Consider the following 244,739-nt stretch of genomic DNA (forward strand, 5'->3'; position numbering starts at 1 on the left):
GTGCACAGATGTATGACAACGTGCCTTCAGCGATGAGAGGGTTAGAAAGCGTTTTCTCACGCACATAAAAACCCATAGAAGCAGATAATACAGTGGTTGTAATAGGCTATGTGACATCACAGCGGTGCAGCTCTGACCCCGGAAAATCGGAGATAGTTACCGACAGATTTGTTCAATATTATTAAGAATGCTTTCTAAAGCTTATTGTTTATACTTAGAACTAGGCGAACAAACTAAGAACAACCTTGCAACCACCTATAGACCACGATGTAAACACTGGTCAAGATGCACCTCCCGTATTAATTATTATTTATTAATATGAATATTTATTCATTTTTAAATCTTTCATATATATTCAAATCTTAAAGACATTTGTTTAACATTTTAAATCTGTCATAAATATTCTGTATTTTGTTCAAATGTTTGTGTAGTGTTAAACTGAAACAGAAGTTCACCAGCGTTGAACCAGCAGTGCTTACATCATCCAAAGTGGTCTATAACACACAAGCAACTGCTTGACAACACCCTGGTACACCCGGGAATTACATAGCGACCATTCAGCAATGCCCTGACAACCGCTCATAGCATCATCCCAGCGGTTGCTCTTTCATGAGATTTGATGGAGTTTTTAGTCGTTTTTCATTTAAGTAATTTAGTAGTCTCAGATAATCCTCTTGAAATGAGAAATACAAACAGAAATAAATGTGACAATTGTTAAGATCCACAAAGAGGAGGTGTAAAATGAATGTACATTGTAGAGGAAAAATAATCTGAATTTGGGTAAATTTAGTGAGAAATGTTTGAGCTCATACGGAGATAATAATATTGACTTTTGATTGAAGACTTGATAAATCTGAGCTCATTTTGTGACATTGTTGAGATCTCTTCTGAAACTCTAATGGAGACATTTCTAAAATTTCTGGCTCTTTTGTGAGATTATCTGAGATCTCTTTAATCTCATTGATGTCTAAAAAAAATAATTAAGATATTAAAGAGGTCTCATTTGTGATTTTCTCTTATGAGAACACTCCTCATTTCTTTAAAAAAGTAATGTTTTTATTAGTCACAAATCAATAAGAATAGAATAAATAGTAAATCAATAAGGAATACAATAAAAGTAACACTCTGATTAAAAATAAAATGTTTGCCTCAAACAATCTTTCACCAAAATATAGAAACTTGCAATGCCTGATAAGAATTTCTTTTTTGGTTGACTCCAAATACTTTAGCAACCCCTTGCCTCCAAACACCCGACTCCACACGCTTCTAAACTGTAAAGTAAATAAGACTCAAACACATAATGAAACCAAACCTTCTCCAAAGGAGTCAAAAACATGCTTTCAATAGACTCAAAAAAATGATTTTACTTTTTTTAAACAATTCATTTTGTTTTAGGTTTTCTGTTCAAACACAATTGCATAGTTAAACGGACTAAAAACAGTAATGCTTTGGCTTAACTAAATGTTTACATTTTAAATTATCATGTTTCAATCAAGTAGATCAAAATAACATTTGATGCTTGTTCAATTTACTTTAATTAATCACGTTTTTTTTTTTAGTAGGATGAACATAATTCATTCAAGTTATTTGGACATTATTTGGACATGGTTGTTTAAGTGTACTCAATTCAGTTTAGTTCATCATACATTAATATTTGAGTAGAGATAACATATTTCTGTTGTGTGGAACCACTGTCCATAATTGAATTGTTACTTTAAAGTATCAATTTTTTCAAAGTAGCCTTTCGAAAGGTTTCCAACATTATTCAGATCGATATTTAAACTGTATGCCTCAGATGTACGCAAGGTCACAACAAGAGAGTAAAGAGAGAGAGTGTGTGTGTTTGTGTGTGCACGGGAGGGGAGTGCGTTCTCATTTGATTACAAGTCATGATCCTCTTGCTGGGAATCAGCTGGTCTGGAGTCAGCAGAATTATGGGAGCATGGCTGTGCATTTGGCTCAGCTCTGTTCGCACATGTGCAGCTAAATCAAATCCATGCTGAGACACCTGGAAATATGACCTGCATTTACATGCAAATATGAGACTTAAGCATGAACAGATGAGCTCGTACTGTGACGTTATAAACGCCAAACTGTGGAACGCTGGAGACCTTCAGAATTCACGTTCATTTCCCCACATGCAATAACTTTGATTAAAGTGAAGTGAAATATACGGCATGAGCCCACATTAAGATTGAGAGTTTAGTGCGACGGGAGGCCGTTGGAACGTTTCATCTCTGTAATAAAATCTGTCTTTTAAACACCCGGCGCGCAGGCTTACGCAAAGCATGTTATCACAAAGAACACATGTATAGTTGTGATTGAAGACGAAAATTAGCACTAGCTGTCAACAAAACGGTGGTCATTCTTTAAAGCACTGATTTATGGAAAAAAATGAGGTTAACATCATTTGGAAGGTATAATAGTTAATTAAGTTAAAGGGGCTGAATGACTTTGTCACTCCTGAGGTTTGATTTTGTTGACTTTGCTTTTTAATGTTTTCCGCAGCTATATGTGTAAGATGTAAAAAAACAGCGTTTACATCTTGCGAAGTGGTCTATAGGAAAAGTGTACTTTTCCAATACAAGAACACTTTTGGTTCTGTGGATGTTAAATGTTTTGTATGGAACCCACACAGCTCAACTGACAATTTTAACAGTGAACCAGTAAGGGAACTTTGAAGTATAAACACTACAAAGTGAAATACAAATTCACGTGACTTCACGGCTACAAACGATGACCTGAGCTGTACGTGCATCATGAAAACAGCGAAGAGTGAGCCGTATGTCTGTTGGGTTGATGCCAGTAACAGAGGTGACCCTGTCACAACAGTCTGCCTCTTGAATTAGTCTGAGCCCCCCGAGGAAGTGCTGATTACTCCTTTCATTACGTCCACTAGGAGCTGAAGAGCAAAAGCGTGACAATTATCTGCTCGCGCTGGTGTCAGGTTGAGACCTAATCACTGCTAAATCAATTCACCCACATCCGATTGGCAGCATCGTGCTGGAAAATGCAAAATACGCAAAGATTTGAAAGCAACGTGCTGAACGTACTCAAAATGGATGTGTTTTTGGATCAATAGTCCTGTTGGTGCTGTGATGACATTAGGATCAGCCAATCAGATTTATGGAATGGTCATCATTTACTCACCCTCAAGTTGTTCCAAATCTGTATACATTTCTTTGTTCTGATGAAAGATATTTCTCAGTTCTTGACCACCATTAAAGAAATTATGACAGAATTTTTAGTTTTGGGTGAACTATCCCCTAAGCATCATCTAGCAAATACATCTCTCTACTATACAAATACAACTAACATCTAGGGGTGGGTCAAGGACGAAATGTAAAAATCGATGACCGTAACCTTCAGCTGCTGTTTTTTCGCCAGTTAAAGCCCAGCTTTGGCTCTGCTTCATCACACCTCACGACTGATGCTACTGCTAGAGGTGTATGGAGCGTGGGGTCATTCTCCGTTATATGGGGTGACTAGACACCACTTCACTAGGAAGGGCACTGATCGTGTGACATCAGCGTTATATGAGCTGTTTAACACGCAGTTTCAACAGAACACACATGGAAGCATGGCTATGACTATGAAGGATATATACAGTACCTCTAATAAAGCTAAAGGAGAGATCCGGGATAGTTGTCATATTAGATCAAGTCAAAAGGGTTATTCAGTCAATCTTAACCCAAAACTGAACATTCTTTCATGTACTCACTCTCACGTCATTCCAAACCTGTTTGACTTACTTTCTTCTGCAGAACACAAAATACATTTTTAAAAGAACATCGGCAACCAAACAACATTGCCCCCCCATTGACTTCCATTGTATGAACACGAAAGTGCATTACATTTCTAGGCAGCAAAATTCCAAATATTACTTTTATAATTTATTTTTTGGTAAGTAAGATATTAAGGTATGTGGCTTGCTATATAGACATTAAATGACTTAAACAAAACAAACCTACCCTGAGAAATATTTACAGTGTGACAACTAGCCCCGGTGTCAGCTCAATCAGATAGAGGCCACAATTACTAAGCTTCAAATGGAACAAATATTTTTACACTTGTTGACATTTCACTCTCTAGCTAAACAGGTTAAATAACCACATACATAAATCAAAAACACAATGCTAACTCAGTGATAGATGACTTGTAGCAACACTACAAAGGATTTTAATCAACTGGGCAATTTATTTCTCACAGTCAAATATAATTTAATATCACTTTGTCACACATTTACACAGATTTATTTGCAGCGATACACTCCAAATATATGTACATATGGTTGTGTTTTCATGTCTGTTTCATTTATCTTGAACAGAGATCCAATTCCTGCAGGTAACTTAAGTGATGTATTACATCACAGAGCTGTTACACTCTCATGCGTCTTAATTCAATTTCAAAGCAGTGTGCATGTCACGTTTCATACCAGCATTAGCGCTCCAAACGACATAAATAACGCATGTGCAGGAAAGATAGAAGCGAGAACAATCACGATCGCCGCATATTGTAAAGTCAACATACAAGTCAGATACAAGGCCTCTCTCTCACCAAATGCATTTTAGTTTTAACAACTCACCTCTGTACTTCAGAAGGCTTCTGATAATGTCTTGTTCTTGCACCCTTATCTCAGAGAAACTATAAATTAATCTATAGCATTAATCTACTCAAACCTGCTTGAGAAGTGCATAACTATAATGTAGGAAAAATGACACTGGTATTCAATAGTGCCCCAGGACAGTTTGCTTTCCTACATTCTTCAAAATATCTTCTTTTGTGTAGAAAATCTTACTATGGTAGTCAATGGTGGCCATGAACTGTTTGGTTACAGGCATTCTCACAAATCTCTTTCTCTGTGTTCATCAGAACAAAGAAATTTATACAGATGAGGGTGAAAAAATGATGACAGATTTTTCATTTTAGGGTGTACTGTTTCTTTAAGGACCATTTACATGATAACATTTTCAACAAAAAAAATCATATTCTTCTCACCTGTTCCAGCGATAATCCTTTAAGGTACAGATTTCTTTGGCATGAATGTCAGAGTCAACAAAGCCCAGGAATTCAAGGCAGACTCTGTCCTGTCTGTCATTTAACAGCTCCAGGACCGGCCAGCGCTGGCCAACTAATCCTTATTCCACAGCTCCATATTGCTTTTCGTCCTTGAGAAGCGTCTGGAGCTAATACAAGCGTTTATTATTGAGTGCTGGCTGTTCCCTAAAGCACAGCCAGTGCAATGTCACCTTTGACATGTTTTATATCCCTGGGTTGAGAGGCAGGATTTCTCGAGATTATAGCTGAAGGATATCCATGCATTGTTTGAAAAACTGAAAAAAAAACTGTGACTCCAAAAAATCAGAGGAAAAAAGATTTTAAAGCTGAAGTGTATAATTTTATTCAATGTTCATACTATACCTGTATATGTTTTTCTACCCCAGCTTAAAGTCATTTTCCTATTTTGTTTCGTGATGCCAGTGGCAGAGAAAATACACACTTGAGCTTTAAATTTCCAGCATTAAAAAATATAGATATATAGACAGTTTCAGCGGCAACAACATAAACTAACATTATGTGGCCCACACTTAACTTCCGGTAGACTTCCGCAAAGAATCTATAACTGTTGAGTAGTTTTTCATTTAATTGAATACAACTAATATACAATAAAATATTAATATCTAATCATAATTAAATATAAAATAAATTGTTATATTACTAGCCATTAGCCAGACCGATAACCAAACTGACTGAGAGTTAGCTTCGGGTCAGGCCCTGGAGCGTGCATCCGATGAAACCATCTACAGAAACTTATTACGTTACATCACAAGTTCACGTATGTTCAGTAACGTCTTATTCATGTAAAAACTGTATGTGTTTCTAAAGTCATCCAATTGACAAATGGTCATTTCTCTAAGTGGACAATACAAGAGTTTAATCTTGACAGCAGGGACTAGAGCGCTGCCATCGACCTGAGGAAAATTGAGACAAATTGGTGCCAGCGCTGGTAATTGGGACAATTAATTTCTCATCTTTGACAAAGACTCTATTGCGCTCCTATCTTCAAACACAGACAAATGTTTTCTCTTCTTTCACGAGTTAACATCTGAAGGATAATCTGGGTGGAACTTTATCTTTCTTGAAACAGAAGCTTGTGTTGCCTGGGTTGTGTCTCTCATCACAGAGCGAGATCAATACATTATTGGCCAACAGAGCAGCTATGAGATATGCATTGACATTTCTCTTGGTACTTAAGTGTATTTGACCAGCTGACAAAGGGAGCAAGACTTCAACACTTCCAAACATCATGCAAGCAAAGCTTCATTCTGCCAAAATCTCAAATCAATCGACGACAACTTTAAAACACAGGTCAGAAACATTCCTTACACAACAAGCCTATAAATGTCTGTGCAATAAACCACTATTCCGTGAGACTCTTGAAAATAAAGATACATGGTCATTTACACACCTGTGTAGCGTGAATATCAGCCCTTAGCAACACCCTGGCAACAACCAACATCACCTTCCTAACTAGTTTTGCTCAGCCAAGCACCATTCATGTTTCCTGTATATTGTCAAATCTATTTTTTCACATGCTTATGTTTTTTCCCAATAAATATTACAAGTAATGAATTTGGAGATTTACAGATTTTGAGCTGGAGTTCAAACAACTTTTACAGTAACAAACTTCTGATAAAGACCAACAAATTTCAAATAAGTAGTTTTTTATGCGTAAATATTTCCGGATATCCTACACAGTAAACTTGAAGTCATCTAAAACGGATTAGGCCTTTTTTTCACAACTGTGAAATAACTTCAATGACTTACCCTGATGAGACGTCTCTTCTTTAGAATGACAAGCCCTCAGTTAAAAACTGAGAAACATTTTTGTCATTATTGCATCATCAGTAATCGCAGACTTTCACACAGCTGCTTTCGGGGCACGAATCCAAACGTTACTTGACATAATCTGTGACGTGTTTTTTCCTGGAATTTTTCGCCCCAGGCTTTTCCCCTTCATGTGCACAATAAAAGCTGCCCAATATTCCCAATGTTTAAATTCGAGGATATCCTTTCAAAAACATTTTGCAGAATACGATGTTGTCATAGCTTGATACCCAGCGACATTATAAACAAAAAGCATCTACAGTTGGAAAATCTTTCAGAGTTCGGTTGTCTGGGAGCGAAACCACTCAACAGACATCAGAGTTCAGTGATAAATCCATGTTCCCATGGAAACTTCATGCTATTTTTGGGCCTGTGAGTCAAGCTCTATAATAGACATTTGCATATTCACGTCTGGACAAAGAGAGAGAAGATGCTTCAAGCGTTTATCATCTGTCGCGAGTTCTGACTGGATTTGAAATAGCTGCTTGTATCTTTACTCAGTTCTATTAGTTGTTTGAATAATCTGTTTAAGAACACCTTTTTATAGCTTTAACAAAGATTTGAGGAGGAAAGCAGATGGTGCAATTACCACGAGGGGTCTATTTCAAAATAATTGGTCTCAAATCATTACATCAAAGTGTTCAGTTGCAGGCGATCAATAGGTTCTGGCTTGAAAGACAGCTCTCGTCTCATTAAAGACTCATTAACAACTAAACATTAATAGTTGTTTTGGACATATCTGGTCCAAGAAAAATATTCCTGCCGGCCTATCAGATTTTGGGTCGAAGTTCTGATAGTTTTATACAAAAAAACAACGATAAAAAGTAAATAATGGTAAATATAAAAAACAAATGCAACAAACCATATCATACACATAGGCCAAAGACAACCTTATGGCAATAAGTAGCTACTGCCAGTGCCAACCCTCAAGTTGTGAGACTCATAAGTCATAAGGTAGTAGTAAGGATCACCGTCGAGTCCAGCTGCTTATAGTTTCAGTAAATAATTGCGTGTTTTTGTTCCCCCTATTGAATGCAGCCATTTTGCCTTAGTTTTACCACTCGAGGGTGTTCACGTGGGAAAGTGACGTCAATGCATACCCTCTATACAAATCCTTACGACTACCTTATGACTTACAAAGGAATCAGGTGTTCTTAGACACTCAAATGTTGCGCGGAATTGCGTTTCCTGATATTGTAACCATTCATTTTGCCCAGTGTTTTACCACTCAAGCAGGCGCGTTCACGTGGGAAAGTGACGACACGTGCATACCCTCTATAGAAATGTTTAGCGGTAGTTTAGCACTGATGTAAACTACAAAACGCCATTTTAAATGGAAAATATGTCATTTACGTGATTAATGTAATTTACACATACGTCATTATTTCTGGATTTATTTCAGAAAAGCAACAGTTACATATCAAGGTAAGAATGAAATTACAATGATTATTACGTCTTAAGAGAAATAAATGTAAATTGTATAATGTTTTTTTTAACTAAAATGAGACAACCTCGATGACGTATGCTGGCGCCAACCTGTCGATCTTTGAGACGTTACCTCTCGATCCCCAAAAGTAGGCGAATAGGAAAACGAATAGACAAATATTGTGCCTGATCAATGTTCAGCTTTGCAAGCGCATCTCTCTTTCTCTTCATTCAGCGGTTGTATGTTTTTAAGTTCTGCATTAATCTTTTCATGGCTGTGTAAATAATGATTCCCTGCCTGAGTTTTTAATGCGACCGTTATCATTAATCACATTTCATTGTGATGCGCGGCTGCGCGTGATCGCTCTTCAGTGTTTCTAATATCGGTGGTCAGTGATCAAACGCAAAATGACTCGCAAAATAAACTTATTTTTAACCTCGTTTTAATGTCAAGCTGTCATGTATGAATTAAAGTCCTTGAACTGGTGGTTTTCACCTCATTTTGGCACACTGAAGTGGCAACTCTACACGTTACAGAGTTTGCTTGGCTGCATCTGAAAAGAGGAACAAAGAATTTCAGGTAATTCAAATAGACCCACAATTATAGGCTAAATAAAAGGCCTCAAGCTGGAGGTTCAATCTGGGCTGTTTTTATTTTCAACATTTTGAGTAGATCTTGCCTTTCAACAATTCCGGCTCAAAAAGGTTGGCGACCACTGCTGTAGACAAATGTGACCTCCAGAGGGCGCAGCTCTTGTCTGGTCTGTGCTCAAAATTAAAAGGGACAGTTCACGTAAAATGAATGAAAGTGATGAAATTGTAAGCACAATACTTCTAATGCAAGGATTTTTTATACAACTTTCCGCCATCCCATGCCTTCTGCAGTTCCTCCACAACAAGACCCAGGTAGATAGGGTAAATAGAGATTCTTTCACAACTTGCATACTACAATTAAACTAAGATAAACTCTTGATCCTGAAGCAAAACGTGCACGGTAAATATTAAATATTTAATTTCAGGCATGTACGAAAAACAGACAAAAACAAAAATGTCAGGCCTTTGTTTCAACCCGGAGGACGACTTCAAACACACTCATATTTTAATATTTACATAGACACTGTTAAATTAATGTACTGATTAATGGCCCGTTACATTAAGAGGTGTTGGGGGGGGGTAATGAGTCACTATCCTGTATCCCTAAAGTTAATAACTTTAATCGATGGTGGATTGGCTGTAAATCAGACCGGTGGATCGATGTTTGTAAATCACCTGATGGTGGAAGACCTGCTCTTGACTCAGAGGAATATGATGCCGGTGCAGTGCTGTCAGTCACAGATTATTCTTAAATAAAAGCTCTTAAAAGAAGAACCTTTGCTCCATCAGTCTCATAATCCTCTTATCCTGCGTCTACCCAACAGCCTCCAGTACAACCAGGGCCAGGCGTGCAGGATGCTGAGGATAAGAGCAGCCTCCAAAAAACAATCGGTGTCCATTTGTTTTATTCAAGTGCCATTAAATGTGAACCGTGTAATCTGGTTTTAATCTAACCAGGTTCATTTACAGGGATTTCATTACAAAACATTTCACTGCTGTTTTGAGTGGGTTTTAAAGATTAGTGTTGCGTGCAATTTTGATGTGTACAATTAAATTTCCCCTGTGGTTTGACTGATATATATGCTTCAGGGATGATGTTTTTTTTAATTTGACAGAACTTTTTGGCTGATTTAGTTTCAATGCAGATCTGCATACAGAGGAGTTTCTAAATTACAGAAAGATATTAAAAGCATAAAACAATCGAGCAAGGATTTGAGCGGTTACCCTTATTATTTACCCAAAGACGTCCCAACAGTCATGGTATGAACAGCAATAATTTACAACACAATGAAGTCCGTTTTTAACATCGGTCTCATGAATAAATGAGACGGGACAGGTCTATATTTGTTTGGAAGATGATGGACAGTTCTTTTGAGAGCAGTTTGTGTAACGTCATGCCATCACGAGCGTAAACCCATCGTTCCCCCGTCCAATCGTAGCGTTTCGGCCCACTGAGAAAGAAAAACATTTAGAAATGAATGAATGACTGAATTGTGCAAGTTTTCCCTCATTACATCACATTATTTAATGCAGGAACTACTATTTCTAAAGCCATTCCATACAATAAAAATACTACCGAAGCAAGAAACGAGTTGATTCTTTTGTACTGTGAATGTTAAACTAAATAGACATTTTTAACATTTTATGCATTTGGCAGACGCTTTTATCCAAAGGGACTTACATTGCATTGTACTATACATTTGTTTTTGACTATGTGTAATTCCCTGGGATCGAACCCATGACCTTGGCGTTGCTAGCCCCATTCTCTAACCACTGAGCCAAAGGAAATGTTAAAACAGCATCAGAAATGAACATCACTGAAAGATGCTTCTTACCTGGTCGGCGAGGACAGCCAGATCTGTTGATTGGGTGTTTGTTTGTTGATCACATATGTACCGTGGCCAGATCCCACTTTCATTGTCAGTACACCGCTCTGTTAAAAAATTGAAAACGCTTTAGTCATAAAGGACACGAAATTCAAAACACTTCAGAAGTCGTCATCTAAATTCCACATGATAACCAGGAGACAGAGACAACATCTACATTTCACACATGACGGCGAACACTGTGATCTGTAACTTGTGGCTTTAGATGTCAGTCAGACAGCCTTGGGCACTCACTGGCCAATGAGAGATGCCAGGAATCTAGACGGAATGACGGCTTTGGTTTTACAGTCATGTTAGACAAGTAAATACATTCATTATCTTCTATACTAAACAGTAAACAGGATTGTTAAGCACTTAACTCAGGTTCAAAACAAGCAGCGAAATGTATATGAAACTGTATGAACGGATGATGTGTGTGTGCAGTCAGATCCGAGGCCGAGTGAGCTGCCAAGCTGAGAACACGGCTCAATCTGTCTGCCACACCTTTGGCTCACAGCTGTCCAGACGCTTGATTTAAAGCCTCGCAGTCTCATTATGTCTTCCCAACTCTGATGACAGTCAATGTGTAAAGGAGAACCCGGTGTGTTCCGCATCACTGTAAACACGCCGACTGCATCACTGCTCATCACATCAGGACTGCTGCAGTTGTCTGTGTTTGCAGGCGACGGGTACAAATATCAACTCAGAATAATCAGCTGATGTGAAGCTCCCCGTCTAACATTTCTCCAGCTACTGTAGCAAAGAGAGGGAGGAAAGCACCAAGTACCGATCAATCCATCACCACAGCCTGCTGGCCACACGCCAGACGCTTGCATAATTATTCCTTGGGTTTGAAAAGGATATTTGTAAAACCATTTTTTTATGTGTTCTAATAAAATAAAGCAAAACATATCATGTTATTGGAACATTTACAATAGTGCGTGCCATTACTATGGTTTATACATCAGCCAAATTAGGTTAAGGAATGATCTTATTACGAAACCACAGCATCTTTATATCTGAGGTCTATGTGTGGTGTGGGAATGATTAAGAATGTCATTAGTCCGGCCTTACAACAACATACTGAAAGCTCAGTGTTGGTCTTCATAAATCCTACAAGACACAGATGCATTTACTCAGCGTGCATGATGCCGCAACAAACCTTGTTTTCTTTCTCTGAATTTTTAATGGACGTCTTGCAAGAGCACTCACACAATAACGCTCAAACAAAAAAAAAGGGTATGAATCAACCCATAAATATTTTAAGACCTCTGTTCACCTTATACAGCAGCAGTTTGTAAAGCTAGTGAATTGCAATCTTTCAGAAAAAAAAAAAATTCAGGTTAGACTAATTAATTACAATTACATGTATGGTGATATTAAACTTGCACCATTGGTTGAGACAGACACCAAGCTGTTCAATGTTATAACAATGTTTTGATAATGCCACAGTTTTTACCATCTTTAGTTGATATAAAAGAACTATAAAGGTAATATTTAAAGTTGTCTTAGCACAACTGTGAAGGTATTTCTGAAAAACATATTAACTTTAAGTCTATCACAGCAAAGGGCTAGATTTAAAGCATTTTTAATATTGACCAACAGCAGCCTCTAGTGGACGACTAGGCACACTAAACATTACATAAGGAACCGATGTACTGCACATTTAAAACGCACTTTTACCGATTGTGTGGATATGTTCACATGTACTTACAGAAAACACAACATCATAGTCCAGTCCGGTGAAGCTCTCGTCTGTGAGGTCTTCTAAAAACTCTGCTAATGCATCCAGTGTTTCATCTGCTAGCTTCTCATATTCTGGCTCTGTTAGTTCTCTAAACAAAACAGTCAGTGTAAGAACATTATGGTGTTTTAATAGTCAAAAATAAAGTGTAATAATGATGCTTATACATTAACCTGATGCTATAAGCTTAGGTTGATAAAAGTTAATATACAAAAATAGATACTGATCTTCACAACACATAAACGGATAACACTTTATATAAGTGTAAAACAAATGCATACAGTAAACGTAAATACATCCTTCTTAAGAGCTGTAGTTATTTCAAGGATAGGTGAAATTTGACATTTAGAATTCAGTGTATATACTGTTTACCTGAATTGTCCTGTCTTGGCTTCCATAGAAGGTGCGCTTAAATGAAGTTCTCTTCTCTTTAGAAAAGAGGAGATATAAAAGCACAAATACAAACCAACGAAAAAACACTTAAATGTCAGACAATATAAACACTTAGTCCATTACCTTTGTATGTGTAAGTCCTCCACACAAATTGGTCATCAGGTCTGTCTTTACAGTAGAAATACTCTTAAATCGGCCACCGCATACTGACTGAAAGTCAAACAGGTTAAACATGTAAACATGTCATATATCTTTACCAAGTAGTCATTAGTATGAAACAGTATTAAACTCTTAAAAAGGCGAGAAATGTATCTTAAAACTGTACATGCTCTCAACATCATGTACATTACCAGCACCGCACATGTTAAACATTAAAACTCAAGATGTAACGTGAAGTTAGTATTGGTGTGCAAGTGAGCAAACATAACCAGTAACGCCTATGTTGTGTTACACTGAACAGATGTTGTCGTAATATTAAATACATGTATTTATACAAGGAAAAAATAACCCAAATGGTTCATAACATGCCACAGCTTGTTTATTTAATCAAGCTAACCAGTTAGCAAATGTAGTTTTATACTCACAGTTATTTCCGTTGAATGAAGTCCGCTGTTCAGTGTTGACAGTCTTGACGCTTGTTGGTGACATTTCCATCTAGAGCTCAGCCTTAACAAATACAGACAGCGACATTGATTAGCTAACATTGACATCATGAGAGATAAAAACAGAAGTCTCCGGCTAGTCAGACTAAAGATTGCATGCTTTGCTTTGACAAGCGCCCCGGCATTCTTTCAAAATAAAAGCCCCACAACGTAAAATTCTGTTTTAAAACACAAAAATATTGCACTTGCCACTGTTACAGAAAACAGCAGAGCATACATTTCAGTAGATACACTCTAAAATGAACGTTATTTAGTCAGTTCAATCAATGTATATTTAAATATGTTGATTTATATACATAACCATTCCAAAAGAATCAAATGGTGCTATTTTTATTTACACCTAGAAATGTACAAAAAGTTTTTAAAAGAATTATTAGGCCATGGTCATGGTTTTACTACAGTTAAAATGTAAAAACCATGGTTTTACTACAGTTAAAACCATGTTTTTTGTAAAAACCATAGTAAACGATGGTTACTGTAGTAAAACCATAGTTTTGCCCTAAGTAATCAATGCACCAAAAAACCATGGTTACTACACTTGTACCACAAAAAAAACATGGTTAATTTTCGTAAGGGGGGGGGGGGCAAAACATAAACTAAGAAATTCACGTCCATCCTTTCTTTACACCGCTTATGTACTCCATTGAACACAATAGATGACATGTGTTTGGTCCACTGATCTGGATTGGTCGCGCTTTGGAGGATGTGTAAATAGAAGCAAGCGTTTTGGGCTCTTTTATTGTATTTGTTTACTTGTAAAAATTTGTATTCTGCTAAATGACTAAATGTATTCTGTCACCTTCAGGGCGACAGCGTTTCCTTTGGTGGTGTTTTTTCATGTCGTAGTTTTGAATTGTTTGGTATCAGCCTGTCGCTATAAATTGTCCTCAGAAATATTTACGACCTTCTAATATAGATTTTTATTTGGGGGCTTGCAAGTTTTGTGAGACACGCCTGCAGGTGGCATCGAAAGCTCAAATTTAAAGTGACTTCTGCAGTTCTCCAGGGTGAAGGAGGCGGAGACTCGTGCTGCTGCATGACACTCGCTTTCATTTAGGATTTTACAAATTAGAGGAAACACTCAGTACACCTTTTGTATATAGTGAGCGAAACATCATCGGGTTGTGGAATATCATCGTCAAGCCTCCCCCCTTCTCTGAAAGCAAGACAGACCCCGTAAAGAAGTACAGGTAAGATATTATTGAAATGATATTTATTGCGACATAACCCGTTTCGTTAGGGTCAAAGAGGACGTACACCTGTAGTTAGCACCCAGGTGTATATTGTTCAGCTGGCATGTAAGGAAACGTGCTATACGTCTTTAATAATAATTTCAGTTGTAGCCTACGTATTTCTAATATAAACATACAGGCAGCAACATCTTTGAATGACAACCAAAAAAAAAAAGAAAAACTTGTATTTTTAAGACGCGTATAGCAGAATTTCTCTATTTGTGTTTGTTGATTGCAAAATAATAGCTAATAATTATTATAAATAAAAATTTTGACTTGACACTTTTTGAGACGTAACATTGCAGGGAAGTGCCGGTGTTTGCTTAGAAATCTTCAACTGCGCAGTTGTGCTGCTTCTAATGATGTGAGCTCCCGCAGGGCTGTATCTCAAAACCTAGTGAGCTGCCTACTTAGACTTTTTGGGCATCATATGGTCTTTAACCAATATCTGGGAATTACAAAGTATGCATACAAAATGACCAAATATACTGTCAAAGTAGGCGTCTATATCATGAGAGCTTCGTCTTAATATTGCTGGGGATTCACCATATAAAAATTCCTTAGATCTGAGTTTGTTAGGCTAACTGTATTTCACCTTTATAAAGCCAGTGGGACACCCTAAAAAAAAAAAAAAAAGGAACACTTTTTCTGGTCATGTTAAATATTTTGTGGTTTAGAATCAACCGTTAACTAATTGGATTTAAATGTAGTCTGGTGTATATACGAACAGTGATAAAGAACATAGGGTATTGCATACTTGTGGTTATATCACCGTCTGATCTTATGAGACGTTTCATAATATTTAAAAATGACCCAGACTGGGCAGTTGTTTGGACAGGCTTTGTACCTGGAGGTACAAAGTCACATGACAGCCGAGAACAATGAGGAGGAAATATTCTTCTAGTATTTGTGGTCTCTTACACAGATCAATTTCCAGGTGGCTCTCGGCTACAGTTGCTGTTTTCAGAGGCGTTCTGCAGCCTTTGTGAATTGTGCGATTGTAAATCAGAAGTTTCTCTGAAGCTGAACCCATTCTTCAAAACAGCCTGGTGCCAGCATTTTGCGTAAGAATGAATTCAGTTTGAATCAGTTTATTTACACACGTTTTACTCTTGTAATGAGGAATCCAATCTGCTTGTTAAAGGGATAGTTCACTCAAAAATGAAAATTGTGTCATCATCTCCAAAATAGATATCCAAATATCTTCCTTCGTGTTCAGCAGAACAAAGACATTTATACAGGTTTTGAACAACCTGAGAGTTAGAAAATGATGACAGAATTTTCATTATTGGGTGAACTATGCCTTTAAGTCATGATGTATGAAATACCATATCATCAATTCCGGGTCCGAGCATCCACTCATTTCAAGTGAGGGTACAGCTTAAAAAGCCTTTTATGAGCACTGTTATTTATATCACCTATTTAAGCTAAACTTTCATAATCATAAACTCGCATGTACACTAAAGTCTCAGGGCTCACAACATCTCAGATATCAATATTTTAATGTATCATAAATGAATTGCTGTCTGGCCATCTGGGATTTCGATTTATGAACTTAAAAGTTAGGATCAAGGTTTTTCTGTAGTTTTACATCACTTCATGAGTCTAAATTAGCATTTTTTGTTATTTGCCTATGGCAACTGATAGAGCGTTTGGACCCGGAAGCTGTGGTGCGTGACGTCACGCTTTACAAGCGGATCATTTGTGATAAAAGAGCTCGATGTACTGTAAAAACATACTGTAGTGTAACATTCCAGGCCGGGACGGCACATTAAAACATCTCAGTTTGAGGGAGGGGGGCCTAGGGATTGTCCCCTTGAATTATTACAATGTTTCACCATATACGAGTAATCAAAACCTGGACTGGCCGCTCACATTTTGGCACAGATTGTTTTACAAAGTTGCAAGTATAAAAAATGAATGCAACATAAAGGAACCTTAGAAAAAAAAGCTATGAGAGGGTTCCTTTAAAAAGATTTTAGTGTTCTTTTTGTTGAGTATTGAGGTTTTCAGCTGTGTCCCAGTCATCATGACCAGTACTCTCACCGCCATGAACATATTTCATTGTTCTCACAATGGCCCGCTACATTCCTCCTTTGTATTCACACTGCAGACAGCCAATATACAACTGTTAAAATACAGTACCCTTCACACAGACCCAGCATCAGTTTACTGACTCTTTTATAACAGTTTTAGCTCACTTGGATGGTCTTAGATCAATACAGAAGTGCCTGGTTTGACATGCTCTTTTCAACAGTGTGATATATTGCTCTGGCTGGATTGTCAAAGACTTCTCAGTGGACTTCCTAGTGGATCATTTTGCTGCAGTGTATTCATTTGTTTCCATCATGAGACATTGAGAAAAGGCACCTGCCTACGAAAACTGCAGCTGGTTAACCATGCAAATGATGTAATTTATGTCCCTTTCAGTTTTAAAGAAATAGTTCACTGAAATATGAAAATTTTCAATGAGATTTCATTTGACGTTGCCCATGTGCCAGTATATTTGGGCAGTCTATTTACATTAATACACAATGTAGTGGCCGCTAAAAAGCTAAAAAAAAATATGAACCGCTTTCTCTCACAAATGTATCTTTTCACTTCAGAAGACATTTATTAAACTACTGTAATCATAATATTTATTTAATCATAATATGAAATTGTTTGTAAAGGAAGGAAGTTGTATACATCTGGGATGTCATCAGGATGAATAAATTATGACAGAATTTTCACATTTTAATGAACTATTCCTTTAATTCAGGAAAATACTTGCAACATACACAAAAATAGGAGTTGTTAAAGGTGATGTACGTAGTTCATTTGAGACTTTTCCCCCATCTCAGCTAATATGCAGAGAGGCATGTACAGTAAATATGTATATACTGTATATACATTGAAGCTTTGTGATGCTGTTGGATTGTTGCTTTGTTTGTTTTAGCACCTCAACATCGCAATTATGGCGTGACTGACATCACTTATCAGCAAATGGTTTGACAGCCCACCTCTTATGTTGATAATATTAGTATAATTGAGATAACGTGTACGTGTAAGTGGAGCATGTACTGTATATTTGAGGATGATTTCTTGCTTGGTGTTTGTCAAATGCATTTAGGGTACACAGACAATTCTCACCTGAAGTTTTAAAAGGCTTAAGGTTTGAGGAGGGTTGCGTTCAGAAAAACAACATTTTGCATAGGTCTTCAGGTTCCTTTAAGCTTTTCCTGCAACTCTCTTTGGCAAAGGTTATTGAGCCACTGCTTTTGAATAGGAAATCAGCAGATGTAAATTAGCGCCTGGAAAAACACATCTGTGGAACATTGGCCATGTCTCTCTCCATATGTGTCTCTTGCATGCAGGGTTACGTAACGAAAGCTGTCAATATGCACAGGTAGATGAGAATCCAATACCTTCAGACACAGGTGAGGTCAATGCCACATTGCGTTTATAATTTTCTTTTGAACTTACACATATTTTGGTGTTACCGCAGTAGTGCATCAATAGTAATCAAAGGACATGATAAAGAATTTAAGTGTTACGTAAAATCATGCCGTTTTAACCCGTAGGCTATTTACATTTACATTACATTTATGCATTTGGCAGACGCTTTTATCCAAAGCGACTTACATTGCATTGCATTGTAAGTATTTAGCGAGCATGATCACTTGTGCCTTGTGACATTTATAAAACTAGAGTTGCATAATGCTTAAAATACAAAGTGCATTGATGGGTCTGTTGAATATACCTCTGTCTTCTTTTATTCTGTACTGTATGGGACAGTGATAGTGTGTGTTTAAGAGTTCCATTATCGTGCAGACCATCTGTTAACACTATAGATATTCATACTCCATTTGTGTTTTTGCTGTAAGACCCCTGGAAATTGCCAAATAGTTGCATCAAACTTTCCTGGTCCACTGCAGGGGTGTCTTTCTAGAAAATATCATCTTTTTGTACTGCCCACAAGAGTCTGAAGGTCACATTGCATGTCCGTTCTGTGGCGTATTTTCACATTTTGTGAAGAGTTTCTGAAGAAAATGTGAGTTGTTGTCCATGCAAAACTGACAGGCAGGGCATACTTACTCGGTTGTGTGGGTTGCCAGGGCGTTGCTATGTGATTGTTAGAGTATTTCTGGTGTGTTGTTATGCACTTAATAGTGTGTTGCCGGGGTGTTGCTGTTCAACAACATCATGTCACATCAGAAGAACATGAAGGTAGTAGTGTGGACACAGAATAGTGTGGACATTTTCTTTTTTGTTAAACTATTCCTTTAATGCGTAGGGTTTGTTTTTTAAAGGGATCCTGTGGCCTCGGCTAGGCATATAAGGCTTGGTCGGAAATGATTTAAATAAGCAAAATTGTGACGTTTGACGTACAGAAGAAGCACGTTGTAGTCCCGACTAGCTGTTTGATGCAGTTCTGGAAAAGTATTTTCTGTTAGAGAGTATGGCCCTGTCCCAAATGGCACAGTCCAGTCTTGTGGACACACTTGGTGACGTCAGGAAGTGCATACATATAGGGCACTAGGCACGAGTCCACAAGGCAAGGGTACATGGTAGTGCATTTTGGGACAGACTTGAGGTCATCACGCTGGAAAGAGCAAGTAGTGCTTTCTAATCACACTCGCGGTACTTTGTTGTCATACACTGATCAGTCTGCGCAGCGCCGTGTGAAGTCGACCACACTGTTGTCCCGTTGTTGTTATTTGGGACTGGAGCTGCCGGTTTTTATAGTTCTGTATTTCATATGTTGATATGCCACCCGAGCATTATGCAATAGATACTTATGTTTGTAATGCTTATGTATATTTATTTATTTGTATACATAATACTTAATGTGCATAATGTGTTCTTAATATGCATATATGTTGTTATTTAATATTTCTCTATACTACAGAAGCTGTGTTGTTCAGCTTTACAGTGCCCAGAGACAACAAAATATAAACATCAGAGGCTTATTACCTTAAGAAAATGCACCGCATTAAAAGTTTTTAATCTTGAATAATTGGCTTAACAGAAAATAAATATGCAATAATGTGAATAAGAAACTATTAAAATTGTATCAAAACATACATTAAAAAAATTATCTGTCAATATTTACGTATGTGTCTGACATTCACGACACCCCTTCCATCCGTTCTGTGATTGGTCGTTCGCAAGGATTTATCAGTACTGGCTTCGCTGAAGACCGCATCGAGGGCACAAAGGAGGTGCTCGCGAGCAGACTTCTGAGCGCTAAAAAGACGAATGGGACACCCTACGGACGCTTAGACTTTCCGAGCACGCGCAATTTAAGTCCACGAGACCGCAAGTCCACATGAAGTGCGCCATTTGGGACAGGGCCTATTTCTCCCTTTGGAGTGCAACTTTGTTCTTTTAAAGCATTAAAGCATAAACAGCAACATTACACACTAAAAAATGTAAGAAAAAATAGTACCCCTTAAAAAGGATGACTAGATAATGGTCTTGGTAGAAAGTGGCGTGGGATGTCAAACCTGTCCTGATTGATGACTTTGATGTTATGATCGGCTGCTTTATGTGTAGGAATAAACCAATAAACTCACATTTATTGTGTGTTAGCTGTTTCGAAGCATTGTTGGAGAGAGCTAGACAGGCAACTGCGAGCTATGTTGTTGCATTCATTGGTTTCATAACAACAATGGAATCTAGACATACTGTACATATCCTGCTCTGTTCATCTGAAGAAAAAAGCATCAATTGCCTCCAATGGCAACATGTCCCCAGTGAGCAGTAGGGTTCTTGGAAAGGCTCTTATGTCAGACGCACGCTCAGGAAGTTGTTTGTACCCTGCATGGGCATGGCTTGGTCGCGAAGCTTGTTGTAGTTACCGTGTCTGAAGTCTAAACATCAGATTGTCATATATGATATCCATTCCTAAAAGTAAGTGCTCCTGCAGCTTTTATCTGAAGCGACTTGCAGTGCATTTAAGATACATTTAATCACGTTGTGTTGGTTTCTTGGGAGTAGAACCCATGACCTTGCTGTTGCATTGCAGTCTACCAGCTGACCTACATGAACTTGTTTTATTATTGTATAATATTATGTAACTGTACATATACCCTATCCAAAACTTCCTCTCTGCTACATGCAGTGATTGCATATTAAAGTGCAGAAGGGTTTTCTTATCACCACGCTGGACATCAGCCAGACTGCGAGTGGAACAGCGGGTCCGGCTCTCCGCTGGGTGCAGATAGATAGCAACATGATAAAAGCACATAAAAAGGTTTATCATGTTCCTGTGTCGGACATCCTTCCATATCGTTCACTTATACCTTGGATTTGAAAACATTTTGATTTGATCCCTAGAGAGTTAAGTGCAGTGCATTATATAATAATCTATACTCTATCCATCTAAGACAAACATTAATATTCTCTAACATATTTATTTAAGTCAAATTAAAGTTTGTTATTATGTATGTTTAATGAAACCAGTTTTCAGATGTATTTCTTGCTTTCATCAAGTATATTTCTGGCCTTTCTCAAGCTCTTTTCACTCCTTTGACCTCCACAGCAGATCTCTCTGCCCTTGTACTGAGTCGACTGTTCAGCAGTTGGTCTGATCACCTGGTTCTCATCGTTCCGTGCATGCTGAGTTCAACTCCCTCGGAATAGTAAATAGAGACGCAGCATGAATATCGTCCTTGTTGTTCCCTTTATATCTTACCATCTCTCGCAGCCTCCTCTCGAGACTCCTCCAGTGCTCCTCAGAGGTCTTGGGCTCCATAAAGCCACCGAAAAGAGGTTTGTTGAGAGGATATTGGAGAGAGGGCAGAAATAGCATTTTATTGAAATTAAATAAAATTTTGATTTGACATAAGGTTAGGTGCTGTCATGGATTGTGAATGAAACGGACAGTTCACCCAAAAATAAAACTTATGTCATCATTTACTCACCTTTGAGTTGTTCCAAATATAAATTTCTTTGTTATGATGAACACAGAGAAAGACATTTTGAAGAATTTTCATTTTTGGGTGAACTGTTCCTTTAAGAACATCACTTAAATCACCAATAGCCATTATAGCCACAAATAGCCATTAGCTTTCACGTAGAGGTCCACATGCCACATCTATACATGCTACTTACTGTAGTATTTCCCGAATGACATTTTTTTTCTTCACATATAAAGCTGTATTGTATTGTTACACATGATCATTATGTCCAATTACAGTTTTTAGCAGAAAACCATAACCCAGTATAATAATCCAGTTATATAATCACTCTCACGGTACCCAATTAACAAACAACAGAGAGAACCTCCGGTAAGAATGAAGAGTGCATCTGTGAGGCCTGTGCCGCGCTGCGCTCCTAATCCTGTTCCCTAGCTTTAAACCCTCAATTAAAATGGACACACACAGGATTTTGGCTCTCACACATGAATAATTCTTGAAGAGATTTCGTTTTCACAGTTAAACAACGTTTTGAAGTGTGCAGACGTGGGATGGCAGTGTTTGGGAGACAAAACTGACAGTGAGCATATGTTCTTGCTTAAAGGGATAGTTCACCCAAAAATGAAAATTATTTCACCATTTACTCACCCTCATGGCTTTCTTTTTTCTGCAGAACACAAAAGAAGACATTTTGAAGAATGTTGGTAACCAAACAACATTTGCCCCTGTTAACTTTCATATGGACATAAGACCACTGAGACATTTCTCAAAATATCTTTGGTGTTCCACAAAAGAGTCATATACAGAGAATGACACGAGGGTAAAAAATGATGACAGAATTTTAGTTTTTGGGTGAACTATCACCCTAAAGCAGGGGTCGGCAACCCTAAAGCAGGGGTCGGCAACCCGTGGCTCTCGAGCCGCATGTGGCTCGTTTGCCTCCCTGCTGCGGCTCCCTGCAGTCTTTATAAGGGCCTGTTTATGCCTGGTAATAAGGTGCGTTTTGGTCCATCGGATCACAAGTGGACGAAAGAGGCACATACCCATTTACACCTGCTGCTGTAATCAGTCTATTTTGTCCACTTTGACCACTTCTGTCCTGATTGAAGAGACGAAATAAGTGCATGCAATGAGCGCGACCGGAGATGACAGAAAAAAACATACAGAGAGCAGCGGTTTTATTTCTGCTTTGACAGATGTGAGACAGCGCCGAACACTGCATGCGTGTGTTAGAAATGGAATGGTGAGAAAACATTCTGCTTGGTACGTTTTTCGTCTTTAAACCAAACGTTTAGGTCTTTAGCCGGCATAGTTTAAATCCTGTCTGGCTAGCTAACTAAAAGCTAGCCAGACTAACTAAAGCAGCGCGTGCAACACCTCGACGCTACTCTCCTATTGCAACACTCCCACTTTTTGCCAGGGACAAAAAATGTATAAAATGTTAACATCTAAATAGAATCAAAATCGCACTATATTGCCACCCAGTGGTGTAACTGGGTAACTACTACCTTACATGCATAATAACCTGTGTTACAGAAATTTAAAGGTTAGCCTACATATATTTTGCGGCTCCAGACAAAATTTATTTGGTGAGAGAGGGCCCAAAATGGCCCTTTTGGTCACAAAGGTTGCCGACCCCTGCCCTAAAGGGATATTTCAGCCAAAAAACAAAATTTCCCCCATCTGCGTCATTTGCCGGATCAACAAGCCTCTTGTTCACGCGCAGCAGAGGCATAACGGAAGTTAGACATTATCCTTAATAGCGCTATCAATATGGATATTTATCTTAAACAAAGCTTCAGAAGACCCTTGTTAAGACCACGGAGGCGTGTCGAGCAGTTCTTTGATCGATGGATGCACTTTTTGGAGCTTCAAAAAGTCGACACCCATTCACTCCCATTCTACCGCTTGGAAGTAAAATGATACGTGGAATTAAAACTCTGACTGCGTTATTCTTCAAGAAGAAAACCATATTCCGTTAGGATGCCTTGAGTAGGGATGCACCGAATGTTCGGCAACCGAATATGGCAAAAAAAGCACGACGTGTGATATGATCAAGCAGCATCCAGCTCAGATAGAGAGAGAGAGAGGTGCGCGCGCTTTATTAATGCAGCAAACATGTCGGCAGTGTGTAGAGCATTTTAAAATGTCAGAGAAAGACGGCACCAAACTTGCCGTGCCGGAGTAAATTTCTGAATGAAAGCGTCTTTACCGGGTGGTAACTTGTGTACTTCAGACTTCTGACAGTAGTCCCGCCGCTCGCGACATCATACAGTGGTCGCGTGCACACGGTTCCCTGTACTAAACAACTTGTCAAAGTATGTTCTGTGCACTGTTGTATATTTCACTGGTTTGCACTCTATCTGCCGTTAACTATCTTCTTTTTCTCTTTTTAAATATCCCTGCTTGTAAAAGTTGTATTTTACATATATATAATAATCTGTATTTTTTATATATTTTTTTATTCAGTGTAGTGTTATTTGTATGCACAATGGGTCTGACAGTAACGCAATTTCAATCCTCTATATGTACGTACTCTACATGTGGCAGAATTAACAATAAAGCAGACTTTGACTTGACTTTGAGTGCACTATCTGAGAGAACAGTCAGCTTTTGTGGGCGGAGTTTGGAGAAGAGACGTGAACTGAAATGGTTGTCAGTCAGAATTGCTTGCATGGATGTTTTTTTTCTTTAAATCATTTTGCAGTGTAGCCTATAATAATCCAACAGTTTTCGTTTATTCATATGTTTTGCTTATAATGTTGAGTGACACTTTTTAATGAAGTGTTTTGTTGTAGGGGTACACATTAGGGTTGCACGGTGTACCGGTGCTACGGTAGCATCGCGATGCTAAAGCTTCAAAATACCCGCAATGCCTCTCTATTTTTGAAACGGTGGTATCGTATCGGATGCCCAATAGTGAAAAAACTGGCTAAATACATAGAAAACGAAAAGCCATGTTCGGTGTTCGGTATTCGGCCAAGTGTTTCATTTTTATTCGGCTTCGGCCAAGAATTTTCATTTGGGTGCATCCCTAGCCTTGAGGGTGAGTAAACATGGGGAAATTTCGATTTGCTAGTAAGGTATCCTTTTAAGACCACGGAGCCGTGTCGAGCAGTTCTTTGATGGATGGATGCCCTTTTTGGAGCTTCAAAAACTCGCCCCCTATTCACTCCCATTCTGAAGCTTGAACGACCCAGGATACGTGGTATTACAACTCCGACTGCATATGTCATGTGGATAGACAGAGGTTCAGATATTTAACTGAATTTTTAACTATCCAAGCTTGTGTCACGTTGCTCATGCGGCACGTTGATGGGAGACATTAGAAGTGGATATTTAACTTTGAAAACCACGAAAAGAGGTAGGAATGGACGAAAAATATTATGTAGCATTTGTGGTAATGGTGGGATGCAGTTATTAGCTTAGATATTCAATGGACGTGTTGTTTACAAATATCAATTTCATACATCATAATTCATTCGACTTGCATTCGATCTGTGGTAAAATATAAATAAATCCAACTGGAGATCTATATTCTGTAGAATAAGAGCTTTCATTTGATATACAACTTGAACATGATGGACATATTTAAGCGTTATGAAAAACGTTCATGTTGATAAACATACTGTACATGATTTTAAAGGGGCTATGACATGGGGATATGATGAATTTCAGCATAAATAAGTTATTTTATGTACGATAAATGCCAAAATGGTGCACTTCTCCAGAAACTAGAGACTCTAAACTTTCAAATGATACCACATATGATAGTTAGAGTTACAGAAATACATGTAAACATTAAGGGAATACTTTTATGACGTAATTTTGGACACACACGCACGACTTGGATTTCTCTTGTTTTGCACGCTCTGTCTAAACACTGTTTACAGACTAGTGACAACCATGAAGAAAAAAGAGAGAGATGGAGGGAAAGAGAGAGAGAGGAAGTGAGGACAGGTTTTAAGTGTTATGGTGATAGAAGCATATCTGTAATGCCTTTAAAGGGGCACTTCCCTCAAGTACTTCAGGATCTGTGGCTTTTCTACTGTCAGTTCCATCCAAGTTATTTTTTTGTACAATGGAAGTGTTGTTCGTTATTGGATTACAGAAAAGTTTGAAGCGTAACTGTTTACCAAACACGATCCTTGGCTGTCATTGGCTAGCAAACGATAGTCCCGCCCCTCTTTGGTTGCTGTGTTGGGCTATTCACGATGCTCAAACATATAGATCAATGTTCGAATAGAGCCACAGTATTTACACTTTTGGGAAAAATGAACCCATGAATGGCTTTCTTATAGTTTGCACATTTATGGTGGTACAGGAAGAAATGCCCTAGGCTGTAATGTAATACATAGAGTAATGGTTATTATGTTTTGTATATTTATGTAAGCTTACATGATTTACTGATCCACTCTGATATAGAGATGTAACGGTGTGAAAATTTCAGATCACGATTATAGCGAACAAAATTATCATTATTATCACGGCTTTATTAACATGTTCTGGAAATGACAAAAAAGTACTGATGTAAACCAAATTATGCAGAACCCCAGAACGCAAATTAAGGTAGTTTTGGAAGTTTTGGAAGCTTTCGGACTCCTCCATAGATTGCAGCGCAACCAACAGCCACATGACAGCGCATCCGGTGTCAGCATCGCTCGACGCATGCGCGTACTGACCGCACAGTATGGAGTTTAAATGGACCCAAAACTCACGCGAATGGAATCCGCGTGCGCACGCGCTATGCAAACGCGCATAATGATAACCACGCGCGGAAAGCTGCTCCGCGAGGGCGCATTTAAACGCCACGAGCGAGCAGAACAGTATCCGCAAGCGGAAAAGAATCCTCGCGCGGGCGCATTTCTGCTCCGCGAGCAAAAACTCAGTCCGCGAGCAGAGGCTTTGACGAGCGCGCGCGCAATTCTCTCTATGCTCTCGCAACTGCTCAACACTTGCTCGCTCGTTGAGTTGACTTCTGAGACTTTGGAGGCGGGACAATGCATGTTAAAAGTTACCAATCAAATGAGGTCTCCGCGCATTTGATTGGTAACTTTTAACATGCACTCACCTACATCCAGTCACCTACAGATTACATGTCTTACTACCGAATGATTAGTGTATTACCTTGCCTTAGCTATGTGTTAGTGTTTTAACAAGTGACATTTTGATTTCTTACATCTGTCAACAAAAATTATGCTATATAATATAGCAGTTAAACTTACATGTCATGTATGACCTATTTAAAACATACTATAATAATATAATTAAATGTCTCCTGTAGTCATTAAATTTGAGTTATCTAATATCTGTTTACTGGCATAGCCCGTTTTAATATTTTCAAAACAAATAAAGCAAAACAAATAAATTATTTAAATTAAATTTTAGAGAGTACATCATATTGTAATTTATAATAACTTGTGCTTTGAGTTATACTGTTGTAGCCATTTATTAATTCTCATTTTATAACAATTTCATGAAAATTATTAACAATACAAAAGCAATTATGAATACACATACCAAACTATTTATTTCTAACTTCCTGTCAAGATGCCAAATATGTAAATCCAAAGCCAAGGGCATACATAACACTGTAACCCAAGTTTAAAAACGGAAAAAAGTATCGTGTTATGCCAAATTAAGACGTCTGTACAACGGGTAAGATACATGTCGGAGACTGTAGGTGAGTGCATGTTAAAAGTGACCAATCAAAGGATCGGAGAAGTCTGCCATTGTCCCGCCTCCAAAGTCTCAGAAGTCAACTCAACGAGCGAGCAAGTGTTGAGCAGTTGCGAGAGCATAGAGAGAATCGCGTGCGCGCTCGTCAAAGCCTCTGCTCGCGGACTGAGTTTTTGCTCGCGGAGCAGAAATGCGCCCGCGCGAGGATTCTTTTCCACTTGCGGATACTGTTCTGCTCGCTCGCGGAGTTTAAATGCGCCCTCGCGGAGCAGCTTTCCGCACGTGGTTATCATTATGCGCGTTTGCATAGCGCGTGCGCGCGCAGATTCCATGCGCGTGAGTTTTGGGTCCATTTAAACTCCATAGCACAGGCTCTACGTCAGAACGCTTCGAGCGATACTGACACCGGATGCACTGTCGTGTGGCTCTCGGGAACGCGCTGGAAACTAACACTCAAATCAGGAAGTTTTTGAATATAGTCGTTAGTTTTGTTTGTTTGCGCACAAAAAGTATCCTCGTTGCATTTTATTGATTTATACTGAACCACCGGAGTCGCGTTGACAATTTTACGATGTCCTTACGCACTTTCAGCACATTACAATCTAAGGAGTCAGAAAGCTTCCAAAACTACATAACACACAGTATATACAGTACATAAACACAAGACAGAAAATGTAAATACGTAGATTTTAAGATAAATAGATTAGTAATATACAAAGATGTAAGTGGGAAAGTTGGCTAAATGAAATAACTTTTTTATTTTTTAACTTGAATATGCTCTTTCTTTTATCTAGTTTATATATCTGTAATCTTTATATCATGACGCCAGTGCACACCCCTAGTTGATTTTGTAACACTTTACAATAAGGTTGAATTTGTTAACATAAGTAAACTACATTAGGTAACATGAACAAACAATGAACTCCTACAGCATGTATTCATCTTTGTCAATTTCAACATATAATAATGCATCTTTAAAATCAAATGTTGTAACTGTTAAACTTAGTCAATGCAACTAACATGACCAAACTGAACCATATTATTGGTGATATTGAATATTAAAGGTCCAGTGTACGAAATGTAGCGGCATCTAGCGTTGAGGTTTTGAATTGCAACCAGTGGCTTACTCCACCCCTCCCTTTTGAAGCACTGCGGTGGCTGACACAGGGCTAAGATGTCGTCACGTTTTCTCTTCTGTGCCGAAGGAGATAACATATTTACGAAAAACACACTCTGTAGAGCAGTTTGTCCGTTTAAGGATACTGTAGAAACAGCATGGCGAAGGGAGTATTAAGATAGAAACAGCTCATTCTAAGGTAATAAAAAAACATAACGGTTCATTATGTAAGACATAGTTATGTATATTAAATAGCATTTCTGTCAATAGAGCTTCCAACAAATACACTCAGTGTACACACAAAACCAAAGTAAAATAAATATTGTAAAAATATTTTGTACATCGAAAATTTATATTAGATAATGCATCGTCAATGATCTTAATGTTTTATGATGAATCTGGCTGGTAGTCACTCTTATATTTAAACACTGCTCCATGAGTAAGCTTTCTGACGTTTGAGCTGCCCTTTCCTGAGTTACATGATGCTTTACCGCTCCTGTTTGGATTGTCGTTTCCATAAATGACAGTATTACGGATAATGACACGTGGAGGAGGTTTATTTTGTGTGAACTGCACTGGGCTGGCACGTGACGCTTCAATGGATTGTGTAATAGCTCTGTATAGCAGTTTGATGTAAACCTGCAGACAAGCAGCTGGTTATCAGGAGCAAACATCCCAACACTTTCTCTCCTTTTTACCCTCTCTCTCTTTTCTTTTCCTCGCATGCCCTCTGTGTACTAACTCTCTCCACAACCAGTGGAAAACATTATTATTATTTTTTCAAGTTTGTGGATATAAACATGCTGGCACAGAGCTAATGGCACAGACGCTTTAGATTTTCCGACAGAAGTTGCTCTTAGCCCTGAATAAGCTCTCAGTCTTCCAGTTTGTTTATGCTTGCAGTCTGAAAGGTCATTATTCCTCATTTACACAGACTGTGAGCGCCTGCACCGTGTCTGCTGGTTTTACGAGGAAGCCGTCAGTGAGTGCTTGACTGCGAGCACAAACGCTCAACCAGTCATGAGATCAAGCTAAAGAGATGCTGTATTGTCTCAGTGAGAAGTGTTAAAATAAGTCTTCATCGATCAACTTTGGGAAAATTTACAGACAGATGTCTTATTTAATATTGCATACTAACCTGGGAAAGAAGAGCGTTTTTCAACAAATGACGCATTTCAGCCTTGAATTGTATTTGTCGCTATCATATTTACTTTAGTTTATATTAACTTTGTATGAGAGAAAATATACTTTGTATAAAGCAGAGCTGTCGTGGTTTTGTTTTCAATTTTATTGTTGTTTTATTAATATTTTGAATTTGTTTTTATTTTAATATTTTTAGTTTCCATGTTAATTTTAGTTATTTTTTTAGCAATTTTGTTATGTGCTTTTGTCAGGTTATTAATTATTATTTGTTTATTTTTATATTGCTATGCAAGTTTAATTTATTTTTATATCAGTTTTAATTTAGTCTTTATTTATTTTCTGTGAATAATTTTTGTGCCTGAACTTGTTTTAATTTATTACTGAGGCAACGTTTCTTAGTTTCGCTAAGTTTACGTTTTTCAAATAATAATATAGGGCGATATTTTATTTAATTTCATTTTAAATTTGATTTTGAAACTTTCTGTTCATTGAAATCAAATAAATTGGATATTTTATTTGCCTAATATTATTTGAACTAAACTTGGACTATCCCTATGAATTTAAACTATCCCTTTAATACTTTTCGTGTGAGTAAACTGTAATAGAGCTGTATTCGAGCAGCCAGAATGGTATTTTTTTAGTAATTAAATACCTTTTACTCTTAAAGAAAAAAAGCAATGTCACAAAATTACAAAAAATAAGTTAACATTTTTGGTTCTTTAAACCAAATAAAGTTTCTTTTGTCTTCTCTATTTGGGGTGAGATATGACCTGAGCACCATCTTGACGGTCACATTCACACTCCCACTCTTGTTTGTTGTTTGTTGGCCGTTACGCCTTTTTTTCACACTTTCCAGTCACAGCCGCACTAACTAGCCCTATTTTTCTCATCCACAGGCTGACAGAAAGAACATTCATTCTCATCCGCTCCCCGACCTCGGCTTTCCATCTTTTCCACATGACTGGGTTATGCAGCAGCCGTGACCAGCAGACCAGCACCTGTGTTCTTGGTTGAAACAAGGTAGACCCCAATTACATCATTTTATGAGCATATTAGTTTATTTACATGCCACTTAATAACCACGGCAGGATATCCTGCAGTCCATTGCAAATGTTGTGGTTTATGGGTGGGCAGGGCCTAAAGGCTTTTTTTACATACACTCGAGTTAACTCGTCTTAACTCTTTATTGTTTTAATCACAGATGTCATCGGCCAATGTGAATGGAGTCAGCGGGTCTAGCAATAACAGAGAGAAGACATATAAAAAGGTAATGATTTTTTATTAATGTTTGTGGTTTTGTGTCCATACAATGGATGTCAACGAGGTCCAATGTTGTTTAGCTCAGAATATCTTCTTTTGTGTTCTGCATAAGAAAGAAACTAAATGAACTGAGAAAATGAAATCAAATATTTTTTATTTTTGTGTGAACTATCCCTTTAAGATCAGTTTATCACAGGCTGGTTTAAAGGTCCAATGTGTATTTTTTGGAGGATATATTGACAGAAATGCAATATAATATTCATAACTATGTCTTCAGAGGTGTATAATCCCCTTACATAATGAAGCATTATGTTTTTATTACCTTAGAACGAGCACCGCCGGTCCCCTTACATGTAATTCGCTGTTTCTACAGAATTTCTAAAAGGGCAAATTGCTCTACAGAGCGCATTTCATAAATGCGTTATCTCCTTTTAGCAAAGAAGCGAAAACGTGACGACATCTTAGTTCTGTGTCAGCCACCGTAGTGCTTCAAAAGGGAGGGGTGGAGTGAGCCGTTGGTTGCAATCACAACCTCATCGCTAGATGTCGCTAAATTTCATACACTGGACCTTTAAGATTTAACCTTCTTTTTAAAGTGGTTTGATTGTCAGACCATGAAACATTTCTCACCCTGTTTGCATCTGTTTTTAGTGCTAACCGGGTGTAAACAGAGTCATTGAGATATTCTACCCTATTTCAACAAGATGTCGTCTAACATCTTATTTTAGTCTAAAGAATGATGTGCGTTTTTCCATTCACCTTATTATCATTGTCTCCAGTGATGGTTTCATGTTGATAGTGTCCACTATCCTAAATGATACTATCAACAGAAACCCTTTAATGAACTTTCCTAGATTTCTGGAGTTTATGGTAAACAAACCAGGGTTGGGCCGATAGACGATGTCATCGTCCATTGCCGATAGCCAAAGATACCTCCATTTTCAAGCCAGGTCTTTAGCATTTAATAACCTCAATAGACCTATATTTTGTATTTAAATATCTACACAATCTAGCGTTGTCTTTTTTCTTAGATTTTGTTATATTGTACAGCACTTTGGTTCAACCTTGAGTTGCGTGAAATATGTTTCCTAAATAAAGAAAGAAAGACTTTAAAATGACTTGGATACAATAATTTATTAAGCTTTTTTTCACACGTTTTTCAGACTACTTCATCTACCCTGAAAGGAGCTATCCAGCTGGGCATCGGTTACACAGTGGGGAACCTGACCTCAAAACCTGACCGAGATGTGCTCATGCAGGACTTTTATGTGGTGGAGAGCGTGTTTTTACCCAGGTATAAACAGAGAATGTTGACAACTACAGAATATAAAATATATCAATATACAGAATGTCTCGTTATCAGTAATGGTTCTAGTCATTTGCAATGCAAACATTTATCATATTCTGTGTTTCTGGTATTTCTGGGTCATTGGCTCTATATTTCTTGGTCAATGAATAAATGCCAACATCAGGAAATCTTGCTGTGAAATGAAATGCATGCTAAAGCGAGTGTATTATGAGATCAAGAAATATACCCGCTTCAGCACATTCTAAGGCTTTTGCAGTTGTTTAAAAGAAAATTGCACTTTGCTTAAATGACTCTTATTTGAATAAATGGCCCAGAGCAGAGATAATTCATCTATTGTACTGATTCGCCGGGAGGCCACAGATTCATTAGCGTTCCCTATTATAAATAGATCCTGTTTGTCTTATTATGGGCTGCCCTTGCTTCAGCGCTCAGCCTGATCTCACAGGAATTCGTAACTATTTTACGAAGTGGCGAATTCGTATGAATTTGTACGATGTGAATCATATTAAAATGTACGATTTTTAGAAAAAAGCAATAATGAAGCCCCATCCCAAACCTAACCATCACTGGTGTGAAAGCAGATCATACTAAAGAGTTCAAATGTGTATGATTCATACGAATTAGCAACCTCGTAAAATGTAGCATACTATAAAATAGCTTCTGCATATTGCATACTGCACACTGTATACTGTTTAAAGGTATAGTTCACTCAAAATAAACATTTAGTTGCTTGAATGAAAAAAAATCACCCAAAAAAAGTTTAATTTAGTCATCCTCTTGTCGTTCTACACTTTTATATCGCTGCTGTCCTGCCGAAACCTTGTATCTCCATATTTCGTGATTTTTATTCTATATTTGAACTAAATCACTATTATTAGTCACCCTTTATGTTTGTCACTGGGTTTTGCAGATATCTAACCAATATAAAGTATTAAAAACTGCTTTTCAACTTTGACAACACAGTATGTGATGAATTAAAAAGTACAGTGTTTCTATTTCCTGAAAAATGCCGAATTTGGACATACAAGGTTTCAGAAGGACAGCGCTGATATTGGCGATATGGTTTTGTGTTCATACAATGGAAGTCAAAGGGGATCAATGTTGTTTACCAATGATCTTCAAAATATCTATATTTGTGTTCTGAAGAAGAAGAAAACATACCGGTTTGGAATGATTTGAAGTACATGATCAAAGAATTTTCATTTTTGTGAACTATAAACATGAAACAGCATGTATTGTGCAATTTCCCCCAACAATATCTCTGATAGTCTTGTGTGAATGCTTGCTATGGTGCTTGCAGCACATAGAGAATAGCAATTCATGGGTCGATTGTAAATATTAGGATTGCGTTACACAATGGGCACAGATTGGGGCTGATCTTTCGGTTGTGGGACATAGCTTATTCAGTGAAGTGCTGTCTGAGAAGTGGCCCAAAAAACTCCAAATCACTAACATACTTATGAGGGATCACTATCAATTTTTGTTTATCGTAAGTTTTAAGGACATCACCCCTCCCATGAAGTCGCACTCTTACTAATGAATAAAACAAAGTTAATCCAAAGACTGATGACCTGCCTCGTATAACGAAAGGGCCTGGGAAAAAATACAGCCCATTACAGGATTACAGGATATTTATTCCCAGGGTTTGTTTACATGTCATCGTGTATAACTGATGTGGTTGACATTGGTCTTTAGTTTGTGTAACAGTCAATAGAGAAGAACTAGAACCTCCTTATCCTCAGGGCGTTGATTCTGGTTGTGCGTCTTTGGTAAAGATTTTCTCGAGTGTTTACCGCTGGTGGGTCACATTGCAACCAGGACGTGCTGAATGAGGCTAAAAAAGATCAAATGTGCCTCTGTTCCTCAGGGATAAAGAAGCATTTTGGTTGGGTAACAGTTTCATATACAGTCATTTTAGAGGATCAGGGTTACAGAAAGACTCCAGCTTCTTCCCTTAAGCTTCTTGTGACAGTAATTAATGACACACAGTTGATTCACATAAATGTTTTGTTATCTGTGATGCCTAAAGCAAATACTTTCTCTTCTCCAGTGAGGGAAGTAACCTGACTCCAGCGCACCATTATCCAGACTTCCGCTTCAAAACATACGCGCCATTGGCTTTCCGTTACTTCCGGGAGCTGTTCGGAATCAAGCCAGATGATTACCTGGTAACACAAACATTTTTACTTTACAAAATGAAATCCAAATTAATACTAGTATTTACTTTCTTGAAGCTGCAACCTGTGACGCGCTACATTGACACAGGGGCGTCGAGTTTTGACGGAGGGCATGACTGCTTGGCGCTGACGCGATCGTCATAGTGACAATAGCCAATCACATTGGACACAACACAAAAAAGCCGGCTTTTGACAACTAGTTTTAGTTTTTCGGTGTGAGTCCGGTACTTACTGAATATAAAGATTGGTCGTAAAGAACCGTGTGATTACCCACCGCAATAATAAACCTTTCCTCCATTTTGTTACTCTGTTGCATGAACGCAATTGGCTGGGGATCTGATTGGCTGACACCTGCGTTGATGCATGAAAAGTTGAGAATTTTTCACTTTTTGCAGTGACGCGTCGCCGACAGACCCACAATTCAATTCGGCAATGCATGACATCACCCATTCAAAGTAAATGAGAAGCGTTAACGCCAACACCCATGTGAATGAGGCGTAACTTTTGCCTCTCTATCGCCATCTCTGTTTGAATCCTAAAACTTCAGGTTACTTTATGTACTTATCTTTACTTGGTGAAATGACACCAAATTGACGTTACTCACGAAATTGTACCCGACAGCTAAACTTACAAAACATTATCATAAGCTTAAAGTTGTGAATTGCATTTACGGATTGCAGCTTTAAAGAGTCTCATTTATATCATCATAGCCAAAAGATCCACAATATCTAATTGATTGATTTTAACACTTAAATGATATGTCTATTAAAATGTTTTTGAGTAAATAAATAATGCTGTCAGTGAAATTCATCTTTAAGTTCTTCATTTTGCATTTTACTCCATTAATTAATTTAAGATATTATCATATTTATTGACGATATTATAATTTCCTATGTCGTATGTATAGTATTAACGTGATATCTGATGACATACACATAATCATCGTTAACATTTCTTATTAGCACGTACTCGCACTTTTACACTTTTTATCTTCAGCTACAATAAATCATCGTTTTGCACTACATAGATTTTTTTTAACCTAGATCGCGTGCTCTCCAGAGTGAAAATGTCCCCAATGACGCAAGCCAGATTTGAACTTGTGAACTTGTGAACTACTAGGCCACAGCTCTGTCACAATGCTCCATATTACCTCCCAGATTAAAGTGTGCACATGTCCTCTCTCTGACAGAGCCAGAACAAAGCATCCTTGTTTCAATTAAAGTTCAATGTCTGCTCACATCAGATACTGGTAAGATTATTCCACTGACCAGTCATGAATTTAACCATTACACTGTGCCAACTGTGACTGGCAGAAACTCAAACCGTTAGGGATTAGCAGTTTGATGTCTTCTCGCCGTGCGAGGTCTGGGAACATTGTGATTAGATGAGGTGTTGGTGCTGTGCGGTACCCAGCGCTGAGCTGCATCACTGCTCAATCTGACTCACAGCCACTGCAGCACCTCTGCAGCATCTCTGCACCTCCTGCTTGTGCAGATTAATGTCGATGTTTGTGTGCGTGTGAGTCACAGCGGACGATGCTGATTGGCCGTACGATCTCATTCTAGTTGTTAATTGCCTCTGCTGCTCTTTAATATCTAATGCGTGTGTAATGAGCCCTGCAGAGGGATATCTCTCCCAGGTGTCCGTTGGGTTGGTTCGCGTGTAAATTGTGAAGCTGCATAACTGAATATTATCCACTAGTAAATGAATCAACCATATGCCTTCTTTAGCCACATTAGGTTAAAGAAATAATTAAATAATAGAAGAGAGAGGTAAATCTAGGACTGCGTGATGACATGGTCAAACCTATTCACATGACTTTAAAGTGATTTTATTTTGCATGTGCGTGTTTTGAATAGGCTCACAGGAATTCCTTTTTGTTTGCATAAAGCACACATGTTTGGAAAAATGCTACATATGGTGAGGAGCCAGTAGTATGTGGAAAAAGTATGCAGAATGCATCAATGCACATTCCAAGCTGTAATATGCTGCAGTGTGTCACATAACACATAACATAATTCAACTAGGGCTGTTAAACAGTTAATCACAATTAATCGTATCCGAAATAAAAGTTTGTGTTTACATAATATATGTCTGTGTACTGTGCATATTAATTTTGCTTTTATAAACACATATACATGCATGTACCGTATATATTTAATAAAAATGTAAAATATCTAAATTAAATAAAACGTTTATTTATTGTTAAATATAAAAAATTGCATCTAAATATTTCTTAAATATACATGCATGTATGTGTATGTTCTTGTTTATAAATACAAAATTAATATGCTCAGCACATAGACATATATTATTTTAACACAAAACTTTTATTCCGGGTGCGATTAATTAATATTAATCGTTTGACAGCCCTAAATTTGACATCAAATTAAGAAAGGAACTTAAATTGAAGAATTGAAAAAATTAAATATATACAGTATGTAGATGCAGGTCATGTGTTGGCAGCTCAACCAGTAGGATTAAACATATGTCCAGGGGCGGATTAAGGTGGTCAGGGGCCCCAAGGCTCCTCTTTGGGTGGCTTTCAGGTGCCTTTCACGCTTGCAGTTTAGTTCGGAACGGAGCACGGTTTGCATGTAAAATCGCTAATGTAAAAGCTGTCACGCGAACTCAGGTGCGCACCTGATAAATAATAAATATTATAATAACTTTTAATAAATATCAAAAATCTAAAAGATGTGCATTATAGCTGACACACACATGAACACTGTACAGTTAGGTTTTTGGCTGTAAGTCATTCTCTTTAAATGCTATTGAGCTTTAAATTTTGTATTTTAATGTGTATGTAACTTTAGAGACGGTCCCGGTCCCTAAATTCACGAATATCGAACGTCCAACGTCAAACCAACTTTATGCCAGCACATAAACTGTGTATAAAACAAAGCCATAATTAAAAACCAACCTGTATAATATGCGTGTCATTGTGGAATACCTCCCTGAAATATTACCGATGACATGATGAGCTAACTGCTGCAACAGCTAAGGATCCCGCTGCAGTTGTTTCAACCGCAGCACCGATGTTAGCCAATGCGAGCTGCCAGTCCTCCTGCTGCTATCTTAATCACGTTGTTCTTTTAACCTTTTGTATTTTCCGTTTTTGTGCTCCGCTATTATTGTACTTTCTTTCGGACATTTTGCCGCTATGCCGTCTAGCAACAGCAGTGACGTAAATTAAATGATTGACATGATTTCACCTGCAGCTGATTGGACAGATTGGACCCAAATGTCACATCTATCCAATCACCGGTTTATTTTTTTGTTATACTTCTTATAGGCCAATGAGGGTCTATTTTTTTGTTCCCGCTGAAGTAGATTCAAAATAAAACTCTTGCAAATCAGAGGCCTCTAAAACAGGTGGGGGCCCTAGGCTGCAACATAGGCAAGCCTGTGCGTTAATCCGCGCCTGCATATGTCGTACCGTTAAAATATGGTCATGGCTCTGCAACACTAGTCATAAATTTACACTGCAATATATTGTGCCATAATATATCGTAACGCCCATAGTAAACATGTCTTTCCTTTTGGCAGATGAATTATAATGCAATTGAGATAATGCAGTTTGTCTTTTGAGTTTCTAAAACGTTTTTATTCTGTAACTGGTTACCGGATCAAACATCTATATGAGGTAAAAATAATAAGAAAGAAAAGGGTCGAGTCAAATATGACAACAAAATGAGCTGTTTGTGCTTTCTTGAGTTTGTTGTGCTCATTTTTGTAATTATGCATGAAGGAGCGGGGAAGTGCATGCTCATTAACACGCCACACACACGCACACAAACACACGCTCCCAGTGTGCAGCAGCGAATGCAAATGACCATGTGTTTGGGCTGAGGTACAACGTGACTTTTGACTTCATTAGACAGAATGGGAATGTGTGGCTGAAGTTCAGTGCTGTCCTTCTGCTGCCCCTCCTCAGGGAAGTTCACCAGCACACAAACGTTTGCTTTAAGACCTCATGATGTTTAGGTTTCTTACTCAACAACAGCACTTCCAGGGAGCTATAAGTTAGTATTTCGGTACATAAAGCAAACTATTGTATAGTACTGTGTACATTACTGTATACTGCAAAAACATGTGTGGTGATGTTTTATTAGAATCTCATTTCCTTTGAACCTCATTTTAGCTGGGTTGTTGCTATGCTAAGTTTAGCTATGTAGTTGCATATTGGAAAAAATAAGATGATCCAAAATCAGACAGATAAATACTGACGGAATGAAATCAAACACTTGATTTACAGTCATTAATGGTGACATACATTTACATTTACGCATTTGGCAGACGCTTTGCGACTTACATTGCATTGTACTATACATTTGTTTCTAATTATGTGCAATCCCTGGGATCGAACCCATGACCTTGGCGTTGTTAGCGCCATGCTCTAACCACTGAGCTACAGGAAAGCAATATAACAACTATATATTGAAAAGGATTGCAAAATATGATTTTTACAGAACTCTTGTCTCATTGTTGGTGACGGATGCTGATCATTTTTGTTTTCCTGCAGTATTCTATCTGTAAAGAGCCTTTGATCGAGCTGTCTAACCCGGGCGCCAGCAGTTCACTCTTCTACCTGACGAGCGATGATGAATTTATCATCAAAACCGTCCAGCACAAAGAAGCTGAGTTTCTGCAGAAACTGCTTCCGGGATACTACATGGTAGGTCTCAGTAGATCAGAACATCATTTGTTCGTCTCAGTGAAGAGAAGCTGAATGAGATGCGATGACTCAGTATCTGTCTGTATAGAGCGTTTGAAACGTGTGCTACTTGTGTTGTTAAATAATCTTTGGATTTACAGTAATTACTTTACTTTTTCCTTTCAATTTTTTGCTTTATTGACAGCTCGTTTCCAAGCTTGAAGTACTGCAATGTTATGTTTTTAAAACATGATGTAAATATAAAATGTACCCAATTTCAAGCTTGTAGTTAACAGTTTAAAACCATGAATAATAGGGCTGTCAAACGATTAATCGCGATTAATCGCATCCAGAATAAAAGTTTGTGTTTATATAATATATTTCTGTGTACTGTGGATATTAGTTTTGTATTTATAAACACATGCACATACATGTATAAATATTTAGGAAATATTTATTTATTTATAAAATTATGTATTTATTTATATTTATCAATAATTTAAATTATTTATAAATTATTGTTTATTTTTATATTTTTCTTTTTCTATATGCATGTATTTGAATGTGCTTTTAAATACAAAATTATTATGTACTGTACACAGACAAATATTATGTAAAAGTTGTGAAAACACAACGCTTATTTTGGATGCGATTAATCGTGATTAATCGTTTGACAGCCCTAAAATAACATAACTTTAGTCGAGTGTCTTTAAACTTTTCGTTAGTGTTGTATGTGAACAGTTCTTTCATTGAATACACATTTTTTTTTAGCTATGCTGGAAATATTATTGACAGTATTCTCACACATACTGTATGTCTTCTGTGTTTCTTTCTCCAGCATTTCCAGTTTGTTATGATGTGTAAACATTGTTGCTAATAGCGGTGAATGAATGGCTAAACAATCTGACTGTGGTTTCTTTGCTGGAACCTTTGATCAAAATAAAAGTTTTTCTTTATGTATGTGCACATTTCACATTTATGCATTTAATCCAAAGCCACATGCAGCGCATTCATTTATTTTATCAGTATGCGTGTTCCTTGGGAGTCAAACCCATGACCTTTGCGTTACTAGCACATTTCTTAACCAGTTGATCTACAGGAACACTCATACATCTCAGTTGCATTGACTAGGGTTTCATTTGCTCAACATAAACACCGATTTCCTTCTATTTTTTTATAGAACCTCAACCAGAACCCAAGGACTCTCCTACCCAAGTTCTACGGGCTGTACTGCGTCCAGTCGGGAGGGATGAACATTCGTGTCGTGGTTATGAACAACGTTCTACCACGATCTTTAAAGATGCACTACAAATATGACCTGAAAGGCTCTACGTACAAGAGGCGGGCGTCTCGTAAGGAGCGAGAAAAATCCAGTCCCACGTATAAAGACCTTGACTTTGTGGACATGCACGAGGGCTTGTACTTTGACCCAGAGACATACAATGCCTTGATGAAGACGCTACAGCGAGACTGTCGGGTGAGTGTCTTGGCTGCATCATCTCCCTAAATAGTGTGCGTGGTTACTTTTCACGCATTAAAAAATCACGCTGTGTCAATGGTAAGGATGTCCAGTCCTTCTTCACAAGCACTCGAAGGACCTGCCACAGTTTCACACAAAACAATTTCAGCTTTTGAGTAGTTTATTAACAGAACTCAAATGTGCTGAGTGGCAAACCTCTCTGCTCAGCTGGGAAATAAACCGCATCAATCCAGTCCGGCATTCCTTTCTATTTCAGAAGATTGAGCTGTAGACGTGGTCAACTGGATGTTGATGTTGTTCACATGATTTTCCGCGAGATGAGCTGAAAACAATCAGACTTATTTGTAGAGCTTTGTCGTAAACATTGTCTGCTGTGGTCTATTGTGACGTGTTACACAACAGTGTTTGACAGACATAGAAAATCAGAGTTAATTTGTACCTCAAGGGCATGCTTTAAACAGACTGCGTATCTTTGATCGGTTAGGCCGCCATCACATTTTCATCCTAATTTGGCTCTGGTATCACAATTATTTGTCTTTTGTTGATATGGCTTCGTTATGATTAATTTGGTTTGGTATAACTCATAAACACACTATGCAGCTATGTTGGGATGTTTGTGTGCTTGCGTCTCTTTAATACAGTGGACAGTTTGTTTCGCTCAAAGTTGCTCATTTATAGCTCAGGAGATCATCATTGGAGTTCTCAGTTACGCTCATACTTTTGTTTTCGCTGTTGTGTTGTTGTTGGCATAGAGTTTGGCCATCTTGATTTTTACACGCCTTGGAATTGTAATGTTCTGTCTGACATTTTTGTCATTATGTAAGGTCTTTATACACCTCTGAAGACATATATTGTATTGCATTTCTGTCAATAGATCCTCCAAAAAACGACACACTGGACCTATTTAAAATATCTCAAAACTGCTCAGAATGCAGATAGAACCTTATAATTCCAAGATGATGATTTGCTGAAGAAATGTGAGTGATGCTTATGGTTGCCAGGTCATTGTTATAGGGTTGCTAAGGTGTTCTGAGTTGCTGTATAATTGAGTTTTAGCCCAAGAAGAAATAATGTCCTGAAATAATTTTATGGCTGTTCAATGATTAATCGCGATTAATCACATCCAGAATAAAAGTTTGTGTTTATAATAATATATGTCTGTGCACTGAGCATATTTATTTTGTATTTATAAACACACACACACACATACATATATACAGTATATTTAGGAAATATTTGCATGTATATATTTAAATATCATTTCAATTATATATAAGCATTTATTCATTGTCATATTTTTCTTTAATATACACATGTATGTGTTTATAAATACAAAATTAATATGCTTGCATAAACATATATTATGTAAACACAAACTTTTATTCTGGATGCGATTAATCGCGATTCATCATTGAACAGCCCCAAATAATTGAATAAGAAAATATGGGTTTATATTGATATCTCTAATCTGTCCTTGCATACTGCATACAAGAAAGTCTTCATTTGCTTCTCATTTCATCTTTGTCCTGTCTCAGAAAAAGAAGTAAAGAGATTGTTTTGTCTTATTCCTGTGAGATTGCTAGATAGAACTGAGGCTTTTGTTTTCATTCCCAAATGTCTTTTCTCCAAAATACGACAGCAAAGGCTGAAGGTGCGATCGTGTCTGGGATGTAAAGCATACATTTTGCCACCTTGCTCAGATTCATACGCGTTATATGTATATATACTGTATATATAATATCCCGGCATAAACAGACTGCTTTCCGACCGCTACAGTCTTTAATTCATACATAAAACTTGCGTTGTGATCATCAAACATTATCCACCAGAAACTGTTTGACAGTATGTTTTATCGTTCATCAGCTGGAAAAAAATCCTCCTGAAGGTGATCCCAATGATATCGTTCTCTTTATCTTTACCATTATAGTTGTGATCAGAGTTATTATAGTTTTCAGTTTAGTTTTATTCATATTTTAAATTAGCTTTTATTTTTAGATCTTTAGTTATGTTAATTTTAGTTAAAGTTTTAGCAATTTTGGTATATGCCTTTGTCATTTTATTTTTTATGTTGCTATATAATATTAATTGATTTCTATTTTAGTTTTATTTCAGTTTTTGTTTATTATTATCATTTTAGTGCTTTAAACTTATTTCAGTTTATTTTTGAGGCAACATTTCAAACTTTCCTTAAGTTATGTTTTTCCAATTATTTTTAGGTCAATATTTGATTTTATTTCAATGAACAGAGACGATTTCAAAGTTTTAATTTGAGTAAACTAAAATAACCTTGGTTGTGATGTGAACCCCGCTGGTTCTATTAAATCGAGAACGATTTTTAAAATGTTATTTTTTATAATTATGGTTGTCGTTATCGATATAATGTGAACGGCCCTTAACTCAAGTGTCTTCCGGGGAAAGGCGGTTAACTGCAAACTAGATATAAACAGTTGAGTAACTGAATTACCCAAATGACCGAGGCATGATATTTCTACTCAAAGTGGCCTGATGTTGCATCGTGACATCGTAACAGTCTGTGGTCGCCTTGTGCTTCTCTAATTCTTTTGCAGACGTGATGCTCATGCTTGTTTACCAACAAACAAGCTTCATAACGTAGCGATTTCGATGGCATTCCAGACATGACTTGTTAAAAAGGTTAGAGACTGAATGTTACATTTATAACAGGCTGGATTCTGAAAAGGCCAAAGTTTGTCTTGGCACCTCGAGTATGTTCTATCCGTCTGGCCCCTGCGAGCTCTGAACTGCTGAATGGGACAGCCGTAATGAAAGTCATGAGAGAGCCGGGGATGGAAGCAGAACTCAACATCACCATGTTTGGGGAGAGTCGGCTTACTGAAGCCCATGAGAACGCCGGTCCAAAACTCCTCTAGCTTTTAATACTGTGTGTCAAATTTGCTTTAGATTTTGTGTTAGTTTTGGTTACAGCAATGGCTTTGATGGGTAAACTTGAGTTTTATTTTATATGCAGTTTTCGGTTTTGCTTGCATATGTTTTTGATTTGTTTGGCCAGTTTCGGAAGCAAAGCCTTTGTGAAATGAAGCTCTATCTGTATTCACACATGATCATGGGAAACTGTGTTTTAGCTCTTCACTTGTTGAATCTCAAGAACAGCTGATGGAAAAACTCACTGGTTGTCCTGGCAACAGTTAAGTTTAAGATGACTTCATTGAGAACTTCAAACAGAGAACTGAAGCCATGCAATGAATACATGATAACTAAATCAAGTGTTACTTCGAGTTTAAGAATATGTTTTAGGATCAAAAGTTTAGTTTTAGTAAGTTTATTATACAATCCTGCAGCAATCTAACATCAAGTTTTATGAATACTTATGTACTTTGTTCTTAAAGTTATTTAAAGGGACAGTTCACCCAAAAATAAAAATTCTGTCTTCATTTACTCACATTGGAGTTTAATCGTTATCTGTAATGATTTCTGTAATGAGAGAAAGATATTTGGAAGAATGCTTGTAACCAAACAGTTCTTGGCCACCATTGACTCCCATAGTAGGAAAAATGACAATGGTAGTCAAAAGTGCCCCAGAACTGTTTGCTTTCCTACATTCTTCAAAATATATTCTTTTGTGTTCAGCAGAACAAAGAAATGTATACAGATTTTGAACAACCTGACGGTGAGTAAAAGATGAAAGAATTGGGTGAACTGCCCCTTTAAGTTCTTTAAAGCTGCACTTTTGACCTCTCTGTCACCATCTCTCTGTTATTACTTCAAAAATCCAAATCAATATTTCATCCAAATAAATAATTTCCATAAGCTAACCGTTGTGAATCAGAGTAAGGCAAGGAGAGTTTTGATCGGTTATGTACTTGATTTTTAACCTTAATACGTTCACAGCTGTTTTTTTGTTTATATTCTGTGTAATGCTGCAGTCCAAACAAATTCCCAAAAGTCCTTTTAAGTGTCCGCTCTGAGATTTTATTCTTGGGTTTCCTCCCACCTGCGTCCTGTCCACGAACTAAAATGAACACTAAGCAGAAAGTTTTTTCTCATGAGTAAGCAGCACATGGATCTGTACTGCACAACACAAAACAGTCCAATCTATAAGAATCCAGAAGAGCCACCAAACGGATTCTTCCTTGGGACCCGACACAGATCACATAACAAAATAACAGCCCGCATGGAATGTCAATTAATATATAGAGCACGCTTAAGCTGTTTATATTCACTCCCTGTAGTTAACAGGAGTGCAAGCATTCATTTTAATAACCTGATGCTGACAGTACGGATCGCTTCCATTACACTCCACCTGACAGATGAGAATTAATGCCGGCAGCCTTTTTTGAAGAGGTGGAGAGTGAAAGTTGAAAAGCTGGTATATTAAAAGCGGTAGTTCTGTCATCATTTATTCACTCTCATGTCATTCAAAACCTGTATATGACACTGGAATGGAACTGAAAAAAAGATATTTTGAGAAATGTGGTTTTGTTTCTATACAATGGAAGACAATGGGGGCCATTGTTGTTTGGTTAGCAGCATTCTTCAAAATATCTTCTTTTGTGTTGAGCAGAAGAAGGACATGTTTGGAATGACATGAGGGTGAATAAACGAATGTTCATTCTGGCATGAACTAGCCCTTTAAATGGTCTGTGAAAATCCTTTTTACAATAATAATGACTAATGTATATGACATGTGTTGTTATTTTATCAATACATGTACTCTGTGGGATTCAGACTCATAAGCTTGATGCTGCTATTTCTACTTTTCCATTTTTAAGTTCAGTTTTGTTCAATGATCTGCCCACATGACATGAGCGATTACAGCTGGCACATTTCCTTGATTGACCTCTGCACCGTCTGATGTTAATGAACGATAAGTGACTGTAAGGAGGATTTACTGGCTCCTTTCCTTCTCATTTCTGCTGACTCGTTTGATATTGGCACAGCGAGCAGACAAGCACGTGGTGTTCATGATGCTATGACACACGTCACAGACTTGTCTCATGTGGAAAAGGGAACATACTGTACATAAAATACTTGAAAACAGGAAGGACCGTTGTTCTGTATATTAGATTAATGAGCTATCTGTGATATTTGTTTTAAAGGCGTGCTATCGTTGAGGGGTCATATCTTTTTCTTTTTGGAGGACAGAGCTTGATGTACTATAAAACTGTAACTTTGATCAAAATCAGACGTTTTGTGTGTCATTTAAGTAATGTCTGACAAATATTATAGTGGAAGGTAAAACCTGTTGTATTACATCCCACCACAGAGGATATTAACGTGTCCTACTTTATGTCCCATTTGGAAGCTTTTAGACGCTCCTGGCGGGATGCAAAACAAGGTGGTTGTGTCTCGTCCCTATTCAAATCATTTGAATATTAATTGTGTATTGGAAAAAACAATGCAAAACTGAATGTGTTAACCCATTATTGGGTCACTTACTAAAGCCAAACACAGGCGTCTGCATTTCTGAAAAGACACGCACATAAATAACATATGATGAAGAGCCAATAGGGTGATGGCTTGTTTCATTTCCTTGTCAACAAATGACCAACTTTATTCATAGACGCATTGTGCTGATCTCACAACTAAACAATGCATCTGTCCAAATGTGTCACCAATGCCAAACTAGCCTATGGTCTAAAATGCTTTGGTTCCCAGCTGGCTTTGCTACAGAATCCAGAATTTACATTCTGGATTCAAAACAAAAGCAAAGTTAAATATTGAGTCCATAGTGCATTGCATCAACATTGTTAAATGATACGTATTACTGAATTGGCTGTACCGCATGTGTTTGTCTCAGATGGTTTAAAATCCATTTGGTCTGCAATTACGCTGTCTGTGTTTATTTTTCAGTGGGATTTTTAGAAAGCTTAATGGCTACTTAAGCACCGCATGACTTTAGAAAGCATTCAACTAGTAAACAACAGCGGATGCTTCAATCTTAGTTGTTTGTGGTTTTAAATAAGTCACCTGTCATATTCAGATGATTGGGGGTATTATTGTGCCAAGGGGTCTCAGGTCCCTAAATTTTTTATCGATGACTCATATTTAGCATGAGTTCTGCGTGTTTTGAATGAGCGCTGACGTGAATGATTTTTAATTTCGTTTAGGTGCTGGAGAGTTTTAAAATCATGGACTACAGTCTGCTGCTGGGGGTGCACGTGCTGGATCAGGGTAACAGACTCAGAGACGGATCGGATTGGAAGAGAACTTTAACACAGAAAGTTCTGTACTCCACAGCCATGGAGTCCATTCAAGGAGACGGCAAAGCTAATGAGGCCTTGACCGCCGACAACACGTAAGACCCTGATGTTAAAATCTGTGTTTTAGACAAAAACTGCTTCTAGCCGTTAAAGGTCCAATGTGTAATTTTTTGGAGGGTATATTGACAGAAATGCAATAAGCATAAATATGTCTTCAGAGGTGTATTAAAGGGATAGTTCACCCAAAAACTCCAATTTGCTGTTTATTTACTCACCCCCAGCCTCTGCACATGTCCCGATCATGATCTTCTTCTTGTAGTATTTGGTGGCGGATGGCATACCAGCGTCTGGTGCGTTTAGCGCCACCTGCAGAAACGGAGTGTTGAGCGACTGTTTCTGCAGGTTTTCCCTTCCTGCACAGTATAGCTAATATTATTAAAAATGACGTTCAGTTTTATGAAAATATCGAACGATTCGCTTCACAAGACGTCAACATGTCGCCATGAGCCGCTTTTTTGGAATTATGTGCTTTAGGAACTCTTAGACAGGTGGACCCCATAGACTCCCATTATATGAAGCAAAGAGGGCTGCGGATTTACCAAACAATCTTCTTTATGGTTCTACTCAAGAAAAAGTGTCACCTACATCTCCGATGGCCTGGGGGTGAGTAAATAAACAGCAAATTGGAGTGAACTATCCCTTTAAGACCTTACATGATGAAGCTTGTTACCTTAGAATTATTTCGATCTACATACACCGCGGGTCCCCTTACATGGAATTCTCCATGTTGTTTCTATAGTAGCCCTAAACGGACAAACTGCTCTACAGAGCGCGTTTCTCAAAATATTTTATCTCCTTCAGCAAAGAAGTGAAAACGTGACGACATCTTAGTTCTGCGTCAGCCGCCGTAGTGCTTCGAAAGGAACGGGGAGGGGTGGAGTGAGCCGTTGGTTGCAATTTGCAACCTCACCACTAGATGCCGCTAAATTTCATACACCGGACTTTTAGATACTTTCTAGAAAAATGTTAAGATGTTTGTGAATGGTCACCAGTCTGTTATCGCGGTGACATTTTCATGACGCGGCACGAAACTAAATGTCGATTTACCTGTCAGTCATATGGGCTCTTGGGCGGTCCTTGGCCATTCAAAGTGTCCATGGTTCCCAGACTATGTTAGATACATTACCAGGTGTAATTTATCCCATTAGTAAATAATATATTTTATATATAATACTGTACTAACACACGAAAAAAATATTTACTAATATTACTGAATCTTACTGAAAAGAGAAAGTGAAAGATTAAACTGCAATACTGTATTTGTTTTTGTGGATATTTACATTTGCATGCGTGCTTTTATTTCAAATGCTTTAATTGAGAGTCTACATTTTATACTATATTTTATAAGTATGACTTTTCTAGAGGTGGAACCCCTGACCTTTGCGTTGCTAACAAAATGCTAATCCTAAATCAAATTTTGACACTCTAAAAACGGTCTAATAATATTTTTACCAGTCCTTAATAGTAGACTTTTCATTCTTAGTTTTGTAATTTATGAAAACATGACCAGGTCACATTTTACCAATGAGACTTGTTATGGAATTATACAATTCTTTGTTTTAATCCAGAATGGGAGGAATTCCTGCAAGAACAACCCGAGATGACAAGCTACTCATTTTTCTGGGCATAATTGACATCTTACAGTCTTACAGGTAAGCCTGGTGTTGCATTACAACTAACCCGGTAACCCAAATGTCAAATACAAGCTGACACAATATTAGTTCATTACACCACGTTTACTCAAACCCCAGAATCCTTGACAAGATCTCGCTCGCTCATTTCCCACACAGGTTCATTAAGAAGTTGGAACACTCGTGGAAGGCTCTGGTCTATGATGGTGTAAGTTACCACCGCTCCAACCTCATCTCACTTGGTTTATGAATAGCCTATTCATACGGCTGAGGAAATAAACACGCTTCCCTGTTCGATATTTTCTTCCTCCTAGGATACCGTGTCTGTGCACAGGCCGAGTTTCTATGCAAACAGGTTTCTGAAGTTCATGAGCAGCAGAGTATTTCGGAAGACCAATGGTAAGTCAGCGATGGAGAATCAACCTGTTTACATGACAAACCTTTCTGCACCTGCATCAGTTTGTCTTCAAGGATCATTTTGTTAACAAGATTATTGCGAAACAACATTCCATCAGTGTATTTCTAACCTATAAAGTTTATTTGAGACAACTTGAGTTAACCTAATCACATTAACCTGGTTCTTAGAAAAAATATATTTAGATCTAGCAGAGTGTGATTTTCACATTTCATTTCACAGTCTGTTAATCCTCCGTCATGAAACAGATTTTCACAGTGATGTTATGAAGCATTATATTTTGATGTTGATAATAAGACGACTCAATCTGTTTTTTTCTTAGTATGTTTCTTAACTGAATTACTATGAATCTTAACTTTTATTTCTTTAAAGTATCAGTCTCATACAGTATATATGTGTAACATACAGTACCGGTCAAAAGTTTGGAAACGCTTCACTGGAATTTTTCTAAAAATCCTAAAAATCTTTTCATCTTAAAGTGTGTTATTTCATTAGAAACAAAATTTAAATAAATATATTTTTCAAACGGATGACTTGGACCAAATAATAAAGAAAAAGCAGCCAATAAGAGTCCTGAATAGTTTGGGAACGTCTTCAATACTCTTTAAAAAGCTTCCCAGGGTGAGACCTTAACAAGCTGATGATACATTTTTTGCACATTGTTACAAATGATAAAAATGTAGCAAATTCTGGTCAAAGGGTGGCAACTTTGGAGATGCTAAATGTATTTTAGATGCTTTTATTTGCAACACAATTCCCACAGTTACAATTGTCCTTTCCACAGTGTGCTGATTCTAAAAGGTGGAAATAAATATAGAATCTAAATATAGAAAGTGTTTTCACACTTTTGACTGGTAGTGTACCTTAAAGTGATAGACATTCTGTCATCATTTACTCGCCCTCTTGTCATTTCAAACCTGTATGATTTTCTTTCCTCCGCAGAACACTAAAGAAGATATTTCGAAGAAAGTTGGTAACCGAACAACGGCGGCCCCCATTCACTTCTATTGTATAGACACAAAACCAATGCAAGTGAATGGGGGCCATTCTTTTAAAATATCTTCTTTTGTGTTCTGCGGAAGGAAGGAAGTCATACAGGTTTGAAATGACAAGAGGGGTGAGTAAATGATGACAGAATTGTGCTTTTTTGGCTGAAGTATCACTTTGAGATACATCATTATACTCAATACGGTCTAGAAGTCACTGGAGATATTAAAGATTTGTCTTATCCTCTGGACCTCCAGCAAACCGCTATTCCCCGAGCAAAAGGCCGAGGAACTCCATACCAGCACTGAAGTTCTCCTCTCAGGAGGTTCTGTCATCACAGAAGGATGAGAAGCGGGAGGAGAGAATCGACAGACTCGGAGGAGCTCGTAGTCTAGCTAGTCTTGATGGACCAGGTGGGCGGCACACTTATAAAAACGGGTTCAGTATGGAGTTATTGTGCTCTGACAACCCACACACACAGTCACCCATTTGTATCCCATCCCGCCGCCTATGAGTCAATGACAAATGATGAGATTTACTTGCTGACGTCAGTTGTATCACTGTTGACATTTATGAATAGGAAGTGCCTGCATATTTATTTCATGAAATATTGTTTGAAAAATAAACCCTCGACAGCAAATTGTCACTTATTCCGCTTTCAGCTCGCGTTTACGACCTAAACACAAACCCGACTGTTCAGAAGCAGAAGTTTGACACAGCCCTTGTGTTGATTTTTCCATACGGTGATGGTCATCGGCTCAGAGCTGCTGGCTCTGAATTGGGGTTTTCTATAATAGTTACTTTATTATGTCATTTATTTAAACAGAAAATAGAGATGATTTGTACATGCTGTACTAATAAATGTTCTGTAAAGGAATGTTCTGGGTGAATTTGTCATGTTTACTACAAACAATAGATTTGTCTGGTTCCTCAAACTGGTAAAGGTGTGAATGTTTACAGTGATGCACTGAAAGCTTAGCAGGCGAGTCGGTCCCAGGGTTCAAACGTAGAAATGTTAGATGGGCTATCAAATGCTTGCATGTAAATGAAGCTCATTTCTATTCTAAAATCGCTTAGTTAAAATAGTTAGTTAAAATCGCTCCCCGGACACCTCGTCTGACCTTTTATCATCTCCTATCACAGCATTCTGGTCCTCTAACCGTCCCGACCTGGTCCCTCAAACACCCTACCAGTATGAGGCCACTTCCACGCGCCACAACCTCCCCCCGCCCTCCATTTATGTGACAGATCGCTACCTTGAGGCCAGATCCAAACAAAGGTGACACTTCTCACACACATCCTTTAAACATTCTGACCCTGAGCATCATTCAGACCTATAAACCTGACACACACCTGTTAACTTTTAACATTTCACCTCCTGTTCTCTCTACTTCCTTCTGAATGCAATGCTACATGTAATACATTATAATCAACTTCCTGTATCCTACTGACCAGGTGTCGTCACGCTGCTTTTGCTCTGTTGCCTGATTCTTTGTGTTTGGTTTGCGTTGATCTCCTCACCTTTGACACGCACCTGTTTAAGGTGGAATTCCAGTGAAAAGAGCTCATTAATATTTTAAATGCTTGCTAAAGGAGGATATAAAAGGGGTATTGTTGTAAAAGGCAGAAAAGCACAAAAGAGTGCATTTGCTGGTGCCCCTCCGGTTAAACTAAGATCGATGAGTTAAATGAGCCTCACCAGATGTTATCTTGTTGGTTGTATCAATAGGTATGATATTATATAATAGAATACAATAGTGGTGTTTTTAAGGCATGCAGTAGGCTAATAAAGTTATTCTTTTAAAGCATAAATATTAAACTTGTCTGGCACATTTGTGCTATGCAGGGTTATTATAGTTTAAAGGGATACTCCACCCAAAAATGAAAATTCTGTCGTGAACTACTCACCCTTAAAGGGATACTCCACCCAAAAATGAAAATTCTGTCGTGAACTACTCACCCTTAAAGGGATACTCCACCCCAAAATGAAAATTCTGTCATCATTTACTCACCTTCAAGTTGTTCCAAATCTGTATGCATTTCTTTGTTCTGATAAACACAGAGAAAGATATTTGGAAGAATGCTTGTAACCAGACAGATTTTGCCCCCCATTGACTCCCATAGTAGGAAAAAATACAATGGTAGTCAAAAGTGCCCCAGAACTGATTGCTGTCCTACATTCTTCAACAAAACAAAAAAAAATGATAAAGTAATTTTTTCTACTATGGGAGTCAATTGGGGAAAGTATCACTTTAAGTTGTTCAAAACAACTTCCTGCCAAAGTTGTCAATAGTGCCTCAGAATTGTTGGCTGCTAACATTCTTCCTAATATCTTTCTTTGTGTTCGACCGAACAAAGATATTATACAGATATTTGTACAGGTTTGGAACAACCTGGGTGAGTAATTCGTCCACAGAATTTTCATTTTTGGGTGAACTATCCCTTTAATTAAACTATTTAACTTACTTCTTTAAATTGAAGTGAAATAAAATATACTTACAAATATAATCTCAATTTAAACTAGATAAAAATTAGAAATGTTGCCTTTGCAATGAACTAAATCAAGTTGAAGTTGAAGTTGAAATCGTCAAAAAAAGAACAAATATATATTTATTAATAAATATGTTTATCTAAATGTATTATGAGTGAATTAAAATGAATTAAAATAGCTAAATATAATATTGAAATAAAAATATAAAAATGTTAAATTAAAGTAACTTAAAATAAATAAATAATAAAATGACAAAAGCAGCATTGCAAAAAATTACCATGAAAACTGTAAAAATATAGCTAACTAATTCAAAACATGAATAAAATTACAATAAAAAACAAACCCTAACCCTTATTGTATTTCTTGACATATCTGTAATTCAATGATCAATAATTTTGTGTGAATATAGTTAGTTCAGAACTGACATATACATCCGTGGAAAAAAAAAAGAAAGACCATTTTCAGTTTTTCTGAATTTACTTTTTATAGGCATGTGTTTAGGAAAAATTATCATTTTCGTTTTATTCTGTGAACTTCTAACAATATTTCTCCCAAATTTCTAATAAAAATATTGTTTATATTTTCATTTATTTGCAGAAAATGAAAACTGGAGAAACGAGTCAAAATAACAGAAAGGATGCGCTGTATTTTTTCAGACCTCAAAGAAAACAAGTTCACATTAACTTTTAAGCAATTCAACAGTAATATTTGTACGTGTATTTCGAAAGAGTTAAAAAATGTATAACCCTGTCTAAAAAATAATATATTTTTTCCCAGTTTTCATGTGTCTTGTCATGCTTTCAGTCTTTCACATTGCTGTTGGTAGACTTTGTCACTCCTGAGGTTTGATTTTATTAAAATTAAACAGACACCGGACATCTAGAAATGCTGAGTAAATGAAAATTTGGTTACAGCGGCTGTATATAATTAAAAGTGTGTTGATGGGTCATGTGATATATAGTTTAGAAAATGTTTGATAAAGTCAGGGCAGGGATCTGTTAATAAATACCCTCTGTGTTTGAAATGTGTCAGAGACAGAGGTGTGCTTTACACTCATGTGGTGAACAAGGGTCTGGTTGCCATGGCAGCAACAACTCAAGAGATTATTGCAGGCAATAAATGCATAAGCACATTCCACATAGCGGATGTAAAAGAGTCATTAAAATGTCAGTCAGAGATGATGAAGCTTTCCCTTCATCTCAGTTTCATACAGATATAGACACACCCTTTTATTTTCTCAGATCATCACAAACACACATATCGGCATTGACATGGAGACCACTAACTTTCCCTAATATTCAGCAGTCATATTTTGAGGACTCTTCATTTGTCTATGCTGTTCTAATTCACTGCCATTATTTCTTTTGCAAATCAGACGTGCCATTGGTTCAACCTTTACATTGGAGGACAGCGCCATCTGTCTGACATCTGAGCAAAGCACCATGGAAATAGATAGAGATGATGACTCCGTACTGGATGTCTATTTTGTAAGTTATGGTCTCCTACCTGAAAAAAATACCATAGTGTATTTTAGTATTTACTATAGTAAACCGTAAAGTGTAGTATACGGCAATATGTTATAATAATTACTATACTCTGTAAATGTATACTAAAGTATTCTAGTATACTTTAGTACTTACTATGGTAAGGTTCAAAAACACTTTACTGTAGTAAATACTATAGTAAAGTATGGTATTTTTTTATTTGGGCTTTAATCTACAATTTTATGACATGTTTACTATTTCTGTACTTGATTTATTTTATATTAACCGTCAAATTAATTAAAGTATTGTCATTGATTTTTGTTTTTTACATTTTAATTTGAAATTATTACTATCGATCATCCTTCATGTTTGTCTTTAGGTTTTATAAATATATCATATGTAATATATTTTAATAATATTTGTTACATTAAAAATATTCATTCCATTTCCTGAAAAGTAGCGGTTTCAGAGTTTTCACCTGACAGCGACAATATTTAAAAGTACATACATTTACATAAATTAATATATTACTAAACTAAGGTAGCCTACATAACAGTAATGAACTCCTTTGTTTTTGCCAAATTAAATATGCCTCACGTATTTTGTATAACATGTACTTTTCCTTTTTTTTTTTTAAGATTTTGTTTAATAGGTGAGGTTAAAGGGTGATATGTCACTCAAAAACACCAATTCTATCAAAGTCATTCACCCTGTTGTTGCACACTTTCATGCATTCATTTATATTCCATTAACGTGTGTCACATTTAAATGTGTTGTTTCAGTGAGGACCAACATGAGATTAACCTCTCATCTCTTCACATCACCTGCTTCTGTAGTCCTCTGGATCTTCACGTGCCGACAGCGCCCCCTGCTGCCAAACCAAACCAAGAAGCCAATTCGCAGACATTCGCCAATAAACCAGCAGCTGCAATCATGCGTATCTGTACTGTACATCACATCACATTTGCAACTTCATGGACTGGGAAAACGTGCATGTGACGTGCATCGCGTAGTAGTGCCAAGAGCTAATCTAAACTCATGAGATTTTATCTTCACGGATGCCATTAACCAAATGCTGATTGTGCTTTTGTAGTCCACCATTGCTTTTGAGAGGCAAATGAACTTTACAGATCATCACGGCAGCTCTGGGGTCAGACGTGACATCGTTCTTCATTTAAGAGACATGCAATAAATACGCTCCTTTGATATGCAAAGAAACTTTATAAACAGCTCTCCGCCATACCTCCTTAGTATCTAGATTTTAGTGGCCTAGATGCAGTGCTCGGTGACTTTAGGTAACAAAGCTGTTCATATATTTTGTAAATGTGCAATTTTCATACATCACACATGTGTGGTAGCCCTCCTCACTGGAGTAATAATCTTGACATTTTAATTCCCAGGAAACAGTTTGTAGAGGAAAATCTATGTGTGACTTGAAGAGCACAAACACACTTTGTACTGTAAATGTATGTAACTTTCAATGTATAGCTAATTTATTCTGGTACGTCAAAAAAGAATTCACGTCAACAGAGCATCATTTACACTTTTCATAGATGCCAGAATGTTTTATGCTTAAATGCAGATGAGCAGATAGACTTTCAGGTGGGGATGGGAGAGTTTCACACGTGCATTCTCTCAGGAAATCTGCTTCCTAGAGGTCCAAAAGATTGCTGATGTTAGACGCTAAAGTGCTTTATGATTTTAAATGCCATGTCAGAACCGTCTTTTAAATATTATTGCACGTTTTGTTTGTTTTGAGGCCATAATTTATTAAATCATATAAATGAACGTTCTGTTGAACAGATTGTATCTCATAGTGATTGTATCTGCTTCTCAAATTTGTCAGGGTTTAATATCTCTATACCTTAAAGGGATGGTCAAATCACAAAGTTGCAATCAAAATCTGTATATGACTCTTTCTTCTGTGGAACATAGAAGAAGATATTTTGAGAAATGTCAATTGGGGAATTGAAGTCAATGGGGGTCAATGTTGTTTGGTTACCAACATTCTTCAAAATATCTTCTGTGGTGTTCTGCAGATGAAATAAAGTCATACAGGTTTGGAATGAGGGTGAATGAATGATTTAATAATTTTCTTTTTTGGGTAAACTATGCCTTGACTCGGGAACCCAGTGATTTTGAAGGTATTGCAGAAGGTTTGCCAACAGTTCAGAAGATTTCTACGACGATATTTCATAGTTTCTTAATTGATTTAAATAAAACATATAAAAAATAAGGTAAAAAAAGGGATTTCAAAATTGCATTTGTGCTAAGTCTATTGATTAAGTTTTAGTAATGGACTAAAAAAATAACCTCTGATGTTATGATGTTGCATAAAAATGCTTTTTCTATAAGGCTGGTAAATGCCATTGAAAGTTATTATAAACGTTTTAAAGTGAAAATGTAATATTTTTTCGTTTAAGGGGACCCTGAGTAAAGTAAAAAAAAATATGGACAATGACCAACTACAACTTGCGGTTGTTCTGCTAAACACAAAGGAAGATATTTGGAAGAATGTCAGTAACCAAACAGATCTCATTCCCCATTGACACCCATAGTATTTATTTTCCCTACTATGGCAGTAAATGGGGGATGAGATCTGTTTGGTTACAAGCATTCTTCCAAATATCTTCCTTTGTGTTCAGCAGAACAAAGACATTTATACAGGTTTGGAACAACCGAAGGGTGAGTATATGATGACAGGATTTTCATTTAAGGGCGAACTGACCCTTTAATTTGTGATTAACTACTTTCAAAGTTATATTTTGCCCTCTAAAGACCCTATAAACGCATACCATAAAGGTGAAGCTCACCAACAGTGCAGGACCAAAAGGCTGCAGGATGTTTTGTTGAAAGTAACACCTTCCCCCGTTTTCTTGACTCCAGATTTCAGGAGCTTTAACATTCTAGAAACTACCAGTTAGACCTCAACTACAGCAGCTGTTGAAACCGCCTCCCCCCTTTGGGTGAGTGTGGACATTTGCTACTACATTTTCTCAGCTGTCACTCTCTCGCTCCCAAAATAGACCATATCACAGACAGTCCATTTCACTGATCTAAGGGATCCCAACATTCTGCGTTTTAAAATGACTTTCCCATTACAGCAATAATCAAATGCCTCAACATGGCACAATAAAAATGTATAAAAGATATAATCTCTTGTTGCTGTTTTTGGACGATTTACACTTTTGCTTATCAACAGGTGAGGTGAATGAAGGCTGTCACCCCTTTTAATGTTATGGTTGAACCCATTATTCTGGTATGTCCCCCCCTGCTTAAAAGATATATAAGTGAGTGTTGGGGGGCTGTTACAACTGATAAAACGAAACGCCGCCGGAAACACCTCAACCACACTGTCAAACTGAGATTTCTTTTGAAAGAAGGAAGAGATTTGACATCAATGACGGTATGTAGTTTTCTTTTATCTCCTCTTTAGATCTGTGGAGTTGTAGGAGAGAGAATAGGGAATTACTGTATCTGTATATTGATTCTGTTGAGAAGTGTGGAAGCAGGAGCTCTCAGAGGGCCAGACTGTTGCCCAAATAAGGCATGAGGGTCAGACATTTAAAGTCACTGATAACATGTGCTTCACCGTTTGCTTGAGAATATTATTTTTAAAAGTGATTTAATGGATTTGTTTCAATATTTACATTTAGCAGACGCTTTTATTCAAAGCGACTTGAAAATGATGCAGAATATGTTGAAATACGTTGAATTTTGATAGTCTCAGAAATGTTTGCAAAATGTTGGTTATGTAAGAGTTTTGTGAAAGCAACATGACTGTAAATGGGAAAACACTGTTCTTTTTAATATCCTATGTCTGAAATTATATTGACTAAGCTCCAAATTAAAATGGTTTTCGCCATTTTCTTGTATAAACAAACTTGAAATTGTTGCCTTAAGGTTTTTTTTGTCGTTTATATTTGATTTTAACGACAAAACTGATTTTAACTTTTAAAAACTGTTAACACTTTATACTGTATTGATGTAACCCGCCATATGTAATAATTTTCATTGTTATATCAAACATCCCTTAGAAAATGTAACAATGGTTTAACTACAGATAAACCAGAAAACCATGGTAACCACAAATAAACAATGGTTTTGCAGTTTTTAGTAAGAATAGTTTAAACGTGATATTTGTACTGAACCTTGATTATACGAAAAGTAATCAATCTGTCAAATACATGTTTACCACACTTTTACTATAGTAAATCCATGGTGTTTTTTCCAAGGGATACTACTGACTAATGAAACCACTTGATCTAGATGTAGCCACTTGAAATCCCCAAAAACATTTCTAACAGTGTCACTGATTAATATGATTAAATATAACATTTGCATATATGTATCTACTGAGTGCATGAAAATATAGTACTGTTTTTCTTCCAAAACCTTGTATCTCCATATTCTGTGGTTTTTATTTTTTGCCATCAATATTTTTTGCTTTTATGTTTGTCACTTTGCAAATAAGAAGGACAGCGACAATATGTTAATTTTATATTTATGAATGTAGTCTGAGCTCTAAATGATTATACGCGTATAGCCTATTGTGTTTTCATTTAGATGGGAGAAATGGGATATCCAATCCAGTTAAAAGAAGAGGGCAACAAGCACTTTCAGGCAGGAGAAATCGACCAAGCCATTGAGAGCTACACTAATGCCATAAAGTCTTGCAAAGACAAGAAAACGCTGGCTGTCATTTACAGGAACAGATCAGCCTGTTACCTGAAAAAGGTAGAAATCCTCTCACCATACCGAATGCAAGTCTCCATGCAGTGTATTTCATCTTTCTGCATGACACATTTCACTTTTGTGTTTCCAGGAAAACTACAACTATGCAGCATCAGATGCTTCTAAAGGTATTACTCCACATTCATTTTTTGTTTTGAATGCAACGTCATCTCTGTTTTTATGTGACAACTTAAACATATAATGAACCGTGAAAATAATGCTGATTTGCTTTCTAACCACCTGCAGCGATCGATGTGGACGCAGGTGATGTCAAAGCTCTGTACAGAAGATGTCAAGCACTTGAAAAGCTTGGCAAACTGGACATGGCTTTTAAAGACGTTCAGAGATGTGCAACCATAGAACCTAAAAACAAAACCTTCCTGGAGACCCTCAGAAGACTCGGAGCTGATATTCAGCAGAAGGTGAGGATTGTTCTGTCGAGAGAACACTTGTAACTCAGTTGGTAGAGAGTTGCATTAACATAACGATAAACAAGACTGTCGAATGCTCTTTAAATACTTCAGATGAAAGTTTGTGCCAAATGCATACATTTTAATGTCTAAAAGCACGTCCGATTTTCCCACAGCTGAAAACAAGCTTCTCAACAGACTCCAGAGTGCAGAACATGTTCGACATCCTTTTCTCAGAAGAATCAGATAAGGAAAAAAGAGAAAAGGTTTGAACAATATTATTGCAATTTCATCTTCGTCCAAATAAATCATGCGAGATCACAAATATCCCAGTAAAACTAAACAACACGGTTTATTTCAGGCTGCAAACAACCTGAGTGTCCTGGCCAGAGAAGACGCGGGAGCGGAGAGAATTTTCCAGAACAACGGAGTGCCTCTTCTTGTGCAGCTCATCGACACGGGAAAACCTGAGATGATCCTGGCCGCCATCCGGACCCTGTCAGGAATGTGCACAGGCCACAGAGCAAGAGTAAGAAACCACGACAGATGAACGACATCATTCTATTACACTACTGTACAACAATAAATTCATTGTTATATTTACTTTGGATAAGATATGAAGAAAGCTTGCACATTTTACATATGTACATTTGTGTCCTTGTTTATGTTTTGCATTCATGACAGTCAATGCAGTTCTGCAATTCTCTTTAGTCATTTGATGTGTGAGTTTTTGTGTTCCTGTGCTTCTAAAGGCGACGGCCATCATCCACATGGTTGGAATTTCCAAACTGTGCAGCATCATGGCTGTGGATGATGAGGAGATTGCGTTGGCGACTGCGAACCTGTTCCAGTGCGTCTATGACTCGCTGTCTGGAGCGGACAAGAGAATTTACGGCAAAGAAGAGTCACTTGTGCTCGGTAAGAGAAAATATGTGAAGTTTTTTTATCGTTATAAAAAAATGTAAGCAAAAAACGAGCAGCGCCAAAATGTTTATTATCTAAAATGATCTTTAAATTGCTCTGAAATTTAAACAGAAACACAATAAATATACAGTGAAAATTACTTTGTGTTGGGTGATCTGACCTCCCAAGCCTGATTTTACCTTACGGAACAAAATTATATGGGAATATACTAGAAAACAATGCAATATATTAAATAATATATTTCCATATATTGGAACCAAGTGCTTAATTTAAAAAATATATATATTTAAAGCTCCAATTCCTTTAGTTTTATTCAATATATTGTAATATATTAGCAATGTATTATTCACATGATTATATTTGAAAATATATATTAAACAATTGTATATATTGACAGTTAATATTGGAAATATATTGTATTTGCGTTCTGTCTCATGATAAGAAACAGACATTTTTGGCATTTAAAACAACCTATCATAGTTTGCTTGGTGCATTTTCTGATAGTGTTGCGTGTCATCATAACAGATTGAACGATTTCTGTTTATATTAACATTAATATGTTGTAGTAATTACTAATATTAGACATTTCAAAAGAAACGGAACAAAACATGTACAATGAAAACTAAAATTATGTTGAACGAAACTGAAAAAGATCTGCTTGCAAATGTATTATAAAAACCTCTTAAATGTACTATATTAAGAAATACTCTAAACAGAGTATTAAAAAGTAATAACAATTCATTTCTTTACATACTTTTTTATATTTGGCAGACTCCAGTAAGGACCTGAAGGACATCCTGCTGGCCTTGTTGGAGATGATCGCAAGTAAAAAAGTATCAGGACATGGCCGAGACCAAGCTCTGAACCTCTTGTCCAGAAATGTGCCAAGGAAAGATAAGAAAAGCACTGACCACTCCAAGTGTCTCTTCACCATTGACCACGGTAGGTCATTTACAAGAAAAAAAACGCATGTTCATATTGCAAACCACAGATTTCATGTGCTTTAATGCTTCTATGTTAAAACCAGGCCTGAGAAAGATTCTGAAGGTCTGCGGTCAGGTCCCTGATCTTCCCGACCAGTTACCGCTGACGGAGAACACACAGCTGATCGCCAGCGTGCTCCTCAACAAGCTTTACGATGACCTGCGCTGTGACCCTGAGAGAGATAACTTCAGAGATATCTGCGACGACTACATCAAGTAAGTTCACTCCGGCTGCAATGCTCAAAATCAACAACAGCACCAATCGTGTTATTAATCTCGCCGCACGTTTTCGTCAACAGGGGCAAGTTTGACCCCAATGATATGGACAAAAACATCCATGCCATAAATACTCTGTCAGGCCTTCTGCAGGGGCCGTTTGACGTGGGAAACGCTCTGTCGGGCCGTCAGGGTGTGATGGAGATGATGGTGGCCCTTTGCGGCTCCGAGCGTGAGGTGGATCAGCTGGTAGCGGTGGAGGCCCTCATTCACGCTTCCACCAAAACCAGCAAAGCCTCCTTCTTCATCAGTAATGGTGTATCTCTGCTGAAGGAAATGTATAAGAAAACGAAAAACGAGAAGATTAAGATCAGAGCTCTTGTGGTAAGCGGACATGCTTTGATATTGGTGGATGTTTTGTAGTTTTGTTAGTGGTTATGAGTCCGGCTGATGGTAATATCCCGTCTCTTTTCACAGGGACTTTGTAAACTGGGTTCTGCCGGAGGGGACGATTACAGTATGAGACAGTTTGCAGAAGGTTCTACAGAGAAACTGGCCAAACAGTGCAGAAAGTGAGAATGCCATTCTTCTGAAAGCTGCAAACTTAAAAAAAAAGAAAAGAAAACAAAAGTGCAAAATTATTCAAAATGTCTTCTTACGTCAATTCACCACTGTAAAAAAGATCCTGTAAAAAAACAGAAATTTTCTTGCAGCTTGGGCGCCAGAAAAATACTGTAAAATAACAGTTTTTCAAGTAAAATTAAGTGTTTCATGGTTTTCTTGGAAATTTGCCATATTTTTCTGTAATTTGACGGTTGTTCATTGTATTTCAAAAATGCGTGTGGTGGTAAAAACAAAAGTAAACTTGCCAAATGACACATTATTACATTTAACATGAAAAATCTGGAAAAAATCACAGTAAAATTACAGTTGTAGCTTATAATATTGACTTGTGAGTTGGGCTGTTGGGATGGCAAATGTCAGTCTGACATCATTTGACGACATCCCACGTAAAGATAAGTACTGGCAATTCTATGTTTCAAACAGAGAGGCTTTTTTTCAGATTGCCATATAGGGGACATCAGATATTCCTTGATCCTTTGAAATAAAAATCATATGTAATATGTAGTCATATACTGTATCACTTTATGCTCAATGAATTCCTGTAAAACCTTCTTTTGATCTGGTATATTACAGGTGGCTCTGCAACCCCACGCTTGATGTGCGCACCAGAAAATGGGCCATTGAAGGTCTGGCTTATCTTACCAATGATGCTGATGTGAAAGATGACTTTGTTGAGGATGAACCAGCCATGAGGTCCATGTTTGAACTCGCCAAGGTATTATCTATCTTATGACACTTATGATCAGCAGACTAATGTTGACATACTGTATAATTGTGACACATGTACTGTATATTTTGTCCTCTAGTCGAAAGATAAGACCATCTTGTATGCTGTAGCCTGCACCCTGGTCAACTGCACCAACAGCTATGATAAGAAAGAGATCTTACCTGAAATGGTGCAGCTGGCCAAGTTCTCCAAACAGCACGTGCCCGAGCAGCACCCAAAGGTAATAACATATGAAGATGTTAAACAATATTTTGTAGGTTCAAAATGTCTGTGTTATTATATTCGTACTACTAAGCAAGGCATCTTACTTCAGTATTCTGTCTCTGTTTCGTTACAAAACCCCATCATACAGTTTAGTGGATTTCGTTTGAAAGCATTTCTCTTGTGCTTTAGGATAAGAAGGATTTCATTCAAAGGCGAGTGAAGAAGATGTTGAAAAATGGAGTCACATCAGCTCTAGCTGTCATGGTCAAAGCAGATAACTCCATTCTGACCGATCAGACAAAAGAGATGCTTGCACGGTAAGACACTCGATGAAGGTTTTCAACTGGTTAGTCACAGGTCTGTTCTGAATCGGAATAAGTTGTCATAAAAAGAATAAAATGCAATAAATGATGCATACAATAAAATACTGTAGGCCTATCAGCTTTCAAAAGAGAATAGAAGAGACCTTCTAGATTTCCACAAGTGCCTTTCATTTCCAAAATGTCCAATTTGCAAAAAAGGTTTTGTGAACAGAACAAGCGCAGAAGACATGGTAAGATTCACGTGTCCTTTACTGGGGCGTAAATAAGGTGAAGGACAGGCAAAAATCAGAACCAAAAAAGAGTCAAAACTGATATCAAAGCCAAAAGACAGGGAAACAAGCAATGGTCCTTAGAAAGGTAACCTCAACACACTGGACACTTACCATTCCAGTCAGGGACAATATAAAAGAATTCACAGAACAGTACTGAAATTAATATTTATACAGACTGATAAAGTGAATGAGAAACAGGTGTGTCGGGAAACAGGAAGTCAGAATTAAGGTGAATAAAGCCCTCTAGTGGTGGTAGGTGTAAACTACTCTATTTGGAGCAGGATAAGTGAATTATTGTTCAATAAAAAAATGAAATCCTGAACTAAAACCTGTGGAGAACTGCAAAACAATGTATCCTCTTTGTTTATTTGTCTTTTATTAGCTCTAACCTTTCTTCTTTTTGCTTGCCCAGAGTGTTTCTTGCCTTGTCGGAAGATACTAAAGATCGTGGCACAATCGTAGCCCAAGGTGGAGGAAAGGTAAGGGATCGCACATGGATACAAACCTCAAAGATACTTCAGTAAACGCTAGAATCTTATGAAAGTAATGTATTTGTTGCTATGTACAACAGACTTTAATCCCACTAGCCCTTGAGGGAACTGACAAAGGGAAAATAAAGGCCAGTCATGCACTGGCTAAGATCGCTGCTGTCTCCAACCCTGAAATGGCCTTCCCTGGGGAGAGGGTGAGATAGCGTTTTGACATTTTCTACGATCTCAAAACCTAAAAAGTCTTTGAACGCGTGCAGCTGCAATTCATTACTTTTTTTGTCAACAGGTGTATGAAGTTGTGCGACCACTGGTGTCCTTGCTAAGCACAGACCGAGACGGTATGGAAAACTTTGAAGCGCTCCTGGGTCTCACAAATCTTGCGGCCTTAAATGACAAACTTCGGTAAGAGTGCGCCTAACATGTTGACACATTTCTTGCTCCTTTAGGAAATGCAAATTTAAACATTGAACTCTTTTTCCAGTGTGAAAATCCTGAAAGAAAAAGCCCTTCCTGAGATCGAGAACTACATGTTTGAGGAACACGATCAGATCAGACAAGCTGCAACAGAATGCATGTGTAATCTGGTTTGCTGTAAAGAGGTATAAAAATACCACTGACATGCGTTAACACTGTGTCATTTGCTTTTTGCCGTTCGCTTAGACATTCTGAATGGGTATGTTGATCTGATTCTTTCCTTTGGGCAGGTTCAAGACAGATACCTGGACGATGGTAATGATAAACTGAAGCTGCTGGTTCTGCTCTGTGGTGAAGACGATGAGAAGCTACAGAGAGCGGCAGCCGGCGCCCTGGCTATGCTCACTGCCGCACAGAAGAAACTCGCCGTTAAGATAACCAAAGTGGTATGTTATAGCCCCACGAGCATTTGATGCTTATGTTCCTATTTTTCTGGTCATTATATTTTCTAGTATCCTAGGCTGTCTCAGGACATGAGACGAACGAATAAATGGTTCTTTTCATCATCCACAGACTGGGCAGTGGCTTGAAATCATGCAGAGACTGTGTCTTCATGACAACCCTCAAATTCAGCAGAGAGGTCTTGTGATTGTGTATAACATGCTAGATGGGGACGAGCAGATAGGCAAGAAGTTGATCGAAAGTGAATTGCTGGAAATCCTGACATATGTGGCAAAGCTAGAGGACAACCCTAAGAAACAAGATGCTATTGATGCTGCACGTGCCTGCCTGTCCAGAGCCATGGATAATGGACTTATAAAGCCGTTTTCTAATTAAAACTGAAATAATATTCAATTGTGAGATGTTATTAGATGAATGGTCTGCTTTCTGGGAAAGTGGAAAGACTGCAAACCATTTGCAAAAGGTTTTATTTTCATTTTTTATTTTATTTAGTTTTTGGTTTGTATGGCTGTGTGTTAAATTGGGGGTCTTGCATGTCTGTATTTATTTAACATGATCGGTTTATATTTTGTGTATTTGCACCTGTTTGATTTACAGATAAAAAATTTTGTTGGAGAAAATGTGCCTGGAATGTTTTGTTCATTACATGGTTCGTACTAGTAACTCTATTTATTATTAACTTCTGTTTCAAATCGAGAATACATTACACACTAACCCGAAGGGTCAGGGTTTAACCGGATGATATCAGAATTCGTGTAAATGTATATTATTTACAGACTACAAAAATCCTACAAAGTATGTTGTCTCTCAAAAACATGTGTCCTTTTTTGTCACATCCGTAATGCATTAATTTCCTAAATTACTAAAACTCATTCTAGGACTGATTGCCTTTGTTGTCTGGACTCTATCATTGAGGGTTTAGTCAAATATAAACAGATGGTTCAATATATTGGTAATAAATATTTTTTCTGAGAATTGACGTCAAGTTTTGACTGACAATTTCACATCTATAAGGCTGGAATTGCCCCTTTGCGTCGTATGTTATCTGTTTTCTGTGCATGAGTAGAACAGTCAGTCGCTAAGAGCTCACATTTCATGAAAAAAAATGTAAGGACTTCCCTTTTTACATTTAAATATTCTGTTGCTCACTCATTTTTAACAAATGTTTTACTTGTTTCTTATTAGGAAATCTGGAAGGCAATAGACTTTACATTACATACATTGAGTCTGCAGTGTTTCTTCAGCTAAAGTTATAGTCAAAACAATTTGACCTATTTTATATTATTATACCAAGTTGCCTCAGACCATCTGCACGTTTTATTTGGACAATCTATTTAATATATTTTAAATATTAAAAGTTATATTTTTCATGCTCTACTCCGAAAGGTATCCATATGCATTCCACCAGTAAAGCCACAATGCTCAGAAAAACACTGGGAACATTCCGTACTGTTCTGCTCTGTTAAAACGGAAGGGGGTGATGGGGAACACCCAAAAAACCGAACATCTCCCCCTGTAGGCCGGAGAAGCAAATTAATCCTCTTATTGAAATCAACCTGTGGCGTTTTTTACCTAGATACTAGCGATGTTTCCGTCTGTCAATAACGGATATATACGCATACATTTTACTTTTAAATACTAACAAGATTTTTCTGAGGTCAATTCCGTTTCATTACAAAACGACTAGGCGGCGCCCACCAGCGGCGTATAGCGTAACTGCAGCTCGACGCAAAATGGACGCCCTAACTTTTGACTTTCTGTTTCTTTTTCGGTTTCTCGCTCGCGCAGCCCTGGCTCTCCGAAGACGTTGTCCGTTAAACAGGCAGCGCGCTGTCGAATGAATCCGAATTGCTGTGATAATTCTTATCCGTTTCAAAACGGAAACCGATTCGCTCTCAGTCCCTCGTTTCCACAGCCCAACCTTTGGCTGTCTTTATGTGGATTCTCTTCCTGGTTGCAACACAGTCACACACACAGTACACTAAGTCCCGAAAAACGCAGTTCACGGGGGACCAGTCGTCGAGTTAAAAACATACCCGTACAGCTTTAAATACGCGTTTCTTGACTATTTTCACAAATCTTGTTTATTTGCGTTAATGAAATATCGTGAGCCGTGGACCAGAAATATCTAATATAGCAACATCAAAGCACAAACCACGGACACATGGCTCGTCTTCATGGATAATGCGACTACACAATCCAAAGAAGGTGACTTGAGTTCGCTGAAATGACGATTGGTTTTGTGTCTGTGAAGTTGTTTTACTTGCGCTAGCGTATTTAATGTTGTTTGTATTGTGGCGTGTGTGGTTTAAGTCCACTGTAGTCATCCTTTTTGTGTTGACAACCAGCGAAATTGTTGTTGGTCATTTTTAGGTTACATATTTCATGCGTTTATGAAATATGTTTACACCATTGTAGCAATACTGTGCCATTTTGGTAGCCTGGACACTGGTACTGGTTTGTTTGCTTGCTCTTAACTCTAAACCGTTTTTTGATACTATTCACAACGATTCAGTTCACACAAAACACGCAAAACATCTTCAGACTTGACTTGTTGGGGTCCATCATCGTTTTGTAGATGTTTGCTGTCTCTGTTTGTAAATGTCTTGTTTTTGTTTTGCTTAGATTATGACGTATTTAGACATAAATAAGTCGTAAACTTTAATGGGTGCAATGCATGTTTGTAGATTTTAAGAATAGTCAATAATGGTGTTCATATACAAATCTTGGTCCATCTCATATGTATGTAGACTTTAGTTGACAAGCATACCATCCATGTGTCCAATGGTGTGACAGCAAAAATGTAGAGAAATTGAAGACAAATCTCTCTTATGCTATTTTACATGTTAAATATAATTAGTAATACAATACAATTTTCAGTTATTAGTTATTATCAGTTTGTTTTCTAAAGTTTGGCTATGTCACGCCATAGGACACGTGTAGTTTTTAGCATTAACCCACAACATACATCATGTGTAGAAGACTGTTGACTGCATGACATATAGGTTTTTCCTCGCCACAGCAGTGCAGTGTTGGCTTGCTCACCGGGAGACTGCATTTATTTATTTATTTATTCATTTATTTATTAGATATTATTTATTATAATGATCTTGCTTGGTCTATAAACACAATGCACTGTGCTGTTTTACCTTTCTGTGTTTTTCTTATTTGCTCCTGTAAAGCTGCTTTGGAACAATGCACATTGTGAAAAGCGCTATATAAATAAAATTGAATTGAATTGAATTGAATTTATAACTTGAATATTAGTAAGGATAATAATTAGTAAAAGTGTTGCGCAATAAAACTTTTTAGCAGAAAGATTTCGCAAGAGCCCTACCTTTGTAGACTTGGTATTAGAGGAAAAGTTGTAAAGCCAGTTTTTTGACACTGTTGCTTTTTGACAGAACCCATTGCTGGGTTTTTCCTGCATAGAGAAATTGGAGGCGGCCGCCTCCGTCAAATGTCGTGCCGCCTCAGGCTCTCGCCAAAATTATGTTGCGAGTCTTCACAAGAAATGCTGCGTGCATTTAACAGACTGTCATTTGTAACTGCAGTTGCGACATTACGCCACAGTGGAGGCGCTGTTTCGTTATCAGTACCCTAAGGCGCTAAAAAGAGTTGCAGAACAAGAGCCAGCCTGTGTTTCACGGCTGTTTGTTTTGCATCCAAGTACATTTAATTTCTTGAAATTTATTAAATTAACATGACGTACATCATTATAATGTCTTTAGCTGTGCAGTTGGATCGTTGAATCAGCGTATACTGTACACAGCGAGTTCGCCAGTATGAACGCACATTGCGTTCAGAACGACTCGCACAAGAATGACTCATTTGAACCGATTAATTTAAACTATTGAACTTTTCAGTCACTAGCGAATATAAGAGACCCTTGAATCATTTAAAGTGAACCACAGAGAATGCAAGATGTGAATGAGCTTTGCTCATTTAGAAAGACTGGTTAATTCAGTTGGCTATTGTGGGCTGAAAAGTTAGTTGAAATGATAAAAAAAACTTTATTTGATTAAAAAAACATTTCTGTTTGGTTGAATAAAAGTAGTGTTTTATATAACTTAATAATTGTCATTTTTATCTAATTTTATTAGAACTTTTAATATGTCAAACTCAAAGTCACTTTGGTTAAGCCACTTAAAGGTACGGTAGGCCTACGTGTGTGTTTTCCCCGGGCGCTGCAGTGATAGCTGCCCACTGCTCCGGGTGTACGCGTGTTCACCACTTGCTGTGCGTGTGTTCACTACTCTCTGGATGGGTTAAATGCAGAGGTCACATTTCGGGTATGGGTCACCATATCTGACTAATAGGTCACTTTCACTTCACAAGATCAGGATGGCACCACCTCAGCCTCATTTTGAGCCAGGAAAAACCCTGCCATTGTGTGCACAAACAGATCTTGTTTTTACTGACCATAGATCTAGCCATTCAGAGAAAAATGTGTGTTTGTTGTTTCAGATCATCTGTGTTTTCAGATAGGTATTAGAAGAATTAGATACTCTCATAAAAATATAATGCTCATGTATAAAGCTTTTTTACATGTAAAATCATTTTGTCATTTCAAACCCGTAAGACTTTCTATCTTCTTCCAGAACACAAAACAAGATATTTTGAAGAACCACACAAAATTGTCCCATATTGACTTCCATTGAATTGACAGAACCAGTGAAACATCTCAGAATATCTTCTTTTGTGTCCCACAGAAGAAAAGCCATAAGGGTATATTAATGATGACTGAATTTTTATTTTTGGGTATACTCAGTTAGAATATAGCTTTTTACTTGAGCATTATGTTTATATTATGAGTAAATCTTAGTTTGCAAAGATTTTTATTATGTGATTTTATATTATTTTTAAAGATTATGTATGTGTGTAATAAGTTGACCTTTGGTTGATTCAACATTAGCTCGGAAAAAGTGTGTTAACACAAATAAGCATAACACAAATTTTTTATGTGTCCTTTCTTACCAGCTCTTCTAGAGCCTGTGCTTCCAGGCTCCGTAACCTTTAATGAGAACATTCTAGCTCCACTTCAAAACAACTATTTGTATAAAGAGTCCAAGGAGTGTTTTACATACAAATCTGCCATTTTGATCAAGAATGCTGCTTTACAAAAACGGGTGAGTTCAGATCTACATAATGTCCATTCTGAACTTAGTGCTGTACGTCTTGTAAATTTCTTATGTGTAATATTATAAATGTTTTTATTCCCATAGTATGCTGCCTTTCGTGCTGAGAAGGGATATTCTGAACAGGAACTTGAGGAGTCGTATGGCTTTTTGCTTTTTGATGACATAGACAAGGTACAAAATGCAACACTTTTTACGCAGACAGCTTGTTTAAAAAAACTGCCAAGTAGTCGGACACAGTCACAATGTTTTGTTTTATTTTCACAGGCCAAGAAAGTTGGGGAAACAGGCTTACTGGTTGGACAACCAAAGTGCACTACTCTTGGAGACTCCTCGAAAGGTAAAGAACCTTTACCATTGTATGTGGGGTTATTATATCTCCAACCTTGTGTTTTTAGATAAATGCCTCAGATTCTCTGTTTAATATATGAGTTAATAAGATAACGAAACTTCAAGAAATGAAATGTGTTACTATCACAGTCAATGGCACAGATTTTCATTGGGTTGATCCAATGTCTGTCTTACTATGAAGGTAATGCACACCTTTTGGTTTCAGTTTTACTAATAGAATCACTGATTTGCGATACTTTTACACTTATTCATTTGTAATACTAATTACTACGTAGAAACAATATAACAAAATATGTTTAGGTTGATATAATTGCCTTTGAAATAACATTTATATGAGGTAGGTAAAAGGAATATTTTATGCTTAATGCTGTTTCCGAGTTGGATTTCTTCACTTATGAATGAAAAGTGAAAGTTCAGCTGTATATTGTACTGACATACTGTAAATCACATATAGAAAGAGAAAGCGAAGGTAGCCATTACAATGTCCCACCACTAGAGCATCTGAGAATGAATTTTACATTGAAGTTTGTTTAAGTAAAGTTACATGAGAATGTCAGATAGGAAAGGCACAATAGAATGTGGGTGCAGAACACAGAATTAATAGCAGAAATAAAACCGAAGACAGACACCACAAAATATACACTCGTCAAAATAAAGGAACTACATAACGTACTTCACAGCAATGCCACAGAACTATTTTTGGTTCCGCAAAGAACCTTTCAGTCAAACTTTCTTTAAAGAACCATTTTGTTTTTACAGTCCAAAGAACCCCCACTACAAACTACCTTTTGTGAAACAGAAAGGTTCTTCAGATGTACACCTAAAATGGTTCTGCTATGCTGTTGTGAAGCAGAAGTTCAGTGTAACTAAAAGCAGCTAAATAAAAGTCAGTGTTTTTTAATCTTACTGTAGCTGAATCCTTATCAGCTTTTATTTTGAGATTAAAACTAAGCGGTTTACAGCAGGTCTTCGCAGATAATTGTTAGAGGTTCACATGAATAATCTTCAAGAATATTTTAAAGTGTGATGCAGCTGTTAAAGGTATAGTTCTCCTGAAAATAAAAAATCTGTAATTATTTACAAAACCTCTATACATTTTTGAGGAATGTGGGAAATGAAACAGTTCTGGTGACTAGCTTAGTAGTTTTTTCCTCACAAACACTTTTCCAATATGTTTCTTTGTGTTCAGTAGAACAACTAAATTTATACAGGTTTGGAACAACTTGAGGGTGAACTATCCCTCTTAAGTGTATGTGGTTGTAACCACTTCTGCTTGCTCAGAGGAGTGAGATCCATTGTAAATTTCAGATGTATCTTTTTTGGACAAAGTTTCTTTTGTCAAGTAGAACTGTGTACTGTACATATTGTACTTAGGGCTGTCACGGTTATGAAATTTGACTGACGATTAATTGTCTAATAAATCATTGCGATTATGACGATTAATTGTCTGTTTTTGAGCTTTGACATTTAATTCTCATACATTTTTGATTCAGCGACTGAAACAAACATATTGTTCTGAATACAAGACTATGTTTTTTCTTGGAAATACATCTGAAAAAATTGGGTCATCATATATTTAAGGTTTAGGCTTTTACCTGTCAATAATACAACCGCCAAATACTTGTAAATTNATTGTCTAATAAATCATTGCGATTATGACGATTAATTGTCTGTTTTTGAGCTTTGACATTTAATTCTCATACATTTTTGATTCAGCGACTGAAACAAACATATTGTTCTGAATACAAGACTATGTTTTTTCTTGGAAATACATCTGAAAAAATTGGGTCATCATATATTTAAGGTTTAGGCTTTTACCTGTCAATAATACAACCGCCAAATACTTGTAAATTAAGTAAATACTATCAGTCATAGAAAAGCTTCTAGTCTGTTTTTTTCTCACTTGCAAGACTACAATAAAATTTTACTTGTGTTAGTGAAATTTTGGTAGACTGGTTTTCACACTGAGATTTGCTTAAAAAAAACTAAAACATACAAATTACCTGCAGTACAATTTAATATTATTTAAGTTTGCAGATGCACTACAGCTCCCCCTAGTGTCTTCTATAGAGATGTGCAATAATTGCGATGATCTGAAACCATCGCGATGAGGTCAAACAATCGCAATGAGACGATTATTTAATAATCGTGACAGCCCTAATTGTACTCAAAGAACGGCGGGATTTGGCACTTGTTGAAACCACTAGTTCCAATCTAATTGGCTAGTTTTACGCTCCGTCTGGGCACATTGTGTTTTTATCATTTAGTCTGTAAATGAATAAGCGTTTCCTACAGTAGGTGCTGGGTTGAGTACAATCTTTGTACGTTTTTCAGGTTAGTTGAAAGATACCCAGAATTTGTTTGATCAGAGCTTTTTGGAAAAATAAAATGCTCAGCATGACTTTTACATTTTTGGCTCTTGTCTAATTTGCTCAAACCAGGAACAGATTCAAGCAGTGTTCTTGTAATAAACACAGGGAATGGAAATTTACTGCCCAAAAGTCCTTGAAATGAAGTCGAGACAATACAGATCTGAACATTAGTAATTTTACTTTAAGTTACATAAACAGATTTATATTATTTTTGACTGTCCACACATGCTAATTATAATAGAAAACAAATAAGTATTTTGGTCTTAAATTGGGAATTCTTGGCCGGATTAAGTCACAAAATGTGGATGAAGTTCTGTAAAACTTGAAGAAAGCTGTCTGTTGTTATTCCCGTTCATCTGGCAGTTGCTTGGCTGTTTTTTAATCTCCAGAAATCCCCTGATATCTTAGCTACTGACTTCCCAGTTCCCTTAAATAAAAGAGTCTCAATTCACTGACACTTAACCCAGCTGGTTCTTGGTACCGCACAAGAACTGCGATCATTTACATAAAATATTGACTTGAAACATCTTTTATTAGAAGTGCTAAATATTAGCGCTTTCCCAGTGAACAGGTCTTCTTGAAAACTCCGTTTTGACCTGAGGCGTGTTTCTTAAAAAATTCAGAAGAACTGGTCTATCCAGCTTTTAACAGTCTGTTTTTTTATGCCTGTGTTGGATACGAAAAACACATCTCACCAAAAGCTTCAACCGAGCATAATTTCAGAAGATAAACACTGTGTTTTATAATAGGGTTCTTTTTTTGCAGCTGATTTGAACAGTTTTAGTATGTGGTTTGTTACGTAACACTTTGGAACTGATGATGTAAGGTGAGACTTGCGAAGGAAATATGTGTTGAATACAGTTTTTGGACATTTGTGTAACATGGCAATATTTAGAGTTGTGTTTCTGCAGTGAGTGAAATGGTTTCTGTTCTTTGTTGCAATGACTATTGTGTTGTCTTTCTGATATTAATTCTTAAATTAGGTGTCTACATTTCAAAATACTCTGATTGCCTCGATCTGAAGCGTTGGTATAATGGCAAGACTGGCTATATAGTCCTTGTGAAGCTAACAAAGGTACAGACATAAACCAATTTAAACGGTTTTCTTCTATTAGTGTTTGTAAGTTTTCTGTTTTTAATGTTTTACATTCTTCTCTCTTGCCATATGCACATATTGAATTGTAAATTTTACTTTGTGAAATCAGGGCAGAGTTAAAGAGGTTACTGATAACTACACCCAGAATTTCACTCCTCCGACTCCCGGGTTCGACTGCCATGTATCGGAGCAGCTAGGCGCTGTGACTTCAACTACTAGTTCTTTCTTGGCTTATGAGCGAACACAGGTGAGATATCTCACAGACGCAGAGAGGGCTTCCTTCCTTCCTTTCTTACTCAGATTAAACTGCTGATCTAACTCTGTTGCTTTGCATTGCAGTACTACTTGTATGAACTTGTTGGAAGCGGTAAAATAGAATCGTGTCCAAGACAAACTTGTCCGTTAGCTATTGTGGCATTCTCATATGGGGAGACTGCTGCCAACTCAGGGTTGGAGGAACAGAGGTAGTTATTTACTTTTTCATAGTTATTATAGTGATTGTTTTATTAAGGAATAATGGTGGTGATTTTGACAACTAAATTTTTTTGTTCTTTCTTTTCAAGCCAAGTTAAAAAAGGTAAGCGTTTTTGATTGTATTGTTTCTGTCTTTTTAGTAAAGCCACTAACTTAGTAAGTAACTATGAGATGTTTTTTTTTCAGTCAAATTGTGTTTATTGCTTTTATGTTAAGACTTTATATTGCTTCTTTCACTGTAGTGTTTCGTTACAAACCATGGATCGGACAGTTGAAGATTGAATCAACTGTTTATGACGTTGGTCTTCAGTCTGTCAGTGGAGCCTGGTTCCCAGCAAAACTGTATGTGTCAGACACAGAAAATACTTTAGGCTAAACTTATACTATGGATACTATACTTTCAATTTTACGTTATGGCTGCAGGATATTGAAGAATAATATTTGTGTGCCAGTCTCTCTGTTCTCTGCGTCGTCCTAAATTCTTGACGGTACTTATTTTTCAGCCCCAAGATGGTTAAAATTGACCGTGCAATTGGTGTGTCTGAACTGAAAAGGACTTTACCCCGGGAAATTTTTGAAACTTGCCTTGTTGGTGAAGGTGTGTAAAATAGATTTTTCAATAAACACTACACAAACACCTCTTTTGGCATAAAAACTACTGTTTGTATTTACTCAAGACACGCAGTGAAAATTTGCACTGAAAAGGCGTGGACACTGCTGTTTTTGCGACTGACCTTATTGCATATGCATTTGTAGGAGTTTCCTCTTCCAACGCAAACTTTATGCGGGGAGAGTATTTAAATGAATCACGCAACGTGATTGTCTAAGGGTTGCGCTTGTCATTGTACTGGTATTTGCGGCTTTATTCAACGCCCCCAAAAAAGCATGTCTTAAAGCCTGCACTAATCTGCACTGCTCTTGGTAGATTGCGTTGGTTATTATGGGAATGAGATAATGAGCCTATGTTTTTTAATGTACACCTTGTTAGTAAATCACCTTGGAAATTTCCACTCCTATCGGCCCTTTTTGAAATTGCGCTCTAGTGCTATTTTGTCCTGTTTAATAAATCTGACCCTATGTTTCCAATATTAGTGCAAAAATGTGAATGTAAATGGGTACTCTGTCTACATCCTGTAATTTGCTTTTCTCCATATTTCCATAGTTTGTATAGATGGCAGATGTTTCAATGTGTATGACGTTGTGTCTTCGAAGGCTAAAAATGACCTTGCTCAAATAACCCAGGAGCTGAAGGAAAAAGACATGGTAACTATGATAGTCGCCAGTATTTCTCAGCAACCAAGTTAATAAACCTACAAAATCTTATGTATTGCGTGTTTTTATTTAACCAGGCTCTTGTTATACCACTTGATGATTCTGGATTCCTCATACTGTTACATTCTTCACACCTCTTCTCTTATGAAGGTAAGACATTGCCCTGTCCTGATGCTGGTTTTTTTACTGAAACAGAAACTATGGATATCTTGTTGTTGTAGATGCGAGATCCGGAAAAGCAGCTGTGCTTCAAGGCATGTTTATTTTCCCAGACTCCAGAACTGTACCAAGAGGTAGCAAAGAATATAATTGAATTATTTAAAAGTGTCTTTTGATATGCATTCTCCATGTGTCTAATCAACATCTCTTTCTACATTTAGATACCAAGTGTGCACTGCCAAAGAACACTGTGTCAGCAGATATAATCCAAGCCATCCCGGCGATTAACTATGCAGAAACAGAGATGGGAAAATGTCCTCCAAACCAGCAGGGGGCCCTGCATACTACTTTAGAGAAGCATATGCAAAACTATGCCACTCTTATACAGCCAGGACTGTTAGATGCTCCCACCAGGGAAGCGAGTATGTTTCCAGACCAATATGATATGCCTAGTGGTTTTACTTTGATTTCTCCTAAATGGTCACAGGAGACTGGAACAAGACTGAAGTCTTATTTTGAGGAGCCATGTGGCTTTACGGTTCCAGTAGTCAGGGCATTGGAGTTACTGGCTGCTGGACGACAACAGCATGGCGATGAACAAGATGATGATGTCTACTACTATATTTCATCGCCTGAGCAGGTGGGCGCCATGGAGGTAACGAAGCAAGCAGAGGCCTTCGGTGATGGTCAGAGTACCTCTGGCATGGCACTTGAAAAGAATGAAAAAGATAAGAATTTGTCTGCAGAGCAGCCTCAGCCTGCTTTGCAAGAGGGGCTTGGAACAATGAGAACTGCAGTAGTTACGTTAGCAAACAGTGATCCTGAGTATCCAACGTCTACCGTGTCACCTAAGTTAGGTGACGTGTCTACAGAGAACTGTGTAAGTGTTGGCACTGATGCTAAAAAATTTCAAGGATGTAATGCCACGGCTGTAGGTTTAACCACAAAGGAAGAAGGTGGTACTGCAGTAAGCGGTGGGTTAGAGGATAATATACATCCTGAGAACACAATGACTGATAACAAAGTAGATTGGAGGTCTCGTCCAAAGCGTAGTGGTAGGAAGCGCAAAATGCATTGGAAGGCTTTGCGAATTAAAAAAGAAGTTCAAAAAGAGCTTACTTTACCTACCTCAAGTTTGGCGCTCATTTTACCAGCAAACTCCACTGAATCCATGATGGACAGAAAAGAAAAACCCAAGTCGGACTCTCCGACTGCTAATGACATTAATCAGAGACCCCATTCAAGCAGCAGGGGCAGGGGACACAGGCGAAGGGGTGTGAGTCGAAACTTGAGTGCGACCAGAAAAGAAGAAGCCCCTTTGGAAAGCACAGCGGTCTCCACAAGCATGCCAGCTGAATCTATACATGACCATGATGAGAAAATTGACCCAGGGAGTCCCAAGAAACTAGACTGGCGGTCTTTGCCAAGGCGCAAACGATTGTGGAATACCGATGGCAATCTGAAACGTTGTTTGAGGTCGGATGCAATAAAGACCTGCAGTAATGACTCGATAAGTGAGGAGAATTTCTCTAGGGGACCCAAGAGGAAGATAGAAGGATTTTGCTTGAAAGATCGATACGGTCTCAAGAACATAATTACAACATGTGGTAGAGTCTTTGTCCCTCATGGTTCAGATGGAGATGTAGAGTCATCCAACATGTGTGTTGAGACAAGCATTGACACAAATGCAGAAGTGATTTCTCCTGTGGAGAACAAATCCACACAAATAGTTGAAAGTAGTGAAGTATCTCCCTCTAAAGTTCCAGTGGTCAATGAAGGTCAAGTCACGTCTGAGAGTCCTTCAAAAGACAAGCTAACGGTTCAGATAGTTCAACCAATAACAACTGTGGGCAAACATAACAAAATTAGCCCATCAGAAATAGACAAAAGTCAACAGCCCACAACGTCTGCATTGAATGAGGCTGAAAGCCTCCAGGACCCCAACCAAGATCATACCATTACTGCTCAAGCAGATGAAACCACAAGTCCTCCCAGAGTTTCCGACCAATCCACGTCCACTTTCCCTAAAGTCGCCTCTCCTGAGAAAACCAAAAAGAAAGAAAAACGTCCTGTCTACAGTGCAATATCTATAAGTAAACTGAAGACGTTGCTCAGAAGGGGAAAACTGTCTAAATCTCCTTCCTCCGGTGGGGATGGAATATCTCAACCAGAGCAGGAGTCCAAAAAAGAAAGGTCTAAAAACATCATGGATAATGACAGTAAAAAACAATTGAAAGACAAAGGATTACAATCTGTAAGTAATGAGGAACAGCATTTCTTATTTTCACATGGAAGCCAAGAGCCAATGACAATCCTACCTGTGGCGTGGAAAGGTCTTATTCCCAAGGCCTCAAACGAAAATGGTAAGAACGGTTTTATATTCATTTTAGTATTCTTTTTCTTAATTCTTAAATTGATATATTCATTAAAATGAATGTTTTCATAATTCCCCAAAAGCATGTTTGGGTAATGACATTCAGTGGGGTTCGATGTATAAATTTGTGAAAGATAAATGACTCATTTCATTCCCTTTATTAATCATGTGACGATATATCAGCATTGGCAATAACCGCGATACCAAACATCACTGTGATGATATAGTGCTAATTCTACACGTATCGTAATATTGTAAACAATTCAGCGCTCAGTTAAAGATTTGCTTTATAGACGCCTTTCTCGCCGACGTCACGCTTACGTCACGGCTCTAGCTGGAGGCAAAACAAAGGGAAAACTGGAGGTGGCCAATACAAACCAGCACAGATTAGCGCCACAATCGACAGAATACAGTCTCCAATTTGATATTTTAACACATACCTGCTGCCACTGCCTAACAAAAACACGGATGACAGCTGTAGTTAAACACAATAAAACTAGCGGACTGAACCGAAACGATCATCAAAAATGCTCGCATTTCACTTCATAACACTTAAGATTAAAAAGCTACTGTCTTTTGTTGGTGTGGATTATGATTTGGGTATGTGTCTAAAAATATCTCACGTATGCCTAAATCAGAAACTGGGGAACAATGATATTTTTCACGCAAGTTAGCGTTAGCTTTTGAACTCATAGGGTATGCTCGCTAACTTTGTTAGTTATACAACTAGTAACTATCGGCCAGAAACTAAACATAAAGGAAACTGTTTGTCATCTCTTTTTCTTTAGTTGTCACAAGTGCATTAGTATAAAGGGAGAGGGAACAGTGAGAATGCTCATGTTATGTATCAGGTTTGTGTTCAAGTAAATGCATTTGCTAACGTTTGCCACCATTAGTACTACACGCAGGCATCTTTAGATTTATATGCTCTCAGGTTATCTTTACTATACACGCTTGGTTTCTCTGTTTGGTAGGTGTAATAGGTGTAATAGGTGTAGATGTCAGGCCACTTAACTGGAGGTAATCCTTTCAGTTCGTCCCTGGATCCATTGAGTGAGCGCATACAGGTCGGTCAGGTTCATGGCGTTAAAGTTAACTTTTTCAAAAACAATCGCGGTCCTAGACAGTGAGTGACCTTGAATGTTAAAACTTAATCTGATTTTTTCTAGTCATTGTCAAAAAGCAAGCAAACAAAATGTGCTACCTAGCATTAGAAATGCGGTCAGTGGGATCTTTCTGCCTCCAGCTAAGCTCTGCCCACAAAAACGCGTCACAACGTTTACTAACAGTAAAGGCGTCTATAAACTCTTTCTCTCTTTGCCTACCTACACTCATATTTTAAGGGTGATTCACGGACCAAACAAAATTAAAGACAAATGTAACTGGTACAGGGTCCGTACGGATGCTGGAAATCCTGAATAATGATTGATTTTTAATGTGGTGTTTTCAAGGTTTAAAAAATGCTTGGATTCGGGATAAAGGGCTTGAAACTGCTTGACATTTTAATTGTTTAATTTCATATCAAATCTGTATGTGCAGATCACTTTTTAGATAAAATAACTGAAAAGTCCTAATTGCGTTTGCCGTACGCATTAAAAACATTCTACTCGAGCTTCGCTTGCCGCTCTGATTCTGCGCACATGGCGGCGGCTACATACGAAGAGTTCAGATGCAAAACCGTTTAAAAACAACCTCCGTCAAAAACGAGATTATGATGTTAAAGGTCGAGTCAGTGAAATCTAGCGGCAAGGTTGCGAATTGCAACCAACTGCTCACTCCACCCCTCCCGTTCTATACACTACGACAGCTGACAGAACATGGTGAATTACATGCAATGGGACCCGCAGTGTATGTAGATAGAAATAGCTCATTCTAAGGTAATGAAAACAAAGCTTCATTGTGTAAGCTCTTTATACACCTCTGAAGACATAGTAATGTATGTTATATTGCATTTCTGTCAATAGATCATCCAAAAAATGACAAGTAAATTTAAATGAAGGAGCCTGATAAAAAAATGCTTGTTTAAATGAAAAGTCATCTGACGGATTTAGAGGGTTTTGCATCTGAATTCTTCATATGGAACAGACAACATGGGAGGATTGAAAGGAAATACAATTGATGGTTAAAACGAATTCTAATATCAGCGCTGGCCTTCTATGTTTTTCGTTGAGCCCTGTTACCGAGCGGCATATACAAATTCTTTAAAATATAAGTCACATGTAACAAACACTCAGCACACTCAGTCTATTGCAGGATTAGGCCTAACAAAGTGATGCAAAACTCATCTCAAATAATATTAGGCAATATATTATTATATATTTGTTCTTTTTAATTTTTTTAATCTTTTTTTAAAAAGTAGACTAGATAACCGAAGTAATAAAAAGTGAAAATAGACTACGTTATTCGGCAATATAGATGACCGAAGTAATAAAAAGTGAAAATAAGAATTTTAAATTTTGCATCTGTTTCCCCTACATACTTTATAAATCTTGCTAACCACAGGCTCCAAATGTTTTCAGTTCAGGACCCACCGACAGGTAATCTGTCTCATCAATTTTTAACACGGGGAAAACACATTCGTTCCCTTTCAGTGTTTTCTTTCTCCAAATACGTTTCATTGCAATATTAATGTACCTTATAGTAGGGCTGCACGATTATGGCGACCATTATTGTTTATATTATTTCCCATAATATTGTAATTGCGATTATTATTATTGATTCAATTTACATTAAAGTTTAAAAAAATGTTAAACTTTTTGTCAGGCAAACGCATTCCGTATTCTTTATATAAACATTCTGCTCCTGCAGTACTTGATTACTGTTGCATAGTCTCAACAGGTCGACATTTTACACATTCAAAATCATCAAAAAAACCAATGCAATGACTCATATATCTGTTATTTGTGAACGCTATAAATGGTGGCGCATCTGTAAAAGGATAAAAACGCGTACAAACGCGCTATAAAAGCACTGCTGACGCATCCATTATCCAAGCACAATTAGCGCGTGAATCAATGAACAAGTGTCATTTTTAGTCATGTCAATTTTAGTCAAGTGTTTCCGAGTGCGCAGTTTGGGAACCCAGAGAGTTGTAGTTGAAAATGGCAGCACAGTAGCCAATGGACGGACCCAAAGGGCATGTGCTCACCCACTGTGCTAAGTAGCCTATTCCCAGCGAGTTATTATTATATAAAATATTTTCGTTATTAAAGTATTGTTTTCCATTGATTTGACGTTTTGTCATTTTACCATGGTTAATTTTCGTAAGGGAGAAAAAGTATTGTTATTTGATTTTACCACAAATAACAGGTACAAGAAAACTAAAACGGATTTGCCAACGGGATAGGCCTAGAGAGCCTATTCATGATTAACGTTCAAAAGCCAAGTTTTTCAACTAAAACAGAATAAAAATAAACTTAATTACTGACCCATCCTGCATCAGAAGTAGGACTTTGAACTTGAGCTTGTGCATGCAAAATGTATGCGTCCGATGCGTGATACCTGTAAATTATAGACCAGATGCGGTGAATGATCCAAGAGTGTTGTCCCTATTCTCTTAAGGGCTCATGTATTTTTTGGGCATAACGTGCAGTAAACCAATCAGAGTATCATCTCCCATTCCCTTTAAGAGCCAGTTGCGCTGGTACCATTGCGGAATTTACATATTTACATGGCGGAATTTGCAAGAGCAACTGAACGCAGTATGTTTTTGGTTATTTAAAGAGCGAGTTAACTGGCCTTCACCTTCTCACAGAGCTTCAACAGATCACTGGAGCTGTGCACAGTTCCTTCCTGTTTCAAGCGCTCCACCATAATCCCCATCCCAAAGAAACCCAAAATCACAGGACTGAATGACTACAGACCCGTCACTCTCACATCTGCGGTCATGAAGTCATTCGAGAGACTGGTACTAGCCTATCTGAAGGACATCACAGAACCTTTACTGGACCCCCTGCCGTTTGCCTACAGAGCAAACAGATCAGTTGAGGATGCAGTTAACATGGGGCTGCATTTTGTCCTGAAACATCTGGATAAACCAGGGACCTATGTGAGGATCCTGTTTGTGGACTTCAGTTCTGCTTTCAACACCATCATCCCATCACTGCTCCAGACAAAGTTAACCCAGCTATCTGTTCCTGGCTCTATCTGTCAAAGGATCACCAGCTTTCTGACAGACAGGCAGCAGTTAGTGAGAATGGGGAAACTCACATCCAGCACCCGCACAATCAGCACTGGCGCCCCCCAGGGGTGCGTTCTCTCCCCACTGCTCTTCTCCCTGTACACAAATGACTGCACTGCCCAGGACCCTTCTGTCAGACTTCTGAAGTTCGCAGACGACACCACACTCATTGGCCTCATCCAGGATGGTGATGAGTCTGCGTACAGACAGGAGGTTTTCGCAGCTGGCTGTCTGGTGCAGTCATAACAACTTGGAGCTGAACACGCTTAAAACAGTAGAGACGATTGTGGACTTCAGGAGAAACACCCCTGCACTCCCCCCTTTCACCATCATGGACAGCACTGCGACAGCAGTGGAGTCATTCAGGTTCCTGGGCACCACCATCTCTCAGGACCTGAAGTGGGACAGTCACATTGGCTCCATTGCATTCTATTGTGTTATGGTCTCTGTGTACTGTTGTTGCTGTTTCTGTGTACTGGATGCTCCAGTCACCAAAACAAATTCCTTGTATGTGCAAACATACTTGGCAATAAAGCTTTTTCTGAGTTAGTAATATGTGCCTGTAGGGACGCGCAGCAGCACACAAACATGCCAAATATTAAAAATAAATGGATTGCAATGTAAAAGATTATAATTATAAAGTACATAAAGATAAAAAATCCGGCTTGTCCTGTAGATGGTCTGCTCGCGCGCTTTAACCTCTTGAGAAGCGTCCAGTCTTTGCTCCTGCAAATTCTGCCGTGTAAATAGCAAATCCGCCATGCAGCGAGCGCAACTGGCTCTTAAAGGGAATGGGAGATGAGGCTCTGATTGGTTACCTGCACGTTTTGCCCAAAACACACCCGTGACTCATTAAGAGAATAGGGACAACCCTTTTAGACCATGCACCTGGCGCACTGACCGTTTTCCGTCCTTAAACTAGCAAAAGTGGATTCGGACACGCCTACTTGCGCTTTAGAACATGCGCATAGATCATTAAAATAGCGCCCCTCGTTTTCACACCAGAAATGCATTTGCTATTTAAACATGACGTGAAAATGATACACTTGTTAAAAAATAAAATTCAGGCCCTGCAAGCTCTTGCAAATGGTAGTCAATTTTTGGGAAGCATGCAAAATGTAGGCCTATTTAATTTGCCAGACAGTCAACAATTTAAGTTGGGAATGTCATTTTAGGATCTTTTTTTAGCACAATATCATCACTTTTTGTGAATAAGTATGTACAGTATACTGGAAAAGCATGAAAACACACATGGAAAGAACTGGAAAAGTCCTGTAATTTGACTTTGTAAAAGGTGTAAGAACCCTGCTGATAGCATCATTTATTTCTGGTGAAAATCTTTTCAGTCGATATCGCGATAATATTGTTACGGCAAATTCTTTTGGCCACTATAATCGTGTTGCTATGGACCATAAAGTATAATTTTATGCTGGTGTATTAAAATTGACCTGGGGTGCTACCTATCTTCCTTTTTCCTCCTCTTAAGGCATCTTTCACTCTGTACTTCCTCTTTTTGTGTATCTTCATACATTTGACCAATTATGTGCCCTGTATTTTCACTGTTGATGTTTTATGCTTTATTATCTTGTCTTTTCCTTACAGGGCCCCCCAATTTTCGCACATCAGTCCCTTTCAAAATATTTAAACAAGCCGACGAGCAACTCACGTCCTCGCTTATTGGGGAAGGGGTGGGCAGAATTAGCTCCCATGCCAAAGGCAGTACAGAAAAACTGACAGTGAGTGCGACTCTGCCCTCAGATGCTCTGAGTTTACTTGCTGATTTGGCCCTCGGTGCAAGTAACAATAAAATGTTAATAGATTTAGCGGCCAAACCTGGCCCAGAGACACCTGTTGGAGTCAAGGCCGGTGGCTCTCCAGAGTCTGTCCTTCACGCTCTTCTGCAGTGTCCATCCACCAGGTTTAAATTACCTCCCAGGTCTCCTTTCCCAGAGGGTCTCATGGTGACTGGGGAATTGCTTTTGGAAATATCAAAAGAGCATTCTTACTCACAGCCCACCTCTCTGCTGTCAGGTTTGTCAGGTACGTGCCCACAGGTGTGCTCTCCATCTGTAGAATCTTCTCTGTCCTTGGAGACTGGACTACATCTGAACCTGCCCGTGGATACTGCCATCCCATTTAGTCAGAAAGAAGGTGTCGAAACGGAATGGAAAAGTATGATTCCTCCAAATGGGGCTTTGGCGTCTAACTCCAAGACGAAACTGCGAAGGTCAAATATTTTCCAGAATAGACATGTATTTGAAAAGAAAGGATCGATTCAAGTGATGAGGATTTGGAGAGAAACGTACAAGTTTAAATACGACAGCAAGTTCACCAATGACAGTTTAGACAAAACTGTTATGCGAGCACTTCATGGGTAAGTAGTGTATCCTGTTTTAATTATTTGTCCTATTTTATTGTCAAAAATTTACTAATTTACACAATATACAGCTTTTCTTACAAGATACGGTTTATGCATCATTAAGAATATATGAACTTTCTCTATGACTTTCATGAATAAGATTTAGCATGTGGTTCTTCTATCCTTTGTTTTTCTGTCATGTATCTTTGGTCTTGTTTACCAACATAAACCAACATCGTTCATTGAATTTTCTATTTCACTAATATAAATACCAAAATGGATACGCTTTTATCTTCTGTCATTCTACCCAACATTAGTGGGTATTTGGTAACTTGATCACATACGTAAATTATGCTGAAGCAGAGGTTTGCACTTTCTGTAACAGTTATTGTGGTCGGGGCCAAAACGCATAAATAGGCTTTCAGAAACGCTTCTCAAACCACATGCGTTAACCACATTTTCCTATTTCTAATTTTAAAGCAAATGGAACTTTGACATCGAAGGCACCCCTGAGGAGGTCCATCTCATTTTCCACATGTGGATTGGTCTTTTCTATAGTAAATCCGCCTCCAGGTTATTTCACCTTGAAAATAGTGCCGCGCTGTCGAAGGAGAAAGACAACGTGGACGGCAAAGATAAACAGGATGTAGATCTGATGCAGACTCCTGTGTCATCGCTAAATGTCAATTTAAACCTGGAAGAGGACTCGCCCAAGGCCTTGCATCTGCATTCAGGGATTCTGGATCTTTCTGTGAAAAACTGTGAGCCTGTGAATCTCCATTTGGGTTTGCAACAAAGCAAAGGAGATGATACGGTGTTACATCCAGGAGTAGGATCTCAAGAAATAGCACAAAAGAATTCACCCTCGGGCCCCTCCAGTCCAAAAGTTACAGCATTCATGGTAATTCCCTTTATCTCATACTTAGTATATTTATATGACCTAAACGGTAGTTTTTTCCAGAAATTAATAAAGTTGCAAGTTAAAGTTTTATGTACAATATTTTAGCCTTATTTTACTGTACTTTTTGCATGACATCCATAACATTTACGTTTATGCAATTGTGTCAGTTATTATGTTGACATTAAACAGTTTGTGTTGAACAGATTTATTTGTTTTTGATTTACAGGATCATAGATCAGCTGTGGACATACTGGTTGAAAATGTGGCGTCTGACAAAGACAATTGCATTGATGATGAAAATGACATCATTGCTGATTGCTCATACACTCAGCTCTTAGAAGGAAACAGCGCGTACAGTCGATTGTGTGAGCAGGCATCACATATTAGAATAAGCATGCAGCCGCAAATGCGTGTACAGAAAGTTGCACATATTTACAAAAATGTCACACCCATGAAAACGGCTTCTCTTTCTCCCAAAGACATTGGTGTCTTTCATCAAGTAATTAAACCGTCAGCATTCTCCAAATGTTATGGTTTGGTTTTAAATAGAAAAAGTTTTGATCTGTGCTTAAAAGATAAAACTGGGAATGCAGTGGCTGTAGTGCAAAAAGAAAAAGATATGTCTAAGAATGCAGAGAGTAATGCATGTTATAAGGGACAAGGAACCCAGGATGGCCCAGTGTCTGTAGGAGGTGAAAATGTTGACAAGACCTTAGAGCCTACAAATGCGGCTAGATCGCCTGCTTCACTACAGAAAGAAAGTGTATCTGAAACAAAACGCAGTAAAGAAGACAGTCAGACAGATGAAGACAGTCAGGATGAAGGTATGACCATTGTGGAAGAAGAAAACGTGACATTTAAAAGTTTGAGCCAAGATGAGTCCAGTGTAACAGAGCATGAGATCCATCATGCAGATCTACACGATCACACAGATAAATGTGACAGTCATGTTGATGAGCTGAAACATGAATTAGTTGAAGAGCAAAATGAGACCATTAATGCTAGAGAAGATGACCCAAATGTGGTCAACGCATCACCAAGTTCTGTTCAAGAGACCGACACTGAAGAGCCAGTGGAGGAGACAGCCGAAAGATGTGCAGTTGAGGATGAAATGCAAGAAGGTCAGAGTAAGTCAGAGGAAAGGAATGAACAGTATGGCAGTGACTCTGAAAGAAAAACATTCACATCAGCAGCCGAACATCCCGATGAGTTAGCTGTGGATCTAATGGACAATACAGACTATGTTGATATGGAAATCAGTGATGATGAATCTGATGCCAATGCAGCGATAGATGCTCATGAACTAAATATCCCTAGTGTTAAATCATTTGTTTCAGAGACTGTAAATTCTGATGTCAGGATGGAAAAGAGTGAAACACAAACTGAGCAGCCGGAGGAGGCAAACCCTGGAGATGATGCTCATGATGAAATTGAGGACGTTTCACATTCAGGTGATGTGACTTCATCTTGTCAGCTAATGTCTGTTGAAGAGAAAACCACCTCAGCTTCTAACAACGATACTGTTGACGTAATGCAAAGCGGAAGTGAAAACGTGACCCTTGAGCAGAACATTGAAGTACAAGAAGCACACGAGTTGTGTGAGAGTGAACCAAAACCAACACACGATACTGAAGCCAACAAATTAGAAGTAAGTCAAGAACATAAGGAAGATGATGTAGAAAAAGATAATGACAGTCAAATATCATATTCTTGTGAAGACGAAGCTCAAGATACACACCAGAAATACCAATCTCCCAAAATATGCGCATCATCCCCAAATAGCACTACTACCACCTGTGAAGAAACGGTTGCTCCTCAACCTTTGAAGATAAAGTTAAACTGTAAGATCAACAGTACGTGTTGTACACCCACTCAAGACGAAGTTTCATATGATCCTGAAGTAAGCGAAAATTTCAATGATTTGAAAGAGGCTTCAAACAACATTGATCATGACATCACCGAGCGCTCATCTGTAAGCCCTCGTTCCCACGTTCACACCAAAATGTCATTCTCTGACTTTGTAGAACAATGTGAAGAAACCCCCTCTGAAGAGCCAGGGTGGAGGAAGAGCACATATAAGTCACCCGGAGAGAAGCCAGACATCCGGTTTAAGGATAAACTCTGTCCCGTTTCCCAACAAAAAGACGAGCAGGCTGTCATCACAGAGAGCGCATCTCAACACGACTCTGAACTTTCATACAGAGACTACGATGTAGACGAAACGCACAGATCTTATCATCCATCCGATGAACATTTACCATGGTCTTACCATGAAACAGATGGATCAGATAGTCATCATTTTGATGAGTATTATCAGTTTGATGAAGATGATTTCAGTTATCCAGTGTACAATCCAGAGGATTCCTATAAAGCGAAAATGACAGAAATGGGTCATTTTTGTTGGACGAAAAAGAATTACAAATCAGAATCTGCTTTGGATGATGCAAACAGGAGAGGTGATCGTGTCAGATGTCGAACAAAGATGACTTACGTTCCCCATAATGCCACAGACAATCTGGAGCTGGAGCAAATTCCAGAAAAGAGGTCCAGAACTGACAAATTCACAGCGTGTCAAAGCACTGAGTGGAATGAGGAAGATTCATTGAGTTGTACTGTAGACTACAGCAATAGAAAAACGTCATATCGCACAACAAAGCCAACCCGGACAGTAACGGTTAATTCCCTTTCAGACAGTAAAAAAGGCAGACAGAGATTTGACTGGCGCAGGTATTTCAGAAGAGTGTCGACCTGGGATGATAGTGATAGTGAAGAGAGAAACAAATTCGACATCCCACCCTCATCCATCGTCACCGTTTTGGATAAGAAAGGGAGCAGAGTTACATTCAACAATTCCCCTGCCGTGAAACCAGCTGTAGACTCAAACAGAATGACCACCAAGCCTGAAGACTCGTCGAACAACTGCCAAGACCGACAAAACAAGGTTGACTTGATCCAATCTGCTCTTGATCTAGAATACCTCATCTTCTCTGAACGACTCGATTGTATTCTCAAGGAAGGTAGAAGTTCTCTCCGTTCACTTCGCCGTAGGTCAGATACTGAACACGGTACTTTTCCAATGACCGTTCGGTATTCAAATGTAAATGTAGAGAGCTCAAATGATGTAGAGAAACCGTCACTCACAGAGTTGAAGATCAAAGTGGACTTGTCAGATAGGAAAGGAAGAAAGAGAAAACGAAAACGTTTCTATGAAACTGGCAGTGAAACGACGGAACACGAGTCCTGGATGAATGACGTCTGGACTGACAGGACTGTTCCTCGACAAACCGAGGCGATGAAAAAGAAATGGGATCAAGACAGCCAACAGCCTGGATTCTCTGGGAATCTCAGAAAAGATGCGTTTGACAATCTGCATGACAATCTCAGTTTTACTGTGAAGCAAAAATGCAAAGTTAAGTATAGGTTCTACATCCTTATTACGTCAGCAGACACCTTCTTCAAAGAAACCAGGGTAAGAGTGTTTTTATTGCATGCTTTTTGTGAAGTTTAATGAAGTGGTTCAAAGCAACGAATTAAGCTGTTTTGCGATTTGTAGAATCTGTTGCTGATGGAGGGTCACATACCTGTTGAGCCGGACGAGTTTGACCTCAGTGACAGCAGTCAAACCCCTCTTCTCATTGTATTGAGGAATGAAGATATAGCAGAACACATAGGCGAGGTACATGGATGCTTTTTTTGTGTGTTTTTCGCTTTTAGCAGAAGTTAAGGAAGTAGTTGACCTGAAAATTAAAATTCTGTCATTTACTCGCCTTCATTTTCTTATAGACCTGCACTTGTTTTACAAACATGTAATAAAAGTGAAAGCCTACTGAGGATGAAACCTCGATAACATCTGCGCAAGATCTCTATTTGTGTTCCATGGAAAAACAGTCATGCAGGTTTAGAAAAACATGAGATTGAATAAGATAAAGCAGAATTTTCATTTTTGGCTAAGCTATCTGCTTGTGGCATGCTGTCAATTACCACAGAAAATAATTTTGAGTAATCCCTTGATTCTTAAAGGTGAGGTGGTTGATTTGGAAAGGTGCTAATTTTAGCCTGCTAGAATGTATCGTAAAGTCGCGTAGGAAAGTTTGATTGTTGCTGATTGTCCGCCAATCTCCCTAAAATGCTAAATACATTGGCTGAAAATGTACACATGACCAGTCGGCCAGACCGTTCGGCCAGAACGTTTTGATTGGGCATATGTTATTTGGTCCTACGCCTTTCACAGACGATATATAATTATAAAAATATTATCAACCACTATACTTCTTGATTGCTATCAGGATGTTAAGAGATTTCCAACCAGCATGACAAAAAAAATTTCTGGACAGGGTCACCTGTCCTGCCTTTAAGATACACCTCTGTAATCTTCAAGTGTTGACCTCAAAATAACTAGTTTTTTTGTTCAACCAGGTGCCTTATTTGCTGGAACTGAAGAAGTCGTCTAATGTCCTGTTTGCTGGCATTGATCGACCAGATGACGTGGTGAACTTTACTCACCATGAGCTTTTTGCTAACGGCGGCTTTATAGTGTGTGATGAACTGGCTCTTGACACACTTACTCTAGGTACTGTCAAGCACTATAGTATGTAACTACAAAAAATTGTTGTATTCCAGAAGGAGAATTGTGCATTATAAAAATTTCATTGTGTTTGTTGTCAAATTTATTTGAAGACAACATGAAAAAAGTTGTAGGGATCCTGGAAGAACTGGACAAGAAAGGAAAATGGAAATGGTTTCTGCACTATAAAGACAGCCGCAAACTTCGGGAAAGCGCGAGGTAAGATCACAGCTAAAACAACATATGCGATGACATAAAAGTCATCTGCTTTACTACTCAGTCGGTGGATTTAAGATAAAAATGTTATTTTAAAAAATGTCATTTAAACACCCTCATTCTGTTCTAAACCATTTTTGTCTGTGGAACACAAACATGATAATAAGGGAGCATAACCAAGATGTTTTAGAAACTATGCACCTCTTGGCTTCACCATCAAGGTCGACATTTTATCAGAACTATGTTCAGACCAACATCTAACTCACAGTATTCTTAGTACTTCAAAGATTTGTACATACTATTTAATCAAAAGACATCAGTACAATAGAACACATTTAGTCTTGTACACACATATATGAGTCATATAATCTCTTTTGCAGGTCTAGTCAAGAGGCAAGTAAAAAACAGCGCATCATAGATTTCTGTCAAGAGGCTGGCATTGTCGAAATCTTGCCCTATCATGAATGTGACGTCACATCACAGGGCCAGCCAGACTACCTCTTTTGTCTGACCAATCTCCAGATTCAAAACGAGTCAGTTCGGTTTCCTGTGTTTATTACAGGTGAGAGTTTTGGTTTTTAGAAGTCCATGAGCAAACTACGACTTCAGTCAAAATGGCTGGGACGATATATCGCGATTCATGCCAATTATACCTGTCTAGGGCGATTCTGAAATCGCAAAGGCTTCGTTTCTGTGTTTTATGCACAGCTCTTCCGTGAACTATGGCTCTTTGATCAGTAGGAAGTACTGCTCGATCTAAAATGACTATGAGATTGAGTCGTTTATAACGTGCATTTGAAAAGGCAACAACTCGTCAAACATCATCATTATAAGTATACTTTATTATCATGAAAATACTCTAAAAGGTTTGAAGAACAGCGATAGAATATGCCCATTGGCATTTTCTGGAACTACGCGTGTAAATGGTACTTCTTCTGTGGCCCATGTTTTGAGTTTCTGCTCGAGAGCGCCCTCTGGCGTTCGGATGTGGTGGCATTTAACCCACGAAGGTTGAAAATATTTGTCAGATCGTGTCCCTCACGCGAAAGTAACAAACTTTTCCCGCCAGTAATAAAGAGCGTGGAACGCGATTGTTCGCGTTTGGTGTGAACCTAGCATTAATCGTGGGAAAAGTTCGTTATTTTCGCATGAGTGACGCGATCTGACAAATATTTTCAACCTTTGCGGAAGACAAGATTGACGCGTGTTCGCGGCAATCGCACCGCCCGATTTGGGCGGTTTCGATTGCCGCAAAAATGAAGTCTTTGCCTTAACTTTGTATGTAATTTACTCGTGCCAAACACTTAATTCGCGTTTGGTGGAACCCCAAATTGCACAAGATAACACCCTACACCCTATTATCATTTCAACTGAAACCTACTTTATTGTCCCCAAAAGGGTATTTGTTGCTTGGGCTGTATGTATCCCTACACTATTCATTGTATTATTTAAATTAGAGAAGTAAGCAAAAACACCCCATATCAACATCTGTTGTTTAACCTTTTGCTTTTTTTTTTACTTTTCAGACACGTCGTCTGACGCTTTTGAAGAAAATGGGATTTTAACCATGGACATTTACACATTCTCCCGTATTCTTTCAGAAGACACTTGTTATGTTTCATAAAGTTGTAGTTTTTTCCTGAAAATGTTTTGTTTTTAACAAAATCGTTGTTTACAATTGGTAAGTACACTTGTTAATAGTAATAATTTATTGATCATATATAAATATCTTAATTGATCTGTTGTGTATTTGTTTATAAACAGTTTGTAAGCTTTCCAGTAAGAGGTCACATCAGTTTAAATTGTTTTGCTGAAAAGCATGTTCAAATGTTGGTCATAGAAATGTTTTAATATGTTTTAACCTGACTTGATGTTTTTTTATAGATCACATTGACTGAAACTCTAATAAATGAGTTGATTTTGTATGGTTGTTCATTATCCAATATCGATTATTTAAGCATTTTTTGAGTAAAGACTTACCGTTTATCTATTAAAGCTTAGAAACACAAAACAAATATACAAGTCATAATGCAACTGACATAGTCGTAATACAGCTGCGGAAAAAGTTAAGAGACCACTTCAGAAACCGTTTTTCTGATTTTCAATCATAAAATTATCATTTTTGTTTAATTCTGTGAACTACTAACAATATTTCTCCCAAATTTCAAATGTTCGTATTTGCATTTATTTGCAGAAAATGAGAACTGGAGAAACGGGTGAAAATAACAAAAGATGCTCTGTATTCTTTCAGACCTCAAATACTGCAAAGAAAACAAGTTCATATTCACTTTTAAGCAATACAACAGTAATATTTGTACATGTATTTAGGAAAAGTTCAAAAGTTATTCTCATGTGATACCTCACAGTTTTTATGTGTCATGTCATGCTGTCAGTCTTTCACATTGCTGTTGGAGGACTTTGTCACTCCTGAGGTTGTTAAAATTCAACAGACACTGGACTGGAATAGCCACAATACATCTAGAAATGCTGATTTGAAATGGGCTCTTTATTTTTTTCTGCGGCTGTATATAACCAACAGGCATCAATCTAAAAAGAATGAACAGAATTGTTTATAGATCGATGGATGGATCGTGGATGCTAAAATATTCTTATCCAACGTTGTCTGTTGAGTCTCGATTTCTGCTGCAAGGTACAGATGTTTCAACAAGAATGCATGGATTCTTGGCACAATTTGGGCACTTTAGTACCAACGGAGCACCATTTGCACACTACTGCTTACCTGAGTAGGCTATCTCCAATGTACTCAAGGGGCCTCCACAATGTATCAAAGTAATTCGCACAGTGTATTCGTTTTGTTTAATACATGTATTAATAATTTGCTAAATGTAATCTTTTTTCTGTTTCATTGTGAATGGCTTATTACACGGCTCATTTGAATGCTTGATTCTGATTGGTCAGTCGCGACATTCCAAGGGTTGTTAAATTTTTCAAATAACAACCGCTCAAAACTAATAACACCCTGTAACCCGGATGCTGCAAATCATTTTGAGAGGAGCTGTTTAATATTACACAAAAATTAATTACAAATATATCTTTTAATAACCTATATGACATTATATTTACAAATGATTAAACCAATTTGCCTGTTCGTGACGTTTGAACTTGTCGTTTCTTACTTTAAAACCGAAACTAAACGGCTTTTCCTCGCAGAAGGTCTGCATTCGGTAAAAATGAGCTAATAAAATATTTCAAATTCACATTTTATGTCCAGTTTTTTTCTCATGTGGCAACAAGTAGCCGTGTAATAAGCGGGACAATGTACAAGCAGCCGGTTGTTATGGCAGAAATAAGCCCCGACAGTGGGGCTTATTTCGCGATAACAGCCGGCTGCCTGTAGGCTACATTATCCCTTACCTAAAACCCAGCACAGGTAACAGGTAATAGGCAGTATGCCAAAGGCGAAGTATTAACAAAACAAGCACAAACCTGTCCAATTTAACAGAGAACTACAGACAACTGTACCGGCAGGAAAACAAGCATAAAATGGCACATGTTGTTACTGGCAGACATATTTTGTGGACGACTGCCCACAGTCCAGGGTCTGACTATGGCAAGATCATTTACCTGCATTATTTTAGTCACTTTATGCACAGTGTACTGTATGTTACTGCTCGTTTGCATATGTTTGAAATGATTTTTTCCTGATTATTTTAACTTAGTGAAGCATGAAGATTGCTGTGTTGTTTGTTCTCCATAAAACCTAAAATCATATGTGCTTTTAAACATTCTTCCTAAATATTTATCTTCATATTTAATAAAAGATTTTTATTCATTTCACATTTTGTTTTGATGATATTGTTGGTAATTGTCAGACTAACTACAGTGACCAAAATGATGACTTGAGTGCATAATAAAGCAATAAGCCCCAAGAAGGCGAAGCAGGGGGCCTAAAACCCCCTTAGCTGTTATAAAATGCACTGTAACCCACTGCTTCGCGGGGCTTATTGCTTTTATAAAAATGGTTATTCCATATGCGTAGCAAGGTTTCATAAAATAAAGTGATATTTAGGCTATGTAAGGCAGTCAGCCGTTATAAATCGGGGTATTTTATAACAGCTTAGAACTCGGCTCAGCCAATCAGAATCAAGGACCAGAACTGCATGTTATAATTTACAATATTTGCTTTTAATGCTCTCTCAGGTTTGATCAAACCATCAAAATATAAGATATGGTACAAAATGGGGGGGAACACTTAACTTGGTTGGGATATTTATTTGAAAAACTTATTTAGCAAAAAAGGGCATATCATGGGTTTTATTCGAATATACAATAGCTGACAGAGACTAAAACACACCGACTAAAGTTTTATCAGTTATCAATTTTCTACTGGATCTACATTTTCGGGTTTTTTTTAGTATGCACCGTTGCTCTAGATTACAGCACTTCTCTCAACAGCCTTCATGAGGTGAATCCTGGCATGATGAATTGTAGGAAAATGATCTCCTATTTACGCCAACCTTTTTGGCAACTATTTGTTTAGCTGTCTCGAGCAAAACGCATCCAGATCGGATGAAGTGTATTTATATTTCCAGTAGCAATATATTTAAAAACACAATACAGAAATCACCATATGAACATACTGTAGAGCTATTTGAATAATAATAAAATATTTTATTGGAAAATAATTAAAATAAACATCAGATCATCATTCAAATAACTTAAAAGGCTTCACGTAGATTAGTGTTTTGCTAACCAAGACGTAACTTAATACAGTGTTTCATTTTGAAGTGAAATATTTTTGTATAAATAAAAAATAGTTTTAAAACCGTTGCACACTTTGCGTCAAACTCCCATCCATTGCGTAGCTTCTGACACGACATCGACTGGGTTCCGCTTTCCGCATATGAAAAAAATAAAGATGCACACTACCGGATGCGTTGAGTTTGGTTTTAACTCCCGGAAAGAGGCTGCGCTCGTTTCTATCATGCACCAGGACGCACGGCTCGACTCTCTGCGCGGCGCGTTCCTCTCTCTTCGCGGTTAAATGAGCGCATGCATTGCGCGTGTATCGTGTTCAACATTTCCCACGCTGGAGAACGAGGGTGAGTCACGAGCCTTTTGGGATTTTGGAAGTGAATCAAGTTGGTATTAGGTGTGGCAGTTGTGCGCAATAGCGACTTCCTCTCCAAACGCATGATCTCATGCATTTATGATCCGTTTTATTTCCACGGGTTTATTCAAACCTGCTTCATGTGGATGTCACCTAAATCCACCTGTCATGAAAACTGGATTGTGATTTCTGCTGATTTGTTCCTCCCATGTCTTGATAGTGTAGAGAGAAATAGCCATATGACTTGTTAGTGTCAAACTTTGTGTAACTGATTTATATTCCCATGAGAGAAGCAGGGAAGTCATAATGTTATATATAAAACACTGGATGGAAAAGAAAAGCATAGCACTTTAGATTTCAATAGTTTTAAGACAATTGGGAGGTCTGTTTAAAAATAGTTTTTAAAACAAAGTAAACGTATTTGAAGTGTGCATTTGTTAATTAACTTTTTCAGGTCTGGGACATGCCTTACCTAGATAGACAAAATCGAACCTGTGGATTCCTGGATATTGAGGAACATGAGAACAGTGATAGGTTTTACCGGCGTTATTTTATATTGGATACTCATAAGAATTTTCTGGTATGGTACATGGACAATCCGCAGGTATTGCTAGATTTCATATCAATTGACATGCAGGATGGCATTGCATATGTTTCTTTCATTAATATTATTTGCATCGCACCCCTAATTTGCATACTATTTTTTATCCTGCTTAATTTGCATAACTCTCCCTGTTTCCTGAAAAAAAAACAGAATTTACCTGTCGGAGCAGAATATGTTGGAAGTTTGCGCCTCAGTTACATTTCAAAGGTAATTCGATATCACATAGTATACGTCGAAATGTCAATCAATGAATCCACTCAATTGTTACTACTTTTTTGTTTATGTACTCTTAATTACTTCTCTTTATTTGTTTGTAGGTTAATGAAGCATCACTGAAGCAGAAACCGAAGGCAGTGTTCTGCTTTGGTAAGTACAGAAAATTGGCGCAACAAGTTCCTTTGTTTGTCACAGTTTTAATAGCATTTTTTTCCTCCAGTTATAAATGCATTGTCCAGACGATACTTCCTGCAGGCAAATGATGCAGCGGACTTGAAAGAATGGGTCATCGCTCTGAATAATGCTACCAAAATTACAGTATGTCAAACTTTTGTGCACATACTTACCTAGAAGTTGACAGCTATTGTGGCCATTTAGAATCAAAAAGTAAAATACATTACACTACACTATATTTTGTAGGAATATTTAGAATGGCTTTTTAAAAAACAGCACCTACATGTAACCGACCCATGCTAACCAGCACATCCTTAGCTCTAGTCATCTAGGCATTTAGAAAATGGAAGACTTTATGCAAAATCTGTATTTTTAGTTTTGCTGGGTCCACATATTGTAGTTTGTTAATAAATAAAGGAACCTGCGTGTGTGTGTTTCAATATCTCTTTTAGGTTCCAAAAGTACCCTCAGTGACCCAAAGCTCTGATGTCGCACCTGTTTCGAACCCAAGCCAGTCAACATCTCGACAGGCTTACAAAACAAAAATCGTTGGGGGTGTGGTTGTGCACACACCTGTCCAGCAGGTGAGCGATTCGTATCTGTTCTTTATTCATTTAACGTTTCAAACTTGAAAAGAATGAATCGCGAATTTGGTGTCCTCAGAGCGAGACTGACGATGTCTTCACGAGTGACCTTGGGTCACATGTCACTTTAAGGAGATGCCAGAGCGTGCGGCCCAATATCGTGAGGTCTGGTTACTGTGTCAAGCAAGGCAATGTGGTAAGACCAGAGTCTTGAGATTTTAGGAATCAAACAGTGGCCCAGACCAGTAACTGATCTGTTTTGGTCACAGACATCAGAGAAAACTAATAATCATGCATAGTAAAATAAATTCCAATACCTCAGATGTCCAAGTTCGCTGTTTTTCAGGAAATGGAAAAAAACACTGTACTTTTTAAATGATTAAATACTGTGTCATCAAAGTTGACAAGCACCTTTTTACTACTTTATATTGGTTAGATATTTGCAAAACCCAGTGACAAACATAAAGGGTGATGAATAATATTAATATATGGCAAAAAATTACAACCACAAAATATGGAGATACAAGGTTTCAGAAGGACGGCGGCAATGGGCTTGTGTATATCTAAATACAATTTTTGAATGCAAATGTATGTCACTTGACAATACTGTGAATACTGTATCTGGACATCCTAAGTCAAAACCAGTTAAACCACTGCTTTCATTTTTTATTGACGACCTCAACTTTTTATCACAATTCCATCCATATTTTAGAGGAAGAGCTGGAAGAGAAGATTTTTCATTCTAGACGACCAAACTGTCAATTACTATAAATCTGAAATGGTAAGGCTTTGTCACATTAAACTCTTTAAAAGAATACAAGTGATTTATATGAATCATAAAAAAATAAACAAGCCTCTGTTTCTGTTTAGGATAAGGAACCGTTGCGCAGTATTAGATTGAAGGATGTACTGAAAGTAAACGAGTGCCTTGTAAAATCAGGGTGAGCTAATGCTTCTTTCTCTTTTGTCGTTTGTTTCACAACAGTCAGGAAGTCTTGGTCAATATATTAATCCATGGTCCCTTCAAACCAAATGCGAATTGAACATATTACATTTTACGAAGTGATGTTTGCTTTTTAGGGATCTGCTGTGCCGTGACAATCTGTTTGAAATCATCACGAGTACCAGAACTTTCTACATTCAGGTAACTAATTATTCAGGTAAATAATTAGATCGCAGCAATGAAAAAATGAATCATATGCATGTGTGCAGCTGTGTTGAATGTGTTTTGAATCATTCTCGCATAAATGCTCTGCCACTCAAGCAAAACGCAGACATCTCATTATAAATCAGATTTTAAAGCGTGACAGGTGTTTATGTGCCTGCTGGTCCGCTGAGGCATTCTATTAAAGGAGTAGTTCACTTCAAAATGTGCCCCCATTCACTTTTTCCATAGTACTTTTTATTTCCGCTATGGAAAGTCAATGGGGGCAAATTTCGAGGTGAACTACTCCTTTAATGCAAATAGAGGTTATGAAGATGTTTACGGCAAGAGTTTATCCAGAAAAACTATTTGGTTATTTGAATGAAAATGTATGAAATGCTTATTCGAAAATCCAAAAAGGTTTCTAGGAGGGTTAGGTGTAGGGGTGAGATTTGGGGCAAGTTTCCAGAAAGATACCAAAACAAATCTCTTTGTGTGTTTATATATGCAGACAGACACCCCAGAGGACATGAAGGGCTGGATTAAGGATATTGCTTCAAAAATTCAAGACTTCAGAGGACCGTTAAAGGTAAAAAGTGAATCAATCAGATGATGATATGGACCTTTTGGAAGACATTGATTGTTTTTACAATCCTGTTTGAGGTCGTAGAAACTAAACAGCGTCCATTCATTGTTTCCAACATTTATTCTCTGCATTGACAGTATCGTGGCTCCAGCAAGGTCTTTTCTACACAGGGCAAACCTCAGCTTGTCAAGTCAACCTCTGTGGTTGATTCATGGCAGCCCTGGATGCCTGTGCCCAATCAGGAGCAGCGTTTGAAGGAAGAGGGTCCGTACTGCTCCCTTCCCTCACTGTCACACACAGGTCAAGTCAGTCAGTCCCAAACTCGGCAACGGCACCACTCACAGCCTCAGTTTGGTCCCAGCGACACAGACATTTCAGACAAACTTGACAATCTCCGCACCACTGATGTTTAACTGCTTTAACAATGAATACTGCTGGTCAGCATATGGATAGTATTATGATTTTAGTCTTTTGACCTTTGCTTTTCTTATAGAATGGTTCACATGTGGTCCAAAGTTCTTGCAAAGGAAGCGAGGGTCAAAATAAGCAGAGCTGCACAAACGGTGTGTGGTTAGTGAAATGCTGTTGACCCATCAAGAATGTGTGTTTTACGTATGTAGGAATGTAAAATAAGGAAGGATCCGCTGACAGGAAGACTTTTATGTGTCATATTTCTTTAGTAAAATGTCTTTTTATTAAGACATAGGCTACAGTGGGGTCCAAAATTCAGAGATTAGTGCTATGCGTTTATTTTTATGTACATTTTCTTTACTAAAATAACAACAACATAAAGAGTTAAAAGTAAAAAGAGGATTTAATAACATGAAGAAAAATGAATATAAAGGACTTAGAATTTGGTATGTCCCCTTTTGGCTACCTTCAATGGAGGCAAGAAAATGTCACCTTTGGTACAATGAAGTTAACGTGATAAATGTTAGAAATAGGATTACGTTTGATTGAAAAATAATTCATTTTATGTAATAACATTTTTCTTTTATTTAATATCTTAACTTTATTTACTTTATTTACCAATGTCTTAGACTTCTGAACCGCACTATAAACTTTTTTATCGGTTTTGATAAAACGCATTATAAAGCATTTGGTACGTGTACTAGAATTCAGTCAGGGCCCCTAGACTTTTGAAGTGTTTTGAAGACATTTTGGCTTTAACATCACTAATGAAGCCACATGAAGGACTGGAAAAATCTTTGAAACTTTTGCAAAAAAGTACAGTGCTTTTGGCTGAACACCACCTTAATGACTGAAAATATCATACTTATTTTCATACTGATGTCTATGAAATGAATGAAAACCTTTATAATCTCTTTGCTGTTGTTGTTGTAAATGGTACGAAATTATTATTAGGCCGTAATGTTTTAATTTTCGTACTACTTGTTTTTTTATGCATCTTTGCCAGATGCACCATTGCTTTGCATATGAAATAAACCAGATGAACCACTGACTTCTGTTTGGTTAATAAGGTAATACATTCATCCAGTCCACAGGGGGCGCGCATAACACTGAACGACAATAAGATCAAACATGAAGAGAAAATATAGAAATGCGAAAAGAACTGGAATGGCAAAAACATTTTTATTTGGGTAGTTACGAACGCAATTAAATACATTTATTAACTTAACTCGGTATTTTAATGTCCATTTCTACTGACGTTAAATTGTCAATATTCAGTTGTGGGTTATTCTACGGCGTCAGATCACAAGAGTTGCGCACGCGCGCATGTAATGTGTGTGTCGTTTCTCATCGCTGCAAAGGCTGAACCTATCATCGCTGTGGATGATTAATCAATAATGATTTTACCATAAAAAAGATCGCTAAAGCAGATTTACATATACATCAATGTTTCGCAACTCTCAGAATAATCTACTTTAAAAGGGAAATATTTTTAACCAAAAATTACTCACAACAAGACACAAAACGTCCTGACATTTAAATGTTGCTCAATGGGGATTCGTCTTTCTGAGCCGTCACTTATTGTCTCCGAGGAAACAGTTCCTATCTAACCATTGAACTGGAAATAGATCTGTTGTTTGTAAACTATGGAGAGAAGCACCTTCACGTTTTTACGGTCCTTGACCCACATTCCCTCTATTATTCGCATATAAATGGGAAGAAATGGAGTTTGAAATAACGCGGGCGAGACCGTCGCTTTTTGGAGATATTGGTAAGACATCGGTGATATTGGTACGAGTCATGACACATGCAAGATGTCTGTCTTAAATCAGACTTGAAAACGTTACGTTGATATAAAAGCAAATCTGATGCTGATCTGTCTGACGTGTGTTTTAATAAAGCTAACGTTATTTAAAACAAGACTTGATGACAAATATCCTCAACCTGAACTGTAGATCACGTGCTGTTTGGCCTTGAATCAGTCACCAATGACAATTACCAGGTTACTAAAGCCTGGATCAGTCAACATAAGTCAGCAAAGTGTACTTTGTTGTGCAATAACGTACATGTTAAACCTCATGCAGTACAGTATTGTGGCTTTATTAGGGCACAGTGATGATTTAAAAGAGTAAAATCATAATCCTTTGACCATTGTTGTAAATTATTACCATGCTAATAGAGTGGTAACATGTTGAAAATAATATGTTTGTAACACTGTCAATAATTACATGCAGGAATAACCCTTATGAAACATTTAGGTCAGTTTCACAAAAAAAGGCATGGTTGTGGGATAAAAATGCACAATTTAAAATTAAAGTGATAGGTCAGCCAAAAATGAAAATTCTTTTATCATTTATTCACCATCATGTCATTTCTTAGCTGTATGACTTTACTTCATCAACAAAATATAAAAGAAGGTATTTTAAACAACGCTGGTAACCACACAACATTAACGTCCATTGCATGGACACCAAAACCACAGAGACGTTTCTCAAAATATCTTATTTTGTGTTCTACAGAAAAAAAGATTCTGGTTTAGAACAACATGAGGGTGAATAAATAATGAAAACATTTGTTCTTTTAATAATGTAGATAATATTACTTTAGATATCTATAAGCATTATACGGTATATAAGCCTTTTATAAACTGGTTACATGTAAGTTCTTTTGGAAGGGTGTGACGTTTTCTTCTGCTGTGTCTATGCAGCACATGGTTTGGGTTTCTGGACGGATCGCTCGGCAGTGCATGAGGCTGCGGCTCAGGGCAGAGCTGTACAGCTGCAGAAGCTCATTGAGAATGGAGCATCTGTCAACATCGTGGCTGTGGACTCCATCACGCCTCTTCATGAGGCCTGTATACAGGGACATACACAATGTGTCAAACTGCTCCTGGATGCTGGAGCTCATGTAAGCACAGCAACCCTAAGCATATGCAAAACGTTCCCTGAGTAGTGTACACTTTGGTGTCACATTGTTTTTTTTAATAATTTTATTATTATTTTAGTAATAACCTATAAATGCTGTGCAAGGGAGGTTTTCCAGTGCATAAAAAAGAAAAAAATCTGGTGTTGTTGTTTAACAGGTTGACGCTCGTAACATAGACGCCAGCACTCCGTTATGTGACGCTTGCGCTGCTGGTAGTCTGGAGTGCGTGAAGTTGCTGTTAGATCACGGAGCCATGGTTAACCCTCCACTATTCACATTCTCACCTCTCCATGAGGCCTGTATGGGCGGTAAGACAAGCCAACGCTTGATTTAACCTTTTTAATGTGAATATGAAGAGTTTGGCTCCAAAATGAGATAACTCCGTTTTAAAAAATTTCAAAAATCATGTTTTTTTATTGTGCATTTCAATTCATATCAAAAATCAATCAAACTGCAGTTGGTTTGTTTTGATTTAAGCCATAATAACTCAAAAAATAAAGCTAACTAACATAATAAAACACAGTAAAACATGTTTACATAATAAAAAAAATGTAATTTTTTTTTAAATGTAAAAAACGGAATTATCTCATTTTGGAACCAAACTCTTCATATGTTAATTGTGTATGTTGCTTATGACTGTTAATCAATTGAAAAAATGTAACCAATTACACTGATTAAATCCTCATTATTTGCAAAAATATAACACTAAAAGTCCCCAATAACATGTGTTACATTATTGTGGAAGATGAATGCATCATTGAATATATTTTCAAACTTTATGATGCCAATCACCTCCAAATATGTTAGGGACTGTAGTGAGAAAAACAAACTACAAAGATACAAAATTAAGACAAATCATTCTGGAAAATATGTATGTAGCTAAAAAAGAGAATTAAATGCTTGATAATGCAACACACAGTATACATTTTAGAAGACTTTTATTTCTTTGAAATGTTCTGGGGACTTCTTCTTAGAACCTTCTGGGGTCCCTGGATCCCAGTTTGAAAACTCCTGCATTAGTTTTAAAGGAATAGTTCACCCAAAAATAATAATTCTGTCATGGATTACTCACTCTCTAGTTGTTCCAAATCTGTATACATTTCTTTGTTTGGTTGAACACAGAAAAAGATATTTGGACGAATGCTTGTAACCAAACAGTTCGTGGACCCCATTGACTACCATAGGAGAAAAAATGACAATGGTAGTCAAAAGTGCCCAGAACTGTTTGCTGTCCTACATTCTTCAAAACATCTTCTTTTGTGTTTAACAAAACAAAAAAGTATTAAGGATTTTATCCTACTATGGTAGTCAGTGGGGTCCAAGAACTGTTTGGTTATAAGCATTCTTCCAAATATCTTTCTCTGTGTTCATCAAAACAAAGACATTTATACAGATTTGGAACAACTCGAAGGTGAGTAAATGATTACAGAATTTTTAATTTTGGGTGAACTATCCCTTTAAAAAAACAAGTTTTCATTATTAAATGAAGTAAACATGTTACATTTACAGTTCTAATGTTGCCATTGTAATAAGGATATATGTGTTTGTTTGTGTTTTTTGTCTGTCAGGTAACTCTAAATGTGTCCAGCTCATGATAGATAAAGGTGCTTTAATGGAAGCCCATGACTGTCACTTCGGCACTCCGCTGCATGTGGCGTGTGCTAGGCAACATGTCGAATGTGTCAGGGTTTTGCTCAATGCAGGTGAGTTTTTCTGTTACTGTGAGTCCTGGAACAAAATTCCAATATAAATTCTGTGAAAAGGGTGCGCAGTGGGATGCAAAATACGCTGACTCAAAATGTACACATGACGTATCATTGCCCTCGGACCGAGGGCAGTAATTGGTCCAATGTTTTTTGAACCTACGCCTTTCACAGACGATATATAATTATAAAAATACCAATGTTTCGCTTTACTTGTTGATTGCTATCAGGATGTTAAGAGACTTTCAACCAGCATGACAAAAAACGTTTCTGGGCAGGATTGCCTACTCTGCCTTTAAGTACAGTAACTCATTACATTTACTCCAATACTTTACACCACTGCTGTAGATTATTTCTGATAACAAGCAAAAGAAACCGAGAAGAACCATTACTTGGCTAAACTTGTCTCTCAAATATTTTGAAATTTAGACTCCGAAACCAAGCTCAACCGCTAGATGGCAATGTACCATACGGTTTGTTTAAATGAGACCAAATACAGGACCCATTCAACAAATAGTTTATTTAATAAAATGAGCATACAACAAAATTCAACAAATCCTTTATTTAATACAATCATTGTACAATAAAATAATAATATAAATGAATATTAACATAAATTAAATATAAATAGTTATATTATTAGACACCAGCCAAACACAGACGAGCGTCCGATGAAACGCTCCATATGATACCAAAAGACTTGTGCACATTCCGCTTATGGTGTTAGACATGTCTTTTTGATTAATGTGTTTCTTAAATGTTTTTCTGCCGTAGGTGCAAATGTAAATGCTGCCAAGCTCCATGAGACAGCACTGCATCACGCTGCCAAAGAAATCTGGAACTAATTGAGCTTTTGGTAGAATTTGGAGGAAATATTTATGCCAGGGACAACCTTGGCAAAAAGCCCCTTCTGTACACCAGACCCGGTTCACCATCTGCAGTCTGCTTAGAGTTTTACGAATGTAAGTTTATATTACTTTTATTTCGCAAAATTTTATTGTCAGTGTTAAGATACACTGTATTTGTTTCAATTCAGTTGAAATCAAAGTTTTCGATTGGTTTGGTTATACTAGGAGGCGGATCTACAGTGTACATTTAAAGTCTAATTTCGACTTCTTTCAGCCACACCTCGGACTCTTCAGCAGTTATGCAGAATTGCACTCAGAAATACCCTTGGGAAAAGTGCACAAGGGTTGTTGACTCAACTGGGCCTACCGAATCGAATGGTTTCTTTCCTGTCTTACTCACCATCTCCTCCCTTGATACTCCTCACCTCATGATGTGCTACTCTGTTTCTTTCCAAGGCATCTGTGTTTGAAAAGAAGAGGCTTATTGTCATTCCTGGAATCCATTTCTTACTGTGAAGTACAGCTACTGTAACAGCCACGCACAGTATTTATCAACAATTTTACTCCCTTCTGCAGCAGGGACTCAATAGGAGGGTTGGTATGAATGCAGTTTACTGCCAAAATATCTAGAATATTTTGATTGTTTGACTTATGTGGGAGAAAGCACCTTTCGTGGGAAGTAACATTTTTTTGAAAGTTATTTTTGGAATGGCATCAGCACGTGTTGGCTGCTTAAACATCTTGCAGAAAGACAAAGGCATCGTATTTTCTGCTTGTTTTACAAGGTTTAGCATTGCTTCAGTTTTGTCAGTTTTATTATTTACGGTCTGCATTGTATGTTTTCGCTTAATGTATGTAATCAGATTTGTGAATAGATTTGTATATAAAAAACCTCTTGTGTAGGTTTTTATCAATTATGCAAATTGCGTATATTTAGCCTTTTTTGTTTAATGTAAATTCATTTATTGTACAAATGTATTTAAGATTAATTTTGCCAGTTACACATGTTGCTTTTTAATTCATACATGTTTTTAAGATTAATGCTTATTTGTAATAAGAAGTACATTTTAAGTAATAATTAAATTCTAATAGAAATTGTAGTTGTCCTTTTTTCTGTCCTTGATTCGAATGTAGCTTTACTTCAAGTTCAGTTTTCAAATCCTCAAAATTGTTTTTGAATACAAAACGTATTTAGTATAAATTGTTCTTCCATATTGATACAAACACACGTATCCATGAAGCACTGATCATGACAATTTGTAATACTGTTTGCTTACAAAAACGCCATAATTTTTTTTTCCACTGTTCAAGACTCTGTTTCAGTCAATTTTGCCGCAGTGTGCTGCAATACCATCTAAATCCTGCCAATAGAAATCACTGTTTCTCTACACCTTTGCCTGGAACATGTTATTAAACTATTATCAATTCACAGATCTCTAAGAATTCATTTGTTCGAAGATGAAATTACATTTTAAAATGTTCACTGTAATCCAGGACACGAGCTACGCCAACTAGGGGACTTTTATTTTGACACAATCGAAGGAATTCTGAAGCCGGAAGTTTCCTCCGAAACGTGAAGTTCTAGGGAAGCTGCTTGGTCAACTCTTATCGAAAACTTTACATAGGCTTATTAACTTCATTTTTTTGCTGTCTGAACAGTTAGCCTTGTCATTAATTTCGTTCGGGTACTTTTCGTCACCCTCAGACAACCGTAAAGAAGCCCGAGAAGTTGTCCACATGGCGTTATTTTGGGCGTTAAAGCAGCAGTGACTATCAGAGCCCTGTTGATCAAATCGGGCAGAGATCGCAGAAGTGCAGTGTAAGCGGTGAGTTTCCTTCTATCAACATACACGCCTTACAATATCCATTTGCGCCTTCTATGACCCTCCACGCTTGTTGAAATACGTTTCGGTGATTATTGGCCTTTGGAATTCGCTGATGGTCTTTTAAAATGGCTGATTTCCTTCTTAATGCCACTAAAAGGCTGTCTCGTACACCTTTGAGATGCTTAACGTTACTTAGACATTTGGGTACTACTTAAGTGTTCATAGATGTAGTTTATGTCCCCCTTTTTTTACACATCTGATGTTTCTATGACATTAAAGGCTGTGTTTTATGCTTTTTTACTTTAATTTATACCATGTTAGATGCTTCATTTAACCGTTGAGTGGATTGTGCGTGTATTGATCTACACGTTCAACCTAACATTTTTCATTTTGTTGTCTTTTAATGGCTTATAAAGACATGATCTCTACTATTTAACTGTCACTGATAGCTTAAACAGGTCATTACATCTCACACCAGCAGGGGGACTTGTTGAACATGCTCACTCTACAAACAGCACTTGTTATAAGAGCAATAAATCTCAACCTAATCAAATTCCCCCACTTATAATTTGTATCCAGTGATGTTTTCTAGAGCTTGACAAAACGAGGAAGATGTATATTAGCCAAAAATAAAATGAGCTTTTTTTGTTGTTTTGTCTTATTTTAAATACTTGTTCGTTATCTTGACTTCAGCTCCTTGCTTGTTGAGGCCCCCTAGTTGGCTGTCATGTCATTCCAAACCTGTTTGACTGACTGACTTCTGTAAAACACGCAAGAAAATATTTTCTAGAATGTTGGTAACCAAACAACATCGACCCCCCCATTGATTTCCATGGTATGGTCACAAAACCACTGAGACATTTCTCAAAATATCTTCTTGTATGTTCCGCAGCAGAAAGCATCACTACATGTTTTGAACGCTAGGAGGGTGAATAAATGACGACAGGAGTCTTATTTCGGGTGAACTATCACTTTAAATAGTTCAGTCTGTTGAAATGTATTCGACTGTAGATCTGACATTTTGACTATGGAAGAATTCTTTGAAAATGTTTTTCACCTGCGTCTCAGATTAAGGTTATGGCTCAGGGTTTGTGCTGGCCTGTTTAATAACTGGTGTAACCTGAGAACTACTTTGACATTTAGAAACTATTCTATAAATAGACGTAGTTGTAACTGGTGCTCCAAGGAACCGATGGCGTTGAGATGTTGTGTTCTTATGAAGCAGTGCATCTATTATACTAAAGTACCTATAAACATGAATTAACATGCTGATTTACATTTCTCTAAGCAAAAATGTTTACAATGCAATGTATATAAAATGTTTTGTAAGGACCATATCATGGCTGACGCTGTCAGACTGAAAGCTTGCATCTCAAAAATTGCCAGCTCTTTAAAGGCGGGGTAACCGATTTCCGAATTACGCTTTAGACAACTGAGTCGGGCCGAGTACCAAAACAACCTTGTAGCCAATCCGCAGTAAGGTGCACAGTGCACAGGACGGACATTAGCCGAGCCGAGCGCTGATGATTTATAAAAAAAGGACACCCCGCCTTTAATACTTTTTCCCTTTTTTTCAAAACCCACAGACAAACATGAAGGGTGACCAATAGTAATGATTTATAAAAAAGGACACCCCGCCTGTAATGCTTTTCCCTTTTTTTCAAAACCCACAGACAAACATGAAGGGTGACCAATAGTAATGATTTATAAAAAAAAGGACACCCCGCCGTTAATACTTTTTTCCCTTTTTTTGCAAAGCCCACAGACAAACATGAAGGGTGACCCATTAGTAATGATTTATAAAAAAATACGTTGTTTTAGTCCAATAGTAACATCAATACACTGCGTTCCAAATTATTATGCAAATGATATCTTTCTCTGGTTTTCCTAATTTGTCGATGCAAATGACAGTCAGTATAATTTTCAAGTAATCAACAGTTAGGGTACATTTGGAATTTTATTGAACAAACCTCCCACTGACAACAGTATTTATTTAAAAAATAAAAAACTCAAAATGCACTGTTCCAAATTATTATGCACAACAGAGTTTGAAAACAATTCATAGGTTGTAAAAAACTGAAAATGGTCATTTGTTGAATTTGCAGCATTAGGAGGTCATATTTACTGAAATCAAAAGCTATTTCAATCAAAAACATCCTAACAGGGCAAGTTACATGTTAACATAGGACCCCTTCTTTGATATCACCTTCACAATTCTTGCATCCATTGAACTTGTGAGTTTTTGGATAGTTTCTGATTGAATTTCTTTGCAGGATGTCAGAATAGCCTCCCAGAGCTGCTGTTTTGATGCTAACTGCCTCCCACCATCATAGATCTTTCGCTTGAGGATGCTCCAAAGGTTCTCAATAGGGTTGAGGTCAGGGGAGGATGGTGGCCACACCATGAGTTTCTCTCCTTTTATGCCCATAGCAGCCAATGACACAGAGGTATTCTTTGCAGCATGAGATGGTGCATTGTCATGCATGAAGATGATTTTGCTACGGAAGGCATGGTTCTTCTTTTTGTACCATGGAAGAAAGTGCTCAGTCAGAAACTCTACATACCTTGCAGAGTTCATTTTCACACCTTCAGGGACCCTAAAGGGGCCCACCAGCTGTCTCCCCATGATTCCAGCCCAAAACATGACTCCGCCACCTCCTTGCTGACGTCGCAGCCTTGTTGGGACATGGTGGCCATCCACCAACCATCCACTACTCCATCCATCTGGACCATCCAGGGTTGCACGGCACTCATCAGTAAACAAGACTGTTTGAAAATTAGTCTTCATGTATGTGTGGGCCCACTGCAACCGTTTCTGCTTGTGAGCATTGGTTAGGGGTGGCCGAATAGTAGGTTTATGCACAACTGCAAGCATCTGGAGGATCCTACACCTTGAGGTTTTCGGGACTCCCGAGGCACCAGCAGCTTCAAATACCTGTTTGCTGCTTTGCAATGGCATTTTTGCAGCTGCTCTCTTAATCCGATGAATTTGTCTGGAAGAAACCTTCCTCATTCTGCCTTTATCTGCACGAACCCTTCTGTGCTCTGAATCAGCCACAAATCTCTTCACAGTACGATGATCTCGCTTAAGTTTTCGTGAAATATCTAATGTTTTCATACCTTGTCCAAGACATTGCACTATTTGACGCTTTTCGGCAGCAGACAGATCCTTTTTCTTTCCCATATTGCTTGAAACCTGTGTCCTGCTTAATAATGTGGAACGTCCTTCTTAAGTAGTTTTCCTTTAATTGGGCTCACCTGGCAAACTACTTATCACAGGTGTCTGAGATTGATTTCAGTGATCCAAAAAGCACTGAGACACAATACCATCCATAAGTTTAATTGAACAATATAAAATTAAATGTTTACGACACTTAAATCCAATTTGCATAATAATTTGGAACGCAGTGTATAAAGGTATTCATTGTTAATAATTGATGTGTGTCCACTCTCTATCTTTCTCTCTCTTTTCTGCATCCCGATCACAGGTGGTCTCTCGGGTCTCTAAGATGACTGAGTATAAGCTGGTTGTTGTGGGAGCAGGTGGTGTCGGGAAAAGCGCTTTAACCATCCAGCTCATTCAGAATCACTTTGTGGATGAATATGACCCCACTATTGAGGTACTGAATATGACGTGACCTCACCTTTCCTAAAGCTGTGAATATAATAACTGTACTCATAAACCTTTCTCGTCTGCAGGACTCTTACAGGAAGCAGGTGGTGATTGATGGCGAGACGTGTCTGCTGGACATCCTGGACACTGCCGGTCAGGAGGAGTACAGCGCTATGAGAGACCAGTACATGAGGACGGGAGAGGGCTTCCTATGCGTCTTTGCTATAAACAACAGCAAATCCTTCGCTGATGTGCACTTGTACAGGTCAGTAAGCCTATGAACGCAGTTTCAGTTCAGTTTTGTGAATCAACCGGAATTTCTGCAGCATTGCTATTTATTTGACCTGCTAATTTAGCCTTTAGTATTTATGTGGTGTTTAATGCTGTCATTTGTTTATTAGAGAGCAGATCAAGCGAGTTAAAGACTCTGATGACGTTCCGATGGTTCTAGTGGGGAACAAGTGTGATCTGGCTAGAACGGTGGACACCAAACAGGCTCAGGAACTTGCCAGAAGTTACGGCGTAGAGTTTGTGGAAACTTCAGCCAAGACTAGACAGGTAACAAACAACTGTCATTTCTTCTTTGTCTTACATTTAGCAATATCTGTAAAGCGATTTTTTTTACGTCCTCATTCAGATCATCACAAACAAATGTTAAAGACTATCTGTCTTAACGGTTATCTCGAATCTTCCTTTCTCGTTCCTCTCTTTTGTTATTCAATGTTTGTGCATTTCTCTTCCTCTCCTTTTCCAGGGAGTCGAAGACGCTTTTTACACCCTCGTTCGTGAGATCCGGCATTATCGCATGAAAAAGCTCAACAGCAGCGAGGACAGAAAGCAGGGCTGCCTGGGCGTGTCCTGTGAAGTCATGTGACTGCAGTGTCTCACCCTTCTATGTTTGTCTTTGTTGGCCAGGCAGCTAGACGCCTTATCATCACTTAAGGATAGATTATTTGAAGTGGTCGATCTTGTAAAACCCTCAGATTGATATTTGTGTCGAGGGTCTGCACAGTCGGCCCCCTGCTGGCTGAAAGGGATAAATGCACAACTGGTCAGCTGTCATCTGTTTACCTGTTGGTTGGCTGTTACCTGCGATAACAAAACCAGGCCATTTGAGAGACATTTTGATGTTTTGTGTTTCACAGAGTGTTTTTGCATTCTTGTCATATAGTACGTTTGCTTTTCCTTTAAAAAAAATGGGCATTGGTATTGAATCTTTATACTTGTAAGCCCTTGTGAAGACATCTTCAGACAGCCTTCTTTTTTACTGTATACCTGAAAACTAGCATAAAAGCTTTTTTCAGTCACATGGACACATGTTCAGGTTACATTTCATCCTAAAATAAATATGAATAAGGACATTTTGCATACAAATAATACCATTAGGGAACCATTAAGATGGTGCATTACATTTTGCCATCTTACTTTTTTGCATTAAAATACTACAATCACATAAAAAAACCATTTTCTATGTGATTAGGTATAATTTCTTATATCTTTATGGTGTGAAATGCCCTGAGCATGTTCTTGACAGATTTTGTGAGATTTCCCCATGCATTGTTTTTATTAAAGTAACTTTAGGCTATATAGGATTTAATGTAACATCATCATCAATTTTGGAAGCTGTTATCCTCTATTTGTATAGGGCAGCCCTATAAAGGCAGCGTAATGTTGACGTATTAGGGCTCTAAAGAGCGAACGTAAAAAATACCCTTTAATCTTAATCTGCGGATTCAATGCTCAGGAATACTGTGAACGCGGATGTATTTCGAAAATGTGCCATTATGTCTGTTTCTTTTGTTCATATCCAAAGACCTTATTTAGCATTTTACTTTCCAAGATACCCGTCACATTTCTCATTCTTTCCGAAGAAGTTTGACCTTTTATCTTCTTTGATCTCAACTGAAAATTTGGACCTAATGCATGACGATGGAATCAATGTAGTTTAAAGAGAGAAATCCGAAGGCGTGATAAGCATATGTGATGGAGTTTACCTAAGGGCCTGAATTGTGGTGCTGCTTGTGTACATGTCAAATGTGTTTTCTTCTCCGTCCTGTACAGCATTACATCTTTTAGCCCTTGTGAAATAATGTCTTAAATCTTCAAGGAAAACTGTAAAATGTGTTTATTTTGATGGTTTATCAGGTCATGGGGGTGGAGATTATTTGTTTCTTTGCCTGTAGATAAATAACCTCAAAGTTCTGGTTATTCATGTTTTTCAGTATGATGTTATTTATGTGCATTTGTCTACAACTGTGCCTGATTTCATCGGGAGTGAAATCTCTTGTGTGTTCCTATTATTAGTGGTGTTACATTTGGCCATCTGTTGTGACACTGACAGGGCCCGGATGTATTCTAACTAAGTTTGCCATTACATTAACAATCCTACTTGTTCTAGACTTGATTTTCAATGTATTTTGCATTTTAAGCACAATTTGTCGGCATGCCAAACTTCGTTAATCAAATGTTTTGAAAATCATGCGAAAATGAACATTTCATTTTTTCGGAGGATATTAATATGTAACAAATTTTAATGTGCCTACCATATTACAAAATGTTTTACCAGTAAATCAATTGCAAAAATGGGCATCTGTTCTTGTGTGTGTATATTCATGTGCGTTATGTATGTTTGTGCACGTGTATGCTTACACTTAAACCCGTCTCCAAACTTAAAATAGAGTTGAGCACACAGAACCTTGAGGGTCCAGCTCTTGTCTCCAGTGTGGGTACACAGCTCTGGTTACACTGGATGACCGGGCTTAATATTGCACTGGTGCAGTGGCCAAACCGCACACTTCCCACTAGAGAGGAACCGTGTCAGACCGGCGAGGATTCTTCTGGTCAGGAGCGAACGGTCAATATGCCCAAAGTACCTGGTGAGTGTGTTGCCACCTGAATTCATTATACAGTCCTTTTTAACTTTGTCACGTCCAATAAGTCGTTTGTTCTAACAGGAAACATAAAAATGCATGTGATGAACACATAAATGTCTACACAAACCTGTGCACGGTAACAAAAAGAGGGATTTTACATGTGTAAGTTATGCATTGCATTCAAGTTGTGTGTGTAACGGTTGTTGAATTATTAAACTGTGCCAAAACTCAGACATTTCATTGAAGCGGTGGAATGGAATCAGAGTTAGTCTTCCAGGATCTCATTAACACCAGTGAACTTGTTCTCACCATTTAGAGATATATTGGGGTACGGAATATCCTGTACTACTTTTTTATTTATTAGTTACACCATGCTTTCCTGAAATAATGTGAACTGAGCTTGATTCTACACAATAATGCTGGGCTATTTCAACCCATGGTTGAGTCAAATATGGACATTCTCACTTAATTTCAATCTCTGGTTGTGTTTGTCACAAACATCCCATTACTTTTTATAGTGTACAGCTTGCACTTTATATTCATATGCGTAATGCATCTGTCTGAATATGTCGAGAACCACAAGTGTGAGCAGACATCATTCGTCACGGCTCTCTTTCCCTCTAATTCTCTCTGCAGCTGTTTTGATCTGGGTGAACCCTTGAAAGCGTATGAGTGATGACTCATTTCTGCAGACGCACTGAAAAAATGATACTTTAAACTAACTTCATTAAATTATGGACAGTGGTTCCACACAATAGAAATATGTTATCTCTACTCAAATACCTAATGTATGATGAACTAAACTGAACTGAGTAAACTTAAACAACCATGTCCAAATAACTTGAATCAATTAAGTTCATCCTACTGAAAGTATTTTAGTAATCTGTTCCTAGTTTCTACAACGCTACTTTAATACAACTAAATTAATGTATGTTGTCTTAACTTGATTTCTTTTAAGTAAATTGAACAAGCATCAAATATTATTTTGATCTACTTGATTGAAACATGTTAATTTACAATGTAAACATTTAGGTAAGCCAAGCATTACTGTTTTTAGTCCGTTTAACACAATACAATTGTGTTTGAACATAAAACCTGATACAATGGTGTTAAAACAAAATAAATTGTAAAAATATAGTGAACAGTATCGTAAAATCTTTTTTTTTTTATTGCGGGGGCTTGCTCGTAAATGCAACAGATAGACTCTGTGGTCAGCAGATTCAGACAGGCTCAGGTGTCATGCTGTTGCCTGACAACCTAAGTCACCTAAAGATTATTTTTGCATTATAAATGTTTGTCCAAATTCAGAGCAGCTGTGCTGTCATTTAAACCCAGAAAACAAATTTGATTTAAGATTTGCATTCATTAACGCATAGACATGCTGTTTCTTTACATGCAGTTGTAATTTATAGATGGCGATACGATATCAGTCACTGATATTACTAGATTTTCATTGGGGTCAGGAATAAGCAGAGAAGACAGTGTAATGTAATAGGCCAAACACATGGCTAATTATTTTACACCCATGTGATGGACCCCTCCTTTAACGCCCATCTCGGTTTAAAGAAACGGTTTGCCCCAAAATGAGATTTCTCTAATAATTTTCTCACTCTCATGTCATTTCAAACCTGACTTTTATTTCCTGCCGAAGAACACAAAAGAAGAAATGAGCTTTAAATGCGGAGGCAGAAGCATCTTACAAGTGGTCCTTACTCCTTACACATTATGTGCTGTGTTCCAAGTCTCATGAAGCCATGATATTGCAATGAAACGGCAACCAAAATTAAAAACTCACCCTCATTTCATAGATGATGACAGAAATTTTATTTTTGGGTGAACTATCCCAAAAATTTCTGAATGTCTTGATCTCTACCATTGTTCCCATTGGTGCATGTATAAGTTCAAAACCTAAGAAAATCAATTGCTTGATTTTTGTTGTTTTTAGCCTGAACAATTCACTGTCATTTTGGATAAGAGTTGTATATGACAAATATAACAAACAGCTGGTTTTATGGTCAATGTTATATATTTTCATTTTTGTGATCATAACTTCTTGTTTCGCCCCTTTCTACATAAACCTGATGGGTACATGTTACTAACCCTGCAGAGGAGAAGCGTAAGTATGAGGAGGAATCGCAGCCCGGTGATTGTTTGTGTGTTTGGAAGTGCGGGTGAGCATGAACTCATCGTGTCCTCCATCATACTGCTATCCAATAAACTGGCCCTGCAAGTCCGGAAACTTAAGGGGAACAATAGGTTTTTATTGTTTATTTGTTTTTGTGCACATTATCCATGCATCATAAAAAATGTCTTGTTTGGAAATTATTTGGATCGTCATGGAAATGAACACAAACAGATGTGTCTCTCTGAAGGAAGAACAGATTGAACTAGAGACATCTGATGGTTTCTATGTGTTTGTGAAGCCTTGATCCAGTTCTTCCTAAAAATCTTGTGGAGAAGTTGTGAAGACACATTGAGCATGATTTGTTGATGTTTGACTTGATTTCTTTTTATATTTTGTACATATACATGAAACCAATGGCCTACAAAAGTATTTATCACCAAAGTGTCATGATTTCTATGCATCACTATTAGTCACTTTGTCTGATTTACTGTCAATCATTTTTGATGATTTTTTTCTGGTGGCATGCATTCCTCCATCCCAATAAAGAGTTTGTATAATATAATGTTAGCTCCGATGTTTGCTTACTAACTCAGTCTAACATACAACTTCCTTTTCTTTTCAATGTTTTGGATCTTCTCTGCCCAATCTGTGGAATTGAATAAAGCGAGTAAGTACAACAGGAGTCGTCCGTGATGGATGTTACATATGCTTCAATGTGCTCAAAATGTATGGGCATATAGTTGCATCTGTGTAAATTTACTCGTTTGTTCAGTTGTGCTTTTGTAATACAGCACATGAGCAAACAAATTACCGAATTGCGTTGTTTTGTGTGTATAGCCTTGGTTGGATTGGTTAGATTACTGTGCATGTGTAATGAAATTTCGTTCGGACGTAGACCTGTGATATCATGTTGAAGTTCTTGTGTTCATTTAGACATTCGCTATTAAATGTTATGATTTGGGTTATGCCGTTAGTAATGCGTGTCTTGCTTTATAGATTTCTCATAGGTTTGCTCTCCTCTGCATGAGAGATCTCTGCTGGTAGTCAGTAACCGAAATGAATCTTAAAAATGGCTTTATATACACAGAATTCTATTACTTATTGTGTTTACCTCATCTTTTAATGTTATACTTAGATTCAGACATTCAGATCATAAAGAACATATGGTCTCAGCAGATGCTTCTAGCTTTTGGACTTCATAGCCTGCAGCGTTGCTTTGGTGCTTTAATGATTCATTTGCATTTAAACTAATGCGTGCATGTGCTTCCTTCTGGTCATCAGAGACTGATGATCGCATGCGTGCGATCGCCGAGCGGGTCTTTGCTTCAGAGACTAAAGATGAAGACGTCCGTGAGGAGATCTCTCTGTTTGATGTGGCAGAAAACTGTCCCATCCTCAACCAGGAGCTGGCTGATCACGTGGCCAATGATGATGATGTGGAGAAGCGGTCAGTTTACACTTTATAAAAGCATGATTCATTTCCTTAGGTCTAATGTATTTTTCTTCCAATAATGGTATTTCTCTAAATATTTAAAGTGGGTTATTTAGGTGATTTATTAGAATAGAATACAGAGCATCTTTACTGTTATTTGCACCTGTTTCTCCAGTTTTCATTTTCTGCAAATGAATGCAATTACAAACATTTGAAATTTGGGAGAAATATTGTTGTTAGTTCACAGAATAAAACAAAAATCATTTTACCTAAACACATAAATAGTAAATTCAGAAAAACTAAAAATATGTTTGAAATGGTCTCATAATTTTTTATTCGGCTGTATACTGTATATACATACACACAATGCAGTACTAACATTTTGTAGATGTACGTCAATTAAAATAATCCCAATGGAAAGTGCAGGATTGTTGAATTTTAACCAGGTGGAAAAATCCAGTGTGATGAGTTGAAATGCAGAATTTCTGTACTGTATATTTGTTTTATATTTGAATATTTATTATATACTTATACTTGATGCTAATCTCATCCCTGTTCAATGCCCGACAGTATGAAGATTCTGAGGCGCACTCAGCCTCTACTAGATGATAAACCAACCTACTTAGAAGTGCCTCACTTCCAGAGGGTGACCATCACTGGAGACTATGCTGCTGGGGTACGGTCCAATATATAACTTCAGGTAGATGACCATCAGTAATAGATCAGACGGGGATGTCCATGCAGCCCTGGATTGGGTTTCTGAAATCTATATCTGACATTTAAAGGGAGAATTTAGGAGATGTGGAGAATTCACCTGGCCTATGATCTTCTAGGATTCCACTCATCTGTCCTGGAATGACAGGAGGCAGCTTTTATATAAAAAACTTTTTCTGTAGATGAAACATCTCTAAATCGATTTTGTATAGTTCAGTGCAGAAAATGAGAATTACATGAATTTCTTTTCTTTATTTTTTGTGCTGTCTTGAGCAGGGACGGATTATGTCTTCAAAGGGCCCCGGGGCCAGTTACCTCCAAGGGCCCCCTCCCACAATTTTTCCGTTCTTTCCCTTAGCTGCGCATTCATAGTTATAGAAAGTGAAAGTTAAAATGATAATGAATATTAAAACCGTGCTTGCTCTGTGTCAAATGCCTGCGCTACGCTAAAAATAATCTGTACAGGGTTTATAGAAATCTAATATTAGCTACACAGCGAAAAATCAACAATGGACCAAATTAAGGCGTATAAAACACATAATTTAATTAACTGTCAAATATACGCGTATTTTATGCATCACATAAATAAAAAATGATTTTGGAAAATGCCATTTAAATGTGCTGTAATTTAATTAATAAGTTAATTTTAAGTTAAATTTAATTTAATAAGTAACATTAAAAACTGTGTTGCCGTGATTTGTTGATCATTTCATTTTTTACAGGGTATCCACTGAGGCCTTATATAGGCTATGGGACCCATGTATTAAACATAGATAAACATTTGTTTTCATTGTTTTTGGGGTTTTCTGAACCAAACTGGATGGCGCAACCTTGAAGCTCAGGGCCCCCTCGAGCTCATAGTCATGGGCCCCTGTGCACTCGCCCCATTGGCCCGGTCAGTTATCCATCCCTGGTCTTGAGTATTTGTTTGTAAGTGAAGTGGTATCTTGCGTCTTTTAAAACTATATTACAGGTGACCATGGATGACTTTGAGCTGGCTTGTAAGGGTCTGTATCGTGCACTGACCATCAGAGAGAAGTACATGAAACTTGCCTTCCAGAGATTCCCCATCACCCCGTCTCAGTTCTTATGCCAGATTGAAGGAGAACAGTGGAAACCTGAAGATCAAGTTCTTCCAGGTAATAATCGAATCCTTTTATTCACGATAATCATCCGAATCAATTTCTTATCCTAGCGGTTATATTTCTACTGCTAGCCTGGCCTGTACTGCTTTTGGAGTAGTATGAAATATCTATTGTTATTTGAACCACCTTTTCTTTTCCAAATTGTCATATTGAGTTGAATGAACTGAAATGCAAACACACATTGTGAATGTATTTGTCTTTCAGTGTTTACTTCTCCTCCTAAGTCTGGTGAGGATCCATTTAGCACTAAAGGTCTCCCTCCAAACAACGGCTACGTTGCTCGCATGAAGGATGGTGTTATCTTCGTCTACAAAGACGCAGCGTCTGCTGATAAACACCAGCCTCTCAACCATCCTGGTCCAGACCTTGCCACCTTCCTCGACGACATGAACTTTCTAATCGCCTTGATAGCTCAAGGCCCAACGTGAGTTCTTCCAAAGTCTGTTTAGGGAAGTCATGCCACTCGGCGGCCATCTTTGCAATGCGCCTCCAGGCAGTTTGGGCAGTTATTACGTAATTCAAACAAGACGTGTATGGAAATACTGATTTTCCACAATCGCCGACTAAAATCCCGATTAAACGACATATTTAAAAACAACATTTAAAAATGACGTGAACTGTACCATAACGTTTGTTTCCTATGATCAAATTGCGCTTAAAAACATTCCTTTTCATGTTGCTTTAGATACTACGCATGCGCAAAGCTTCGCTAGGGCGGCCATATTGAGCGTTGTGTTCCTCCCTATTCATTTCAATGGCAGTGACGCATCTTGTTAATATGAATATCTTTGGTTCTTCAAAGTCATGCAGATCCTAGGCATCATTTGGATCTGTGGTTTGTCTGTCTGTCACATTAACACGTTTAATATTTCATTATTTGAAAAGTTCTTAAAGGGATAGTTCATCGAAAAATGAAAACTATCTCATCACTTACGCACTCTCAAGTCATTCCAAACGTTTGACTTTCTTCTGTGAAACACAAAATAAGTAATTTCTCAAAATATCTTCTTTTGTTTTCCACAGAAGAATATACAGGTTTTGAACGGCATGAGGGTAAATAAATGATGACAGATTTTTTAAAATCTAATTACATTGTCAATTATTAAGTGGTAAAGGATTATACTTTCTAAAAGACACATACAAAGGACTAAATTATACTTAGTTTCTTATGTCGTGTCCTTCAGAAAGACATACACACATCGTCGTCTGAAGTTCCTCATGTCAAAGTTCAACGTGCACGAGATGTTGAACGAGATGGAGGAAATGAAGGAACTGAAGAACAATCCCCACCGAGACTTTTACAACTGCAGGAAGGTACGACTTAAAACATCTACTAATAAATCAATACAGCAATAAAACAGTTTGTCCACAAAAACAGGGAACGTTCGTAGAACTTTGGTTAACATTCTCTTAAAGCTCTTGCAGTAACGTTAAAAACGCATTTGATAAACGTATGCCATTGCTACACGTTCTAAAAACGTTGTAAAAAGGTTGGTAATAAAGCATTATTTCGCTATTAAAAAATAATGTTTTTATCACTTAATAGGAATGTTAACAAAACTTTAGCAATTTCAGCAAATTTAGTCTATTGTTGGATGTGATGGAGTTTTGACACCAATGTTGTTTCTTTGATGTCCCCGGTGCAGGTTGATACTCACATCCATGCTGCCGCCTGCATGAACCAGAAGCATCTTCTGCGTTTCATCAAGAGGTCCTACCGCGTGGACGCAGATCGGGTGGTGCATGTTTTGAAGGGCAAGGAAGTCACCATGAAGGAACTTTTTGCTTCTCTCAACCTGCATCCTTATGACCTGACTGTAGATTCCCTGGATGTGCATGCTGTAGGTACCACGCAACTCCAGTCAAACAAACAAAAGTCTGTTCTTAGTAAATCTAACATGACCCAGTACACAGCCTTCAATCCATCTTTACGCTCCTTTATACAGGGCCGACAAACCTTCCAGCGTTTTGATAAATTCAATGCCAAGTACAATCCTGTGGGAGCCAGCGAGTTGCGTGATCTTTATATGAAGACCGAGAATCATATATCTGGAGAGTACTTTGCAACCATTATTAAGGTAAATATTCAATAACCCGTAGAATCATGCCGCATCTGCATTAATGGGAAACCATTCAAATGTCTGGAATGTCACAGGAAGTGTCAAGTGACCTAGAAGATGCCAGATACCAGTACGCAGAACCCAGACTGTCCATCTATGGCTGTAACCCAAATGAGTGGGATAAACTTTCGAGCTGGTTTAACAAGCACAAAGTCTTTTCTCCTAACCTCAAGTGGATGATTCAAATACCCAGAATCTAGTAAGTAAACTTGCTTATCTCTTATGCCATTAAAGACTGTAGATGTAGCACAGTTTAGCCTTTCTTTAAAAAAGTGTTTGTAACTTATCTCTTATGTCTTCCCTTCAGTGACATTTTCAGAGGCAGGAACTTTGTGCCACATTTTGGAAAGATGTTGGAAAACATCTTCCTTCCAGTTTTCCAGGCCACCATCGACCCGCAGTCCAACCCAGAGCTCAGCATCTTCTTGAAGCACGTACGTGAATCTGACCAATGCTTTAGCAGTGAATGCATAATATGAAAGAACAGCACTAAACACCACGTTCTTTTTGCTCATCCGTCCTCGTGTTTTGTGTCTCTGAAGGTTACAGGCTTTGACAGCGTGGATGATGAGTCCAAACATAGTGGTCATATGTTCTCCACAAAGAGCCCCAAGCCTGAAGAGTGGGACATTGTGAAGAGCCCATCATACTCTTACTGGATTTACTACATGTACGCAAACATCACCCGGCTCAACCAGCTGCGCAAGTAAGTGTGTCGATAATATAAAAAGATAAAGGCTCGCGCTATAGGACTTTCGTAGACATTGTGCGTTTCAACAATGCACAGATGTATTCAGAGGTAGGTGTGCTGTATGTGAAATGTGCGTTTGGGGTTTTCAGGGAGAGAGGTATGAACACATTTCAGTTCAGACCTCACTGTGGAGAGGCTGGGGCTGTGACTCACCTGCTGGCCTGTTTCATGACTGCTGACAACATCTCTCATGGACTCAACCTCAAGAAGGTTACTACACCACTTACCCTGACCAATAGGGGGCAGCCTTATCCTTGCCACCCCATCTTACACCTCTCTCTCTCTCTCTCTCGCTCTCTCTCTCTGATGAAAACAAAACACATATATGACTCGAATGACTAATGAATACAATAGAAGTCAATGGGGTCCAAAAGTTGATTGGTCACCAACGTTCATGAAAGTATATTTTGTGTTCTGCAAAAGAAAGAAAGTCATATGTGCTCTGTATGGCAGTTTGTCCATTCAGGGCTACTGTAGAAACAACATGGCAAAGTCCATGTAAGGGGGCCCGCGGTGTATGTAGATAGAAATCACTCATTCTATAAGGTAATAAAAACATGATGCTTCATTACGTAAGGTCTTTATACCGTACATAACTCTAATGACATAGTTATGTTCATTATATTGCATTTCTGTCAATAGATCCTCCAAAAAATGACACACTGGACCTTTAAGTCTGTGTTGGTGTAGCACATCTTTCTTGACCATGTATTGACTTGTGTTCCTGTTTTGACATTTTTTTCAGAGTCCGGTCCTACAATACCTGTATTTTCTGGCCCAGATTCCCATCGCCATGTCCCCGCTCAGTAACAACAGCCTCTTCCTGGAATACAACAAGAATCCACTGCTGGAGTTCCACCAGAAAGGTCTGATGGTCTCCCTGTCCACCGATGACCCCATGCAGTTCCACTACACTAAGGTGAGCATATGTCCCTCTCGCGCATGTTCACATTTCATTGCCACTCTAAAATGAATCAGCAGGTCATTCACAAAATTGGTTTCACACTGTAGACTGATCTGATTTAATCAACAGGAGCCTCTAATGGAGGAGTATGCCATTGCGGCTCAGGTTTTCAAGCTCAGCACCTGCGACATGTGTGAGATCGCCAGGAACAGTGTTCTTCAGAGCGGCTTGTCTGCTGAGGTGATGTCACATGACTTAATGCATCACAAACCATCACGCTTCTAAAATAAGTGGAAACCGATGATTCCATTAAGAAAACGAACCATGGTTTTACTACAATAACCATAGTTTTACCATGATATTTGTAGTAAAACTATGGTAATACAAAATCCAACTGGGTTAGTTTACCATTGTTCGTTTTCTTAAGGGTTAATATAGCAGATGAGAAGATTTCATTCATCTTTTTTTGTCATACAAACAGGAGAAGGAACACTTCCTTGGCACTAACTACCTGAAGGACGGTCCTGAGGGCAACGACATCCGCAAAACCAACGTGGCTCAGATTCGTATGGCCTACCGCTACGAGACCCACTGTTATGAGCTGAACCTTATTAAACAGGGTCTGATGGCTGAGTAAACACACAAAACACACATACAAGTGGATTGTTTAGTAGTTCTTAAAATGCCGCTCTTTCTTCCTAAATTATGTCAAAAAAACATTTCTGCTGTCATTAATGTGAAACTCCACGAGAACTAGCATTCAAATACATACTCCGAGTCCTCTTGTGCATGTGTCTGATTCGATCCGATTTGTCTTGTGTTTGGCCCTCAGCACTACAGTACAAGTTTACATCTCTAGTGCCTTAATGTTTTGCATGTTTTTGTAAGTCTTTGTTTTGTTTTCTTTAAAAAAAGTTACAAGAAAGAAAGAGTTGACTCAATAAATAACATAATAAAAGTTTAAAAAGATGATATATGGTTCGGATTTTGTTGTTTCACTGCTTATTATTCACTAAAAATATTTTTTCTTCTTTTCTTCCACCATAGAAAGTATTTTCAAAACAAAATACAAAACAATACCATTGCAGAAATTCTTGGACTTAATGGTTATAATGACAGTTGTATTGGTTTAATTAAAACTATAATGGACTCTGTGGGTTTTTACTGGTAATGTCTTGGCTCTTGGTGGGAGATTATGTGGTGTCATTATTATGTGGAATCAGCAAAACAACATTAAATACTACTGGAATATAGCCCAAAACACTTAATATTGTAATAGTTTTCTTGCTTTTTTTGCAGATTGACTACCAGTTTTATCCTTGAAAAAGTAAAGTAAGGGAATACTCTTATTTTTCTGTAATTTAATTACAGTTACTTCTGATGTAATTGAACTCAATACAATACTGGAATATACATTAAAATTCAAAGTCTAACTTTTAAATGCATTCATTAATTTATCTTTCTCACATTTGTAATACTTTGGTTATTTAATAATACTACTTCATGTAGTTTTATTTTATTTGTTTGAATGAATTAAAAGAGCCGTTTCATGTCCATCCTTGAATCACTTGAATCATCCTTGAATCACCTTGAATCAAAGTTGATATAAGATATAGAAAGTAATTACTAAAAAGTAATTAAATACTTTTTGGAGAGAATAATTTGTACAGTAATCTAATTACTCTACTGAATATGTACATAGTAACTAGTAATTAATTATTAACTTACCCAACACTGTGCATGACTAATTTCCAACGGACGTCTTAGATTAAGTTATAAAGAATTAAACAACAAAATGAAAACAATGAAGTAGCATTCCGTTTCAACGCCGTAAAGTTTTTTTTCTAAACCCACAGGTATTTAGTTTTATGAACACACATGAGTCATTTTATGAGGAGACTCGGCTTTTATTGCAGGAGCCGCTCGAGAGCTGGTTCATTCGCGCACGAGAACTGAAGCTCGGATGGGGAACTGACAGCAGGACATCTCACAACCACATTCGCCCCAAAGCAAACGCGTTTTCTGACTGAAATATAAACAACTCTGTGCGTTGCATTGTCGACAGTTGCGGGATTTATCTGTTGTGAGTCGATACTCACGCTGGACGAGGACGTGAATGGAAACGGAGTTTCTGTGAAGGAGAGTTTACTTTTTAGCCGACTGGCTAACTTGCCGTGAGACATGAAGACTTCGGGTTTACATTCAGACCAACAAAGTTATAAACTCAATATTAATTAGTACCGACACTTTTAAACGCTTTAATTTAACGTTAGTTTATTTCGCGCAAGCCGAACAATGCCGGACGTGTTTACGTAAGTTGATATTACTTCATCATAACAAAAGACTGTCTTTTATTGAGGAGCTCTGGGTTTCAACTTTATTTTGCTTACGCATTTCGCGTTTAGTTGACTTTTTTAATAATAAAATCACACGTTTCTTGTTTAGGTAGATTTTTACTGGCGTTTTCATTATTTTATACACTTAAACAATACTGGCGGCAGCCCTTCAGGTAACGTTAAGCATGCTAATTTTACAAACGTTTTCTCATTAAATCTTGTATAAGTATCTCTGTGAAAATTTAGTTTTGTTGACATCTCAGCTTGGTTCATAGTTAACTTTTACATTTGAACTCTCTATTGTGGTCAGTGGGTTGTATTATAGACACTATTAGTTACTTTTGACAGCAAACTGACTCACTTTCCCACCCCCCACCCCACCCAGTGGCATGTCCCCTCACGCACAGGTACCCTGGGTGGGTGGATAACCTGTCAAAGGTAATATCACAGTATATTTATGTCTTGATTCTCTACCATTTGTGGTCAGAGATAATACTAGTGTCTGGTTATGTTGGCTTGGTTGTGGTGTTTTGTGTTTCTTTTGATCACAGAAACCTAAATATAAGGTTCCGTGGGTTTGGGGGTGGCGTACCTGGAAGCAGGTGGCTTGGAGGAAAGGAAAGGATTAGGTTGAGCACTGATGCTCGGAAAGGCACGAGCACAGTTTGGAAGTTCATGTCATGATGATTTGGTGTTCGACGGCTTACCGCAGACCGGGGAGATTGTTGCTGGTCGATTTATATTACGGATCTAGCCCACACAACTACGCACAACCATCTGTAGCATTTTAGATTGTGAACATGAACATTTAAGAGTTTAAATAAATGTGTTATGAATCAGAAAACTGAGTCACAAAGCGTTTGAAGTTGTGCACCGTGACAAATTTGTAAAACCATCATTATGGACGTTCTGCTGATCCAATCTTCCTGTGTATCAGGAAACAGGCCAGGCCTTCCTGCACACGCACAAGTGGGTCAGTAGATGCGATGATCATAGGGGGATGGGTTCTGGCTCGAAATCGTGGAGGGATTCCAGTCCGTTAGATTTAGGTCAACCAGTACATAAGCATCATTTTTAGGTCTGACTGATCAGATGTTTCTGGTCATATTAGCCAATCGCTTTCCTGGAACGCAACGTATGGAATTATTATTCCCCACCATCTCCGTGCCAAGGAATTTCAGCATGTCCTCACTCTAAATACTCACAGCCTCCTCGGCGTAATGTGCAACGTGTCCAGAACAGTTTGGCCACAGATGAGAACTCGTGTGAGAGCTGCCAGATCTGTCCCAGCTACAGTACATGCATTAAAGACAGAAACTTTGAGGAATTTTTAAGAGGCCTTTTTTTGTGTTTCGCACACCAGCATTTTTGAACACGCATGAAATTGCGCATATTTTCCTCACTGATGTGCTGACCCCTCTAAAGAGTGTTGTTGTGTGACAATGAAGGCCCTTCTATTATGCGCACATGGATGTGGAAATGCTTGGAATGCTGGTCCTTTTCGTGGCGGGCTGAAAGAAGCTTTTGGAGAGGAGTGAAATTGAATTACATTATGCTCAAGTGTGTTAATGCATGGCAGCGCTTTGGACGACCCAATTGGAGAGGCTGGGAGCGTTGGAATGGGGGTGGGTGTTCCTGGGGATGGAGGAGCCCTTGTAAACGTCCCGCACAATGCTTTGTCCTCTCGCATGTTCCTGTCGCTGTCTATCGCAACTTTGTTGGGGTTTTATTTCTGGTTTCGCTGGTGACCTTGACAGGGATGGACTTAGGTTTCCTGCATTTTTGATAAAAGGAGGACCCATCGCATCGCATCCTGGAGAGAGTGGAGAAAAAAAGGGTGTCAGTTTTGCAAGTCACTCAACAACTGACTAGTTGCTAGTTAGGTTGATTCGTTTCCAAATGTTATTATTCTTTATTATTTTGCTGAAAGCATGGAAGAGTGTTTTAAATTCATCCCCTTTGCAGCTATACAGCCGGTGCACACAGTAATGTCTAACCCCATTGCATTGTGACTTTTATTTTATAATTCGCTTCTACGAGCATTTCCTCTTTTTAAACAAACAAATGTCAAACCCCTTTACAAACCAAGTTATCCATCTTGCATGAATAGTCCTTAAAGGGATACTTCACCCAAAAATGAAAATTCTCATTTACTCACCTTCGAGTTGTTCCAAATCTGTATAAATTCATTGTTCAGATTAGTGTTGTCACGATACCAAATTTCGGTACCAGTCGGTACTAAATGTGACGATACTTGCATTTCCCGCTATCGTTTTGAGCGCTGTTGAGCAAATTATGAAAGACCTCTGATTGGCTATTGTGTTTCTAAGGTCATCGGATATGTCTTTGAAAGGCTCCTTACTGAGCGCTTGCGCAACCAAATCCGGAAGCGCGTAAAATGATCATAGCATTGCACTCTCTACCGAGCGCTTACACAGATACACACAGAAGTGTTTGAAAGTCTATCAAAGTAAAAATCAAACACTTCTGTGTAAGCGCTCGGTAGAGAGTGCAATGCTATGATCATTTTACGCGCTTCCGGATTTGGTTGCGCAAGCGCTCAGTAAGGAGCCTTTCAAAGACATATCCGATGACCTTAGAAACACAATAGCCAATCAGAGGTCTTTCATAATTTGCTCAACAGCGCTCAAAACGATAGCGGGAAATGCAAGTATCGTCACATTTAGTACCGACTGGTACCGAAATTTGGTATCGTGACAACACTTCAGATGAACACAGAGAAATAAATTAGGAAGAATACTCACAACCAGACAGATTTTGCCCCCCAGTGACTACCATAGTAGGAACAATCACAATGGTAGTCAAAAGTGCCCCAGAACTGTTTGCTGTCCTACATTCTTCAAAATATCTTCTTTTGTGTTCAACAGAACAAAAAAATATAAAGTAATTTTTCCTGTTTGGTTATAAACATTCTTCCAAATGTGTTTCTCTGTGTTCATCAGAACAACTTGAAGTTCAACTTGAAGGTGAGTAAATGATGACAGAATTTTCATTTTTTTGGTGAAGTATCCCTTTAAAGAATGTGTCCAATATATAGGACATCTTTAAATGAGTAGTCCATCCAAAAATGAAAAATCTGTCATCATTTGCTCACCCCATGCTTTTACTCTTAAGCATTGAAAGATTAAATTGAAAGTGAGTAAACAATAACAAATTTTGTATTTTCTAATAATCCTTTAAGACCTCAATGTTGGTTACACCTCCAGTCTCTTGAACCTTATTATTGAGTCTCTTCTTTCTCTTTACAGGATCTAAAGTGAAGAAAGAATGGCAGAGGAACTTAACACACAGCGGCCCTATGGAACAGAAATTCTGCTGTGAACTTGAATAACCTCTTAGCGCTGTGGAGGAGGGACTTCTTCCTTGATTGGCTCTCCATTCACAGCAGTATCCTACAGTAATGTCAGACAGACCCACAGGTTTCCTGCCGTGATGTCTGCTCTGTGACGGCTGGCTCAAATTGTTGCCTCGTTGTAATGCTGGCCCTCGGAGTGGACGGTGGAAGACGAGGGGGGAATGCGGTTGCAGGACGAACGGCAGGAATACCTGCGGCGGCTCGGCAGGCTGGCGTCAACATCAAGCAGAAAATCTCCCAATGGGAAGGACTTAGCCAACACGAGGAAGTCGAGAAGGGGAAAGTTAAAACACACTCTCGTACTCTTTCAGGGGACCTTGTCGGTAACGGAGTTGACGGTAACAAAGCAACCGCTTCAAAAGCTAAAAGCCTGGGTTTGGATTTTAGGGAATACCAGGTGTCTCATAGACCTGTTGTAGATGGAGGGCACTCTGATTTGTCAAGAAATCGAACTCATTTTAATAAATGTGTAACAACGACCCCTGCAACTAAGCCATTGACCACTGTGACCCAAGTCCAGTCCCCTGTTAAAACTCATACTCGCACTTTTTCAGCCGACCTTGTTGGAAACGGATTTGAAAGCAGCAACAAAAGTGATGGAGTACGTAGCAAACCAACTGTGTCAAAAGCTAAAAGCTTAGGTTTGGATTTCAGGGAATACCAAGTGTCTCGTAGACCAGTTGGAGTCCACTCTGATTCACCAAGACATCATGCGAGTAAATTTGTAACATCAACTCCTGCAACTAAACCATTGACCACCGTGACCCAAGTCCAGTTCCCTTTAACTAAACTGAACGTTAAAAGCAATAATGTCAGGACAAACCACTTTTCAGATGTGGAAATTACGCCTCTACCTCAGTGCCTGGATGACCCAGAGGCGTCGCTGCCTCCCGGGAACTTTTACACCTCCAGGGGTTTCTGGAAAGGACTAGAGAAAGATGAACCTTTCTGGGAGAGAGAAAAAGATTCCTCAGCTGTGTCCAAATGTCTTGATGAAATTGGACGCTGTCCCCAGAACCCCACTTTGCCTCCACCTAAACCACAGCGTACATTTAAGTACAAGGGTGCGAGCAGTCCGCCTGTCCAGTGGATGCAGTGGGAGAATCAGACCTCATCAGTCAGTAAATCGAATCAAGTGCGGAGGAATGACATCATATTAAAGCCGCCCAGCTGTCTGCCTCCACCTTGTCCAGTAAACACTGTCAACGGTCTTTCCAGAAACAGAAAGAACAGGTGATTGAATTGTGTTAAACTTTGACATAAAATGTTTTTTTTTGTTTAGCGTTCAATAATTGTAATGGCATAGTTTACCCAAAAATAACAAGTCTTTCACCATTTATTCACTTTCATTTGAAAAGTTGATCAAAACCTGCATATAACTCATTCTTCTGTGGAGCACAAAAGAAGATATTTTTAAGAAATGGTGCTCTGTGTCTATACAATGTAAGTCAATGGGGTTACCAACATTTCTCAAAATATCTTCTTTTGTGTTCTGCATAAGGGGCGATTCACATTTCGCGTCTAAAGCCGCATGGAAAACGCGAGCTTTCTCATGGGGTGCGCGTGTGGCATCAGAAAAGTTGAAATATTTTCATCTCGATGCAGCGCCGATGCGCCTAGAAAAACAGGAGCGTCGCACCGCATGCGCATCGCGACCGCATCACTCCCTATTTGAGTGCGCTTGTCGCGCATCTACATTTAAAATAACAAATATGCGCGCAAAAGACGCGAAATGTGAATGGCTTTGGAAAGACATGATTTATTTTTAGGTGATCTATCCCTTTAAATGCTTTGAACTTGACTTGAGAATTGCAAATTGATCATGTCAGATTAAACATTCTCTGGTACAGGAAGTGTATTTTAAAACATATGTCTGGACATCAAAGGAGTCAGAAATCCATGCTTATTATTGGGTTGATAAAAATGTAGATGTCAGAAACGACAAAAAGATAAGGCACCATTCCACCAATATTATATTTCTTTTTGGACTGTTGTGAAAGAATTTCTTGTGGGGTTTTCCTTTTATAAATAGTGTTAGGCACCTTCCAAAACCTGCCGAACCAGATCACAAATGATATTTCCTTGAGAATATTAGGTGTTGGCCTTAAACTTTCTCATACTGAAATGGCTCGCCTTCATTTCTGCTTTACTAATGCTGTTTTCTAAAGCAAACATCAGTATTGTTAATTGATTATACAGAAGAAAATTATTAAAAATAGGTAGGTACTAGAATCATCAAAACTTGGGACAGTATATTACCACCCTAGCAACACCCTAGCAACCATATTGTCATTTGTAACACAGTAAAAATCACTCAGAATACCAAAGCAGTTGCATAGCAATGTCCTACCAAACAATCCCTAACACTGACATCATATTGTTTTTTTTCGGAAAATGTAAATAAATCAAGTCCTTATGCTTCTTCATTTTGATTCTCCGTGTTGGTCCGCTTTATGTCTTTGTTGAGAGCAGTGATTTGAGTCGAAGTGTGAGTGGGTGAGAGTTTAGTTGTCTGGTAACAGGCCCAGCTGTGATGTCAGCTTTGCTTTGGCAGAATTGCAGTCTATTGTCCACATTTGGCCCAGTTCTGTTTCAGCTGAGGTCACGCTGGGCTCCTTTTGAACACTCGTACGCTCACACGCTGTCGCGTTTACTGCTTCCTCTGATTGTTTATCTAAGTGATCATTTGAAATAGAGCTGCATTATATTGAAGAAAAATGTGATATTTGATACGATAATTGAAATATTTAAAAAACATATAAAATGTTTTAATGCACCTCAATATTTCAATATATTGTGCTGATCTATTATTTATATGCATGCTACAGTATCTCTCAAAGTGAGCATTGAGCAATGATCGTGATATTTTTGTCCTAATCCAGATTTAAAGCCAGTTTATCCTGAAATGTATCCAGCTTGCCACCTTTACTTCCACAATCACTTACCCATATCATATACTATCAACAAGGACGATTCCTATTACAGATGTTTAGATCCTTTTCTTTGCAGGAAGTCTTTTGAGTTTGAGGACGTGGTACGGCTGACAGCCCAACAGGCCTCTAGAGAGAAGGAGGGCAGACGTTCTGGTCTTTTCCACGCCCTGTCTGAAGACAGCATCTATGAGGACATCATCTGTAAGTGATTCAAAGAAAGCCAAGACACATGTCATTGATCAGATATTTCTGTGAAGTGCAATGAAAAATATGTACGTGTTGGAAGAAAATGCAAGACGTTTTAACAACAGATTCGTATGAAAATCAGTAGGCCGTCAGTTTTATGCTTTTTGTTTTGGATTAAACTTCATTTTTAACCCATTTTTTGCAGTGGATATGTCAAGAGATAACCCCTATGAAGACATCAAACTCTCCCCCATGTGTTTACCCATAAGACGGCCGCGAAACTATACGGTTGTACAAAGACAGAGCCCACATATGAAGGTGATTGCATATCTTAAAAAACGTATTCATGCTGGAAAAGGCAGATGTACATTTTTTAGACCCTTTGAAATGACTTCAGAAGCGCAGAAGACTTTCATGTATTATTTTAATATGATTTATTTGACTTCATGGGGGATTTAAGTACCGTAGAAAGACTCAGCAACCATTGATTTCCCACTGTTTATTTTACTTACTTGTGAAAGTAGTTTTGCACCAATGGCCTCTGGATTACTGGCTGATTGTTGAATTTAAATTTCCACTTCTTGTTTTCACTGGACGCAGGTCTCGCCGAAACCTTTCACACTATCTAACGCCGACAGACTGTACAATGTGGGGCGGGACCATAGAGAATCTGTCACCTCACCTACTCGTCCTTCTTCTGCAAACACTCCTAAATCATCCACAGCTAAGCCTGCTACTGTGTACAAGACACACAGACAACCCACGGTACACGCACACAAACACATGCCTTTGACGTCATTACAAGTTGCGCAACCTGCGAATCACCTGTCACCTGTTTCAGTGATCTGTAAAAACGTTTTTATGACATAATTGACATCCTTAATGCATTAACTACAGCACACAGTCTTGAGACATGCATAGTCAGTTGATGAAGCTGACAATTGTTTTAAATCAGTCCGGTATTCCCAATTCACTTATTCAAGTGAATGGCATATACGTATTTATTAATATTATTTTGAAATCTTTCTGTTTGTATCAAGATGTAGGAAAATTTTGCTGCAAAAAAAGCAGCTTGGGTAAATACTTTGGATAAACATGTTTAACAAAAAAAGTCATAATTCCTTGATATACAAATGTTTTTCCTGTTTTTGCCCCAGTGTTTAAGAGTCAATGTGCTGATAGTAGAGAAATAGTAACAGAGAAGAGAAACTAACATCATCAGTAAAGAAATGTCAGCGCTGATGAGGAAGTGATAGGGAGGAAGTGGTAGAAAGATGGATGGATGGTGGCAGGAAATGGAGCCGGAGAGGTTGGGGATTATCTTGAAGAGCGTGTGGATCATTCTGCACATTGCTGACTAATCAGCTGTATTCAGCTTCGTGCCGGAATGATCTGTGCAGTTTTTTGGCAAGTCAAAATCATCTGAGAGAGGCTCATGGAGGAATGCTGTTTAAATGATAGAGAGCGGAGAGAAGAGGTAAGATGATGCTCATCTTAAACAAAACTCGCTCTAGCTTTAACAAAAAGCACGGGAGAAATGTGGAAGTCCTCGGTCTAACCTACATTAGTTTGTGTAGAATGGTTTACGGGCTTGATGTTTCACTCAATCCAAATGAAGCATCTGGAGATGCATTACAGATCAGAAGTTCAGATGCTTGCTTATTCTGTGTCGTTGATGTTTACGTTTTAGATTCATATTTGAAGTATAGTTTCAAATTTTTTCATACTTCATAGGTTATAAAAAACGCATTTATGAATTCAGCTTGCAGTGTTGTTCATCTCTTGTGAATTGTTATTCTTGTCATGACGCGTGGTGAAGAGCTTTATCTGGAGAGAAACACCAGCACACTGTTTCCGTTCATCATGAGCAGATGTCACAAGTGTCTGCTGTGTCACTCCATGACTGTCTCTGTGAAATATTTTCGGTAACGTGCTGTCGATTAACATAGGCAATCATTTCAGCTTGCCCCTTAGTGTGTAAAAACGCACAGGAATAGCATTTACAGTGCTACACGTACAACAGAAACCCGGTGAAGGATTTTTGTTAAAGCATACATATTTTTTCTGCATTAAAATAGTTTGGGGATTCATACTTCATGCGTCTTGACTGATCGGCTTGCTTTCTGATAGCTGTTTGTGACATAATTTAATGTGTCATATTGAAGTGTTACGTTTTATATTTTTACAAACTGATTTATGGTGCTGGTCACGGTATTATTCTCTGCTCAAGCATTTATTAGTTACCCTGAAATATCCCTTTTAGTAACTAACTCTGAGGGAATATCGTTTGTTTTTCTCGCGTAGCTTGTAAACAGGATCCAGGAGATCTTTGAAGCCAAAAGAGGAAGAAAACGCGTATGGGCGACATCAAGCAGAGGTAAGCAGGCCTTTGTCTTTTCACTTGGTCTGCTAAAAACACAAGCCTTTCCTTAAACATCACACAATAAACCTGCGTTCTCTTGCAGAGGAATTGAGTGGAACGGAGAGCGATCCAGAGGAGAGCTCTAAAGGTCAGCGTGTGTTTATTCAAGTGTCACTTGCGCATCAGATCAGCTCAGTTTTTATTAACCTATCGATGCTTGTTTACATTCTTCTAGGTCGCTCGCAGCGTACAGTGTACGTTCAGTCAACGTTGAAACGACGGCCGGGTTACCGCACTTTAGAGCGAGACTTGATCCAGCTTCAACAGCAGCAGCTTTTCCAACAGTTTGTTGTGGTGTCGCTTAGAAAAGGTTCCTCTGGAAACTCCTACACGCCTGAGATCACGCAACAGTTCCCTACAAAGGTAAAGAAAGCCGATGCAGTAAAATCTTAAAGGGAAAATAACGTATTACATTTTTTAGGTTAAGATTAGGGGTCCATTTTGGGGTCCAAATGAACTTTGAAATGATATTCCATAGACAAGCAACGTTTCAATAATCTGTTGCCTTTATTTTGCACGTAGTTCGAGAAGTCTTCACGGTTGTCCCGCGAGGCTGAGGATAGATTGAAGGCCATTCCAAAGTTCTGTTTTCCTGATTGTCAAGATTGGCGTCCCACCTCAGATCACAGCAGGTCAGATGATTATTGAACCTGCTCACTGTAGCGTCCAAAACTGACTTTATTCAATACTACTCTGACACAAATTTAACCATTCGGCATAAATTGATCAGTTAAACGAATCGTTTGTCATTCACAGTGAAACATTTTCTTTTGTCCTCACGGGGGAAGATGGCAGTCGCTTATTTGGATACTGTCGCAAAATCCTGGTCAGTTTGTAAATACGCCAAGCGTGTCTTTTTACCAGAAAATGTTATCAAATGTAATCGTGTTGGTGAATCTTGACATCTGTGACCTTTGATCTCTGACAGCCCAGTGGGAAGGGAAAGAGACTGCCTGAAGTTCACTGCATCATCAGCAGACTGGGCTGCTTCAATCTGTTTTCAAAGGTCAGGAGCTTCATTGCAATGCTGCTGTCGAATCAAACAAGTCAACAAACATCACTATTGTTTAATGTCATGTCTAACATTAGACCTGTTGATGTCACTGGCTTTGTTTCAATTGAGAACCTTCTCATCATGTGTATGCAGATCTTGGAAGAGGTGGAGAGGAGGAGAGAGATTTCTCCTGCTTTGGTTCATCCTTTCATGCACAGTGTCATGGAAGCCCCTTTCCCGGCGCCTGGACGCACCATCTCCGTCAAGAGCTTCCTGCCGGGCTCTGGAAATGAGGTTCTGACTCTGTGCAGGCCGGTGGACTCGCGTTTGGAACACGTGGATTTCGAGGGCTTGCTGCAGTGTCTGAGTGTCACCACACTCTTGCAGGTCTTTGCTTCTCTACTGCTGGAGAGGAGGGTCATCTTTATCGCAGATAAACTCAGGTGCAGCTCGCCATACTTAGCTTGTTATAGTTTTATGCTCTGTTCGTTGTTGGGCTGGTTGAATTATAGGTTACATAAGCTTTGTAGATGTTTAACACATCGCTGATGCAATATGCTACATGAACGCCAGCTAGAGCTAGGAATAAAAGGAATAGTGTTAGCGCGCAAAACAATGTGCCAAAAATTTAATTTTGTATAGGTACGGTTTTGCAACAAGTCACTGCACTGCACAAGTCTCTTTTTTAACTTGATTTGCATTCATGCATTTGGCAGATGCTTCTATCCAAAGCGATTTTTAATTTCCTCCTTTTCACATTTTATTAGTATGTGCATTTCTTTAGCATGTACTAATGGCATTGCTTAACCAAATCCTTGGCATAGCTAGCGGCATGTTCTTCTAGTTGAAATATACTGTAGTTGAGCTATTTGGAAAGGCTTAGATTGCTTGCAAATCGTACACTACACATGCAAATATATTACTCTTGCAAGATGAACTGTACTCTTGCAAATCTTACTTATCACATGCAAATCTTTTAGAAACTAATTTACCTTCTCACTGCCTGTAATGTGTTCTTATTTTCATTTTTGAATTCTCTGTGCAGTGTCTTATCTCGATGTGCCCACTCTGCACTGGCACTACTGTATCCCTTCACCTGGCAGCACACCTTCGTACCCGTGCTTCCTGCCAGCATGCTGGACATCTGCTGCTCTCCTACACCCTTCCTGATGGGGGCGCTGTCACCATCCCTCCCTCATGTTCTGGATATGCCCATTGAGGAGGTCAGTCTCGCATGTTTTTTACTTGGCAAGAATCAAAATTTAAAGACTGTAAACAGTCTTAACAAGCTGAAACGTATAACTTTGCAATAACTTTGTACACATGGACAGAAGGACAATCCCAGCACATGTCATATTTATGGCAATTTATGGCATCCATATGGCAATTTATGGCATCCATAAATTCCTCAACGTTGTGTCAGGATTTGTTTGACACAAGATTTGTCCAAGACACTTTGGAAATTCATACAAGGCCTGCATAGCTTTTTTTAGGGCCATCTAATGGTTTTACGATCATTTGCAAAGAGCATTTTTTGTTGTTAAATGCTTAAGATATTTTTCTTTTTGTACTGTGTTCAAAGAGCATGAAAGATACCTACGTAACTTTGTTGCGTAATATCTGCTCTTGTATTGTGTTGACCTTCATTCATTTTTTGACTCGTGCTTCCAGGTTCTTATTGTGGATTTATGTGCAGACAAGTTTGTCGTTCAGGTGAGTATTGAGTCTTTAGTTCATAATAATATGAATAATACAGGGGTGTGTGCTTTTGTAAGACTCACAGTATGTGTTTTGTGAGGGCTGTGGCCTGACACTCAAGTCAGGACCTGAGAAGCTGTATTTTTTCATCAAAAGACTGTAGTAATACTGTAGTATTATTTAATAGTAGTTAATGCATTAGTTGAAATAGGAACTATTAACAAAAATACTTCAACAGCATTTATTTATCTTATTTAATGTTAATTTACATAAACTAATCGCCACATTAACAATTGCAAACTAAAAACATTGTTGGCTTATTGTTATTGACCAGAATTTCTGTATCTGTGCTTCTCTGTGGAAGTAAATGAAAACAGATGGTGCAAAACTCGCATGTATATTACAGTATTTTATATTTTAAATACTTATGCACACAGATTTGTGCATTAGGCCTTGCGGTGTAAATGCATCCTTAGTGCATAAATGTTCTCTTTCCAAAAGCAAGAAAATGCAAATGCTGTCTAATTGTTTTGAGAGATCAAGGGTAACCCGGCCATCTGGTCTCCATATGAAAGCTTTGCGGTATTGATGTGTTTTTTCCAGAAGAAATATCTGTTTCTACCCTGCTCTTACATGCATCTTTCTCTTGTCATGTCTGTGCTTCAGCTTGGAGATGAAGACTGTATCTTACCTAGAAAGCTGCAGGCAGCACTTCAGGAGATACTAGAAAACAGGCAGGAGATGCTAGATCAAACCACAAGGGATGAGAGAGAAGGTCAGAGTTCTCTTTCACTGATGTGCCTTCACACCCAAACCTACAATACCTGACTCACCAAAAAAAAGTGAAAACTGGTTTCACTTGTGTGTTTGATGTGGTCTATTGTCTCGCATTGTGTTAAATGAGCTGTTTATATTGTAAAGTCATCTTTCATGTTGATTCATATAGAGATGAGTAACCATGTAGCATGCACAAAGCACATTTTTTCAACTGGAATTAAAAAATATAAGATTGTGAGATAAATAAATAGGGAATGTTTTTTACAGGTTTCAGTCTTACATTGCAGTTCTGCTTTTTCAACAGACGATTCAGACCTGAGCACATTGGTGTCAGAAGCATTTGTTTGGTTCTTCGTTGAGCTGGTCGGACACTATTCCCTCTATATGACCGACGGAGGGCCCGGTGGTGCCCGGGAGCTGCAGAGAGACGTTTTTAGGAAATCTCACCCTTCCCGAGGAGTTCGACAGTTCCTTCAACTCTTCATGGACACGCAGATGTTTGCTGGCTTCATTCACGACCGTGAGCTCAGAAAAGGAGGTGTTAAAGGTGAGTGACGGGGATGTTTTGAAATGGCTGTGTTGATTTCTGTTCCTTTATGTATTGAGAAACCATCTTTTTTATCAGGGCTGTTCGAAATGAGAGCTGGAGAATATCTGAATTCCTATCCTGAAACGGAGCTCAGTGGAGTCAACAGATTTCTCAAGGGGCTTGGTAAATCATTTGCTGCTTTCCCATTTGTGTGGAGTAGTATAAAAAAAAGCTTTGTGCTTTGCTCACAACATGTGTTTGTTTGCAGGGAACAAAATGAAATTCTTGCAGAAGAAGTGAGGCGCTGTCCAAACAGCCTGAAATCTTGCGTCACACACCAAGTATGAACGGCTTTCTCACAAGTGTGCGATGACTCAACCAGCTTCTCACAGTTCCATAGAGGGCCTCATGGGTGGAGATGAGGTCAAGACTAGAATCAGCTTGTCCTGCCCCTAAAAAGTCTCTGGCTTGGATTTGCTGTGCCATCACACAAGAGGAAAAGGCTGGAAATGAGTTTTTAAGCATAAGGGACAAAGACGACTGAATTAGAACTCACAGGAAGAGGAGGAGGAGGATGTTATTGTTATTTTGATAAATGAGGACAATAAACTGATTGTGAAAGAGTTGTAACAAGGGTTGGGTTGACAGCCATTTCAAATGTCATACCCTGTCCCTGTCGTTATAGTCTTATTGTTTTTATTGTGCAATGGATTTTTTATTATACTAGACTGAAAGAAGACCAACTGGAAGTAATTTGTCGTTTAAAAGAAAATATAATGAAAAATAGATTGTATTGCTCTTTAAAAACTAATGTTGAAGTAATGTAGGAATTCTCATTTGCACAGAAATTGCCTCTCACTATTAAATGGCAAAAAAAGTGTTTTCCTTTTTTTACTAAATATCTATGTACATTCAAACTGCAGAGATCATTTTCAGAGGCTTTTACATTTTGTACAGTTTCAAATATTTTATGTTAGTAGGCCTTTTGTAACATGAAAATAAACTATTTTCACTTTGATGCCCTAGGCCTATTTAGTTGTGTATGCATTCCGATTTCAGTCTGTATGTAAGCTTATTCCTGTCAAATGATTATACGCATCCAGAATAAAAGTTTGTGCTTACATAATATGTGCCTGTGTACTGTGCATATTAATTTTGTATTTAAAAACATACATCTGCATATATTTAAGAAAAATACTAAATATAAAAGTTAATAAACATTTTTATATAATTACTATTATTGGAAAATACATGTAAATGTTTTATTTAAATATGTATACGCGTATGTGTTTATAATTTTACAAAATTAATATGCAACCCCTGCTGTAATGCGCCGAATGACCACCATGGAAACCGTCTTCTCCAGAACGCAAGAGGGCGCTGGTGTTCACGCGCCGGTCAGTGAATTTACAGCAGAATCAGAACTGGCGTGCGCGTTTGTTTCTGAAAGAAAAGGATGGCAGGTCCGTCTTCGGTCGCAGGTGATGTATTTGTAGATGCTCTGCCGTATTTCGACCAGGGATATGATGCTCCTGGAGTCAGAGAAGCCGTAAGTAAACAGACTATCTTTTTATTTGCGATCAGTGTATTTAAATCGACGAATAAAGACTATTTGACCAGCTATCAGCCAGACCGCAAACTGGTGGTTGAGTTCTTTTTCGTCCGTTAATGAAGCAGTTTTGCTACTCTTTTGTTACTTTTAATTACTACTCTTATACAGTAATAATGTAATCGTGTAGTTTGTGTACTTGTGTGTTTGTAAAAAGGTGGTTTCGTCGGTTTTTTATTAACTTACTCTTAGGCAGCTGCATTGGTGGAGGAAGAAACAAGGCGATACAGACCAACCAAGAATTACCTGAGTTACCTGTCCACCCCTGATTTTTCAACTTTTGAGGTACAAAACTGACAATATCTGCTGAGTTTTAACATAATCTATATATTCAAACTATAATCTTTGTTAATTATTAGTGGGCGAAGAATCCCATCATGCCTTCCATGTCAAACTCCCACGTATTTTATTGGACTTAACTATTTATTATACAAGTAGACATTGTTTGTTTTCTTCAGAAACACGTTCATCTTATCTTTTTTCAAAATATTTTTGAGTATGTGAATCGTTTTAACTGAATATGATTTTTTTCTTGCTGTGTTTTTAATAATTATCTCTGTGTTTTTTGTTTTCATTAGACGGAGATTATGAAAAATGAGTTTGAGAGACTCGCTGCCCGCCAACCCATGGAGCTGCTCAGTATGAAAAGGTAAAGATTGATCTTAACATTTATTACAGGTTATTACTGAAATTAATGTTACTTGTCCTAGTTTACAGAAGGGACGGGAATAATTTGTTCTGCGTTTCAAGTTAATGCACTTTGCATTCATAAGGGCTCATTTGTGCTTCAAAGTTCAGTACTGCATGTCAAGTCAAAACATATCAAATTATGCCGTAAAAGAGTTTTTATATTCTCTTTTATCTCACCTTTAAAGGTATGAGCTTCCTGCTCCATCATCTGGGCAGAAGAATGACATCACGGCATGGCAGGAAAGCGTCAATAACTCTATGGCCCAGCTTGAGCACCAGGCAGTGCGTATTGAGAATCTTGACCTCATGGCCCAGTATGGGACCAACGCATGGAAGGTGTTTAATGAGTAAGTGAACAGACGAAAGGCAAACAATTTATGATATGATTTAAGAGTGCATAGGAGATGACGTTGCTCAATTAGATTTATTTGTGCGTTTGCTGGATTTGATGCTAATAAATGATTCTTTTACTATGAAACAGTAACTTGGCTGTAATGATTGAAAATGCACAAAAGGAACTGCAGAAGGTTAGGTAAGTAACCTTTGTGTAATTCAGTACAATTGACTAAAGCCCTGTGTACACCTGGTATTTTGGGTTGTTAGATCAGAAGTGGATACTCAACGTAACTAAATGTTTCAGAAGTAGTTGAAAACGCACAACCATATAGCATTAGTGTTAATTCTACTCGTAAAAAGTAAACACTTGCTGTTAAACATGCTGTCCGTCATCCCCAAATATTACACGACAGCAATAGAAAGAATGGGTAAATCAAATAAGTACACACAAGGTTAAATTACAATACAGATCAGATGTATGTACTCATCTTGAGTTAAAAATGCACAGGTGACTTTGGCTGAAGTGATTGATGTGAATACTTGTCTAATTAATACTTGTTTTAAGGAAACAAATACAGGACCTGAACTGGCAGCGCAAAAACGACCAGCTCGCTGGAGGAACCAAACTTCGAGAACTAGAGTCAAAGTCAGTACAGCATTCAGTGCATTTTCAGTATCTGCAATGAGTGAAGTTAAATTCAATCAAAATACAACTGTTTTTGTTTTGCAGCTGGGTGTCTCTTGTCAGTAAGAACTACGAGATCGAGCGAGCCATTGTACATTTGGAGAATGAAATTGCACAGACGAAGCAGCAACAGGGTGATGAGAACAAAGAGAATATTCGGCAGGACTTTTAAATATTGAAACCAGTTCAACACCATCTTCAAACTGTGTGGACTTAAACTTATCTCGGACTAGCAAATGATCACTCTTGCAAAGTGTGGCATGAGTTTCTTGTAAATGATGATTTTGTCTTGTGACAAAAGAGCGGTTTACACAAGGAAACAGACAATAATGCTGGTGCACCAATAATAAACAACACTGGACATCACTGGCTTGGAAAAACTTTGTCAATTATAATGATTTGTGTTGTCTTCATGTATGATTACTTGTTACTAATGGTCCACTCTGTTTGTAATACTTTTTTTAAATATACAATAAAAGGCTGAAATTATGTATTGCCTGGTTCAATTCATCTCTTAACAACAAAGGTACGTATGTATTGTCATTTAACCATCCTGGGCAAACAGCTTGTGCATATTTTCTGTCTTGAGCTCGAGCTATTCTTATAGTTTCTTACATGTTACAGTAGCAAATGAAAGCAGGGGTCTGACAGAGTGCACAAATAAAAAAATAGTTTTGTGAATTTGGATTATATCTTGGTTTCACCTTTCTAACATGTTCGAGTCAAATGTATGTATTTTTATTGCAGAGTTGGTTGCGCTCTTTAAATTATCATTGCTCTGTTTGCGTTCAAAAGAATTTAAATTTTTGTGACTGCGTGCTTTTGTCAAGTTTTGTCGTGCTTGTGTGACGTTTGTTTATCGTGATGTCATTTTATTGATATGTAAAACGTATACGTATAACAGTTGTTAACGTAAAGGAACAAATAAAATGGGTTAAAAAAATATGTAATTATCTGAGAAATAGATTAAATTTAATTTCAAATGCCATATATAGTTAGGTCCATAAATATTTGGACAGAGGCATGTTTTTTGTTATTTTAGCGGTGTACCAAAATGTATTAGAGTTACAGTTTTATAATAGACATTGTCTTAAAGTGTACACTCTCAGCTTTATTTAGAGTGTATTCACATCCAGATTAGCTGAAGGTAGGAATTACAGCTCTTTAATATGTAGCTCCCCCTTGGCTTTTTCAAAGGACCAAAAGTAATTGGACCGTTGAATCAAAAGCTGTTTTATGGACAGGTATGGGCTTTTTGTTAAATAATTTCTTCATAAATTAAACACATTAAAGGTCTGGGGTTAATTCTACGTGTGGTGTTTGCATTTGGAAGCTGTTGCTGCATGTGAACCCACATCATGGGGTTCAGGGAGATCTCCATGCAAGTGAAACAGACCATAGTTAAGATTTCAAATTCGCTTAATAGGACTAGATGTTATAATCCCACTATTTCAGCACAGTTGAATTGCCCAATAGGACATTTCTCACGCCTCATGCATGACAGGGAGAGCAGTCAAGAATATGAATAGAGGAAAGGAGGTCGGAGGTTTCACTGGGTTCGTCGGGTAGACATCCTCTGTGTTTGGGGGATAAATGATTATAGAAATACATAGCACCCTTTGTGTTAAGTGCATCGCTTTGCGGTCCCCCATATAAAGACGTATAATCTTAAACTTTGAATATGTTTTTGGTTTAATTAAAATTCTGTTATACAATGCTGGAACCTCAATTCTTGTGGTTGGTGGTGTCATTTTTCTGATGTTTGATTGCATAAAATCTATGATAAATTTCTATATTTCATAAAATGCCACAAAATCTGTGGCCCCCTGGATCCATCTTGGGGCCCCCCAGGGGGCCACGGCCCCCATTTTGAGAACCACTGCCGTATGGCATAACATTACAACAAATTACCATAACCTCGTCGCAACCATATGCGCCACCCCGTTGGCTAAAGCTGTTCTAGCCCCACTAGCACCGTTAATGCATGCTCAGTGCCCCAGTTCCGTATGGCGTAACATTCAAACACACAACACCATTTTATTACGTGGTCATTTGGCAGCCCATATTGTGTCCTTACGTTTCAACCACAATCAGTGGCTGCTTCTCTCAGCAACAGTGGCAAGTTCTTTGACTACCGTCCTTTGGGCCTGTCCTCTGATCCCCACTTCCTTAAGAAGCCTTGTAGTGGAATTGGAAACAAATCCCCTGCAGCCCACTTCCACCGGGAACACTTTTGCTGTCCATCCCCGATCTTCAGCCTCTGCTGCCAAGTTGGCATACCGGAGATTCTTTCTTTCAAATGCTTCTTGCCTCTTCCCAAGGTACAGTCAACTCAACAATGAGGACTGTCTTACTGGAGCTGGACCACAGAACCATGTCTGGCCGCAGGTTGATCGCTGCGATTTCCACAGGGAAAGTAAGTCTGTGGTTTAAATCAACTTGCATTTCCCAATCCCTGGCTATACTCAGCAGACCTGAATCTGGGGATAAGGGCTTGGCCCGCGTTTTCTGCCCCTCCCGAATGAAGGGTTGCCTTTTTAGCGAGTTAGCCTGGGCGACAAAACACAAATCAACCAGAAAGATCCCAGGAACATTAAGAGTGGCCAAATCAACAATTTGGTACATTCTGAGAAAAAAACAACACACTTGTGAGCTCAGCAACAAAAAATCCTGGATGTCCATCAGTGCTGGGTAAGTTACTCTGACAAAGTAATGAATTACTAGTTACTAATTACATATTCAATAGGGTAATTAGATTACTGTACAAAGTACTCTCTCCAAAAAGTATTTAGTTACTTATTACTAATTACTTTCTATATCCTACCTCAACCTTGATTAGTTGTGATTAGAAGTGATTCAAGGATAGACATGAAACGGCTCTTTTAATTCATTCAAATAAATAATATTAAACTAAACTTCATAAAGTATTCTTATTAACTGACCAAACTATTACAAATGTGCGAAGGATACATTAAAGCATTATGTTTCAATCATAGGCGGAGTTTGGGGGGGGCGCAGACGAGAGCCAATTGATTTTGCCAGAGCTATGATTAAAACATATTTTTTCACATTTTCTCAATTTTTTATACTATCTTATTATTTTAGTGTAAGTAAGTTAAGCCTAAATTATTTTAAAATTAATGCTTTTAAAATTAATGTTTTCTCCTCTGGCGCGAAACTCAAAGTATCGCGTGAGTAGACTCTCCTCTCGTTCTGTTCCCGCTTAAGTCTAAACGTCAGGACCCTCTCCTCTCGTTCTGTTCCCGCTTAAGTCTAAACGCAAAAGAGATATGCAAAATGGATATTCGACGTTTTTTTTTACAAACCTACAGCTAAAGGAGTGGAGGTACCTAACTCTGAAACGTCTGATTTTTGTTCTACTGCCGCTAATACTGACACAGCAATCGAGGCCGCATCAGAGAACACATCTGGCCGTGGAACCTGCAGCACCAGCAGTACCGCTGCCGCGTCAACGGACACACCCGCTCAACCCTCAGCCGGATCCTATTGCACATAGAGAACGATTTGACTGCAAATTTACCTGAAGAGAAGATCGTGGACATCTACGCAAATCGGAAAAAGAGGTGGATTCTCCTACATTAGGTAAGATATAGCCTACGTTTGTATTTCTCCTTTGTTTAGCCTTGTTACTGGTAAATGTATTTTAAATGTATAAATTATATAGGTAATAACTATAATATAAATAATTGAAATGTAGAAAATATGGTATGGTATTTAAAAAAATCTGAGCTCCGCCTATGGTTTTAACGTTAGACTTTTGATGTCATTTCCACTATGCACCACACGTAGAATCAACTCCAGACCTCTAACATGCTTAACTTATGAAGAAATTATTTATAACGAAAAGCCCATACCTGAATAAAATAAGTGTATATTTGTGTTTGTGCGTGCGTCTGTGTATAAGTATATATGTACCCCTATCATCTATGTAATATCAGTAAACGTTCGTGAAAAAAACGACTCGATGTTTTTATCTGTGACGAACGAGAAAGCGACGGGATGACGTCAGAGCCGTGGAATTTTCTGAGCGCGTCGAGCGTCAGGCGGTTCAAAGAGTTGCAAAGATGGCGGACAACAAAGGCCATGATTGTACAGAGAGCTCCGCTAACATGGAGGTAGGGGCTTCGGGAGGAGAAGATAACGGTGACGGCGGCACGAAGGACCAGGACACCGTCATTTTAATCGACGCGGACACGAAGGACGGAGGAGACGGTGTTAAATCACCAGAGACGGCTTCCCAAGCGCCGACGACATCCAGCGACGGCGGCGGAGCTTCGGACGGGACCCAGAATGTTGAGAGCAGCGAGCCGCCGCCGCGGTCGTCCTCCTCGGACAATACCGGCGCCTCACCCGCTCTCAACAGCGAGATGTCGCCTCCTCCTCCACCACCAGCATCGTCATCATCATCCTCCACGTCCTCGACCCCTGCCGCCCCGTTAAACCTCCTGGATACGTGCGTTGTATGTAAACAGAGTCTCCAGAACCGCGACTGTGAACCCAAACTGCTTCCATGTCTGCACTCCTTCTGCTTAAAATGCATCCCGCAGCCGGAGCGCAAGATCACGGTGCCGGTTCAGGGGCCTCACGGGCAGGACACTCATATTGGTAAGTGTAAATAAGGAACTGAAATGCTTCTCTTTAGTTAACGTTAGCCATTGATTCCGTTATGGTCGAGACTAGTGCATGTGCAGAGCATGCAACCCAAGTTAGCAACGCAAAGTCAGGGGTTCGAGCCGCTGGCAACTCATGCAGATGAAATGCGCAACTTGAATGCACTGTCAGTCATTTTTTGGATAAAAGCGTCTGCCAGAGGCGGTCATGTAAACGTGCAGTTACAAAAATGTGAGGTTGTTATTCTCCATGCAGTGATGCTTATGTGTAGTGTTTTAGGTAGTTGTTACAGCTGTATGACTCATGAAAGCATCTGGAGTCGAGCAAACACCAGCAGCCGGTTCTCTCTGTATATAGATGAATTCACTCAGACCAGCTTATGTGATAGGTGTCACTCGAATTGATTTTTAAGGGCTCTTGCTTATTAAACAAACACACCAGCCCTACCAGATGCTTTCTAGTAAGTGCACACACTTCAACAGTGATCCTGTGATCCATCTTTTCATCAGACAGGTGGTCCTGCCGTTTTGGCACAATCTAAGTGACATAGAAGTCACCAGTTATCTAATCACCTTAGGAATAACAGTCTAGGGGTCGTGATCTGTGACGTCTGCGTTTTTCTGGATGTACACAATGGCTTTGACAGTGCTTTCTGTGTTGTGCTTCTTATCCCAAAATGCTGTTAGGTAAGATTAGAGACAGTGCTTTCTCCAGGACACTGTGGCGATCGCTTTGTATTTATGATGCATGGCGGGGTCCAAACACGGGCCTGCTGGAGTGTTGTCACGCAACACGGTCACCGTCTGTTTTTTGTCATTGTTGGTGCAGCGGAAGTGAAATGAGATGTTTCCATTTTGGTGGATTGAACTGCTTTGTCAGTCATAGCATTAAATTGCGATTACTGAAAAGTGAGCATTATTCATTGTACTTAAATAACAGGAATAATTCAGTGTTTGATGTCTTCAAAGCTCAGTTACTTTTAATGCTAATACTTAAAGGGATACTTCACCCAAAAATGAAAATTCTGTCATCATTAGTTCCATGTATTGGAACTACTCGAAGGTGAGTAAATGATGACAGAATATTCATTTTTGGGTGAAGTATCCCTTTAAAAGACCATAAGACGCAAGCACTAAATAATAAAGTTTCTTTACTGTTTCAAAATCTCTTTTTCTCTACGAACCTAATGTCATCAAATCAATATTCCGGTGTTGGACCTGCAGAATATTTGCTGTCAAAGTGAAAAGTTCATCTCACAGACCTGGAGAATTATGCTGCCGTCACGTGCTCTCGGAAATTGAATAATTCCCACTTCAACCCGAAAGTAATGTGTGGATTTAGTAACATTACAACACCGTTCCATAAATTATTCAGAGAGCATGTGAAGGCAGCATTAGTCCCAGCCTCAGTGTATTGAGATCCTGTGAGTTCTTGCTTTGTAAGGTTTTGCTGAAATACTTTATACCTTAAAATCTCTTTTTTGTTGTTGTTGTTAATGTTAATATACAAAAACAAGTTAGTCATTAAATGATGTTTTACTGTTCCTTATATGAGTTAAGCACTGATAAATGGCTGAATTTTTTCTCTAACTCATGCAAGCAGCGCAGGCATCACAAGATCCATTCCCAATAAAACGCATCTTGTAAAACATATACAATGCAGCATTGTTGCTCTGGATAAACACATCTGCTGAATGCAGAAATGCAAATGTTTTACAAGCACATTCTTTTCCCACATTATATTGAGAGCATAAAAGGTTTTGCTTATGAATTTATAATTATTTTGTGCATGCTGTAGGAAATTGATGAAAAAGTGATATGCAATATGAAAATGCCTTAAAGGTGCTGTGTGTAATTTTTTTAGCTATTTCTATTTACATACACTAGGGCTGAGCGGAATGACGGAATATAATATTACCGCGGAATAAAATGTCAACCGTAAGAAATTTTTCTATTCCGTGGAATGTAAATAATTAGGTGTGGTTAAGTCGGCGCTTGCAAGTTGGGCGTAGTCAAGTTGAATTAATTCACCCATAACAAATTAACAAATCAAACATTCTTTTGACCTTCTTTCAGTTTCGTGATCCGCTCCAGTCCGGCGCTTTCTCTCTCACCCGCAGTGCTCGTGCAGGGGTGCAGTGATCTGCACTTGCATATAAAAAACTCATTCTCACGTATTTCAGAAGTCAGGTCGCTTTGTAAAGCTGTTAATAGTTTTAATAAAGTTTAACTTTAGGCGAGCCAAAGCGAAACTTGCGTTGCAATGCGCGATGATGCTCGCCACATGAGTGCTTTTAACATGATGCGACAGGTGTGGAGTCACCAGAGACTCGCAGTGCAAAGACGAGTGCGAGAATAAACAAACCTAAAGACAGAGAGTTGCAACAAACTAAAAGTGAGAGAGTGAAGAGCGATGAAGACCTACACTACAGACCCTATGAACACCAGTTTATAGCAGTTTTAAAGTCAAACTTGTCTCTCCGTGCATGCGTCTCTCTGTGCAGCACAAGTTGCGCAGTTTTAAAGTCAAACTTGTCTCTCCGTGCAGCACGAGGTGCGCAGTTTTAAAGTCAAAAGTGTTTTGTATGCATCTTTTAAAGCCGCGCAGTTTTAATGTTTAAAGGGGAGTTTTAAATTACTAAATTAAAGATTGTATTTGTAAAACCCAACTTGTGGCGTTTGCACTTTGCAAAGTATGTAATAGGTGAAATACCCTGATTTGGGGGTTTATTTATATCAGAGGTGGGAAGTAAGGAAGTACACTTTTTGTACTATACTTACATATTATTTTTTCTGGATACTTTACTGTACTTCACTACATTTGAATGACAAATATCTCACTTTAAATGATACAAAAATATATTTCTTTGGCCAACCGCCCCATCCCTCCCACGTTTGGGAGAGACTATTGTTGGCTGCTTATAATATGACACACCTGAATCAACCCAGGCTTGGTGTGTTAATTAGGGAGACATCCACAACATTTTGGGAGAAGGCAAATGAGTTCAGTTGTGTGTATACTTTTCCCATCTCTGGTTTAGTCATTATAAGCAAAAGATCAAATTAAACTTTTTATCCGATTAATCGAAAAAAAGAAAGAAAAAAAATCGCACAACTAATCGATTATCAAAATAATCGTTAGTTGCAGCCCTAGACATCTTAGAGCTGTGTTAGCCACCGTAGTGCTTCATATTTCTCCTTAAAAGACGAAAGGTTATTACTACCTCTATTAGTAAATTGCCGTGTTTTACTGTTGCAGTGCACAAAATTACACAATATGATGAAATTAAGTGGTAAACACGGTGGAAACAGGACAATAAGTTAAACAAAGTTAACAGAGGTGGTAACTTCCAAGGATAGAAAAAAATTAAATGTACTATCAAATGTATTTTTTTCACCTGCAAGATTGAATCACAAAACACTTGTTTGTCACTTGTTTTGTTAACTTGTTAAATGTCTGGTGTTTTTAAGGACCTGTTACAAATCATTGAAATGAATGTTTGACGTGTAAGACAGTGGTTCATAACAGTCATCTTAAATAATAACAGTCATTTTGACTGCTTTACAGGACTGCGTGTGACGTGTTATGGAGCACATGTGTCACGTTATAGAGCGCATGTGTCACATACGATGCATCACTGCCTCCAGTTAATATCAGTCGAGAGTAACTCAGCTGTAACATGCAGTGGGTTTTAGTGCAGTGTGATTCTCCAGCTGCGCCTGGCAGCCAGTTGTCATCATGGTTTGCACCTGGGGCTTGGAGGAAAACCAGCTGGAAGCAGTATGATTCGGTGCAAACGGGCTGAACTGGAGTGTTATGTGGGGGAGGGGCGGGGATTGATGGGCTGTCAGGAATTTGAAGTGGGGGAGGGGCCTATCCAATCACAGTATTTGATTTAAAGGGGTGATATGAAGGGGCTAAAATGAATATTATCGTTTGTTTTAGATGTAATGCAATGTGTATACTAGGGCTGTCACGATTATTAAATAATCGTCTCATCGTGATTGTTTGGCCGTGTCGCGATGGTTTCATATTATCGCAATTATTGCACATCTCTATAGAAGACACTAGGGGGAGCTGTAGTGCATCTGCATATTACATATTTGAGTGTATTTATTGTAACTAAAGCATTGTAATACTTGTAAAATTTACCACCACAACACAATAAAAACTAAAGCATATATTATAAAAATAACCTGCAGTACAATTTAATATTATTTAAGATAATCTCAGTGTGAAAACCAGTCTACCAAAACTTCATTAACATAGAAGTAAAATTTTATTGTAATCTTGTAAGTGAGAAAAAAACAGACTAGAAGCATTTCTATGACTGATAGCATTTCTATGACTGATAGCATATCAATGGTGGCTTCACTCCTGATCAATTTACTTAATTTACAAGTATTTGGCGGTTGTATTATTGACAGGTAAAAGCCTAAACCTTAAATATATGATAAACCAATATTTTCCGATGTATTTCCAAGAAAATACATTTTTTTTAATATTCAGAACAATATGGTGAACAATAAACAATAAATAAAGTCTCACGAGCACTGCGGGTGAGAGAGAAATAAATTAACAATAAAGCTGAATCAAAAATGTATGAGAATTAAATGTCAAAGCTCTAAAACAGACAATTAATCGTCACAATCACAATGATTTACTAGACAATTAACCGTCAGCCAAATTTCATAATCGTGACAGCCCTAGTGTATACTAGGGATGCCACAATACTCAATATAATATTGAAAGGTTCGGTACGACCTCCACGGTTCAATACGTGTAAGTGAATTGCGGTTTTGCGTTTAAATTTTTCTGTGCGCTTAATTAAACCGTGAACTGGCTCTGTCCATGTTTGTCTGTATGGTGGGATAGATAAACGCATCCCCACGAGTAATATCTAATAGTGAGTGGTGGTCGAGCGGTGAAGCGAGACTGCCCGCAACACGAGAAGCAATGTGCTGTTGTCGAGAGTGTAATGCTGACGAACAGATGCGGGCTGGCTTTATTGTATGCCCGTTGTACTAAAGTGATAATGTCCAATTTTGGCACATCAAGAATGTATTTTTACACTGCATACGAAAGCAGCACGTTCGCGTTGCTCTCAGCACATGCAGAAAGAGCATCTACAGCACCATGCCAAAGTCCGTTTAACGAAAGTCATGCCACTCGGCGGCCTTTCGGACAGCTATTTAAATCATAGCAAGAGCGCCTCCAAGCAGCTATTTAGAAGTGCATTTCTTCCAATTTATTGCAATGGCAGTGGCGCACCTTGTTAATATATTATCTTTGGCCTTTCCCATTGAGCGCACGTTTACTTCCATTACTGCAATCGCAAGTTTTGCATTACGTCATTTTAAATACTCTGATGCGCAAAACCTCTTCAAGAAGCTTATTTTACTGGCATGTTGATGAACCGTAAACCAAAAACTGCTGTGAGCTGCCTGTGTAAATCTTTACATTTATTCAATACACCCGGAATTTGTACAAGTTGATTTTTGCTTAAATATAATAAAATAAATCAAGTACAATAAAGAGAATTTCAGTAAAATAGTTTTTTTCTTAAGTTTTTACTGATCCTGTCACATAAGCATAAAACAATGTAAAAACACTTTAATGTGCCGAAGCCATCAGAACCGAACCGAAAACCGTGGGTGAAAAACAGAGGTTCGTATTGAACTGTGGGTGAGCTGTATTGTTGCATCCCTAGTGTATACACGATTTAAGGTTCAAAAACGCTGTATTTTCCACATACCGTGCATGTTTGTATCTCCTCATCGCGCAGATTTTTTACAAAGCTCATCGCTCTGAAAAGCGAGGTGTGCTATGATTGGTCAGTTAACCAGTGCATAGTGATTGGTCTAATACTGCAAGCATTTGACGGAAATGTAACGCCTCTTACCATATTTAGAAGCAATTGTACTGACAGGTACGCCCAGCTTACTTGTGTATACATTTTGGCAGTTTTAGTCAAATTATACCACAAACTGACATCGATTTTTTCGGGGTGTGGTTACACGAGGCATTTCAGGCAGGTCTGGGTGAGCATTCGCTTTTAGATAGAATGCATCTTTTGTTCCGACACTTTATTTTTGCAATTTTACGTGTCTAATACATGCATGGGCAACTTCTAACACACCAAAGACATAAAAACACGTATTCGCACCATGTGACCACTTTAAAAACAGAAATAAGATTAGATTAAATTAAATCCGGTTTACGACCGATTCATTTTTATGGCGAAATATTTGTGATGCACTCAAAGTACGGACTGTTGTTGCAGTCGTTTGCAATAATGTCATGTTAAACCTCATGAATTATTAATTGACCAAAGTCCCTTTTCAGTTTTTAAAGGCATAACAATTCATTCTTAGTTTCTGTATTTCAGGTCACCTTTGACCCACAATTATAACGTTCAGTAGGATGATTTTTCCTGTGGAATTGGCCAGGTTTCAAACTCTTGTCGTTTGTTGTTTTTATTCTCTGGTTGTTTATTTTCATTTATTAGCTGTAGGGATGTAACGATTCACTCAGCTCACGATGCGATGCGATTCACGATTCTGATCTCACGATGCGATTTATTCACGATTTACTCACGATTTATTTTTAAAAAATGAGTTGAAACAAATTAGAAATGAACAACTTCCCTTGCATTATTTCTTAAATGCTTCACGTTTCTTTGTATGATAAAATAATGTTTTATTTCAAATATCAAAACTAAACTGCAATTTTATAACAAATTAATAATAGAAAAAGTCTCTTTAATATAAACAAACTAATACTGTCTGTGCTTTTCTTGGATTTTTTTGCATTTAAGAAATATCAGCATCCACGTTCAGGTTTGCAGTGAAAATAGCGGCCCCTGCTGTTCAAAAAATGTATTGCGATTCAGTTCAAGCCTCAACCGATTTGAATCGTCACTCATTATAACCGATTTTCAACCGGCTCACGGTGAATCGTTACATCCCTAATTAGCTGTCATTCTTAAGGTAATACTGTGGTCACACTAGACTTTCAGAAGTTGTTGTGCAGAGCCTTGCATGTAAGCAGAAAAGCTGTTAATAAAAAACTGTTGGATTTTTCACTGTTGTTATTTTAAAGCTGTATCGTGCTGATAAAATTGGACTATTATAATGTTTCCTCCAACTGAAAAGGTCACACCGTGGTGTGGTCACATGTCGTCACGTGATACGAATTTGCAGGCCAGAGTTCACCAAACTTGACCTTTGGCACACTGTGAAATTGCACAAATTTTGCAGGATCTTGTGTTTCCGGTCTGCGGCAAGATCGAAAAAGCATGTGTGACCACATCAGGGTATGAAATTATTTATAAAAACATAGTGTTTATTACTACTGGCAAAATCCCAAACTTATGAATGTGACGTTTGCGGTAAAAACTGAAATTATTAACTGAAATAAAAAAAAACTGAATTACCAATGTATTGAATCATGTGTTTGCATTTTCCAGTGAACGTCATGCGATGTACAGTGTGCCATCAGGAGTACAAACAGACCGACATGGTTGATAATTACTTTGTCAAGGATACTTCAGAAGCCACAAGCACTTCAACAGAGAACTCAACACAGGTAAGCATTAGCTTCATCTACAAATCATAAGTCATGGGTTTGATTCCCACATACTGAATAAATGTATAGAGTAATTTCATCATAAGTCACTTTGGATGAAAGCAGTCTGACTAATGCATAAATGTAAATTTGACATTGGGTGTGATGAGTCATTCTTTTCTCAAGGAATCAATTAAAATTCTAACTGCATTGATCTTGAAAATCTAATTTAGAAAAGTGTCTTAGAAAAAATTACTGAATACAATTAAATTGAATCGTTATGAAAAATGCTTTTAAATCAAATCCAGGGAAACAAATTAATTCTAAGCTTCACACTCCTAAATTTATACCTTGATTTTATCAGCTGGCTTGCATTCACTGTGTTGTTTTGGTATTGGGCCAATAAATCAATTCTGGGAACACAATTTTAAAGAGACGTCACCCTAAATTTTCTCTGTGACAGGTCTGCACCAGTTGCGAGGATGACGCCAGCGCTGTCGGATTCTGCGTGGAATGCGGCGAGTGGCTTTGTAAGACCTGCATCGAAGCGCATCAACGGGTCAAGTTCACCAAGGACCATAAAATACGTAAAAAAGAGGAAGTGTCTTCTGGTACGTGCTATAAAAGCCGTTTGGTTTACAACTAACTAATTTTCATTTGAATTGCTCACATTTGCAAGGCGGTTAAGATACGGTCGATTTTGTTATAGTAAATGATAAACTCTTTGGTCTGGCAGGCCTGCTGTAGTCTGTGACGGTATGGAGTATCTGTTTTACACATTTTGGCAGGCTGAGTCGTAGTGCAGTTGCTATGGCAACAGGCAGAGTTTGCTCGGCTGTTTTCATTAATGCTAACGCACTCATTGCATTAGAGTTTGGAAGAGGCTGCGTGAAAACATATGGCAGTCATACGCTGAGAGAATCGAAAGGGGGGAGGAACGAGAAGGAAAAGATGAGTTTCACATGGTGGTTGTGTGTTTTGTGTAGAGTCGGTCGGGACGTCAGGTCAACGGCCCGTCTTCTGTCCGGTGCACAAACAAGAGGCTCTTAAACTCTTCTGCGAGACGTGTGACACTTTGACCTGCAGAGACTGTCAGCTGCTGGAGCATAAAGAGCACAGGTGAGCCAAAACTCATGTGGTCATGTCTGTAAGAGCTGTGTCGTGCAAAACAAGCGAAACAAAGGAGAATATTAAAAGAATAGTTTAGTCAAAAATTAATTTATGTTTATTTAGTTTGAACAGTTGTGTGATGATTTTTAAAATTCTCCATTTTGATGTGCAGGTACCAGTTTCTAGAGGAAGCCTTCGAGAACCAAAAAGGCATCATTGAAACGTTCATGTCCAAGTTGCTGGAAAAGCGAAACTTTGTGGAATTCTCTATGTCTGAGTTGCAGAGCAGGTATGGTCACTCTTGCATCTTTACCATCAGCTTTCTTAACGCTAAATAGAGCGTAGTAGTAAAATACTTTTTCAAGTCTTCTAAATCTTTGCAGCTATAATCTGTAATTTTGGACTCTTTATCGCCCTCTCTGTTGAAAACATAAAATTGCATGTCACTTTACGTTGGGGATCTGCCGTTAGTCGGTGTTATGTGTGTTAAACAGCAGTCGGCTATTCATCGATTACATTACTTGTAATTTTATAGAAATAAAATGAAGTATCCCTTTAAATGTCTGCATGTAAACATCATACAGGCATGTTGGAGCAAAACTTGCATTGGTTTTTCACAACTTACTGAGCATTTGTAAATGTCTGCGTTCTCTGTTTGTCCCACAGAATCAAAGAAGTTGCCGAGACGCACAAGAAGGTTGAACATGAAATAAAGATAGCAGTATTTACTCTCATCAATGAAATCAACAAGAAGGGCAAGTCTCTGCTGCAGCAGTTAGAGGTACGTATGCATACATTAAAAAAAACAAAACATCAAACTTCATTGACATAATAGTGCACAGTTTGCTGGTCATTACTGCAAAATAAACCGCAAAGCAGTTTGTGAATATTTGAGTTGAATTTATAGTATTGTTTAAGAAGATAAATGTTTTGTAGGAAGTCATTGGGTCACTCAAACTGTATTCAGAGGCAATCTTAGACGGATGTGACCGCATACCACTAATCCGTTATGATGTATCTTATCACCTGTCGGGTTGACTGCGCCTCCGTCTCGTCTGCCCTTGATATTTATACCAGGTGTAAACATTTGTTTCGCCAATTTGTCCTGGCTGACGATGGAGACGGATGTTAAAACCCGGTGTAGACAGGGTCATCTTAGCCCACAAGTCGTGTGAACTTTATCGCGCTCATCATAGATCTTGTCAATGGCTGTGGGGGAAGTGTTACTGATTGTGTGAACTGAAGCAAAATCGTCGGGTAAAGATTAAAGGCATTCATTTACAAATAAATGGAGAGAGACAGAAAGGTGAATCTCACACTGACTTCAAAGTCAGTGATGTCAAGATTTTGACTGTGAGGTTTGAGAAGTCAAACTTGAAAATGAAAAAGCCGTCTCTGAATGGGGAAAGCAACAGACAACACACCAGTTCTCACACCAGTTACGACCCCAATTTAACCTTGGTTCACACCTTTGAGCTTGAGTCACATCAGTGATAAATCGACCCCTGCCTGTGATGTCACAGTCTGTGGTGATGCCTAAAGTAAACTTTGGTTCACTCGCCTTATATATGCATATCTAAACAGTTTGACCGCGTGCAACACAAGAGGTCTTGTGCTCATGTGACACTTTACTGATTTTGTTTTGCTAAGATTTTGACTTTGATAACGTGTGTGTCATCATTATGAAAAACCTCATTTGCTTATGTTCTTCTTCTTTATTCTCCGTATGAAGAGTGTGACCAAAGAGAGAAGCATAAAGCTGCTCAGCCAGCAGCGGGACATCAGTATTCTGGCCCAGCAGATCATCCACGTGCTCAACTTCACCAACTGGGCCATCAGCAATGGAAGCAGCACAGCCCTGCTCTACAGCAAGAGACTGGTCAGCCTCAACACAAAATCTTCTATCTTGTTAATATTTTATAGCTGTAGCGCCAATCAGATGGGTCCTGGGAAGCAAAAATGCATTTTATTTCTTCGTAGAGGAATTACAATATTAACCGTCCATGACCTCTGAGGTTAAAGCAATGGTATGTGCTTCTGTACAAGCCACATGTCAGTGTGATTTCATACCCATTACTCTGATAAGACATTTCTCGTTCCCTCATGGGAAAAATTGCTGTTACCATGGAAACAGAAACTGCTGCAGATGAGCTCTGCATAACCCATGCAGTCCCATGAGGCACTGATTCCACTTCTAAACTGCTTGTATGCTTCCAAATCCTTGGATGTCCAAATTTGCTGTTTTTCAGGAAATACTCGGTGACCATTTGTAATCGTCATTTTTATCCAATTCTGTATTTACAATGCTTTTATAAAAGAATAGATGAAGAATTTAAAGACTTTATTTAAAGGGGCTTGTTGCTAAGTGTTGTGATTTATTTTTTGAGCTGGTTGGATTGTTTCAAGGCTTTTTTTAAGAAAAACTTGTGGAAAAATGGGCATCCTATAACAGTTACATCCTATAAATGTCGCATCCTATAACTGTTCTGTTTCAGAAATCAGTTGCTTAAAAACATCACTTGTGGTCTTATAATTTAGTGAACTCTTTTGTTCGTATCTTTACTTTTTTTTTTGTCACTGCTGTAGATAACGTACCAGCTGCGCTTCATCATGAAGGCCCGTGTGGATGCAGTACCTCAGACCAATGGAGCGGTCCGCTTCTTCTGCGACCCCACCTTCTGGGCCAAGAATGTGGTTAACCTCGGTATTGACTTAACTATCAGCTGAAACTATTTTTCAGTACCCTACCCTTAGAAGGACGTTTACACCAAGACCAAATTTTTGTCTTGGAAGAAACATTATCAAGAAGCATGATCATGTTTCAGTAGTTTTATCATGTTTCCTTCCTCTCAGTTTCATCTTGACGTAAACAGGCTTTCTTTTTTTTTATGAGTCACGCTAAAACGCCCTCATCTTTTTCTCTTAGGCAATCTGGTTATTGAAAAAGTGCCGCATAACGCTCCTCCACCCAACATGATGGTCGGTCAACAGATCTCGCCCAGTCACAGCCATCCCGGAAAGCACTCGGGTCAGATCAACCTCGCCCAGCTGCGACTGCAACACATGCAGCAAACTGCAATGGCTCAGAAACAACAACTTCAGCAGCAACAACATCAGCAGCAACAACATCAGCATCAGCAGCAACATCAGCATCAGCAGCAACATCAGCAGCAACATCAACAGCTGCAGCAGCAACAGCAACAGCAGCAGCAACAACATCAGCAACAGATACAGCAGCAGATGCGCATCGCCTCGCAGATGTCCCAGCATCCCAGACAGGGAGGACCACCGCAGATGATACAGCAGCCGGTAGGTCAAAGATCAGTACGGCCCTGCTAAACGCTTTATTTCGGACAGGTTTAAATTTGAAAATGCATCTGGACTGGTTTGTTGGTCGGGCCGTTGACGTGACGTGTGTTTAAGAACCAGGCTGGCTGATGTTGTCCTTCCTCTCTCCTCTCTCTCTCTCTCTCTCTCTCTCTCTCTCTCTCTCTCTCTCTCTCTCTCTCTCTCTCTCTCAGCCCCCGAGGCTCATCAGTATGCAGGCCATTCAGAGGGGCGGAGTTAATGGCACTGCCCACATGTATCCACCTCATCACCTACGCTTGGTGTCAGGACAGAACCGCATGCCTTCAGGGCAGCCCAGACTCAACGGCCAGCCGTATCCCATGATGCAACTCCAGAGACAGGTCAGCACAAAAAAGCCTGCTGGTCACATGACAACATCCACCAAATTGTTTCTCTCTTTCATTGTTGCTGAAATGTGCTGAAGATGAATTATAAGCAGTGATAGAAATGGTCTTGGATTTTGTTGGTAGATTTGGTCAAGTTTTAAATGATAAAAATAGATTATAACTAGAATGGAAAATATCTAAGGTGACATATTTTAAATATAGTTTTGTAGGTCACATGATAGCTCAACAGCCAGTCAGAGAAAACCAGAGCAGAGAATATGTCACATTTAAAAAAAAGCAATGCCCTGCTGTACCTTTCACCACCTTTACCTTTGTCCATCGATACGATTATGCGGAAGTAGCGTTTGTTTTGTTTTTGATTTATTTTCGTGGAAATAAGATAAAGACACACTCTACTTTAAGTTGCTTATTTATTTAGTCATTTTTTCATCTAAACAAACAAGATTAACAAGGAATGAAACACCCTTTCCTGTTCTTTACCTCTTGTTTCCTCATAGCATTCAAACCCAGGGCACGCAGGGCCCTTCCCTGTGACATCACTGCACAATGTTAGCGCTGCCAACCCCACCAGTCCCACCAGTGCTAGTATGGCCAATGCCCACGTTCACCGAGGACCCACCAGCCCTGTCATAGCCCCCATAGAGCTCATACCATCAGTCACCAACCCTGAAAACCTGCCCTGCCTGCCAGACATTCCTCCCATCCAGGTAACTTAACTCGTGCTTAGATGCTGTGGTGAGGCTTAGTGGATAAAGATGTGGGCTGGAAACACAACGGTTATGAGTTCAAATTCCCCACAGGATATAATCACGAGGGCTAAATGTAATTGGATGTAAATGCAATAAAGTACCTAGATATAATTAAGTTTGGTTGTAGATGTAATATAGCATCCAGATGTAATTCAGTTTGGCCCTAAATGTAATAAATGCCCTAGAAATAATAACTTTTGGGTCTAAATTTAATCTAGGTCCTAAATGTAATAATGTTTAAGGCAGCTAAGGTAACTAAACAAAATGTATTTCAGCACTTAAATCTGCTATTATTATTTTTTAATAACAGATAAAATATGAAAGCAACATAACAAAGACAATCCAAGTGGGTAGTTAGTTACCCCAACCTCTTTTATTTTAATAACAGTAATATGAATTCCAAGCAAAAGTAGTGAAAGTGATTTAGAAGCAAGTTGTCTCCAAATGACCTCATTCCTTTTTTTATTCCCAGCTTGAAGACGCAGGTTCGAGTATGCTGGACAACCTCCTCAGTCGATATATATCTGCTAGTTCATATCCTCCTGCTGGCCCCATCAGCACTTTAAATCCATCACCAGGACCTTCGACACATTCTCCAGGATCATCGGGTATTTCAGCCTCTTCAACCTTTATTCTTGAAGAATAGCGATATAACAAGAATTAGTTTGAATTCATAATAGTTTTAATAGTTTCTATGTTTTGCTCAGTTTCTTTAGGTTTATCCAATTCTCACACTCCAGCTCGTCCATCCAGCACATCGAGCACGGGCAGTCGGGGCAGGTCAGAATCAAATGCATTTTTGCATCCTAGGGTTATATGGGCTTTTAAAAGAGTAAAGTCATTTTTAAGTCTTATTGATAATCTAAGGGTACATTTGGGTACGTCTATTCAAGGGGAGTTAAATGGGATGTATTCCGCTCGAAAACGGAATTAATTGCAGTAGTTTTTTACTTGGGGATTTAGGACAAACCTTAACCACAATGTTTGGGACATTTTTTGACCGGCTTGAACATGGAATAATATTTGACATTGTATTTTGATGCTGTGTCATCAAATATTGGTGAGACATTGCACGAAAGATTGTTATGGTGTGTGTGTGTGTGTGTGTGTGTGTGTGTTGTAGTTGTGGGTCAGCTGGCAGACCTGGCATGGGGAACACGGCCGTGGAGCAAGTAAAGGTCAAACAGGAACCAGGAGTGGAGGAAGAGAGTTGCCATTCTGGAACAAATGTCAAAACAGAACAAAGCAAAGATGGTGGACGGAGTGCTTGCATGGTATTTTACCACTTTGTTTTATGTAATTTTTGTTCTTTCCATAGGGTTTGCACTGTGATGGAGAAAATATTTTGTATTACTGGCACTTCTCGTGTATATTGCCTCATTTAGACGAAATTTTATCGAAACTGTAAGTCGTTTTGGGTAAAAATAAAGCCTGCCAAATGAATAAATGTAAATAAAAACAAGATGTTTTTTTAAATGATGATATTCAAAGCTGAAAGTCATAAAACTAAACAAAACAAAAACAATGTAGATATTTGTAGTATGCATACCTTATCCATAATATTTAATTTGCAAGATCTCTTAGACCAGTGGTTCTCAACAGGGGGGCCAGGGCCCACAAAGGGGGACCCAGCTGACTTCATGGGGGCTTAGAATGACTAATAATTTTAAGAAGTAAAATGAGCATTGAAATACTCAAAAAAAATACTAAAAACCAATGTTAATGTTAAACTCTAAAATACTTTAGAAATTATGAGTTTTTATGAGTGGGAGGGGGCCCTTTGAATATTTTTGAAAACAATGGGGGGGCCTTGGCGTCAAAAAGATTGAGAACCTCTGTCTTAGACTGATGAATAATTAGAAAAACCATGAAAACTCCATTTCATATTTTCTTGATATTAACATGCTAATTTTTGCATTCGCAGCAGCATTTCACATGATATATTGAACAGAAGAACATAGATCTCTCGTAATCCCATCTGAATCTCCAGTGTCTTTGAGGTTAAGAACATCTGTTGTGTATTTTAATGTTTCTCAATGTCTTCTGTTTATTCTTCTTCCTCAAACCAGATGAGCAGTCCAGAAGGTGGCGTGACTTCACCGCTCCCCGTTCTTGCGTCCGTATCCACTGGTTCAGTCCAAGATGTGTTAAGGACGCTGGGTGAGAATGTCAAATCCGAACCACAGAATGAACAGCTCTCATCGTGCACGAACCCCAGCTCCAACACGCCTTTGACCAATGGGAGAACACAGTCGAACGGTGGTCAGGTGAGGCCTTCGTCTTCCCAGCGGGGCAGCGCGACCACCGCTAGCGCTAACAGCCATACGGGTGTCAGTAAGGAAGACGACCCAAATGAGGACTGGTGTGCGGTGTGTCAGAACGGAGGAGAGCTACTGTGCTGCGATCGCTGTCCTAAAGTCTTCCATATCAACTGCCACATTCCGACTCTCAAATCTTCTCCCAGGTATATAACTGTAATGTCATTCAAAACCTGTGTATGACTCTTTCTTCTGTGGAACAGAAAAGAAGATTTTTTTTAAAGGAATCGGTGGTTTTGTGTCCATACATTGAATGTCAATGGGGGTCAATGTTGTTTGGTTACCAGTGTTCTTTAAAATATCTTCTTTTGTGTTGTGCAGAGCAAAGGTTTGGAATGACACGAGCATGAGCAAATTATAAAAGAATACATGTTTTTGGGTGAATTTTCCCTTTAACCATTATCTTTAATGCAAAACACAACCCATTGCATTTGTTAAAACATCTTAAATCCTCTATTTTTTCTGTGCTGTAGTGGAGACTGGATGTGCACGTTCTGTAGAAGTCTTAAAAACCCAGAGATCGAGTATAACTGTGACGACTGCCCGCCCAGTAAGAAAGACAAGAGTGAGACAGCGATGAGCCCAGAAGACCAACGGGTGAGTCAGACTGAGAAACACCACAGTTGCTGAGCTTCGTACCAAGATATTTAGTAAGATCACTTGAACAGGAAATTTGTGCCGCACTGGTTCGCTCGACCGAAAGCCTGTGCATTTTTCCCATTGACTTGGAAGATCGTAAAAAATAAGGTTTATGATATTTACACATTTTGTCTATCAAGATAATCTTTACAAATTAACATAATATTTGTTACGTTTGAAGCCTAAATACGAGCATGTCACATTTAGCAACTCGTTAGCAACCGCGTTTTTAAGACACAAAGCTGTAAAAAAATCACGAGTTTGTTTATATCTGGTGAGTTTTATGTCATAGATTGAAACGTGGAAATATTTAGAGGTTTTGTTAACCACAGACCTTATTTCAGGCAATTTGCCAACCCATTCACAAAACCCATAGAATTGGGCGATGGAAAAGGAAGAGCTAAAATGCTAACTAAATATGTCATGTCTGCGATACTCTATATAAAAACTATAGTACAGGAAATGAAGCAATAAATCTTTAATTTACAATAGCTGTTTCATGACATTTGAGTAACTAGACTTAACATATTTACAATGTCTGCAGCTTTTTAATCGATGCCGACAATATAAAAAGGCCAAATACTGTCCGTTCTCTAGGGCTTGCGACTGTTTCAGACACGACTGTATTTACAGTTAGTCACTTTTATATATAGGTGTACATCTCTGCTGTTTCTTCTTGTGTATTTTAGCACGTCACATTTTTAGCACGATTTCATTGCTCAGTAATCCTCCAGGGACGATCCGTTTTATTTTGTTGCTTATTAAATACATTTTCTTCATTAGTATTGTGATATACTTATGTTACAATGTATAACCACATGAAGAAGGATCGCGTGATTTCCGATCACATTTATTCATATGATCTGTTACATGACCTTTTTCCCAACAAGATTATTTTGTTTTTTGTTATGAGATGTGAAGATTTAATGTTTCTTCTCTCTTCTGCATCTGTTTTGTAGCGGTGTGAGCGTATGCTGTTGTTTGTGTTCTGTCATGAGCTCAGCGTGGAGTTTCAGGAGCCTGTTCCTTCAACGGTGAGTCTCCAGTGTGCCCACAGTTTCCTCATTTCTCATGAATGTGTAGTCATTTATGATGGAGCGCTCATAAAGGCCAAGGCTGTTTCTCTCGTGTTTAATCGGATCATCTCTTGTCTGTCATTTTTAATTGCTGAATGTTAATAGTATCCCATCAAATAAAGATTATAACCGCAACATCGCTCACATGTTCTACTGCGGGGAATGTATTCATACATTTTTAAATGCATATTGAGCCTGGGGGTTATTTCTCACGACTGCAATGTGATTGCTGTGTAATTACATCATTGAGCGAATGCAATAATGCATCGGGCCGATGCGTAGTAAAAGAATCATGAACATGAATCTCATTGAGATTTGTTTTACATATGCCCCTACTTGGCTCTCATGTCCTTTCTACACTTTCTGTTTTTTCTTTCCTTTTCGTTATTTTTTCGGTTGTACTCGCTTGTTCCGTTTCAAAAATATTCCGACCTTTAGTTGAGCAGGTCACATTTATATGAACAAATTCAACGTCTCGTAAACAACATTTAATGCTGAAGCCTCATTTTTCCTCCAGGTACCCAATTACTATAAAATAATAAAGCAACCAATGGACTTAACCCTGGTGAAGCTGAAACTACAGCAGAAGCATCCTCTGCATTACAAGAGCCCCAAAGAGTTTGTGTCCGACGTGCGTCTGGTTTTTAGCAATTGTGCCACATACAATGAGGTGAGTCTGGGGCATGTCTTTCACCTGGGTTGGGGGTGTGATGTTCTTTGCATGAGAAGTGTTTTCAAGAATATATACACCAAAGCAACACAGCAAGAATGTGAAAAGAATTGCACGTGTTCACACTTTTTCACCATAAGTCAATACTAACTACTGCAGCAATGGTTTCAGTGAGGCTGAAAGCATTGATCAGTGATTTGTTTTAGATGTTAAATTTGTGTTTAAGGACTAACGCACTGTGAGGTTTTGAACGGAATGAAATCGATCTGTATTTAAGCATTGCACACTCTATGAGTAGGACGGATTTTGTAAATGTCTTATTTTAAAAGGAATAATGCATGATGTGAATGTAAGTTTTGCTGTCGTTCACCAAATGCCTACATTCATTTTAGGTTTGAAAGTTGTACTTTTTTAGTGGATGCACATTATGTTAACATCCAAATATTAGCAGGAAATGTATAGAAATTGTTTTGTTCTTTTACCAACGCATTGGGTTGTGCATATGGGCCTTTTGTTGTTTCCCATTTTGTTCAACCTTCCCTCATATCCGCTTTAAACCACATTAGATGCTTCTTTGGGTTCACCATGTGCTAACGCAGACACTTTATTATCAATACCTGAGGACTTTACTGTTGATTTGAAGATTTGATCATTGTTATAGACCAATGAAGAGCATTTGGCATTTGTTTTAGATGGCTGCTGTCATCCCAAATAACATCCATCGTGTAAAAAACAAAACACTTTATTTTAATGGCACTGTGATGGTTTAGTGGCGAAATGTTTATTTCTGTCTGAAGATTAATAAAACTCTAAAATGTGATGGACATTTTATTGTCTTCAGAAGACTTGTAAATGCCTGTGATGGTATTCATGTCAAAGAAGCACTTTATTATTAGGGCCTTTTTAATATTGTTTTTGACCGTGGGCCAATACGTTTCGCATTATTGGAAAGGAAGGAAATCTTTTAGTAGTTTTCTTTTTTCCAATGATAGTGTCTGTTTGCTTATGCCCTATAACTAAAAGGCATGTATTATGAGCAAACACAACATTGTGCTCCTTGGACATTTTTATATACAGGTGAGGTTATCACCTCACTTCGTTGATGGTATAAAATCTTTCTTCCCCCATTTCTTTTGTATTTTTTTTTGTGCTTTCATTGGTCTTTTTAGATGTCTCGAATAATCCAGGTTTATGATGAGGACAAACAGAGTAATGTTCAGGTAAGATGTTTCATACACCACACAGATGGGCTGCGCTGCCGCCCAAAGTGCCCAGATGGAGTTTTAACCCTTTCTGTGATATCTTCTCCTTTCACCTCTTCATCCCTCCCTGTTCACCTGGACCTGCATTCCTCTCTCATCTTTCCTCACATTTCCACAATCTTTCCCCTTTCCTTCCGCTTTTAGGCCGACTCAGAAGTGGCAGAAGCCGGAAAAGCCATCAGTATGTATTTCGAAGAAAAGCTGCTAGAGATTTTTCCTGACGAAACGTTCCTGGTAGTCACAGAGGAGCCGCGAGCCAATGACGATAAGGAGGACGCGGAGGAGGACTCTGACGACGACGTCATACAACCGAAACGCAAACGCTTAAAAGTAGATGCTGAGAATTTGATGCATATAAAGTAATATGAAGAAAATTTGGAAACTGAGAGATTTGGCTTCTGAGAAGAAATCCATTTAGTCTTCCTCATGACCTGGTCTGTGAAGGATCAGATACTGCTGGATCTGACGGTTTTCAGATAATTACTTTATTCTCATCCATTGTAAATACTGTATGAATTCGGAAACTTGCATTGTGGGTGGTAAAGTTATCATCGACAAGATTTTTCTCATCCTGGGGGAAATCACTGGGTGTCAATAAAGACACTTGTACAGATTTAAATAGGTCTTGTTTTTGTCTGATTTAACATGCATTTTCTTTTAAACAAGCTGTTGTTATATTTGTAAATCTATTGTGAATGATACTTTATAAATGAGACACTCATCCTCTCCTTCCTGTTGTATGATGAAATTTATCATATATGACCCACGTGCGGCCTTTGCATGTGTTTTTAAGTTTTGTTCCCACTAATTTAAGTCACTTCATAAGTTTGATGATTGTTTTTAATAAAACATTCACCACTGCATTGTGGTGTCAGATATTAATCACAGACCCTTTACTCAAACATATATTAAATGGATATCTGTGCTACCTGCACAAACATGCTTTCAATAAGTGTTGTTTTTTCCTCAACCAAATGCAATGTAAATTAGAAACAAAATTTGAGTTGTCAAATGATGCAAAAGCAATGGAAATTTGAAAGACTGACATATTCATATGCATATTCATATGCCAATGTTGCATTTAACTGGTTGAAGTATTAAGTAAATTATTTGAAATAATGCTGTTACACTAATGTTAATGTAATCTTTGTTCAACATTAGATTATTTGTTCTTTATTCACGATTTAAATTAAGAATCAGAAATGTTAAGATTTTTAAAAAGCACATTTCATAAATGAAATCACGAACAAAAAGTCTAATTAAATGAAATTCGACTAGTTTTATAGATCAATCTGGTTTAATTAGTTCATTTTAGACTTCTAAGACTATACACCTTATAAAAACAGAGTTCTGTTTTTTTAAGATTGTTTACTGTACACCAGGGGTTTTCAACTACTTTTCTTTGAGGGCCAGATTCCAAAAGTATAAATAAGGATGCGGCCAGTTTTTTACCATATCCTCATTTCTTCTGTTAGTTTGTATTTCTGTTATTTATTGTGTTTTGTTCCTTTTATACTGTTTTTGTTGCTGTTACTTATAGACCATATATTAAAATTGCATCCAATATTTGTGCCTTTTCATGATATTAAATTAAAAGGGATATTGTCTTTTTGATTGCATTTTATGTTGCTTTAACCAAAAATTGCTACTAATTTACACCCATTGTGCATTGTTTTTTCAAGAAGATATTTATGAAGATATTTGGTTGAATTAATTAAAGTTACATCAATAAAAGTAAAAAAACGCAAATACATTCAACACAAAAGTAGTCCCTGCCCCTTGTGACGTTAAATTAGCGTTTTATAAAGCGAGTCAATTGATCTGTGCAAGAAATTGAACGCTATTATCACATCCTCGGGTGAATTCCGATCGCATTCATGTGCCCCACGCACTTGTAGGGCAGAGCCTTTGTATAATGCGAGTTCTGGGGGAGATGAACAGCTGTTTTTCGTAAATATAGCCATTATTCATAATGAATGCAGTAATAAAAACAACACCGTTTTCCCCTTATCTGAGACAACCGTTCGCGTTGTGTACCCTTCCTACAGTTAGCCTACTTTCAAGGGTACAAAACGCGTTTTAGAACGCAACATATCCGATTTGCATACAAACCGATTGCCTGTGGCCGTGCAATGCATTGCGGATTATAACGTTGTAAATAACATAAAGTTTCTTGGACTGACCGATCAAATCGCTTTATAAGACGTAAATCATTATGAGCCGCGGGAATTACTTTCGTATTGAATGTAGCAGCGTTTTGGACTTTTAAAGATGTGGCGTCTCAGGAGGACGTGCATTTTTTAAAGCACTTATTTGAAATGTTAAGGCGGGCCAGGTAAAGATGATTGACGGGCCGCCAGTTGACTAGCCCTGCTGTACACCTTGTCACATAGCATTTTTTAAATATCGTTCTGTTTTTATTATATGTCGGAAATGACAAGGAGGCAGCTTCCCGCAATAGAAAGTTACGGAGCCCGTCTGGTCACCCCTCGGAAGAAAAAAAACAAGACCCGCAAATCCGTGGCCACAGTTTTGTAATTCGAAGAATATAGTGAGTACGGATTTAATTTAGAATCTGTGAGTACGGATTTTTAAACTGAGGGAACGAATTACAAAACTGGCCACGCATTTGCGGGTCTTGTTTTTCTTTCTCCGAGGTGTGACCAGACGGGCTCCGCAAATCAATGGAGGGTTAGATTAGGATTGTTCGAATTGATGCGGCGCAAGAACCGACAGGCGGATTACATCACGTTACCGCGAGGGTGAGTCAAAAGCGTATAGAGCAGTCGGCTCTAAACTCACTCTCGCGGTAGTGTGATGTCATCTGCTTGTCGGTTCTTGAGGCGCCGCATCAAATCGAACAAGCCTATTGTTTCCCCCGGTGGGCGTGGTTTTCAGATTATGACGCGTTGCGCTCTGTCTCTGGGTTGGTGAAATGTGCAACGCTCAGCAAAAGAAGTCCCACCTTCCTGCAAAAAGAACTCAAGGGGAGGGGTCGGAGAGAACGTGAACAACCTGGGGAAAGGTGTTTTTTGCGCAGTATGAGCTTAAAGGTCTAATTTTATGGTACAATAGAAATCGTATTTAATTTTTGATCGAACATAAGTTGTTTCCTTGTTACCTTAGCCATCGTTTTTTATGATTTAACGGCTTTCCCCAACTTAGTAGACAGGACTTGGTCTCGTATGTCTGAAGGAGTTGCAAATATGACCGCCAAGGGAAGACTTCACTAAATGGACTTTGGCCTTTTATACCGGTTCGTTTCGATTGTGTGGTGACTTGAATTGACTTGCTTATGTCACACGTGTCTAGACGTCATGTTTTTGCTGAATAGTCATTTCGGAGTCAGATGAGAAGATCAGCTGACCTTACAGTCACGCCAACTTGAGCTGCGGTGTTCTGGAGGTGAGAAAGCAATTCTGAAGGTGAAGAAAAACTTTTGTATATTTATTGTTTTCCCGTGCTTCTCTTTCAAAACAGTATGCTGATAATTTTAGGATTTGTAGTTTTGTGCATTTTAAATGACCCTGTAGTTAACTTAATTACTTGTACTCCACGGTAAAATTGGTACACTTATTTTTATGAGAAAATTATTAGAAAGCATAATACCGATTAAACACCGACCCTTGAAAATGTGAAACATGTGAGTGCTTGAACTACTGGAATGTGTTGAAGATGTGTACGTGTTACCTTTGACGCTTTTTGAGTCCTTTGACAGACAAATCTGATGTGACAAATTAATTACCTGTATTACTGTATTGTTGGTTAATGTCATTTATTTGTAAATAATTCGATAAAATATTTTGTATAAAATCATGCTTCGGTTACTTTAAATCTGAGATTTTTGTTACATCATCCATTTATTGGTATTTTTGCAAAGACCATAGCTTTCTGTTATCCGTCTAATATTATAAAATTAATCAAAAGTAAAAAGGCATGTACATGTATTATTTCGTTTTCAAATCATGTAAGCGACTTTTTTTCTTTGCATGTTTGCATGTGTTTTATTTGTTTATTATTTTTTACATTTCTTTTATTAATGCCATATAGTGAATACAAAGAGAAACATACACATTATATCAAACAAATATAAAGTATATACAGTCTGATTACGTATTACAGAAAAAAAGAGGATAGGGTGTTTCTTAATCAACAATAGAATATTTGCTTGTCATTTTATAAGCTCTAATTGCTAAATCTGTGAAGTTTTTATATTGCAGCGCTCTACGTCAGTCTTTAAAAATGCCGAATCTGCGAGATTGGTCAACATCCGTTTATGTGAAACCCGAACGAACCGAATGACATCGTCCAATCAGAGCGCTCAACGATCATCTCGTTGTTTTGACGACTTGTTTGTTTTCATCTGTCTGGTTTAGGAAACTGTGGACAAAAATCGACAAACCCGTGTACTGTTGACTAGACCAATTGAAGATCCACACTACAGGTAATGTGATGAACGTATTTATGTATGAAATATTTATCGTACTAGTTACGATTGGCTGTAAACGTACATCATTATTTTACAGCATTATTTACATTTACATTGCATTTATTAATTTGGCAGACGCTTTTATTCCAAGGCGTTTACAAGTAGGAGAGCATATAAACATTTTGTCAACACGCTAAACAGTACTGTTAGTTTACAAGGCCATGCTACTAAGAGTATTAAAGCAAGAGGAGTGAATGAACAAGATTTTTTATACACAAGACGGAATGCGGAACATGAATGTTTTGAGCTGTTTTTTTTATATCGTTTGTTCCATATATCCAGCGATGTCTGATGGCGTGTTTAAGCTCCGTAAGGACGGGAACTTAAGCTCTCTGTGCCCGAACGGGTCCGAGTGGGTTTGGGACGGGCTGGGTGAATGTGCTCAGGACGCCAGAGACGTGGCCAGTGTTATTCTCGGCCTGCTGTCTATAGTTTGCTTCATGGTGTCCTCAGTACCGTAAGTAACTCTTAACATTACTAGTACAAAGCAACATTGCTGTTGTTCACTTTACGCTGTTGTTTTTATTTTAAATCATCAGAGACACATTGTAGCACAGGGGTGGGCAACCTTTTTACCTGGAGATCAAGTTTTCGAATCCTTGTTAGGGCATTAAATTAAATCTTTTTTTATTGATTCCCAACTGAAATTTGATAACTACTGTAGTCTATGTGCGTGCAATTCCTTCTACCCTGTGTTTTATAAACACTTTTGTATTGAAAAAATGGCAAAACATTTGCACACTGTCATAAGACACATTATTATAATAATTTACAGTATACATCATTTTTATTCTTTTCAAATATTCCTCTAATTCAGGGGCGTGCAGTTAATCCCGAGGGGCCACGTGAGAAATGGGACTGTTAATTCTTAATTCTGCTCAATATTGAATTGATGGCTTTTAAAATGCAGTAAATATCTGATCTGCTGTGAGAAAAACTAATATACAGCTTACATCTGTTGTCATTTTTAGGCAATACTACAGTTCCTGCAAGACGGGGAATATGGACAGCGCTTTGTCCATTTGGTTTCTTTTACTGTGGCTGGGGGGTGACTTGTGCAATCTGGTGGGATCGTTTTTGGCCGATCAGCTTCCACTGCAGGTAAAGAGCGATTCAAAGGGTTTCTGCTTTTATACATATTGCCAGATTGAAGGATTATCCTGATTTTGCTGTTTGAGCCTGAGGCCTAATTTAAAACCATCGATGAGTTATTCTGTCAATCGCGAATGTCACTCCTGTCTTTTTTTTAATTCTTCTTCTTGTCTCTCCTTTAGACGTACACTGCTATATACTACGTCTTGGCAGACTTGCTAATGCTGTCGTTGTACTTGTACTACAAACTAAAGAACAAAGGAGGAAGGAGTGAGTTGGACATCAGATCTCATAACACATCTGAAAGACTTTGACTATGCCAGAAATGTTAGATCCTAGATATCCAAAGTTTAGATCGAGTTCACTAGTTCTTGCAATGGGATTTCTCTGAGACATTCCGTCATCTGTACTTGTGAAAACAATGCAGCATCCTACATAAGGTTAAACAGCAGAGTAATAAAGGTCATATCGTTTATCCTCCCTCATGTCATTTAAAACCTGTATGACTCTTTCTTCTGTGGAACACAAAAGAAGATATTTTGAGAAATGTCTCCGTGGTTTTGTCTCCGTACAATGAAAGTCAATTGGGGCCAGTGTTGTTTGGTTGCCAACATTCTTCAAAATATCTTCTTTTGTGTTCCGCATAAGAAAGTCATACAGGTTTGGAATGACATGAGGGTATATAAATAGTAAACAAATTAACATTTTTGGTTGAACTTTTTACTCGAAAAAACTCCTAATCCGAAGATCCTTTACTTCTACACTACATCACAAAAGTATACGTAATCGTTGCCTCTAAGCCGTACTCGAACGCATTTCCAGAAAATTCTTGCCATTTTCTATTTGCACTCGTGCTTCAAATGCCTCATACTGTAAATAAACTCATGCTGTACCTTGTGCCTCATATTCCTTTCGAACCCTAAGCGTTCCATCAGCATAGTGTTACTGCTTTTCTCCTGCAGACAGAGATGGTGCGCTGCTGAATACGGTCAGTGTGCTGTGTCTTCTGGGAATCTCCACTTCCATCCTCAGCTTTTCTCATTCAGCTGTTGATGATCAGATGCCCATGGGGTTCAAGGGGCGAGCGTTGCTGGCCATAGAGGAAAAAAAGAGTTCAGTGCAGGTAACTGGAGTTAGCTGTTTTAACGATAATGAATTGAATCAGAATCAGAAGAGCTTTATTGCCAAGTGGGCTTGCACACACAAGGAGTTTTCTTTGCGTTTGGAAGCTTCTAGTACACACATTCAACACAATGGCAAGATTTACAGTGTAAAAATATTTTAAAAAATGCATGTATAAAATAAAGACTACTGTACAGGAAATGGGAATAATAACATATAAGAGACATTGAACAGGGTAGTATATTGTTGAATTGACATATTTACAGATGGTATGTATGCTTGTGCAAATGAATAATGTTGTGTGCATCGTAATGTTCTTTGCTTTTAACATCGGGTTGCATTTAATTTATTTGTGATGTTTTTAGTATTTATTTGTTTAATTTTTCACTAGTTTAATATTGAATATTTTTATCATATTTTTCAGCCTTTTACAACAAAGGAAATTATAGGCTTCACTATTGGCTCTGTGTCATCAGTACTGTATCTGTGCTCCAGACTGCCACAGATTTACACCAATGTAAGTCTTTACAAACCTGTTAAAAACATATTTGCGTCATATTTCAGGTGATCACAACCAATAGAAAGTCCATTTAAAAGTAAAATTATATTCTTTACTCTCATTAAGTCGAAACTCGGCTTCATTTTTTGGGCTACTGTTAAATGTGACTTGTATGTTTTTTCATGATATTCAGTATCCTGTGTATCGTTCTTTATTGCTTTCAGACATTTGTTGTATCATAATGTTGTTACCTCTTACTGTATCGTAGTCGTTCCTTCTACTTTGATACTCAAAAGTTCTGAGACGTTTCAGAAGTCACGCTTCTACATTTACACATTTTAACGTTGTACAGTTGTTGCTGCTTAGTTGTAAAGTAAACATTTCTCACTGTCTGCAGTTACGAAGGAAGTCGACAGAGGGCGTGTCGTTTTTCTTGTTCGCGCTGGTGATTCTGGGAAACACTACATATGGCGTAAGTGTACTGCTGAAGAACCCGGATCGGGGTCAGGGAGAGACCAGTTACATCGTGCACCACCTCCCCTGGCTCATCGGCAGCCTGGGGACGCTGTCACTTGACCTTATAATATCCTTTTAAAGCACTGAGATGTTATGAGAGGATGATTTATTTCCAGCACAGTGATCTGCGGCCACTTAAAAATGGGGTGAAACATGTGAAGGTTTGTAAGAGTGTATAAAGTGCTTAAATTTATTGATTTAAGCAGTGGTTGTCTGCACTGCAATGCACGTTTTATAAATGCAGTTTTTTAAGCACCTCCAGCCTTTTTAAACGGAGAAGTGCAATATGTTTCTTTACCCGGCGTTAAAAGTTGGGTTTAAAAATAACATTACTATGTGTTACAGTTTATACAATTTGTCAGTTTGGGGTGGCTGTAAAATTCCTGAACCCTGACATAACTGTGTTGGTGCTAAATTGCATGCATTGATTTATTGATTAAGCTTGTTTTGAACGCTTGCAGTCAAAGGTCACAACACCTGATGTTGTGGGCAGTATTACATGAATGTTTTTGAGTTTGACCTTGTGGAGCAACTTAGTCACCCGCATATATCAACAAGGCATGGATAGTTGCCAAAACGACAATTTGTGTGTTGCATGTCACTAAAGTTATGTGACCTCATTTTTGCCCAAACCCATATTTCAACTTTTTGCCTTAACCCTTCATTTCAGATATCCGTACAGTTTATGACATACGGCAAATCCTCTCAGCATTCCACAGGTACAGGTGAAGAGACTGCTGCTCTCCTGCGTAACTGAATCAGATTGGTGGAGATGCTTGATTTTTTTTTTTCGGTCGGGCATCTCAAGTATTTGATTAGTTTTATTTATTTCTGGTTTTATCCATTGGTTTTATACCTCCTAGTCGATGTTCAAAGGTTTTTGTCTGATGGGAAAATATTTGCTTAAAATGTTTGCACCAAAGGGACTCACTTTTGCTACATTTGTACTGTACTTTAATATGTTTTTTGTAAAGCATGCAATCATGTGAAATGTGTTTTGTTCTTAATGGAACTGAATGCTTTGACGGGTCTAGCAGTCTGTAAGTATTAGTGGGGAGAAAGAATTGTAAAAATAATCCGACTTCTGTTTACTGTAATGTTAATAGGGTGTTATCATATAAATATGATCTTGGCATTGATTTTTTTTAATCTGTATATTGTTAGATGTATGGCCTGAAAGCAGTAGTTCACCTACAAAATGACATTTCAAACCTGTATGACTTTCTTTCTTCCGCAGAACACAAAAGAAGATATTTAGAAAAATGTTGGTAACCGAACAGCACAGCCCCCCATTCACTTCTGTTGTGACCAGTTAACAACATCTTCAAAATATCTTCTTTTGTGTTCTGCGGAATAAAGAAAGTCATACAGGTTTGAAATGACAAGAGGGGTGAGTAATTGATGACAGAATGATCATTTTGAAGGTGAACTACACCTTTAACTTGAATCATAACTGCACCTGTCAGTCAGTTGTAACTTCTTTTATTGAAGTTCTTTTATTTTATTTTCACCTGTTTCCTTGTTCTGTCATCGCACAACATTCACTAAAGTTTATTTTGTGACCAAACGTGTTTGAACCGTTCTGTTTGTTTACTTCATCGTATTCTTGATGACGTTTGGTTTTGATTTAAAGAAGAGATGGTTTGCATTCGGTTGCATTGGGAATTGATCAGTTTACAAAGGGTGGGTGTTTCACACTAAAATGGAGTCACGTCACGATGAATAGTTGCGGATCTGGGAGATGTTGAGGATTCTGTGTTCACTATTGGCAAGGTTATATAAAGACTGCTTTACCTGCCACGACTAGATTAGGCTATTGATGAAAAATAACCAGTAGTCCATAGATGGTGTCAGCAGAACACTTTTATTACGTTTTAATAAAAGATTACAAAACAATCGTGTTTTTCCTTAAAAATTGTGCCAAAAGAAGGTATCTAGAACTTTTTGGAACGTTTTAATGCACACCTACGATGGCTTAAAATATTGACAGCTCACTATATTTTTAAACAGCTTTAAAATCTCTCCATATGCTACCCCCAGGTCACATCAGCCGTTCCTGGAAAACACATCAGTGTTGTTTTTCCTCATTATAACAGTCACTGTCATCAGCATCCTGTGAGTTAAGAGCATCAGGGTGGGTCTGTAACCCTCTCAGTGTCCCCTCTGCCCCCAGCGAAGGACGTGAAGGGCCCACACACGGAGTGAAAGAGGGAGCAGGGTCTCCGTGTGTGTGTGTGTGTGTGTGTGTGTGTGTTTGTATGTGTGTGTGTGTGTCACTGAGAATGTGGGAGTGTGTCGGGATGGTTGTGAAATCCTGGCTGAGACGAGAAAGTTCTCGGATGCTCAGCAGGAAGAACCGGAGATAGCGAGAGGCGCTCATCCATCAGTTGGATGAACTGGGGCTGTTTATAAACACTGGGCTGCTGGGAATGTCCTAATGAGACTGTATGTTGCTATCTCACTCTGTAGAAGTCAGTCATTACTTAAACGCTTCTACGCTCCCATTTTCAATTTGTGTTCAACAGGCCCAAACTGTTAGATATCGACCGTAACTGTTGATCTTAAAACCGTGATGCACTAATCTAATGGGCCGCACTGACTCATCTGTGTGACGGGACAACATTATCGACCCCTGTGTTTAAACTGCATGTGAGACCAAAGACACGTACTGGTAAGTATTTGAGTTAACGGTTTGGGTTGGCTGGGGCTGTTTGTTCTGCGTATGTGTCTCTTCCTGTGCGCATTTGGCAAGTGTTGGACGTCAGGGGTTCAACTGCTGTCAACATCACGAGTCAAGCTGAGATCCAGCACGCGCAACATCAGAGCCGGTGAGTACACCAAAAATTACTGATACTTAACTGCTCTGAAGTTTTAGCTTTAAAAATGTTGATCTAATGGCTAAATGAAAAAAAAAAACATTTACTTGGGAACCCTGAAGTTGGTTGAGTGTGTGCGCCGAGTATTATTGTATCGTATGTATCAGGCCTGTTTTGAGATTTTTATTATGTGCTGATGTGTTTTTTGGGGGGGGGATTTGTAATGGTTATTTATGACATTACTTTTAATTAAAAGTTTAAATGAAACTGTAATGGTCAGAACACTGCAGGAATCAGCTTGATGGATAATAAAAAATAAATAAAATAAAAATTTTGTAAGTGCTGTGTACAGCATCTGCCCTGTCTATAATGTTTAGATTATGTAATGTAAAAAAACTAGGCCTACTGTAATTTTACATCATTTTACTTTTTATTTACAGTTTTTTCATATAATGTAAAACACTGTAATATTACCGAACTGTATTTTTTTATTTAAAAAAAATGTTTTAAATGCATTTTCAAATGACAGAAAAAGACTGCAAATTTACATGTTATTTTATGTGGAAAAAGCTATCGTTTTATGGTATTTTTCTGGTGGCCCAGCTGTTTTTACAGGATTTTTTTTCAATCTATATAGGGAAAAAAATCCTGTATTCTGCGGCGCCAGAAAAGACCATAAAATAGATTTTTTTTTCACGTAAAATGACATGTCTGTTCAGAACGTTACAAGCAGCTCTGGACTTTAGTCCGACACCCCCCTATAACTGTTCCTGTGCAAGGCCGTCTGATCTAAGAGTCTGATTTCTCGCTCGAATCTGTAAACATGCTCAGGCCAGCCTACTGCAGACAATGAACAAACATGAAGCATGATAACACTACATGATAACATGACTAATACACTGAGAGATGAAGAGAAAGAGATGAAGGAAATCAGTGTTGGAGTGTTTCATTGCACATGTGGTGCTGCTGTGGATTAAGTGGTTGGGACATTTCAAGATGTTTATTGTGATGAGTAGGGATGGGAATGTGTGGAATTTAACAATTCCGGCTCTTTAACATTCCATTAATGATTCTTCCCGTGTGTAATGAAGACCTTGCAAAGTGTCTCATAGACCATTAAGTGCATGTTACAGGATTTAAAGTTGGACAGGATTTGCAGTTCATTATGCTAGGAAAACCTCTGACTGACCCTTACAAAAAATAAGTATACTTCAAGTTAATTTGATCAAGTATACTTAAGTAAAGTTCAAGGATATTGTAAGTTTACTTTATGTATGTATACTAATACCTTTATACTATAGACGTATACTTGTAGGTGTACCATATGGAACCAAATTAGCCCACTGTGTAGTTTATAAAGGTGTACTTTACTTAAAATTTAAGATCACAACTGTTTCAACTATTTTCCTCATTTGTACTGCAACTACACCACAAGTGAACTTATAAGTATATGAATCGTTTACTAGGTCAATACTTATGGCACATTTTAATTCATATAAGTACACTTTGAAGTGTACTAAACTACAAGTTTAGTAGTTTTTATAATGCAAGTCTACTTGTAAGTACATATATTAAGAATATATTTTTGCAAGTATATACTGTAAGTATACTACTATGTTCCTATTTATGTATGAATTTTTATACTTGAAATATACTTTTAACTGTACTTTAGGAAGTATTCTAATAAGTGCCATTTTAAAATTATATCTGAGACGTACATATTAAGTGGACTGAAAGTACTTATTTTTAAGTTGTATTAATATTGTTATACGTTATATTAATATATCAATAGTATATTAATAGCACACTTGAATAAACTTCTTTTTTTGTACATTTTTGACAGATCGAAAACATCTAAAATGATTCAGAATTTAGATGTTCAAAAGCTGTTAACATCACAAATTCATTCAGTTTTAAATTGATCTACAGGTTGGTTTAACTTTAGTGAGCAGTGTGTTCTTACATGGGAAATTTTTATGTAAAACCATCAACCAGTATTACAGTAAGCTAAACATCTCTATTTATATACTTGCTGTTTATGCAGTTTGTAAATAAAATGAATGTGAAACTCCATTCTCATTATTAGCGTCTCGCTTTTTCTAACCCCGTCTGCATTGAAACAGTTCATGAAGTTCATTAAGGTCCATTTTCAACATTGTAGATTTTTTTTAGTAAAGAACCCACAATCATCGTGATGGATGGCAATGGAGAGAAAACAAAAAATGTCCCTCCCTTGGATCACAAAGGCATTAATCTATTTCGACACAAACCCGCAAATGAGGCGAAGCTCATGGCTACCACAATTACACTACTGAAGATGTTCTCTATCAGCTTAATTAGAGCCGGGGGGGGGGGGATGGGGCACGTGTGTGTGTCCTAATCTGATGGTTTTAGGAAAGCCTGCCCCCTCTCCCCTGACCTCCACGGGGTCTGAAGTCTGTCGGGTGGGAAGGTTAGATTCCTACGATCCTTAGTCTTTCCAATGTCAAAGATTAACTGCATGACAAACAGAGCCATGGCGTATAAACACTCCCTAAAGCTCCAGAGATGAGCCGAATGTCACTCTGTATCGTCCTCTTGGGGATAAAGAGCATTTTCCACATTGCCACACAAAACACTGAGATCCTCAAAATGAAAATAAATTAGACAAGAGGCATTAAAGTTTAAAGATGAATCTGATATAAATGAAGCCTATGAATTTGCCAAGAATGAAACAACATCTGTTGGCAGTTGTTTGGTGTCGGATAATATGTTAGGCTTATGTTTGGGCCCCAATCCAATTCTATCATTAATAAAACTGGTCTTATTTGCCAAAATTTGGGTAGTTTTGTCTTTATTCATTATTTCTGGATGTATTGTGTCCAGTGTCTGTTTCGACTGAAACAAATCTCATGAATGTTATAAATTCACCCAACAGCAATGTGAAAGACTGAAAGAATGCAAAGACGCATGAAAACTGTAAAAAACTGACTTATTCCATCATATATTCGCTTTAAAACTGGTTCTAAAATGCATGTAAAAAATATATTTTGAAGAATATTGGTAATCGAACAACAGCGGCACACATTTACTTGCATTGGTTTTGTGTCCATACAATAGAAGTGAATGCTGTTGTTCGGTTACAAACATTCTTCAAAATATCTTCTTTTGTGTTCTGCAGAAAAAAGAAAGTCATACAGCTTTGAAATGACAAGAGGGTGAGTAAATGAAGACAACATTTTCATTGTTAGGTGATCAAACCCATGGTTTGGTCAAATATGAACATTTTCTGGGTTCATTCATTCATTTTGTGTGTGTGTGTAGAGAAATGAATCCAAGAAGCAGGCGTAAAACTAGTGGTTTCAGATCCACTTTTGAATCGTATTGTTCCAGCACAAGTGTGCAAGCTCAGATCAGTCACAAAATGGATGCTGATTCTTGAAAGTCATCTACAGGCCGAGCGCGTTGAGACGTCCAGGACAAGCCTTTTCTCTGAAACTCTTGCCAGAGCATCTGTTGAGACACCAGTGCTTCGTCTCTCGTCTTATTCTCACAGTTCTTCATCTCCTCTCAGAGCCCCAGAGGAGCACAGATGGAGATCTCCGCAGCCTTTTCTGTGTTCTGTCATAACCTTTTCGTGACAGTGACGCCTAAAATAGCCGGGGCTGGAGAGATTGCTGCTGTCAGAGCCCTAAAATAATGTAGTAGCAGATGAAGATCCTCATGTTTTTGTGCTCTTTTAGAGGTCCAGACGTGGTCAGTGAAGCGTGGCGATCTGACAGTAAAGATGAGAGAGGGGACAGATCCCGGGATGAGCATGTCCATCGGCAGCTACCTTTCTGCGTCTGACGCGTTTGACATAACAGAGCCTCCGCAGTACTATGGTAAGATTATACTTTATTATCGCTTCAGCACTCTTTTTTCAAGGAATTGCAATATTATCAAAACACTTTATGATGGAAATTTTGGGGTGGTGTAGCCTTTGCGGTTAGAGATCTAAACTGGTAAAAGGGGTTGCACCTTGCATGTCTATTTATTAAATTATTTGTCTAATTTGATTGAGCATTCAACTGTTAGCTATTCCTTTTTATGTCACCAAATGTGATACAACATTTCTAGTAACTGTACAGGTAATGTTGCATGTTAAGAATTTGTTTTAATGTCAGGTTAAAGGGAAACCTTTAACCCAAAATGAAAATTCTGTCATCATTTACTCGCCCTGAAGTTGTTCCAAACCTGTATACATGATGAACACAACGAATATATTTGGTAAAATGTTAGCAACTGACATTTCTTGGACATTATTGACTACCATAGTGGGAAAATATATTGTATCTTTTTTTGCTCTGTCGCACACAAAAGAAGATATTTTGAAGAATGTAGGGAAGTAAACAGTTCTTGGGCACCTTTGACTACACTTGTATTGTCGTCAATGATGTCCCAGAAATGTCAGTTGCTAACATTTTCCAAAAATCTGTCCTTGTGTTCAACAGAACAAATGTTTTGGGTGGAGTATCCCTTTAATTGTGACATTTTTTGCGGTAATCTCATTGTCAAAAAAGTGTCCAATCCTTAATTTGACAAGGTCTTCTCGAGACGTAGTTACTGTCCAAATAGTGCATTCATTTCTTTCTGTCAGTATGATGACGGGAAGGCCGGTCAATGATTGTATTTTAGCAAAGCTTCTCACCAACATGAATGTTTACAGAAAACCTCAGTGGTTTACAAACAGAAAAGAAAAGTGACGTGCTATCCTTATCGGGACGTAAACCATCTGTGAGAAAGACAGGAGTGAAGGCCAGGAAACAGACCACCGGATAGACCGGATAATTATGGATGACAAGGAAAGAGATGAATTGGGTGTAAATGGATTGAAGACTTCAAGCTAATTGTATTTATTTTACTTCAATTAGTTTACCCTAAAATGATTTCAGAACGAATCGCTCTTTTTAAATGGTCTCAATGACTCGAGCCATTCAGTGGTTTCCGACAAATTTTCATATTTAAACTAATCCTTCATTTTTTTATTTCACACTTCTAATGTTAAATAATATTAGGCCCATATAAGGGTCATTCTTAGTTCTTAAAGGGACAGAGACTCAAAAATATACATTCTGTCATTATTTATTTTCCCTCATGTAATTCAAAATCTGTACATGACTCTTTCTTCTGTGAAACACAAAAGCATATTTTTGGAAAAATGTGTGTTTTCTAACTCAATAGGGACCAGTGTTGTTTGTTTACCAACGTTCTTCAAAATATCTTCTTTTGTGTTCTGCTGAAGAAAGAAAGTCTTACAGGTTTGGAATGAGGGTGAATAAATGATGAGAGAATTTGGGGTGCACTATCTCTTTAAGAAAAAAAAAGCATTCTCGCTTGTGCAGATGTGCTTCAGACATTCTGCCAGCAGTGACGTTTGTTCTCTCAATGGAGAATCTCACATCTAAAATCCATCTTTGTAACCCTGCATCCATAAAAAAAAAGCTATTACAGAGACTCCATTCAGTATAACAAAGCAAAGCAAACAGCAATCATAAACAGAACCGTAACCTCTTCAGCTGCATCCGGTTTCCAGACACAGAAAAGATTCAAAAGGTCCTGATCTCTTTTTTTTATTACATCCCAAGGCCTCATAGTCGAATGTGAAAATGCAACAAGTTTCTTGTGAAACATTTGCAGTCGTTTCATGTGTCGCTTATGTTCTTGCTGCAGATGTTCTTGTGGATCCTTTGGGCTGTTCTTACCAGGATCCGGATCTACAGAGCTCTATCTATGGCCAGCAGACGTTTAGCCCCATCAATGTGCAGTTCTCGATGTACGGTGCTCCAAACGGTCAACCGTGTAACCCGCCCTACCCCTACAGCCATCAGTGTTCTGAATACACATTTGAGCCGGACGCAGAGGTCCAAAGCCTGGGAAGAGGCAGCGGTGTCGGTCTTCCTCTGATGAAAAGACAAAGGATGACCCACGGAGCTCGAGTGAAGGGCCAAGATGAGCTGTGTGTGGTGTGTGGTGATAAAGCCTCGGGATATCACTATAATGCTCTCACCTGTGAGGGCTGCAAAGGTAGATACCAGAGCCAATCCTTTCTACACGCAGGTTGCGTAGGGCCCCTGCACCACCAGGGGGCCCCCTTGAGTTGCCAATCAAAAAACGCTATTGTAAACGAGACACTATTTTTATAACTTGTGGATTCAACTTCAGAGGAATCTTTTGGAAAAATATATATGATATAAAATAATATAATCAAAATACTTAATTGATTAATTTCTGTTAAATACTTGTATATGGGTGGCAGCCAGGTAATGACATACACATGATGTCCTGATATGCATCTTATGACCATGGATTCAAAACGAAACTATCCATCTAGAGCGAAAAAAACGGCAACAACGCACAGCAAAAGAACAAGAAGCCATGTGTTTTTGTACTATTTTAAAGTCTTATTTAGTTTTGCCAAATGATGCAATAAATTGCAACAAAACAATTCTCCAGTACCCTACAGATTTACAAATTCAGTATCTGTATTTCATTTGCCCATGATAATATCTAATGTTTAGTTTGTGCCATCCCATTTAGAGAAGTATTTATGTGTTTTCATATGCTTGGTTTTCTTGAGTAAACTGTATTTGTCATGTTTTATTTTCGTTAGTAAATCACTCATTTGGTTTGTAAAAACAGCGTTTGCGTGTTATCGTTTTTTGACAGCTAGATGGTTCCAGGGCCACGCGTTTTGTCAATTAGAATTGAATAAAATTTTATACTTAATTGTTCTTACTGTCAGTTTAACCTGTACGACAGAACACAAAAGAAGATATTTTGAAGAACCAAATAACTTTGGCCCTAATTGACTTCCAATATATGGACGCAAAACCATTGAGACATTCCTCAAAGTATCCTCTGTCCTTGTGTTGCACAGAAGAAAGAGTCTTATACAGGTTTTAAATGACATGAGGGTGAATTTTAACTATCCATTTAAACTCAAACAAGATTTGACTTCTTTCAGGTTTCTTCAGACGCAGCGTGACCAAAAAGGCCGTGTACCGCTGTAAGAGTGGCGGCAGCTGTGAGATGGATATGTACATGCGCAGAAAGTGTCAGGACTGCAGACTGCGCAAATGCAGAGCCGTCGGGATGCTGGCAGAGTGTGAGATTGATGCGAAGCTTTTAAACTGACGTCATTCTTGTTGTTTTCTGCTGCCTCTATAGCATTATAAGTAGTTCAATCATTCATTCAATCAGGTCATTTGCTCCCTTGTCAATATGACTTTGTGTGCAGAACACAAAATATTTAATATAATAACTTATAGTTTATATTATATTATATTTATCCAGTGACATCAAACTGATATTTCCCATGAAATTATACACAACAGCTCAAATTATGAATCATTATTACAAGTTTACCATTGTGATTCGGGGTAAGTCAAAGTGATTGTTCACCCAGAAGTGAAAATGTTGTCATCATTTGCTCACCCTCTTGTCATTTCAAACCTTTTATGACTTCCTTCCACAGAACACAAAAGAAGATATTTCGAAGAAAGTCGGTAACTGAACAGCACTGACCTCCATTCACTTCTATTGAATGGACACAAAACCAATGCAAGTAAATGGGGGCCAGTTAACAACGTTCTTCAAAATATCTTCTTTTGTGTGTTCTGCGGAAGAAAGTAAGTCATACAGGTTTGTAACGACAAGACTGATGACAGAATTTTTATTTTGGGCTGAAACAGTTTTGAAGACTGATTTTTAATAATAATAACTCAACTCTTTTTTTTTTTGCAAAGCAAACAAACACATAAACAAACAAAGGATATACAGTAGATATAGATTGGAGCTTGTTCTCCAAGAAAGCACCCCAGAAGCACCTCATAGGTTTTGGATTAGACTCTCTCCATTTTTGCTCTTCAAAATGTAGAAACATTTTAAGATGCTTCTTTACAGAAATACCTTACAGTTAGTACCATAAAATGCCGCCAACATTAGTGTCTCCTTTCCAGGTCTGCTTACTGAGGTCCAGTGCCAATCTAAGAGATTAAGGAAGGGCTCCAAGCACAGAGGACACAACGGGTCAACACGCGGAGCTGAAGATGATGACTGTTCTGAAAGCAGAAGTGTCTCATCTACCACACGGGTAACACCCTACCCCTCAATCACACCAATTTACATGTCAATATTTTACAACATTGAAGAGTTACTGTGCTTGCAGGTATCATCTGGTTTTTCTAGAGAGCAGAGATGCATTCTGAATAAAATTGTTGAGGCTTATCGTAGATACATAATTCAAGACAACGTCAGTTGCCGGGTATGACAAATTAGTTTCATTCATTCATTCATTCATAAATTAATAAATTAATAAATGAATTAATTATATATATATATATACATACATACAAATAACTTTTATATATATAAATGGTATACACTATATATATAGAAAGGATGTGTTCTTGGAGTTCACTTGGTAGAGCAATGTGGTTTTGATCTCTTGGAACACACATATAAAATGTATCGTTTTGGGTTCCCCAAAAAGCTTCAGTCAAAGAATCTTTTCATAGTCTGAAGAACCCCTTTCACTACAGAGAACCTTTTGTGGACCCTTTAGTTTGGAAAAAAAAAGTGTCTGTCTAAGGAATTAAATGTAAAGAAATAACCGGCCTGTACGATTTCTTTCCCCATGCAGGTGCCTCTGTGGTCAAGTTTAACGAACAGTGTTGACCTGACCCCCCCGCAGACAGAGAAGCTTTTACAATTTTCAGGGAGTGTACCTGGTTAGTTTCCTTACTACATATCATACATTTCTTGCAAATCACGTTTTGGTGACTCGTTTGTGTTATCTGCTCTTTAGGGTTCGAGCTTTTAGAAAGTTCTGACCAGACCACGCTCTTATCCAGCTCCTTAGTTGAAGTCATGTTCCTGCTTCTCGCTCATCAGTTCTCAGACAACCCCACAAGTGTCAGCACTGGTATTAACGTACAATAGTTCATAAATAAATGCTGTTCTGTTTATCAAAAATGACTTGATTGTTCGGTGCGATTTTTGTTGTCTCTTACAAGCTTTACAACCTGGAAGTCTGAATAACTTAAACTCTGACTGGGTAAAAACTTCCAAGATTGGGAACAACCATAGGATGGCACATTCAGGTGGTTATTACAAATTTCACATCGCATGCACAGACAAATTTGAGTTATTATTTAACCAATACATGTAATTATACCAACAAATTGATTCATCATTTTGCCTAAAAAAGCAAAGGTTTTGGTAAAGATGTGATTTTGTTTTTGTTCAGGACTGAACGATGAGCTCTTGAGGTCGGTGGTAAATTTCCTTCACAGCATGGTTGCCATTGCAGTGACAGAGGCTGAATATGCACTTCTTACTGCGACTGCAGTATTGTGTTCAGGTCTGTCCATTAAAATGTATTAAAACACTGGAAGTTTTCATGGATTGAACTGATGACAAAGCAATGTTTCATTAATCAAAAAATTGTAAGGAACATCAAACGGTACAATTCGAAATATAATTTAAGCAAAGTTATTTTTAGTAAGTAGCCTACTAATAGTATACTTGTAAGTGTCTTTTTTGTAAGGGCTGTTTGGGTGATTTTTTAATGATTTCGTCATCTGTTGTGAAGCAGACAGGCCCTCTCTGCGTGCGGTGGCTTGTGTGGAGAGCTTACAGGAGTTTGTTTTGGAGCTGTTGTCCAGACTCTGCTGTTGTAATCCAGGTGCAGCTCAGGGTCCACGACGCTTCGCCCGTCTCCTGGGTCGACTGACAGAACTGAGAACACTACGACACAATCAACTTACTCTTCTTCCACAACATCTCTGGGACATGCAGTCCTGAGACCGCCTGTAGAGAGATTTATACATTGATTATTGTTCTAAACAAAACTAGTAAAAGTCAAATGTACTGTTGGTTATATGTGCAAATGAACAGTTTATTTCCAAAATGCGATAACTCCATCTTAAAATCATGTTTTTGTATTGTGCGTTCCAATTAATATCAATCAAACTGCAGTTGGTTTGTTTTGATTTAAGCCAAAATAACTCAGAATTCAGCTAACACAATAAAACACAATAAAAACATGATTTTTTAATTTTTTTAAAACAGAGGTGTCTCATTTTGGAAACAACTCTTCAAATATAGTTTAGCTAAAAATATGTTGGTATGCAATAAATAAAAACTCTTCCTTTGGCGTTTTTGGATGCAATTTTGGTCTTTTTTTATATAAAAAATTGTCAATGAAAAATAAAAATTTAACCTAAATGTAAAGTATACCGCGATTGCTATATATGCTTACATTATTTCTGTTGCGTTATTTCGATTGCTTACCTTCTGCACCATATGAGACATTTCCAACTAAACATCAAAATATTTCCTACTTTTTGCCATTAATTCTGTCTGCTATCAATAAGAATGTCAGACAATAAGAATGAGATTGGAATTTTTGGATTAAATTATTCAGACATTGTTACAGTATCATTCACAGATGCTGAAGTTATCATACATCAATGTAACTGCCATTTTGAACCGGTCAAGAGAGGCTTAGTTTAAAAAATATTCTGCAAACAGCATATGTAAGTTTGCAGATATTAAAGTTTAAAGAAACAGAACCAGTCTTTGGATACATTACTTTTTTTTAATGGATGAACGTTCTCTTTAAAAAGAAAATTTAACACCGTCTACTCTGTTTTGTGTGACTTTTTTCCATTGTTAGCAATAGTCCCTTCATTGCCCGTTACATTAAAAAGGTTTGTATTTACAAAGCAAACCTAACACAATGCATATTAGAGAAGTCTCAGAACTCAGTCTTTTAGATTACAAATAAGACATAAGACAGAAACACCAGCAGTCACAGTAGTTTCAATAGAACATTTATTTCTCCCACATGAAAATACTGTTGGAACAGATTATTAGGTTGGTTGGTAAAATCTGCAGTTTGTACAAGCTTAAAATCTCATCGAGGTTCCATCTTATAAACAGTGACAAAAGCTGCACAACTTTCTACAATAAATACAGGTTCTGTGCTTGATGGTGAAACCGATTTGTACTGTCGAACAGCAAGTGTACGATACATCTCTCCAGCATTTCACCTTAAATATTAAAAAGAACTGAACCAGAAGAGTCTGAATGCTCACGTGAAGTTAGATCTTAAAAGCCTATTTGATAGTTTACCTTAAATAAGAGATTTGATTTCCATCTCCACCAATATAATTTAATTCCTTAACTTTGCGGTCCATAAATAAATGACATTTTTTTGTATATCAAAAAATGAGAATATATATTTAACCATAGACAACTGCGAGTTGGTACATATACACATACATACAACGTATGCCAGTAATGTACATATATATGGACATACTCGCACTCTTTGATATCACAAGCAAGGTAGGCTTTCTAAGAAGTCTGTTCACGTATGTACAGATCCTTCTTCATATCTTCATACCTCCCATGCATTTTATTTAACAATAAAGAGAAAAAAATTAATTTAGATACTATATGATAAAAAAAACATATATACATGAGTGTCTTTACAATATACAAGTGGTTTGTAAAACGTTAAAAAGCTAATACAAGAAAATGGCAGTGATTCATTCAAACGTTTAGATTATTTAAGTTCATTCGTTCATTTAAAATGATTATTTGCAGAAATGAATTGCTCTGAATGTACCCAAAGGCTAAAACGGTATGTCTAGGTGGTTTAGACAGATAAAACACAAATTATTGACAGAAACTGCAGTCCTCACCCCACAAACTCAAACCACCTTCAACCATCAACAAACCTCAAACCGAATCTAAAATCAGCCCTTTACCAAACAGTTGTGTCCTTAACACAATCGATAAACTAAAATGCTCCGGAAACTGGTGTGTAACCAAATGGCTGGTGTTACAATGGTCAACACAGAGTCATTTTAAGATCACGCCCGTGTGAGTGGTCAATGAGGACAGATGGGCTTGGCGCTTCTCTACAGAAAGTTAGAACCGACGAAACCATTTTCTTCCCGAACACGACTCCGGTGAATCACAGCTCGGTCATAAGCCACCTGCACGGACTTCCGGATGCTAGTCGTCTTGCCCTCCATCATACGCAGCTTGTCAGCCGTGTCGTCCACGCCGAGAGGAAGTACCTTATCTTGTGGAAGCCACTGCCTGCAGTACGGGACAAAAGATGGATTAAACCTCCAAAACCGCCACTTCATGACTGCTTTCTTCAATAGAAATACAGAAAGCATGCGGCCGAAAGATGAAGGGAAGTAAGTCTCACCAGGTGCGCTTGTTGTCGAAGAAGAGAACGAGGTAGAGTTTCTCGCCAGCCTCTTCCTGTCTCTGCTCCCCTAGGCGCAGCACATCGAGAGGGGGCACGGGGATGGGCACACCGTTATGCAACAGACCCTCCTGAGGCATGTCTGGATCTATGATCTACAAAATAAGAAAAAATGGTTTTCAGTTAGACTCGAAATAAAGGACTCGATATGTGACCAAAACCCTCAAAACCGATCTTAAGTAGCACAGGAATGTTTGTGGCAAAAAGTCAACAAAACATTGTATGGGTCAAAATTTTCTCAGTATTTGGATTTTTTGCACACGCAGATTCCAGAGTTTTAAATAGTGGTATCTCGGCCAAAAATCGACCTCTCCTAACAAACCATACATCAATGGAAAGCTTATTCAGCTTTCAGATGAAGTATAAATCTCAATTTCGAAATTGTCACATATGAGAAACGGATGAATTGAGCACAATAAGAATGTGCAACAATGCAATGTTGCTTTTAATGGTTTGTCCCATTATTATGAAGAGCCGTAATAAAATTTACAAGCCTAAACATAGAAAAGTCCTTAAATAACCATTCAATTCTATTCCATTATTCAAATATTGACAATGCATGACTCTTAAAGGAATAGTTCAGCCAAAAAATGGCCCTCATTGACTTTCCATAGTAGGAATAAAAATGACTACGGTCAAGTAAATGGGAACCATTTTGGGTGAACTATTTCTTTTATGACAGAGAATGTAATGTCATTGTGTAATGTAAGTGAGGAGCGCCCTCTCTCACCAGAGCAGGGTAAGATGGATACCCTCTGCATTTAGCCCACACCAGATCCAGAGGTTCAGGCTCAGGCAGGTCCCCATTTGACAGCACATCTACACAAAAACAAGGATTACTTTATTTAACATGCGTATTCAAAACTGGAACAAAGTAAATGAATCAGTGACCCTAATATTAATGATGGAAAACAATTCTACGTCATTTATTTTTCAACAAGTCAAGCTGTGTTCTTTTGTACATGGTGATCATCACAGAAATTCATGCATGGATTATCAAACATCGCCCATGACTGAACTATATTTTCTTACAATGTAATGAATGAACTGCGACATTTGTGAATTGTCGATAATTCTACATTTCATTCAGATTCATTGCGTACCGGTCCCGGTGTAGTCGGCATCTCCGTTAACAGTATCTAAGAATGGGACTTTGGACAGTGCAGGTTTCCCCCGACTTTTTTTAGGCGGCGAGACGCTGAAAGTAACAAACAAAGTGTGAGTTAACCGTGACCTGTAACCTGCCCAACGGTTTTGGTTATTTATGTTTTCTCTTACAGTTCTCTGAGTGTCGGAGATGTGCTGCATTCTGAGTCAGAACTGCCGTCTTTGTGCTTTCTGAATCCGTTTGTAAGAGCTGAAAAATACAGACCAAAGGTCACGTCACAAATCCATTTTAAGGGCCATACAATAGAAAACAGGATTAGGTTAGGAGAGCAAACAAAGCTCCCTATAATTTAGCCGGACCATTTATGAAACCTAAACTGCAAAAATGGGTTATTCAGAAATGATGATGTCACAAAGAATAGCCCATATCATGTGACATCATATATTAACATAATGCCTGCCTATTCAACAACAAAAACATTTATAACTTATCATCACGTATTTTAAACCAAAGAGATCAACCTATCCCAACTCATTTATTGTTATGGTACTGTTTTCTTTACCAGGCTCAAGAGTGAGTCGAGGAGGAGTTCTCTCCAGCTCTGGGCTCCGACTCCTGCTTCTCGTTCTCTGTTTGGCTGGGGTTGATATGGGCGGAGGTGTTGGCTGGGCCCAAGCTTCGTTCTTGGTGGTTGTGCGTGCAGAGACCGTCTCAGCTTTGAGAGCTTCTTCCTTGTTTCCATTTTGCATCTGATTGTCTCTCTCACGTTGGAGCTTCGCTCCGTTCTTTGCTTTTTTGAAAAGGACGGACGTTCGCCGCCCGACTCCCGTCGTGGGCCGGGACGGTGACTCGTTGGAGGACAGGCCGTTGATGAGTTTGTTCTCGCTACCAGGCGAAGGATCTTCGGGTTTGGTGCAGCTGTTGACAGGGGTGGCGCTTGAATCCGCTTCTTGACTCTCGCTGTTGAGTCTGAGGCGCTTTGGTGGGCATGGGGTGGTCCTGGGGTCAGACGTCATGGGTCGGAGGGTGGGAGGATCCCGGGGGGTGTCTCCCGGGGGAGGAGACAAGGCAAGGCCTGTGGGTTCCAACGTGGGTGGAGGGGTTGATTTAAGGTCATCTAGATGTGAAAAAAAACAACACAAAGCATGAAAATGTTTCTCTCTAAATCAGAGGGTGTAAATGATAACAGGAAGACGCAACACTAGGGTGTCAACACCCACCACCAGCATTATCACACCCTCAAAACGTTTAGTGGTCATACGTTTAGTCTTACATGTGAACCCTTTAAATGAAAGAGTTATAGTTGCAAAAAAACAAAAAGTTCCAAGAGCAAGTGCGCATCTTTAGTAGCCATACCTTTGTCTGACAGTGATGCAGACAGGTTATGTTCACCATCCATCTCTTTGTCTTCATCTTCCTCCTCGTCTTCCTCTTTGAGGTCTCCATTGAGCATGTACGAGTTCCGCGAGTGTTGCCTGTAGCGAACCCTGTTGATTTCTCTGCGCAGCAGGCGTATGCGACGAGTGCGCGCACCGCCCGGGCGCATGGTCGTCACCACGTCTAATTTATCTAGCAGCTCCCTCAGCTGGTCTTCAGTCGTCATGTGCAGTCGATTATCAGGGTCTAGCAGCGTGTCCACTAAACAAACAACAAAACCAAACCATCAGTACATAGAACAAAAGTAAACTGTGTGCTATTTGCTATCTAGAAAAATAGTGTCGCGTCACGCTCCAAAAAATTCATGTACTCCAACTAAAAAGAAACTTTGAACGTGTAGTGTCTTCAAACATGGATTCAGCCCTAGTTTCATGACATTCCACATGAAGCACTCACCGTCCTCCAAAGTGCAGCGGTAGTAGTTGTTTTTGTGTGGCGATTCGGGCAGATGCATGCCTGTGTCCAGATCAAAGCCTGTGTTTTGGGCTTGTCTCTGAGCGTGCCTGAGGATAGCGCCCCCTAGGTCCCTCAGACGTATTGCAGCTTGGAAAAACACGGTGTCTTTAGCATTGTAAAGGAGACAGTTGGAGATCATGAGACTGAAATCAGCCTCCAGGTCAGTAACGGAGCGATACATGTGAGCCTCCAGTTTGGTTTTTATAGTGGAGAAGTCCATCGGGTGTGAGATGAACTCCAGGTAATCAGGTACCTGAGAAGCCAAGAACACAGTTTCTTTAGAAGACGTCTTCTTCTTTGGAACACGATAAACATACATTGCCAAACAAATTGGAACTGTGGTAAAATCCTTGCAATTCACAGCCTGTTGTTGCTTATTGAATGTATAATTCAACCTGCAGACCTGAATAATTTCGATTTTAATAATGGATGGACATAAACAATAACAATTATTCTCAGCCCAAAATTACCATAAACAAACCTCTTTCAAGTTGACAGGCTGTGCAAAGATTTTGGCAGTATCTTTCTCCTGAAGCTGGTCTAAAGTGGACCGCAGGAGGACCAGGACTGGAATTAATTGGTGCTCAGTCACAGCTTGATGAATCTTCACCTTCAAAAGCAATAAACAATTACAGTCGCACTAACACAAATATAGAACTCGGTTGGCAAAATATTACAGATCAGATTTAGAATACCGCAGTTTTGTGTAATGCACCTTCCGTGCACATAAATGTCCAATAAAACCATCTACTCACATTTAAATAATAAATACACCACCTCCAAAGGCAACAGCATGTAAGAACAATGTTATGGGGCTTTTACGTTTTTTTTACTAGCCAGTAGCCCTTATCTTACAAGAAAACCCTTCAGTGTGTACTACCCCAACTTTCTATTTCAGTGTTTATGCCGTGCTCATCAAACGGCTTTATTGAGTTTTTAAGTGCCGGGTCTTAACCCTTGAGTGTTGAGTCAATATTTAAGTCATGATGGAATGAACTTGAGTCAAGGTAAGGCCACATCCACACGAAGCCAGAGCTTTTTTTCCTTTGTATGGCGTCGTCTCAAGAAATATCCGTGTACACACGAAACCGCTAAACCAATTCAAAACCATGTAGTCTAAACGACAAATCAGTATGTGGTGCTGTAATTCTGTCACAGAGATACACTAAAAACGAAGATGTAGAGGCTAAAATCTTTACGTATACCGTCTCCGTGTGGATGGCCTCTTAAGTAACTGACAGTTAGTTGAGTCATGTTCACAACACAAACGGCATTCCGAATTGCTTTTATTAGCATCATGTTTCGACTACACACGGCACCCACCCAAAAATGTTAAAGGGGTCATATGACACGGCTAAAACGAATATTATCGTTTGTTTTAGATGTAATGCAATGTGTAAACACGATTTAAGGTTCAAAAACTCCCCCGCCTCTCTGAAACGCGCAGATTTTTTACAAAGCTCATCGCTCTGAAAAGCGAGGTGTGCTATGATTAGGGTTGGGAATCGAAAATCAATTCCAATTTGGAATCGGAATCGAAAGGCTAGGAATCGGATCGGAATCGAAAGGAATAGGAATCGGATACTTGAGATTAAAATTTGAATTCCTCTCATCAATTCCTGTGTGCATATTTTCAGAAAAGTACATGTGTTGCATGATCTGCTGATATCTCAATAAAAACCCTTATGAAAATTATCGATATTTTTTACTATAGTAAGCATAGTTTAGCTATAGAATTTGCATTAAAGCACAGGAATCACAAATTAACCATAGTTGCATTATAGTAACTGCAGTTTAACCATGATGTAGTTCAACTATGATAATACAAATTGTAATAAATCAGAAAAGGTGTGTTTCTATGTGTAAATATACACAAAACGGTGCTCATAAATATATAAATATATTTTCAAACAAGTCAATAAGCAGGCTAAATGACCATACAGGTTGATATTAGGGATGCACCGAATCTAACATTCTTGGCCGAAGCCGAAGCCGAACATGATGTGAAACACTTGGCCGAAGGCCGAATAATACCGAACACCGAATATGGTTTTTGCATTTCTTCTATTTATTAAGCTATTTTTTCACTATTGCACAAACTGAATAGTCAAAATTTGCTTTTAAAAATTTGTCTTGCTTTTCAATAAAATACAATACAACTTAATATAAAATTGAGCAAAACAAAATACATTAAAACAAAAAATTTAATAGCCTATATTAATTAGGCCTGTAACTGACTGATAAAAGAATGTAATGTAAGTTACTCTGTACCCCTACAACAAAACATTCATTAAAAAGTGTCATTCCACATTAGGCATATAAACTAAAAATACGAATAAACTAAAACTGTTGGATTATTATAGGCTACGTTGCAAAATGATTGTAAGAAAAAAAAACATCGAACGCAAACTATTCTGACTGATGCTGACTGACAACCATATCAGTTCACGTCTCTCCTCCAAACTCCGCCCACAAAAGCTGACTGTTCTCTGGTGCACTCGTGGCCGGGATGCACAGAACATACTTTGACAAGTTGTTTAGTACAGGGAACTGTGTGCGCGCGACCACTGTATGATGTCAAAGGATGTCGCGAGCGGCAGGGCTACTGTCAGACAGCCCGCTCCCGTCTGAAGTAGCCACAAGTTACCGACCGGTAAAGACGCTTTCATTCGGAAATTTACTTCCGTGCGGCAAGTCCCGTGCTGTGTCTTTCTCTGACACCTTAAAATGCTCCACACACACACTGCCAAAATATTTGCGGCATTAATAAAGCGCACGTCTCTCTCTCTCTCTCTCTCTCTCTCTCTCTCTCTCTCTCTCTGCGCTGGTTGCTAGTTGATCGTTTCTCGAGTCATGTTCGGTAAAATTTATTCGGCCATTTCACATATTCGGCCGAATACCGAACATGCGTTTTTTGCTATTTTCGGCCGAATATATTCGGTGGCCGAACATTCGGTGCATCCCTAGTTGATATCTAAATGTTTTACTTCAACTGTGGAATCGAAACTGGGAATCGATAAGAATCGAAATCGATAAGCAGAATCAGAATTGGAATCGATAAAATTGAAACAATTCCCAACCCTAGCTATGACTGGACAGTTAACCAGTGTGTAGTGATTGGTCAAATACTGCAAGCGTGTGTGAAATTTTATGTGTCTAATTCATGCATGGGCGACTTATAACACACCAAAGACACAGAAAAACACATATTCGCACCATATGACCCCTTTAATAAAAAGGTTTATAATTAAAAGAACTTCTACAAAAGTTTTAACGTATTTATTATTTTTCAACTTGAGATTGAGTTTACATTTCTGATTTCATCATTTATTAATCATAACCACTCTCGTTATGCCCAAATACACAGTAATCATAAATCTATCACTCGGAGAAAAAATGTGGTACCTGCTCTCTCTTCAGTTTCTCTCTCTTGCGGATGAGCTCTATCAAGAGTCGAGCTCTCTCCAGATCATGACGAAGCTTCTGCCAGTATTTCAGCTCTTGTTTTACAGCGTTCAGCTTTTCGTCTGGCTCCACCTGCACAGAAATAAACAGTTTACAACACCCGTAAAGCTGGGTGTGGTTTGTGCATACGTCATTTTAATATTCATAAACACCGACCTGCTCTGGACTCTTCTGGCCCTGCAGATGCGAATGTAAACGGCGAATGAGAGGCACTCCGTTGCGTGATTGACGCTTAAGTAACCAATAGTTGTGCAGTCTCTGCATGAACTGACTCTTCTTCTGTATGATAACATCTTTTGAAATTTTGTTCAACCTGTGAGCAACACCAACAAGAGTAAATCCCATAAAAGTATTTACAACAACGTAAAGGAATAGTTCATTAAAAAAAGTATGTGCGATGATGCTTGTACCTGTGAGTGGGTATTTCTGGGACAGTGACCAAAGGTGTTGCCACATGTTTGGACACCTCATCTTTCGTTCCTTTCTTTTTCTGCTGCTGTTTGGAATCCAGTTTATTGCTTCCACGCTTTTTCAGCGGTGGTGTCTGAGTGTAGGCACTGCGGCCCCTGTTAGCTCTACACCCCAAAACCCTCCCCCCGTTTTCTTCATCATCCGACCCGTCCTTGGCAGGCGGCGAGTGCGCCTCGCAAAACGCCGTCTTTTTCACTGAAAACGTAGTCCCATTGACGGTAGTCTCTCGGACTGGTTCTATTTTCATAAAGAGTCCCGCTCTCTGCGCGCAGGTGACGTGAAAAGCCGTGTAGCAGTTGGCCTTGTGGCACTGAATGGACGCCCCACGACCTTTCTGTTTGCACAGGTAGCATGTAAGCTTCCACCTAGCCGACGGAATGTTGTCCACGCCCTCGACAGGTTCAAGAAAGACAGTGTTGGCAAAACACACCTCAGGGATCCAAATGGCACAGACCACATGTGCCCACCGCCCGTCGCTGGTCTGTTTGAAAGCACCGCCCCGATTAGGGCACAGCACGCAGTCCACAGGGCGAGAGGGCGTTTGCAGGCAACAGCGGCAGAGCCACTGACCCTCTGGGATGTAAGGAACCCCATAGCACTCCTGGTGCACAGCCAGGTTACAGATATCACAGAACAAGATGACATTACTGTTGAGACACTCGTCGTCGAGACACACGCAGCAGAAGGCATCTTCGTCGATCACGCTTTGCGAGGGAGCTTGGCTTCGAGATTCCAGGAAGGACTCCTTTTCAAGACGGTCTATCAGGAGCTCGAACGTCTCCGGTGAAACTTCCGTCTGGCCTTCGGAATCTCGCCTATCATTCACCAGCTCCAACCAGGCCATGTCTTCCTCATCCATGTCATACTCCGCATCCGTGTCCAACTCTTCACCAGACTTCTCGATGTAGCGGTAGTAAGCCGTGGAGCGAGCGGGAACCTCCGTTGGTTCGTAAGACTCCAGCATTCTAAAGGTGGGCTCGGGTAGGGAGCCATGGTGGCTGTGAGAATGTGACTGAGATTGTCCGTGAGAGCCCGAGCAGTGGTTTTGCGAAGAGGACTGCATCACATCCTTCTTTTTGCCTCTGTGAGTAGCTGATCTGCGAGGAGAGCTAACGATAGCAGTCGCAAGGGTCTGTTCGCTGTTCTCTTTGTTGCTGTTGCACTCAGCAATGTCCTGAGCTGTCATTTCATCTTCGGTGATGACTGTCAACGGGTCAAAGATGCTGATCCTATGCAGCCTTCCATCCAAGTCCACCTCTACGATCTTCTGTGCTTGGGCGTACGTCAGGGTTTCTCTGGAAGGTGAAACCTTTAGCCGGTAGGGAGAGGGTGACCGCCGCTGTGCCCCCCTCTCTGCTGCCCCCTTCTCTGCTAGCCCACTGCCGGTGGCATCGCTTCTTTGGCTGTCTAAGGCCCCAGACAGGCCTCCCCTCCGTCGTGGTTTTCTCATGGGCACTCACACCACAAAACCCCTCGTATGTTGACCCTAATAAAAGAAAATAGCACAAAATAAGATTTCACATTTGTTCCAAAGTATAACAAAGCACATTTCGCAACAGGCTGTAATTGATTTGTTTTCACCAATACACACCGATCCCATTGTCCTTCAATCTGAAAATTTTGTTTTCCCCTACTTTGTACGTCGCTTTCGATAAAAGCGTCTGCTAAATGACTAAATGTAAATGTAAAAAAACATTTCTTGAAGTGTGTACATTAGCCATAATCCACCGAGTCACGTGTTTTTTTAAATACCATGAGCGCGCTCGTTTCCCGGAAGTGGTTACAACCCACATCGTGAATGTTGCTGGCAGAATATTTAAGTGTTAAACTAATTCCGGTTGTAGTTATTAAAAATATTGGGTTTTTTTGTACATTGTACAAATGTACATTTTTAATAAACAAACAACTTTCCTGTCAGTAGATTTCACAATCGACGTTAAGCAAAGCAAATGTATAACGTTTTCACGTTTATGGTATTTTAATATGCACCACTGAGTTTGACTGTCCGTATTAAAGAAACAATTTCATATTAATTATTTGAACTCATTCATTTAATTTTTAAAACACACTCCTAACGTTACTTCGATCACTAGAAAGTGTATGTTCGGTTGATCGTTATACGAACGCATAAACCCTTTAATTCCTTAGAGCAATAAGATATAAATATAAGTGGTCGGTATGTAGATTCTTCCATTACCAGTTTAGTAAACGACATTTGATTACACAAATTCATTGGAAGGATTAAGTTCAGGCCAGTCGCCAACTACAGTGTTTTTATTTTTGCCGTCCAATGGGCGGGACTTTTAATATTAAGGCCTCAAGCCCTTTATTCTCTTACCGTCAACACAAAAGACTGTTTTAAAGACTAATACATGGTGACACGGCCGTAAGGCATTCGTATCGATCGTCTTTGCTAACACATTTAAAAACTTAAAGCGAACTTTTTTCAGGAATTTATCACTGAAGTGAGACGACCGCCAGAGGCTGCAAAGTTTATCAACCCTCACGTACTTGGGACAACCAATCAGAGCCTTCCACCCTCTCCGTCCAGCCAATCGGCGACGAGAAAAGTCTCACAGACAGCGCGTTAGGTTGCGCGTCCTCGAATCTAGAACGAAACGTCAGCCATATTTACAGACTAACAGAACTTCAGATGCAGCCAAGTTTACTGTTTTCCTACTGCACACAAATAATCCATGACAACGCTATTATTAATTAAAATAATATGCATTTTATTCAGAGACAGAGAACACATGCATATAGTTTACACATAAAGGAAATCCAAAGGGATGACGCCGAGAAGGCTAAAGCTGGCGGGTTTGATAGCCGCTCTCGCCCGGGCAACCAGCACTGCAACGCCGCGTGCGGTAACAAACAAGCCGGTGCGCGCTAGCCGGCTCGGCTAAGCGACGGTTGACAAAGGTGGCCTCCATTCGTCACACACACACCCAAAATACACCAAAGCAAATCGATAAAGCCTTTAGATTACCTTGTTTTCCAGCCGAAACTCCGCAAAACCGTCCTCAGAGAACCCCGAATCTTTTCAAGCTGGCGGATTGGCCGTAAAGCCGGTAAAAACTCGTCGATAAAATGTCCTCTTTCTTTCAGTCTTCCATAGTTTCTTTCCCTCAAATGTCTTCTGCGTGCTCATGAATTTGGATGCGTTTACCGCACCCTAACTTCTGATCAAGTCCGAGTTAGATGAGATGTTTTTTGACGGAGCTGGCTATTTACAGCCTCGAATACAACGACCGTCTTTGCCTGGGTAGATAGTTTGTAGCTCGCCAGATACACACAGAGCGGAGCTTTCGGTCGAGATAGTGAGAACACGCCCCTTCACAAAAGCAGGCCGTCCACCGTGTCAGCTTTACGGCTAATTTAATAACACACAACAGTGGTGTTTATTTACCGTACTATAGGGGCTGAAAGTATGTGACACTTGAGTGTGTTAAGGTGCAAGTGTACTTCCCACACAGCTCGTGCTATGGCTAGAGTTCATCACGACCTGTCAACATACAGCTGGATTGGTTGCACCAAAGGATTTGGCAAGGGATCAAAGAGGCGCTGCGTATTACAGGATAGGCTAAAGGAAACATGAGCATTTAGTCAACAAAGACTAAAGGAGCAAACAGACTAAAAGTTTGCATACGAGAACATCACATTTTGTTAATCATGTGTGTTAAATGCATTACAGTATCACTCAGAAGACAAACAAGACTAATGTGTTTTTTTAATAATGTATTCTTAAATCGTTACATTTGGGTCCCTCAATCCAGAACTCTTGGTTACATACTTGAAATAACATGGCAATGAAAAGCACAGCACAGCACTTAAGTCATAAAATGTCAGTTAACATCCATCCCAAACATTGTAATAATGCAAATGAAGTCAGTTTCTTTAGAAAAACAGATTTGAATGGGCCTCTACATCTAACACCATCATGCTACTAAAACCTTAATGTGCCCTCGGCTCTAAAGTGCCATTTGTTGTGGCCAATCAATTAATTCACATTTACATCCAAGTAAAACATCCTGTCTCACCTTTCAAAGACGCTAAACAAGACTAGGTAGGTAAACATTTCAGAATACTGAACCTCAGAGTTTGACTGATATATTTAGTCAACCATTTATTGTACCTCTATCTGTATATAGCTATCTATTATTGACACCTGACAGTATAGGGAATAGTTCACCCACTTTTTTGTGTAACACAAATTAAAATCATAATATTCACTCTACTCTTTTCCGTACAATGAAAGTACTCTGACACACTCCAAAAGTACAAAAAGCACCATGTTATATAGGCCTACTGTATGAGCCAATTCATATTCATCTTTATGTGAGGAACAGACTGAAAAGAAAGTTATATTTGAAAAGTGTATTGTGTTAGGGATTGAAGTTTAAAGGGATACTTCACCCAAAAATGAAAATTCTGTCATCATTTACTCACCTTCGAGTTGTTCGAAATCTGTATACCGGACAGATTTTGCCCCCCCATACAATCGGTCTGGTTACAAGCATTCTTCCACATATCTTTCAATTATACAGATTTGGAACAACTCGAAGGTGAGTAAATGATGACAGAATTTTCATTTTTGGGTGAAGTATCTCTTTAATGTTTTGGTTTATTGACCAGTGCATTGGCCAAAAACGGCGAATGGATTTTTGATCTTTTTTTGTTTAACATTAAATCTGCAATTTGTATCTTTCAGCTCTATTGCCATCTCTGTCGTACAATATTTGGACATGTATCCAAATTTTCCTGTTTTTTACATTTACCGTGTTTACATGAATAAGAGATGCATTCTGATTTAGTGATTGAAGTGCTTTTGGCCATTGAGGCAGGTACTTGAGTTATCACAAGCACTCGTCACAGAGCATGCACGCAGATAGATAGCACATTAGAACCTACTGCACTTTTAAAATCTTATTTTAATATCAAGCACGTCTCTTGTAATGTTAGACGGGATCCATAATGTTCAGCTCTGCCTTTAAAGCGCAACAGAGGCAGTGTTTACACTTTTTGGGGAAATCCCGTCCTCACACAAAGCATATAATCTACATCTCATCATTTGGCCTCAGAAGATATGTATCGCCTACAAGTCATCAAGCAACAAGGGTAAATGATGACAGAATTTTCATTTTTGGGCAACACGGAGCCATCCAGAGAGAGAGAGTTGCATCAACTCTGTTGACTCCAATGGAACAGTTTTTTCACAGCAATGGCAGTTCATGGAGCCATCAATAGTTGCCGAAAGTAACTAGTAACGCAAGGAGCTACAGCAAAACAGACCAATTGTGACAAACCTTTAAAACATTTAAAGACGCAAGTCATTTAATGAATAAAAAAATGAAAGAAATAAAGCATTTAAGGAGAAAACATAACTTCCTGGAACTATCTGAAGGCTCCATGAATCACGTGACACGCGATAAATATGAACTTCCGTTGTCACGACTCTCTCCCAACGGCTCTGGGGTGAACTACCCTTGTGTGGTTACCATGCATATTAGCAACGCAAGAGACAGGTATAACATATTACCCAGAAACACTAACACCAGAGGCCCATAAATACTACATATTCCTAAAGCAGTCGGGTGTTTACAAAATACTAAAATAGTTCCAATAGTTGAAGGCCTAAATTGTATCGTTGTAATACAGTATTTCATTAACACTAGTCACAGTGTCACTACGACATTGTGAGCGTGTTTCTTCTCTTTGAATCCCTTCTTGGGAACGGAATGAAACTCCTCACTTCTTTAAACGATAAACCTGCAAAGAGAACGATCACATTACATGTAATGTATTGCGTGTTAATCCACTGAATATATACAACAAAGACCACGGTCATCATTGTGCACGTAAAATCTGTAAAACATTGACTCACGTTTCCATTCTTCTAAAGGCAATGTGGCATTGTCGTAGCTGTCGTCGTATGGTGTCGGCTCTGGCCAGTCCTCTGGGTCTCTCAAGCCATCGAAGTAGCTGTGTGCCAACGCGCCATCAGCAGTGAGGCGGGTGTCTGCATCTAACACCAGCATCTTCTCAAGCAGGTCTACCGCTGGGATTAGTTACCATGTAGTAGTGATGAGGGAGGACACAGGTGTCATACACAAAGCAACAGCATTAAAATAGCATTAAGTGAGCAAGTAAGTAATATTGTATTAGTATGGGGCAAGCTGAGCAATGGTTTGACAGCAGAAGTAATTTTGTTTTTTTAGTTAATTCTTACACATAGCAATACAATTATTTTATATTTCAGATCAGTTTTTGTATTATGAATCAACATGAATGAACAATAGCGTATTTACATTTTAACATTAATGTAGGATAATAAATGTTGTAAGTAACAGTTTTTCATTAATTCATGACACTAATGCAAATACTGACGTTAGCATTTGAATTAAAAAAATACGATTTTGGGAAAGTTTTATTGTAAACCGCTGTTCCAGTTGCAAAAATTGTAGATATTTCTATAGACCTCTTGGATGACGTAAACACAGCTGGTTCAATGCTGATCCAGAAGAACTTCCGGTTTCAGTTACACAAACGTTTGAACAAAATACAACCAAGAAAATATGAATAAACGATTTTAAATGTTAAACAAATATCTTTAAGATGTATTATGTAAGATTGAAAAACTACTACTGATGAATAAATCCAGAAGTGCTTCTGAACCAGTGTTGACATTTTGCTAAGTGGTCTATACAATGAAATGAAAGCGTCTGTACAACTTGTTGTAGATAGACCACTTTTAGTGGACTAGAGATTATTCAAATGAATGATTACTGAATCTAAATGTTTTAAAGATTAATTGTGATTGAGTGAAATTTTAAACATTTTTGCAGGAGCATAGGAAAAGTATAAAAATGTGCATAGGAGGGACAATATAAAACCAGCATTGCTTATAAATATTAATAAGGTGACATGATGTTTGCCCAGTAGTCCCATATCATTATTCATAGTGAGAAACTATTTACCATTTGTCAGTACACAGCAGATGCTTGGCAGAGCAAAACAACTCTTAAAACCTAATGATTAGGATGATGTGGATCTTATGCATTTCTAAAATGTCTTTTACATTCCAAGCAGAAAAATACAACTAAACTAGACTGCTGTGCACAGCACATATGTAGTAATCTCTTCTGGTGACACTTTTACTCCTGAAGTTTTGAGTGAAATGTAAAAAACACCTTAAATTGCTCCCTTGCCAATACACAGCATCTTGTCATTTTGTCAGAAATAATGATACGTCACTTTGACAAGCAGAGACTTTGCGGTCAGAATAAATCATACGTTTTACAATGAAAAAAGCCTCTTGAAAACCAAGTAAGCTGACACAACATGACAGAGGAGTAATTTTGTTATATTAGGGTATTACTTACCTTTTTTACTAGCTCTAGGAAACAATGCAGAGAAGTCCTTGCGTGGGTACAGGGGCAGCGAGCTGACGTAGCTCTTTGCCTGTAAAACAAGGTGCTGATTTTGATCAACATAAAGACTGACAGCTGAACACTGTCATGCAAGATGTCAATAATTCAGGCGAAATATTTCCCCAGATTCAAGGCACAATGTTTTTTTTCTCATTTAGTAATTTCTGGTTAAATCTCAAGTGTCAAGATTAAATCAGGATTCAGACGTTCCACACAAACCACACCACAAAGATAAAGGCGCTGAACTGTTTTTCTATTTTTTGTGCTGTTACCTCTGGGCTTTCGAGTTTGCCAATGAATTCTGGACCAGGTGTCCCTGTCACTTTCATTATCTGAGTCAACTGATCCATGTCTGAATGACGAACGTTAAAGACATAAGATAAAAAACAACTACAAGTTAAGTGAATAATGATAATTACAAAAAAAAGATATACATTTCTTCAAAGATATACACATTTTAAAAAAATATATAAAAAATGTGAGTGTACTTTCTTAAATGTAGACTAGAAAATATTAGTTAAGTGGGCATTAAACAAAGTAGAAGCTGAAGGATACAGTCTTTTCCTTTAAAGAGTGTTTTTCCATTGAACATTTCGCCCATGATGCATCCAACAGACCAGATATCCACTAAATAGGGAAAAAGCAACATTCGCAAATTATATAGAAACATAGCTATTATTGCTACAAGCACCAGTCATTAAAACAATGCAAACTATTTGACAAACAGCAGATTCATGCAGCGCTATTGGACTCTGTAATCTAGTATTGATCTTGGTAATAAAAAATCATTTAGTCCAACTGGCAATTAAATAATAATGGAAGAGGCGCCAAGCATTTGTTAAAACATTCAACTAAAAGTAAAATTTTTTTTTAAATGAAATGACAAAAATATCACACTCCTGTTATACAGTGGGTAAAATAAGTATTGAACACGTCACCATTTTTCTCAGTATATATATATTTCTAAACGTTCTGTTGACATGTAATTTTCACCACGTGTCGGTAACAACCCAAGTAATCCATACAAACAAAAAAAACACATTAAATAATTTCAGAAATTAAGTAATGTATAATGGAATGGAATGACACAGGGAAAAAGTATTGAAAACATGAAGAAAGGGAGGTGCAAATAGGCATGGAAAGCCAAAACACCAGCTGAAATCTATCAGTAATTACAAAGCGATCCTGCCCCTGACTGAAAAATAAAATCTCTCAAGAAGACCTTCGCAACCTTATTGTTGCAAAACAAACTGATGACAGAAGGATTTCTAAACTTCTAAATGTTCCAGTGAGCACTGTTGGGGCCATAATCCGGAAGTGGAAAGAACATTATTTCACCATAAACCGGCCACGACCAGATGCTCCTCGCAAGATTTCTGACAGAGGAGTGAAAATAATGATCAGAAGAGTTGTCCAAAAGCAAAGGACCACTTGTGGAGCATGCGACTAGTTTCTCAGATACAGGAGGCGTCTTGAAGCTGTCACTACCAACAAAGGCTTTTGTATGAAGTATTACATAAATTTCAGTAAGCGTGTTCAATACATTTTCCCTGTGTCATTCCATTTTATTACACAAAACTTGATTTCTGAAAATATTTGTTTTGTTGTCTTTGTATGTATGGGTTACATTACAAATAATTTTATGTCAACAGAACGTTTAGAAATATATTTACTGGTGACGTGTTCAATACTTAATTTACCCACTGTATATATACACACACATATAAATATATATATACACATGCTATATTTCAAAGAACTCTTTTTTTGTTATATTGGTGTTCATGTAATTAGTACTTTTATCCATTTATTTAAATGTTTTATTTTTTATAAATTAAAATGCTAATTTTAATAACAGTAACAGCAGTTATTATTATCTCATTAAGTATTAAGCATAAATTATAACAAACACTGATGATACGTCTAAAATACACCCTACGCCAGTGGTTCTCAAACTTTTTCATCGCTTTGCGGCCCCCCCAAATAAAGACCTCGAATCTTAAACTTAGAATTTTAATGAAACCAAAAACAAATTCTGTTATACCATGCTGGAACATGAATACTTCTGGTTGGAGGTCTTATTTTTCTGATGTTTCATTGCATAAAATTTATGATTTATGACCACAAAATCTGTGGCCCCCCTGGATCCATCTTGGGGGCCCCCAGCTTGAGAACCACTGCTACGGCATTAATTCTATTGATCTAATCTCATTCAGAAAAAAATAACATTCAGATGACTCAATCTAGAATTATTCATATTTACATAAACAAATATCTAGAATACAAGACTCTTGCCATTGGCAGTAGTTTAAAACGGCGTGTCAGTGTAAATGTCTTGCCTGTCTGCGTGTAGTGCATCCAGTTCAGAATGACCTCAGGGGCCCGGTACCAGCGTGTCACGACGTAACCCGTCATCTCTGCTTCTGTGTGACGTGCCAGGCCAAAATCCAAGATCTGCAGCGAGACCAAAGAAAGTTACTGCAAACTGTCAGCAGGTCACTCTTCTCTCTTTTATGGACAAAGAATGATGGCACCAACCTTCAGCTCACAATCTTGGTTAACGGCCAGATTTCCTGGTTTGAGGTCCTGCAATACATAAAGGTTTAACTCTTCACATGATCAAAACTTTATTTTGAGTGGCTCGAGCTGCACTTTTCACATTCAAAGTGTGCAGTGCAGCTGTAAACGGGTTTGAGCATGTACAGGCAATGTCTCGCCAAACAGGAAACCACGGCCTCATGACATCATATATAAAAGCAGTCTAAAAGACTTGAACTTACTGATGTTAATACACTTCTACATATAACACAGCTGTAGTTAAAGGGCACATGCGAAACAATGATTGAAAACAGTTCTAGTCCTTGACTACCGTATATTATTTTGAGGACATGTCAATGTGGCACCTCCTATTTAAGACATACCGCTGGGTGCAAGAAACAACTTGACATTTCGACTGTCTCTCCAAAACAGACCTGCAAACTCGGAAGAGGTGAAAAAGGTGACAGCCATACGTCGGGGGGATGGGGGGTGGAATTGTCATTTTCTTTTGTCTTTTGGCCTGCACAAGTTTTTCAAGTGCACCACATGACACCTATGGAGCAGCAGCTAATCACATGACAATCATTTTGAGCTACAGGAAAAATATGGATTTTGGTCGAATTTGAGATTTTTATCAAAAATAAATACATTGCCCTCGTCTCGCAATCCCAATGCTCCAAGTCGTAATTAAACATCTAAAATGATCTTTATTTTTCGACGTTTTCTGAGAGGTGCACCTTCCTAAGTCTTTCCTAATACAAAGGATGTGTCCATCGGAAGCAAGGCGCTTGCGTGTCTGACATTTTGGTTTTAAAACATGCAGGATTGAGAAAATAAAGTGCGGGACTGATGTTAAAAGAGTTATAAAGAGAGATAAAGTGCAGGACCTGATTGATGCGAGTTATAAGAGCTCAAAAAGAAAAAAAGTTATTAAGAGCTTTCATAAAAAAGAAAGTTCACTAAGCAGATACAAGCAATACAAAAGACATATTAATGTATTATGAAGCGAATTGATCGGTGTCTAAAATAATTATTAAATATAATTTGTAAACTACAGCTTCTGCGACAAACTTCGGACGAATATCAAGCTCTAGAAGTGGAATTTCGAAAGGGGAACTGGCAACTGTCTCTCATAACAGCCGTTTCGATCAAACGGGTGAACTGAATAATAAATATCAACGCCATTTTCTCTTTATCCGAAACGACACTTTGCATTTGTCCCATTCAGCAATGCTTTTCAGGGGTGCAAACATGACGTTTTATTCTTCTGCAGAATAAAGAGCGTCATTCGGAATGGCATGAGAATGAATAAACAATAAAATAATTTTTATTCTTGAGTTTTTAATACTTTTTTCTATGCTATCCATTTCAGTTTACTATGCAAACTACAAGTGAGTTATAACAAAATTAAAATTTGTAACATCAATAAATATGAGAAGAAGCCATAATATTACTAGTAAATTACCGGTATGACGCTATGTGTGACCAGAGAATAGGATTACCGTTACTGGCATGTACGAGGTCATTTTGATGACATGCTTACACCACACAGTTTTGTTTATATTAGTCTGAAGCCATCTAGTGCTGGGTCAAAAGCAATGCATGAACGTCAACGTTCGCTCAAAATGAAAACATCAACAATAATATACATTACGTACTTTTCATGTTTCTGAAAAAAAGCGGGGCCATTTAGAGGAAACTTCCACTTAATGCCATCACAAAATTGACCGATATTTTGGTACTCACAGTATCTCACAGAAGTGAGTACACACCTCACATTTTTCATGTGACAACACTGAAGAAATGACACTTCGCTACAATATAAAGTAGTGAGTACAACAGTGTAAATTTGCTGTCCCCTCAAAATAACTCAACACACAGCCATTAAAGGGGTCATATGGCGCGAACATGTGTTTTTACACGTCTTTGGTGTGTTATATGTTGCCCATGCATGTATTAGACACGTAAAATTGCAAAAATGAAAGTGTCGGAACAAAAGATGCATTCTATCTAAAAGCGAATGCTCACCCAGACCTGCCTGAAACGCCTCGTGTAACCACACCCCCACAAATCTACGTCAGTTTGTGGTATGAGTTGACTAAGACCGCCCAAATGTATACACAAGTCAGTACAATTGCTTTGGAACCTGATGTTCCAAATATGGTAAGAGGCGTTACATTTCCATCACACACTTGCAGTATTAGACCAATCACTATGCACTGGTTAACTGGCCAATCATAGCACACCTCGCTTTTCAAAGCGATGAGCTTTGTAAAAAAATCTGCGCGTTCCAGAGAGGCGGGGCAAAGACGAGATACAAACATGCATGGTATGAGGAAAATACAGCGTTTTTGAACCTTAAATCATCTATACACATTGCATTACATCTAAGGCAAACCATAATATTAGTTTTAGCCGTGTCATATCACCACTTTAATGTCTAAACCGCTGGCAACAAAAGTGAGTACACCCCTAAGTGAAAATGTCCAAATTGGGCCCAATTAGCCATTTTCCCTCCCCGGTGTCAAGTGTTACAAGGTCTTAGGTGTGAATGGGGAGCAGGTGTGTTAAATTTGGTGTTATCGCTCTCACTCTCTCATACTGGTCACAAGTTCAACATGGCACCTCATGGCAAAGAAAAAAAGAATTGTTGCTCTACATAAAGATGGTCTAGGCTATAAGAAGATTGCCAAGACCCTGAAACTGAGCTGCAGCACGGTGGCCAAGACCATACAGCGGTTTACTCAGAACAGGCCTCGCCATGGTCGACCAAAGTTGAGTGCATGTGCTCAGTGTCATATCCAGAGGTTGTCTTTGGGAAATAGATGTATGAGTGCTGCCAGCATTGCTGCAGAGGTTGAAGGGGTGGGGGTCAGCCTGTGAGGGCTCAGACCGTACGCCGCACACTGCATCAAATTAGTTTGCATGGCTGTCGTCCCAGAAGGAAGCCTCTTCTAAAGATGATGCACAAGAAAGCCTGCAAACAGTTTGCTGAAGACAAGCAGACTAAGGACATGGATTACTGGAACCATGTCCTGTGGTCTAATGAGACCAATATAAACTTATTTGGTTCAGTTGGTGTCAAGCGTGCGTGGCGGCAACCAGGTGAAGAGTACAAAGACAAGTGTGTCTTGCCTACAGTACATGAGTGCTTCCGGCACTGGGGAGCTACAGTTCATTGAGGGAACCATGAATGCCAACATGTACTGTGACCTACTGAAGCAGAGCATGATCCCCTCCCTTCGGAGACTGGGCCGCAGGGCTGTTTTCCAACATGATAACGACTCCAAACACACCTCCAAGACGACCACTGCCTTGCTAAAGAAGCGGATGGTAAAGGTGAAGACCTAAACCCTACTGAGCATCTGTGGGGCATCCTCAAATGGAAGGTGGAGGAGCGCAAGGTCTCTAACATCCACCAGCTCTGTGATGTCGTCATGGAAGAGTACTCCATTGGCAACCTGTGAAGCTCTGGTGAACTCCATGCACAAGATGGTTATGGCAGTGCTGAAAAATAATGTTGTCCTCACAAAATATTGACACTTTGGGCCCAATTTGGACATTTTCACTGTACTCAGTGTACTCACTTTTGTTGCCAGCGGTTTAGACATTAATGGCTGTGTGTTGAGTTATTTTGAGGGGACAGCAAATTTACACTGTTATACAAGCTGTACACTCACTACTTTACATTGTAGCAAAGTGTCATTTCTTCAGTGTTGTCACATGAAAAGATATAATAAAATATTTATTAAAATGTGAGTGGTGTACTCACTTCTGTGAGATACTGTATGTATGAATGGAATCTCATAGGTAAAACGACGCAACACCATTGCTTGTGTGAATAGCACAATTGTCAATTTACCGGAAAAGTCATTTTGGTAATTCATCAGTATTTTGTGTGAAAAGGGCAACCGTTTTCAAAGTATCCTTACCGACCCAACACACCAACACTGGTTTAGCCAATGGGATACGTTTGAAGAGGGACTATCTGTTTGTCAAACAATGGCAGACAGGCGGGACTGTTCAGGAAATCATTATTTTGCGATGCTAGAGGCACAGAAATGACACTTAAAGTCGATTACATATGTATTGTTGTTAGCTGAGTGGAATGACTGCACTCTCATCTTATAAGATGAGTAGGTAATCGCTGTTGATAGTTCACCAATCAACACATATTAGCTGTAACTAGATGTAATTCACAGAGATGAAAGCCTCCCAAAGGAGGGCATTCATGCTTCCCAGCTAAGAACTACAGAGATCCCAAGAGATGCCATGTGTCTTTAATTCAGCTCTGTGTGGAAATGATAATTATGAGCAGATGCTGTTTATTCACTGCCAGTCTCACTTACTCTGTGAATGATGCCAGCACCATGAATGTACTGTGGAATGAAAAGAAACAGGGAGAACAAATCAGTATTTATCACTCTTTACATTGCTATGTTTTTAGACTTGATTATACTAATAGGACAAATTGCGTTGACAGTATTATCAAATCTGTTCGCAGTTTGTATTTCGTGCACTACAACTGCATTTCCTTTCATCGACCCATTTCTGTTCTGACCTAGTAAATACCAGATGTGATTTGAAGAGGCCAAATGTTTTTTTCCTTAAAGTCAACATGAAACAGTATTCACAATTCATTCTGAATGAAACAGGAAAGCAGTTTTGTCCAACAGGAACTGACTGGTTTGTGAAATGTGGACATATCATTCCAGTGTGGAACAACGGGATGACTGTGGATCTACCTGGATTCGCGAAACGGATCTTAAGTCTCAACACAAATAAGACACAATGAGGTCACGAATATGTTAATTAGCACGTGACGTCATCCTGCACCACACTTCCACAAAGTCCTGTGGGTAACACTGATCATGGTTTGGATTAAAGCGTCTGCTAAATGTAAATAAGACCAGTAACATGAAAAAAGATTCAAATTTTTCATGTTGATTTTAAAGCGAATCTTTTGAAGTGTAGCGCCGTGTCCAGTGTAAGACATGACTTACACGCTGTCCTAACCTAATGTGACGCAATAATTTAATTTTTCTCAGCCAGAAACTGGACATTTGAAGTCACTTGGTTCCTATTTCTGTCGTGTTTGGTACACAACGAAATCTTGTTTGTCTAAAAACATCAAATGTGTTTAAATTGCCTGTGACTGTCACATCAAACAGTATTTTTGCTTTAAAAACAAACACAATTATTTCGTCTCGCTGCGAGATATTTTTTCAGGTTGACCTTAAGTCCGCAGAGCATCTGATAGACCAGGAACTGTACGCGATCTTCTGTCAGGAGACCTTTGACTTTGGAGAGATCTGTGAACATGTATGGCATCACCAGGTAGCTAAAAAATAAGAGGGACAGAGTTGACTTTCTTAAAGCAACAGTTTAACTTCGTTATTTTACAACTCATAGTTATTTTGTCCGTCATAACCCATAAATGTCAAAAGCATCCAGAAAAGTAGTCCACTCCATAACATTTCCAAGTCATGCTGCTGTTTGAAAATCTCGTCCTCCATTTTACATATTTGAACTAGCATGATGTGTTGGGCATGTTGACGCAAAGGGAAGATTATGAGTCAAACGATTGTAAAAAAAACAAACTAGGAATATGGAGCTTAAGTTATATGGACTTTTATACCGCTATGTCTTTTTTTTGGAGCCTGACAGATGTAAAAAAACACAAAAAAACAATGGCATAACATTGACTTTTAGATGAACTAATAATCCTTTACAAAAAGAGGCATACGGCTACATAGATTTGAAAGATTTTAGACGAGACTTACAAGTCTTGGAACTCATCCAGTCTGGAGGCGGGAGTAAAGACGTCTAGCAGTCCTATCACCTGGGTTGGATGGCAACATTTAATATTGCAAAAACAAAGGAAACGAGTCAGTCTTTTCCAGCACAATAAAAATAGTGTCATAATGATATAAATAATAATTTGGAAACAAGCATCCTGTTCCGTGCACAAACTCAAAGCTACATCTTTGATATTTACCTGTAAATCAAACTCAATGATAAACATGAGCGTGATCTCATTTAAGCCCTTATGGGCATTTAGCTCTATACTCTCAAACTTCTTGTACTTGTACTGGAAACCAGCAGTAAACTATGGAAACACAACCTCAATGTACGACAGGTATAGGTGATGCTCACATTTTCGTGTTTCATGTGCTTGAGGAGCCTCAGCTCACGATAGGCCCTCTTCGCAAAGATCTCCGACTGAAAAGGCCGGTGCAACTTCTTGATGGCCACCATCTCTTTGCTTTTGTTATTGATAGCTGAACTGAAACAGGAAGAACAATAACCATAACATTCCAACAATCACAAAAGCAATCAAAACATTATAGACTCAGATTGTAAGTTCAATGTCCGATGATTCAGGAACTGGCAAGACTAAAACAATGTATTAGATGACGATATAGTTTAAACTTCCATTAAATCACATTTTGCAAAAAACTAAGTTGTCAGAACTTGTGGTTTTACAGCTTCTTCTTTTGACAGTGTTTTGTTGTTGTTAAGGTTTATGTGGCATCTATAAAAGAAAAATCCCTTTAGTAATAACTTGACTGTCTTTTGATGAATACTATAGGCTACAATACATACACCTGCCTAGACAAACAAAAAAAACTATGATTACACAGTGGTGATCAGCCATCAGGCGCATTTATTTTAGTAGTCTTATCAGGCTTTTTATATGGCCGGCCATAGGTTAATAAGGTAATATCAATATTTAAACCATTTCAAACTGAATTATATCCTGCAACAGGTTTCACAACAACCAAACATTTGCCTCTTTTCTACGGTACTGTAGCCTGTATACATGCATACGATTTCACTTAACCTTAATTCTGTTTACACAAACATCAATGGCCACCATTACAGTAATATATATGCTACCATAAAATAATTATTGCCTATTTGTTATATTAATGCATCTCTATGCAACACTAAGACGTTACAAAATCTTAACAATGATCCCACACATACGTACTTGCATTACAAAACCACAACCAAGATCAATTCACAAATGACATAGAAACAAGGCAATGGATGCAAAACCAAGAAGCAAACCAGATTATATCAGCACGACATGTACATCCAGGATAAAACCTACATAACACAAGAATTACGCACTGCCTTGCCCAGCACCATTTCAAGGACCATATCATTTCATTTCACCGAGTCCTGCTTCATGTGGTAACCTGTTGATAGGTAGTTTGCAAGCGTCTATCAGGAAGCGCAACAACACCACGAGGAACTCACCACACACTGCCATACGCCCCGGTTCCGATCTGCTTCAGGCAAACGTACTTGTCCGGAACTTCCCAGATCGTGCTGTTGATCTCCTCACGACTGAACCCGACCCGTGACTCCATTGAGCGATGAAGGAAACAGGCAGCGAGCAAATCTTCACCGCGCTCAAAACGACTCCTACGCGATATTCTGCATGCGATCTCCGAAAGGTCACTGCGTAGGAACGAATTTGTCTCACGCCAAAATGAAAATAAACAAGCTGTCTACCCTGTTTCGTTTTGCGCCGAACGGCCGTGGCATCGACGCGCGAAATCACGAGCCATTGAAACTTTGTAACATGTTGGCCGCAGTCGAACGCGTTTCGATATGTTTGATGACGTCATTATCCCCCGCGCACGCCCACTTTGCTTGATTGACACGCTGCTGCTGCTCACCATTTGGGTGATGTGGGACACTTTTGACCACTTAAAAACTTATGTATCTCTTTTATTATCTTTTTTTCCACTTACAGCATTATCCCCCGCGCACGCCCACTTTGCTTGATTGACACGCTGCTGCTGCTCACCATTTGGGTGATGTGGGACACTTTTGACCACTTAAAAACTTATGTATCTCTTTTATTATCTTTTTTCCACTTACAGCACACATAAAAAACATACCTCTCACTATAGTGAACAGTAGTAAAATTCCTAGATGCTCGTGTTATGAACCTTACCATAGTGAATATTAAAATATACTGCAGTATTTGCCACAGTTAATAAATGTACTATAGTTAATACTACAGAGCACTGTTATATACAAACCATTTACTAAAGTATAAAACAATTTGCTACAGGTTTACTATAATAATAAATACAAAATAATACTACAGCATTTTTTATGTAAGACTGCATTCAAGGTGTACATTTTTATCAGTATGACCCTTATAGAAAAGCTAGGCCTACATGAATTTCACATGTGGTTTTAGAACATTTAAGTCCTAGTTATGTAAATGTGTAACGAAAGCTATACATTTTTGACATTGCTTAATTGTACAATGTATGTTTTGCATACAAAAAAGCATATATTTGGCCCATGCCTCGTCTTAGGGCATTATACTGGCCAGCTGCATGACTGGTATACAGCCTGGTTGAATTGGAAGTAGGTGGCATATACTCCAAGTACATCAGAGCAGTAATGCCAATGTGATGGATTGTATAGTAAAGGTTATAGCGAGCCATCGCAAAATTAAATGCAGCGGAGATTCTGGGAATACTGTCTCCTGCATATTCCCTCAGGGGAATATTCATCACTCTCCCGTTTTTATGGCCATTGAACCTCTCAATTATGGGAAGGCTATAACTGTGAAAGACAAAAATAAATTCCTACAGGCGTCAGGTACTGGCCCGTAAATGACAGCGTATTTGAAAAAAAATTATATCGACGTTAGCCACTAGATGTCACTGTCATACAATCATAAAGTGGGATGTTTTAAACAGAGCCAGTTCTGTCGAATCGTGCTACCCTCCAATACAAAACATAGGAATGATGCCGCGTATTTATTGTTGAAATTTAGTACTAAAGCTCTCATAAAAATACACAGTTTCTTTTTTTTACGTTTAAAATAAGGTAAATTAGCTCCGCGCTAATCTCATTGAAAGCATCTTGGACGTGACGTCAAATGACGCGTGTCCCTGAGGTCGGAGTTGATAGTTTGGCCCGAGTTAAAGAAAAAAAGATTGGCCCGAGTTCACGCCTCATATTTCCGACTCCGAGCGTCGTTCCAGACATTATTACCAAATATGAGGTAGGAAAATCGAAATAACGAGCATAACCCCTCTCCCAAAAGAAACCTAACCTTAACCCCCAAAGAACGCTCACGCGCATGAATCGACAGAACACCGGCATGACTAAGTATAATGTAAGTCACAATCATTACAAATTAATGAGATGCATTATTTAATTCAATATACTTGGTTGGTTGAAGCTACGTTTTGAAAGTTAAAACATTAATATACTATATCTGTAAGCTATAAAGTAATGCAAAAGGCGTGTTTAATAAACATCTCTAGTGTCAGAGAGCCATCATGCTCATGTAAAAATAATGAATAAAAAGTGACTCTTTACAGTCATGACTTCCTGTGTTGCTGTGCAGAGATAATTGGCTCATTAGCAGCAGACGTGTTGTGGCTCTTCCGTCCTGAACTGACGCTCGTGTGGGGCTTTGCCTCTTTATCCTCGCCGCATAATCACACTGGATCTAAATGTCACCAGCATCGCTCTAATATGTATTCGTAACACGAGGGGCTGTATTTATTAAAAGATCTGGGTGGTGTAAACACCAGTTAAAATGCACATTTCAACGTGGATTGACACATCGGCACATCTTTTTATACGAAAACGTTGTTTTTGTACATTTTTAGGGGGATAAAATAAGAATGCCTGCCATAATGAAAAGGAAATTCTTCATCACTTACACATACAGACAGAGGTAGTGCAATGCTTTTTTGGCAGGCCTAAGACTGCATTACATTCATTTTATGTTACAAAGAATGTAAAACTTGATCCAAAAAGCGTGACCAATGAATGAATATTAATGGGACTTTAAATAAAAGAGCCATAGTGCGGATTGTACCAATGTGCAAGGTTTAATAAAAAAGTATTTTTTGGTTGAAAAGTGCAAATGGGACACACGCTTACTTTGGATTTATATATTCATTTTACTACAGTTGCATTTATTCATGTGTGTGCAACAAATGTATGGACATTTGTGTTTATCATGTGACGCTGCTGTCGGTAAGCGTCATGCATGTTCTTGGCATCCTCATTTTTGAGGATTCAGAAGAAGGCTAGCAGGTAGAATGTACATTTCAAACCATTTAAAATCTCTCCTGCTGTTTTGAAACAGAGAACACAGAGTAATTATGAAGTATGCCGACAGGACCATTTCCTTCACTGAAACCCCTCATGATTTGCACTAAATTCCCCATATATCAAACTTTCCTCAAATTGTACTAAATCTTTGTCTTTTCTTAAAACAACCCAATTTACCCCACTTTCTCTCTAAGGAGAGTTCTAAGAGTGAAAAAACTATGTCAGCTCAGTTTCTCTCTCAACTCATGAATAATTTAAAGAGCAGGAGACTTCATATTAGCGCAAATGTAGACGCTTCACTTCTCCTCCTGTCGTAAAAGAAGGACATCAAGGATGACTGGCTGTTGGTTTGCGAGGAACAGCAGTCACACAGAGAGTCTGCACAAACAAACAAAACGTTCATTATTTTCAGTGCTAAAATCCCTCCTGTAATCAGATCAACAGTTCATGCTTCTGTCAGGAGCACAAAAGAAGCTTGACTCGCATTCCTGATCCTCTTTTCAGTTATTGCGCGTTTAGATGTGGGGCGGTGAAAATTTAAAACAACGGGTGTCGACAGAAAGCATAAGGGGAAGTCAAGATCATCTTGAGGTGGGCTGATAGTGCCATCGTGGTTTTCTGGCATTTTAAAGTGATAGTTCACTCAAAAAGGAAAAATCTGTCATTTACTCGCCCTCTTGTCATTTCAAACCTGTATGACTTTCTTTCTCCCGCAGAACACAAAAGAAGATATTTGGAAAAATTGTGTTAACCGAAATTCGACTCCCCGTGAGATTACGACTCCCCTACTTCTGATTGGTTCATTAGGATGCTGCTTTGTGATTGGTCCCTATATCTAAATCCCGCCCCAACACCTAATCCTAACCCTAACCGTCGTAGGGGAAAACAGGGGAGTCGTAATCTCACGGGAGTCGGATTTTGATACAACACCGGCAACCGTTCACTTGCATTGGTTTTGTGTCCATACAATAGAAGTGAATGGGTGCGGCGCTGTTTAAACGTAAGAGCTTCTTTTGTGTTCTGCAGAAGAAAGAAAGTCATACAGATTTGAAGGTCAAGACGATGAGTAAATGATGCCACAATTTTCATTTTTGGGTGAACTATCCCTTTAATTATATAACTTTTTTTATATTGAATGTCTCAAAAGTACATATTCCAACATATTCCAATAGAACACATTTTGAAAAATACACTTCTACAGATGTCCAGTTTGGGAACGAATAATCCAAAGGACCCTGTGCATGAAAATGCATGTGACCAGGAAGATTTTCATTCTTTTCCACGCATCTGGGTTGCCATGTGACCGTCCAGCCAGTGATTAGAAACAAATTAAAAATGTGAGTTCCACCTGGTTTACTGGGGAATTAATCACCGGCCTCAATCAATGATGTTATCTGGGACTGGCGCTGAAGAGGGTATAAGGGACGCTGGCATGATTAATGAAGATAACCTTCTCCATGACCCAAACTCCTCTTCTCAAATCTCTTCCATTTAAATGTGACCTCAGGACAGGAAGTTTTGTGAGAACCATCAGCATGGTAATGCTACCGTCTGCCCACAGGAGACTCTACGGCTCACTGGCTCCGCTGACGTCGAAGCTCGGCGTGTGTCTTCTAAGACAGCGAGGCATCTTGGGAATGACGTTTCAGAGACGAGTTACCGCGTCTTCGTGATTCAGAGAGCGTGCGGAACATCGTGCCCGTTTAGCAACAGGTTTCTTGTTTAATTGGCTTCGTTTACGAGCTGATTTGGTAGCGTGACCCGCATGCTAAAGGCTATGTAAATATCATTGGCAAAGTTCAGATTTTCACTTAATTTACTCTGATTTTCCCTTCACTTCCTGTTCTGCCGGTGTCTAGTCATCTGCTGTAAAAGCCTCTTTTAGGCCCGAGAATGGAGATAATGAAATGTCCCTGGTCTCGTGAATGTTTCATTTGTTTTAAAGAGATTGAAATTGGATGGCAGATGGGTAATAAGCTTTCTATTTTCCCCCTGCAGACACCTGAACACACACGATCGTTCCTCTCTTTCTTCTCCGCACGAGCACACACACATTTTTAATTATTCTCAAAAGTGTCGGCAGCCCGGCACTGTGTGACCGGTCAACGTACCTTCATGCAACTGTAAGCACAGTCATTACCACCATTACATTAAGAGACGTGCCCGAGTCCTTTACCACGATATTTCCAGACTATCTCTCTCTCCTGCTGTGTCGTTGTTATAAAGCAGGAGTCTTCAACTAAAATTGCTTGAGATCTAGTAAACGAACCCTCATTACCAGCCGAGGTCTGGACAATTAAATACCTAAAAACATGAATTGATGGTTTTTGGCAGACCAAAGAAATAAACATGTCTTTTCATATCTATACGACGGCATAACAATTTCTGGCAAGAATATAATGAAGGAAAATGCGCAAAATGCCCTAATCTCTAAACCTGCACTGAACATACATTCATTTCAACATTAACAACTTTAATAGAAAACTAAAGTGTTGTTTTCTGCTGAACTGAGATTAACAAATAGCAGCATCAAGTTGTGACTGATCATCCTGATAACATTTCAGCTCTTCTGGTGGCTGTTGCAGCCGAAAGGGGGGTTTGTTTAATATTTTCTTTTAGTTCATGTCTTTATTTTCCTTCTAAAAGTATTTCACACGCAGCCTCCATGCACTTTTTTTACTATCTCCCCATCAGTAAAGGGCTTGTTATGTTTTCCTAAGATCCACTGTATTCTTAGGGAACATTCACATGCTCGTTGTTGGGCGGTAAGTGAGTGAGGGAGGACCCGTGTAGATCGCTCCTACTGGGCTTTGAGCTAATATATTTTCCGTGTCCTTACCTCGGACTACTGCGGGCAAGTTTATTCAAAGTGTCTACGTCTAGTTTCATAATGCCGTTTAAGGTTTACACTTTTGATAACCGCAACAGACTCCGAGCAAATGAGACAAACCGGCCTCATGCATATCGAATGCAGGAAGAATAAATTCATCTCGGAGAACATGGTTTTCAGCGTCAACTTTTCTAACTTTTGAAAAGGACATTGTTTTTCAGTCGCTGACAGTTACATCTGTCTGCGCGCTATGCAGCGAGTCTGTCGAGGCTCTCTTCACTCATTGACGTCTGTACGTAGCAACAGTGCGCATATGTTAACTGTCCGTGGTGCCGTAGGACCCAAACTGCTATTGAGCGGACCTTGATGTGCATGGTATAAATTTGATTGCATTAGAAAATAATGTTAGGCGTTCATTTATTTATTATGTCAAAAGGCTTTGAGGTCCGGACGGACGCATCTCGTGGTCCTCATTCGGACCGGAGTCCGCCAGCTAGTTGGTGACCCCTGTATACAGTCTTAATGAGACGCTATTGTGCCGCAAAAGCCGTTACGCTGGTCATTTATTTATCTAAATTATTTATGCATTGGTTTATTCGCTCATTAATTTGGTTTCATTGGGAAATTAAACACAGGAGACGTTCGGGCCCTCCATTATTCCGCAACAGCACTTAGCCCTCATCGACATGTATCTCTGACAGAGAATATAAAACACTCTACAAAATAAAGGCAGCTATTATGAGCCAAGACTGATAAATACAGAGAGCTGAATTTCGTCCAAGATCATATATTAAAATGATTTGTTTTGCTCAGGCACGGTTATGCATAAGGCTCCGGCGCAATAAAACGGCATCAAAGTAAATGAAAGAGGTTCGAATGTAATTTTATTGTGTGAAGATTTCTTTACCGTGTTGGGCATTTATTCACCCTTGTGTCATTCAAAACCTGTACATGACTTTTTATTTTGTGGATCATAAAAGAAGATATTTTGAGAAATGTCTCAGTAGTTTTGTGTCCATAAAATGGAAGTCCGTGGGGGCCAGTGTTGTTTGGTTACCAACGTTCTTCAAAATATCTGCAAAAGAAAGTCATACAGGTTTGGAATGACATAATTGTTAGTAAATTATGAAAGAATTTAGCATTTTTTGGTGAACATAAATGCCATTTAAACTTTAAGTTTACGTCACAGCGTGAAACATGATTTGCCCTCTCCTATTGGTAGTCATATCCAGTGTTGTTTTTCTATTCTGTAGAGTTTCTTATTTCACAAATTTTTTGATATGCCTCTCAGCACAAGCGTCATCAATATTTTTGGTCCATTTTCCTAAAACAGACAGAAAGTAAAAATGCACATTTCTAAAGTAAAAGTTAATTCATGCTTAGGGGTATACGGTACACTTGCAAGTAAATCAAAGCTAACAAATATGGACTAAAATAATTTTAATTAAAAAAATATTAAATGATTTATGCATTTCCCATCATTGTGCTGATATGATATAATATGGCACGACCGGTCAGATATGACACATGCCTGTGTACCCATCATAAGATGACCTAACGTAGCCGTCTGTACATAGTTAGAATGCAATGTGTGTTGTTTTGTTTTTGGGTGGGTGTTCAGATGTCTATGTTTTTGACTGAACGAATGTGGGCGCCTCTGCTGTATGTCACTACGTATTAAAGGCAGTAAAAAATGTGTTACTCATGCCTGTCATCCCCCCAGCCGGCCATGGACCATTAAGTGACAGTGATGCTCCATGTCTGACATTGAAGCCCAGGAGGCCAGCACCTGTGAGCGAGAGAGAGACAGGAACAGACCTATACCAAACGTCAGGTCCATGGATTCATGTCTCACATGTGACCCGGCACAGGTTGCACATAACGTATTGTCCACGTGACCTGAAAGTCGAACAGGTAAATGCACTTGTAAGGAATGTCCTAGGTTCAATATAATTTAAAGGGATAGTGCTCTCAGAAATGGTTTTGCTTTTACTCAGGTTTATGTTCTTCTTGTTGACTTTCTTCTTAAAAAATTAAGCAGATAATATCTACATTCTATTTATACAGTGACTTGTATTGTCTGTGATCCTAGGCCACATTAAAGGTCCAATGTGTAATTTTTTGGAGGATCTATTGACCGAAATGCAATATTAGGTAAACAACTATGTCTTCAGAGGTGTATAAAGACCTTACATAATGAAGCGTTATGTTATAATTACCTTAGAATGAGCTATTTCTATCTACATACACCGCGGGTCATGATTTGTTGATTTAATCCACCATACGGTATAAAAAGAACAACAATTATGCAGACTGCATATCTTACAGTCACCGTCAGTTTGCATTTATGTCAAATTAAATATGACATTCACTGACTATGGTCCACTGGCATTTGGATTCATTGACTTCCTCTCTGAGCTAACCTCTTATGGCTGTTTACATATGCATGATCTTGCCAACTTCTTTCTTTGCATCTGTCACGTATTTTTCAAGATGAAAGATTTCAGGTGAATAAAGCATGCGAGAGACTTTTAAACCTGTGGGAGGGAATCTGAAGTTTCTCCTAATGAGAGGAAAACTGATTATGTTAAGAGCGAAGACTTTGCTTGCGCTCTCTATTTCACAGTTTTTGTGTTTATCACGTTTGGGGTGCAAATTAGCGCTCACACTCAGCTTTAATGTCACACCTATAATGAAGTGCTTGTATGCCGCACACACGCAAATGGTGAAATGAGAGAGAGAACTACAATACGTAGGCCACTGCTCTAATATATCTAATGTGGCATGTATTTCACTGGCAAGACAGATAATGCAAAATCTTAAAAGCATTTTCTAATACAGTGTGCATTATACAGAATGTCATGAAGAGCTTTGAGCCTAGAAAACATCAGAGTGTCTTGAAAGGGAGGTTTTGTATATTTTATTTAGCAAACTGTGGCTTTAAAAAGTTTTTTCTATCATATCAACTAGATATATTGCTGAGCTTTGCTGCAGATTTTATTTATTACTCATTCATCTTATTTGACTATTGACTATAAATTTATCAACTACATTGACACAAACACAGTGAAATAAGACAGAACTTGATTTTATCCAAGGAGAATTGATTGGTTCATGAAGAATTCTCTATATGACAGATGGTTAAATGGGAGGGGTTGAAAAATAAAAGCTGTTTCAGAGGCAGAGCAAGTTATTGCTGTTTGATGACAGATTACGAAGACAAGTTATTTGGAATAACGTGAGCCAATGAGGGTTTTTTTTGAGACAGAACGTTTATGAAAAGTAAACAGTGAAGTTTGATTTTATGCACACTCAGAGCAAAAACATTAAGTCTGGTATTGTTTACCTGTTTACACGCAAAGTCTAGAGAGAAAAGGAGCAAAGCAAAGGAGGGCAACCTCAGTGGTTTCTTAAAATGGTCTTAGAATTAAAATTATTTTTCCTAATATGCAATTTTCTTTAAAGGTTTTTACATTTTTAATTTAAAAACATTGAATAATATTAAAGGATAAACATAAAATGTGTCCATCTTCTTTATAGTCTTGGTCTTATCAATATTGTTCTTAAACCTGGTCGAATAAATCTTACTCCTACCATCTTGAATAAATGCAACTTTATGGGTGTTCTAACCCTACATTAACCATGGTTGTTATCCTGGTTTGAAAAATCCCTAGGGGACTGGTATCCTTTAGTCCCTCTCTGTTGGTAACTGCTCAGGTCTAGACTTGAAACGACAAATTAATTCCAAGAACCAGGGAACGCCTGCAGGATGGCAAAGAATGAATTTTTCCCCTTTTCGTACATGTCGACAGCATTTCCTCAGGGTACAAAGTGTACAGAACATACCGAATCATTAGACTAATGCCTCTATGTGTGCCAGCTGACTCAAGACTTGTTACAAATGATCCAGTCCACCATTAAACCGTATTAATTATGCAAGTATAAAAACCTTGCCTTAGTACTTCACAGCCTCCTCATTTAGGGCATGCAAGGCGAGTTATATAGTGCAAGGGAAAGCCTGGCAAAAACTGTTAGGCATTCTGTATTAAATACGCAATGAAAAAGTTTGAAAAGCTCGGTTTTCATATTCGTGCAACTAATTTGAACCCTTGAAGCTTGTGAACATAAGATCATCATGTTTTTTTAAAGTAGTTTGCTAACTTTTAAGTTTACAATAGAGCTATTCTACATTATATAAATGTATTATTTTTTAAATAACCATTTTTTGATTATGTATTATATTTTATGTGTATTTATTATTCTGAGGCAGAGCAATATTTATTTTGCACAAGAACAACAACCGATACTTTTTTATATCTAAAAATGTATACAATTATTTATTTGTTTAAAGTTATTAATAAATACAACACTGTACAAATGTAATTTTACAGTTGTATTTTACTGAATTTTTACATATTTTTGGAATGCGGTAAAAATGTTAAATTACAGGAATAAATTTATATGTACAATAACAAAAAATGTAATATTATTTGACACAATTTTTTTTTTCTGGCACCTCAGCTGCCAGAATATTACAGTTTTTTATGGGTATTTTTTACAATGTATATTTTGTATCACTAAAAAGAAACCATAAAATTCAACACAGGCAGTACAATCCGAAAAACTGAAAAATAGTTTAAGCGATAGTTCACTCAAAAATTCTGTCATGAATTACTCACTCTCTAATTGTTCCAAATCTGTATAAATGTCTTTGTTTGGTTGAACACAGGGAAAGATATTTGGACGAACGCTTGTAAACAAACAGTTCTTGGACCCCATTGACTACCATAGTAGGAAAACTTACAATGGTAGTCAAAAGTGCCCCAGAACTGTTTGTTTTTCCTACATTCTTCCAAATATCTTCTTTTGTGTTCAACAGAACACAACAAAATCTAAAGTAATTTTTCCTACTATGGTAGTCAGTGGGGTCCAAGAAGTGACTGTTTGATTACAAGTATTCTTCCAAATATCCCTCTCTGTGTTCATCAGAACAAAGAAATTTATACAGATTTGGAACAACTCAAAGGGTGAGTAAATGACGACAGAATTTTTATTTTTGGGTGAACTGTTCCTTTAAGTTTGCAGTTTCACTACTGGAACACAGGGAGGATATGCAGTCAGTTCTATGGAAAGATAGATACACCCTTAAGTTTTCTCAGACAGTGCGGCCTAAACATACAGCATTTTTTCATCACTGTACCACATACAGATTTTCTGATGATCTGCGTCGCACAGGCCCACGAAAGACAAATAGCCATTTTATGATGTAGAATTGACGGCATTCCAGTCACAGCCTCTTTATTACTTTTTCTCTTTCTTTTTTCTCCCGACTGCTATTAAAGTGCTGCATCATTAAGCTGCATAATGCCATTTTTAAAAAGGCTGACAGTCTCTGGGTTTTTATGAGTGGCAGCAGAGACTGTGCCGGAATAGTGATGAAACCATATGGGGAGAACCGGTGTAAATGACTTCTTAGTAACGCAGCGGTTCGTGAAGGGCACGATGACGGGCGGCTGGCAGCAAACTAATGATCTACACACTACGCGCAACCCTAAATGCAGAGACCGGAGGAAAACAGAGCGGTAATTAAAAACAACACCGGGAAGGAGACCGCTCGCTGAACGCTTCGCTTTCGATCCCGTTTGGCCTTATGGCATGCCGCAGTGAAGTCTGGGAAAATGCGCCGGCCGCTCGGGGAGTATTAGCTAATCAGATGCGTGGGATTTGAGTCTTGGCTGCCAAGTGATAAAACGTCAAATGTCTATGTGACATTCACCATATAGACAGTCCTCAGGGAACTGCACGGTATGCATATTCCTGGTGCGGTTTTTAGTGCAGTTAATTAAGTTATCAAAGCAACGACACTGGCTGCCAAAAGTATACTTTTATATTGCTGTCACTTTTAGACATGCATGTATACAGTATCAGAGATGAAGAATTGATAAAATACTAGCATTAAATGTTATCTTTGCAATAAAGTATTAAAGTGGATACAACCCTGCTGAAAAAACAATAGAAATCTATGGTTTCCATTAAAATACCATCAGCTTTTTCCATTAAAGAAATTGTTGTCATTTTAAACCTGTTTGGTTTTCTTTCTTCTGCAAAACACAAAAAGACAATATTTCGAAGAAACCATTGGTCCCCATTGACTTGCATTGGTTTTGTGTCCATACAATAGAAGTCTATGGGGACCAACGGTTTTTGGTTACCAACATGTTTCAAAATATCTTCTTTTGCAGAAGAAAGAAAATCACACAGGTTTAAATTGACAACAGGGAGAGTAAATGATGACAGCATTTTCATTTTGAAGGTGAACTATTCCTTTAAAGCCATTACAAACTTCCTTTTTATACTGTGTTTTGGGCATTATTCCAAGAGGATTTAATGGTGTTTTATTGGTTCCCATCTGCCAGATAAAATCCCACTTATAGAATCCATCATATACCAGTAGACATCATTATAGTTTTCATTAAAACCAATACAATTCCCATTATAAACATGATATCCTTTCAATTTTCTATTGGTTCTACTGTTTTCTTTCAGCAGGGAAGTGACCTGGGACCTGCTAAATAAACATCGCGTACGCTCAAAATGGGCATTGAAATGAAAAGATTTGGCCTAATTGTGTGCACACCATATTTCAGTTTATGAATATTTTTATAAATTGTTTTTTCAAATTGATTTTACAAACATAAATTCATTATCATATCGTCCGTTGCATTATTTAGCCAGTTATTGCATGTCGCATATCACGCAGCTCTTGTTAATGACTAGAAATGACATGAATTTTCATGAAAAGTATTTTGGCATTGCGATTAACCTTGCATCTCATTCAATGACAAGGAAAGTAAAAATGTATATTTTCCCCCATATTTCAATTCAATAATATTTTGGTGGGTCTTGATTATACATGTTTAGGTGAGCCCTGCAAATAAAAACGACCCTTGTCAGAGCCTAATTTACACAGATGTTTGGTATAAAACAATGTCTGTGTTGAAAGATAAACAACAGAATCCCATCATTATATAACCTGCAAAAAAAGTCTCTCTTTTCATAGCAGCGTCTTTGACCCTAACCAATAGGCAGGTTTGATAATGACGGCGTGTAATTAGTGTTCTTTCTTTTGTTTGCGTCTCATTCCTCAGAATAATTAGTCTGCCGTGTTTATTTACCCCGCTAATTAGTGCATGCTAATGATGTAGAGGTCGCAGTGTGTGATCTCGGCCAACCATGTGAATCACCTGGCATCAGAGCTACAGAGAAAATGAAACTTGAGAGAAAGCCCTCCATTTTACAATCCTCGTGCCCAAATTGTAACTATTTATCACTCCCTTGTCGTGTTGCACAGGTTCATAAACTATATTTCCGAGCAAACACTTCGATCCAAAATGTGTGATTATGGCAGGAATATTATAAAGTCTGCCAGCTAATTCACAGATGGCCAATACGGTGCTTTAATGCATCACCTAAATCATTATTTGATGTTAAGTAGTTTATAGTTTAATAGACCATGTTCTTTATTCTTTAAGAGTGCTTCAAACCTGAACAAGGAGCAAGATGAAGTTGAGTACAGATGCTCTGTAATGCGTTCACAAAATCGCACGTGAGATAAATAATTTTGTCATATTGGCTAGATTTATCATTGCTTAAAATTGGCTTGTTTTCAGAGATCCAAAGTTGGAACATGTTGAATATCAGAATCAATTACAGTCTGTCATGAAATGTTGGTTCTGGAACACAGTTTAGTTACGTTCAAACCCGAATCAAGCATGGATGAACAGATGCCTAAAGAGTCTGTGTAAACCATGCAGGTTTTTGTGTTAAAAATAGAATTACGGTTAAAGGAATAGTTCAACATTACCAAGTGATTGAGACTACCTTTTTTTCATAATCTTTTGATATACTTTCCTTTCACCATTGCTCCCATATCTTATTCCTATCTATGCATATAAAAAGTTTGCACTTAGGCTCTAAAATATTCCCTACTCTGTTCCACCTAAAAAAACAAAATCACATGGATTTGGGGAACTATCAGTGTTCGCCTGCATTGGCTGTACTGATTACTACCCAGCCCGTGTGCTCCGCACCAGACAGTCGGCACCTTTAGGGCATGTCTACTGACAGCCTAAGTTTGCAACCATTAACACTCGCTTAATGTGAGGCAAGCAATGCCAGTTTGTCATTAAACTGTCAATTAGAGACCCAGAGTGTTTACTAATAAATTAAAAAGTGTTCGGCTACAACCCAGTAAAATGACACCCTACTGCACAGATCCGACTTTTCATTATACCGAGAAGGGCTTAAACTCGAACTCATATACTAGGTGTGCTTTACAGTCGAAAACCTCCGTCCAAACAGACAAACGACCACAAATTGGGCGAAATGGATAAGTGGGGATTTCAGATGGCCCTGTCTGTGGTTTGCCATGGGGATTGATTTATTTTAAACAGCTACGGGTTGATTTTATATTTTGTGGTTTGAGGGTTTGGCATATTACGTAAATCAGAATTGAATTTTGAGGGTTATCAACAGCCTGCAAGTGGAAACAAGTTTTATATGAAAACAGACAGTGATTACAAGACAGCTGAATTGTGAAATGAATAGACGTTTCAGTGGCAACAACATAAACAAAGGTTATGTTGCCCAAAATTAACTTCCGGTAAACCTCCGCAAAGAATCAATAACTGTTGAGTAGTTTTAATTTCATTTAATTAATATTAATATAAATTAAATCTAAAATAAATGGTTCTATATATAGCCACTAGCCAGACTGATAACCAAACACAGACCTGAAGTTAACTTTGGGCCAGGCGCGTGCGTTTGATGAAACCATCTATAAACATATGAAATAAAATCAATACGATACTGTATGCTTTTATATTATGTAAATAACACCATTAAGCCTACAAGCTGTGAAATCAATTAAATATACTGTTTAAATTGTGTACATGTAAGTAAAAAATCAAGTAAATGTGAGTAACTCTAATATTTATATTATATATATAAAAAATATAATTTAATGAAATACTTAAATTAATAAATGAAGTAAATCTTAGAGAAATGAACTGTTGGATTTTTAATACATTTTTTATATGTCCCACTGAAATAATCTGTTAAATGATTTTAAAAGATTTTATCAAGTTAATATAACTGTTTATTTTTGTAATATTTACTAAGCCACAGAATTATTTGTGCCACATTTGGCAGATACAAATAATCTAAATCCTCTTACAGTGCATTTAGAGTACACATTTGATAAGTATGTGTGTTCCCTGTGAATCATGCAATGCTCTGCCAATTTAAGTTACAGGAACTACACTTAAAATACACTGACCAAAATTATAAACGCAACACTTTTGTTTTTGCCCCCATTTTTCATGAGCTGAACTCAAAGATCTAAGACTTTTTCTATGTACACAAAAGGCCTATTTCTCTCAAATATTGTTCACAAATCTGTCTAAATCTGTGTTAGTGAGCACTTCTCCTTTGCCGAGATAATCCGTCCAGTGTGGCATATCAAGATGCTGATTAGACAGCATGATTATTGCACAGGTGTGCCTTAGGCTGGCCACAATAAAAGGCCACTCTAAAATGTGCAGTTTTATCACACAGCACAATGCCACAGATGTCGCAAGTTTCGAGGGAGCGTGCAATTGGCATGCTGACTGCAGAAATGTCCACCAGAGCTGTTGCCCGTGAATTGAATGTTCATTTCTCTACCATAAGCCGTCTCCAAAGGCGTTTCAGAGAATTTGGTAGTACATCCAGTACATCCAACCGGCCTCACAAACTGTCAGAAACCGTCTCAGGGAAGCTCATCTGCATGCTCGTCGTCCTCATCGGGGTCTCGACCTGACTGCAGTTCGTCGTCATAACCGACTTGAGTGGGCAAATGTTCACATTCGATGGCGTCTGGCACTTTGGAGAGGTGTTCTCTTCACGGATGAATCCCGGTTTTCACTGTACAGGGCAGATGGTAGACAGCGTGTGTCAACAACCTGATCAACTCTATGCAAAAGTAGATGTGTTGCACTGCGTGAGGCAAATGGAGGTCACACCAGATACGGACTGGTTTTCGGATCTCCCGGACCCCCCCAATACAGTAAAACAGCACATTTTAGAGTGGCCTTTTATTGTGGCCAGCCTAAGGCACAACTGTGCAATAATCATGCTGTCTAATCAGCATCTTGATATGCCACACCTGTGAGGTGGATGGATTATCTCGGCAAAGGAGAAGTGCTCACTAACACAGATTTAGACAGATTTGTGAACAATATTTGAGAGAAATAGACCTTTTGTGTAAGTAGAAAAAGTCTTAGATCTTTGAGTTCAGCTCATGAAAAATGGTGGCAAAAACAAAAAAGTGTTGCGTTTATAATTTTGGTCAGTGTAAATAGCTTTTTAAAATAAATAGCTTTTTACATGTCAAATAATACAATAAAACTGGGTTGGTTTTATCTAACAGAATTTTCAGGATGCAGAATGAATAAAACCTATGTGCAACACCGGGAATGTTACAGTTTTATTGTTAGCTGAAAGCATATTCGAATTGCCAGACTATTTAATAAACAAAGATGCAAGCTGGCAGAGGATACATGAAACCGTCTGAATGATGGATGTTTGAATACCGCAGGGCACAGATTACGTGAGGGCATCGTTGTTGGGCTGGTTTTGGGATTGGACGTTGGGCTGGTTTAGGTCACAAGGACCTGGCAACCCTGAGCGTGGTGTTGTTTATGAAGTGCGTTGAAATGCATGCAGAGGTTCTATACCCTGTGCTCTGTGAGGCGGTCTATCTGTTTCCGAGTGTAAATTATTCCTGTGCTCTTCCGCCCGCTGGCTGCTGCCTTTGCGTTAGTGAGCCGAACTAAATGCATTTCAATGAGAGAACGACTCCAACTTTTCCTCTCCTCGGGGGGGACTGGCAAAAAGAAGAGTGCTGACATATCAAGTATTGAAAATAAGTGAAAAGATTTAGTTTTGCAAAAGTTTGTTCCGAAATGTTTCATAAAGCCTGTTGGCCAGCTGCGTTACAGGCGATGCGTGTTACGTAACCAGATAATTTATAGATGTACAAAAGTTGACTGATGTTTAACTTTTTGAATTCACAGCATAATACCAAAGTTAATATTTCTATTATGACCGCATTTCCATGCGCCAATATATTTATTGACAATCAGATTTGAAAACCTCCCCATCGGTTTACATAAGCGTGAGAGCTTTTCTCAGCTCGCGAGTCTTGTGTTTCACAGTCGGAGGTATTCACATTTGAATTATTTGAAGAAAATGAAAGGGAATTGCATGCAAACAATGTTGGCTAGAAAGAATATCAAAAGATACCACTTTAAATGGAATAATAAAAATAATAATACCGGCAAGTCAAGCGTGGCGCCACTATTCGGCAAGACAGAAAGCCTCAGTCAAATGAAAGTGTGAAAATACGCAGTGCAATCAAGGAGGTCTATTATACCTGGAAAAAGCAATCTGTAAGCATTTCCACTGATCTCAGATCAGCACGGATGTTGCAGGCAGATGACTATGCAGGCGGGGTTTTCAATGTATGCAGGCCATCACCAAGCCAGATCTCCAATCTAAAGCAGAGCTTCAATGGGTGCAAAAGATAAGAAGACAAGCTTTCGAAATATGTAAAGGAATAATTTACACAGTCAAATAAACCCAGATAGGGTGATCAGGATTGTGATGTGATGTGGAGAAGAGGTTTTATTTTGCAACAATGATCGGCTGATTGTACATTATCCCGTTTATTAAAGTGCTACTTAACATATAAGTGAATAAACAGTAATGATTAACATTATTAAATTATGTGAAAGAAAGAAAGAAATCAGCGTGCTCTGTAACACACATGAATCTAGCACAGTGTGGAAGATTGGTTGCCACGGACAACGGTCAAATTTAGAAAAATACGGTACATGACTGTACATAAAATGCTCATTTTGACCAATCAGAATCACGCATACCGGATATAACAAATAGTGATGTTAATGAGTGGAATTATTCGGGTAAAAATAATGCGTCATATAAAACACACAGTCAAAATTAAGAGACCATTACAAATTTTAATTCATTCAGCATTAGATGTATTGTGGCCATTCCCATTTCCAGGGTCTGTTGAATTGAAACAAAATCAAACCTCAGGAGTGACAAAGTCATGTTATGTAAAAGACTGACAGCATGACAAGACACATGAAAACTGTGATAAAAATCAGGGTTATCACATAAAAAACAATTTTTAACTTTTCCTAAATACATGTACAAATGAAGAGTTTGGTTCCAAAATGAGATAATATTTTTTTTAATTTTCAAAAATCATGTTTTTTATTATGTTTTCATGTTTTATTGTGTTTTATTGTGTTAGTTAGCTGTATTTTTGGAGTTATTATGGCTTAAATCAAAACAAACCAACTGCAGTTTGATTGATATTAATTAGAATGCACAATAAAAAAACATCATTTTTGAAAAATGTTAAAAAAGCAGTTATCTAATTTTGGAACCAAACTCTTCAAATATTACTGTTGAAATTGCTTAAAAGTGAATATGAACTTGCTTTCTTTGCGGTATTTGAGGTCTGAAGGAAATACAGAGCATATTTTCCGTTATTTTGACCTGTTTCTCCTGTTTTCATTTTCTGCAAAGATATACAAATAGAAACAATATTTTTATATTGAAATTTGGGAATAATATTGTTAGTAGTTCACAGAATGTAACAAAAATGAGCATTTTAGCTAAACACATAGAAACTGGAAAAAATTGAAAATGGTCTCTTGATTTTTTCTGCGGCTGTATATCATAAACAATTTGATTCTATTTGATATATGCTTCATACAATTTCTGAATCTCTCACCTTTCTTACCTGCCCCCACATATTAAAAAGACAAGCTCCGCCCCCGTCTCCCACCAACAACACAAGGGCCTGGAAAAAATCCTGGTCCTGCTTTTCACCCTACACTGCAAATATCTCGAATATTTGTTGAATGTAATTAAAAGAAGATCACCAGCAAGTTTTTCTCTTTAATTTAAAACCAAGCGTTTCAAGGTTGATTTTCACTGCACACAAGAGGAAAATTAGGAAAACAAGCCCCAAGCTGCTGAATATAAAACAGAAGGAGAACATCTAAAAACACGCCAAGCCTTTTTTTAATTTCACGAGAAAAATAACCTCCTCTTTTTTCTCTGTGCTTAGATGTGTCTCCGACGTGCCGCTCGGTATTAGATTAAAAACTCAATTTTATTCTCAAAGGCTAATAAAAGCAGATCTTTAGAAACCTCTTTCTTTTGTCTCGTTTACAACCAAAGTTAAGAGTTCATTACTGTCACCTTGGTGGTTCATACATTAATCTTGGGGCCTTTGTCCTTTTCATGCCAGACAAGCTGGCAGAGGAACAAATAGCTTGTTACACTATTGCTTTAGTGGACCAAGTGTTTTGTTCTTTGGTCCTTTTTCTTTTGATCTAGTTCTACTATTCTCTATAAAAATCTTTCTTTCACAGTGTGCATATGCAGTGAAGCATTCATATCTCGCAATAAGATACATCTTGCAATCAGTATCATACACTGATGCCGCCTCCAAAAATCAATGGAACACAATCAGAGAAGTCAGACCCATGAACAGATGATTGCGCGACACCGGCTCTCCCATTGATTATAAAGATAACAAATAAAAGACTATCAAAATGTGACTGCTCGTTGTTTGCGGCCACATTTTTTCCAAGAACAAAAACTTTGATGAAGCGATACGTGTAACAATAGCTCCGATAGCGAGACAATATAACTTTTAAAAGTAAAGAAGGACGGCAATAAACCTCAAACACGTCCCGCTGAGACGACATTGCAAAATAATAGAAGTTTGAAAAGTAATAACTGTTAAAATAAGTATGCGGGTAACATCACTAAGTGTAATCCCTTGACGTAGTCATTATCTTTCCATTAACACCTTCTGAAATGTTCCAAAAATGAGTTAATAAAGTTAATGGAGTGCTAAAAACATTTGATATAAACTACAAATAAGATTAATTTACTGAGAAAGTGTTAGAAAAAGTTTTGCTTCAGGAAGATTGCATAAAAGTCGTTCCAGAACTGTATAAATTTCTTTGTTCTGATGAACACAGAGAAAGATATTTGGAAGAATGTTTGTAACCAAACATTTCTTGACCACCATTGACTAGGAAAAGTTGCTTTGTAAATTTCTTTGTTCTGTTGAACACAAAAGAAGATATTTTGAAGAATGTAAGAAAAGCAAACAGTTCTGGGGCACTTTTGACTACTATTGTAATGTTGCCTACTATGATAGTCAATGGTGGCCAAGAACTGTTTGGCTATACACGCATTATTCAAAATATCTTTCTCTGTGTTCAACAGAACAAAGAAATGTAATCCCTTTAATTGTCCCTTTAAGTGGAAACTAAAATACTAAAATTGCGTGTGGTACAGAAGTAAATCAAATTGTTTGTAAATCAAACACTGACATTTTTTTAAAAGCACCATGATATGCAAAATGATGACTTACATTTAGCCTAAATTTAGTTTCTAAATATCTTACTATGAATATGTGTTTATGTTTTTTGCATGTGAATCTAATTCTAATGTAGGCTGGTTTTTCGTTTTTTTATGATTTAAAATGATGAATCCAGGTCATGCAACATGTCCACATTGGCAGCTACCTGATTTGGCTGTGACGGACAAGATTGTGCCAAAATACCACTGAGACGCAACAACAACAAAGATACCAGAAGCAAAGAAGACAAGCCCATTTATTTTGGTTAGTTGCATTTTAATATTTATCTTTACCACATTTTTAACCCTGAGGTCCTGAACAAACCTGTGACGCATTTTTGGTCATGGCCATTTTTGGAGCTGCATCAACTAGCGCATCACACGAGCTGACATTTATATTTGGGAGAAGATAAAACTGTCAGATTCATAGATTCCACTCCCTTCTCCAGCCTTTTGCGTAAATCATGCTTTATGACCTAGTGGATGGAAAATAAAGTATAAATAATCTTCTGTTCTAATCTTGTAATGATGTTGCTGAGACCCACTCACACACACGCACGTGCACACACAGCCCCGACCTGCCGCACTGAGTGTGTGTGAGTATGCATGACCACTTTAGTGAGGTCTAGATGGTCAGATAAGCCATCACAGGTCCTGATGTGAGAATTGAATGGTTTCTGGCTTTGTCACTTACCCCAGTCCAGGAAGCAGTTCCCTACGGCCTTAATTATAGAGAAAGCTCTAGTCTTCACTGGCACACTGTCCCTCCCTCCCTCGCCCCATCTCCCTCTCTCTCTCGCACTGTCTCATCAGTTCAAACACCATCTCACCTGCTCCAATTACTCTGCCCATTTTCTGCAGTGACACTGGGCTCTGAAATTGTGTTGCAGTCGCCATGATGTGAATCTGGAGCTGAATTTAGGCAAAATTGGTATGTTAGCTTGATCTTGAAATAATGCAATTAGGCATTCAGTATACGGTACTTTTACATTGAATATACAGCATTTATACGTTTAATATACAGAATGCTAATAAAGGTTTCCAGCAACGGTCAAATCTGCAAATGGAATTGTAAGAATATGTTTTCAAACAGGTATGAACCCAACAGCATTTTGTTGAAGGAGCAATGTGGAGGTTTTAGCAGCATCTAGCGGTGAGGTTGTGAATGGCAACCAACGGCTCACTCCACCGCTCACCCCTCCCTTTCGAAGCAATACGGCGGCTCTCACAGGACAAAGATGTCGTTGTGCTTTCGCTTCTTTGCCGCAGGACATAGCGTATTAACGAAATGCGGCAATACGTTTAGGGCTACTGTATAAACAACATGGCGAATTCCATGCAAGGGGACTTGCTATGTATGTAAATAGAAACAGCTCATGCTGAGGTAATAAAAACGTAACACATCATTATGTAAGGTCTTTATACACCTCTGAAGACATAGTTATGTATATTGTATTGCATTTCTGTCAATAGATACTCCAAAACAGTACACACTGGACCTTTAAGACCTTTAAGTGCAAAAAACACTTCTCGGGGAATGGCTTACTCATTAGACTGGTATGAATATATTTATTATATTAAACTGTCATTAGTGAAAATGATTATCATGTGCACTAATGTTTTTATTATACAATTAAGGCCTAAGGCAATGTTCCAATAGTGCAAACATACCCAGAGACAGCATGAATCATCACAAAGAATCCTCAGTGAGAGTTGTTGAAATATAAATGTTAAATTCATATATAACTTTGAATATCAGTCTGACAATGGCTGTAGGTTTTAGCCGTGATATGATAATCACTTTGACAGTTCTTTAAAAAAAGCCAGCATGTGTTGCAGTGACTGTAGGGGGTATAGGACGACTCAATGCACCCACAGTGTTAAAGTTAAAGAGCGTCTTATCTGACTTCTCAAATTGTTAATTGACATTCTCATTTTACTGTTGATTAATTAGAGGTATAAGAGGTTGTGCTATATTGTGAATGTAATCATGATTAAACGGCGCTGTTGGGCAAGATGTAAACCTGACAGCCCTCTTGTACCTTTTGTTTTTATAAAATGGTAGCCACATAGTAAAAAAATACTACGACAAATGTTTAGTTTTTTTAAATAAGTTATTTTTAAAGATGCTGGGTTGTTTTCAACTTATGATTGGGTAAAATATTTACAAACCCGACAGTTGGGTTTAAATGAACCTATGTTGTGTCTTTTTAAGCCATGGTTGGGTCAAAAATCGACATTTTCTAGAATCATGTAAAAACCAACAGTGAGTAAACCAATGGGTTTCCTGCATATTTTATCCAACCATGGGTGGAAACAACCAGGGGCCTCATTTATCAACAGTGCGTACATACAGATATGTGCGTAGTGAGTGCGTAAGAACAGATTCACGCAAAGTGTGGGATTTAACTTGTACTAGAATTGTGTGTAAATATAAGCACATCTCTGAGCATGCTTACGCAGAGAATCTAGTGGTAGAATGGTGATACAACAAAAAGAAAGTGCCACCGTGTGTTTCATGTGATCTTTTTTGCAAATACTCGAGTAATGTCATAGTTCGAGGTACACATCTAAGTGTGAAACGCTATAAAAGACAAATGGGAAATCATTTGAAATGTAGTTAGTGTCATGGCTGATCTCGCTTTGCTGGATGATTTGGCAAACTTTCTTTTATTGAAAGCACAATGTAAAGACACATTTAACAGAATAATATATGAAAAAATGAATAAAAGATAAAAACATTCAAACTAATTGAAAAAGATTAAAAAGAGGTTTGCACATTAATCATTATTATACAATAACTACAAATTTTAACATCTTATTGCTTTTCTATTACTACATCGCTTTACCAAATCATAATAAGATTTAACCAATTCCACCAAAAATATCCTATAAATAATTGTAAAATTAACAATAAAACCCAAATTGAGCAAACCATGCATTGCGCAAAGAATGCGTTTTTAAAAGGCTTGTTCGACTTGATGCATTAATTCGAACAAGTTAAAAGACTGCGGTGATCTATTCAATGACAGCACAGAATACATTCACGTGATTTATAAATGAGGTGTTGTCACCATATATGGTAAATTGGAGGCGTTTCCGAATGCTAATGACCGTCGTGAACGAGCACGGTACTTGCGCACATGTGGGATTTATCAACAATGATTGCTTACTCATGTGCGTAAGAAGTGCGTGCGCACGGTTGATAAATACGGACTTTTTTGTACTTACACACATTCTAAATATCATTCGTACGAAAAAATATTGAACCTTTTCTACGCACTTTTGATAAATGAGGCCCCATGAATTTTAGAATGTCAGTAATTGTTTTTGACATATTCTGACTCAGTTTGTTGTCTTGTTTTCCGACACGATTGTTCAGACCTCATTAAAACAAAAACAATTCACTTGATAAGCGAATGACACAAGCTTGATTTCATAGAAATCTGAAAGAATTTCGTGAAGTTTATGCTTAAAAAAAGGTTTGGCAATGTCACTGACAGATTTTCCTTGTTTTAGGCAAAAACAACATTTTGATTTCCCTGAAAGCATGACAAAATATGCAGATCATTTATCATATTATTTATTAGAAAATGTATTATTATCTTGCTTCTAATGTTCAGAAGTTTACATTTACATTTATGCATTTGGCAGACGCTTTGAACCTACATTGCATTGTCCTACACATTTGTTTCTAAGTGCAATCCCCTGGGATCGAACCCACGACCTGCTCTTACCACTGAGCTACAGGAAAGTTTAGATAACTGTATTTAAAAATTCTTAAAATTTCTTTCTAAACAGCTGTGCGGATATGCAAAAAATAATAAAATAAAATTCCGTTGTCCTAGGTGACCAGTTTCCTAGGTGTGCTAGTTCGATTCCTCTCATACTGTGCTGTCTTTTTTCCACATTAAAAAATAATTAAAACGAAAGTTAATGTTTCGCATCCAATTATCTTGTATAAACATTAAGAGAGATTTGACTAATTAAGTTACAGACACATTCAAACCGACAGATGATAATAAATAAATCTTATCTTATCTGACATAATATTCATGATATAGTTGCTATAACGACCATCCACCTGAACATTATTCCTCATGTTCTCAAGATCTTTATGTGGCATAGTCCCTTTGCGCCATCTGACACGAGTCCTGATTTCGAACGCGCAGGGAGGTTATTTTTGCAGACTGCATATCATTGCATAAGACAGGTGAAGATTTTCAGAACCCAGCAGGACATTGTTAAAGAAATATCAAAGAACTTATTTTTTATTCAGGATACATGTCAGGTTAGAAAGAGACGGGAGACAATTTTTCTAAGATGCGAGATTAAAATCACCAAATGCCACTTTTATTAAAGACTGAAAGATCTGGTTGTTTTGCTAATGTTTTTGATTCTCGCAGCAGGGGAGATAAAGCAAATGAATCACATTAGCAGATGTAGCAACCGGAGCAGAACTTTGATATTTCATAGCAAATTACATAGGCTGCCTTTCTCTAATAGATGGAAATAATTTTGACATGTGTGGCACCATGTGTTCTTTCAAAGACTCATTGACCCCGGCATGAAAAATGTGAAAGAACGTGCAGAATGCCGGGAAAATGGGAAAAGATTTCGATTTGTTTCTTATTGCATTTTAGTTTTAATGGCTCTGTAACAGTTAATTAGTAGAATCCCATTTTGTACATGATTGAAATTCATTTCAGTATTAATTAAAGTATCATTCTTACAATTTGATATACACATAATGCTACAGTTCCTAAAAGGTTATCAATCAAATGCCACCTGTTTGATTTACTCATCTAAGCCATTGTTTACATTTTTTGGACTTGTGATTGCAGTGGTACCAGAATGAAACTGTTAAAGGACCAAACTCTCAGACGTTCTTGATGTATGAAGATCTTATCTGTGGTCCTTGGAGGTCCTGGAGAGCCGTGAAACCACGCAAAATGTCTTCCAGAAATGGAGCGCCTTCATCCGATTCAATAAGAAAGAGCAGGTGCAGAAGAGATGCACATCTGTTGAAGATATGACTCAGCTCATTCTCTCCTTCATACACGTCTGGGCTGATGTCACGCTAGCAGACATGGTTATAATTCTCATCAGATGAGAGAGAAAGACAGGTGCTAATTGCTTGGAACTCCTCTTTCTTCTCCATCTCATTGGTCACATTTCATTATGCCTCAGTTAAGCGGGCCCTGAGAGACACTCTGGGATGTTCTGAAAGAAAGTATTGCAGTCATTTTCTTTGCATCAGCCTCCTAAATTAAAGGAAAGGTGGTGCATAGTGACTGCTGGTGCATAGTGCTTTTTTGGAGTATTTTGCAGTAGATATTCTCTGAAAAATGTGTTTAAAAAACACCTAAAGGGTTACACAGTGTACCGGTGCTACGGTAGCATCGCAATGCAAAATTGTTCAAAATACCCGTGATGCTGCTCTATTTGTATTTTTTTAGACGGTAGTGTCGTACCACAAGCAATGTTGCACATGAGCATTAATGTTGATTTGCACACTTACATCTGCCTTTTTGTGGCGTTTCTCTCCTAAATGAACCCGTGTTTTGATGGAATCGGCTGAGATAATGATTCAGTGAGTCACTTGTCAGGACACTTGGTTCGTTTTTGGCTGCGCCCGAAAGCTCTAAAATGTTGCCTTCGGAGGCAGCGTTTCAAGGTAGGAAGGCATCAAGGCACGTCCAAACCCAATGCTTGCTTTACTTCCTGTTTCCTGAGATATCTCCATCAAGCCGTTTAATTTGACATTCAATGTAATCCTAACATTTCTCTTTTTCAACATCGCAGTATAAATGAAATTTGTCGCACATTTGAATTAGTTTCCACGTGAAAATTGTTCCACTTTAATATTTACAGTAAACTTTACTAACATTCCTAGACACTAGTGTTTTTGAGTCTTACTATCGTAAATATTTAAGTATTTGTTACAATTTATCTAATTACTATTCTACAAAATATTGTAGTGTACAGTATAACACTGATTTCTATGGTACGTACAAAATGTTTCATTTAGAACTGTGTATTAAGAAAATGTGGTTTATTATATAGATTTCAATTATTCAATCACAGCATCGTGATACTATCATGATACTTCAGCAGATATAGTGTCATTAAGATATTTATGGTACCGTGACAACCCTAACGCGTACTACTTTAATTCGGTAATATGAAGCAAGACTATCTGTTTGTCCATAAACTCATTGTTTACATAGAATCACTTCAGAAGTACAAGATAAAAAAAACAATCATCACAATAAAAAGCACCATAAACATAAACGCGGAATATGATACAAATAATATTAGCAACAACATTCCTAACAGAATTCTCATTTAGGATGCGCTCATAAACCAGCTAAAACACATATCTTGAATGTCTATTTGTCCCATTTTATTCCAGTAACAATCTTCTTTCCACTCCATGAAGTTCTTAGCGTCTGCTGCTAACAAACACAAAGTGAATTGCTTGTAGATTATACTATATTTCTGTTTATTAACTTTCTAATAAGGTTTAATGAGGGCAGTTGGGCCAGATTCGGTTAATGCACATATCGCTCTGCTGCTTGGCTCCTTTACCAATTCAGAGAGAGAGAGAGAAGGCAGAGCGCATTCTAGACAAGGATGGAAAGTGCGGGCACGAGAGAGAGCGCCATCTGGACATCGGCTGCCTCTGGGGACAGGGGGCACCATATTGGGTCTGGCTTTCTCTTCAAGGCACATTTCACAACATTTGCCAGGAGACCTGGATAACAGCAGCTCTGCGGCCGAGCTCGCTGCTTATAATTCATCCAAGCTGTTGGGTTACAGCTCCTAACATCTCTCAATGTTAAATCTGTCAATTTCATCGGCTCTCTCGCCTTGCGGGTATTGATTAGGCATTGGCACACACGAATGCTACAAAGATTAATGAGGGCATAGAAACACGCCCAAATTTGATCTATTGCTTGTACCTCCTACAAGTACATGCATGATCACATGACCTACAAATGTAAGCGTGTAAATAATGTAAACTCACAGCATTGTATGTCTCTTCTTCTGTCTTAAACACCCAGTTCAGGTTATGGGGTTCTAGGCTTAAAAGCTGATGATTTAAATTAAAGGGTTAGTTCACCCAAAAATAAACATTCTGTCATCATTTCTTCACTCTAACATCATTTAAAACCTGTATATAACTCTTCTGTGGAAAACAAAAGAAGATATTTTGAAAAATGTCTCAATAATATTTGACCTGAGTTTCTCTCTTTTATCTTAAATGTGTGCTTCTCTGAGATAACCACGCTGTGTGTGTGTGTGTGTGTGTGTGTGTGTGTGTATTGTGCTCTGTGCGAGTGTGTGTGGAGTTGTGTTTTATGCATGTGTGCGTGTCTGTATTCCATGTGTGTTCGCTTCTTTTGTTTTCACTTGTATAACTTTAATGTTTTGCTTATAGTCAATATGTTTAATGTACAGCTGCTTTGTAACAATCAAAATTGTAAAACGCACTGTATAAATAAAGTTGACTTGACTCAATGGATTTGTGTCCATACAATGGAAGTCAATGGGGTTCATGATAGTCTGGTCACCATCGTTTTTCAAAATGTCTTCTTTTGTGTTCTGCAGAAGAAAGAAAGTCATACAGGTTTTGAATGACATGAGGGTGAATAAATGCTGAAAGTGTTTTCCTTTAAAATGTACGTTTTTACATTTTATTTTAATTTATATTAAAGGGCCGCTATCCCAGAAAATGCACGTTTAAATGTTTTTCTACCAGAAATTGAGTCGCCAGCGTGTGTGCAGAAACACCCTGTAATTATACAAATCCATCTGAGAGAGACATCTGAAATGTGGAATTAACATTGGTTTATAATTTATACTTTTTAAATGTATACATACTAAGAATATAAATGTTGTGTTGTACTGCATGCACAACATTTAAAAAATACGCTGTAGAAAATAATGCCCTTGATAACATGAAGCAAATTTTAAACCTAGTGTATATTTTATTTTCCATATTACATAAACCACTTTTTATAAAAGCGTTCAATTTGTTTACATTAGTTCATGCGTTCAAAGTATAATGAACAATAACTTTACAACATTTATTACTATTGGCTAATGTTCATTGAAGCACTTTTTACACATTGAGCTACTTAAATGTGCATGTTAATGTATTACAAATGAACAATAAATCACATTACTGTGTGTGTAAATAAACATTAGATTATCCTGGTTGTTATTCATCTAATGAATTCACTGATGTTAATCAATTAAATCTTATATTCCTTCCCATGTACAGAGACAATTGTACATTTTACAAGTAGGTTTATTTCCCCTCTCTTCAACACAAACCATATTGTGCAGTTCAAGAAAATGAAAACAATGTAGATTAGGCAGATCTATCTTTGTCATAAAAAAGCTGTTTCTTTTGCATACACAGTGACCTCTTTCTATATGCTCCGTAACATTTCGTTGCCCTTGCGGTGTGTATAAGTCGCAAACAAAAGTGCAGAGCACGCAGAAGATGAAGGGTAAATAACAACACAGAGATGATTTCCTCAGGAAACACTGCGCCAGCCATCTCAAACATTCTCTTTTCTCTCCAGTGATAAAGGCACATCTATTTGAAGCTAATTAAATGCAGGCCAGTGGCTGAATCGCTGGGTTCTGAGTGCAGCACGCCGAGGGTTTGTTTTAGGGCAGCGAGATGGAAATTGTGCCTGTATCTTCTGCTTGCAGTGAGCTGAGGCCAATCAACCAGATATTACAGTTTGTGGGTACAGGCCCTTAAGGAACAGTACCTGTTAGCATGTGAAAAAAGCGGGAAGGCTATCTTAGTGCACACGAGAGCGAATGTAATGCTCGTGGGGTTTGATACAAGTAACGTTTGTTTGTGAAAAGGCTTTCCTTTGAAGACATCTTCCTCTTTCTTAAGGCTGCTCTTCAGATCACTAGTATGCAAGATACATCATTTTGATCTAAGCAATTGGACTAATGAAAGAAACAGGCTGGAAATGTAAGATTATTTTGTAGATAAACAACAGCGCTGTATGATGGTGATGGAGCACAACTGCTCGGTAGCACATCTCTGAAGTGCTGTTGCCATGGAGGAGCTGTTTCTGATGCAGCCCGAGATTCATGAGTCATGCTCATCGCTGGTATATGTTTAAGAGTTTCGAGGGGTCGTATCACGAGAAAACGAATTTTCGATGACCTTTAACAATATAAGAGTTTGATGTACTATGAAAACACAAGGCAACTTTCAAAGCTCAACCTTCACCCGGTCCGAAAAGTGCATTTATTGACTCACACATGATGTGACTCAACATTCAGTGTTGGCACCCGCCGTTCAAAACAAAGAGAAAACTGTAGAGATTACATTCGCAAACACCAGAAACGCCAGTGATAAAATTAGGTTTTGGTTTGACAAACCTTGTGCTTCTCTGTATATTCTTCCGAAAGCTTCTTATGTTAGAAATGAGTTGAAAGCCATTTTTTCCCCTTAGTTTTAGTTTTGCAGTAGTTTTATTGTTTTGGCTCCTTTTAGATGAGCACTTAGATGAGATTTCAAGTATGTGACTTTAGATAAACACTTTCACATCTAAACCAAACTCAGATCCACACCAACAGTGGCTTATGAAATGTAAAAATAAATTATATATATATAAAAATTAGGTGAATAGAAAAGTAAGTATAGTCTAAATTCTAAATCTAAATTCTGCCATCTTTTCTTAACCCTCGTGTCAAATCGCTGCTGTCCTTCTGAAATCTCCACATTTCGTTTTTTTTGCCACCAATTATTAGTATTAGTCATCCTTTATGTTTGTCACAGGGCTTTGCAAATATCTAACCAATAAAAAGTATTAAAAAAACCTCATCAACACAGTGATAATAATGTAAACAGCACATTATTTTTTTCCATTTCCTAAAAAACTGTGAATTTAGACATCCAAGGTTTTGGAAGGACAGCAACGATATGTCTCCTCATGTGGAATACAAAAAAAGATATTTTGAGAAATGTCTCTGTGGTTTTGTGTCCGTATTGAAGTCAATGCGGTCCAAATGTTGTTTGGTTACCAATGGTTTTCGAGATATCTTCTTTTGTGTTCTGCAGAAGGAAGAAAGTCATACAAAATAACCAATATTAAAATATCTAAGATATCTTCTTGTATGAAATATCATACAGTTTGTTCAGCTCCCTGGTTGAAAAACCCTGATTTAAATGCATGATCTAACCATTCAATCTATAGGCTACCACCCCTGTGGAACATAAAGGCTTTTCCCTTCCCTCCCCTAATTAAGATGAGATTTATCTCTGTAGCAACACCTCTCTAAATAAGTTTCTGACATTTCGCTGACATTTCGCTTCCTCAAGTGGCCCGAACTAAAAATCCCCACCCAGCCTTGCCAATTCCCCTCCCTGCGGCCGCGCGACGGAGAGATGTCAACCAGACAGACAGTCACAGAGTCAATTATACCATATTGATCTCTGAGCCTAAGAGGTTTAAAAAATACAGACTATCTTCAAACAGCTAATAGCCTGTGCCACTATCAGTAAACATACAAATCCATCCGCACACACACTTTTCAATTTACAGTAACAGCAAGGTGCAAAAACAGAGCCCGGCTGCCTTTACAGACAATTGGCTTTGTTAGCTAATAGAAATCCATCTCATTTTTTGCCAATTGCAGGGTTTTATGGCTATTATATCCACTAATGTGCGCCCACCTGTGCCCGACTTGAGTAAATGAGTGCAGAACTGGGAGTGGCATTATGGTTGAGGGAAGAATTTGCTGTGCGCCATGAAGCACAGCTGCGCTCCTCCTGCACGCGTTTACGCGGTTTCACTTTGATTAACAACCAGTGATCCAGAACGACTTCTGTCTGACTGTGAGTAAGTTCTTTTTTAAGTCTACATCACGGTACATGAAACAAAAAACATCTACGACCTCCGTTAAATCTAAATTGCGAATGCGTCCTGTGCTTTGAACTTGCATGTGGTTGTGACTGCCTAGCAACGCATTTTGAGGCTGAGTGTCTTTTTATTACCCCCGTTTCGTTTCCATGGCAAAAACCATGTCCACTTGGGCCCTGCAGCTGAAGTATATTTCAGATTATATATAGAATCTAATCAGGCAGCTATGACCTTATGAAACAAGCGGGGAAGAACACACAAGTACGTAAACTATTACTTATCCGGTCGATAATTTAGCTGATGTGCATCACTCTCTCGCTCTCTCTCTCTCTCTCTGCGGTGGGAGGGGAGCCACGTTCGCAAACTGTATGTGTGGGCTATAAGAAGAGCAGAAGCGATCCTTCCTATACGCAGATTACGCAGGTTGCGTAGGGCCTCCACACCACCAGGGGCCCCTTGAGGACCTAATCAAAAACACTGTCATGTAAACAAGACGCTATTTTTATAACTTGCGGATCCAACTTTAGAAGCATCTTTTGGAAATTTCCTTTATAAAACTTAATTGATTTAATTACTGTGACATACTCGGACATCATGCAGTGTGCGTCAGGTAATGACAGCCGCGCGATGTGCTGATGTGCCTTTACATATGGTTTCAAACGGAGCTATCCATCTGGAGCAAGAAACAAACGCCAACAACGCAAAGCAAAAGAACAAGAGTCATGTGTTTTTGTATTATTTTAAACTCTTATTTTGGTTTTTGCCAAATGATTCAAGAACATGTAAATTCAGTATTTGTCCACTGGCATAAAGTTGCTTGACGTTGGCCATTCATGAATTTAGGGACCTTCTAACTTCAGTAGCATTTAAAGTGGAGGTAACATACTATGTCATGCAGTCTGACTTCTTTACCCTGCTGAACGTGCAGGCTTCTCATGCTTAACATGGTCAACTTGTTAAAAAACGAGTTGGATGTATGACGTAGTATTTCTGTGCTTGATACACTCCCCCAGCACTCCAACTTGTTTCGGAAAGTTTTTTAAAAGTCTGGAGTCCTAAGTCCTGTTGCTTTTATCGGGCAATTCTCCCGGAAATGCACGGCAAGGCGAAGGAAAGAGCCCGCCCACGTGCCAACCGATGAGCGAGACCCGCTTGCCATCGAGATTGTCTGCGCTGCGTCAAGATTGTCTGCACTGCGCTGCAGCTCGTTACTCTTGCGATAGTGATGTTTAGGTGTGTCTGTTTGTTTCTCGGCATTTCAGCGATGGATGTTATATAAACGGATATAACGCTGGATTTGGAGATCGTTTGAAACTGATAGATGGCGCGGTCCCAGTGCTAAAAGATGCCGGACATGAACTGCATGCGGTAAATAATCGTACAGCTGTATCGCTCTTTTATATATTTGATCAAACTAAATACTCATCGAAGATACGACGTATGCAATACTACTGTATAGGTACTCAAGATTAATATGAGATTGGCAGAAACTGAGTGTGTTACCCGATCTTTAAAGGGAAAAACTTAGACCACAAAACCAGCATACAGTGCTCATGTGGGTGTCAGCTTTGATTTTTATATTTATTACAATAAACGGTCAAGTCATATGTAAATATTGCTATGTGTTTTGCTATATACTGTGTATTAAACCCATCTACTATATGGGTTCATACAAAAGATATATGATTATTTAAAGCTCAATAGCATTTAGAGGGAATGACTTACAGGCCCAAAACCAACTACAGTGTTCATGTGAGTCACTGCCATCCACTGCATTTGGTTTGCCCATGATAATATGTAATTTTTTTGTGTTCCATCACATTTAGAGAATTATTGGTGTGTTTTCGTATACTTGGCTTTATTAAGCAAACTATATCTATCATTCTTTATTTTCGTTAATCACTCATTTGGTTAGGAAAAACGTTTTTTTACAGCTGGTTCCAAACCACGTGTTAATTAAGGTAAAGAATAATTAACATGTCAAACAAAGTTTCAATTTTATTTTAGAATGAATTGTTCTTACTGTTAGTTTAATGTTTTTTTTTAATCTTTCAGTCTTTATTTGTTTAAGTGTGTTAATTGATTTAGTATTTTTTATTCCTTATAGTTTACAGTAATGTTTATATGTAGTTTTATCTAGTATGACAAGGGCCCTTCAAAAAGGTTTGCTTAGGGCCCCCAGATGTCTAGGATCGGCACTGGGCCTTCCAGCCAGCTGCCCGCGATGCGAAAACACACACAGATTTCACACAGCATAGCGTAATGATTTCATGCAATTCCTCGTCTTTTCTGCAAATGCTCTTTTATTTCCCTTCCGTCTTATTTATGCCTCCCTGATTTTAAATCACATGTCTTGTTTCAGATTCCCTTTCAATGAAAGCTCTTTTACGATGCTTTTAAGCACTTTGATCTTACCCGGCTGACGTTCCCTTCGGAATATCAATGAAGACGTATGCGTTTACGAATTAAAAGAAATCATTTGTAGGTTTTTAAAATATACATATAGAAAAATCTTTTAAACAGAGTTCATCTTTAATATTTAGCTCTCGTTCAATTCA

At 38.2% G+C, this 244,739-nt stretch overlaps 15 protein-coding genes across 23 annotated transcripts; 12 read left to right on the forward strand and 3 right to left on the reverse strand.

Moving 5' to 3' along the window:
• Positions 1–8,737: 8,737 nt before the first annotated feature.
• fxn (frataxin) lies at positions 8,738–13,688 on the reverse strand. Its single transcript, XM_057356797.1, has 6 exons — positions 13,494–13,688; positions 13,033–13,119; positions 12,889–12,944; positions 12,487–12,607; positions 10,743–10,840; positions 8,738–10,358 (listed from the first exon to the last, which is right to left on the reverse strand). The coding sequence occupies exons 1-6, from the start codon at positions 13,620–13,622 to the stop codon at positions 10,220–10,222; spliced, it is 630 nt and encodes a 209-aa protein (XP_057212780.1). The 5' UTR covers positions 13,623–13,688; the 3' UTR covers positions 8,738–10,219.
• Positions 13,689–14,598: 910 nt separating this feature from the next.
• On the forward strand, positions 14,599–56,136 carry pip5k1bb (phosphatidylinositol-4-phosphate 5-kinase, type I, beta b). Of its 4 annotated transcripts, none has more exons than XM_057357071.1 (15): positions 14,599–14,761; positions 30,541–30,664; positions 30,846–30,911; positions 32,068–32,198; positions 34,264–34,381; positions 38,916–39,068; positions 40,228–40,524; positions 46,614–46,801; positions 48,335–48,418; positions 48,557–48,605; positions 48,712–48,796; positions 50,057–50,212; positions 50,943–51,078; positions 53,666–53,777; positions 54,557–56,136. In XM_057357071.1, the coding sequence occupies exons 3-15, from the start codon at positions 30,846–30,848 to the stop codon at positions 54,557–54,559; spliced, it is 1,578 nt and encodes a 525-aa protein (XP_057213054.1). In that variant the 5' UTR covers positions 14,599–14,761; positions 30,541–30,664; the 3' UTR covers positions 54,560–56,136. The 4 variants fall into 4 exon arrangements, with proteins under 4 accessions (XP_057213054.1, XP_057213058.1, XP_057213056.1 ...); XM_057357073.1 differs by lacking the exon at positions 14,599–14,761 and adding an exon at positions 15,787–15,867; XM_057357072.1 differs by lacking the exon at positions 14,599–14,761 and adding an exon at positions 24,621–25,069.
• A 453-nt stretch (positions 56,137–56,589) lies between these two features.
• On the forward strand, positions 56,590–65,493 carry unc45b (unc-45 myosin chaperone B). Its single transcript, XM_057357070.1, has 20 exons — positions 56,590–57,180; positions 58,341–58,511; positions 58,600–58,636; positions 58,755–58,930; positions 59,095–59,184; positions 59,280–59,447; positions 59,671–59,836; positions 60,614–60,784; positions 60,870–61,041; positions 61,125–61,425; positions 61,519–61,613; positions 62,239–62,380; positions 62,472–62,612; positions 62,786–62,913; positions 63,604–63,670; positions 63,763–63,876; positions 63,969–64,084; positions 64,164–64,281; positions 64,387–64,542; positions 64,670–65,493. The coding sequence occupies exons 1-20, from the start codon at positions 56,986–56,988 to the stop codon at positions 64,931–64,933; spliced, it is 2,988 nt and encodes a 995-aa protein (XP_057213053.1). The 5' UTR covers positions 56,590–56,985; the 3' UTR covers positions 64,934–65,493.
• Positions 65,494–66,259: 766 nt separating this feature from the next.
• Positions 66,260–91,944, forward strand: tasor2 (transcription activation suppressor family member 2). Its single transcript, XM_057356118.1, has 22 exons — positions 66,260–66,766; positions 69,539–69,687; positions 69,784–69,870; positions 69,964–70,036; positions 73,403–73,494; positions 73,625–73,762; positions 73,855–73,979; positions 74,079–74,092; positions 74,232–74,331; positions 74,493–74,587; positions 75,152–75,252; positions 75,339–75,411; positions 75,483–75,554; positions 75,642–77,783; positions 83,577–84,348; positions 84,814–85,234; positions 85,461–88,703; positions 88,788–88,910; positions 89,651–89,804; positions 89,912–90,017; positions 90,395–90,576; positions 91,541–91,944. Exons 1-22 carry the CDS (start codon positions 66,736–66,738, stop codon positions 91,636–91,638), a joined length of 8,391 nt encoding a protein of 2,796 aa, XP_057212101.1. The 5' UTR covers positions 66,260–66,735; the 3' UTR covers positions 91,639–91,944.
• A 2,770-nt stretch (positions 91,945–94,714) lies between these two features.
• On the forward strand, positions 94,715–99,855 carry plekha2 (pleckstrin homology domain containing A2). The gene is made up of 12 exons (XM_057356707.1): positions 94,715–95,077; positions 95,540–95,689; positions 95,840–95,896; positions 96,007–96,055; positions 96,126–96,223; positions 96,532–96,663; positions 96,743–96,859; positions 97,376–97,444; positions 97,534–97,604; positions 97,744–97,807; positions 98,319–98,396; positions 98,531–99,855. The coding sequence occupies exons 2-12, from the start codon at positions 95,549–95,551 to the stop codon at positions 98,804–98,806; spliced, it is 1,152 nt and encodes a 383-aa protein (XP_057212690.1). The 5' UTR covers positions 94,715–95,077; positions 95,540–95,548; the 3' UTR covers positions 98,807–99,855.
• Positions 99,856–100,186: 331 nt separating this feature from the next.
• On the forward strand, positions 100,187–105,709 carry asb13b (ankyrin repeat and SOCS box containing 13b). Its single transcript, XM_057356874.1, is given in 7 exon segments — positions 100,187–100,575; positions 101,512–101,711; positions 101,887–102,037; positions 103,298–103,432; positions 104,207–104,260; positions 104,263–104,394; positions 104,555–105,709. Coding segments are annotated over 7 exon segments (879 nt in total). The 5' UTR covers positions 100,187–100,526; the 3' UTR covers positions 104,713–105,709.
• Positions 105,710–105,830: 121 nt separating this feature from the next.
• Positions 105,831–112,302, forward strand: nras (NRAS proto-oncogene, GTPase). The gene is made up of 5 exons (XM_057355948.1): positions 105,831–106,106; positions 109,595–109,726; positions 109,806–109,984; positions 110,121–110,277; positions 110,474–112,302. Exons 2-5 carry the CDS (start codon positions 109,616–109,618, stop codon positions 110,591–110,593), a joined length of 567 nt encoding a protein of 188 aa, XP_057211931.1. The 5' UTR covers positions 105,831–106,106; positions 109,595–109,615; the 3' UTR covers positions 110,594–112,302.
• A 43-nt stretch (positions 112,303–112,345) lies between these two features.
• ampd1 (adenosine monophosphate deaminase 1 (isoform M)) lies at positions 112,346–122,755 on the forward strand. Of its 2 annotated transcripts, none has more exons than XM_057355946.1 (15): positions 112,346–112,595; positions 115,999–116,164; positions 116,720–116,825; positions 117,837–118,002; positions 118,213–118,432; positions 119,193–119,322; positions 119,655–119,849; positions 119,955–120,086; positions 120,164–120,327; positions 120,436–120,562; positions 120,671–120,834; positions 120,969–121,089; positions 121,625–121,798; positions 121,913–122,023; positions 122,265–122,755. In XM_057355946.1, exons 1-15 carry the CDS (start codon positions 112,361–112,363, stop codon positions 122,418–122,420), a joined length of 2,367 nt encoding a protein of 788 aa, XP_057211929.1. In that variant the 5' UTR covers positions 112,346–112,360; the 3' UTR covers positions 122,421–122,755. The 2 variants fall into 2 exon arrangements, with proteins under 2 accessions (XP_057211929.1, XP_057211930.1); XM_057355947.1 differs by lacking the exon at positions 112,346–112,595 and adding an exon at positions 115,324–115,384.
• A 943-nt stretch (positions 122,756–123,698) lies between these two features.
• Positions 123,699–138,154, forward strand: dennd2c (DENN/MADD domain containing 2C). Its single transcript, XM_057355945.1, has 18 exons — positions 123,699–124,095; positions 127,389–128,728; positions 130,505–130,629; positions 130,820–130,932; positions 131,215–131,379; positions 132,919–132,991; positions 133,080–133,124; positions 133,212–133,399; positions 133,559–133,668; positions 133,793–133,862; positions 133,965–134,042; positions 134,184–134,473; positions 135,076–135,253; positions 135,702–135,743; positions 136,395–136,503; positions 136,810–137,052; positions 137,131–137,217; positions 137,303–138,154. Exons 2-18 carry the CDS (start codon positions 127,617–127,619, stop codon positions 137,332–137,334), a joined length of 3,060 nt encoding a protein of 1,019 aa, XP_057211928.1. The 5' UTR covers positions 123,699–124,095; positions 127,389–127,616; the 3' UTR covers positions 137,335–138,154.
• A 298-nt stretch (positions 138,155–138,452) lies between these two features.
• Positions 138,453–140,843, forward strand: bcas2 (BCAS2 pre-mRNA processing factor). The gene is made up of 7 exons (XM_057356971.1): positions 138,453–138,583; positions 138,836–138,928; positions 139,222–139,292; positions 139,519–139,680; positions 139,815–139,865; positions 140,235–140,315; positions 140,400–140,843. Exons 1-7 carry the CDS (start codon positions 138,491–138,493, stop codon positions 140,524–140,526), a joined length of 678 nt encoding a protein of 225 aa, XP_057212954.1. The 5' UTR covers positions 138,453–138,490; the 3' UTR covers positions 140,527–140,843.
• Positions 140,844–144,411: 3,568 nt separating this feature from the next.
• Positions 144,412–165,684, forward strand: trim33 (tripartite motif containing 33). Of its 2 annotated transcripts, XM_057357249.1 has the most exons (20): positions 144,412–144,980; positions 152,455–152,573; positions 153,016–153,163; positions 153,539–153,671; positions 153,835–153,951; positions 154,329–154,443; positions 155,395–155,541; positions 156,249–156,366; positions 156,589–156,971; positions 157,184–157,351; positions 157,855–158,064; positions 158,579–158,714; positions 158,823–158,886; positions 159,230–159,380; positions 160,176–160,570; positions 160,898–161,021; positions 162,023–162,097; positions 162,657–162,809; positions 163,979–164,029; positions 164,216–165,684. In XM_057357249.1, the coding sequence occupies exons 1-20, from the start codon at positions 144,440–144,442 to the stop codon at positions 164,432–164,434; spliced, it is 3,567 nt and encodes a 1,188-aa protein (XP_057213232.1). In that variant the 5' UTR covers positions 144,412–144,439; the 3' UTR covers positions 164,435–165,684. The 2 variants fall into 2 exon arrangements, with proteins under 2 accessions (XP_057213232.1, XP_057213233.1); XM_057357250.1 differs by lacking the exon at positions 163,979–164,029.
• A 1,350-nt stretch (positions 165,685–167,034) lies between these two features.
• Positions 167,035–173,648, forward strand: slc66a1 (solute carrier family 66 member 1). Of its 2 annotated transcripts, none has more exons than XM_057357451.1 (9): positions 167,035–167,496; positions 168,448–168,515; positions 168,843–169,017; positions 169,532–169,661; positions 169,835–169,922; positions 170,615–170,775; positions 171,199–171,291; positions 171,671–171,856; positions 172,460–173,648. In XM_057357451.1, exons 3-9 carry the CDS (start codon positions 168,845–168,847, stop codon positions 172,544–172,546), a joined length of 918 nt encoding a protein of 305 aa, XP_057213434.1. In that variant the 5' UTR covers positions 167,035–167,496; positions 168,448–168,515; positions 168,843–168,844; the 3' UTR covers positions 172,547–173,648. The 2 variants fall into 2 exon arrangements, with proteins under 2 accessions (XP_057213434.1, XP_057213435.1); XM_057357452.1 differs by having other exon boundaries at positions 167,035–167,476.
• A 157-nt stretch (positions 173,649–173,805) lies between these two features.
• nr1h5 (nuclear receptor subfamily 1, group H, member 5) lies at positions 173,806–184,778 on the forward strand. The gene is made up of 11 exons (XM_057357450.1): positions 173,806–174,617; positions 178,328–178,468; positions 180,297–180,650; positions 181,591–181,731; positions 182,585–182,718; positions 182,794–182,889; positions 183,268–183,355; positions 183,433–183,549; positions 183,641–183,727; positions 183,874–183,987; positions 184,222–184,778. Exons 1-11 carry the CDS (start codon positions 174,512–174,514, stop codon positions 184,428–184,430), a joined length of 1,587 nt encoding a protein of 528 aa, XP_057213433.1. The 5' UTR covers positions 173,806–174,511; the 3' UTR covers positions 184,431–184,778.
• Positions 184,779–185,445: 667 nt separating this feature from the next.
• On the reverse strand, positions 185,446–197,455 carry brpf3b (bromodomain and PHD finger containing, 3b). Its single transcript, XM_057355950.1, has 13 exons — positions 196,842–197,455; positions 193,792–195,338; positions 193,538–193,694; positions 193,322–193,453; positions 190,398–190,526; positions 189,857–190,169; positions 189,380–189,661; positions 188,586–189,140; positions 188,194–188,272; positions 188,019–188,113; positions 187,646–187,734; positions 186,856–187,010; positions 185,446–186,740 (listed from the first exon to the last, which is right to left on the reverse strand). The coding sequence occupies exons 2-13, from the start codon at positions 195,300–195,302 to the stop codon at positions 186,557–186,559; spliced, it is 3,681 nt and encodes a 1,226-aa protein (XP_057211933.1). The 5' UTR covers positions 195,303–195,338; positions 196,842–197,455; the 3' UTR covers positions 185,446–186,556.
• A 110-nt stretch (positions 197,456–197,565) lies between these two features.
• On the reverse strand, positions 197,566–211,466 carry mapk13 (mitogen-activated protein kinase 13). Of its 3 annotated transcripts, none has more exons than XM_057355953.1 (12): positions 211,087–211,466; positions 209,977–210,101; positions 209,604–209,662; positions 209,056–209,161; positions 208,170–208,199; positions 203,821–203,868; positions 203,622–203,736; positions 201,838–201,909; positions 201,555–201,634; positions 201,235–201,313; positions 199,737–199,910; positions 197,566–199,621 (listed from the first exon to the last, which is right to left on the reverse strand). In XM_057355953.1, exons 1-12 carry the CDS (start codon positions 211,097–211,099, stop codon positions 199,539–199,541), a joined length of 984 nt encoding a protein of 327 aa, XP_057211936.1. In that variant the 5' UTR covers positions 211,100–211,466; the 3' UTR covers positions 197,566–199,538. The 3 variants fall into 3 exon arrangements, with proteins under 3 accessions (XP_057211936.1, XP_057211934.1, XP_057211935.1); XM_057355951.1 differs by having other exon boundaries at positions 209,977–210,106; positions 211,087–211,462; XM_057355952.1 differs by lacking the exon at positions 211,087–211,466 and adding an exon at positions 210,938–211,054 and having other exon boundaries at positions 209,977–210,106.
• Between the last annotated feature and the right edge of the window lie 33,273 nt (positions 211,467–244,739).

Source organism: Triplophysa rosa, linkage group LG17 (genome assembly GCF_024868665.1).
Source record: "Triplophysa rosa linkage group LG17, Trosa_1v2, whole genome shotgun sequence".
Taxonomy (NCBI): Eukaryota; Metazoa; Chordata; class Actinopteri; order Cypriniformes; family Nemacheilidae; genus Triplophysa; species Triplophysa rosa.

Excerpts from the sequence above, each read along its gene's own strand:
- mapk13 (XM_057355951.1), bottom strand. The coding sequence starts at position 211,199 with ATGGAGTCACGGGTCGGGTTCAGTCGTGAGGAGATCAACAGCACGATC. Across the intron at positions 210,107-211,086 it reads GGGGCGTATGGCAGTGTGTG|TTCAGCTATCAATAACAAAA; the intron begins GTGAGTTCCTCG and ends TTCCTGTTTCAG. Across the intron at positions 208,200-209,055 it reads AGATGCTCTGCGGACTTAAG|TACATTCATGGTGCTGGCAT; the intron begins GTCAACCTGAAA and ends TTCATTCCACAG.
- nr1h5 (XM_057357450.1), top strand. The coding sequence starts at position 174,512 with ATGTGTCTCTTCCTGTGCGCATTTGGCAAGTGTTGGACGTCAGGGGTT. Across the intron at positions 174,618-178,327 it reads CACGCGCAACATCAGAGCCG|AGGTCCAGACGTGGTCAGTG; the intron begins GTGAGTACACCA and ends GTGCTCTTTTAG. Across the intron at positions 183,988-184,221 it reads GACTGCAGTATTGTGTTCAG|ACAGGCCCTCTCTGCGTGCG; the intron begins GTCTGTCCATTA and ends GTTGTGAAGCAG.
- tasor2 (XM_057356118.1), top strand. The coding sequence starts at position 66,736 with ATGGATAATGCGACTACACAATCCAAAGAAG. Across the intron at positions 69,871-69,963 it reads TTTTTGATGACATAGACAAG|GCCAAGAAAGTTGGGGAAAC; the intron begins GTACAAAATGCA and ends TTATTTTCACAG. Across the intron at positions 73,495-73,624 it reads TCCTTGTGAAGCTAACAAAG|GGCAGAGTTAAAGAGGTTAC; the intron begins GTACAGACATAA and ends TTGTGAAATCAG.
- bcas2 (XM_057356971.1), top strand. The coding sequence starts at position 138,491 with ATGGCAGGTCCGTCTTCGGTCGCAGGTGATGTATTTGTAGATGCTCTG. Across the intron at positions 138,584-138,835 it reads CTCCTGGAGTCAGAGAAGCC|GCAGCTGCATTGGTGGAGGA; the intron begins GTAAGTAAACAG and ends ACTTACTCTTAG. Across the intron at positions 140,316-140,399 it reads CTTCGAGAACTAGAGTCAAA|CTGGGTGTCTCTTGTCAGTA; the intron begins GTCAGTACAGCA and ends TTTGTTTTGCAG.
- trim33 (XM_057357249.1), top strand. The coding sequence starts at position 144,440 with ATGGCGGACAACAAAGGCCATGATTGTACAGAGAGCTCCGCTAACATG. Across the intron at positions 153,672-153,834 it reads CTGGAGCATAAAGAGCACAG|GTACCAGTTTCTAGAGGAAG; the intron begins GTGAGCCAAAAC and ends TTTGATGTGCAG. Across the intron at positions 154,444-155,394 it reads CTCTGCTGCAGCAGTTAGAG|AGTGTGACCAAAGAGAGAAG; the intron begins GTACGTATGCAT and ends CTCCGTATGAAG.
- pip5k1bb (XM_057357071.1), top strand. The coding sequence starts at position 30,846 with ATGTCATCGGCCAATGTGAATGGAGTCAGCGGGTCTAGCAATAACAGA. Across the intron at positions 34,382-38,915 it reads TCAAGCCAGATGATTACCTG|TATTCTATCTGTAAAGAGCC; the intron begins GTAACACAAACA and ends GTTTTCCTGCAG. Across the intron at positions 40,525-46,613 it reads CGCTACAGCGAGACTGTCGG|GTGCTGGAGAGTTTTAAAAT; the intron begins GTGAGTGTCTTG and ends AATTTCGTTTAG.
- plekha2 (XM_057356707.1), top strand. The coding sequence starts at position 95,549 with ATGCCTTACCTAGATAGACAAAATCGAACCTGTGGATTCCTGGATATT. Across the intron at positions 95,690-95,839 it reads GGTACATGGACAATCCGCAG|AATTTACCTGTCGGAGCAGA; the intron begins GTATTGCTAGAT and ends AAAAAAAAACAG. Across the intron at positions 96,860-97,375 it reads GTGTCAAGCAAGGCAATGTG|AGGAAGAGCTGGAAGAGAAG; the intron begins GTAAGACCAGAG and ends TCCATATTTTAG.
- fxn (XM_057356797.1), bottom strand. The coding sequence starts at position 13,622 with ATGATGTCAATGTTAGCTAATCAATGTCGCTGTCTGTATTTGTTAAGG. Across the intron at positions 12,608-12,888 it reads GCCAAGACAGGACAATTCAG|AGAACTAACAGAGCCAGAAT; the intron begins GTAAACAGTATA and ends TGTTTTGTTTAG. Across the intron at positions 10,841-12,486 it reads ACTATGATGTTGTGTTTTCT|AGCGGTGTACTGACAATGAA; the intron begins GTAAGTACATGT and ends ATTTTTTAACAG.
- nras (XM_057355948.1), top strand. The coding sequence starts at position 109,616 with ATGACTGAGTATAAGCTGGTTGTTGTGGGAGCAGGTGGTGTCGGGAAA. Across the intron at positions 109,985-110,120 it reads GCTGATGTGCACTTGTACAG|AGAGCAGATCAAGCGAGTTA; the intron begins GTCAGTAAGCCT and ends TTTGTTTATTAG. Across the intron at positions 110,278-110,473 it reads CTTCAGCCAAGACTAGACAG|GGAGTCGAAGACGCTTTTTA; the intron begins GTAACAAACAAC and ends CTCCTTTTCCAG.
- ampd1 (XM_057355946.1), top strand. The coding sequence starts at position 112,361 with ATGCTTACACTTAAACCCGTCTCCAAACTTAAAATAGAGTTGAGCACA. Across the intron at positions 112,596-115,998 it reads CAATATGCCCAAAGTACCTG|AGACTGATGATCGCATGCGT; the intron begins GTGAGTGTGTTG and ends TCTGGTCATCAG. Across the intron at positions 118,433-119,192 it reads TTGATAGCTCAAGGCCCAAC|AAAGACATACACACATCGTC; the intron begins GTGAGTTCTTCC and ends CGTGTCCTTCAG.
- slc66a1 (XM_057357451.1), top strand. The coding sequence starts at position 168,845 with ATGTCTGATGGCGTGTTTAAGCTCCGTAAGGACGGGAACTTAAGCTCT. Across the intron at positions 169,018-169,531 it reads TTCATGGTGTCCTCAGTACC|GCAATACTACAGTTCCTGCA; the intron begins GTAAGTAACTCT and ends TGTCATTTTTAG. Across the intron at positions 171,857-172,459 it reads CGCTGTCACTTGACCTTATA|ATATCCGTACAGTTTATGAC; the intron begins ATATCCTTTTAA and ends CCTTCATTTCAG.
- unc45b (XM_057357070.1), top strand. The coding sequence starts at position 56,986 with ATGAAGGCTGTCACCCCTTTTAATGTTATGGTTGAACCCATTATTCTG. Across the intron at positions 59,448-59,670 it reads GCACAGGCCACAGAGCAAGA|GCGACGGCCATCATCCACAT; the intron begins GTAAGAAACCAC and ends GTGCTTCTAAAG. Across the intron at positions 61,042-61,124 it reads ATCTGCGACGACTACATCAA|GGGCAAGTTTGACCCCAATG; the intron begins GTAAGTTCACTC and ends TTTCGTCAACAG.
- brpf3b (XM_057355950.1), bottom strand. The coding sequence starts at position 195,302 with ATGAGAAAACCACGACGGAGGGGAGGCCTGTCTGGGGCCTTAGACAGC. Across the intron at positions 190,527-193,321 it reads AGAAACTGAAGAGAGAGCAG|GTGAAGATTCATCAAGCTGT; the intron begins GTACCACATTTT and ends TTGCTTTTGAAG. Across the intron at positions 189,662-189,856 it reads CCGCTGCACTTTGGAGGACG|TGGACACGCTGCTAGACCCT; the intron begins GTGAGTGCTTCA and ends TTGTTTGTTTAG.
- dennd2c (XM_057355945.1), top strand. The coding sequence starts at position 127,617 with ATGCTGGCCCTCGGAGTGGACGGTGGAAGACGAGGGGGGAATGCGGTT. Across the intron at positions 134,474-135,075 it reads TTTATCGCAGATAAACTCAG|TGTCTTATCTCGATGTGCCC; the intron begins GTGCAGCTCGCC and ends TTCTCTGTGCAG. Across the intron at positions 137,218-137,302 it reads CAGATTTCTCAAGGGGCTTG|GGAACAAAATGAAATTCTTG; the intron begins GTAAATCATTTG and ends GTTTGTTTGCAG.